Source organism: Bubalus kerabau, chromosome 1, assembly GCF_029407905.1.
Source record: "Bubalus kerabau isolate K-KA32 ecotype Philippines breed swamp buffalo chromosome 1, PCC_UOA_SB_1v2, whole genome shotgun sequence".
In the NCBI taxonomy this organism is placed as follows: Eukaryota; Metazoa; Chordata; class Mammalia; order Artiodactyla; family Bovidae; genus Bubalus; species Bubalus kerabau.
In genome coordinates this window covers 104407545-104695902 of record NC_073624.1, presented here as the reverse complement: position 1 = coordinate 104695902, position 288358 = coordinate 104407545, and the positions used below count along the sequence as shown (strand labels likewise).

At 36.9% G+C, this 288358-nt stretch overlaps 4 protein-coding genes across 20 annotated transcripts; 2 read left to right on the top strand and 2 right to left on the bottom strand.

Moving 5' to 3' along the window:
* Window positions 1-85698: 85698 nt before the first annotated feature.
* Window positions 85699-119391, bottom strand: C1H12orf50 (chromosome 1 C12orf50 homolog). The gene is made up of 13 exons (XM_055586254.1): window positions 118282-119391; window positions 115970-116199; window positions 113131-113250; window positions 112663-112783; window positions 100506-100664; window positions 99243-99320; window positions 99048-99161; window positions 96735-96845; window positions 95202-95309; window positions 92046-92150; window positions 91594-91797; window positions 89760-89852; window positions 85699-86190 (listed from the first exon to the last, which is right to left on the bottom strand). Exons 3-13 carry the CDS (start codon window positions 113140-113142, stop codon window positions 86165-86167), a joined length of 1131 nt encoding a protein of 376 aa, XP_055442229.1. The 5' UTR covers window positions 113143-113250; window positions 115970-116199; window positions 118282-119391; the 3' UTR covers window positions 85699-86164.
* A 35-nt stretch (window positions 119392-119426) lies between these two features.
* RLIG1 (RNA 5'-phosphate and 3'-OH ligase 1) lies at window positions 119427-129231 on the top strand. Its single transcript, XM_055586268.1, has 7 exons — window positions 119427-119668; window positions 120723-120840; window positions 123771-123866; window positions 124738-124854; window positions 126336-126533; window positions 127527-127696; window positions 129004-129231. Exons 1-7 carry the CDS (start codon window positions 119579-119581, stop codon window positions 129190-129192), a joined length of 978 nt encoding a protein of 325 aa, XP_055442243.1. The 5' UTR covers window positions 119427-119578; the 3' UTR covers window positions 129193-129231.
* Window positions 129232-129354: 123 nt separating this feature from the next.
* On the bottom strand, window positions 129355-226018 carry CEP290 (centrosomal protein 290). 12 transcript variants are annotated; one of them, XM_055586111.1, is made up of 55 exons: window positions 225879-226018; window positions 224966-225095; window positions 224746-224823; window positions 222547-222616; window positions 222209-222255; window positions 219195-219338; window positions 213321-213374; window positions 212429-212581; window positions 211883-212065; window positions 211274-211363; window positions 210417-210539; window positions 209056-209179; window positions 202919-203091; window positions 202047-202209; window positions 199863-199963; window positions 199703-199790; window positions 198497-198609; window positions 197562-198335; window positions 197258-197350; window positions 196892-196976; window positions 196193-196335; window positions 194263-194427; window positions 193513-193662; window positions 190831-190946; window positions 189514-189616; window positions 189193-189423; window positions 185300-185473; window positions 180616-180727; window positions 176659-176864; window positions 175578-175729; window positions 173386-173497; window positions 172178-172633; window positions 171250-171414; window positions 170157-170264; window positions 169305-169439; window positions 166867-167133; window positions 166189-166296; window positions 165367-165566; window positions 162602-162815; window positions 161000-161137; window positions 159260-159481; window positions 158318-158440; window positions 157545-157690; window positions 157057-157212; window positions 150812-150935; window positions 146511-146645; window positions 144938-145024; window positions 144097-144261; window positions 143443-143565; window positions 139868-140040; window positions 136204-136345; window positions 134898-134971; window positions 134260-134354; window positions 131056-131135; window positions 129355-130163 (listed from the first exon to the last, which is right to left on the bottom strand). In XM_055586111.1, exons 2-55 carry the CDS (start codon window positions 225065-225067, stop codon window positions 129933-129935), a joined length of 8289 nt encoding a protein of 2762 aa, XP_055442086.1. In that variant the 5' UTR covers window positions 225068-225095; window positions 225879-226018; the 3' UTR covers window positions 129355-129932. The 12 variants fall into 12 exon arrangements, with proteins under 12 accessions (XP_055442086.1, XP_055442067.1, XP_055442077.1 ...); XM_055586092.1 differs by lacking the exon at window positions 225879-226018 and adding an exon at window positions 225734-225875; XM_055586102.1 differs by lacking the exon at window positions 225879-226018 and adding an exon at window positions 225662-225803.
* Window positions 225752-276692, top strand: TMTC3 (transmembrane O-mannosyltransferase targeting cadherins 3). 6 transcript variants are annotated; one of them, XM_055586204.1, is made up of 14 exons: window positions 225753-226043; window positions 237838-238054; window positions 240932-241150; window positions 242442-242541; window positions 242744-242859; window positions 243310-243482; window positions 251385-251637; window positions 256713-256861; window positions 258796-258916; window positions 260438-260549; window positions 267319-267422; window positions 268654-268823; window positions 270483-270709; window positions 272497-276692. In XM_055586204.1, the coding sequence occupies exons 2-14, from the start codon at window positions 237857-237859 to the stop codon at window positions 273309-273311; spliced, it is 2757 nt and encodes a 918-aa protein (XP_055442179.1). In that variant the 5' UTR covers window positions 225753-226043; window positions 237838-237856; the 3' UTR covers window positions 273312-276692. The 6 variants fall into 6 exon arrangements, with proteins under 6 accessions (XP_055442209.1, XP_055442179.1, XP_055442201.1 ...); XM_055586226.1 differs by having other exon boundaries at window positions 225753-226251; window positions 258868-258916; XM_055586196.1 differs by having other exon boundaries at window positions 225753-226251.
* Window positions 276693-288358: the final 11666 nt, after the last annotated feature.

Sequence of the window (288358 nt, the reverse complement as noted above, 5' to 3'; positions counted from 1 at the left end):
AGCATTTAATATTCCTATGTTTTCCAACATAATGCACATTTGGCAGAGTTACTTAACTATAAAAATAACATTCATTGTGAACTTTCTGCTTCTGTGTTCACCAATTGTACTAAGAGTTGGACACACATTAGTTCAGTTCAGTTTCAATTATTCTGACTTCTCCTTAGAGAAAGGATTGATAACTACAGTTTTCTAACAACATGTAAAGCTACCTATGATCTAGATTTAATTTAGGCTACTTCCCAGCACAGTGTGAGCTACTGTATAGTCCATGGAATATGACAACTTAATTTTCTCACTTCATTCAACTAGCTACACAGAGGCTAAGCCATGAGTCACTTACCATTTGCCATATCTTTAATGTGTAAATCTTAATTCACTGTTATTTATCAGTTTTAAAAATCAAAATCTGCCTGTTTAGTCAAGTACTCAAATTAGAAGAAAAAATTAATACTTAGTTCAAATATTTTTACTAATAGAGTAAGTGTAATTTTTAATTTTATGCCTATTTTTCATCTATACCAAGTCTTTCTGTAAGTATAATCATTTAAATGTTTGAATATATTCCACTACATTGCATGTAAGGCAGTCTTTTCCAAAGGAAATTCCAAGGAACAAGTGTGCCTGCTAAGTCACTTCCATCATGTCCAACTCTGTGTGTCCCTATGGACTGTAGCCTGCCAGGCTCCTCTCCATGGGATTCTCCAGGCAAGAATCCTGGAGTGGATTGCTGTGCCCTCCTCCAGGGTATCTTCCCCACAACTCCTATGTATCCTGCATTGGCAGGCAGGTTCTTTACCACTAGCAACACCTGTGAAGCCCATTCCAAGGAGCACTTTTTCCATAACAGATTAGTGTATGAGGAAGTATTATATTTTACATATGAACTCTGATGGCCTTCAAATTGATTCAAAATGTGTATATTAAATAAGCTAGTAAGTGTTATATGTAAGAGCTATCCAAGGCAAAAGGAGGGAGGTTGAGGCACTATCTAGAAAGGGTAACATATCCCTTAGCTAATGTTCTAGGTGGGATTCTTTTTTTTTTTTTTTTTTTTTGATGAACACACTATAATCCAGTACTGCCTAACAGAGGGCAAGATTATGAGAGATATAAAATTTGGGTATGTATCCCTGGGACTGGGATGACAGCAAATGAACTGAAGAATAAGGGAAAGATGCAGATGTGGACCATTGTGTCAAGATGCTAAACCCAACACAGGTTCTCAGGGCAAGAACTCCTCTCGAGCATTGGTTGCGGGGTATAGCAAGAAACAGCCACCACAGAAGAAAATCTAGAACAATCTGCTAACTTCAGTTTTGTTTATGAGTAATCTTAAGAAATAGAAAACCAGAATTCTCTTTCTTTATAAGTGCTTTTGAAACACTACGGGCTTATTCAACATAGTCTTGGAGGTTCTAGTCATGGCAATCAGAGAAGAAAAAGAAACAAAAGGAATCCATATTGGAAAGGAAGTAGTAAAACAGTCACCATTTGAAGTTGAAATACATGCTATACTATAGATACTATAGATAGCATACTATCTATTCAATGTATAGATACTATACCTTGAAAATCCTAAAAATGCTACCAGAAAAACCACTAGAGCTCCTCAGTGAATTTGGTAGTTTCAGGACATAAAATTAACACAGAGAAATTGCTTGCATTCTACATACTAACAACAAAAGATCAGAAAGAGAAATTAAGAAAATAATTCCATTTACTATTACACCAAAAAGAATAAAATACTTAGGAATAAACCAACTTAAGGAGATAGAAGACTTGTAGTAAGAAAACTGTAAGATACTGACAAAAGAAATCAAAGATGACACAAATAGATCTAGGGATACGTTCTTGGTTTAGAAGAATCTATATTATCAAAAGGACTATACTACCCAAAGCAATCTACAAATTCAATGCAATTGCTGTCAAATTACCAATGACACTTTTCACAGAATTAGAACAAAAAAATTTACAATTTATATGGAAGCACAGGGCTTACCAGATGGCTCAGTGGTAAAGAATCTGCCTGCCAATGCAAGAGATGCTGGTTCAATCCCTGGGTCAGGAGGATCCCCTGGAGAAGGAAATGGCAACCAACTCCAGTATTCTTGCCTGGGAAATCTCATGGACAGAGGAGCTTGGTGGGCTACAGAAAATGGGGTCACGAAATAGTTGGACACAACTTAGTAACTAAACAACAATATGGAAACATAAAAGACTACAAATAGCAAAAGCAATCTTGAGAAAGAAAAACAGAGCTAAGAGGAACCAAGCTCCCTAACTTCAGACTATGCTACAAAGCTACAGCAATCAGAAGAGTGTGGTACTGGCACAAAAACAGAAATACAGATTAACGGAACAGGATAGAAAGCCAGAGATAAATTCATGCATCTATGGTCACCTAATCTGACAAAGGAACTCCCACCAGATTATCAGCTGATTTGTGAACAAACTCTACAAGCCAGAAGGGAATGGCACAATATATTTAAGGTAAGGAAATGGAAGAAACTACAACCAAGAACATTCTACCAAACAAGACTCTCATTCAGATTTGATGGAGAAATCAAAAGCTTCCCAGACAAGCAAAAGTAAAGACAATTCAGCTTTATAACCAAACCAGCTTTATAACAACTGCTAAAGGAATTTCTTTAGGCAGGAAACAAGGCGAGGAAAAAAAACTACAGAAAATAAGCCCAAGCCAATTAAGAAAAAGGTAATAGGATTCATTGGGAAAGTCCCTGATACTGGGAAAGATTGAGGACAGGAGGAGAAGAGGGAGTCAAAGGACGAGATGGCTGAATGGCATCACCGATGCAATGGACATGAACTTGAGCAAACTTCAGGAGATGGTGAGACCTGTGATCCCAATGGGGTCACAAAGAGTCAGACACAACTGGGCAACTGAACAACAACAATAGGATCATATATCGAGAATTACCTTGAATGATAATGGATTAAATGAGCCAACCAAAAGACATAGAGTAGTTCAGTTCAGTTCAGTTCAGTCACTCAGTCATGTCCGACTCTTTGCGACCCGATGAATCGCAGCACGCCAGGCCTCCCTGTCCATCACCAACTCCCGGAGTTCACTCAGACTCACGTCCATCGAGTCAGTGATGCCATCCAGCCATCTCATCCTCTGTCCTCCCCTTCTGCTCCTGCCCCCAATCCCTCCCAGCATCAGAGTCTTTTCCAATGAGTCAACTCTTCGCATGAGGTGGCCAAAGTACTGGAGTTTCAGCTTTAGCATCATTCCTTCCAAAGAAGTCCCAGGGCTGATCTCCTTCAGAATGGACTGGTTGGGTCTCCTTGCAGTCCAAGGGACTCTCAAGAGTCTTCTCCAATACCACAGTTCAAAAGCATCAATTCTTCAGCGCTCAGCCTTCTTCACAGTCCAACTCTCACATCCATACATAACCACAGGAAAAACCATAGCCTTGACCCTACATGTGCATGTTACCACATCACTCTGCTTGACCTCCCCCAAACTGTATATAATTATTTTATATTGTTAGGTTAACCTTGTTTACATTATGGCTTGCAATTGCAATTATTTTTTGTCTGACTATTAACTGTGAAAACTGATAAACATCTTTTAGTATTGTGATTAACTATTACTCACTCAATACCATTGTATCATGATTGGTCAATAGAAAAATAATAGCTTCTATATCACCAAAACTACCATTTAATTAAAAAAAAAAAAAACCTGCTATCACTTTTTAAAATCCAGATGCATATCAGAATTATCTTGGAACTTTTTGGAAAAATACAATTACTCAGTTATTGCTTTCTCCAAAGTACCAGATATGTTTCTAATAAACAGCCATGCTTAAAAAACAACTGGACTATATGAGGATCTTTTACTTTTATCTAGTTTGCTTTCATATTCAATGCTTCCATTTAATTTAGCTTATGTTTTCCAATTTCTCCATCTTTTATTTTTTTAATGTTCTTTCTCAACCCTTTATCAAATGTAATAGAAAATCCTTGGTGTATGTGTATGTGTATATGTATATATAATATATATATATATAAAATAGTATATATATCTTAGAAAATTTATGAACTTTTTTCCTAACTAAAAAATTTATGACATTTTGACCCCTAGTATGAACACCTGAAACATTATAAGTCAACTGTACTTCAATAAAATATATGTATTAAGAAATTTTTTAAAAATCCAAAAAATGGGCAGAAGATCTAAATAAACTGTTGTCCAAAAATACATACAGATGGCCAAAAAGCACATGAAAACATGTTCAACATCGCTAATTATTAAAGAAATGACATATCACCTCACACTAGTCAGAAAGACATCATCAAAAAAATCTACAAACAATAAGTGCTGAAGAGTATAAAGAGGAGATAACTTTCCTACACTGTTGGTGGGAATGCAAACTGGCACAGCCATTATGGAGAAAAGTATGGAGGTCCCCTTAGACATTAAAAATAGAAGTACCATAAGCCCCAGCAACCCCACTACTGTGCATATGCCTGGAGAAAACTATAATTCAAAAAGATACATGGATCCTATTGTTCGCTGCAGCACTATTTACAACAGCCATGATGTGAAAGCAACCTAAATGCCCATTGACAGAGGAATGAATAAAGAAGATGAGGTATATATATACAATGGAATATTACTCAGCCATAAAAAAGAATGAAATATTGCCATTTGCAGCAACATAGATGCACTTAGAGATTGTCATGCTGAGTAAAGGAAGTGAGAGAAGGACAAATATCATATGATATCAGTTATACATGCAATCTAAAAATGGCACAAATGAACTTATCTACAAAACAGAAATACAATCACAGATGCATTGGTTTGGCCAAAACGTTCATTCACGTTTTTCCATAACATCTTACAGAAAAACTCAAATGAACTTTTTTGCCAATTCAATGGAAAATAATCATGGTTACCAGGAGGAAAAGAAGGGGTAAAACTGGATAGCTACACGTAGTTTTCCCAGGAATAAATTGGGAGATAGGAAGTGACATATACACACTACCATATATAAAATAGATGACTAATAGGGACCTACTATATAGCACAGGGAACTCTACGCAATACTCTATAATGACCTATATGGGAAAAGAACCTAAAAAAGAGTTTATATATGTATAACTGATTCACTCTGCTATACACCAGAAACACATTATAAATAAACTATGCTCCAATAAAAATTAAATAAATAAAATAAAAAGTTAGGGGCACCCACTGTTGCTCACTCTACATCCTATTTCATCTCTCTGGATATATAATTTGGTTTATCATAGGTCTAGAAATCCAGAAGTAGGTTTGTAGAATATGATAGTAGAGTATGGCTAATGAAACTTAGATGACTGCATAGTAGCAAAGGTTACAGGTTACAGAAAACATCTAGGAATTGAATAATAAGCAAAACAAATAATATAATTTTATATTAGAACTAGCACATATAAAATTTACTACATAGCAGGAAATATTGTTCCAAAATATATATTAACTAATTTGACTCTTAAGACAACTGTGAGGTAAGTACCTTCATTACTCCCATTAAAGACAGAGAAACTGAGGCCCAGATAGGTCAAGTATATTTGCCAAAGTTGGAGACAGTATATGTATAAATAAAATTCAAGGCCAACTGTTTGAATCCAGATCCTCTGCTCTTAAATATTATCACCTTAAATTTTTCTGAAATTAAGTTTTAATTACCAGTGGTTGATATACCTAATAAAATTAATTTTCAAAATCTTAAATGAATTAGTAGACATCTTTTTCATATGTCAGCACATTATTTCTCCATTTTTGTAAACCTATTCTCAAATTAAAAGGCAATGCCCAAATGCTATATTTGCAGATCTCTTAGAGAGTGAAGAACATTTTTTTTTCTGTCAAGAAGAAGCTGAAATGCAAAGACAGGGAGAAAGAAGCCTGATTTGCTTTTTGTTTATCTCAGGAGCTCTCTGACAAACTGCTGAGCTGCTGTTTTATGCAGTGAGACTTTGCAGACCGTGTCAAGACAGCTTGAAGACAACTCATTTTTTATTTAGAAATGTGTGCTTAATGGCTTCAGTGTCTGAGGTTTCCTTTGAATCAAATTTTGTAGCATGCTTGCTTTAGTTTCATTTCATTTGGAATTTGGCAGAAGAGGAGTTGTGAATGAAAACTCCTCTTGTTTACGTACTTTTCTCTGTACACAGAAGAGATAGAATATGAATTAATTATGACTCCATGGGAAATAGAATATGAATTAATTATGACTCCATGGAAATCAATACCTTGGTGACTGAAATTTTGATGTGCTTTAATATACTGTATTATGATACTATATATTTTGATTGTATTTCACTGACTTTATTTATAGAGCTATGACATAATTTGTATTGGTGTAGTTTAATACTTGTACAGATGGTAATGTAAATAAGTTTATTATGCTGATAGTATTTTTTAATGTTAGCACTGAAAATACATATTTTACACACCCAGTGTGTTTCATATTCTTTTATTTTTACCACTATAAATTTTTGGTGTTTATTAAATTAAATTTAAATTAAATTAAATTTATAAAAATTAAAATATTTAATTTATTAAAATTAAAAATTATAATCATGAATTACAGACATCATCTATTCAGTTTCTGCTAATTAAATACATACTGATGTCCACAATAATGTAAATTCTATATGGATAATATTTAAGTGTAAATGCCCTGGAGATATTAGTAAGTCTATCTCTTGTTTCTTCACAAGATTCTCAAACCTGCTTTTGAAGTGAGTGAATTCTGAACTACAAATCGGTTTTCAGAAACGTAACAATGGGTAAGAAAGAGTCCCTGAGGAAATTTGGTATTATTGATCACAGCTTGTCATTATCATTCAATTATGTGGGTGAAATCTTACTTGTGAGAGGATATTTTCTTATCATAGTTGATGTGATTCTCTCACTGCAGGTTCTCAAGTTTTGAATGCCTCATATAAATGCTTTGATTTCTTTTCAAAGACAGGAAGACTCTTTTGCTCTATGCTATGCAGTTATAAGTAGAAAATGCAATGATTTTAGGAAATGGGCAATTAAGCTCTTTCATTACTTGACAATGTAGCTACAATAACTGACCACATAATGTTATCACTAAGGAATGTTTATTATTCTATTATCTTTAATACACAGAAAGTGACAATGTGATAGAATGTTTCACACTTTATTCACCTTTGATCTAGAATGATATTAAATCACATTATCCTCAATTCATATCACATTGTTAATAGCATCAATATAAATTTGCATATTTTAATAACAATTAAGAATGTTCACTAACTAGTCCTGACACAGCTGAATGAGCTGGAGCTTGGAGGGTTATTGGAAGCCTGAAGCATCTGGCTCCTGGGAAAGTTATTAAAAAGAGGAGCTAGTACAAGCTATCAAAAGAGCTTAACTTTCCATGGCCTCTTCTGTTAGTTCATAATTAAGCATATTGTGATGGGACTAGCTGCTGTGGGTTAGGAGGAAAGACAGTTAGGGAGATTCTAGAAATGGAGTGAGCAAGAGCAAGGACAAGATGAATCCTGCTCACATAACTGCAACTTCTCACAATCTCTAACCCACAGTGACCTTCAGAACAGGGCTGCAGCTCCTCTTTTGCCTCTCAAAAATAAAGCAACCTCACTTTCAGCCAATTCTTACTCAGTAGAACACAAGGAAGGAAATTTTAGGAAATATAGCTTCTAATGTAATCATGTTAACAACAGGACAATCCCACACAGCGAGTTAAGGAGCTTACTATGCAGGCACTGCGTTAAATCATTTATATGTATTATTCATTTCATCTTCCTAACAACCTGATGAAATTAGTGCTATCTTTATCTTTATTTTTACCTGAAAAATATCAAGAACACAAAAATGCTGATTAAAAACCCACCACTTATAATTATAAACATAGAAAAGGAAAAAAAAAAAACCCTCCTTCTCTCCAGTCACATCTTTCACCTGTGCACTTCCATTCTCAAAGTAACTGCTATTAACCTTTTGTTGTGTATCCCTCCTCTTTTCAACAGTTGTGGGAGGATAAAGATATCTGGAGCAATTTTGATAGGTTGGTAATCAGAGACCTTTCCCACATTTTCTGGGAACCACATAAGCTCCCCAAATTGTTTTGTAATGTTCAGGGACAGAATGGGAAAGACAGGAAATATTATTGTTATAAATCCCTAGGTGGTAGAAAAACTCAGAGCCTAACATAGTTTAAAGAAATAAAAGAAATGTGCCATTTCATTCACACCCGAGTTTATAAAATAACCTTTATCCTGGTTACACACGGGACTTGACTCAATGGTAAAGAATGCACTTGAATGCAAGGAGACACAGGAGACATGGCTTCGATCCCTCGGTCAGAAAAATTCCCTAGAGGAGGAAATGGCAACCCTCCCCAGTATTCTTGTGTAAAGAATTCCATATACAGAGGAGCCTGAAGAGCTATGGTCCACAGGACTGCAGAGTCAGACACAACTGAGCACGCACACACCAGCATCCCCTTACACAGATGGCAAGAATTACTCCAGTCTCTAAATCTGCTTGAAGTAGGTGCTTTACTGGATTCTGGGCCTAGTTAACACTTCAAGTTTAGCTCCCTTGGAGAAGGAAATAGCAACCCACTCCAGTATTCTTGCCTGGAGAATCCCATGAACAGGGGAGCCTGGTGGGCTACTGATCATGGGGTCACACGACTGACTAAGCACCTGCTCCTATTCATCTGCTATTTCTAAAAGATCTGGAAAGAAAAATCTAACATTTGTTCTGTTATAATGATTAGAGTTGACTTTGTTACTGTTTCACAATTCTTCCTCCTCTATCCTTCCCATAATTTCTGTATAAGCAAAGGAAAATACTTTTCCAACCCATTTGGACATGGTCATATGCTCTGCTTTAACCAGTGGAATGAGTAGAAGCCATACCACATAGTAATGAGCAGAGAGCTGATCTTGACCTAGAGCCCGAAGGAAGCTGCTCAGGCTGACTTCCTAAGTCCAGAATGGAAAATAAATCTCTGTATTGAAAATCATAAGAATTTTCAGTTGGTTAATACACAGTACTATCAGAGTAATAACTAGTCTTTCTAACTATTGATGTGGAATATAGAGGGTTTTCTCTCTAATGGGTGGGAACCTCAATACCAGGTGTATGTTAACATTCACAGAGAAAAATCCAATAATAAAGAGTCTATAGATTTCTCAAATAAAGTATTATTTGCCAAGTTCCATTCTTGCTTGAATAGTAACTGATATGCTATCAAAAGTGTATGGTTGATGAATGGATAAAGATGTGGTACATATATACAATGGAATATCACTGTCATTAGAAAAATAACAAATTTGAGTCACTTCCAGTGAGGTAGATGAACCTGGAGCCTGTTATACAGAGTAAAGTAAGTTAGAGAAAAAAAAAAGTATATTAACACATACATATGGAATCTAGAAAAATGATATTGATGCCCATTTGCAGGGAAGGAATGGAGACACAGATGTAGAGAAAGGACTTGTGGACACAGTGGGGGAGAGAGAGAGTGGGACAAATGGAGAAGTAGCACCAACATATATACACTATTATGTGTCAGCGGCTAGCTGGTGAGAAGTTGCTGTAGAGCACAGGGAGCCCAATCCGGTGTCTGTGAGGACCTGGAGGGGTGGGATGGGAGGAGGGGAAGAAGATTTAGGAGGGAGGGGATATACGTGTAATTATGGCTGATTCACGTTGCTGTATGGCAGAGACCAATGTAACACTGTAAAAACTGAAAAACAAAACAGCATATGCTTTATGGCCAAAGTTATACTAAAGGAAAATTTATAGAATACTTCCATTAGTAAATGAAAAGAGTGAAAGCATGTAGTAAAATGCTCTGCTCAAAAAGTTAGAAAAAGCATCACTGCATAAAGCCCAAGAAATAAAGATTAAAGCAAATATTAATTAAAAACAGACACAGAATAAAGAGTAAATCTAAGAGCCAGATTTTTTTTCTGTTAACTCATGAGTCAAATTTTGAATAAGTCTAATAAATGGAAAGCATAAACATAAAATTAAGAATAAAAATAAATATAAAACTGATGAGAAATGAAATATTGAATATCCATTTTGACGCATGATAGAGCTGAAGTACAGATCTTCCTCAACTTGATATGGAGTTACATCCTAATAAACTCAATCAAAAATGAAAATATCATGTTGAAAATATATTTAATACACTAACCTACCAAACACCATAGCTTAGCCTCACCTATCTTAAACACACTCAGAACACTTATAGCAGCCTACAGTTGGGCAAAATTATTAACATAAAGCCTACTTTATAATAGTGTTGAATATTGCATGGAATTTATTGAATACCATATTGAAAGGAATAAACAGAATGATCTCCAGGGTACAGAATGTATATTAGTTGTTTACACTTACGATCATATGGCTGGTCAAGAGCTTCAGCTCACTGCCACTGCTCCACATAATGAGAGTATTGAGAAAGTATCTACCATGTATCACTGGCCCAGGAAAAGATCAAAATTCAAATATGGGTTCTACCAAATCACTTTCCCTTTACAATTTTAAAGTCAAACAACTGTAAAGTTGAAACACAAGTCGGAATCTGTCAGTATTAAAAACAAAATTTCAAAAACAAGAAATTAGCAAAGTTCCACAAATTATTTTCTTAAAATGAAATCAACCTACAATATCATAATTAACAATAAACCACTAGAGAAATGCCTATTAAAATCAGAAATAGTGTTAAGTTTAGCCAGTATCATCATTATGAGATTATTCTGGAGCCCTTGTCCAATGAATAATATAAAGAATAAAATGAAAAGTCAATTATTTATTGATAAGTTATCTTCTCAGTAAATGCAAACAAATCTAGAAAAAATGATAAAATTAATAAATTAGTTAATAAAGAGGTATACACTAAATTAAGCAAACAAATACCATTATTACTATATAACTCATGAAAATACAAAATTTATTAGGAAAAATATATATCTAATTCACATCTGCTAACAAAGTGCATTGGAGAAGGCAATGGCACCCCACTCTAATACTCTTGCCTGGAAAAATCCACTGACGGAGGAGCCTGGAAGGCTGCAGTCCATGGGGTCGCACAGAGTCGGACTCTACTGAAGCGACTTAGCAGCAGCAACAAAGTACACAAACTTCATTTAAAAAATTACAAAAATATGCTAGACATATATGAAAAAAAAACTACTAAATTTTACTGAGAATCTTAAAACTAAAACCATTGGAAAACCACACTAAGCACCAAGCTGAAAAGACACTGAATGTCTTCTCTACTATGTAGATTTAATTCTCTTTATATTATACCCCATAAAAGATGATGTGTACATATAAATGATAAAATATTACTCAGTCATTGTAAATACTGAAATATGCCATTTGCAGAAACATGGAGGACTAGAAATTTTCATGTTAAATGAAGTCAGAGAAAGAGAAATATCATATGACATCACTCATATGCAGAACCTTAAAAAAATACAAATGAACTTATTTACAAAACAAACAGACTCACAGATTTAGCAAACAAATTTATGGTTACTAGTTGTGAAGGGTAGGGGGAAGGAAAGATTGAGCATTTGGGACTGACATGTACACACTTGCTATATTTAAAATAAAAATACATTTCCATTAAGAGAGATATAAACTGTTTATCATTTTGTGAAAATAAGGCTAAATAATCATATTTAAAAATTGTGGTTTCAATATATACTTTCATATATATCACTTATTATATGTTAAATTATATATTAACTAGTATTCTTGAATAAAAAATAATATCCCAGTGATTGTTATCAGAAGTTGACAGAATGAGTTACAAAATTTATCAAGAAGAGTGAATGGGTTAAAAGATCCAAGGAAACTTTTAAGTAAAATAAAGATTTGCTATGACCAATACTAAAGTTAATTAAAATCACAAAAGCTGTAATTAGATTATTATGTAAGACTTGACAAATGGATAATTTGTCCAGAAATAGACTAACATGATGATGTTACATGACAATGAAGGTAGCATCATAATTCTGTCTAGGGAGGGAGGACAAAGAAAGAGGAAAATTTCTTCAATAAATAGTGCTGGGATAACTGATTACCTCTTTGTGGGGGTGGGAATAGCATATGCTCACCTAACATCATACAAAACAATTCTAAATTAAATAATTAACTACAAATAAAATCATAAGAGAAAATACTTGGTAAATGTCAGATCTCAAAATAGAAAAATACCTTTTGGTACTGAATGTCCTCTTAATCTTTTTAATTTTGAAAATCTATAAACATACAAAAAGGAATGATAATAGCATGAATTCCTGTGTTTTCATTATCCAGCTTCAACAATTACCTTCTGCAACCTTCTATGACAATGATGAACCAAGTTACACATAACTACATCTGACTATGTAAATTCATGTAAAAAAGAAAGACAAAATTAAAATTCAAATGATATATTTTTCAGAAATTCTTTAAAAAAGCTGAAGAAGACCTCCTGTGATAATTAGATAGGTAAAAGTAATGATTCTACATGAAACCCAATAATAACAAAAACACAGCATCTTCCTTGTTTAAGAAAAAAAACCTACAAATTTAAAACACAAATTAAGAAAAAGATGTGCCAAATACTGGGCACTTTGAAGCAAATAGGGAGATGCAACCTTCCACACTTTGGAGAAGATTATTCAAGAAGGAAATGGCGCCAGGCTCCCCCGTCCCTGGCATTCTTCAGGCAAAAACACTGGAGTGGGTTGCCATTTCCTTCTCCAAGGAAATGACATACAGATAGGCTTATATTCGAAACATCTTAGCTGTATGCTTATAACTTCAAAGTGGAATCGTTAAGTAGTTTTCAATACTTTTCAGTGTAAGTGCAGTTGGATATCAAACAGAAGATAACTGCTGTTCAAAGAAAGAAGCAGTTTGGTAAGTTTAAGGTTAAACAAAAATAAAATTACTTTCATTTGTCTTCAAAAAAAAAAAAAAGGAAATGGTGCAGCTCTGTAACGCCTCAGCATCATTTCCTTAGACTGCTAAGAGTTATTGGCATGGGCCACTAACAAAAGAATCCCAGGGACAGAGGAGCCTGGTGGGCTGCCGTCTATGGGGTCACACAGAGTCGGACACGACTGAAGCAACTTAGCAACAGCAGCAGCAGCAATAAGAAGAAGAATAAACAAGATCCCCTAGTAGACCCAGTTCCACATTGCAGAACAGCAAACTGCCATTCTGAAAGTCAGTGCATTTGGAAAGAGAAACCAGAAATAAAAATTGTGAGAAGGAAAAGAAAAAATGGATTATTGTTTGCAGTAGATATGACTATATATTTCATACATAGTCATGTCTGACTCTTCGTGACCCAATGGACTGCAGCCTACCAGGCTCCTCTGTCCCCGGACCTTTGTTGGCAAAGTAATGTCTCTGCTTTTCAATATGTTATCTAGGTTGGTCATAACTTTTCTTCCAAGGGGTAAGTGTCTTTAATTTCATGGCTACAGTCACCATCTGCAGTGATTTTGGAGCCCAAAAAATAAAGTCTGACACTGTTTCCCCATCTATTTGCTATGAAGTGATGGGACCGGATGCCATGATCTTCATTTTCTGAATGTTGAGCTTTAAGCCAACTTTTTCACTCTACTCTTTCACTTTCATCAAGAGGCTTTTTAGTTCCTCTTCACTTTCTGCCATAAGGGTGGTGTCATCTGCATATCTGAGGTAACTGATATTTCTCCCAGCAATCTTGATTCCAGCTTGTGCTTCTTCTAGCCCAGCGTTTCTCATGATGTACTCTGCATATAAGTTAAATAAGCAGGGTAACAATATACAGCCTTGACGTACTGCTTTTCCTATTTGGAACCAGTCTGTTGGTCCATGTCCAGTTCTAACTGTTGCTCACTGACCTGCATATAGGTTTCTCAAGAGGCAGGTCAGGTGGTCTGCTATTCCCATTTCTTTCAGAATTTTCCACAGTTTATTGTGATCCACACAGTCAAAGGCTTTGGCATAGTCAATAAAGCAGAAATAGATGTTTTTCTGGAACTCTCTTGCTTTTTCAATGATCCAGTGGATGTTGGCAATTTGATCTCTGGTTCCTCTGCCTTTTCTAAAACCAGCTTGAACATCTGGAAGTCCATGGTTCACATATTGCTGAAGACTGGCTTGGAGAATTTTGAGCATTACTTTACTAGCGTGTGAGATGAGTGCAATTGTGTGGTAGTTTGAGCATTCTTTGGCATTACCCTTCTTTGGAATTGGAATGAAAACTGACCTTTTCCAGTCCTGTGGCCATTGCTGAGTTTTCCAAATTTGCTGGCATATTGAGTGCAGCACTTTCACAGCATCATCTTTCAGGATTTGAAATAGCTCAACTGGAATGCTATCACCTCCACTATATATATATTTAGAAAACACATAACTATATATTTAGAAAACACAAAAGAACAAACTGAGGAGTAAAGTTACTAGAAACAATTTAAAAAATGAATCAGGAGACATTACAAAATCAAAATATAAAAGCAAAAGATTTTCAATACATAAACCAAAGCGAGTTAGAAAAGTTAAAGGTAAATCAATCTTCTTTTAAATAGAAATAAAAAAAGATAAAACATTTAGGAAGAAACTTAACAATTGCATAGGACTTATACAGAGAAAACCTTAAAGCCCTAGTGAGGCATATTAAAAGCCTTGAATAAATGGAAACACGTAACTTGTTTGTGGAAAACAAAATGTCAGAATGTTAAGATGCTAATTCTCTCTAAATTAATCCATTGAATCAATATGACCTGCAATGAGGTAATTTTAAAGTAAAATTTTAACTTTGATCTGTTAAAATAAACGTACAGAACCAGCCAAGGAAATTAAGAAAACCAAGGGAGAAGCACTACAGAATATTAAAGTATAATAGAGTTACATAAATTAGAGTAGCTTGATACCAGTGAAGTTATAAAACCCTGGCTCTAAAATAATGCAGAAGAATCACCTAGGATGCATTTTAACTCTCAAACTTCCCTATGACTCAAACACTAAAAATTCTGATTTTGTAGGTCAAGGTTAGAGCATAAAAATATGCATTTCTTATAACAAGATGCCCAGATGATAACAACACAAGTGAAGTACAATTATCCTCCTCTTAACCAATCTACCAATTTAACTGATGAGCTCTATTTCCACTATGAAACATATCATCTGATGCCTTCTGCACACTGAAAACAGAGCCAATGGACCACATTCTGTTGCATTCACACTCTGTTCCCACAGGTGAGTCCATTGATTCCTTTCTTAGAAGCAAAACTAAAACTCAGAACTGTCTATACCTATATATACCAAATAATTACCTAATTTAATTAAATAATATATAAACCCACAAAATATAAGTTCTGAAAGAAGACTGTTTCTATGAAAACTAAGTTAAATGTTTTAGAAAAATACAACAGTAAATCGCTGAAAAAATATTTTGAACTAGAGTGGATGAGAAAACGCCAACAGACTAAGGTACAAATCAAAAAAAGCTAGAAGCATTCTTACTCGGATTACTCATGAAAGTCTTCCTCTAAGACTTGTCCCACTTTTTAAAAGGGTATAAGAACATCATTAAATTGAAAATTGATGATGCAAAAATTAACAGTAGAACCATAAATGCCTGAGATCTAATTCAAGAGACGGGCAAACATGCAGTCATACATTTTAAATTAAAATATTTATGGTATGATATATCTTTATGATTTTCTGCTCTAACCAGTTTTTATTATTATTATTAGATGTTGTTGTTGTTTATTCAGTAAGTCATGTCCAACTCTTTTTGAGATCCCATTGACCATGGCCTGCCAGACCCCTCTGTTCATGGGATTTCCCATGCAAGAACACTAGAGTGGGTTGCTGTTTCCTCCTCCAGGGAAACTTCCCCACCCAGCAATCAAACCCTTCTCTCCTGCATCATAGGTGAATTCTTTACCACTGAACCACCAGGGGAGCCACCAGGTTTTTTTTGTTGTTGTTGTTAAATGGGAAAATACTAATGCCAATCATATTGGCTAAAGGGACATCTTCTCTAATGAACAACTATTTGAGAAACATAATAGACAAATAGGTCAATTAAATAGTGTTCAGAGATGGATTAAATAGGACATTTGGAAAATATGTATTCCAAATAGATGGGAAGAAGATAGATAAATCAATTAAGGATGTTGAGAATATCAACTATTCATTTAGAAAAATATTACACAGCTGTATCCTTTGTGGAGAGCTTCCCTGGTGTCTCAGCAGTAAAGAATCTGCCTGCCAATGCAGTAGACACAGGTTTGTTCCCTGGGTCAGGAAGATCTATTGAAGAGGGGAATGGCTAACCATTCCAGTATTCTTGCCTGGGAAATCTCATGGACAGAGGAGCCTGGTGGGCTATAGTCCATTGGGTCGCAAAGAGTCAGACACAACTTAGGTACTAAGCAACAACAATCCTTTTTGTATTCTTACCAAAAAGTTTGAAAATAAAAACAAATACATAATACATGAAGGTAAAATATTCAAAAAAGCACTAAAAATTTAATTTAATTTACAATTATAATGAAGAAGACTTTTGAAGCATGACATTACATTTAATCATAAAGTATTAAAAGCAAGACAACAGGTCCAAGATAGAGTTGCTAATGCTAATCCCCACATTACCAACAGACAATCACCATTTTGGCTCTCCCAGAAAGGCAATTTTAAACTAGTCAGTCAGGAACCACCTGATCAGCATTAGCAGGGTCAGACGGCAATGGCACCCCACTCCAGTACCCTTGCCTGGAAAATCCCATGGACGGAGGAGCCTGGTGGGCTGAAGTCCACAGGGTCGCTAAGAGTCGAACACGACTGAGCGACTTCACTTTCACTCCTCACTTTCCTGCATTGGAGAAGGAAATGGCAACACACTCCAGTGTTCTTGCCTGGAGAATCCCAGGGACAGGGGAGCCTGGTGGGCTGCCATCTATGGGGTCGCACAGAGTCGGACACGACTGAAGCAACTTAGCAGCAGCTGCCTGATAGACCGGTGCCATTTCTGAAGGAAAGCAACTTTGCATTCACCAATGGAACAGACTGGTTCCAAATAGGAAAAGGAGTACGTCAAGGCTGTATATTGTCACCCTGCTTATTTAACTTCTATGCAGAGTACATCATGAGCAATGCTTGGCTGGAAGAAGCACAAGCTGGAATCAAGATTGCCAGGAGAAATATCAATAACCTCAGATATGCAGATGACATCACCCTTATGGCAGAAAGTGAAGAGGAACTAAAAAGCCTCTTGATGAAAGTGAAAAAGTTGGCTTAAAGCTCAACATTCAGAAAATGAAGATCATGGCATCTGGTCCCATCACTTCATGGGAAATAGATGGGGAAACAGTGGAAACAGTGTCAGACTTTATCTTGTTGGGCTCCAAAATCACTGCACATGGTGACTGCAGCCATGAAATCAAAAGCCGCTTACTTCTTGGAAGGAAAGTTATGACCAACCTAGATAGCATATTGAAAAGCAGAGACCTTACTTTGCCAACAAAGGTCCATTTAGTCAAGGCTATGATTTTTCCTGTGGTCATGTATGGATGCGAGAGTTGGACTGTGAAGAAAGCTGAGCACCAAAGAATTGATGCTTTTGAACTGTGGTGTTGGAGAAGACTCTTGAGAGTCCCTTGGACTGCAAGGATATCCAACCAGTCCATTCTGAAGGAGATCAGCCCTGGGTGTTCTTTGGAAGGAATGATGCTAAAGCTGAAACTCCAGTACTTTGGCCACCTCATGCCAAGAGTTGATTCATTGGAAAAGACTCTGATGCTGGGAGGGATTGGGGGCAGGAGGAGAAGGGGAGGACAGAGGATGAGATGGCTGGATGGCATCACTGACTCGATGGACAGTGAGTCTGAGTGAACTCCGGGAGTTGGTGATGGACAGGGAGGCCTGGCGTGCTGCGATTCATGGGATCGCAGAGAGTCAGACATGACTGAGCGACTGAATTGAACTGAACCTCTTCTTCACCTAGGTTGTTTGTTTTTTTGTTTTTCCCTTTTTCCTGCCCCCTTCTCCTTTAAAAAGTCTTTCATTTTGAACAGTTCTCCGGAGCTCCTCCTTTCCCTCTTCTAGACCAGATACTGCCCAATTCAAATTAATTTTTCCTCAAATAAACTCTTAAAATGTTTAGCACACTTCACTTTATCTTTTTAAACAGTTCTGCTAGTAACAGGAAGAAGCAGAAACTGAAGGAGACCCCGGCGGCCCCAGGAACAACAAGCAAGGTGACAAGATACCTGTTGAGCTCCGAGCTCACGGCGTCGCCTGCCTCAGGAGCTGCTGGGTCGGTCCGTCGGTCCCTCCCAGAGCCTTCGGGCTTCATTTGAAGGTGTCTTACTCCAGACACGGTCTGGAAACCAGTCGGGGTCGAACAGAGGGGCTGACTTAGAAACTCTGTTGGGAGTGGGATCACAGAACTGGATCCGGGTCTGACTGGGTCCACTTAAGCAGGATTGGGCCCAGTGTGAGGAGTCAGGTGAATAAAATTTTAAGTCCAAACAAGCAGGTATCCTTACCCAGGGTAATCTTGCTTTACAGTGGCTAAAGCTGAGAACATTTAACTTCGGTACGCTTAGCTTTTTAGGAGGTACCTTAGTGAAAAGGGGGTCTCAGGCCAGCACTCACTGTAAAGCTTAGAGGAAAAATTATTTCCCCTCCTCCTCAGGTTCTCCTGGCCAGGATGAGACCCCTGGGACACCCCACTGGCTCCAGAACCTGCAGGATGCTGGGGAAACTGGCTGAACCCGGCAGAGGGTGAGAATTCTCTAAGTCAGCTCTCCGAGATCGTGGTGCCTGGTGGAGGGAGGAAGGGAAAACTTCAAGTCATTCCTTTCTTTCCAGATTCGATTGGCAGGCAAATACATTTGTAAGATTTGGTCTGAATCGAATGGTGACTTGTGAATTTGCTGTCGGGTACCGACTGGTTGTTGACCTGTTTTCTCTCGGGGACAGCCATGCCCTTCTTGTCTCCTTTTGTGTCCTGAGAACTCGGCTTTCTGCCTAACTGGGGTATGTGGGTTCTTGGATTCTTGTGTGTGCAGACAGCTCCATTGTCAGGTTGGGAGCCCCCCAAAATAGGGCCAGACAGAATTGTGGGTTGCACTCCATTGGCACTGGAGTGGTACTGACTGTTGCCACCTCAGGGATCCCGGCATGATGCATGCAAGTAGAGGGTTCTCAAGTGCCAGTTCATGGGCCTAGAATCAAACCAAGACCCAGGTACCCAGAGCTCCCCACTCCCTCACCTCACCCCACCCTACTGACATCTTTCTCTTTTTTTGATCTCCCTGTGTCTAGTTGTCTCTCGGAATTAAGGGTTCTCCACTAGTGTCCTATTTATTAATCTTAGACAAGAATGTGTTTATATACCTATTAATGTTTACAAAATTACATTACTACTAACAGAATTGGCCTCAAAAAAGCTGAATTTTAGATTCACCTACAGGTAACTAAAGGATTATAACAAGAATAAAAATCAGTTGCCCTTTGGAAAAGGTGACTTGGTGAGAAGTCAGAAGGATATCTAACGATCTGGGATGGCCACTGCATAATTGAGCAGCTTAAGCGAAAATTATGCATCCTTATTAAGTATGAACTCAATAACCAAGACTTTATTGATTGAAAATTATTCTAAAGAGTGTCTTGAAAAAGTATTATTACATTTTGTTATATTTTCTACTTTAATTTTTAAATAATGAGAAATTAATTGAAATACATTTTATTTATATTTAACTCAGAAATGTTAATATTTGACAGTTTAGAAATAAATAGAACAGATTTAGCAAACGTTATTAAAGACAAACCATGTAATATAAACATGAATTGTATCTTTTACTTAGTATTCTGGCTAACAGTAAAATCTACATCTATGCTTACATGGTGGCTTTTAGTAAATTTCAGAATATGGTAGATAATAAGTTGACCAGTGTTTGCTATTTAAAGAAAAAATTACTTGTACTTTTTTTTAAACTGCTGAGTTTCCCATATTGAAAATCTCATTGGTGAGAATCTGAGAATGAAGACAGGCATATTTCATTTGTATCCCCCAAAAGGATGGTAGTTCTAGAATTTTGTGTTGGGTAGGGACTAGAAATAGTTTCTTAGTGGAAGTTGACAGGACTGTTTAATGAGTTGGGGCCCAGGGGGTATATACCAAAATCATGAAAAGAATTTCTAAGATCTCTGTGAAATATGATTTACTGAACAGAAAAGGATGCAAGTCAGTTGAAGAGAATCAGAAATTTCAGTGAAACTGGGAGTCTTCCTAATAGTTGTTTTTCTATCTTCTATGAAATTAGCCATCTTCTGTGTTTGCTGTAGATTTTTCTTTTCCTAAAGTCTCAAAAAAAGGATGAATGGGACAACATCACTGAAAGGCTCTTTGGGGATTTTTCTAATGATAATTCATTCTGAAAAGGATCTCTGCACTCCTGTGGCATAGCTTTGCACCTGCAATGCAGTATAGTTTTATGCTCTCAGATAACCAATGGTTTCTCTCTATGATATGAGTGCTTTTGTGTCTTAATATACATGAGAAATACCTGGGATTAAATTTAGTGCTATATTTAGCAAAAGTGAGTGCTTCTTCATACTAAAACTAAATATATATTTCCTTTTGCATTTTTTGCCAATATAGTCACTATTTATTCAGGAAAAAAATGGCTACCTCTCACACCACACACACACACACACACACACACATATATATATATATATATATATATATATATATATATATATATATATATAAATGCTATTCCTACCCTACATACTTTTTGACCCAGGCCAGAATACTGGCATGGGTAGCTGTTCCCCTCTCCAAAGGATCTTCCCAATCCAGGGATTGAACCCAAGTCTCCCACATTGAGGGCAGATTCTTTACCAGCTGAGCCACCAGGGAGGCCCAAGAATAATGGAGTGGGTAGCTTATCCCTTTTCCAGCAGATCTTCTGACCCAGGAATCAAAATGGGGTCTCCTGCAGTGCAGGCAGATGCTTTGAGCTTCTACAATCTCCAATACTTTGGCCACCTGATGCAAAGAACTGACTCACTGGAAAAAACCCTAACGCTGGGAAAGATTGAAGGTAAGAGGAGACGGGGATGACAGAGGATGAGAGAGTTGGAGGGCATCACCAACTCGATGAAAATGAGTTTGAGCAAGCTCTGGGAGTGGGGATGGACAGGGAAGTCTGGTGTGCTACAGTCCCTGGGGTTGTAAAGTCGGACACGACTGAATGACTGAACTGAACTGAACCCTATCCACACACACCCACACTGACACACAAATTTTCAGGGCTTATCATGTGTCAAACATGATATTTGTACCCTGGAGGCACAGAACTAACAAGTGATATTATACCACTGCACCAGAGAGTCATAAATGTGGACAAATCACAAGGTTTTAGTGGTGTGAGAGGAGAGGACAATTGTCACTTAGATGTGTCTCCTGCCCAACCCTCTCATTTCATGGAGGAATGAAATTGCAATCATAAGTAAACAATAAAACACCTTTTTAAAAAAAATATGCAAAAATTGGAGGCCAAACCTCACAGCTTTAATACACTGAGGGAAATGTAATTTTACAGGCATGGGGAAAGGTGTTCTCTTCCCTCTTGCCCAGAGTATAGAAGGATGTTCAGGCTTCAGGAGTTTCACAGAAATCAGCTCTGCTGGGGCCCCATGGAGGAAGAAGGGGGGTTTGTTGTAGGCATGTAGTGCAGTATGCAATAACAGTATCTAGGAGAAGTGATAATAATAGCAACATGAAAAGGCTGCTAGAAATAAGGAAAGGAAGCAAGCTGTGGATACCACGTTGTACACTACAGGACTTATGTCTGAGTAGAAAGGAGAATCTGCCTAGAGTGCAGTTGGGGAGGGGGGGGAATGGCAATATATGGCTTGGAATACACACAGTGTGATGCTGTGTTGAAAGTAAACACTGTGTGTCTATAACACATCATAAATAGAGAAGTACAGATAGAATCCCTGTGTAGACAAATATGGTAAGTGTTAAGAGCAGTTAACACTGGGTGGTTGGATAACTGCAACTTGAATAGTCTTTATATAATTTTATGTTTTCCATGTTTCCTGTGATTGGAAAGTATGCTTTATAAGACGCAGTACTTTATAATAAGAACAGTTAACAATGTTAAGATGATTTTCATCTTTACTCTTATTTGGTCAGTAAAAATCATGAAAACAAATTGGTGCATTAGGAAAATTCTCTAGATAGACATCTAGCTTTAGAAATTGCAAAGTTACTGAATTGTTCTATTTGAATTAGCACTTTAAATATAAGGTTCATTGTTATGTTTAGCTTTATGTCAAAGGTATAGAATAATAGTCTATAAAATCTTTTATTATTTTTGTTGGAGCACATATTTACCTACCAATTGAACTTAGTTTTTAAAAAAGGAAAAGCCACTTATTCTTTCAAGGATGAAATTATAAAAGTTTCCTTTTAAATCATATTATCGTATTAAATTGTACAAATAACTACTTCCTAGTTGAATTTTATCTTTTATTTACCATCCAGATGCAATGGAGAAAAAATTAAAAAATAAAATTCTAGGCTATATAAAAATACTGCTAACATAACATTTATTCTCCATTTAAATAGCAGTGCAGGCACACGGCAGAGGAGCTATTTCCATATGGCATGCATAAACACCCTGGTTAGTGGTCCCTGAAGAGTTTCTGTGCTGTAATATGTTTGAATGCTGGGGAAATATTTCTATAGAATTTTCCACATTTTTTTACTTTTTCTTATAAGTTTTTCATATTTATTTTAAATCATATGTCTTTATTACTACTTTTTTTATATAAAGTACTCTTTAACAACTGTCAAATCTGTTGAATATCTTTGCTTACTGTGTTCTGCTTTCCTTGAAGATAGAAAACTGATTTCTAAGGAAAACCAAAAAAATATATATATATGTATATAATGTATGCATGTATACCTTTGTATATTAGATCAGATCAGTCGCTCAGTCATGTCTGACTCTTTGTAACCCCATGAATCACAGTACACCAGGCCTCCCTGTCCATCACCAACTCCCGGAGTTCACTGAGACTCATGTCCATCGAGTCAGTGATGCCATCCAGCCATCTCATCCTCTGTCGTCCCCTTTTCTTCCCATTATCAGAGTCTTTTCCAATGAGTCAACTCTTCGCATGACGTGGCCAAAGTACTGGAGTTTCAGCTTTAGCATCATTCCTTCCAAAGAAATCCCAGGGCTGATCTCTTTAAGAATGGACTGGCTGGATCTCTTTGCAGTCCAAGGGACTCTCAAGAGTCGTCTCCAACACCACAGTTCAAAAGCATCAATTCTTCGGCGCTCAGCCTTCTTCACAGTCCAACTCTTACATCCATACATGACCACAGGAAAAACCATAGCCTTGACTAGACGAACCTTTGTTGGCAAAGTAATGTCTCTGCTTTTGAATATGCTATCTAGGTTGGTCATAACTTTCCTTCCAAGGAGTAAGCATCTTTTAATTTCATGGCTGCAGTCACCATCTGTAGTGATTTTGTAGCCCAGAAAAATAAAGTCTGACACTGTTTCCACTGTTTCCCCATCTATTTCCCATGAAGTGATGGGACCAGATGCCATGATCTTCATTTTCTGAATGTTGAGCTTTAAGCCAACTTTTTCACTCTCCACTTTCACTTTCATCAAGAGGCTTTTTAGTTCCTCTTCACTTTCTGCCATAAGGGTGGTGTCATCTCAATATCTGAGGTTATTGATATTTCTCCTGGCAATCTTGATTCCAGCTTGTGCTTCTTCCAGTCCAGCTTTTCTCATGATGCACTCTGCATATAAGTTAAATATACAGGGTGATAATATATAGGTGTGTACATATATGTACATGCAAACATACATATATATCATAGACAAAGGAGTCTGATGGGTTAAGTCCATGGGTTCACAAAAGAGTCAGACACCTCTTAGCAAGTAAACCACCACATAGATACATACAGGACATCATGGGATTTATGCTTGAAAAATAAATTATAGCAGACAAATACCTGGTAGGAAGAGATGTGGCAGAAAGGGGTTTTCCTTTCCTTGTCAATTCTCAAGGGAGAATTCACACCAAACTCAGGAAAAACAAATAAGGTTGCTTTAATCGCCTTCTCCCTTCCATTTTATGGATATATCTCTGTTAATACATTTCCTATTGTGTTTCTCAGAAGCTTAATCCCTGGAAATAGTACTGGAAAAAATATCATGGTCAAGAAATATGGTAGAAAGCTACACAGTAATAGTTCTTTCTGTAAGAACATTAGAATATTAAAGGCTCTAAGAAATCCTATGATAAATAAATCTGTCCAGTTTTTCCCAAATATCTACTGCAATGAAGATGTATTTAAAATAATACTAAATGGCACCCATACAACACATTATCCAATCCATGTATGTCATTATCACACTTACCTTTTAGACAATAAAGTCATAAATGTTCTAAATTTTAATATTTTTCTGAGTTTTCTTCCTTTTCGTTTTTAATTCTTGCCTCTTTCCACTATTGTTCCCCCACTTGCTCACAAACTTTGTTTACTTAGTCACTAATGTTTATTTAAAACACCTGCACTGTTTGCTACATTAGGTTCATGTAAGTGTTTCTCATTCCCCTTCCTTCCTCTCTTTGTTACTAATTACCCTTTTCAAAACCTGAGTATTTGCATGGACCATTCCTTCTGTTTCAACTATTTTCCTCCAACTTCAACTTGCAAATCTGTATTTATCCCCTTTTGCCACCCCTACACACAAATGCAGAGGGTTAGGTATGTTCACTACCTGCTACCTTAGTTCTGGGTGTTTTCATTATCACAGCACACTTATGTAATTGGCCTTGCATTTATCTCTCATGCTACACACTCTGAGAGGTAGAAACTTTTCTGTCCTTTCCGCTGTTACATTCTCCAAATCTACTATAATATGCAGAGTATATACACGTTTGTGAAATTAATGAATGGATAATACTGCTAACACACATGTATTTGTCAACGATTTCTGAATATGTTTACACAAAGAGTATGTTATTATAAGAATTTCATTGTTTGAGTGAAGTTGCTGTTGTAAAAGCTTACGTTGTTGAGTAAATTGGTAATTTCCATGATTGAATGATGATTTGTTTATGCAGCATTGATTCCATGGAGACAGGTAACAGCACCTTGTAGTCTAACAGTTCTTTACAAATACTAATCTGAACCAATCAATTTTTGAAAAGTGACTTTGTACTTATAGACATACCTAGTCAGAACAGCAAAAACATCCTCTGTTTGGTAAAAAATACATATATTTTGCTTGTTAATAAAGACTATCAGACTCCCCCAAATCCCAAACAAAGATACATTTAAAGTTATCTACATTTGAATGAAAAATATACTGTGATTAACTATATTGCATGCTTGGTTTGTTTAAAACATGGTATGATATGAGGACCAAAAAATTCTCTTTACTGAACGTGGATCATATCTAATTTCAGTACAGCACACTGGAAATTTAAACACAGAGAAGGATAATATAATGAAAAAAACTTCGTTAAATGCATCACGTCATGCCAAGAAAATATTAAATATGTATTATGTCTTGATAGGTTGATTCATTTGGCTTATCAATAATTAATCAGTCTGAAAGCTCCAGATAATTGATAAATATCAAAGACTTTTAGTAGCATAGAATCTACAGACTTCATATGTCAATGGAAATGAACAAAAGTTTAAAAAAAGGGTGCTTTAAAATGAATAAACTAAATCTAAAAGGTTCGCATTCTGAAATGGTTGCTTTTATAAAGAAATGAGTGTGATGACAGGAAGGTAAAAACAATACCATCTCTAGGAATAGTTAGATCATCTGCATGAGCAAAAATGCCAATAAAGCAAGCTTGCTGCCAGTTCCTCTTCTGAAAATATTAGATATGCATCCAACTCACAATCAGTCTGGGCAGAGGAGGAAGAAATAATTTACACAAATGAAATTGACAGATTATCACTTCAGCCATTTGCATTAATTCTATTCTCCAAATATATAAGAAAAGTTATAATTAACCATGTTGAATTCCTTTATGTTTCATAACTCACTCAAAAAATTAACTCCTTTATGTTTCTCTTTCAATTGTAATAACCATAATTTTGAGAATAATAATAATAATGATTGATATTTTAATTTCTCACAGTCCCTGTCACTAATGTGTGTACTTTAATGTCTGTGATCCCACAGAGTCAATTCTATGAGCAAGAATCTTATCTGTTTTCTTTATCACTATGTGCCCCCAGACTAAAACATCTCCTGGCATTTAGCAGGCATACAGCAGGTATCCCACACAATTCTTAGTGGAGTGGAATAATATATTCCACTAAGAATGAATGAATATTCAGTATGTGAGACAAGCAAAGAAGGAGAGCCCTTGGACAAACACAGAGATTCTTGTAAGACTTCTTAGAAGAGAAATTGCCTTCAGTCTTTTATTCTGTACACTAAAAATTTCAGGTGCTTCTAAAACTTCTTCTAATAATATAGTTTCTAGGTTTTACCAGTTTCACAATCCAAATAACTGTTGTAAATCTCTAAAAATTTTTGATTTTTGATTAAAAAAATATTGATTCAAAACTGAATACAATAATGCCAAAAGAGTCTGTCTGGCACAGAGAATAGAATAGTCAGATGTGTACTTCTTATGATTTATTCCTTGCATTTCTATTAGTCCAAACTAAGAATAGGTCCTTCCCTGTGTCCTGCATCATTTGAATGAAAAGTTGATTGACAGCTTTAGGTTATATAGCTTTTCTCCTAGTGTGCAGGTGCTTACCCATAAGTGCCCAAGCGAAATCTATGGTGGAAAGCAAAAACCACAATGCTAATTTATTATAATCATGGCATGATATACCCCCAGGACCCTATGAGTCATCTCTTACATCTTGGTGCACCTGTGCCAACCTGTGCTGGCAGTTTTATCTTGCTTTGTCACAATGATGTGGCTGGAAACCAAGTAGTGGTACTTGACCACAATAGGGAAGATTGCTAGGTGTGTTTTGATCACCATTGTCCAAGCAGGGGAGGGAAAGATGACTGCATCCAGAATGGGGTGCAGCCCACTCATGTTTGACTAACGTCACCTAGCAATCATACTGCTGCTAAACCTCTTTCTGCTGCTGCTGCTAAGTCGCTTCAGTTGTGTCCGACTCTGTGCCATCCCATAGATGGCAGCCCACCAGGCTCCCCCATCCCTGGGATTCTCCAGGCAAGAACACTGGAGTGGGTTGCCATTTCCTTCTCCAGTGAATGAAAGTGAAAAGTGAAAGTGAAGTCGCTCAGTCGTGTTCGACTCTTAGCAACCCCATGGACTGCAGCCCACCAGGCTCCTCCATCCATGGGATCTTCCAGGCAAGAGTACTGGAGTGGGGTACTATCGCCTTCTCCGAAACCTCTTTCTACAGAGTGACAATTCATAAATACCAAAATACTGACGTTTACTTTTATTCCATAAAATTGTCTCTTATTTATCTCAGCCTGTATTCTAAACTATTGAGATCAGTTGTTTTTTTTTATTGAGTTATAATTGATCTAAACTATACTAGTTTTAACAGTACAGCATTATGATTTTATATATGTATATACGGTAAAGTGATTACTACAGTAAATTTACTTAACATCCATCATCACACATGGTTAAAAATATTTTTTTCTTGTGATGAAAGCTTTTAATATCTACTCTCTTTGTTGCATGTGTGCTCAGTTATATCTGAGTCTTTGCAACCCCATGGGCTCTAGCCTGCCAGGAATTTTCCAGGCAGAAATACTGGAGGGGGTTGCCATTCTACTCCAGGGGATCTTCCCAACTCAGGGATCAAACCAGCATCTCTTGTGTCTCCTGCATTGGCAGGCAGATTAGTAACTTTCAAATTTATAATACAGTATTGCTAACTAGAGTTACCAGCTTTGCATTACATCCCTAGGATTTACAGAAAGTTTGTACCTTTTGACCACCTTCACCTATTTCAACTGAGATTATTTTGAACATTCTTTTTATCATCCATCATATTAGTTACCTCACTTAGCTTTTTTGTCAACAACAAACTTTAGTAACATGGTTTCTCTGTCACCCTCCAAATTATTGATTAAAACTTGGGTGATTAATCAATATTTTTCTACTACTAAACCAGTTCCAAATTGATCTTTGACTTGACTGCTGTATCTATTTTTCTACAGTGATAATGAAAGAGATTTTGTCATGTTCCTCACGTATCACCAACTTCAATTTTTTAATAAAGGTTTCTCCTCTTTTTTCAAGATGGAGGTTTTTTAATTGATAGAAAAAATAGAAAGCAAGAAAGTTGATGTATACATATTAACATAAATAGTAATAGATTTTAACACTTAAATTCATTTCTTATAACTAGAAAAAATAGCATTTAACTTTATTTTGATCCAAATAAATACTGATTTTTATATTTAGAAGTTAATGTCTCAAATTCAGTTGCTAATTTTGTCTTTCACATATTTTGCTGTGCAAATAAAAATAAAGATTTATTAAGAAATGTTTTTGGTGTGTAACTGATTTACAATGTTGTGTTAATTTCAGGTGTGCAACAAAATGAATCAGTTATACATATACATATATCCGCTCTTTTTTAGATTCTTTACCCATACAGTCATTACAGAGTATTGAGTAGAGTTGCCTGTGCTATACAGTAGGTCCTTATTAATTATCTATTTTATATATAGTAGTGTGTCTATGTCAATCCCAATCTCCCAATTTATCCCTCCCTGCCCCCAGCCTGGTAACCATAAATTTGTCTTCTATAGGACATATTTTGAAATTTGAGACAATATAGAGATTGCAAGTAACTAATTTGAACTAATTTTGTTAGTAAATATGAAAATCTGAAATAATAATTTTCTGGAAAATAAGCTTATCAAAACTGACAATAAAAAATAGTCTAAAAAGAACCTACCAAAAAAAGCAATTTTAAAACTATCAAAGAGATACTCTGCTCTCCAAAAATATTGTTAGTCCAAGTTGACTTCACAAGAAAAACTATCTGTAATTTAATCTACCCAGGAGAAAAAGGAGTAAAACTTTTTAGTATTTTTTTCTCTGTCATATAAGAAAACAATTTTGATTTTGCATACAAAGAACAACCATTATGAATTATTAATGGGATAAAATGTCAGCAAACATGATTAAATCCCTAGGAATAATTTTAACAAGAAGGTTATGTTTCAGTAATAAATGTTCCAAATGTCTTTGGTTTATTAGAAGAAATGTTTGTTCCTCATTTATATTCCACATCTATGGAGAGTTGCCTCCAAAAAATTTTCATGTTTTCTTTAGGGATGAAGGCTGAAAAAGCACCATCTATCAGGGACACGTTGACCTCATGGCAAAGGGAAAGGCTGATAGTCCTTAAACTTTCTGTCGATAATTATATCTGTCACAACTCATGTGCTCAGAGCAAGTAATGTGGCCAAATCGATGATAGTTGAATGAGGAGTTATAATCTTTCACAAGGATTAGAGGTAAAAAATTAGTACAAAACAACAACAACAAAATCTACTTCCTGAATTAATTGTAACCCCGATAACAAACCCGATTTAAAAAGAAATACATGGTTGTATCTCACTTATGAATGCCGATGCAAATGATCAGTAAGATGAATGAGAGTTTATTACTCCACAAACTGGGATTCATTCCATGTATTCAAACATAATAATTTAACAGTAGAAAAATATAATAACTATCTTGTTAATACATCTAGGAAAAAGTGTGATCAATTCCATAGACACTGAAAAAGCATTCAACAAAAATTTAAGACTCATTTTTGTTCTAAAAATCCTCATTAAAATAAGAACTGGTTGGTACTTTCTTATAACACTAGGCCAGCATTATATGCAATGGGACCACACTGGAGGCATTTAAACAAAATGATACTGCAAACAGGTTCTCTGACAGCATTGTAATAATAGTCTACTAAATGTATTAGGCAATGAATTGAGATAATAAAGAAAATTAAAGACATTAAAAATTAAAAATAGAAAAGATTAAACTATAACTACTTTCAGCTGTAATTGTGTATGTGGAAACAGTAAAGAATCTATATAATTTCTACAAAAACAAAAAAATTTAGATTAGTACCTTGGTATTCAGAAAACAATTTCCTCCATTTTATACAAAGAGTAACTATTAGGGGACAAAGCTGTAAAGTAAATATTGCAATTACCATTGCAGCCAAATGACAAAATACCTAGGAATAAACTCAAGAAATATACAAGACCTATATGAGAAAAATTGAAAGGCCATAAAAGGTTTAAAAAAATGGTAAGATTTTCCATATTTATAATTAGGAAAACAAGTTTATAATGATGTCAAATCTCTTTATGTATATAAATGTAATATTATCTCTATAAAATTACTAATACATTTTAATTAAACTGTACAACTGAAAGTTTTAAAAGAAAAAAGCCAAAAAGCAAGAGTAGCCTGTCTGAAAAAAGGAGAGCAACAAGGTAGGAACAGCCCTATTTGTTATTAAAATATAAAGCCTCAAAGTTTAAATAGAAGGTCTAGAAATATACCCAGATATATTAACGGACTTATGATATTAATGAATATTATTGGGCAATTGCAGAGAAGGCAATGGTACCCCACTCCAGTACTCTTGCCTGGAAAATCCCTTGGATGGAGGAGCCTGGTAGGCTGCAGTCCATGGGGTCGCTAAGAGTTGGACAAGACTGAGCGATTTCACTTTCACTTTTCACTTTCCTGCATTGGAGAAGGAAATGGCAACCCACTCCAGTGTTATTGCCTGGAGAATCCCAGGGACGGGGGAGCCTGATGGGCTGCCGTCTCTGGGGTTGCACAGAGTCGGACACAACTGAAGCAACTTAGCATTGGGCAATTGTGGAATCATCTTGAAAAAGGTAAAGTTGGATCTTTACTTCATATTATACTCCAGAATAAACTCTAAATCAAAAATTTGAGAATAAAAATAAAATCATGATCTATTTAGAGAATCTCAGATGGTAAAGAATCTGCCTGCAATGCAGAAGACATGAGTTCGATCCCTGGGTCAGGATGATCTCCTGGAGAAGGGAATGACTTGCCCACTCCATCTTGCCTTGAGAATTCCATGGATAGAGGAGCCTGGCAGGCTACAGTCCATGGGGTCGAAAAGAGTTGGACATGACTGAGTGACTAACACTTTCATTTTTAATCTAGAGAACAGAGGGACAAAAACAAACTAAAACTTGAAAAAGTCCTCTTGATTGAGCTATGGAGACATAGTTACTTTTCAGATTAGTGGCTTGGAGGTCGCAGTAGTCTGTAGTACCAGGGAAACAGAAGCTGGATAGCTAAGGACATGATAGATAGATAGATTTAATTCAAGGAATTGGTTTAGATTATTATGGAAGGTAAATGTAGGGGTGGGGCTGGCTAGGCAAGACCAACATCTGGAGTACAGACCATCAGGAAGGACAGGCTGAAAATATGCATGGAGGCACTGACGCTGCACTCAACAGGTGGAATTTCTTCTTCCTCTCAGAGACATCATTTCTGCTCTTAAGTTCTTTCCACTGGTTATTTCAGGCCTATCCAGATTACTGAGGATACTCTCCTTTACTGTTTCTATAAAATGCCTTCACAGCAACACCTTGTTTGCATTTGATTGAATAAACCAGGGGAGTAGCCTCTCCAAGCTGACACAAAAACCTGTCCATCCCATGGGAAAACAAATGCTCTCAAGGGAGGGCTGTGTTCTATCTCAGTGTCCAAGAGACATCATATTAAAGTTATTTTAAAAAATTAAGAAATGCTCTTTTCCTACCTTTCAATATGTTGTAAGTTTTTTCTTGAGAAATATGTAGGATAAAAGCAAAAGAAGTGTTAAGTATAGTGAAAGTGAAAGTCACTCAGGCCTGTCTGTCTCTTTGCGACCCCATGGACTATACAATTGCAAATTAAGGAATGAAAGTAGTAACTTCAAGAACCTGTTGCTGCTGCTCCTGCTGCTTCTGCTGCTAAGTCACTTCAGTCGTGTCCGACTCTGTGCGACCCCAGAGACGACAGCCCACCAGGCTCCCCCGTCCCTGGGATTCTCCAGGCAAGAACACTGGAGTGGGTTGCCATTTCCTTCTCCAATCAAGAACCTGTTAGGAAATTATAAAAAACACTAGGTATTTCAAGCACAAAGGGAATTAATACAGAAGAAAAAACTGGGAGTTTACAGAAAAATTGGAAAAGCTTGAAGAAAAATATAAGGAATAAACAGTTACTAGTTCTTTAGATCACAAAGCAGCAAACTGCAATCAAGGTCAGAAAACCACCACACAAGTTCAAAAAGCCCCATTTGCTCTCAACCCCCCACCCAATGACTGGCAGTGGAACATGGAGTCTAGCTGGATGCTGCAGAAACACACATCTACTCAAGCTTAATGCAACTGCCAGAGGAAGAATGGTTTTTGCTTCTCTTTTTCTTTCCAAATCTTCTGTGAGCACCTCTTATTAGAAGAGCATAAATTGCATCATAATTGTTAAACCAACATATCCTAGAAATGTAATTTCCAGATTTTCAGTCCCTTGTGATAGAGTAGAAAGCATAGAAAAGAGTGGAAATGAATGACACAGCCAACAAAGAGATTCAGAGACAAATCAGCATCAAGAAATTGCAACATACTTCATGAAGACATAAACCAGATGGAAGGGTTCTGATAAACAAAGTGGAAGAGGCAGAAGTCTAGAATATGCAAATGATCACACTGCAGTGAATGAGGTAGCCCATTCTTGCAGTGTAATTATAAACAGGCATAGCCTCAGGGTGAACAGGTATAGAAGATAAAGAAAAGGTGAATGTATGGATAAAGATTAATTAAAGATATTTTTATTAACCACTGTCCCAGTTGCTCCCATCTCTACAATCTTATCCACAATCAAAAAGAATTTAAAGTGACCAAAATCAATTTATTTTCTCTAAATACTTGTGGGAAGGTAAATAAGGGGAACTCACATAAGCACTAACACCCAATGCATACCCCTCATCATGTTATTTGTGAGGCCACTGACCTTTTGTACATTGAAAACAAGGCTATATTTTGCAGCTCCTCCTATTGAGAAGTAGAATCTCTTTTCCAATCTCTGGAATCTGGACTGCTCCTTGTGACTTATTTTGAACAACAGAATGTGGCAAAAATGACCCTATGTGAGTTCTGGAAACTCGTGTCCTCGTCCACTTGAAATCCCAGCATGGAAGACCACATAAAGAAGCCTGCCTCTCTGTCTGGCCCTGCCTTCCGAGCCTCAAAATTGAGATCATCAATCTCAGGCAAACTTCCAACCGAATGAACCCACGTGAAGTAAAGTGAAGTCGCTCACCTGAAGTCGCTCAGGTGTTTCCGACTCTTTGTGACCATGGACTGTAGCCTACCAGGCTCCTCCATCCATGGGATTCTCCAGGCAAGAATACTGGAGTGGTAGCCATTTCCTTCTCCAGGGGATCTTCCCAACCAGGGATCGGACCCTGGTCTCCTGCATTGCAGGCAGATGCTTTACCCTCTGAACCACAAGGGAAATCCCTGGTAGGGGAGTGAGTGAACCCAAATGAAACAAGCAGAAGAGGATGAGAAGTATGTTGTGGTGGTGGTGGTTAGCCACAGAGTCTGGGAGTGTTTTGTCTACAAAAAAAGGCTAAGTTTAATGTTACTCAAGCTTCAGCTCCCTGCACACTCAACACAATTAAAATTTGTCCTGTCCACAAACTCACCGTTCCTTCCCTTTCTTTGGTTTTAACTTGTTCAAATACTGCATACTCAAGGAGGTCTTTTCTAACTACCTTATATTAAATTATAACCACAATCAGCACCACCCTCTCCTAGGAGACAGAGATTTCTGTTTGTGTCATTCACTACAATTTACTGAGTAGTCTCCCAAGTCTCTTGCATTACAGGTAGATTTTTTACCCACTGGGGCTTTCCTGGTGGCTCAGATTGTAAAGAATCTGCCTGCAATGCAAGAGACATGGGTTCAGTTTGGATTTGGAAGATCCCTTGGTGAAAGGATGTCTACCTATTGCAGTATTCTTGCCTGGAGAATCCCATGGACAGAGGAGCCTGACAGGCTACAGTCCATGGGCTTGCAAAGAGTTGCATATGACTAAAAGTGAAATACTTTTACTTTCACTTTTTTCTTTGCTTACTGAGCCATTCGGCCATACCCTGAATTAATAGGGCATGAGCAGTAAAATATCAATTCTAACACTCACCTTTGAGTAAAAGAGGGATCATAACTTTGGGCCTATAAAGATGGAAATGTAATTTTCTAGCATCCCCTAAGGGATCAACAGGGAATAATATTTGTTTTATGACCATAATGTGAATGCTATTTACTGGTTTTTGTATTTTAAAATTTATAGATAAATTATTCAAGACAATTATGAAATAAATGTTATTAATCTCAACAACAAAAAAATGAAAGCCTCCATAATAGATACTAGAAAAATAAGTGGGGAAGAAATAGGGCTATAATAACTCTATTGTACATAATGGGAAGAGAAAAATAAAAGCTCTGTCTAAAGTCAGTGGAATAAGAATTAGGTGCTTAATCTAGTATTAAATCATAAAGATGACTTGTGGGAAAAGGGAAAATAATGACTATCAAAGCCTGGGAAGATAGCAAAAACCAGTTTGAAGTAGAAGAGGCAAGTGACTGAGTATAGATTAAATTTTCTTATTTTCCAGAGAGAAGTTGCTAGTAAGGTAGCGTAAACACACTGTTTAGATTTTCAAATGTAGCCACCAGAAAAACCAAAACTGAAATGGTTAAAAGAATTTACCTCTGACATATGAGCCTGGAATAATGGAAGGGTACCTGTTGTTTTTCTTATAAAGTCAATGGTAAAATTTTTTAACCATATGCACAATTTTTTCTATTTTTAGAAATAGTAATAATAAAATGAATGGATAAAATTTACTTAAATATAAAACAAAAATGAAGTGTTCATCTTGAGGAAAGTGAAAATGATTGAACTTTTCTAGACATTCTTTTTTAGACCAGAAACCAGTCTTCCTAGTCAAAGTAAAATGAAAGAGAAACTCGTGAGGTACTAAAACTGTGTAATGTACAAGGAACTTTGGGAAATTAAGGGTACCAGTGTCACTCGCTCAATGTCTTGTTCACTCTTACGGTGTTCACAGATGTCAGAAGACTAAAGCAATGCAAGGAATCCTGTATAAGTTTGCAGTGCTCTGGCTTACTTGTTCCACCAGGACCTCTCTGTAACTCTGACTGTAATTCTTTAAGTTATTTCAGTTTGATTTCCTACAAACAGGAGTTCAGTCTCTGTGAACACTATGTATTTGTAGGTCAAGCAGCAATACAATCAATCTTTCTTCTAACTTGGAAGTACAAAATGTTTTCTGAAATTTTGGCGGAAAAGTAAATTGGGTCTTATGATAGTCAAATGTCTTATGAACTTAAGAAGAGTTCATCATATTCTCTCCTCCTAATGTATTCTTTATTGACTCCGTGTTCAAAACTACATCCTGAAACTCAGCAGAGCTGTAAACTTATTGAGTGGTTCAATAGACATAAAAAATCTTTTTAAAAATCACAGTAATTTTTAAAAAATTAAATAGGAAGAGGAAAAAGCAAGAAAACTGTGTAATCTCTATAGTCAAAACATTTGGTTTAAAATTAAGAAAATCACAAAATTGATGCACCACTAAATGCAATGTAGTATCCTAAATTGACTTCTGGAATAGAGAAAGGACGTGAGTGGAAAAATTGGTGAAATCCTAATAAAGTCAGAAATTTAGTAAATAGTAATATACCAGTGCCACCCTTAGTTTTAGCAAATGAACCATGTTTATATGAAATGTTAACATCAGGAGAAACTGGGTAAAGCAGACACTGTCTACTATTATTGTCAGTAACTGGGATGGGAGAGTAGGGCAGGAACAAAGTATTATTGTGACCTTGTAAAGAAAATATTTGACACAAGAGCAAAATGATTAGCCTGTTCCTTCTGATAGAAGCAAGAAATACAGAATGTCTTGACTCAGCCAAACATTTACATCTGTCCTGCCTAGTGTCCATTCAGGTTGCTATAACAGATACCATAGACTGGATGGCTTATAAAAAAACAAATTTGTTTTTCATGACTCTGAAGGCTGCAGTGTCCAAGATCAAGACCCTTTTAAATTCAGTATCTGGTGAGAAGCCACCTCCTAGTTCACAGACGGCTGTCTTCTTGCAACGTCCTCCCATGGTAAAAGAGATGAGGGAGCTCTCTAGGGTCTCTTTTTCAAGGGCACTAATCCCACTCATGAGGGCTCCACCCTCATGTGCTAATCACCAATTAAAGGCCCTACCTCCGGGGCTTCCCTGGTGGCTCAGTGGTAAAGAATCCACCTGCCAATGCAGGAGATATGGGTTAGATCCCCAATCCTGGAAGATCCCACGTGCTCTTGGTTGAAGAGCAATTGAGCCCATGCACCATAACTATTGAACCTGTGCTCTAAAGCCCAGGAGCCATAACTACTGAGTGCATGTGCCGCAACTACTGAGGCCTGTGCTCTAAAACAAGAGAAGTCACTGCAGTGAGGAGCCCAGGCACCACGAGTAGACAATAGCCCCTCTTGCTGCCCGTGCAGCCACCACGGTCTAGCACAGTCAAAAATCAATAAATAAAACTAATTAATTAATTAAAATTTTAAAAGGCCCTACCTCCAAATACCATCACATTGGGAATTAAGTTTCAACACATGAATTTGACAGGTACACAAACATTTCATCTATGTGTGTGTTAGTTGTTCAGTCATGTCTGACTCTCTGTGACCCCATGGACCATAGTCCACCAGCTTCCTCTATCCACAGAATTCTCTAGGCAAGAATACTGGAGTGGGTTGCCATTTCTTTCTCCAGGGGTTCTTCCTGGAGAAGGAATCGAACCCAGGTCTCCTGCATTGCAGGTGGATGATTTACTGTCTCAGCTACTAGGAAAGCCTGCTCCCATTTATTATATACAATAAAACTTGTGAAAAGAATATATCTTATGTAGAAACATTCATTTATTTTCCCATAGATGATAAGTGTCATAAAGCTCTACGTCATGCTTATAGTTACATCCCTGGTATTTGAAACATAGTAAGAATTCACTTAATTTTTGATAAATGAAGAATAAATAATTTCTCACTAAATATTGCCTTTGTGTTCATGGCATAGTAAAGTTTGAACATATCACAATTACTCAGAATGGATTGGTTAAATGGAATTAGACTGGTTCTTATTCATACAGTCATATCACAGCAACCAAGTTAATTATTATGCCTTACAATTATTAGTAAATTTGTATCTAGATAGGGTGGATTGTTAGGGTTGTTAATGATAACAATAAGACTATATGCAGAAAAATATTTTGCTGTAGTCATACAGTTGCTGCTTCCTCCATGAAAAATCAGTAGGAAAAAGAGTCTATGTAACTTAGAAAAATTCTTCTTATTATAGTAAAGAAATATTAATAAATTTTAAATATGATAGGATTTAGCTTTGTACCATACTAATAATTCATTGCTTGTGACTGAATATTAACATATCTCTGAAAAGTAACTGAACATGTTACTACTAAAGATAATGTATCTATGATTTGATAACTTTTGTTAAGAAAGCTGACTCTGGATTCTGGAAAATTATTTCCCTGTTAGGGTTAGACATCCATATACTTAAAGCTACAGCATTTAATTTAGCCTATCTATTTAGAAAAATAACATAAAATATCTAACTCTGTAACCATTAGAACAGTTTAATTATTCAGAAGATTTTTAACAGCAAAATTTACTTCAGTGAGATGGAGATTATTAAATGTTTTAATGGAGTCATTCATTTGAAAGAAAGACTTTCATCTTACAATTAATTTTCCGATTACTGAAATGTTAAATTAACAAAATGTTCATATTTTTTTCATGTAATTAATAATGTAACTATCACAAAGCCCAATGCCTAATGCATTTTCTTTTGCATGTCTTATTTTCTGATTGGACTGAAAATATATAGTTCTGTCAGAGAAGTTCAAGAATTCAAATTCATTCAATATACTGCTCACTGGAGAGTGAGGATCACACTAGGATGATCACATATTTTCCTGACTTTGAGTAAGTCATCTGTCCCAATATTTATGTTCACTTTTTATTTATTGCTGTCTTTCTATACGATACTACAATCTATTTTAAAGTGTTACTACCACCTGGTATTCCCAAAGTCTGGAACCAAAATTTAAATAGCACATTTAAGTTTTTGATAAGCATTTTAAGAATATTTCTTTTCATTTCTTTCTTCTAAGTAGAATAGTATCTTTTTTCTAAAGTAAATTCTATGTTTGGTAAATTACCTCTAGGCAACACTGTAAGTGTTGATTTTTACCAGATAACTAATTTTGATGATCTGCATATTTATCCACTAAAATAATACTTAAATAATATTTTTCCTAGTTTTTTCTAAATGTACGAACAGAATGAAGCTCTGCTTTAATCACTGGATGTCATAATCATCATTATACACTTAGTGGTCCAAAAGTTAAGAAACGCATCAGAGTACCTCATTTTTTTTAGGAATCTTTCAGTATATTATGTAGAACCTAAAGACATGTATGCAGAAGGCAATGGCAACTGACTCCAGTACTTTTGCCTGGAAAATCCCATGGACGGAGGAGCCTGGTAGGCTGCAGTCCATGGGGTTGCTAGAGTCGAACACGACTGAGCGACTTCACTTCCACTTTTCACTTTTATGCATTGGAGAAGGAAATGGCAACCCACTCCAGTGTTCTTGCCTGGAGAATCCCAGGGACGTGGAAGTCTGGTGGGCTGCCGTCTATGGGGTCACACAGAGTCGGACACTACTGAAGAGACTTAGCAGCAGCAGAAAGACATGTATATATTTTATTGGAGAAAATAGGTGAATATAGATTGCCTAGGGAGTTTAAATTACTTCAGCACTGATAAAAGGCAATAAGCATATTTCAAATGCAGGATCCTTATTTAATCCTGAAAAATCAGAACTCTTTCAAATAAGATAAAGGTAAAGTATGAATATGAATGTTAAGAGTTTTCAAAGTATCTTAGGGAAAAAGTAGTGAAGAAAATTTTAGAAGTATGGCCCTTATTAGTTTCCTAGAGCTGCTGTCATGAATTACCACAAATTCAGTTCAGTTCAGTTCATTTCAGTCGCTCAGTCGTGCCTGACTCTTTGTGACCCCGTGAATTGCAGCACACCAGGCCTCCCTGTCCATCACCAACTCCCGGAGTTCACTCAGACTCACGTCCATCGAGTCAGTGATGCCATCCAGCCATCTTATCCTCTGTCGTCCCCTTCTCCTCCTGCCCCCAATCCCTCCCAGCATCAGAGTCTTTTCCAATGAGTCAACTCTTCACATGAAGTGGCCAAAGTACTGGAGTTTCAGCTTTAGCATCATTCCTTCCAAGGAAGTCCCAGGGCTGAATTGGGTGGCTTCAAAAAACAAGTTTACTTTCTCACAGTTCAGAGAACAGAAGGCCCAAATCAAGGTGTCATAAGGCCATCTCCCTCTTCTCATCTTTTCCTAGTTTCTGGTGGTGGCCAACAGTCCTTGGCTGCATCTCTCTAGTTTCCACCTCATGCGTGCCTGCTCAGTTGCATCTGACTCTTTGAAACCCCCTGGACTGTAGCCTGCCAGGCTTCTCTGCCCATGGAATTTTCCAGGCAAGATTACTGGAGTGGGTTGCCATTTCTTCGTCCATAGGATCTTCCCGAGCCAGGGATTGAACCTGCATTTTTTGTGTCTCCTGCATTGGCAGGTAGGTTCTTTACCGCAGCACCACCTGGAATCTCTGCCTCAGACATGGTCTACTCCCAGAGTGTATTTGTGCCAGTTTCTCTCTGTCTCTCCTCTTATAAAAACATGTATAATATCATATATGAAACGAGTCACCAGTCCAGGTTCGATGCACTATACTGGATGCTTGGGGCTGGTGCACTGGGACGACCCAGAGGGATGGTATGGGGAGGGAGGAGGGAGGAGGGTTCAGAATGGGGAACACATGTATACCTGTGGCAGATGCATGTTGATATATGGCAAAACCAATACAATATTGTAAAGTTAAAAAATAAAATAAAATATATATTAAAAAAAATCAGTGACTGGATTTAGGCCCACCCTAATCCCCTGTGGTTTTATTTTCACTTGTTTACTTTCAGTTATATCTGCAAAGACCAAATGAGATTTCCAAATGAGATCCCATTCACTGACCGTTAGGACTTGAATATGTCTTTCTGGAGGATACAATTTAACCCCCGAATGAAGGAGCATACAGGCCCTGAAAGAATATTACATTGAAGAAGTTTTTCTTAAGAAAAATGTAGCATAACAAATAGAAATAAATTTAAGTATGAAAACCAATCTGTTTGGCGTGCATTTTGGTTGTTTAACTCAATGTGGGCATCAAGAAAGGAACTGCAAATATTATATGTCAGACCAAGGATCTCCAGTGGACACCACTCCAGGTGCAACAGTCCCAAATGCTATAAAAGGGGCTTCCGGGAGTTGTACCATACATAGCCTATGCCTCAATTTCAGATCATTTACAGGAGCAGACTACTGGAATAAATCAAGCTGATTATAAGGCAAAATGGGGAGTGTGAGGAACTGGAAAACACTGGAATTTCCTGCGTAAAGGCTCAGTGTTACTCAACTCCATCCTACTCATGCCATGCAGGAATGCAGTCCCAGTGCAACTAGGAAACCCATTTTTCTAAGAAATGTGAAATTTATTTTCAATATAAAATATCCAATATTTAAATAATGATGCTAAATTTTAAAATGTTAAAACTATATTAGAGCTTTAAAAAAATATCCATCTACAGGACTATTCTGGGCGGAAAGTCACCAATTTGCAATTTCTCCAATTTGGGCCCACCTGATTCAAGAACATCTCCCTCACATTATATGTGGTTTCTTAAATATTAAGCATACTGATCCTGAAAGGAAAAAATTGTGAAGACTTTAATCCAAATGATCTCATAAACCATATACCTTCAACCTAAGCATAAGTATACACTAGTGATTTGCTTTTCATTTCACTCCAAATGGAAGGAATCACTAGAGGATTCTTCTACTGCTTACTACAAAACTGCCAACATCTGTTCCTATTTTCCTATTTCCTCTGTCTTATCTCCTGTTACAATGGATAAATGATTCATGCTCCTCTCTAAGGCCGATGCATACTTGCAATTGTGTCGTCAATTTTTTCATATTCCTTTTTACTACTAAAAGCCATTGCCTTCGCAATGCAATGATGTTTCTCTCTCTGTCTCTGTCTCTAGTGATCCTCACACAGCACAATTCCTTAGTATTTTTCACATTCAACAGCCTCCACTCCCATCATAGTGTTCTCACTTCAACACTCTCCATGAGGATTTTATCCCCCAAATTCCCTGAAAATATCAAAAGCCAAGATTAGAAACGACCTTGACTTCCCAAAGCTTTTTTAATTCTCAGGCTCCGTTTTACTCAGTCTATCAATACATGTAACATAGCTCACATTCCATTTTTAAACACATTTTCACTTGACTTCTGAAATAAATATTCAGCCACATCCTTGACTTGCCTGAAGCCTGCACATACTATGTGTAAAAAAACAAACACAGCCCATAAATGAGGTGTAGGTAGGTAAAGAACTCACTAATGGATGGAGGGCCCCAATGAAAGCTTATTGGGCAAGAAATTAAAAAGGGTGGAACTTCAAAAAGATAAAAATTACCTGAGTGAAGAAGTCTGGCAGAATAAGTAACAAAAGCAAGAAATGGAATGCAGAGGGAAGAGTGATTCCAGGTCCAATATGAAATGCTACTTAGCTGACCTAATCAGCCTCTCCTGAAACGCTCTCTCTACACTACAACCCCAGCAAGGAAGAAGGCAGTGCTTGTGTTCAGTTTATTCACTCAGTCTTGTCCAGCTCTTTGTGAACCTATGGACTGCAGCATGCCAGGCCTCCCTGTCCATCACCAACTCCCGGAGTTTACTCAAACTCATTGCCATTGAGTCAGTAATGCCATTCAACCATCTCATCCTCTGTCATCCCCTTCTCATCCCACCTTCAATCTTTCCAAGCATCAAGGTGTTTTCAAACGAGTCAGTTCTTCACATTGGGTGGCCAAAGTATTGGAGTTTCAGCATCAGCATCATTTCTTCCAAAGAATATTCAGGAATGATTTCCTTCAGGATGGACTGGTTGGATCTCCTTGCAGCCCAAAGGACATGCAAGTCTTCACAACACCACAGTTCAAAAGCAATAATTCTTCGGCGCTCAACTTTCTTTACAGTCTGATTCTCACATCCATACATGACTACTGGAAAAACCATAACTATGACTAAACAGACCTTTGTTGGCAAAGCAATGTCTGCTTTTTAATAAGCTTTCTAGGTTGGTTATAACTTTATTTCCAAGCAGCAAGTGTATTTTAATTTTGTGGCTGCAGTCACCATCTGCAGTGAATTTGGAGCACAAAAAAATAAAGTCTCTCACTGTTTCCATTGTTTCCCATCTATTTGCCATGAAGTGATGGGACCAGATGCCATGATCTTAGTTTTCTGAATGTTGAGCTTTAAGCCAGCTTTTTCACTCTCCTCTTTCACTTTCATCAAGAGGTTCTTTAGTTCTTCTTCACTTTCTGCCATAAGGGTGGTGTCATCTACATATCTGAGGTTATTGATATTCTTCCAGCATCTAGATTCCAGCTTCTGCTTCATCCAGTCCAGCATTTCTCATGATGTACTATGCATATATGTTAAATAAGCAGAGTGACAATATACAGCCTTGCCATACTTCTTTTCCTATTTGGAACCAGTCTGTTCCGTGAACAGTTCTAACTGTTGATTCCTGGCCTGCATACAGATTTCTCAATAGGCAGGTCAGGTGATCTGGTATTCCCATCTCTTTCAGAATTTTCCACAGTTTATTGTGATCCACACAGTCAAAGGCTTTGGCATAGTCAATAAAGCAGAAACAGATGTTTTTCTGGAATTGTCTTGGCTTTTTCTATGATCCAACGGATGTTGGTGATTTGATCTCCGGTCCTCTGCCTTTTCTAAATCCAGCTTGGATGTCTGGAAGTTCACAGTTCATGTACTGTTGAAACCTGATCTCTAAGATTTTGAGTATGACTTTGCTAGCATGTGAGATGAGTGCAATTGTGCAGAAGTTGAGCAATCTTTGGCATTGCCTTTCTTTGGGATTAGAATGAAAATTGACCTTTTCCAGTCCTGTGGCCACTGCTGAGTTTTCCAAATGTGCTGGTACATTGAGTGCAGCACTTTCACAGCATCATCTTTTAGGATTTGAAATAGCTCAACTGGAATTCCATCACCTCCACTAGCTTTGTTCATGGTGATGCTTCCTAAGACCCACTTGACTTCACATTCCAAGATGTCTGGCTCTAGGTGACTGATCACACCATTGTGGTTATCTGGATAATGCAGATCTTTTTGTATAGTTCTGTGTATTCTTGCCACCTCATCTTAATATCTTCTGCCTCTGGTAGGTCCATACCATTTCTGTCCTTTATTGAGCCCATCTTTGCATGAAATATTCCCTTGGCAGCTCTAATTTTCTTGAAGAGATCTCTAGTCTTTCCCATTCTGTTGTTTTCCTCTATTTCTTTGCATTGATCACTGAGGAAGGCTTTATTGTCTCTCCTTGCTATTCTTTGGAACTCTGCTTTCAAATGCATATATCTTTCCTTTTCTCCTTTGCCTTTAGCTTCTCTTCTTTTCACAGCTATTTGTAAGGCCTCCTCAGACAACCATTTTGCCTTTTTGCATTGCTTTTTCTTGGGGATGATCTTGATCACTGCCTCCTGTACAATGTCACGAACCTCTGTCCATAGTAGTTCAGGCACTCTGTCTATCAGATCTAACACCTTGAATTTATTTGTCACTTCCACTGCTTAATCTTAAGGGATTTGATTTAGGTCATACCTGAATGCTCTGGTGGTTTTCCCTACTTTCTTCAATTTAAGTCTGAATTTGGCAATAAGGAGTTCATGATCTGAGCCACAGTCAGCTCCCAGTCTTATTTTTGCTGACTGTATAGACCTTCTCCATCTTTGGCTGCAAAGAATATAATCAATTTGATTTCGGTATTGACCATCTGGTGATGTCCATGTGTAGAGTCTTCTCTTGTGTTATTGGAAAAGAGTGTTTGCTAGGACCAGTGCGTTCTCTTGGCAAAACTCTATTAGCCTTTGCCCTGCTTCATTCCGTACTCCAAGGCCAAATTTGCCTGTTACTCCAGGTGTTTCTTGACTTCCTACTTTTGCATTCCAGTCCCCTGTAATGAAAAGGACATCTTTTTTGGGTGTTAGTTCTAGAAGGTCTTGTAGGTCTTCATAGAACTGTTCAACTTTAGCTTCTTCAGCATTACTGGTAGGGGCATAGACTTGGATTACTGTGATATTGAATAGTTTGCCTTGGAAACAAACAGAGATCATTCTGTCATTTTTGAGATTGCATCCAAGTACTTCACTTCAGACTCTTTTGTTGACTATGATGGCTACTCCATTTCTTCTAAGGGATTCTTGTGCACAGTAGTAGATATAATGGTCATCTGAGTTAAATTCACCCATTCCAGTCCATTTCAGTTCGCTGATTCCTAGAATGTCGACATTCACTCTTGTCATCTCTTGTTTGACCACTTCCAATTTGTCTTGATTCATGGACCTGACACTCCAGGTTCCTATGCAACATTGCTCTTTACAGCATTGGACTTTATTTCCATCACCAGTCATATCCACAACTGTGTTTTGGTTTTGCTTTGGCTCCATCTCTCCATTCTTTCTGGATTTATTTCTCCACTCTTCTCCAGTAGCTTATTGGGCACCTACTGACCTGGGGAGTTCATATTTCAATGTCCTATCTTTTTGCCTTTTTATACCATTCATGGGGTTATCAAGGTAAGAATACTGAAGAGGGTTGACATTGACTTCTCCAGGAGACCACATTTTGTCAGAACTCTCCATCATGACCTGTCTGTCTTGGATGACCCCACTTGACATGGCTCATAGTTTCATTCAGTTAGTTAAGGCTGTGGTCCATGTGATCAGATTGGTTAGTTTTTTTGTGATTGTGGTTTTCAGTCTGTCTGCCCTCTGATGAAAAAGGATAAGAGGCTTATGGAAGCTTTCTGATGGGAGGGACTGACTGAGGGGGAAACTGAGTCTTGTTCTCATGGCCAGGACTATGCTCGGTAAATCTTTAATGCAATTTTCTGTTGAAAGGCAGGTCTGTGTTCCCTCCCTGTTACTTGGCCTGAGGCCAAACTATAGTGGAGGTAATGAAGATAATGTCACCTCCTTCAAAAAGTCACATGCATGCACTGCTGCACTCAGTGTCCCCAACCCTGCAGCAGGCCACCACGGACCCACGCCTCTGCCAGAGACTCCTGGACACTCATGGGCAAGTCTGGGTCAGCCTCTTGTGGGGTCACTGCTCCTTTCTCCTGCATCCTGGTGCACAGAAGATTCTGTTTGTGCCCTCCCAGAGTCTGTTTCCCCAGTCCTGTGTAAGTTCTGGTGGCTCTATTTTGGGGTTAATGGCGACCTCTTCCAAGGGGGCTTATGCCATACCCAGGTCTACTGCACCCCGCGCTCATGTTGAGAGAGTCAATTCCTAGGCAGGCTGATAAGAAGTCCGGGGTCCCTGAGGAGGAAAGATGGGTCTGGAATTCTCAAGGAGGAGGAAAGGACAAACTTTTTTTTTCTACATTCCTTAGTAAGGACTACATAACAATGTATCCTGCTTGAGAACAGGTTCTCCTTGAAAACCTTCTGACTAATCCTGTCATCTTAAAATGTAAATTGTGGGAGTGGGTCTAGTAAGATCTTTACAACCTTGAGACATTCTTTTGATTTATTGTAATAAGGTGGCTCAGATGGTAAAGTGTCTGTCTACAATGCGGGAGACCAGGGTTCAATCCCTGGTTTGGGAAGATCCCCTGGAGAAGGAAATGGCAATCCACTCCAGTACTATTGCCTGGAAAATTCCATGGACAGAGGAGCCTGGTAGGCTACAGTCCACGGGGTCGCAAAGACTTGGACACGACTGAGCGACTTCACTTTCACTTTTACTTTCAATAACCAATTTAAAAAGTGTATAGCTCCCTTGCTAAGACTAGTGAGGGGGCACTCTCCACCCCCTTCTTATGTCTGTGTCAGAAGCCTTCTCTGTCCCTTTGTGTACTTTAATACAACTCTGCTACATAAAAGCTCTTGAGTGATCAAGCCTGGTCCCTGGTCCCAAAGCTAAATCTCTTCTTTGGAGATCATGAATCCAAAATCACTGTAAGTTATCAATGTGTAAGAGGGGATAAAAGTGTACCTAGAGGCTCAACGGTTCTCCCAATGGAAAACCCTCTGAATAAGCTGAGCAAGTCTCAAGAACTGAAGGACCTTTATAGTCAAAAGTCATGGGAGTCAGGAGTTTAGAGGAAGTTGGTAACACGAGGGTATCAATTCAGGCAGGTACCACAGGAGAGAAGTCAATAACTGCCTTGGAGCATAAGAGCCAGAGAGGTAGACACTAGAGACGAGTGACAGAGCAAAAAGGACTAGCTGTGACTCTCATGTGCCAGGAGCCAGCATATTGCATATTGAGTGCATATTGCATATTGCATATTGAGTGCAGCACTTTCCACAGCATCATCTTTCAGGATCTGGAATAGCTCAACTGGAATTCTATCACTGCCGGGAGCAGGAGCTCCGCCCATGGCAAAGGTCATGAGCAAGGAGGCTCGGCACACGCAAAGGCGGGATCAAGCCTCAGGAGTCCCCCTGGAAATTCTCGAGCATCTACCCCCAAAACCGGAGTCCGCCTACTTTCGGCTTTGTGCTTTCACCTACACCTCTGACTTTATGGGGGGCTGTCCCCCACTACCTCTCTCTGAAAAAAGAGTTAGCTTGCAGCTCCAGTTAATAATTCCTGGGTGTGACAGTGTTTCAACCTACAAACTCCTTTGGAAATCCTCTAGCCTGCCTGAATAGGTTTTTCTGGCCACATGTGATTGTTCAGAGCCTCCCAACTGTGAGAGGCAGGAGATGTTCTAAACTGTCTAAACAGATTCTTTTGAGTAGTTAAAAGATTGATTAGAAATTGTGTTGGTGAAGGGTTTTTCACTTATTGAGCCAATGTTTGCTGCTAAGTCTCCATACTCCTTACCTACTGTGTCCTTGGCAGTGTATTGATTGATATAATGGGTGTATAAAATGTAAAATGCAGTTCTGTCCAATGCTTTTTTGGAGGCTGGTGCCTGACTTTGGAATAATCACCTTTAGAGAAAAATAAGTTTCTTAAAATGTTAACAGGCCACCTGGCCAGAAGATGATGTAATTCACCTGAACTTTTGCATATGATAAGTTTGAAAGCCTGGCTTCGATTAGGACCAGGAACTGCTGTCCTTGCATGACTCCACCCCTTCCCCCATTATCCTCTATGCACAACTTAAGGTATAAAAACTACTTTGGAAAATAAAGTGCGGGCCTTGTTCACCGAAACTTGGTCTCCCCATGTCACTCTCTCTCTCAAATTCTGGCTGAGTCTCCATCTGGAGCGTGGAACCCGCCATGCTTGCTAATTATGCCTGGGCTTCTAAGATCCGACCGGGGAGGCCTCAGTGTCTCCTCTCCTTCGGGAGAATGGAAGGACGCCTGCGGCCTATGTAAGTGGTGCAAACTTCTTGTCTTGAAGTTTTATTGGTCTCCCATGTAAACCAAGCTACTCAGCCTCTTTTCTCCACTGAATTTTCCTACTGAGCTATCCTCATTCTATTACCCTTTATATCTTTGATAAATATTTATAAATAAATAGGTCGCCGACGCCGTCCCCGCTTCGAATACCCTGGATCAGCCGGGGCTGGTCCCCGGCACTCATGCTCAATTTTTCCAAGGTGTGGGTAGAGTTGGGGAGGAGTTGGGGAGAACAATGTGAGATAAAGCCTGAGTTTCCTGTTAGCCTTTCTATGTCTCAAATTATGTCAAAATACTTTCAAAAACTCGAAGAAGATCCCCACATTACATTTGGTTTTTAACCTCATACATGTTTTTTGATTCCTTTTTTTTTAATTTTATGAAAACAGACTTTCATTTAGGGTGATTGTATTCATGTCTCCCTTAATCTGGGATGTTTAAACACAGCTTTCCAGCATCACCCCTGCCCTCTTCTTGCCCTCAATCTAAGAAAGTCAATGAAAGAGTCAAGTCAAGAGAAGGCGCTCCTTCTCTTGATGTCAGCCGGAAGTTCAAAGCTTACAAAGTTGGAGCCCTGCCAGGAACCCTCCCTGTGGCCCCACCCCTTAACCACAGTGAAAACCCAAGCCTTCATTTATCCCTTTGGTCAGGCCATCTCAGACTGGTTTGGGTGTCTGCCCTGTTAACCCAGGAAAGTCTCATTATATGAGTAATAAGCCTTTCCACACTGTCTTTGTGCATGTGTGATGTCCTCAGTCTCCATATCAAAACCAACTTTGGTTTTACAGGAACTCAGCCCATGCCCTCCACAGGCAGCAACAAAACAGCAGAGTTATGATAGAAGATAATAAAAAGCCTTGTAAGGCATAATATCCAGAAAGAGCATTGAAAGGGAAAAAATGGAAGGCAATGTTGAAATGTTTGGCAGAAAGTGGAATGTGAGGGTCAATCTCCTATCATTCTCAAGGATACCTTAAGTTGTACCTCACTTATTAGTACTAATCTGTACCTCAGTCATGTCTGACTCTTTGTGACCCCATGGACTGCAGCACACCAGGCTTCCTTGTCCTTCATAGTCTCCCAGAGTTTGCTCAAACTCATATTCATTGAATTGAGGATCCCAGCCAAACATCTCACCCTCTGTCACCCCCTTCTCCTCATGCCCTCAGTCTTTCCCAGTGAGTCTTTTCCAATGAGTCAGCTCTTCACATCAGGGTCTTTTCCAATGAGTCAGCTCTTCACATCAGGTGGCCAAAGTATTGGAGCTTCAGCTTTAACATCAGTGCTTCCAATGAATAGTCAGGATTTATTTCCTTTAATATTAAGTTATAAATAAACCCTTGGAAGTATTTCCAGTCAGCCATTACAAAGGCAGAAGACACCCCTCAGAATTCATTGAATATTTTCAGAGGCCTTCAAAGTTCATGATATACATATTTTAAAATATGTAAATAAATGAACACTTTGCAAAGACATTTTATTGCCTCAAGACGCATTTTCCTCTCATCTCCAACATCTAATTATGTTTCAGGTGCTATTCAACATAAAACTCCGATTTCTGCAAATGTTCACAGACGTTTCGTATATAATCACAATCTATTTGTGCTAGCTGACAATTGTTGCTGAAATCTCGCTCTCTCTATGGAGGGTAGAGAAACCATTGAAAAGAGCAAATCTGATTAAAGGCTCCTTGCCTAAGGAAAGAGAGAAATCCATCGACAAATCCTTAGGGATCATTGATTTTTAGGTGAAAAACAAAAAAGAAAATAAGAAGGCAAAAGAAAATTAAAGCCTGAAAATAGGTATTGAACATTGTTTGCAAGTAGAAAATACTTGTTTATATTCAGAAGATCCACCTCTTGGGGCTAAACTGTCACTGATTTTGGATGAATTCTTAGACCAAAAATTCAGCATTCTGCTTGTCATCATCTACATTCTGAATTGTATTGACGATTTTAAAGGTTTGACATGGTTTTCAACTTTAATTATTTAAATGGTAAAATAGAATTCTGAGTAAACAGGATAAAATTCACATTTTAACCATTGCAACTGAGTTCAAATTTGTTAAAATATCAATTCTAGGGCAAAGGAGCTTTAATAATAGTCCATTGGTTAAAAGCATCTTTAAGGCTGTGGCTTGATATTACACTGTGTCTTGCAGACAGAAAATAAGGGACATAATTCCCCCAAAATGTTCATTCTGCACAACTGGAGAATTCTGAGGACTAATGGGCTTGTCTGAGGTGGCATTTCACTCCTAAAGCACTAATAGTGTTTACAATGCCTTACTTTGGTCATGACTTAGGCACCCAAGTACCTTATATTTAATTAGGGTAATTTATACTAATATGCGAAGAAGGCAATGGCACCCCACTCCAGTACTCTTGCGTGGACAATCCCATGGATGGAGGAGCCTTGCAGGCTGCAGTCCATGCGATTGCGAAGAGTCGGACACGACTGAGCAACTTCACTTTCACTTTTCACTTTCCTGCATTGGAGAAGGAAATAGCAACCCACTCCAGTGTTCTTGCCTGGAGAATCCCAGGGATGGGGGAGCCTGGTGGGCTCCCATTTATGGGGTCGCACAAAGTCGGACACTACTGATATTTGACCTGCCTCTTGAGAAACCTGTATGCAGGTCAGGAAGCAACAGTTAGAACTGGACATGGAACAACAGACTGGTTCCAAATAGGAAAAGCAGTACGTCAAGGCTGTATATTGTCACCCTGCTTATTTAACTTATATGCAGAGTACATAATGAGAAATGCTGGGCTGGAAGAAGCACAAGCTGGAATCAAGATTGCCAGGAGAAATATCAATAACCTCAGATATGCAGATGACACAACCCTTATGGCAGAAAGTGAAGAAGAACTAAAGAGCCGCTTGATGAAAGTGAAAGAGGAGAGTGAAAAAGTTGGCTTAAAGCTCAACATTCAGAAAATGAAGATCATGGCATCCGGACCCATCACTTCATGGCAAATAGATGGGGAAACAGTGGAAACAGTGGCTGACTTTATTTTTTAGGGCTCCAAAATCATTGCAGATGGTGATTGCAGCCATGAAATTAAAAGACGCTTACTTCTTGGAAAGAAACTCATGACCAACCTAGACAGCATATTAAAAAGCAGAGACATTACTTTGCCCCAAAAGATCCATCTAGTCAAGGCTATGGTTTTTCCAGTGGTCATGTATGGATGTGAGAGTTGGACTACGAAGAAAGCTGAGCGCTGAAGAATTGATGCTTTTGAACTGTGGTGTTGGAGAAGACTCTTGAGAGTCCCTTGGACTGCAAGGAGATCCAACCAGTGCATCCTAAAGGAGATCAGTCCTGGGTGTTCTTTGGAAGGACTGATGCTCTAGCTGAAACTCCAATACTTTGGCCACCTGATGTGAAGAGCTGACTCACTTGAAAAGATCCTGATGCTGGGAAAGATTGAGGGCAGGAGGAGAAGAGGATGACAGAGGATGAGATGGTTGGATGGCATCACTGACTTGATGGACATGGGTTTGAGTGGACTCTGGGAGTTGGTGATGGACAGGGAGGCCTGGCATGCTGTGGTTCATGGGGTCACAAAGTATCGGACACAACTGAGCAACTGAACTGAACTGAACTGATACTAATATTGTTTCTCTCTCACTCGTGATGTCTTTATGATAAGATAACACTCAGCTTTGCCAGATGCTCAGAGAATAGCTAGGAACAAGTGTTTTACCAATGATGGACAAGTGCCTAGCTTAGTGTTTTGAAAGCAAATGATAATAGCACATAACAAGTTGCTAACAAGTGAAAAATAAGATGTTGAATTGGTTAAATACTTCACTCCATTACCACCCTTGAATGACCAGTGCACTTTATGGTATTTTGATAAGTGCAGCTGTTGGAACAGCCTCTATAAAACTTCCCTCTGGAACTTTTTTTATTTTTTCTTTGCTTGAAGAGGAATACATAAAGGTTTCTGAGGATTAGGCAAAAAGCTATTTCAGCTTCCTCTTTTCCCTGCCTTAGTAAATCACTCTCCATAATTGTGTCAGCAGAACCAAATTATAGTTGTGGGATTGAGGAAAGGGAATATAGGATTTGACAAAGGACTGAGACTAAGACTTTTCTGTTTCTGGATAACCTTTGATGGAAGTAACAGTGTACTTGCCATCTCCATCAGCCAGACCCAGCAAGGAAGAAAGAATGAAAAGCTAGAAGCTATTACAAGAAAGATCTGTTGTTTCCGAGTTTAATTCTCATTGACCACACAGAAGTCTTTGTGGGGTTGTTCATTTTTCACTTCAGCCACAGAAGCAAGATTAATATACTTTTCCAGGATTCAGAGAGACAAGAACAGCAGACTACAGAGAATGACAGTACAGTCTGTGGGATGAGGTCGTATCCAAGAAGTCAGCTTGTGGCCATTGCTGGCTATAAAACTTGACTGGTGATAACATTTGTTAGTAGTCTCACCAGAAATATTTTCTTCCTGCCACTTCCCAAATGAATAAAAAAAGTGGAAGGAGACTGAGGAAAATGGACTCCAACCCTGGTACCAGGCCGAAAAAGAAACTCATTTCCTGCTATTAGGCAAAGGATTTAGTCCAAGGGTAAACATATGACCAAACCAGTGTATCAAGGAGCTATTCTCTTCAACCCAGATCCAGGAGTTCTGGATCCAAATCTATCTCTTTTATGTTAGACATTAGAAAAAAAAAATTCATAGTTCTAGTATCTATTGGCAACCATTTCAAGATGGTGAGGGAACCATAACTGAGGAAATTGACCATATCCAAGGCTGGAATGAGAGAAATAAAATGATTTTTTGTGATACCTGAAACCTACTCTACCTGTTGTCTTTACAGTTATATGACTCAATAAATTTTCATTATTGGTTAAATATGTTTAAGGGAGGTTTTCTGCTGTTGCCACAGAAGTATAGTGAGAAAAAGGTAGCATAATGACTATAGTCAAATCTGTAAAAATATTTTAATTTATTCAACATTTATTTAAAATATGAGCCACACTCTGTTAGGTCCAGAAAATGCAAGCCATGATAAATAAGACAAGTATGGTCATTCAGTTCAGTTCAGTTCAGTCGCTCAGTCGTGTCCGACTCTTTGCAACCCCATGAATCGCGGCACTTCAGGCCTCCCTATCCATCACCAACTCCCGGAGTTCACTCAGACTCACGTCCATTGAGTCAGTGATGCCCTTGCAGAGTTTAGAACCCAAAGAAGTATTTGGAGAATAGGCAAGATAACATGAAATGTGTCATGAGGAAGGAAGCATAGAGTACTACAGGAATAGTCAGAAGCCACAACATAGTGGACATTTGTATTTCTGAAGACCCTTGCTTTATCCTCTTCCTAAGCTCCTGTGAGCTTCTCAGGTAGCTCAGTGGTAAAGAATCCACCTACCAGTTCAGGAGATGAAAGAGACACAGTTTCCATCCCTGGGTCGGGAAGATCCCCTGGAGGTAGAAATAGCAACCCACTTCAGTATTCTAGACTGGGAAATCCTACGGACAGAGGAGCCTGGCAGGCTATGGTCCAGGGGGTTGCAAAAAAGTCGCATAAGACTTAAGTGAATAAACAACATCAACAAAGCTCCTGTCTTTCCTTTTGGAGAATTACTTTTCTATGGAGTATTTTATAGAATGGTAAATTCACATGCCTAACATTCTACAGAAATAATATGTTCAAGTTCTTTGTTTTCACAGCCCAATTAATTCAGGGCATGAATGTATTAGCTTAAGGCAGTAATCATTTGCTTTTTTTTTTCCAGAGTTCACTCCTTGAGTATTAAAAATATAGAATAAACTATTGGAATTTGTCATTCATCCCTACTGAAGTAGCCAAAGCAAATGGTTCCGGTTATAAGATAGTTGCTGAGCTTCCTGCTCCTATAGTTTCAACACTTTCCCCCTACTTATCAGTTCTAAGAGCCTTAATAGTCATCCTAGAAATTCTGTTGTGCTTCTAGTAGCTGAACTTAGCTACTGTTGCTTGTAATCAAGCAACCCTAATCTGTACTTCAGGTGTCAAGGAAGACTCCTGTTGGAAGTGTCAAGGAGGTTGATATCTTTTTGTTGTGAGTCTGTAAATGCAGTTTATTAAAGGAGTAGTTTGTCTAAGGTTAGTCTGGGAGGAAGATAGGTAGCAAAATATAAAATTGTAACTTTGAGAGCTTAAGCAAAAAGAAGGGATTCAAAGAGAAACAAGGCTGTACACAGAGCAAAGTTGTGCAGTCTATACAGTAAGGAAAGACAGTAGGAAGAATAAAATTGTTATGGCATGGCCTTGAGATAAGAAACTCAGAAAATGCAAAGGAATTTAGAGAGTGCCAGAGTTCAACCAAAGAGAAGCAGCATATTCCAGAACAGGCAGAAGTAAATATGCAAAATAAAAGGGAAGGGTAAAGTCTGTAATTGGCTCTAGTCATCCGTGGTAGGAAGAGTTTTCTAATCCATTTGTAAAGGATTTGTGATTAATTAAGAGCACTCTTGTTAGTCAACTGACACAAGTAGTATATGTACATGGACACATCTTAGCTATGGTTAATTTATAATAAATGAACATTGATTAATATTTAAATAAATCTGCAAATAGTTAATTCATAGGTTTTTTGGCTGTCTTCTCAAGAAATGTATTCTCATGTTTCAGTGATAACACTGTGGTATTCGGGCTTAATATATCTTAAATTTGGATCCAAAAGGCCATGGTTTGGTTCAGTATCAATTCAGTTCAGTTGCTCAGTCATGTCTGACTCTTTGTGACACCATGGACTAATGCCAGGCTTCCCTGTCCATCACTAACTCCTGAGCGTGCTCAAACTCATGTTCATTGAGTCAGTGATGACATCCAACCATCTCATCCTCTGCCATCCCCTTCTCCTCCTGCCTTCAATCTTTCCTAGCATCAGGGTCTTTTCCAATGAGTCAGTTCTTTGCATCAGGGGGCCAAAGTATTGGAGCTTTAGCTTCAGCATCCGTGCTTCCAATGAATATTCAGGACTGATTTCCTTTAGGATTGTCTGGGTTGACCTCCTTGCAGTCCAAGGGACTCTCAAGAGTCTTCTCCAACACCAAATCAAAAGCATCAATTCGTTGGCGCTCAGCTTTCTTCATGGTCCAACTCTCACAAATAATTATGTTTGATTGATTCTTCCAAGTTATTTGTCACAGTGACATTTGCAATGCAACTAACAAAAATGATCTAACAATAGTTCCACTCCTTGTCTCTCCAGTAAATTCTATAAAGTCAAGTCAAAGCTACCTGGCATTTATATTATAATAAATAGGACCATAATTATTCATCTGAGGAATTAAAAATTCCCTGGCACTGAATTGTAGGAGCAATTTGTATTAAGAACTCTTATGTAAGAGCAATGGAGTATGTCTTCAAACATAATTTTGTTATTAAAAAACCCTAGGAACAGAACCTTTTTCTTGGGAATACTTTTATGTCATATTTGAATGAGGGGCTTTTTGGTGGTGTTTTGTAGTGTAAACTCCTTTTGTATGTTCTATTTTCTCTCATTCAAATCCCTAACCATTTACTGAGAATGTAATTTGTGTAAAGGCATTATGCCAGGTGTTAAATGACAGTAGTTCTTTAATGTGAATCATCAACTTGGTGAAAGCTAACTGCTTTCCAAGATAATCTTGGAAGCATTTAGAAATACAGATTTGCAGGTTCCTGTGCAGTCACTGTGATTCAGAAGGTCTAAGATAGGTGGGGAATATCTATATGTTTTTTCAATTTCCAAAGTTATTTTATTGAAAAGTCAATTTTAAGAATAGTGCTAGAAGTAAATCAAAAATGTGGATGATCACTTTTAAGCCACTCACAATCTAGCTGTGAAAATAAACCACACACTTCCATAATCAGATTATGAGAAAATTGTGGGAAATGATATAAGAGAACTACAACTGAATCCCCAAGCTTGCAATCATTCATATTATGTATTTTATTAATTTCCTGAAACATGTTCTATGACAAAGCTTCTTGATCTAGGGGTCCATGAAATTCTAAGAGATTCATGAATAGAAGGAACTTGATAGATTAAGGTGGAAGAAATAATTATATCTTTATTTTCATTAACTTCTAAGTGACATTTGTAATTTTCTGCATTACTAATGTACTAGTAAATCACTACTTTTAACATTTTTTTTAACATTTACACTAGTAAATATCTGAAAGAGATCTTAAGCTACTGTTTACTCTTAACACTACTTCAAAGTTACAGTAACTATTATTATATAATGTGCCACTAAAACCCACAATATTACGGTTCCTAATAGTTTGGTGTTGGTGGCTCAGAGGTTAAAGCGTCTACCTCCAATGCGGGTAAACCCGGGTTCGATCCCTGGGTCGGGAAGATCCCCTGGGGCAGGAAATGGAAACCCACTCTGGTATTCTTGCCTGGAGAATCCCATGGACTGAGAAGCCTGGTAGGCTACGTTCCACGGGATCGCAAAGAGTCGGACACGACTGAGCGACTTCACTTTCACTTTCTACCAACTACATGCCAATATAGATGTTTTGTGTTGCAGTTATTCCAATTTGTTGAAAAATGGTAAGAACTTCTAACCTCTGCTCTCTGATCAAAAACCGGTGATAGGAAGGATGTTACCAATTATTTAATCCATCTTCTTCATTTTATAATTGAAGAATAAAATGTAGTGAATTCTGTAGTTCACTAATACTCTCCTCACAAAGAGTCGGACACAACTCAGCCACTGAACTGAACTGAATGGGAAGTAAAAGTTCATTTTTTACAACTGACCTCAAATCAAGGGTAGAATATGGTTATAGGAAAACGATCCTTCCTATCAGTGATTCTTCTGGAGAGGGCTAGTATCCACTTCAGTGAAGAGGAGTGCTAGAATTTTCTGGGAAAAATCTACCTTATTCCTTAAATAAGAAAGCTTCCCTGGTCATGCCTTATCTACACTGGGTTCAGTGAACCCTGCGAGCAGCAAGACAGGTTCTCTGGCTGAAGGTTTTATATGTTTACCAAGTATCAGCCAGGGCTGTATTCTCATCTGGGGACTAGGGAAGGATCTGCTTCCCCACTTTCATGGTTTTTGACAATCTTATGATCCTTGTGGTTGTAAAACTAAGATCTTCAGTTTTTACTGACCTTTGCCAGGGACCATCCTCCATTCTCAGAAGCTACTTGCAGTTCTTTGCCATGTGGATTTCCCCAACATGACTTGGGTAGTGGAGGCATCTTAAGATCTGGTCACCACACGTGAATTTTTAAAACCTCATTGGGGTTGGAAAGAGGTAAATAAATTTGAGTTAGATTAGATTATTTTGAATAAGAAATTGCATTGTTTACATCAATTACAATTAAGCCACTCATGAACCTGCATTATATTCATTAAATATAAAAACACATATCTGAACCTTCTCTTTTGGAGGGATAATTTATTTGATCCAAATGCTGGGGTTATAGAATAATTATCTTCACCACCATGCAATAATTATAAATTAAGTGTTTGCTCTAAGTAGAGAAATAGACTGGGGACGGAAATGCCCCGCTAAGGACAGTGAGTTTGAAGACATTCTTTAATTACCAAGAAAGGATGCCCAAGAAGGACATCCTTTTCCAGGAACACTAACAGCAGGCATTAGTCACAATCTTGGCACAGGAGCAGATGCTAGAGTCCTGGAACTTCACTTGCAAATGGTTAAAACCAAGCACATCATTTCGATGTGTCAGAGTTATTTGACATTTCAGGAAAGAGATTACCAATTAGTTTAAGTAATCTAGCCAAAACCTTAGGAAATTTTTCCAAATTATTTCCACCTTGCAGCCTTGCCATATGTGTCTCCAAATTCTACTTCTATGTACATCCCAAGTGTGTTATTATTCAGAGAGATAAAAAGCCTGTTCAAATCATTCACTGAAATCCCACAAGCTCTAGCAGTATCCTAGGCAGTTAATAGGACTAAATTAGGAATCTTTCATTTATCTTCCATGCTGAAAGTTCAAATTCTTGTGTGTTGATCTAACAATAAATTACAAAGTGTTCCTCAATGTTATACAGATCAAATATTATTTTTAACTGATTTCTCATATCACTGTTAGCATATAGGAATAAAATAGTTATTTCCTTGGTATTGGCACTGATAGATGATACCAATTTGAATTTTAAATGCCTTCTTGATCACCAAGGTGTTATATCAGACATGCAAACTGAATCTGCCCACAGTGAGCACCCCTGCAGGTAAGTTCAAGCTGCAAACAGAATGTTGCCCACGGATGTGCTGGATTCTACAGAGCAACTGCCAAATAGCCTTGTACGCACTTCTCTTAATTGAGTTTTATATTCCCCAGTTTGCTGCTCCTTCAGGCAAGACACATGGGCAAGGAAAGCAAGCAATGCTTTTAGTCTACAAGTATAAATTAGACTTTAGAGAAATAAGAGATAACAAATAGGTAAATGACAAAATTACCATAACAATGCTTTGCAGTAATAATTATAATACCAATAGGGACAAATAATATTATAACTATATAATACATGCATGTGCATGCTCAGTTGTGTCCAACTCTTTGCAACCCCATGGAGTGTAGCCCACCACACTCCTCTGTCCATGGGATTTTTCAGACAAGAATACTGGAGTGGGTTGCAATTTCCTCCTTCAGGGAAATCTTCTTGGTCCAGGGATCAAACCCACATCTCCTGTGTCTCCTTCATTGGCAGGTAGATTGTTTACCGCATGAGATTATAATAATGCTAGCTAATAATAACTAATATTTTGGTGATATATATGGATAAGTCAAGGTGTTGAAGTACTTAACCACCCTCAGCCTATTCCTTGTCCCCATTTTAGAAAAGAAACTGAACTTTGGACCTATTCGTATGTTTTAATCCAAGATATCTCACTCGTAAGTGCCAGAAGCAAGACTCACATTCAGCTGTATATTCCTTGAAGTTTTTGAAGTCCTTAAAGATATACAGCATGGCCACTTTCACTCCAAAGATGTGAAAAATAAAACACACAACAATCTGAATAAACTGAAGGTTAAAATAAAAGAGAATTTTACAGCACACAGCGTTTCTTCTTTATTATTTGTAGCAAGGAACACTTACCAGTAAACCATTACCTCCTAACTCACTGAAGTTTAAGGCTGTAGTGCTCTACTTATGACTTTTTTCCCTTTTCTTCTTAACTTGAATTCTGGACACATAATTATGCCATTATATACAGCCTGTGGGAAATGAAGAAGTTGAGCCCTTTGTGTACCACACCAGCTGACATACCAGATGACAGCCCACCGCATAGCATTTAGTTAGTAAAACAAACAGAAACGACTTTGAGGCTTCCATACATGGAGGAGAATTGCACGCATATTCTCACCATGCCCTTCTTACTCAAAGGCACTCAGCTTATTCTAGATGTTTTCTGTATTGCGTTCTGCCCAGGGGGTTGCAGAGGGTGTGAGGAACAGGATAAACTGTTTAGAGAAACAGCATGATGTTTGGCAAGTGGGGACAACTTGCCTGTGAAATGATTGGCTCTCTTTCGACTTGCTTTTTCTCATTTTCTTCCATTCCCTACATACTGAGAACACGTCTAACTAACCAATAATAGTTTCCAATTGAGAGTGGAGTCCATTCCTGGGGCATTATCTCCAGGTCCCTCCTCAAAGTCTTTCTTCTTCTTTCCCTTTCCCTTCTTCACTCCCAGATAGTCTAGCTAATGCTTCACAGCACAGCTGAGAAATGTATTTCTTAGTACCCCTCAGTGTTTCCATACGATCAGTGAACACAGAACACAACTTTGTGGGGAAGGGAATTATGCCACATATTAAGTCGCCATGTCTCAGCTCCAAACCTCCCTTCTCTTATTCTCTTTGACGGGACTCTGCAAACCACTTTACTTGTTCACAGGCTGCTGCCTGTTAAGCTTTGACAGTAAGAGGAGCTAGACATCTCCTAGGTTGGAGGAGGAGAAGGATCTTCTTTTTCTTCTTCTTCTTCTCTTTCCTGTTCCTGTTGGTTTCTGGTGGGCTTGCTGATTGTCACAGTGACTTTAAGTATCATATCAGCAAGGCTGCTTCATCCTGGCTGTGGCAGTTCCTTCCCTTAGAATGATAGAGGAAGACTGGGAAGCCAGACACACAAGAAAAGGAAACATGCTATTTCCATGTGCTCCCTATATGCTTCTTCCAGGATTCCTCTCTGCATTAGTTTGCTGAGATCACCAAGACAGCAACACATTTTCACCCTGAGAGAGAGAGTTCCTTTCCACAGCAGCAGGTGAATCCAGTTTTCAGTCTCCCCAGCGATTGCAGAACCAACTCTATCTCACTGGCACCCCTTCCTCAAAAGTCTGGCTTGCACCCTGCAGGAGCTCTCCTGTGGGATCAGAGATGGCCACACCTCTCTTCAGAGAATGTGGCATGCTGAATCCTGGCTTGTCAAGGGCCAGGAGAAAGATGGCTGAATGACAAAGTATCAGACTCTGTCTAAAGAACTTCAAACTTTTGTGAGGCATGCTAACAGAATAAATAGAGATAGAGAAGATGACTTTAAAGCTGAAGAATTCATTTTGCAAATGCTCTTAGTGCAACAAGTATTACTTTATTTTTGGACCTTGTTTATATCACTGCCCTCACTAATTTTAACTGCTCTGTTTGCCCTAAGAGCTTTCCTATCTCTGAAGACCAATATTGTAAGCATGTAGAGGGTAGGCGCCTTCTGTTTTGTATACTCAGTACATTGATAGCGCTCAATGTATCTGAAATGACAGCAACAAAGGAATTGCTTGGCTTCTGCTGTAGTTCCCCATTTGTGAACAGCAGGTTGCTGGCAAGGTTCTACCTACAATGTATGGAGATAGGGTTGTCCCAAAGGAATGGAATGGTAACTTAATAACAACCTTAATCCAAAGTGTCAGTAGAGGAGAAACTGTAAGTAGCAACAAGAAATAGCAAATTGTGGGCTTCTCAAGAGCAAAGGGAAAAAAGAGCCAAAGAAAATTTTAAAAATCTAAAGAGACTCAGGAACTTATATTAAGATTACTCCAGTAAAGCTTTCTTAAAACAGCAATCTCTGGGGCCTGCCTATTGGCATCATTAATATCATCAGTTCAGAATAGATACTGTGAAACCCTGTGAAGCCTCCAAAGAGTGAAGAGAAACTGAATGGGTGAATAATACACTGAAAGCACCGTAGTGCTAGGCTTGCTTATAAGGCTGTTTATTCTGCAGCAATTTCATCCAGAGCAAGCTGATCGCTTTTCTAATGCCTTAAACAGCAGGTATCCACAGCCCCAAGGTAAAAAGCATTAAGCATTAACCAACTTGCACACTTGAAACATTGCAGAGGTGGAGCTGGAAGACTTCTCAGGATGCTTTTTCTCCCATTTTTTCTCTTTTTTCTTTTTTTGCCTTCATATCTTAGAAACTGATAGGAATAACATTCCAGTTCAATATCTTCTGTTGCAGAGTTCATCATCCTTCCTGTACAAAGATGAATACTTTTAATATGATTTATGGCCTAAGTGGTGTTGGAGAAGACTCTTGAAAGTCCCTTGGACTGCAAGGAGATCCAACCAGTCCATTCTGAAGGAGATCAGCCCTGGGATTTCTTTGGAAGGAATAATGCTAAAGTTGAAACTCCAGTACTTTGGCCACCTCATGTGAAGAGTTGACTCATTGGAAAAGACTCTGATGCTGGGAGGGATTGGGGGCAAGAGGAGAAGGGGACGACAGAGGATGAGATGGCTGGATGGCATCACTGACTCGATGGACATAAGTCTCAGTGAACTCCGGGAGTTGGTGATGGACAGGGAGGCCTGGCATGCTGCGATTCATGGGGTCGCACAGAGTCGGACACAACTGAAGCTACTTAGCAGCAGCAGCAGCAGCAGCATACTCAAAACACTTCTGTTCCTTTTTTTTTTTAATAGAAACATAAAAGGTGGAAATTAAAGATCAAGACAAAATGGGCTGTGGTCCTCTTACTTTCTCCTTATGAATAATAAATCTTAAGGGGCATTGGCATTAATTCTGTAGATTTTTCCAGAGGAAAATGTGCTGGACTCAAGAATCATAGAGTCAAAATCTTGGTATTAGAAGGGAACCAAAAGGTCATCTAGATCAAGAAACAGCAAACTTTTCCTGTGAAAGGCCAGATGCTGAATAGTTTAGGCTTCATGGGCCATAGAGTCTCTATAATAATGTTCAGGTCTGCGACTGTAGCATGAAAGCCGTGTTTACAGTATGTAAACAAATATACGTTACTATGTTCTAACAAATTGTTATCTACAAATACTGGAGGCCGTGGGCTGGATTTTGCCCATGGGTCAAAGTTTGTGATCCTTGATCTAGACTATTGAGCCATGAGATGGAAAAATAAAATAGAAACTCCTTTCAGTAGGAAAAAAACAAAGAAGTCCTAAATATTTGATCTCTATTGATTATTCATCCTTTTACTTTTTTAAGGTATAATATTCCAACAGTTAAGGACATTTAATCTTAGGTGTACAGCTTGACATATTTACTTAAAATATGCATATGTATATATGAGTATATATATATGTATGTACATATATACATTATATATATATATATATCCCTGTAGAATCATACAGATCATGATATAGAACATTTCAACAACCTCAGAAATTTCTCTTATCTCCCTTCTGAATTAATTACCCACAGAAGTGACCCGCATTCTTACTTTATCAGTGTAAATTAATGCTGCCTATTCTTGAATGTCATATAAAGGGAATCAGTTTATAATTTGTTGTATGAGGTTTCTGTTACTCAGTACTGTAAGGACTTATTATTTTATAAAATTCTTGCTCTAAAATGTGAAATTTCAAGCATGTTTATTACAGCATTATTTATATCAGTAAATACTCAAGGATAGAGCAATGGTTATATAAGTGTGGTAGATCTTTTTGTGCCCACTGTGTTTATTTATAACTTAAATTATATTGGAATTGATTTGAGCCTCCATCTAACATATTGGCAAAAGGTTTCTTATCACAGTCTTGGAACACCTTCTCTTCCCATCATCTCATATGCCTTCCCCACCATCCAGGAGACATAAGGGCTCATGCAGTACAAAAGAGGGGCAGGCCAGCCATCCTTTCCCTGGCTGGGGAGAGACCCACCGTCTATACATCTGCAGGTGCCATCACTTCAGTTAACCCTCCCAACCTAACAGGTGTGTCTGCAGAAGGTTTTACCCCAGCCCTGCTGGCCCAAGCCGCTGTGAGGTCTCTCCCCTGGTCTATCCAGGTCTTTCTTGCTAAGCTCCTTAACCCTGATCATTTGAAGAAAGCTGATATACCAGCAACTCCACTCTCTCCAGTTTGGCCAGAAGTGACCCTCATTTAAGGTCCCAAGGTTTGTAATGCTGTTTTTAAAGCATTCAGTATTTGCTTCCTCAGAATACTAACCTAGAGGAGAGTTAGGACTCTGAGAGGCAGTTGAGTGTAGTAGGGAAGAACATGAACTCTGGATCCAAACAGTTCAGATTCAATTTGCAGCCCTTTTATTTACTAGCTGTGTGAACTTTGGTAAAATACTTAACTAATCTGTGCCTATGTTTTCCTGTGCCAAATAGTAATGATAACATTATTTACCTTACAGTTTGATGTGCATACATGTGCTTAGTCGTTTAACCATGTCCGACTCTTTGCAACCCAGACTGTAGCCCGCCAGGCTCCTCTGTCCACAGGATTCGCTAGGGTTGATGTAGGATTAAATTAATTAATGCACATAAACTACTTGGAATAATAGAATAATGTCTAACACACAGTAAGCTACACTAGAGCAATAAATATTAACTCGGAAATGCACAGTCTTCTTCTTTTGTGGAAATAATCAAGGTATTATTGTTCTAGGCCCCATAGTAATAAAACTTAATTTCCCAGGTAGGTTTAGTCAAAGACTCCAAACTGAGCTGATACAGAAATAAAAAGACTAAATGCAAAACTGAGTATGTTATATGATCTTTAACTTAAAAGTTGTATACATATACATAGAAAACATACCAGAAGGAAGTATGTCTAGATGTTAGTAGTCATCTTGAAACTGTGAGATTACAGATAACTTTAATTCTCTTCCTTATATGTTTTTATAATTTCCAATACAAAAAAAAGTTTTGATTTTATTGATAGAACTGTATTCACATGTAGCTTATTTAAAATAATATCTAAAACATTGTATATGAATGCTAGAACTTCTATAGTAGAGCCTTAATCATGAGGCAACTCGCATATCCAAACCCTTGTTTGCTGGTGTCTGAAAGAAAAATAATATCCCTACTTCAGTTGTTTCTAGAAATTAAAGGACAAGTCACATTAGGAACCCTTTTATATGTAATGTGCTATTCAAATATAAGAAATTTCACATTTCCTCTAAAGTCAGGAACAAGACAAGGGTGCCCACTTTCACCATTACTATTCAACATAGTTTTGGAAGTTTTGGCCACAGCAATTAGAGCAGAAAAAGAAATAAAAGGAATCCAAATTGGAAAAGAAGAAGTAAAGCTCTCACTGTTTGCAGATGACATGATCCTCTACATAGAAAACCCTAAAGACTCCACCAGAAAATTACTAGAACTAATCAATGACTATAGTAAAGTTGCAGGATATAAAACCAACACACAGAAATCCCTTGCATTCCTATACACTAATAATGAGAAAACAGAAAGAGAAATTAAGGAAACAATTCCATTCACCATTGCAACGGAAAGAATAAAATACTTAGGAATATATCTACCTAAAGAAACTAAAGACCTATATATAGAAAACTATAAAACACTGGTGAAAGAAATCAAAGAGGACACTAACAGATGGAGAAATATACCATGTTCATGGATTGGAAGAATCAATGTAGTGAAAATGAGTATACTACCCAAAGCAATCTATAGATTCAATGCAATCCCTATCAAGCTACCAACAGCATTCTTCACAGAGCTAGAACAAATAATTTCACAATTTGTATGGAAAAACAAAAAACCTCGAATAGCCAAAGCGATCTTGAGAAAGAAGAATGGAACTGGAGGAATCAACCTACCTGACTTCAGGCTCTACTACAAAGCCACAGTCATCAAGACAGTATGGTACTGGCACAAAGACAGAAATATAGATCAATGGAACAAAATAGAAAGCCCAGAGATAAATCCACGCACATATGGACACCTTATCTTCGACAAAGGAGGCAAGAATATACAATGGATTAAAGACAATCTCTTTAACAAGTGGTGCTGGGAAATCTGGTCAACCACTTGTAAAAGAATGAAACTAGAACACTTTCTAACACCATACACAAAAATAAACTCAAAATGGATTAAAGATCTCAACGTAAGACCAGAAACTATAAAACTCCTAGAGGAGAACATAGGCAAAACACTCTCTGACATACATCACAGCAGGATCCTCTATGACCCACCTCCCAGAATATTGGAAATAAAAGCAAAAATAAACAAATGGGACCTAATTAACCTTAAAAGCTTCTGCACATCAAAGGAAACTATTAGCAAGGTGAAAAGACAGCCTTCAGAATGGGAGAAGATAATAGCAAATGAAGCAACTGACAAACAACTAATCTCGAGAATATACAAGCAACTCCTACAGCTCAACTCCAGAAAAATAAATGACCCAATCAAAAAATGGGCCAAAGAACTAAATAGACATTTCTCCAAAGAAGACATAAAGATGGCTAACAAACACATGAAAAGATGCTCAACATCACTCATTATCAGAGAAATGCAAATCAAAACCACTATGAGGTACCATTTCACACCAGTCAGAATGGCTGCAATCCAAAAGTCTACAAGTAATAAATGCTGGAGAGGGTGTGGAGAAAAGGGAACCCTCTTCCACTGTTGGTGGGAATGCAAACTAGTGCAGCCACTATGGAGAACAGTGTGGAGATTCCTTAAAAAACTGGAAATAGACATGCCTTATGATCCAGCAATCCCACTGCTGGGCATACACACTGAGAAAACCAGAAGGGAAAGAGACACGAGTACCCCAATGTTCATCGCAGCACTGTTTATAATAGCCAGGACATGGAAGCAACCTAGATGTCCATCAGCAGATGAATGGATAAGAAAGCTGTGGTACATATACACAATGGAGTATTATTCAGCCATTAAAAAGAATACATTTGAATCAGTTCTAATGAGGTGGATGAAACTGGAGCCTATTATACAGAGTGAAGTAAGCCAGAAAGAAAAACACCAATACAGTATACTAACGCATATATATGGAATTTAGAAAGATGGTAACAATAACCCTGTGTACGAGACAGCAAAAGAGACACTGATGTATAGAACAGTCTTATGGACTCTGTGGGAGAGGGAGAGGGTGGGAAGATTTGGGAGAATGGCATTGAAACATGTAAATATCATGTATGAAATGAGTTGCCAGTCCAGGTTCGATGCACGATACTGGATGCTTGGGGCTGGTGCACTGGGACGACCCAGAGGGATGGAATGGGGAGGGAGGAGGGAGGAGGGTTCAGGATGGGGAACACATGTATACCTGTGGCGGATTCATTTTGATATTTGGCAAATCTAATACAGTTATGTAAAGTTTAAAAATAAAATAAAATTAAAAAAAAAAAAAAAAAAAAAAAAGAAATTTCACTGATTGTACCATTAGATTTTAAAAGGCAGATAAGCTAGTATTTTCAGAAACTCAAAATGTTCATTTATATTCAGGCCATTAGGGGAAAAGTGAACAAAACTTCCAGCTAAGAAAGTGATTTAAAAGCTTATATTAAACCATTGTTGCTTCACCTTCTTTGTGAATGATCACAGGAGACTGTTGGCTGGCTTGCACCTGCTCATATGAGAGAAAACCCACATGAATACACCAAGAGTGCTAAGAAGATTCCAGTACTACAAAAACTGATTGAAAATCTGATGTGAGCCAGGCATTATGATAGTTATTAGGGTTATAAAAATGAATAAAACAGATCATTATCTTAAAAAACTTCACAGTGCAGAAAATTTTGGAGACAATCCTATGCATTTTTATTCTACTTTAATCTAACATTGTATCCACGTTTAATCTATGTAGAATGCATCTTGACTATTGTAGTTCCAATATTTGTTTAACTAGCTGAGAAGTGTAAGCTGTCCTCCGTCCCTTGCCATCTTAGACAAAGAGAGAAATACAGCAACAGAGCAGCAGTCATATTCTGCTGACACAACCCAGCAGCTGCAACAAAAGAGAGAATGTGTTCCCAGTCTCACCGATATCCAGCTCTGTCTTTTATAAACTGGGTGGTTAGTGGTGATAAGACCGAAGAACAACCTCTCTTCGTACTCAAGCCACTGTGAGACAGTGGCATTGTTTCTATTCTCTGGAACAATTAAAAACTAGCAAGTAGCAGACACAAATTCTGAACAGAGATATTATACTGTTTAAAAACATTGCTCGTTCCTATGTTCTCCCTTTGTTATAACATTTACTAATTATATATCTTCAGATGGAACAATCCGAACCTACAGTACCTCACTCTAGGAACACAGTGACCATTTTTCCATGTTGGTGAAAGAAGAGAGGGCACAAGACAAAAATCCAAAATGTTTCTTAGTGCACAGGCAGGGTGTTCCAAGGGCCCCTTGGGATCCAGAGGAGATCAAGTTGCTGTTATATGTTATAGCTCCATGTAGCTCTCTTCAGGACAATCACAAAAATCTGATTCACTTATGTGGTTATTGGTTTATGTCTTTTGCATCTCCTCAACATTAAGCTTCATAAGAAAAGGGGCCTGTGTTTGTTGGGTTTTTCAGCTTGCCATTTAATCTCCAGTGTCTAGCATAAAGCTTGGCATGTATTTATTTGGAGTCCAGTGATATCTGGTAAATAAATAGGGACAAAAAAATTATTGAAAACTTTCCATATACCAGACAGTGCTGAACAGTCATATACAGCTGTCCTTTGAGATAGGCACCCCGATATTCTCTGTACACAGGTGATGAAGGGGTGTTGAGACAGAGGCTTAGAAAGGTGGGATCATTTAGCCAAGGTCACATAACTGGAAATGTGCACAGCCAGGGAAGTCCAAAATTTAGCCTGGCTTACTCTGCACTCACATTTTACCCATTCTGTGCTTTGTTCTTGTTTCCCTTTTAATCTTACTGAATGAATACTCTGTTTTCCACTGTAATAATACATTAGAGAAAGAAATAATGGTCAAATTATATAAGCAGCTTTCACATTAAGAAGTGATTTCAAGCCGTAGGTTGCTCCTGGGCTAACTATTCTACCTGAACCTTTAATGGACTAAAGTGAATTTTTCAGCTATAAGAGGAGTCTATAATATGTGAAATTTCCTAAAATAATCTGACCACAAGTTAGTCAATATAATAACTTTCTGGACTTTTGTTCCACTTTGGAAACAAATTAAGACAGCAATATGTAAAATCACTTGAAATTAGAATTCACAAAGATTAAGCATTTTCAGATGATAACTAAATTATGTAAACATTTTAAAGCAGTTATCCTATAGCTGACTCACTCTGATGGGAAATCTGGTCCATTGTAACCACGAATTTTAATCTGGTGTAAAATACCTTCTTATTACCTGTCCCATTACCATTAACATGGTTTCCCTTCGCCATCACTGTTATAATCAATATAAACTGGTTCCAGGTTTCCAGTCTGGCACATAAGGGGATTAGAAGTTGCCACTCACTCCTGTCAAGAAGAACTGAACAGACGGAAATTATTAACAATTCTTCTTAGATCTGGCAGAAAAGTGAAGTCACAAGGCAAACCACTGCCCCCAAAATCGGAAAGAGAAACAGACATAGAGAATCATGACGTACCAGAATGAAACTCAGCAGCACAAACCTCCTTAGAAATCAGTGCTGGGGTGGGAAAAACTGAACTGCAAATGATGAATTGCTGGAGGCTTGGTGTGGACAATCAGAGAGGTAAAGCCTCCAGGGGGAGATTTACCTCCAGGAGTCCAACCAAGTCTTCACAGTGAATATCAGAGAAAATGTTACTGGCTGGGAAGAGGAAAATTAACCCAATACACCCGAGTATTCTGTTTGGTTTTTATTATTATTATTGGAGTATAATTGCTTCACAATATTGTGTTCCTTTCTGTCGTACAAAGAAGTGAAACAGAGAGAGATATATATATATATAATCCCTCTTGGGCCTCCTTCCCACATCCCTCCCCCACATCCCACCCCTCTAGGTCATCACAGAGCACCTGTTGTGTTTCCTGTGCTTCATAGCAGGCTCCCATTAGTTATATGTGCTGATCTTCCTATTCCTCCCACCCTCTCCTTCTCCCCTTGCCCACATGTCTGTTCTCTATGTCTGCATCTCTATTCCTGCCCTGGAAATAGGTTCATAAAGCCTTTACTACAATCTAACATGCTGGGGTTTTATCAGAGCCTAACCAATCTGGAAATAGTCAACTCAAGCTCCCTTTAGAAACTCCATCTCATCCAAGTGGGGGGAAAAAACTGAAACTCCTAGTCCAAGGACACAGGCTCACAAAAAGATTGAGACCTAATCAAGGGACCACAGAAGGCTTACCCTTTCCCCATACCTTACTCTACATTAGAAAGGCTTTTTTTCCTGCAGTTCCTCTTATTCTGTGTGTCCCATTTTTCAACAAAATTTACAAGGTACACTAAGAGGCAGAAAATGTGATTTGAAAAGGCTGAACAAGCTTTAAAACCAGAGTCAGCTATAACAAGAATTATCAGAGCAGGGATTTTTAAAACTATGATGAGTGTGCTAAAGGCTTTAATGGAAAAAGTAGACAACATTCAAGAAACAGATGGACAATGTAAGCAGAGATATGGAAATGGTAAGAAAGAATCAAAAAGAAATGTTGGAGATCAAAAACACTGTAACAGAAATAAAGCTGTTGACGGACTCATTAGTAGACTTGAAATGGCTAAAAAAAGAATCTCTCCATGACAGAAAAAGATAAATCTTGCATGATCTCATTTACCTGTGAGGTCTTTCTTTGAAAGTAGCTTGGATGTTGAAAGGAGAGTGGATCTTGAAAGTTCATCACCAGAAAAAAGCACTTGTAAATCTGTATGGTGATAGATGTTAAATGGACCTAACTGGATGTTAACTGGAGATCATTTTGTAATGCGAGTCATTATGTTGTACACCCAAAATTATGGGCTTCCTAGGTGGCTCAGTAGTAAAGAATCCTCCTGTCAATGCAGGTAACCCAGGAGACACAGGTTCGATCCCTGGGTCAGGAAGATCCCTTGGTGGAGTAAATGGCACTTTAGTATTCTTGCCTGAAAAATTCCATGGACAGAAGAGCCTGGCAGCTACAGTCCATGGGGTCACAAAGAATCAGACATGACTGAGCAACAGAGCGCACATACACACACACCTAAAATTAATATAGAATGCTATGTCAATTATGCCTCTGTAAAAGAATAAAGGAATCTCCACATTTAAGGATATGACAATAGAAACTTCCAAAACTGAAAAGAAAATGGAAAAAAAAGTAAAAAAAAAACAAAAACAAAACAGAACTGAATATCCTAGAAATGTAGGACAACTGAAAATGTGTAAAATATGTATATTAGAATACCAAAAAGGGAGAAAAGGAAAGATAGAAGGGAGGGAGGAAAAAAGGAAGGGAAGCAGTCTTCCAAGCAATAACTAAGAATTTTCCCCAGTTAATGTCAGATGCCAAACCATTGATCCAGGAAGCTCAGAAAACATCAATCAGGGTAAATGCAAAAAAAAAAAAAAAAAAAAAAAAAAAGAAAATTCTACTCCTACTCATGTCATATTCAAACTTTAGAAAATTAAAAATAAAGAAAAATCTTGAAAGAGATCAGAGGAGAAAAACACCTTACCTATAGAGGAGCAAAGATGAGAATTATAGCTGACTTCTCCTGTGAAACCATTCAAGGAAGAAGAGAATGGGTGGAATGTTTAAAGTGTTGAGGAAAAAAAAAAATCACCAACCTAGAATTCTGTATCCCCCCAAAATTATCCTTCACAAATGAAGGAGAAATACTTTCTCAGACAAAGAAAATGAGGGAATTTGTTACCAGTAGACCTGCCTTATGGGCTCCCCAGGTGATTCAGATGGTAAAGAATCTGCCTGCAATGCAGGAGATCTGGGTTCAATCTCTGGGTCAGGAAGATTCCCTGGAAAAGGGAATGGCTACCCACTCCAGTATTCTTGCCTGGAGAATTCCATAGACAGAAGAGCCTGACAGACTACAGTCCATGGGATCACAAAGAGTTGGACACGATGGAACGACCTTCACTCACACACACACACATAGGCCTGCCTTTTAAATGTTAAAAGAAATTCTTCAGAGAGAGGGAAAGTAATTTAGGTCAGAAACTTAGATCTACATAAAGAAAGGACAAGCAGAGGAGAATGATTAAATGAAAGTAAAATAAAAACGTTCATTTTACTCATTCTTAATTTAACATCAGTTTTTTCTTAATAATAGCAACAAATATATTGTTGTGTATGCTGATGTATATGTGTGTGTGTTTATGTAAGCTTATCCATAAGTAAAATGAATCACAGCAATGAAAAATGGGATAGAAAGAAGGAATTAGGATTATTTTGTTTTTATAAGGTACTTGTACTATCCATAAAGTAGTATAGTATTATTTGAAAGTAAATTTAGATTCATTGCAAATGTATATTGCAAACTCTAGGGCAACCACTAAAGATCTCATTTTATGTATTTATATAATATTAGTGTGCTAAGAAAGGCAAGAACTTAACAAAACTTTGAAGCAACCAAAATGTCCTTTAGTTGGTGAGCAGATAAATAAACTGTGGTGCATCCAGACAATGGAATATTATTCAACACAAAAAGGAAATGAACTCTATCCATCCATGAAAAGACACAGAGGAACTTTAAATGCATATTATTAAATAAAAGAAACCGATCTAAGAAGACTACATACTGTATGATTCCAACTATATGACACTCTGAAATGTCAGAAAACCGTAGGGACAATAAAAGGATCAAAGTTTTGAAGGAAGGGATGAACAGGCAGGGCACACAGCAGTGTTTTTAGAGCCGTGAAACGATTCTATATGACATTGCAGTGGTGGATACACGTCATTATACGTTTGTCAAAACTCAGGATGTACAATGCCAAGACTGAATCCTAATGTAAACTTTGGGTGATAGCAATGTTTCACTATAGGTCTGTCTATTACAACAAATGAACCATGCTAGAGTGGGATATGTGTGGATGGGTAGGAGTGGGCAGGGAATATACGGGAACTCTGTACCTTCTGTTAAATTTGTACTTAATCTAAAACTACCCTTAAAAATAAAATTTATTAATTAAAAAAGTATTATAAACCATACCTCATCCTTCAAAAGCTGGGATCTCCCTAGCTTTTAATAGGATGCAAACTAATAAACTAATCTGTATCACTGAATTAACACTGTTAACAGTAACACTATTCTCTATTGCATTGAACAGTTGGAATATAGGCAGGAGAAAGACAGTCATGAAGTTCCCTATTGCAAAAAGATTATTCAATATTAGCTACAGAGGTAGTTGAGAAAGAGAGCTATCAATGAAGGTGACACAAAGGAACTAGAAGTAAAATAAGAGTCACAAAAAAAGTAATGCAAGTATTCTATAGAAACATGAATAAATGGTATCATGAAAGATGAGACTGAGTGGCAGCATGGTGATGCTGGAAACAGCAACATAAATACTCCATGCATCCTACCCACTATTTGATGATGGTGAATTTTGATGTGTGCCATTTGAGTTCTCTAATCCCTTTATCATATGTATAAAACAAGAATAATGATAGATGTCTACTTTCCTGGATTTATGAGCTTTACAATAGAAAAAAGGCAAATTCCTTTGACATAGTATTTATCGAGCAGCGCTTAAGTTGTTTATGCTGATATCTGTCTAACTGAACCTGAGTTTCTTGGGAGCAGGGATTATGTGTCCTCTTCATCTCTCTAATCACGCCTGCCATACAGCATGGTGTTTGCTGTATAGTGAGCTTAACACATACTCACTGGATACAAGAAGACAGGAGGTAGTGTGGGAGAGAGCGAGGGCAGCAAGAAGCAAGGAAAGGCGCCAGGAAGGGAGAGAACAAGGGACATAGCAAGAGGGAAGGAAGGGAAGTAGGAATTAAGGAAGGATGGGACGGAGGAAGGAAGCCTGGCCTTAATGATCCAAGAAAGCAGGAGAAACAAAATGTATCAGTACCTAAAGCCCTAGTCAAAGTCCTAAGGGGAGTGTGATTGAAAGGCACAAAGGTATATAATTCATCTCACAGATGAAAGAAGTAAGGATAAAACAAGAACTTCACGTGAATGCAAATAATGAGTTATAGTTACATAACTTTATACTCATGTGTACCTGATTGGCATGAATAGTTTTTTAGTCCATTTGTCCCTTCAGGGCTTGAGGGCAGTGAATTATAATGCATTTGCCCTTTATCCTGTAAAAAAGGTATAAACCATTTATATATTTCCCTATTCCACAGAAAAAATGAGGCAGCAATTTTGACATGTAACAAAGCCTTTCTGTGAGCATCATATTGTTAAATATTGTTGTCAAGAAATATACCCTGATTGAATGTCCTTTTAGACTTTGATAGCAGTTTGTGCATGCTTGCTAGGCTACTTCAGTCGTGTCTGACTCTTTGCAGCCCCATGGACTGTAGCCCGCCAGGCTCCTCTGTCCATGGATTTCTCAGGCAAGAATACTGGAGTGGGTTGTCATACCCTTCTCCAGGGGATCTTCCTGACCCAAGGATCGAACCTGTGGCTCCTGCATTGCAGGCGGATTCTTTACCAGTGAGCCAACGGGAACAATGGCCAACAGCAGTTTCACAGAAGGTAAGGCAATACCAGGAGAAATAGATACTCTCTCTGTGTCTCTGTCTCTGTGTCTCTTACACAGACACATACACACACACTACACCTTTTCAATTTGTTTATCAAAATAACTGAATTTCTCCAATAATCACCCTCCCTCAAATTTAAATCTAGTATATTATCTTCTGACAGTTTGCGTACCCATATCAGCACCTACTCTGTTTTCTAACACAAATAGATACACCACCTATTTTATACAAGGCTGTGTGTTCCTTTCTAAAATAAATAAATATTTGTTTTTTCTCCTCCTTTTCAGCAACCACTAAAGTTTTATCAGTTTTCCTGTGACTCTGTGCTTTCTTTCTTTGTGCACTATTTCTTTTTGTGTTTTATTTCTTACATCCTCCTTTATTCCCCAGTGGAAGGAAGATTACCATCCCCGACTCAAGCACTCATGACCTGCTGGGCCCAACAGCTACAGCTGATTTAAGTGGGGCCTCGGGCAGCAGTCTCGCCTTTCTTAGGAGACATATATACTAAAGTCTGCAGCCTGGCCCTGGAGAGGAATACCAAATCTGAACTGGGACAAGCCGGGCTTCTGTCTTCCCCATCCTAATGCAATTCGTTGCTGCAAGCATGATTTCAGCAAGGGATCCAGAGAAATATACGCCCCAGAGTGTCCTCCACTCCATCTGTCTTTATGCTTTTATTTATTTTCAGATACTATAGAAGCCCTCCAGCTACATTATAGCTTCTCTGGATCCCTATAACCTGAAATAAACTATTTCTTCTTTATCCAAGACGTCTTCGATGAAAAGGTTATGCTTTGTTTGTTTTCATTTCTGAAGACTCCTGCTGCTAGTATCAGTGAGTTAGAAATAAATGTTCCCAAACTGTCTTATTGGGATTTCTTCCTCCATTCATTTTCTGTTAGTGTGATATTGTGGACCTCTAGTGTACAGAACCCCAATATTTTCTTTAACTTGATTTTTGTTTAGTATTTTTAAAACTCAGGTTTGGCTCTTCTATTAGTGGAAAGTGTGCATGTGTGTGTGTGTGTGTGTGTGTTAGTTGCTTCAGTCATGTCAGACTCTTCACAACCCCATGGACTGTATTCCTCCAAGGTCCTCAGATTGTAGGGTTCTCCAGGCAAGAATACTGGAATGGGTTGCCACGCCATCCTCCAAGGGATCTTCCTGACCCAGGGATTAAACCTGGTTCTTCTGAATTGCGAGTGGATTCTTTACCATCTGAGCTACCAAGGAAGTCTATTAGTGGAAACATAAAAATTCTAAGTTCACTAATAAGTAAATAATTGCCTTTTAATATAAGTACTGAATCTGAGAATTAAGGCTTGGGAAATTTTTTAAATAGGAATTATTAGAAGAGATGTGAACATTTTCAATTTCCATCACAGACATTCCCTCTGAAACATCTCAAACTGAACATAACTTAAAACCCAACTTCTTCAGTCTCTAGCCTTCCAATTTATTCACACCAAAAATCTTGGCGTTAACCTTACCTCCTTTCTTTGTCTCACCTTACAAGTCCATGATAAATCCAGTGGGGTCTGCTGTTGAACACATCACAATCCAACACTTTTCACCTTCTCCACCACCTCCCTGCCCCAAGCTGCATGCTCCCTCACTGGTATTACGGTGATGACCTTCTAACTGGTCTCTCTGAACCTGCGGCTCTCATACTACATGGAGTCTGTTAGCTTTAGCAGCCACCATGCTTCTTTAGGAATAGAAGGTAGGTTGTGGCATTCCGCCGCCCAAAACCTCCAGATGGCCTCCTGGGCTCTCAGAGAAAAGACTAAAGTCTGGAGATAACCACAAACCCCCATCTGACCTGTCTCCACAGCCCATCTCTCTAAGCCCATCATTCACAACACTCCCTCTTTCTCTTTCCAGTCCATCCAGTTGGTTTCTTGGCTATTTCACGAACAAAGGCACTAACCAAGAAGACCTGAAAATTCTCTTCAGCTTGCCTAAATTTTGACAGGGTTCTTCCTGCCTCTAAGCCACTGACATCCCTTTTCTTAAAGGTTTTTTGCACTTTTTAATGAAACCGTGAATTCTCCAGGACCAATTTGTAACAACCAAGAAGAAAGTTAGTGTTTACAAACCTGAATATAGAGGTTGAGAATATACATCCTAGAATCAGAAAGACTTAGGTACAAAATGGAGTGCTACACTTTTTGGCTGTTGACTTGAACAAGTTACTAAGAAACTGGGAATCACAGCATTCTCATTTTATAAGGTGGAAAGGTAAAATTAGTGCATATTTGAAAGAATATTATGAGAATTAAATTTGATAATGCATGTAATGCACTTAGCATATGCCTACTATGAAGTAATCAATCTATAAAATTTTGCTATTACTGTTGGTGTCATTGCTTTTTTATTTTCAGTCACAACCAACACATAAAGCTTCAGTAAAATATAGCTATGCTAGAGGCAAAATTTATTATTTATTATAATATTATGGATTTTATTATAATTTAATATTCAACTTTAGAAAAATACTGACTTATTAATTATTACAAGTTCTAATCTGTTTTTCTCCTTAAATAATTATTTTATTTCATTTTATGATAGACTGTGATCTTGTTTAAGACAGAGATTGAGTCTCCTTCGTTTGATTCAGCAAGTCCTTATTTATTGCCTACTATGTGTGAGCCATCATTTGAGGCTCAGAGAAAGCAATAATAAACTAAACAGTCCTTACCTTCATGATGCTTTTATTCTTAAGGATAAAATCTGGAAATAAACAAACATATGATATACAATATATGTAGTTAATGGGATATCACAAACCTCTTGAATTGGAACGGGTTCAGAACTGGATTAAATTTGAATAAAATTAAATTATTTTATTATAACAAAGAGAACATGCAGAGATGTGCTGAAGTGAGTTCTTTCCAGCTTAGGAAAGTCTGTTCAGTTCAGTCACTCCGTCATGTCTGACTCTTTGCAATCCCATGGACTGCAGCACGCCAGGCCTCCCTGTCTGCCGAGGTCCAGCCCCAGCTGATCCAGGGTATTCGAAGGGGAGATGGCGTCAGCGACTATTTACGTATTTATTCATCAAAGATATAAAGAATAATAGAATGAGGATAGCTCAGTAGGAAAATTCAGTGGAGAAAAGAGGCTGAGTAGCTTGGTTTACGTGGAAGATCAATATAACCTGTGACACCAGGTTAGCTCTGACCACGGAGGCCGCAAGCGCCCTCTCGAATAGCGGAAGGTGCCCCACCTTAGACACCTTCTCCAGTGGATCTTAGAAGCCCAGGCAAATAAATAGTCGCAGAGGATATCCGCGCTCCAGATGGAGACTCAGCTGGAAATTAAGGAGAAAAATGACATGGAGAGACCAAGCGTTGGTGAGCAAGGCCCATAGCTTTATTTTCAACAGGGGCTTTTATACCCTAAGTTACACATAGAGGATAATAGGGGATGCAAAGTCAGCAGTCTTTGATCCTTATCAAAAACCAGGGTTTCTTTCTTGCAAATTCATCATATACAAATGGTTTAGGTGATTTACATCATCTTCTGGCCAGAAGGCTTATTAACATTTTATGACTCTTGACAAGGACTTATCAACAAAGACTTATTTTCTCTAAGAGTAATTCTTTTAAGGTTTGGCGCCATCTTCCAAAGATAAAATTGCATTCCTATAGGGCGGATGTGTAATGGGTTTACAACAAAGGAAAGAATTTATTACCTTAAGGGTCTAAAGTTGCTGGCACCAAGGCCACTACTTATTTTTTCTACATACCAACTATATTAATTAATACACATTCAAGGATACAATTCAGGGGATGTGAAAACTTGGCAACAAGCATTGGCTCATCAATGAAATCTTTTACTAGTTTTATTCTGACAGTTTCTAACTCTCTGAGAGGCTCTAAGCTATTTGAATATCTTAAGCTTCCGGGAGACTGTAAACAATCATATGCATAGCTGTAGGAGTCTGGGTAAACTTGTCAGGTGAGTTAGAGAGCTATCTGAGGGGTTTGGATTTAACACTCCTAATTGCCCAGGAACTTTATTAATTGGAGCTGTAAGTTAACTCTTTGACAGAGAGAGAGAGATGGTGGTGGGGGACAGCCCCCAGTAAAGTCAGAGGTGAGAGCACAAAGCAATAAAGTAGGCAGACTCTGGTTTTTTGGGGGTAGATGCTCGAGAATATCCAGGGGGACTCCTGAGGCTTGATCCCGCCTTTGCGTATGCCGAGCCTCCTTCCTCATGACCTTTGTCATGAGTGGAATGCCTCTCGCCGGCTCCCAGCACCTGTCCATCACCAACTCCCGGAGTTTACTCAAACTCATGTCCATTGAGTCGGTGATGACATCCAACCATCTCATCCTCTGTTGTCCCCTTCTCCTCCCGCCTTCAATCTTTCCCAGCATCAGGGTCTTTTCCAATAAGTTAGTTCTTCCCATCAGATGGCCAAAGTATTGGAGTTTCAGCCTCAGCATCAGTCCTCAGGACAGTCAGTCGTGTGCATTTCTTCCTAATTCTGTATTCGATGACTTCAATTTGGTGGCTTGAAATCGACCATGGTGATAACTTTTACACCACAGAAATAGACAAACTGCGGCTGTTTTTGCTAAGGATCAACTGTCAAACATTTATCAGCACACCACTGGACAAAAGCTGATCAAGTGTGGGATCTGAATTTTATGCACTTCTGGAAATAAATAACCCTTAGTATACCACATCAATATATTAACATATATTACTATAATGCTGCTACTGCTGCTAAGTCACTTCAGTCGTGTCCGACTCTGTGCGACCCCACAGATAGCAGCCCACCAGGCTCCCTCATCCCTGGGATTCTCCAGGCAAGAACATTGGAGTGGGTTGCCATTTCCTTCCCCAATGAATGAATGTGAAAGTGAAAGTGAAGTCATTCAGTTGTGTCCGACTCTTAGCAACCCCATGGACTGTAGCCAACCAGGCTCCATCCATGGGATTTTCCAGGCAAGAGCACTGGAGTGGGGTGCCATTGCCTTCTCTAATATTACTATAATAGCATGTTAATATATTGTTTCAGAGAGTCATATTTACAAATTATACAGCACAATGCTAGTCTGAAGATGATTCAAAAGTATATATACTTACATCAATAGAACTATTTTTTCCGAATAATAAATAGACATTCTTGATTATTCAGGCCCATGCAAGAAACATAATGTAGATAAACCATAAAATCAACCAACTAACAAATGTTCTCTCTAAAATTTTAAATAACCTTTTTAATAAAACAATTTTATTTTGAATAAGAATTCATGTAGTATGGTGAAAGCAATTTCACATCCTTTAAATATAACCAATATGGAGGGAAAAAAGAAGCTTTTGTATGTCAGGAGGAGGCAAATGAAATCATTTTCCTGTGGAAAATCTCAAGAAAATCACTTAATTGACTCTAGTGGCCCTACTGGTTAAAAAAAAAAACTTGTCTGCAAATGCAGGAGACTTAAGGGACATGGATTTGATCCCTGGGTCAGGAAGATCCCTTGGAGGAGGTTGTGGCAACCCACTCCAGTATTCTTACCTGGACAATCCCATGGACAAGGAGCCTGGCAGGCTACAGTCCACAGGGTTGCACAAAGTCTGAAGCAACTTAGCACAGCATAGCACATGCAGTTACAGTGCCCTAGGCTAGAAATTTTCTAGCACTGCATGCCTACAGGGTATAAATTATTAAATCATAATTTTAAAAAGGAAAATAAAAAAGAATCTTTTAAAATTCTCCTACAACTTATGACTTATTTAATTTTTAATGGTATAATGTATCAAATTTATTTTCTTCTTATTTTGTTTTGTATATGTGTGTGTGTGTGTGTATATATATATATATATATATATATATAAATTGAACATTGTTTCTGAATCAAAAATATATAAAAGGGAAACATTTGTTCATCTTTTAGTCACCAGGAGACTTCAGGAAAGGAGCTAGTGAGTCTGAGAATTATCAATCTGTTCTCAAAAACAACTTCAAACTGTATTTCTGCCTATTCTCCAGTAGAAATATACAGATTTTTTTATATTGTTTGTTGTTTTATTATATTGGTTGTTGTTCAATATCAGGCAAAGAAGACATCAGGTTAAGTCCTGAGAGTATGGTCACATTATTTCTATTATATTGATCAACAAGTAGTGATAACCTGTCAGATAACTTCCAATAATAACAAATGAGTATCATTTGTTGAAAACCTCCTCTGCCTGCATGATAAGTTGCTTCAGTTGTGTTCAACTCTTCATGACTCTATGGACTGTAGCCCAACAGGCTCCTTTGTCTGTGGGATTCTCCAGGCAAGAATACTGGAGTGGATTGCCATGCCCTCCTCCAGGGGATCTTCCTGACTCAAGGATCGAACCTGCGTCTTATGTCTCCTGCTTTAGCAGGTAGGTTCTTCACCACTAGCACCACCTGGGAAGGCCTGAAAATCGCCTCTATCCCAGACACAACTCGTGGCATTTCACGTATTATCTCTAATGCCCAAAACAACCCTATCAGAAAGGTGTTATTACTACAAGTGAGGGAATTTATGCACAAAGAAACTAAATATTTTCTCCCAGATCAAACAACTAGCAAAAGGCAAAGCCAGAAGCCTAAAAATGTCCCCTGGTTCCAAAGCCCATGTGAATTTATTGAACTCATTGGCAATTACCTACTCTCCTTGATAATCACCCTTAATTTGTTCTACAGCAGTCTTCCCTGGGGGGAAGAACATAAATATCAAGTTGGCAATAGGGGCAATTATCTCCACAAACACTGTCTTCCCAAAGCAGATTGAATTGTAACGAAAATTCTCCCAGCCTTACTGTGGATGATCGGTTTTGATTAGCTTTCAAATGGTACAAATTGTCCTTCTGAGTTTTTTCAGGAGGAAAGTAGAAGTTGTGGTTTTTATTTTTTCAGGCAGTTTAGTCTCCAGTTTGTGACAAAATAATTGTAAGGAAAAAAATTGATTTCCAGGTCAAACGGCAGCCTCTGGTAAAAGGGTCTGGAAATTATTTTCGAAAGAAAGGCTGTCTATAGAAAACTGTCTTTAAAGATAGCATAGATATATCCTAAGATTAGAATGGAAAACAAGCTATTTGGATCCCTCAAGTAAATCTAAGAGAATTTAGGTTAACATGTATGCTAGTCATATTATAAGGTAAGAAGTTATCTACATCAAAGGAATAAAGAGTTTTAAATAAGAAGAGAAGTAAAACACAGCCTCTTGGGTGATAAATGCAAGAGTACTGATGCCTAGTTTTTATAAACGTGCCCTTGTTTATTTGGAAAGTATACCTAGCATGTTCTTGCAGCTTTAGGAGTTGAACATGCTTGCCTGTTCCTCTTCCTGCTTTCCTTCCTTTACCCAAATATTGGCAAGCATAGCAGTAAATAGAAGCTTAACAAACTTTTCATTCAGTGGTACATTCTAAATATTCTTAGATTCATGTATTCATTCAACAAGTAGTTTTTGCAGAGTTTAAATTTTGCCTGTGACATTGTATTTGAGTCATTTGAAATTTATTTTCTGTGTAAGATTAGGGATCCATGTCTTTTCTTTTTTCTTTAGGGATACTCAATTTCCCAAAACATTTATTTAATAACCTCTTCTTCTTCAACTGATCTACAGGACCATTTTTGCCATATATCAGATTGACATAGATATGTAGGTTGGTTTTCTAGGTTCTCTATTCTCTTTAATTTTGCCTCAAATATCATAATAATGTCAACATTATTCTGTTTCAGGTGTAAAATATAGTTTTATAATATTAGAAAGCTTTAGAGAAAATCTAAATATATGACAGGCAAAGCCCCAAACTTTATTTTTCTCAGATGGTAGTATCTTGGTTATTCTTAAGGCTTTGGAATTTCATAATAATTTCAGAATAAGCTTGTCAAGTTTCATGAAAAAACCTGTTAGAATTTTGGTTCACATGATATCATGACTAGATCACATTTGTAGACAATTGACATTTTTTAATATATTGTGTTTGTTTATCCATGATCCTGGTCTAGAATGTTATTTCTTAGGTGTTATTAATAAGTTTCATTAATGTTTTATAGATTTATGCACAAAATTTTTGCCCATTCATGAATCAATTATTTAAACTAATCTCTTTCTCTTTTCTATACACACAGACACAGCCTATTGATTATGTTTCTTTAGAAAATCCTAATCAAAATTTTGGTACTAAGAGTGGCTGTATGGGAACATAAGGATGAGTTTTCTGGATTGTTCCCGGGTTTTCTGCCCTTGGATCTCTAATCTGATTAGTTTTGAAGACACTGATTATTCTGTTTCTAGCAATAAAGCATTGCTAGCTCATGGTGTGATGTAGCAATAGAAATATGCACAAATATCACCATTGGATACTCATTATCAAATACCTAGATAGGGCAAGTATCCATGTGACTATGTATATGATACTTTCAAACATTTTTGTCACACTAACAAATATGAGATTGGCTGATTGCTCCTAATATCACTGAACAAAAGAAAAAAAATGCTCAGGAATTTGGATATTTAAAGACAAACAAAAATGAACACAGAGTAGTTATATTAAGGGTTAAATCACAACCCGCTGCAGTTGCTCACTGACACAGCATGCCCTGAGAGGAATTCAGGATGGAAAAAACAGGATGAGACATGCTGAGCTTTGGAATAAACAGGCCACTGGATAAACATCTCAGGAAGAACTTCAATAATCCCAGATTTGTGCATCTTCCCATATATAGGAAAGCTCTAAAATCATTGTGAGATACCTGTTCTTTGTGATTAGCAGTAATCTTTTACTAAGATTTGATATATATATGCTTGATTACATTTTTCCTAGCCAAAAAATTCATACATGTATGTATTGGCTTCTCTACTTCTTCAGAGCTGGTTACTCAGAGGTACTGAGAAACTATCTCCCCAGCAATAATCCACAAATAAGACCCTGAATAAAACTTAAATTCACAACTGTCATGTGCATTTTTCTTTACACTTACAAATGCAAATATGTCATGCATTTATGTAAATTTTTAATTTACATAAATGTAATTCCTAGCTCATACATCAATAAATGACCAGAAAAGTTCTGTCTGCCCTGAATGAATGTTCTCTATTGCTCATAGGCACACTGTTAAGAGTGCTGGAAAACAGACCCAAAATTTCATCCTAAACTGACTGAATTGTTATAATGATTGAATTAATACAGTGCAAATTGCATTCCCAGGCTCATAGGTTATTTACTGTTACAATGATGGCATTGATTGGGAAGGAACATAATCCTGAAAATTGAAATAGGAATATGTAGGAAGACTCTGATGAAGCTGGGAACATGGAGCCCCTAAATTTTGATATCTTCTTTGCCAGTAGAAGTAGTCTCTCTACCCCACAGTAGAAGCAGCCTTTCCACCCTCATCTGAAATTAACCTTGAGATAGCTGCCATGCCAGATACGCTGATTCCCTCAGGATCCACCCCCTGAACACCTCTTTGCTACTCCACCTATAACTAGACTCAAGTCCCAACAGGCTCCTAAAGTACAGTGTGTGGCACATGAGGATGTATGCTACACGTTACAGTAACTACTTGAGTTTTCTAATTTATACAGGCAAAAACTGAGGGAATTCATGTGGGAATGAATATTAAAGATACAGAATAATCATGGAAAGAACAAAAATTTAGATCAAGCCTAATTTGTTGAATCTCTCCCACTAAGCAGAGATTTTGCACTTGGTTGCGGCTCAGGGCATTAGAAAGGGTTCTAATAGTTTGGTTTGTTGGTTGGTTTAAATATGGACTAAAAAGTAGTCCAGAATGAGTAAGCTAGAAATGCCAGACCTGCCTTGATTTACTGTAGAGGAAGGGATTCAAAGGTTTAGGGAGATTGGAGTCTTTGAATGGATTTGTCACCTAAGAACTACTCATCCCCCCTGGAAGGGTCCCAGAGCCACCTTTATGTCATCCCAAATTCATATGTTTTGCAAGATCTAACACCCCACCACCTCAGAATGTGACCTACTTGGATATAAGGTCTACACAGTTGAAATGAGGTCATTTAGATAGGCCCTAATCCAACATGACTGTATCCTTATAAAAGAAGAGATATGAATGCATAAACACATATAAAGGGATTTTGATATAAAGAGACACAACGAGAAAGATAGTGATCTGTAAGCCAAGAAGAGACTCCTGGAATAGATCCTTCAGAAGGAACCAACCCACACCTTGTTTTCAGACTTCTGGCCTTCAGATTTGTGAGACAATAAATTTCTGTTGTTTGAGCCACTCAGTTTGTGGGTACTTTATTATAGTGGCCCCAGCAAACTAATATACTACATTTCCAATAAATGCTATTTTAATTATTATTATTATTGCATTTTGAAATGAATAGACTCATTGAACACCAGTAAAATTCATCAAACTTCTTTTATGTTCCAAAAAAGCAACTGCCCAACCAGGGGCATAATGGAATTTAAGCTTAAAAGCACTACTTGTACACTTAAGAGTCTATAAGCATTTCTTCCTCCATCGATTAACAGACAGCTTTTCAACTCAGCTCTTTTCTTATCTCCCTCTCAAGTCTGTCTTACCAGGATATTTTGCTGACCCAGTTTTTATTTATATCTATGGTAAAAAAACCATAATGACTACATCCTTAAGTTTTTGAAAGTGTGGAGACAGAGGCCCATTAAAAGCAAGAAACTACGGTTTATTACTCCACAAGTTGGAATCATAGCATCAGTTTAGTTCAGTCACTCAGTCATGTCCCACTCTTTGTGACCCCATGAACCACAGCACGCCAGGCCTACCTGTCCATCACCAACTCCCCGAGTCCAACCAAACCCATGTCCATTGAGTCGGTGATGCCATCCAACCATCTCATCCTCTGTCATCCCCTTCTCCTCCTGCCCACAATCTTTCCCAGCATCAGGGTCTTTTCAAGTGAGTCAGCTCTTCACATCAAGTGGCCAAAGTATCGGAGTTTCAGCCTCAGCATCAGTCCTTCCAATGAACACCCAGGACTGATCTCCTTTAGGATGGACTGGTTGGATCTCCTTGCAGTCCAAGGGACTCTCAAGAGTCTTCTCCAACACCACAGTTCAAAAGCATCAATTCTTTGGCGCTCAGCTTTCTTTATAGTCCAACTCTCACATCCATACATGACCACTGGAAAAAGCATAGCCTTGACTAGACAGACCTTTGTTGGCAAAGTAATGTTTCTGCTTTTAAATATGCTGTCTAGGTTGGTCATAACTTTCCTTCCAAGGAGTAAGCGTCTTTTAATTTCATGGCTGCAATCACCATCTGCAGTGATTTTAGAAAATGTTTTAAAAATAAAATATTTCTAAGAGTCCTGATTGCCTCTCTTCTCCAATAAATGTTGAACAAGAGGCTACCAGTAACTATAAGACACAAGCAAATACAAATACAGGGGGTTCCAAAGTCTTAGTGAAGTTCTGAACTTTTATAAACATGGGAGTACAAATGTTACAAATTTACAAACATATCATTTGAAAGGTTAATTATTTATATTGCTCTCGTATTAAGTTTGAAGAATAAATTTTTAATTTCAAGTTTTTGTTTCAGTCACTCTGCAGATGAAATTTTTTAAATAATAAAATTTTGTTATTCAAGATTCACAATTCTAAACGAGCACAAACAAAATGGAAATAAGTTTTCAAATGATGTCTTTCTCTTACATTCATAAGCATTTATACTTCCGGAGTTTCTGAAACCTTAAAAGTTCACTCAGACTTTTGGGATACCCTATTGTTAATTCACTTTTTTTCTTTTATGAGTCCTTTTCTCCAGTATGATCATATAATTTTTGTTTTCATGGTAGGAAATATTTGTTTTTCAGTTCTGAATGTAGCCCATTCCAACAGGTAGATTTTGTAGTTTCCCTTTAAAAGCCATTGTTCAGCAACAGCCCTGAAGGACAAACCAGACTTTGTCTCTTTCTATAACACATCAAAGTGTATATCTATTAGAATTCCTCTCATACTCATCACCATACTGTAACCCTGGGACTTCACTGGATTTGTTTACATTTTATCTGTAACTATCACAGAGGGCCCAGTTAAAATCTAGGTAAAGAAAGAAAATGTGAGGTTTCTTCCTTAAAGAATATTGCAAAACAGAGATCAAAGGCACAATTTTACTCCTCAATCTGTGCAATCTAACTTAGTTTACAATTAAAGAGTGATCTTAATTGTCAAACTTTTAAATTTTATTAAATGTTTGTGGCAATGCATCGAATGAATCCCAGACCTATACAAATACACAGGCAGCTGTTTGTAATTTGCATTTTTATCAGTTTTGAAAGAGCACAATGTACTTCCTGCATCTTATTTTCAGAATTTGCATTTTATCATCTTTGGCTATCCAGTATATAGTATGGAGTACTTGAATATCTCATTCTTTGAATTTTCATTTTTGATTGTAAATCAGATGATTTCTGGCACTTTTCTCTTTTCTCATTTTTCTCTTCTCTCAACCTCCAGGTTTACTTGCTCCCATTTCTTCTTGGCTCTAATAATGAAACACAAAACATATTTCAGTTATTTTCTTTTTCAGCATTATTCAGGGTACAAACATTTTGCATTTATTTTGTTAATTACGTACCATAAATCTTAAGACAAAACAAAAACTAAGCTTGTTTTAATTCATAAATTTTCAGAACGCCATTCAAATTAATTCCATTTCTTTCCAAAGCTTGCTATGATTTGAATTTAGATGAAGGGGAGGATAGAAAGGAATAGAAATACTACTATACAGAAGGCTGCACCATGGGGCACCCAGAATGAAGAGAATGAATGTTCCCTTCTGTGCAGACAGGCACCTCCAGTCAACCAGCTATATCCCTATCAGAAAGGACATGTGGCCTCAAGGGAAGGCTGACAATGACATCTCTAATTGCCTTCAGCTCCTTTCCTCGATTCTCACAGACACATTTTCCTCTCCTCTTGCATTATCCTCAGAGCGTCCAAAAACATTTTCCCAAAGGGCTCCTCTCACCCATTTACACTTCCTCTGGCCTTGGCGCTCAGGTATTCCTCAGAGGAACAGACTAGTGGCAGCTCGTGTTTTCTGCCTCCTCTCTCCACAGGCCATCTGTCCACTGGGAAATGCTGCAATCTCTCCACTGTGCCCTAGCAGGAAGTGCAGGCGAGAAAACACAAACTAACCTTTCTCTCCCTATTCTGGGGAAAACAACAACTGCAAAGGGGAAGTGTTTAGGGGTTACACATTACCCAGCCAAGCCTTAGGCAAATAAGAAAACTAACTTTATTTTGTTAGAAGCCTTTTTAATTTCTTGACTCTAAATTCCCATTCAGCCTGATGTCGAAAATTTATCTAGTCCTGTGCCTATAAACTTAGTCCAAATTCAGTGGTTCCACAGTTATTTCACATGTATCTTTCAATCACATTCAAATTTGAAATTCTTTCCCAGGTTGGTTTTGTTTTTGTTTTTGTTTTTTTTCCCTCCGTTACCTTCCTGCTGTTTATCCTAATTTCTAGGGTTGGGACTGGGCTTCCCAGATTGTGCTAATGGTAAAGAACCCACCCAGTCAGTGCAGGAAACATAAGAGATTTGGGTTCGATCCCTGGGTTGGGAAGACCCCCCAGAGGAGGGCATGGCAATCTACTCCAGTATCCTGGTAGGCTACAGTCCACAGGGTCGCAAAGAGTCAGACATGACTGAGGTGACTTAGCACACATGCATGCAGGGTTGGGACTGGGGAGAATGGCTGCTGCTGTGTGACCATTAGGAAAAGAATTTCATCTCAACAATCTTGGGTTTCAACAAGGTCTGGGTCCTATGCTGGGGAACAGTGCCCATATAACATAGTCTAAGGTTTCTCAAACTTTAATGTGTATCGTAATCACCTGGGGAATCTTGTTAAAATGCAGATACTGATTCAGTAAGTCTGAGATGGAGATTCCATATTTCTAACAAGCTCCCAAGTGATGTCATTGCTGGTGGCCCTCAGACCATCCTTCAAGTAACAAGGGTTTGATCAGTGAGTGATGGCCTGGTTTCTAATCAACTCCCTGGAAATCTGTTGTGATTCCAGCTGAGTCCTCCCCTGGAAGAGAACCCAATCACAAAGGCATCTTTCTGATGCTATCCCTTCAGTCCCAGCCAGGAGACTCTGTGTACACCCATGAGTCCTCTCTCCCAGAAACTTACTCTCACTTGAAACTCACAGGAATATGTAATGCCCTCCCAAGCAAACTTGGAGCTTGGCAATTTCCAGAGGCTCTGTCTCCAACCCTTTAGCATTAGACGGGCTTACCCTCCCTGCAACCACATCACCAGAGGGCATTGAGAAATTCTCTCCAAAGTTTTTCCCCTAGGTTGCATCTGAGAAGTACACTGCAAGTCCTTTCTATGCTCTGATTCTTAAAAATTCAAGGGAAATTCTGTCATTGACTTTTCTACCCCTGGGCCCTGGTGGAGCTGGAGGTGGTGGAAGATGAGGCTCCACAAAGTTTCTGTTCTCTTGCTGTCTGTTTCACATACCTTCCTCCATGCTCTCCAAAATTGAAAGAATAAAGCAGTTTTGTTAGCTTGCATTCCTGTCACATACAGGGATGGTACGTGTTTCATATTCCGAAGTGACCCCTCTTCCCTCCCAAACCTTTGGTGATTCATGTTTAACTATGTAGGTGAAGGCTGTTGGAATACAGGAGCTGTCCCTGGGACAGGGGTGGAAACATCCCACCCACAAGGAAATCATGGGAGAAAAAGACATGGCTTAACAATTGGTAGTTTTATTTAGGATTTTCACTGACTTTTCACCTCTTTCCTCACAAAATCAAGTGCAGCCCACATGAACTTAAGATGAAATATAAACAAATAGCACTGCAGTAGCATTCTCTTGTAGTAACATATGCAGAGACAGGAAAAAAAGAAAAGCGATTGACTCCAGTATAAATATATATGAAAGTGTTAGTTGCTCAGTCGTGTCCAACTCTTTGTGACCCCACTGACTGCAGCCTGCCAGCCTCCTCCATCCATGGAATTTTCCAGGCAAGAATACTGGAGTGGGTAGCCATTCGCTTCTTCAGGGGATCTTCCCAACCCAGGGATCGAACCTAGGTCTCCTGCATCACAGGCAGATTTTTTTTACTGTCTGAGCCACCAGGGAAGACCTATAAATATATATACAGGTCTACATACTGCATCACAGTTGTAGTGAAGAGTTTACAGGGAAATGCTGCTTTAGAAGATCCTGGCTCTTTATTTTGGGAAGTGTACAGTTTCTAGTCTAGATGTATTTTGATTTTTCTGGGAATCTCTTGTATAAGGTTTTATGAATTTCAGATGATTCTGAAAGTTCTAGGCTACTGATTTAGGTAGGAACTCTCTACCTAGGAGTTTTTCTGAAAGTTTCATGTTTCTAAGAAGTAACTGAAACCAGTTTATCCTGTGTGATCTTTCAAACCTACTGAGCAAGCCTCAGAATAAGCTGGGGTAAAACACCAAGCTTTTTAGTAAAAGAACCACACCTGGAACCCGAGGTTGGAGCTGCTATAAACCTTTACCCTCAGGAGGTCCCCAGAATCTCTACACCATCCCAGGGAAAAGAGCACAAAACAGAGACCATAGTCACTTTGAACCTCCCAGGCTGGAAACTACAACTTAGGTGCCCTGTCAGCCTGCACTAGCCATTATGTACTCACTAGCCAGGATATAGCAGGGCTTTAATATTTTGTGTCAAAATATGGTCTTATATATTGCTTTGTAGTTCAACAAAGAATGCATCTTAACAGATTATATAATTGCTAAAACTACTATGCTTCTGGCTAAGAAGAGAAATATATCAAAATATTTCTGATAAAAAAAATAAGCAAAGAAAAACCTAATTAAAAAAAAGGTAAAATTAAACCAATACAGCATTGTAAAGCAATTATCTTCCAATCAAATATATAAATAAAAGGCAAAAAAAAAATTGCTAGTAGATGAGATCTAAACTCCAAGTAATTATATTCATATATATCATGAAAATTTTCTAAAATATGTTCCTTGAGCTCAAAACTTGTCATTCATTTTAGAGTTACATGATACATTAAAACCACTAGTAAATATTTACCTGTATATATCTTTTCATTTTTTGAATACGTTTTTGAAAAAGGAATTCTTTTTCGCCACGCTGAACCATTATATGATGTTGACATATATTTATCTGAGAGAAAAAGGAAACAGGAATTAAATATTTTATAATGTTAAAATTATATTCCAGGTGTATTTCAAAGTTATTATTCTCAGAGGGGAAGCTAGTCTCTAAGTAATTCATTTTACCATTTCAAGGGTAAGGAATCAGGGATACAAGTAAGCTTATTAAGACCATTTAAGTTATCAATGACCGTGGTTACACATCTCTTAATTGGCTGTTCATTTCCTCAAAGAAGAATTGCTCCCACGAGGCTAAGCTAAAGTATGATATATGTACGTGATCAAAATATTTCATTGTCTGGCTTTCCTGTGATTTTACATATAATTCTGCTAATATTTGCAGAACTAAAGAAAGGAAGGAGAGAAGGAAAGAAGGAAAGGAAGGTCTGAGGCCCCCCAAATACAAATCTAGACAATTGTATCTAACTGTCCGGTAGTCACTGTATTCTTCACAAATGTCCACTCACAGTAAAATAATAATAAAATGATGATAGAAGTAAAGGGCTTTATTCTTGCCTGGGAAATCCCATGGACAGAGGAGCTTGGCAGGCTACAGTCCATGCTGCTGCTAAGTCGCTTCAGTCGTGTCTGACTCTGTGCGACCCCATAGACGGCAGCCCACCAGGCTCTGCCGTCCCTGGGATTCTCCAGGAAAGAACACTGGAGTGGGTTGCCATTTCCTTCTCCAATGCATGAGAGTGAAAAGTGAAAATGAAGTCGCTCAGTCGTGTCCGACTCCCAGCAACCCCATGGACTGCAGCCCACCAGGCTCCTCCGTCCATGGGATTTTCCAGGCAAGAGTACTGGAGTGGGGTGCCATTGCCTTCTCCAATGGGGTCGCAAAAAGAGTTGGACATGACTTTGCAACTAAACAACAACAACAGTAGTAAATATAAATAATCATGTATATAAATCCATACAGATTCTATTCGAAAACAAACAGAAGAAAAATAATTTAAAAGCTAGCTTCTATGTAAATTGTAAAAGAAGGACCAAAGATAGACACAGAGTTTTTTACTTATGCTTCAAGAAGTATAGAACAATCAGAACTCCACTGACTAAAGGCAAAAACAGGCAAATACAAACAAAATTACAGGGAGTTGAGTGACCTTTTGTTAAACTGATAAAATCAAAACCCAGCTTTAAAAGAACCAAATTCATCTGACACAAGGGATTAAAAAATAAATCTGGTTCCCTCCTCCCTCAGGGCCTTGTACTTCCTGACACATACACTATGACTTGGCCTATTACATGATGGAATGATTTAAAAGCAATCTGGACATGGATGGGAGAGATGAGCGGTTGTCAAAAATACTGCAGTTAACCCCCAAACTAACCTTTTCAGAAAGTAATCATGAAGGCCTAAAGAAAAACCAAGGCACTAGCCAAAAAGTGATAACAGAACAATGCAGCTGGTCGAACAAGAAAATGTCAACCATTCAAAAACAATCCTCAAGAGTGAAATAAAGCCATCCAGGGGGAACAAAGTGCAGTGCTCTGAGACAAAACTCTAGAGAGGGTCAGTGACAAGCCATCTGCACCTAACACATTCTCTCCAATATCCTTTAAACCATGTGTACTCCTACACATGGACAAAAGTCCTCTCACTAGTTTTCTAAGATGTTATGGTGGTGATGGCCTGGAAAGAGAAGGGGGTGGGGAGCAGCTAAGATTAGCTGGACCATCAGGACATCCCACAGGGATGCAAATCACAGACATGAATCAACAGTTATGTACGTGTAGAACCTTACCTGAACAGAGCTCGAATTTGGGTTCCTTGTTAACATCAGCTTTATTGTAGGACCCGTGTGGAGGCCTGCCGTGAGGAGGTGCATTCAATGAGACAGTTCTGACAGCATCTCTCTGAACATGGATATAGGATGCATTCTCAGAATTTTTGTTTTTATTATTCCGATGGTAACTCATTTTATTTTTGGGATTTGAAGCCTGTACTGCTATAATAAAGGAAAGGGGAAAGGGAACAAGGGATGAAGCAAGCTGGTTTCACACCTGTAATTAATGCACTGCACTTTAAATGTTTAATAGCACGATGGAAGATAATGTAAGCTAAAAGAACTAGGTTTATAGGAATTGACATCTCAAATACATGGTGCATGATAGTGCCTTGTTTGTTGGCTAGAAAATATTATTTAATCTATTTTCAAATTATAATTCAGGAATTCCAAATATAGAGACACTTTACCTCTCTGCATCCCTGGGCCAGGAAAGTTCTTTGGTTCATCATATATCCATTTTCTTTTTTTCACACCTTTAAAATGAGGCTTCATCACTGGATGGACATCATTCACTTAAAGAAGTTACAAATTTTTACAGTTTTTAAGGAAATGCTTTCATCTGAAAATTACTGTAGGTACTAATTACATATCTGTGCATTCACATGTCAAGCAAGGGGGAAAAAAATGTACCACCCTAATACTTCACTTTCTAGAACAAAGGGTGATTTATTTTTAAGTACCAAAAAAATTTTATCTTGATTTTTCTCATCAAATTGATTGATGAGAAAACTTTCAATAAATAACATTCCTTTGGAGGAAAGATGCTTTTCGTCCAAAGGAATATGTGGATCCTTTTAAAAGAACATAAAATTACAATCCAAATATAATTATATATCTCATTATAATGTTATTTTTAGTAGTTTTAGAATTGTCATTGTAAACATAAATCTTTCTTTACTTTTTAAGCCAAAACTACTACTTCTTAAGTTGGATTAGTGTAAAATACTTTTAGTGAATATTACCTTATTGTTCTAAGCTGGGGTCATGGATAGTTTGGTGAAACAAGACTCAATAATCAAAATTTGTAAATGCTAATATTACTAAATTATTCACTTCTTGCTTGCTTGTTTTAACATGGAAAATTTTATGGGCAGGCTCAATTTTCCAAGAATTTCTAAGGTACATTTCTCCAGAGTAAAAATGAATATCAAAATCACTATGTAGACTGCATTAGCTCTCTATAGTGGGCTGATAAATCTCTCTTTGCCCTAGTTCCCATCTTCAGCTTAAGCAGGAAGCCTTCAGTGAAGCCCTGATTCACTGTCTCCTCTCGAAACATCATGCTCCATCCTTACTCGCATGCTCCCCTTCCTAGAATTTGGAAACTGTATTTTTCACAAGTGTCACTGAACTAAGCTCCTCTGAGGTAAACCATCATGGTTCTCTTCGTTGCCCAGCTGGGGTTAAAGAATATTACAGGGTTTCAACAAATGAAATAGGAAGGAAGGAGGGAGGGAAAGAAGATTCATGAGTCTTGATTGTATCAAGAGAAGAGGCTTAGAGTACTAAATGGCAAGGAGAAGTGAAATCAAGAAAAATAAAAAATAAAAAAAAAAGAAAGATAATTTAAAAAATCTGTCAATGAATCCCACCACAGGTTAAATTTAAAATGTCATACTAATGAATCTTCTAAGAATGTAGTATTATATTATCAATTTTAATACCTAAATTAAACTAATGGGAAAGTATTTAATTTATTAGAACCCACATCACAATTCATTGTCAGCGTTAGTAGAAGACTATTGTGTCTTTAATTCTTAATCCTGATTAATTTTCAAACCATCATTTTTTCTTTCTTTTTAAAAATTCTATTTCAAATAAGCAAAACAAATCCATGATAAGACAAATATATCTAAGGCCAAAAAGTGATAGAGCTAATGTCTCACTTGAAGAAAGGTCCTCTCTGCACTTCATACTGATATTCTCAGTAGCATTTAATACATGCGTTGTAGGTACTAGTCGGGTAGTTAGGGAACGCTTTGGATGAGGGCTGTCCTTGTTATCTTTTAAAGCAAATTAAGAAAATAAAATGTCAGTATTAATTAAAAAAAAAGAAGTATCTCTGTTGGTATTTCACTTTGCAAGCATTATATGATGGGCATATATATGCCCGTCTATGCTCTTTAAAAAATATATATGCATATTAATTTTTAGAACCCACCATTGAAATTCCCTAGTTAGCACATTGAGTCCTCCAAATCTGTCAGTATCAAAACATTAAAAATTTGAAATACAGCCATTATCTTCAATAGGTAAATATGTATTTGTGACAATATTTTTAATACTTCCATACAAAAAAAATTTTTTTTTAAAAAGAGTTATCAATTTTATATCAAATGTGCCAATTTAAAAAAAATACTGATTTCATTTACTTATTTGGCTGGCCTGGTCTTAGTAGCAGCACATGGGATCTTTGATGCAGTATATGGGATCTAGTTCCCTGACCAGGGATTGAACCCAAGCCCCCTGCATTGGGAGCACAGAGTCTTAGCCACTGGACCGTCTGGGAAGTTCCAAGTATGCCGATTTAAACAAAGGATGAAGAAATATCTGTAAAATACTTCACCTGTTCTAAGCTTTGGAGCAGAACAATCCAACAAAGTTTTCTACAATGATGGAAACATTCTGTGCCATCTGGAATGATAGCCACTGGTCACATGTGAATACTGAGCATGTGCAATATGGCTAGTGCAACTGAAAAACTGAATTTTAAAATTGTATTTAATTTTGATTAACTTCAGTGTAAACAGCCACACGCGAATGATGGCTACTGTTATTTGTGAAATTAGAGGTGTGTTTTTTGATGGACTGAACAAAAGAGAGGAGAAGAGATTTACATATCATTTTCCATAGGAAGAGTTTGATCACATGTGTCTTTCCCTGTCTTTGAGAATATTTATTTAATGATGGAGAAGACAGTAGATAAAATTGGTTAACACTTATATGTAGAATAGGTGAAGTCCTCTAATTACAGGACAGCTATCCTGTCTGTGGCTTAGAGAGCTGCCCAGCCAAGGTCCCAGCTGGGGGATTCTTAGCAAGGTAGAGGCAGCATAAACCTATAGAGAATGTACAATATTAACATGTCTCTGGATTATTCTCAGACTACAGTTAGTAATAATCCTAAAGCGGGAAGTCAGCATGAGATTAGTACTCCTCTCAGTATATATATCTTCACAAAAGCTTTCTAAGAAAATTCAATCACACTGAATATTAGAAGCTGGGAGACAAAAAAAAACTAAAGAGGGCTGGATATTACCATTGGAGAGAACCAATGACTTTAGAGCCAGCAAGACTCTCAGCAATTGTGTAGCCCAACAGGCCTGTTTCTCCCATAAGGAAACTGAAGATAAGAAAGATAAAGCTCTACAAGAGAATAATCAGTGACAGAGCCAGGACTGGATACGGAGGGACCCTGACTCCTATCTAGCATATTTTGGTGTGTATTTTTATTACCTTGTCTCTTGTATTGGTTTCTACAACTGTATAACACAATCAAATTTTATGTTTTGAACTTATTTATACAAATCACAAATGGATCAAAATATAGACTGGCTCATTACCTTTAGCATTTGAACATTGTGATATGGTGCTTTCTTTCTCTTCAGTTAAAGCTTCATTTTCATCTACTCCAAGAAATATGATTCTCTGTGGAACGTAGCAGTCACCTCCTAGGACGATAACTTACTGTCAGTGGCAACAATGGCAGACAATTGTACAAACCTATCTTCCAATACAGCATACTCCTCCTCTGAAACACTATTTAAATACTTCTCAGTGATACTATTGCCATCTCTGTACATATCAAATATGTTTTGATTAATATATATGTATATGATATTCAGTATGTACACTTACAGGTAATTGTAAGAAAACTCAGTCAACACAATTTTCCATCTAATAATCTTTACCACACTTTGCTATGCTATGCTAAGTCACTTCAGTCGTGTCCGATTCTGTGCGACCCCATAGACAGCAGCCCACCAGGCTCTGCTCTCCCTGGGATTCTCCAGGCAAGAACACTGGAGTGGGTTGCCATTTCCTTCTCCAATGCATGAAAGTGAAAAGAGAAAGTGAAGTCGCTCAGTCGTGTCCGACTCTTAGTGACCCCACAGACTGCAGCCCACCAGGCTCCTCCGTCCATGGGATTTTCCAGGCAAGAGTACTGGAGTGAGGTGCCATTGCCTTCTCCGTTACCACACTTCAGAGATACTCAATAAATATAATTGCTTTCCATATAATATCCTCAAGTGTATGAAAGCAGTTTTCATGTTCCCTAAAGATCTATTTTCCAGGATAAATATCCACAAGTGCTTTAAAATGTACTTAAATACTTAATTTCAGATCTTCACCATACAAGTTTCTGTTTCTTAACATAGAATACTTGTTTTCAAGTAACCTTGTTTAAAAATAATTCTCAAATATGGACTACCCTGTATAGAAATCAGTGGAACTAATACAATAATAGATGACATTTATACAGCATCTTTCTATATGTCAGATAGTCTACTGAATATTTTAAATGACTTATTGCATTTAATTATTTTTCTTTAGTACTCCTAATAATGCAACGTAAGTTTATCTTAGCTATCTGGTAGCTGACACAAGTTACTTAATCATTTTGAAACTTTGTGGCCAACAAAAGCATTTATTTTTCCCTCACAATCTGTATCATATCAAGTCTTTCCCAACTTGAAGAAAACTTACCAGTCACATCTTGGACTTAACTGCAAGAGGCTATGTTTATCACAATTTGCCTTTACCTCGTTACATTCGACTCACTGCCCCAGCATGTTAGCTTCCGGTCACCTGTGCATTTTATAAACAACATCTCTATACATGTAATCGCAGTTCAACTGTTGAAACACAAAGCCATTTGTTCCACAAATATTTACAAAGTGTACTGCATGTGCCAGGAATTATACTGCAGAGAGCAACTGATTATATACAATTCCTGGCCTCAAGGAGCTTATCCAAAGTCAGTGATAAAATATCAAAGAGACGTTGATGAAACAAGTTGCTTATGAGAGAAAAAAGTCAGAACTATGTATTTTATGGTGATATACTCAGAATCAATCAGTAATAAATTAACTAACCTCCATTTTCAAAAGCAGCAATGTCAGTCCTTGGTTTCCTGTCCAATGATGCTTTTATTTCACCTTGCCTTTCAAATAGGCTGAATTTTGTTGGAACTGTCAGACCATCCCCTAGAAATTTAAAAAAAAAAAAAAAGAAAAGAAAAGAAATCACTCAAGAAACCATTAGGTGCTTATCTAAGTTTCTGATAGAATCTATGATGATAGTAAAGAATCTAAAAGTTAATAGAAGTAGTGTTCATCCAGTGATTTCATGAACAATAAAATTATAATTATATACATTTTAAGCCAATTTATAATAATCAGGAGAGCAGAAGGGAAGTTTATTTTCTTATGTGGATAACGAAACAAGTGGCAGTTAAAAAATGTGAGCAATCTAATGCTATAATGTATATATATTTAATTTAGTTGATGTGACATATAATGAATTTTATAATATTTCTTTTGTTTTTATCTTCTCACCATGAATAAACTGAGTAAAATGTATTAGGATCTACTCTCTGGTGGCTCAGATGGTAAAGCGTCTGTCTACAATGCGAGAGACCTGGGTTCAATCCCTGGGTTGGGAAGATTCCCTGGAGAAGGAAATGGCAACCCACTCCAGTACGCTTGCCTTGAAAATCCCACGGACGGAGGAGCTTGGTGCAGGCTACTGTCCAGGGGGTCGCAAAGAGTTGGGCACGACTAAACAACTTCACTTCACTCACTTCACTCATTGAAAAATGCTAATTATACTGATAATTAAAGTCTCTCCATTCTCTTTATACATTTTTAGATAATTTTCTCCTAAAGTAAAATATTAAAAGGAGAATAAAGGAGCTATGGTAATCTGATATAACTTGTGATTCTGCACTGGATTCTCAATCAGGTAGACTTCATTTTAGTATAAAGAACACTGATGACACAATTGGTGAAACTTTTTTTTAGGTTTGTAAATAATATCACTAGTAATCTTCTGATATTGGTATTTATACCACATAGGTGTGAGAGTTATGTAAGCCTGCAACTTACTCTCAAACAATTTGAAAAAAAATAACAACAATGTGTATATTGAGAGAGAGAGAGGGAGGGAATGAAAAAACCAAATGTGTAAAGTGCTAACATTTGGGGAAATCTGGGTAAAGAGGGTTCATGAATTAACTGGAATTATTTAAAAATAAAAAGCTTTTAAAAACCATAATATAAAGTGAAAACGCATATAACTGTCTTTCTCTCTGACATTTTTAATACTCATTGCTAACATGTTTGCCCTTGTTTTGTTTTTCTTGTCTGTGTCATTTCCTTCTCCAGGGGATCTCCACTACCGAGGGATCAAGCTCATGTCTCCGGTGCGCCCTGTGTTGGCATGCGGGTTCTTTACCACTGGAGCCACCTGGGAAGCCCTTGTCTGTGTAATTCGGACAATCTGTCCTTCCCTAGATGGCTCCCACCTATCAGCTTGGGTTTTTCGACTGTTCTACCGTTTGACAGTATGTTGCTGCCACCTACTGCCATATATGTTTAAATGGCTTGCCACACATACTTGCAAGACAGACATTCTACTCTTTATCTTATATTCATCTTGATCCTGGGAATCTTTTCCAACTATCTTTTTGGTATCTAAGAGGAGAAAAGAATTCTGATTTCGCTTACTGCTATAAAGGTTTTTTTTTTTTTTTAAGCTCATCCCAGAGGCAAGAAAACTACTTAAACCCATGACATCCATGGATTTTTCTCTGAGTTCCTTGTTTTATATCCAGAAAATAATGTTCTTTTTATCTTGCCTTCAAGAGCAAAACATTCACCAACAGAAAAGTCAGATTCACCAGAACATAAGATCCATAAAAGGCACAGCCTTGTAATTATTCACCTGTGTTGCCCTTGAAATTGGCTGGTACACAGGAAGCACTCATTCAATGAACAAATATACCCTTGTCCTGCCACTAACATTGTTCCGTGATCTCCCTTTTGTCCTTCTAGGGCTAAGTTGTCCATTCTACTTATGAAAAAAAAAATCTACATTTGTTTTATAGGGAGATTTATTTTCATAGACAAATGAAGTGGTAAAACCGAGTTATTTACAGAATTACTGCATGGGCTATGTAGTGTCACCATGGTTTATGTAGTCTATTCATTCTGTGGTTCCTCTGGGAAAATATGATTACATTAATAGCAGCTTTTCATATTAAATTTAGGTTATGCAATAAAATCACTTCCTTCTCACTCTCAATTCTGATGTATTATTTGTCATTTGACTCCAGTGCACACTTAATAATTCACAGCCTATCACACCAAGTATTCACCACCTTGAAAAGCTTCCTTTTCATTCCTTACCTTCTTGCAATTCACTGCCACTTTCCAAAGACTTTTCTATCTCTTTTTCCACTATAGAGGCTATGCTTTTAGATGATGAGATATCTGAAGGAGTATGAACTCTGTAGTATTCACCTAATTTCCCACAAGAAAATCAATGGTTAGTGTACTTCTCACATCAAATATTAGAAAATATACAAATGTTTGATTTCTTACCAGATTTATAACACATCTCCTTTATTGCTCTTTTTTCTTCAATTTCTTCAGGAGTCTTTGTCCATAAACTAGAAGCATCTATAGGATATATTTTTTTTTAAATTAAATTGTCCCAAAGCCAAATTAATCTGAAAATTTATAAACCAGAATGAAAAATCCCACACATTGTCCTCATAAATGGATTACTGTTTTAAAAATATTTAAAGTCAATAACTTGTGTACTAACATGTTTCTTATTGCTATATTTTATGTTTTAGAAAGAATCAGTCAAGAGAAAAATGACTGTACGTTGTATGTGTCTTGAGATGAGAGGCTGGACATACAGGTTCACATTTGAGATTATGTTTGTCTGGAGAAGGAGGATGTTGGGAGAGGACACAGAGCTAAACAGCAGAAAGTGACACATCCCCTTTTTCCTATTCTTCCTCAAAGTTAGTTTTAAAATTAAAGGATGATGAGTGGGTTGTAATATATCCTCCTGAGGTTTCAGGGGGTTCTGACTCTAGATCAGAGGTGGAATTCCCTATTAATTATCTTTCTGGAGTAAGATAGCTACAGAAAAAAAATGTAACATTTCAGTCTTTTCAACGTGCCCACATTCTGAGTCTCCATACAACGACAAATTCCAGGGCAGAGACAGACTTAGTTTATTTTTCTGGATGTTTAACTTGTTTGTGCATATTTATTGGCACTGCAGTGCTGTGGTGATATGGGAGGAATAAGATGGACTACAGTGTAAGACCTGGGTTCTAGTCTTCTTTATGCTGGCAAGGATTACTGGGATAGTGCAGATGATAATCCCTTACACGTTACAAACTACTCTATTGATCTCTATAGCTTCAAGGATTAAATGTGAGACAGATAGACTGACACTTGTGTATATCAGTGTTGTTACATATAAACAGACAATGTTGTTATATATAAATTTATATGATTATATAAATCATTATCAATGTTAATTTATACACAAATAAAACATGTTATTAGTATACTTACAAGCAACTGTGCATATTTAAACATGAGATCTGTCTTCTAGCCATCATACAACAAAAAACTTTCAATCCAAACGATCATAAATATATGTGTAGATGTCGAACAAATTAGAACATAATGAATTTAATATATTTAATAAAATTAAAGCTATTTTCTCACCAAAATATGCCTTATATATTAGTTATAAACTTCTAAAAGTTAAACAAGTATGCAGAAAACATCATGAAGTTTTTGAATGTGCACTATAAATGTGACAAAAGGTTTATTCACCATTTTGTTCACCTTCTTCCTCCTCCTCTTCCTCAAAGTTAGTTTTTAAAACTAAAGGATGGTGAATGGGTCGTGATATATTCTCCTGAGGTTTTAGAGGTTCCTGACTCTGGGTTGGGGGTGGAATTCCTTCCTGAGTTTCTTTCTGTAGAGTGATATCTATAGAGAAAAGGCAACATTTTAGTCTTCAAGATATACCTTTTGGCACATGTTCAATGATTAACTATTGTCCTCTTGATTAACTGCATATTTTAAAAGACATCTCATTTCTAGAAAGGTTATTAAACTAACTTATAAAAATCAGCATTTTGCTGGTAAGATGTGGAAAATGTGCTAATTCATAGACTTTAGATAGTAATTATAGCCACATTTGGGTATATATCATACTTTGGTACAAACACCAAGTGATCACAAGCATTACTGTATTCTTCCATTACATCTATGGGATAAGAATAACTTAGTTAATCACATTATGACTACTTAACAAAGGTAAACTCATATAAGACATAACTTATAATGTCAGAGTATACACGTTTAAAAGGGGGGAAAAATCCAGAGGTTCTAGTTTTCTGTGGTTGGGGGTTGATGACTTGGAAGTGAGAATAATACCTTCAGATTTCTCTACTGGCTCCACATTGGTCAGATTGAACAAAGCTCTAGGTCATATTTAAATGTTCTGTAACCTTCAAAACTAATCAGCAAATAATAGAAAAAGCTAGTGAACACATACATCTTCAATCGTTACTTATTCGAGTCCCTTTATTTTTCAAGCCAATAGTTATCAAATCTGGCTAAATATCAGAATCAACTGAAGAAATTATTCAAATCATCTTTTCTGTATCTGTTTTCCAAACTTCTGATTCTGAAGGGCGAGATTAAAGCCTGGAAATCTGATGCTATTTTTCAAATGTCTCAGATAATTGCAAAATCAGTCAAGACTGGAAACCACACCCCAAATCAAGGATCATCTATCTGGGGTCCAGGGTCATGGAAAGCCTTTTAGCGGTTTTGCCACCACAATAATTTGAAAGCCTGTCAGGCTCCTCTGTCCATGGAATTATTCCAGGTAAGGATATTGGAGTGGGTAGCCTTTCCCTTCTCCAGGGATTTTCGTGACCCAGGGATCGAACCCAGGTCTCCCACACTGCAGGCAGATTCTTACCATCTGAGCCACCAGGGAAGCCCTGAAAGCAATCAATTGTATTCCAAATTCTTAATTTCCACATCTATTTCACCTAAAATTGCCCGAGAACAGGCCTCAGTCCATAATAGCCTTTTCTCTACTTTACAAAATAAAGGTGGACAGGAAAGCCTGGCATGCTTCAGTGCATGGGGGTCACAAAAAGCTGGAACTGACCTAGCAACTGAACAACAACCCTTTACTCATGCCAAAATTTTCTATATAGCACATTGCCCAAAAGAGAAATCCTCTTTTGCTGAATAATCAAACCACCAAGAACCCATAAGGCTTTTTCCATTACCTTGATTTATACACACTCCTAGAAAATGTTGTAATAGGCAGAATAATGCCCTCCCAAAGATGTCCAAGTTTTTATTGCTGAAACCTGTGTACACACTAGGTTATACAGGAAGGAGGAATTAAGACAGCTAATCAGCCAACCTCAATATTAGCAAATTATCCTTGATTATTCAGGTGGTCCTTTGGAAGTAGACGAGTTGCAGAGGAACAGGTGTGACAGTGGACGCTAGGTCAGAGTAATGCAGTATCAGAAGGACCTGACTACTCATTGCTGATTCTGAACTTTGAGAAAGGGGGACATGAACCAAGAAATAATGAAGACCTCTAGAAACTGGAAAAGGTAAGTAAACAGGTTCTCCCTCAGAATCTCCATAAGGAATGCAGCCCTGGAGACACCTTAATTTTAATTCAGAGAGATTTCATCAAATTCCTAAACTATAAGCTAATAAAATTGAGTTGTTGAAGCCACTTGGTTAGGGGTAATTTGTTACAGCAGTAACAGGAAACAAATACACATGGTATTATAAAAAGTGCTACCGGGGTTTACATTGGGATGGTCTGAATTCACATGCATGATAGAGTATGTCGGTAGTTAAGAATTTTTATTGAAAATTTTTGCTTCCTCCACTTCTAGACACTTGTTAAAGAATATGTCATTCTTGAAAAAAAGTCTCGTGGCATCAGTGAAAAGAGAGCACTAGTAAGAAATTCTGAAGGAAAAATATGGCTTTAAACAGAACTTTTCAGCTATTCTAAATACCTATTCCCAAGACTTGTCATTAGCTGCAAAGAAAAGCTTCACTGAACACTCAAAACAGTAAATGTTAGTCCCATTTTTTAAAAGCTTTCTTGAGGTTCACAAACTATACAATTCACACATTTAAACATTTTTTTAGTATATTCATAGAGGTGTGCAATTATTGCCATGATCAATTTTAGGATATCTGATCCCCTCAAAAAAGAAACCCATACCTATTAGCCTGTTCATGTCTGCCCGACGTCGCCAGCCATACAAGCACTAGTATACTTTCTGTTTCTATGGATTTGCCTGTTTTGGATATTTCATATAAATGAAATCATACAGTATGTAGTCCTTTGTACATGACTTCTTCAACTTACCATAGTGTTGTGCTGTTAAATTGTTTATTTGGCCACACTGGGTCTTTGTTGCAGCATGAAGGATCTTTAGTTGCAGCATATGGGATCTAGTTCCCTGACCATGGATTAAACCTGGGTCCCCTGGATTGAGAGCGCTGGGTCTTAGCCACTGGACCACCAGGGAAGTCCTCTCACAGTGTTTTTTAATAGTCAAATAATATTTCACTGTGTGCATATACCACAATTTTTCCATTCATCAAATGATGGACACTTGGTTTATTTCCACTTTTTTAGTTGTTTTAAATAATGTTAGTATGAATATTTATTGTTGTACAAGTTTCGTGAGGATATATGTTTTCACATTTCTTGGATATATATACTTAGAAGTGAGTAAGTAGAACATATGGTGATTCTGGGGGCTTCCTAGGTGGCTCTAGTGGTAAAGAACCCACCTGCCAATTCAGGTGACATAAGAGACATGGGTTTGATCCCTGGGTCGGGAAGATCCCCTGGAGGAGGGCATGGAAACCCACTCCAGTATTCTTGCCTGGGGAATCTCATGGACAGAGGAACGTGGTGGGCTACAATACTTAGTGCCAGGAAGAGCTGTAATGACTGAAGCAACTTACATATGCACACTTAGTGATCTATGTTTACTCTTTTGAGGAAATGCCAAACTGTTTTCCAAAACTGCATCATCTACATTCCTATCTGAAATGTATGAAGATTCCAATTTCTCCATATTCTTGTCAAATCTTCTTCTTATCTATTTGATTAAACCATCTGAGTAGATAGGAGTGATACCTCATGGTTTTGACTTACATTGATCTAATGGTGAGTTACAATGAGCATCTTTGCATGAGCTTATTCAGTTCAGTTGCTTAGTTGTGTCTGACTCTTTGTGACCCAATGGACTGTAGCAGGCTTCCCCGTTCATCACCAACTCCGAGAGCTTACTCAAACTCATGTCCATCGAGTTGGTGATGCCATCCAACCATCTCATCCTCTGTTGTCCCCTTGACCTCCTGCCTTCAAACTTTCCCAGCATCAGGGTCTTTTCCAGTGAATCACTTCTTCACAGGGGGCCAAAGTATTGGAGTTTCAGCATCAGCATTGGTCCTTCCAATGAACATTCTGGACTGATTTATTTTAGGATTGTCTGGTTTGATCTCCTTGGTGTCCAAGGGACTCTCAAGAGTCTTTTCCAACACCATATTCAAAAGCATCAATTCTTCAGTGCTCAGCTTTCTTTATGGTCCAACTCTTATATCCATACATGACAACTGGAAAACCATAGCTTTGACTAGACTGATCTTTGTCGATAAAGTAATGTCTTTGCTTTTTAGTATGCTGTCTAGGTTGGTCATAGCATTTCTTCAAAGGAGTAAGTGTCTTAATTTCATGGCTGCAGTCACCATCTGCAGTGATTTTGCAGTCAAAGAAAATAAAACTGTCACTGTTTCCCCATCTATTTGCCATGAAGTGATGGGACTAGATGTCATGATCTTAAAGTTTTTTGAATGTTGAGTTTTAAGCCAGCTTTTTCACTCCCCTCTGTCATTTTCATCAAAAGGCTCTTTAGTTCTTCTTCCCTTTCTGACATAAGGGTGATGTCATTGGCATATCTTAAGTTATTGATATTTCTCCTGGCAATCTTGATCCCAGCTTGTGCTTCATCCAGCCTGGCATTTTGCATGATATACTCTGCATATAAGTTAAATAAGCAAGGTAACAATATACAGCTTTGAGGTACTCCTTTACCAATTTGGAACCAGTCTGTTGTCCCATGTCCAGTTCTCACTGTTGCTTCTTGGCCTGTATACAGATTTCTAAGAAGGCAGGTAAGGTGGTCTGGCATTCCGATCTCTTGAAGAATTTTCCAGTTTGTTGTGATCCACACAGTCATAGGCTTTAGTGTAGTCAATGAAGCAGAAGTAGGTATTTTTCTGGAATTTTCTTGCCTTTTCTATGATTCAACAGATGTTGGCAATTTGATCTCTGGTTCCTCTGCCTTTTCTAAATACTTGAATATCTGAAAGTTCTTGGTTCACATACTCTTGAAGCCTGAATTGGAAATTTTGATTATTACTTTGCTAGCATGTGAGATGAGTGCAATTGTGCAGTAGTATGAACATTCTTTGGCATTGCCTTTGTGATTGGAATGAAAACTGACCTTTTTCAGTCCTGTGGCCACTGCTGAGTTTTCCAAATTTGCCGACATATTGAGTGCAGCACTTTAACAGAATCATCTTTTAGGATTTGAAATAGCTCAACTGGAATTCAACCACCTCCATTAGCTTTGTTTGTAGTGATGCTTCCTAAGGCCCACTTGACTTCACATTCCAGGATGTCTGGCTCTTGGTGAGTGATCACACCATCTTGGATATATGGGTTTAAGATCTTTTTTGTATAGTTCTTCATGTATTTTTACCACCTCTTCTTAGTATCTTCTGCTTCTGTTAAGTCCATACCATTTCTGTCCTTTATTGTGCCCAACTTTGCATGAAATGTTCACTTGTTGTCTCTAATTTTCTTGAAGAGATCTCTAGTCTTTCCAAGTTTATTGTTTTTCTTTATTTCTTTGTACTGATCACTGAGGAAGGCTTTCTTTTCTCTCCTCGCTATTCTTTGGAACTCTGCATTCAGGTGTATATATCTTTTAGCCATTTTTATATCTTTGAGAAATGTATATTCAGATTCAGATATTTCAGATTCAGATTTCAGATGCTTATATAAAAGATGCAAATATTTTCTCTCATTCTTTGGGTTGCATTTTTACTTTTTTGATATTCTTTGAAACACCAAAGTTTCTAATTTGATGAAATCCAATTAATTATTTTACTGCTTGTTTGTTTTTTCTTTTGGTGTCATACTGCTACTGCTGCTGCTAAGTCACTTCAGTCGTGTCCGACTCTGTGCGACCCCATAGACGGCAGCCCACCAGGCTCCCCCGTCCTTGGGATTCTCTAGGCAAGAACACTGGAGTGGGTTGCCATTTCCTTCTCCAATGCATGAAAGTGAAAAGTGAAAGTGAAGTCGCTCAGTCGTATCCAACTCTTAGCGACCCCATGGACTGCAGCCTACCAGGCTCCTCCGTCCATGGGATTTTCCAACCAAGAGTACTGGAGTGGGGTGCCATTGCCTTCTCCGTTTGGTGTCATAACTAAGAATTGTTTGAGTAGTCTATAGTTTCTAATAAGAATTTTATAATTTTAGTTCATATTTAGGTCTTTGTGGTCTATTTTGATTTAATGTTCACAAGAGCAAGGTCTGTACTTACCAAAGGCTAAAAATAACCTAAATAGATGATAAATACTAAATTATTATTCAATAATAGTGGGATATGTAAATAAATTTTCTATATGTGATGCTTGTGTGTAGTGTGGTTAGGTATACATGTGCTTAGCTGCATCCAACTCTTGGTGGCCCCGTGGACTATCACCCATCAGACTCCTCTGTCCATGGGATTTTCCAGCAAAAATAATTGAGCAGCTTGCCATTTCCTACTCCAGGGGATCTTTCCAACCCAGGGATCGAACCTGATTCTCTGCATTGGTAGGTGGGACAAGCACCACTTCAGAAGCCCATGGTTATAGCTGAGAGTGTTGTTAAACATAGGAGATCTATGTCAATGCATTTAGAGATAAAGTGTCATGATATTTGCAACTAACATTCAAATGGTTCAAAAACAAGGACAGAAATATATGTTTGTACATTTTTTGTGTATATGTAAGTACAATAGAGGGAAAAGAGAAAATAAATTGATAAATTGGTGAATCCTGGTGAAAAGCACATGGCTGGGTGTTCATTGAAACTATTCTGCAACATTTTTGTAGGTTGAACATTTTTGAAATAAAAAACTGGAGCTAGAAAAGTACACTGAAGGCTCAGCTCTAACACTCATGAATTTAACTGTTGGCTTAAGTGGTAATAGGAAATAGGAAAAGGAGTATGTCAAGGCTGTATATTGTCACACTGCTTATTTAACTTATATGCAGAATGCATCATGAGAAACGCTGGGCTGGATGAAGCACAAGCTGGAATCAAGATTACTGGGAGAAATATCAATAACCTCAGATATGCAGAAGACACCACCCTTATGGCAGAAAGTGAAGAGGAACTAAAGAGCATCTTGATGAAAGTGAAAGAGGAGAGTGAACAAGTTGGCTTAAAGCTCAACATTCAGAAAACAAAGATCGTGGCATCAAGTCCCTTCACTTCATGGCAAACAGATGGGGAAACAGTGGAAACAGTGTCAGACTTTATTTTGGGGGGCTCAAAATCACTGTAGATGGTGATTTGCAGCCATGAAATTAAAAGACGTTTACTCCTTGGAGGGAAAGTTACGACTAACCTAGACAGCATATTCAAAAGCAGAGACATTGTCAACAAAGGTCCGTCTAGTCAAGGCTATGCTTTTTCCGGTAGTCACGTATGGATGTGAGAGTTGGACTATAAAGAAAGCTGAGCACGGAAGAATTGATGCTTTTGAACTGTGTTGTTGGAGAAGACTCTTGAGAGTTCCTTGGATAGCAAGGAGATCCAACCAGTCCATTCTAAAGGAGATCAGTCCTTAGGTGTTCATTGGAAGGACTGATGCTGAAGCTGAAACTCCAATATTTTGTCCACCTGATGCGAAGAGCTGACTCATTTGAAAAGACCCTGATGCTGGGAAAGATTGAGGGCGGGAGAAGGGGACGACAGGGGATGAGATGGTTGGATGGCATTACTGACTCAATGGACATGAGTTTGGGTGGACTCCGGGACTTGGTGATGGACAGGGAGGCCTGGCCTGCTGCAGTCCATGGGGTCACAAAGAGTTGGACAGGACTGAGCGACTGAACTGAACTAAGTTGTGATAGGAATGGTTTGGGGGTATGGGTTGGGTTGTTCTTTTCAGTTACTGCTGTTGTTTCAAGCTCCCCAGATAATTCTAAAGGGGAGCCAGGTTTGAGAAACATGATTCGGGGTACCTGGTCTTCCTGGATTCAGATGATTAAAGGGAACAAGCCCCACCTATGTGTGTCCAGAAGTAAACAGAAAAAGAGAAAGAAAGAAGAAAATTTATTTAATGGAAATACACATAAATCAGAAATGTTAGAAGTATTCTACTGTTTAATGTAAATTAAAGGGGAAAGGGCATCTTTTATTATATGTAAAGAATCTTAATAGCTTTGAAAGGAAGGTTGTGCGGTAGGGTGGAAGAGCATTAGCCCCTCAGAAGGAGGAAGCCAGATTAGATGGTCTCATGGGTGGATCCATTCAAATTACCAAAAGGACTGGTTATACTTGAAATGCCAAGTCTGGGGTTGTTAGGCAGTTTTAGAGTCAGAATTGTGTTTAAAGTCAGGTACCTCTAGTTATGAGATATATTACGTCACCTAAGATATTTAACCTGTCTGGGCTTCATCTTCCTCATCTGTACAATAAGAATACTATTTTTCAGATTTTTGTGAGGATTAAATAAAATTAGGCATGCAGAGTACTCAGCATAGGGGTGCCACACAGAAAACTCATATTATTTGAAAACTGTGGATATGAGATTTTCTCATTTCTCATAATCCTACTTCATTTTTTTTTTAATGGATTACATTTTTAGTTTATAAAGTCTTAAAGAGAAAGTCTGTGGACATCTCAGACATGACTAACAAATGTTAGGCCTGGGAACTAATACTTGAGTATGAAGCATGAGTGTGCTCAGTCGTGTCTGACTCTTTGTGACCCCATGGACCGTAGCCCGCCAGGCTCCTCTGTCCATGGAAATTCCCAGGCAAGAATACTGGAGTGGGTTGCCATTTCCTTTGCCAGGAGATCTTCCCGACCCAGGGATCAAATCCAGTCTCCTGCATCTCCTGCATTGGCAGATGGGTTCTTTACCAGCTGAGCCAGTAGGGAGTACCTACCCTTACTTCCAGAAGTACCGTGCTCATCGATGAGAGCAGACAGTGTCCAGTTAGGATGAGGAGTCTCCCATCCAACCCCAAATTGTTACAGGGGTCACCATCATTTGGTTTAAGACACTTGCTCAACCCCTCTCCCCTTTCCCCAAAGAAGAAAGAACTGATGTGAACAGTTTTTCCTCTTATAACTATTAATAGTTGTCTTACTCTGTGTCTTATCCACACACACACACACAACTAATCTGTGTTTTACTGACTCAAATATTCAAGTCAATGTGTTTGTTAAATTATTTAAAAAACACGAGACATTGGTTTTTTAAGACATAATGAAAAGGTCATGTATACATATTCATTTAGGCAAGACCTTGTAAAGTGAGCTACCCAAGCTTCATTTAATGTGGTCAAATAGTCAGTTGTCGAAGGCATCTCCAAGATAGTGACTCAGAGTAAACAAAAATCAAATTATCTTTCAGGTATTCATTTTAGAATAACATGGCAAATAATCAAGGATATGAGCATTTGCTTCAGTGTTTGAGCTACTCTGTTCTGAATAAATTGTCCCTTAGCAAAATTTAAGGAGTTTCTTAAGAGGAGCTCTTTGTTTCGGTACACTAACCTCTACTGCATACCATGGGAGAAAGAACAAGAACCCACCAAGCTCACAAAGAAAATGCAAAATGTACTCAGAAATGCCTAGCAAATTCTTATAATTAGAGCAAATATTAACTGAGCTATGTTTTTCTTAGCACTATCATCTGGTTTTAATAGCTATTTGCTTCTAAACTTAGAGATGATAACCAGAGGGATTAGGCCACCTTTGAAAATGTCTGGTTTAGCAACATTGAAATGAAATCTTTTGCAAAAGAGTCCAAGACCTTTTTTTTAAATTTGTTAGCAGATTAAAGTTTAAATTGCAAAAGACTAACTGGCAGTTTTACACGTCCAGACAAAAAATGTCAGACTCCTGATAATTGAACTTAGTCCTTAAAGATAACAGACAATGGCAAATTAACTAATGGGAAATTGCTTTCGGCAAACACCTCATTCTGGAAGAGCACAGCTGGTAACTTAGATAGCATTGCTGCGGCTGCAACTCACCCACTTAATATGGACCACATGATGGGTCTCAATTCCTTGATCAGAAGCCTTAGAAATTTTCACAGTGTATGCATTTAAATACCTAGATTTTATCTTATTTTAACTGGACACAAACTTACACATGAATTATATAATGCCATATATGGAACAATAGTTATATTTTGCTACCAAAAAAACCCTGTCATAATCCTACCCTGAATTTGTTAATCACATTTACCCACTACAACATAAAGGTCGATTTTAATAAAGTTATAACTTTGTAATTTAATTTTTGTCTTAGGTGAGACGATTTAATTTCCTGGTTCTGGTTAACATGAACCTTGGTAGGTAGATGCTCCTGGAAATATTTTAGGAAATATTAGGTCTACAAAAAATCACATTATAACTTCTGAGGTATTGAAATATTCTTAGAATGAATAAATGATGCAGTAGTTCAATACATAATTCAAATGAGCTTAGTAGTTTTCTGTGGTGGTGGGTGGTGTAGTCACTAAGTTGTATCTGACTCTTACAACCCCATGGACTGTAGCCTGCCAGGCTTCTGTCCATGGGATTCTCTGCAGGCAAGAATACTGCCATTTCCTTCTCCAGGGTAATAGTTTCCTACAGCCTGGAAATTGAATCCTCTTTCCTAAAGCACAGAAATGTGCCTGGGCAGAGAAAAAATAGTTACCTACTTAATGTGAATAAATATTTTTCAGGACTTCCTGGAATAGAATTAGCCACAATGTGAAAGGTAATACTCTGTTTCTATGTTTGGTGGTTGGGATTTATCAGTAAACAAAGATTCCTATTCTTACAGAAATTTCATTCCATAGGGAGGAGTCAGACAAACAATAGATGTAGTGAAGAAATATATCTGAGAAAATGATAGGGAAGTGGCAAAGAGAAAGCAGAACTTATCTCTTCTCATGATGGGAATAGAATGGCTAGGAGAAGGATCTGGTCCTTCCAAAACCAGTGCATGGATCTGGTTTGACCCTATCAAGAGAGGGGAAAGCTTATTCCAAGAGTCAGGAGCAGTTTTGACATGTGTTGAAGAAACTGAGACTTCCAGAAGAGGCAGAATCTATTTTTGACCCCCAGATTCTATGCCTAATCTATGATGATAATGGAATGTATCCCTAGAGAACTCAGCTGAGGACATGTCTTACAGTGGGGAGCCCACTGTTTGTTACAGAGACATTCTACCTTTCCTTTGCCCTCGGAGATGCAGTCTTTCCTCTAGTAATTAGAAATAATTAGTTTGAAAGACAGCAATTTCACCCATAGACCACTAGGAAGTAGGCTAGCACACTATATAGAGAGAATTTAATACAATGTTCTTAATGAAATAAAATCACGCTAGATGTTAACCAATGGGACCAAGTTAACCACTTAGTAGGTGTAATAACTTTCATTTCAGTAGGTTACCTTCACTAGTCATCTGTACATCTATCAGTTCAGTTCACTCAGTCATCTCCGACTCTTTGTGACTCTATAGGCTGCAGCATGCCAGGCCTCCCTGTCCATCACCAACTCCTGGAGCTTGCTCAAGCTCATGTCCATTGAGTCGTTGATACCATCCAACCATCTCATCCTCTGTCATCCCCTTTTCCTCTATCCATCTATCCAAGAATCCAATTTTACTGAGCATCTGGGCTCCGCACATTGTGCTAAGCTTTGGTAGGGAAACTAGCTATGAGCCCCATCCTTGCAATGTTTACAGTCTAGTGAAGAAAAACATGGATCCAGGTATTACATATATGATGAATGCTCTGAGAGCAGCATTTTCCAGAAGACTATAACAAAGAGACATGGTTTTTAATCATTCATTTGCCAAGGATTATCTGAAGCCAAATCTTCAAATACAAAGGACTGATATTCTATAAACTCATTTCTAGAATAATTCCATTATAAGAAATGCAGTGGCCATAGCAGGAGAGTGAAGTAGCTATAGCATCAGAGAAACCTGATTCTCCCAACTTTTCAAAGTTCTTGCCATTTACTGTTATAGGACATGGTGTCTTCTATACCCCTTTCCCATAACTTAGTTTAAGGTTCACCACACAGTAGAGTCTCAGTAGCATTTAGTTGGTTTGAAGGGTGCCTCTTATTTAGCAACAATGGGATTGCATCTTCCCCACAAATAAAGTCTTAGGAAGAACCACACATCTAGCTGCTCTTCTAGCAGCAGAAGCATGCAAACCAGAGCATGCCCTTGCTCTCCCCATGTATGAGAGGTTTCTGCACATTTACAGGGAGCAGTGGTGAGGCCAGAACCTCCTAGCTTTGCTCCAATCATGGGATGAGTTGCTGAGACAGCTCCCCTCTATCCAGTGAGGGCAGCAGTCATCTCACTTTTCACATGACTAAAATCTACTTTAGAAACACAGTCAGAGAAAATTTAACTAACTCTGGTCATTCCATTTTGTTAGCTACTTGATGGCTCAATCTCATAATTCTTGATATAACCATCCTAAATCATCCACTGGTGATATTACTCACCTTGCCATACTTTATTTAATGTGTCATTCTATGCTGCTATTCCAAAATCAGACTATAATATGTTATAACCATGTTATTCAAAGAATATACTCACTGCTACTTGGTGGCAAAAATAATCCATTGATATTTCGAGGTTTGCTGTGATAAAAGATACAACTGATCTTCACACAACCAAGAGGTTGAGTTTCCCAGAAGCATGAAATACTGCAGTTTTGCTAGATAAAGGAGGTGAGGCAAATGTAAGGATGAGATGCCATAATCACAGTTAAATACAACGTGCTGCAACACAGCATGACAAAAACTACTGTAATTGCTGATTTACGATTGTGTGTGTTTCTAGGCTCCGCTTCTAAGCTCTGTTATTTAAAAGATGCAACGGGTACTCCTCAAACACATTTGCCCATTTTTTTTAAGAATTTAAGTTGAGCAAAGTGGAAAATGCCTAAAATTAACTCACTGGAGGAAAGAATAATTTCTTTTCTATTGTGTTGTAAGAGTACAGAGTTCAATACTATCGGAGGGAGGTGCTTATAACAAACATGATAATGTTGAATAATTCTACCTGCATTTCCATGTGTCTAAATCTGCAAAGTGGATCTAAACATTTTCCCTCTCTCCATAATGAGCACACTGTGTCACTGCCAAGGGCCTCTTCACAGTGTCGGAATCGGCACTGGGAACCCTGAAAGAAAAAAGTAAACAGTGTAGAAAACTCAATATATGAACGTCAGTGTTTAACAATAGATTACTAATCAACTAAATAAAGTATGAGATCAAACTAAAATTAAAAAACACTACAAATCCAAGACCATCAAGTCTAAATTTTAGCAAAGTATCTAATTTTAGTGAGACTGATAAAATAATCTAATGATTAAACAGTACATTCCATAAGTCACTGATAAAATTCTTGTATTCTTGCCTGGAAAATCCCATGGATGGTGGAAGCTGGTAGGCTACAGTCCATGGGCTGCAAAGAGTCGGACATGACTGAGCAACTTCACAAGGATAAATATATAAAAGGTCAGTGACACTCTTGATCACAGTCTAATGACAAAGGGATCTAATTTTCCTTATGAAAGCCAGAATTATTTCTAAGAATTATCACCCATATTCTAATTGTGGAGATTATCTCTATTAATCATAACTTTTATTAGATAATTGTTCTCTTACTCAGATTAGGCACATACTGTTAAGTGTGCTTATAGAGGGAAAGTGAACAGAGTTTAAACTTTTTTATTGTGACATTTTAAATATTTAGCACACTGTACTAAGTTATATACACATATATATTTATACATTTACATCATTATATCTCAACAAAAGCAGATGTGGATTATTTGAATGGGCTGCTATTTTTTGCTTATCTTATATCTTACACATAGATCAACAGCTGGGAAAATTGCAGGTCATTGTCTTTTTTCAGCAGAGGGGTGGGTGACATAGAATAAAAGCAAACACATCCTATTAAGCTCATCCCTTTTTTGACAGGTTTCAGGGTTGTTCCTTATTTTTTTCCCCCACCTTCTTATTGTCTGTCTTCACTCTCTCTCCCTTTTAAGGCAGATCTGTAGATCTCATAGACCTGGATAGCAGGCAGAAACCAGATAAACCAGTATTTGAATGCCTGACTCTATTTTGCCCATAATCACAAAATCAATCCATTACTCACTCTCTGTGCCTCAGTTTTCTCATCTGTAAAAATGGAACAAAATGCCCTTCTCACATAGTGTTGTAAAAATTATGGGAGATAAGGTAATGTGATTGATATTATTATTTTTATTTTTTTCATTTAATTATTTATTGATAACTTAGAATTTGAGGATATAGCAGTGAAATTGACAAAACTCTCTGCCCACACGGAACATAAATTCTATTATTTATCATCATCCCAGGGTTTAATCTTAAGGTAACAGGTAATAGAAGTGGATCTAATTCTTACAGTCTAACAGGCTGACTCTAATCAATTGTCCTAGCAGAGATGAAATGCTTCAAACCAGACACAGCACGTCTTTCACTGGGTTCATTCTGACATGAACATGAAGCTCCAAACATTGGATTTCTACATTTATTTGGCTTCATTGAGATCCACTAATCCAAATCACTTAGACATTTTTTTTTTCCCATTTTAACTTTATAAACTTGAATCCTTGCTTGGCCCGTTTGTATTATTTTTTGCCTTTTCCATGATATTAATTATTTACTATTACTTTGACAGAGGAAAATTCAATAATTTCATTAAAAAATTCCAAAATAGGGACTCAATTAAATTTATTAAACTGAGTTTGATAGTGAACCTGAATTTAACTATTTGAATATATATGACTGGAATCACATTAACCAAAATATCATATGCTTTAACATTAGTAATTTGATGTTTCAAGGAGCCATAATATAGGCAAAAGTGCCACATGAGGATTAAAAAGCCATAGGCTTGTAACTGGCAGATAGAAGGAGAGTTTCAGATAATTTTAAATATTACCAGATCTCCTCAGAGAAACTCAACATATCAAAAATACATGATAAGGTTTTACTTCATATTTTAAGTATGTACAATATTTTGTGGGAAAATATTAAATTTTTACTCAGCAATACAAATAAACTGTTGCCATATTTTCCTTCATTCTACTAAAAAGCTTAAGTACGTGGAATATGTACCATAAGTTGTACAATATTTACCTTTATGCATGTGGAATTAAAAAAGAAATAGCAGTCATTCCCAACTTCTGCCATTTTCAACTCTCTTGCTGCTAATCCAATGTTTTTTAATATAAGAATTGCAGGAATGCAAATATAAGAACTATCAGTGTGTAAGGGGAAAAAGAATTTCTTTTCCACAGTCTTTCAGGCTATCAGTAGTATTCCTTTAAAACTGACTTCCTGTGGACAGTATATTACACAATAGATAATTCTTAAAGAAATTTAAATTAGAAGATACCTTCTCTAGCTTTGCAGAAATGTTGAAAGTGGTTGCTAGTAAGCACACAAACTCAAACTTCCAGAATTTTCCTCATTGTTACCTAATTCATTATTTGCTCATCATAAATGATGTCACATCTAACTGTAGACTAGTTTACCTTAGTGAATACTGTACAGTATTTCTGTTACTTGGTTTAGTTATTGACTGGAAAAAGCTAATACAAATAAAACAGTATATTTTATCCTTCAATGTTCTGATTAAATATGGAATATAAACTAGTTCATACTTTCATAATTAAGAAGTATTAAATATTTTACAAGTTAATTATTTTCTAGACTCATTTCTACGTATGATTTGAAAACAAAACAAATTTTTATATAAGTAAATATGCTATATTTATTTTAAGATGAAAACAAAATTATGTACTCACCACTATCCACTGATTTGGGGAAAAAACCATTCAGATTGGGATATTTAATAGTACCTGAAAATAAGTTGGACTACTTATTCATCTTGTAGCTCTAGTCCATTCACTCTTCATCCATCATTAAAAGGGAAATAGATTCTTCCTATAGCACTAAGTTTCCAGATGCTTGCAAATTTTGAGAATTTGTTGAAAGCAAAGTGAAATACTCCGATTCCCAGAATGAGACATTTCAATCAGCAGTTATTGAAATCTTTCTTCATCTTAGTATCTTTACTAAAAACTACAACCTAGAAGAAATTAATAAAAATATTCATAGTAGGTAATTTAGGAGATGCCATAGATATGAGAAATTACAATAGATCAACGTGTATTTTTAAATACCTTTGCACTTTTAATTGGAAATTTACAAGATCAAGACATATATTCACTTTGGTTAAGTGAAACAGACTTAAGTTGGTGTGAACTTGAGTACACTGCTTTAGAATAAAAATCTAGAAAGTATGCTACAATTTATAAAAGAATTATAATTGTAAATAAGGGAAAATAATAAAGTCAAAAATAAAAAACAAGAGCCATGCAGCATTGAAAGTAAATGAAGTAGAAAATAAAGACTTAACTTAAATCCTTGAAAATATTAGCAATGATATATAGAAAAATCTAATATCTCAACTTTTGTTTTGCCCTGCCTTCTAATTCTAGAATAACAATGCACCCATCTCAAGCACATAGCTTACTGGGAGAAACACCCCTAAGAAACAGCTTTAAGTAGTCTTTGCCTCCAGATAAACTTCCTCTCCACATATGAACTTACAGCTAGCTGCATTGCACTATTATCAAATACTTTGGTAATCACTATTACCAAACACCATTATTGCATGATTACATTAACATCACGATTAAAGCCATTGTGAGAATCCATGTTTTACATAGGAGAAAGGCTGAAAAAATGCTTTACCTCTTGAAATTAGTTTTGAACAACTATGTTCCATTAGAAACAGCAAAAACACAAAAACCCACAAGGGGATTTTTTTTTTTTTTGTCATTGTAAATAGATCTGTGAATTTTGGTAGTCTTTAGCATGCCTGGAGCCCTAATTTCCTCTTCTTTTTTTCCAATTCTCTTTTCCTTCCCTTTCTTTCTTTTTACCCTCTCCCCCACCTTTTCCTTATTCTCTTCATTTCTTTCCTGTTGTGAAACTCCTTATAGTTTTTCAGGGAAAGCTATGACCATACCCAGGATGTCTTTTCTCTCTGTAATGAGTAAAGCAGAGTTATGAGAAATTTGCCTGCACTACTCAGGGTAGGCCCGCAAATTTTGTTTTTTGAGTGTGTTGGCCAAGGTATACTCTGCACTGTATACTTCATTTTCGGTTCATGTCAGAACACTAACACATTAGAGAAAAAAAGTCTTTCTTCCAGATTGTGGAATCCTGTAACACCACTTTTAAGTACTGGGGCTGGTAGTCAGTCCTTGCTGGCTCTTCAGACTTATGAGAATCAAAGGGACGGGCTGCTCATTGTCAGAGTGGGAGTCCAGACTGTGAGTGTGAACTGGACCAGTGGCTCCCCTTAGTGTTGGACTACCTCGTTTCTGCTGGAGGCTTTACTCCAGGCACTGATGAAATCAAAGCATTAGAAATAGAGTGCTTCTTAAAACATGGTTTAGCTTTGCTGCTACTTTCAAACAGCAAGTGGAATATTTTGGAAGGTGATCTTCAGAAACGATAGAAGGTTGGACCTAAAAGATTCTCTGGCAGTTTGGGAAATGACAGTTACAAGTTTTAGGAGTTATTTCATTGTTGTCTCCTTGAGTCCCATGAAACAAGTTCTTAGTTTAGGACTCCTGTGGAGGAACAAAAAGTCCCTGGTTTTTGACTATGCAATGTTAAGGACTTTCTGGTCTCAGGATCTCACATTAGGTGTTTTCAGCCACCAACCACCACCCCTCCCCCGCCCCCCACCCCCACCCCGAGGCCCTTTTTTATTTTTCCTATGAGAAAGTCAAAGATAGTAAAAGAAAAAGTAAATACTTTTGTATGGCAGATCTCTACTTCTCTCCCTCCCCTCTGAATCCAGAAATCAAAAAACAGTGACTTTTTTTGAGGGATATTTTATTCTTTGGGAATTCCCTTATACATAGATACCTCCAAGTGAAATATAGTAGTTTAATTTTCTGAGAGCTAAATCAGGAAAATGCTGGGAACTTTGATGCCTACAGATAAAACAATTATAGAAATGAGACTCGGGCTTTGTCATAGTACCTAAAAGATGGCAGTAATCAAAAGTCCCTATTCCGGACTACTTGCTTCAGTGAGAAAGGGTACTATTACTAAAAGTTTATTTTTTCAGCCGTTGATTGTTATTACTTACCCTCCGAAATTCTTTTGAGGAGTAAGTCAGAGCTGTTTTTAGCTCTGCAGTTGATTGCTGACAAGTGCTCAAGCCATTCTGTTGGAGCTCATACTTAACTAAGGTAAGAGATTCCTATGAAAAAAGAGACTGAAATCTGGTTGTTGGTATTCCAGTGGTTTGGAACTGGTCTAATGCTAAACTTTGCACTCACTCTGGGGAAAACACACACACACACACACACACACACACACACACACACACACACACCCCCACCAGAACCAATTTCGACCATATTATGCCTTACAATGAGTTTGAGCAAACTATGGGAATCGGTGATGGACAGGGAGGCCTGGCATGCTGCAGTCCATGGGGTCGCGTGATCGGACACGACTGAGCGACTGAACTAAACTGAACTGATGCCTCACAACGAGGCGTAATCCAAACGGTAATTTTCTTTCTTTTTTTGGCCCCAGATATTTTAATTGTAGCGTTTTCTAACATTTTTTCCTGGGAAATTACTTTTCATTTCGTTTTGAGATGTCTCTGGATATTTCTAAGCTTCTACAGTGCTTTCCTGGAGAAGGCAATGGCACCCCACGCCAGTACTCTTGCCTGGAAAATCCCATGGACGGAGGAGCCTGGTGGGCTGCAGTCCGTGGGGTCGCCAAGAGTCGGACACGACTGAGCAACTTCACTTTCACTTTTCACTTTCATGCATTGGAGAAGGAAATGGCAACCCACTCCAGTACTTTTGCCTGGAGAATCCCAGGGACGGCGGAGCCTGGTGGCCTTCCGTCTATGGGGTCGCACAGAATCGGACACGACTGAAGCAACTTAGCAGTAGCAGCACAGTGCTTTCCCCAGGAAAATATTAAAGGGAACACGTAAATCTGTTTCATCAAAATGATGTTAAATAGCCACCTGAAATAATTCATTACTTATCGCTTGATAACATTTAATTTTCATAAATATCATCGGCTACTAATACACACACACCAGAAACGGATAAAACCAGAAACGGATCTTTGTATTTTCACGGTCACCAGAACCCCGAGGGACGCTCTCGAGGGCGCACACGAAGGTACCTCGGCTTCCGCACTACAACTCCCAGAAGGCTCCGCGGCCAGGAGGCCGTTTCCGGGCGTGCGTCCCCGTCCTACGCTCGGAACCGGGGAAATGGGGAGCGCGGCTACTTGGCCAGCTCGCGGCGTGTTAGCGACTTGAGTACGCGGTTGACCGCTCTGAACGCTCCCCTGGTCAGGACCCGGCGCTGCTCGGAACGGCCCTCTCCAATAGCACTGCTTGAGGACCCACCATGAGGCGCTTGGGGTCGGTGCAGCGGAAAATGCCGTGTGTGTTTGTGACGGAGGTGAAAGAGGAGCCTTCCACCAAAAGGGAGCATCAGGTACCAAGGGAGCACGGGGCCCGCGGGGCGGCCGCGGGTGGGTTCCTCCCCGCGACGCGGGCTGCATTTGAACCCGCGAGCGCTTCCAGGCGCGGTAGAGCCGCCCTCCAGCCCGGGGATCTCTCTGCAGGGTTCGCTCCGGCGGCCTAGGGTACAGGTCTTCCTTCAGATAGATAAAAGTGTCATAGATTGTAAAGACTTGTAAAACGGTGGCATAGTCTTTCTCAGAAGTGAAAATGAATCACGAAGTTAGTTGGAACTTTTTTTTCCTCCATTCTTGATGCTCTTTTGGCTTCCTGACAATAAGCAAATCATAAATTAAAAACGCAGTTTACTACTGATAAAGCTGAAAGGGTGCCCGTTTTTCTCCTTTGCACTTAACGTACTTAACATTATATTATGCATTTTATGACTGTTGTCTCCTTCCTTAAAATAAACGTTCCACCGAAGGCAGGTGCCATTTGACCTCTATCCTAGTGCTGAGGCCAGTGCTTAACCCTTAGGAGGCTTTTAGCAAATGATTATCAAGTAAATGAACACACGTAACACCTGAGCTAGGCATACAGCTCTGCATAGGATATGATTCCTGGTGTCAAGCTCATTATGGTGGATAAAGAAACGTGAATACAGTTGGTCTGTGAACAATGCCAGGATTCGGGGTCCGATCCCCTGAAATTCGAGTATAACTTGTGGTTGGCCCTCATATTCAAGTTTCCTCCGTAACAAGGCTTCTGCATCCAGGATTCAACCAACTGTGTGTAGTACTGCAGGATTTACTATTGAAAAAAAAAATTGCGTGTGAATGGTCCCATGCAGTTCAAACCCCTGTTGGTGGAGTCAACTGTACTTAACAAATCTCGGTGGACAAACATGTATTGCTGTGATAGCATAGACGAGGAGGAGATGATTTGTAAGAACTTTACAGGAGAAATATTTTGAAGGATAAACTGGTGATCATACCGTGGAACTAGGGAAATTAAAATCTTCCAGGTGAGAGCGTGTAGAAGGCATAGAGGCTGTTTATCTTAAACCAGTTTTCTTTTTCTCTTTTAAGCCATTTAAAGTTTTGGCAACTGAAACTTTAAGTCACAAGGCATTAGATGCAGATATATACAATGCAATTCCAACAGAAAAAGTGGATGGAACATGTTGTTATGTTACTAACTACAAAGGTAAAATAAAACTGTACTACAAATATTTATTTTTCTTAATCACTTAAACTGTATATATCTGAAGTGCTCTTCATAAACCCTTGGAAACCTAAGTATAATGGGAAGATAATAAAGTCACAATTGATACATTATATTTACTATACCATTGTATCTTTCTCTTGGGGGAAGAAAGGAAGATAACTTAATATTTACTTAATACTGATTAAGGGCCAGACAGTATGATAAATGCTTTATGTGTTATCCTTATCTATCTGCACAATAAGCCTCTCCTGTTTCACTGAAACAGAAACCAAAGCTCAGAGAACATAAATAATTTGTTCGAAACCATTTAATTAATGAAGGCTCAACTGGTAATAGGACCCAGGTTTATGTGACCCTAAAGCTTGTTCTTATTCTGCTGAGCCCAGTGCTAATTCAGTTGTTTTATTACTGTTGCCAGTGTCTCTAATTTGTTTCATTTTAATGTACTTTAAAAGAGAAACTCAAATCAAAATTGTCAACTATGTTATGGAAAAAAATGCATTGAAAAGACAGAAATAATCTTTGTGCTTTTTTTCTAGATATTGAAATTACTTCTCACTTCCAGCAAGAGAAATAAAAGTTAAATGCTTATTGGATACATTCTTCGTAATAGGAAGTCTCCTCTGAAGTGCACCTTTTTCCTTTGGTGTGATGACATTCACATAACACAGAAATCACTTAGTCCTTTTTCAGTGTGCAGTTCAGTGCGGTGCGCAGTTCCCACTGTTGTGCTGCTGTCAACACCGTCCGTCTCCAACACTCTTTTCATCTTGCCAAACTGAAACTTCACACCTTTTCAATACCTCAGCCTCCCACCTTGTTGCACACACTGCTTTGTTTCTAGGATTTTGACTAGGTAACTCATGTACATGGAGTCATTTGGTGACTGGCTTATTTCACTTAGCATATTGCCTTTAAGATTCCTTCGTGTTGTAGCGCATGTCAGAATTGTCTTCCTTTATAAAAGGGTGAATGCCACACGTTTGTGTTACCACATAATTGTGTGTGCATACCGTTCATCCATCAGTGTGTGCTAGGTGAACCATGCTATGAACACGGTACACAAATCTCTCTTAGAATCCCTCCTTTAAGTCTTCAGGGTATATATCCCAAAGTGGAATGGCTGGATCCTATAGTAATTCTTTTTATTTTTTTAAGGCACTGTCATACTCTTTTCTGTAGCAAGTGCACTGTTGTGTTCCTACCAGGAGTATAGAAAGAAGAGTTCCAGCTTTTCCATATCCTCACCAGCACTTGTTATTTTCTGTTTTTTTGATAGTAGCCATCTTAATGGGTGTGCAATGCATTTTTTATGTTTATTTTTAAAAAGAACAAAAGGTTTGTTCAACAGAAATGACAGTGTAGTTTTAATCTGGTTCTTTGTATTATTTATTGGTATAGCTAGTAAGTAATGTAGGATGCCTTACCCAAACTAATCAATAATTTTTCAAAAAGCTGATTTATATATTTGAAGAAACAAAGTTTTCTTTAGGGTTTTATATTTATATTGTGGGCTTCCCAGGCAGCACTAGTGTTAAAGAGCCCTCCTTCCAATGTAGGAGACATAAGCGAAGTGGGTTCCATCCCTGGGTCAGGAAGATTTCCCTGGAGGAGGGCGAGGCAACCCACTCCAGTATTCTTGCCTGAAGAATCCCATGGACGGAGGAGCCTGGGAGGCTACAGTCCATAGGGTTACAAAGAGTGAGACATGACCAAAGCGACTTAGCACACAGGCACATATTTATATTAAGAAACTTAAGTATGCACCACATTGTGTAATTTTACTATCAATATAATGGTGGCAGTTAAACAAAATTGGATTGCTAAAGAACACTTAGAGAACCCAGAGTGACAGTGCTTATAAATCCACAGTTAATTACAGGTACAGGATAGGCGATGCAGTAAGGGCATTAAAAGGATGCACATCACAACCAAAGACTCTCTCCGAGTGAAGGGTCTGCTGCTGCTGCTAAGTCACATCAGTCGTGTCCGACTCTGCAGCCCCATAGACGGCAGCCCACCAGGCTTCCCCGTCCCTGGGATTCTCCAGGCAAGAACACTGGAGTGGGTTGCCATTTCCTTCCTCCAGTGCATGAAAGGGAAAAGTGAAAGTGAAGTCGCTCAGTCGTGTCTGACTCTTCACGACCCCATGGACTGTAACCTACCAGGCTCCTGCGTCCATGGGATTTCCCAGGCAAAAGTACTGGAGTGGGGTGCCATTGCCTTCTCCGAAGGGTCTGATGAGACCTGGTGAAAGCGTCTATGGTCCTCCCCTAATGCCTCCCCTACCTTCCTGACAAATCTAGGAAAGACAAACTTTTTAAAATTAGGGACCACCACTGATGTAGGCAGAGAACACCTCAGAAATGGGGAATCTGAAATGCAGTCTCAGTTGGGGATTTTTATATTTTGCTGGTCATGAAGGCATCTTCCTGCTAAGTAACCAGCCTCAGCAGCAGCCCCGCAGGAGGCTCACTGAGACCAAGTGCAACTCCTTAGCCTCACTGTTGTCGAGCAAAAATGCTGGTACGTTTTTTCATACGTAAAAGTTTCAGGGGAAACTTCTGAGACCCCTGGCTGCATTTTGGGGTGTTAACCCTCATAGCATAATTTAACATAGTTACATTTTAGAGCAGGTGTGAATACAATTTCTGGTTATGTTTCCGTTAGCAAAGAGATAGCTTCAGTTTCTCACGACTGCTAGTTTCTCATATGTCTGTGGGATGATGTCCTTACTGAAATGGTCAGATCTGTTTTGTTTGTTATCCTGCATATTCTCTTTGTCTTTCGGGTTGTTTCTCTTAGAGGAAATGACCCTGCGTTTATTGAAAAAGGTTATCCTGAAATGTCTTTCAAGCTAAATTTTATTGTTTGCCTCTTAAACTTTTTTTTTCTTTATTATTTTTTAGGTCAGCCATACCTTTGGGCTCGGCTAGATAGGAAACCTAACAAATTAGCTGAGAAAAGATTTAAAAATTTTCTACATTCAAAACAAAACTCAAAAGGTTCGTGGGTTCTTTTTTTTTTTTTTAAAGCTATTCATGATTTAAGTTGAAATTTTTGTCTTATTTCTTGCTGTGGTGTTCTATACATTATATCCTTCTTTACAGTGTAAGCACTTTGGGAAAACAAAAAAATTACAACTGAGTATCTTTTTATGTAAAAGCATATTCTTGAAAAAGATTTCAAAATATTTTCCTAACATTTCTGTGACTCTTCATTGTAGTTTGTCAGTTTTATTAAAACATACAAGTTACTATGAGTGACACATTTGGTTATTAATAGTTTTACGTTAAATTCCTCTAAGTAGATATATACGTACTTTGGCCACCTCATGCGAAGAGTTGACTCACTGGAAAAGACTGATGCTGGGAGGGATTGGGGGCAGGAGGAAAAGGGGACGACGGGATGAGATGGCTGGATGGCATCACCGACTTGATGGACGTGAGTTTGAGTGAACTTTGGGAGTTGGTGATGGACAGGGAGGCCTGGCGTGCTGCAATTCATGCGGTCGCAAAGAGTTAGACACGACTAAGCGACTGAACTGAATACATGTATCATTATATATCTACTCATATATATAATCTATATATTTGTATTCATAGTGCATTAAAAATTGACCATAAATCTATACATACTGTAACATTGGCTGCTTTAATTAGACTGTTAACTTACTGTTACAGATGGTGGGTTCAAAATTGAAAATTTGAATTGTTAGTACCTTAACCCTGAGAAGTGTGGTGGTGGTAATGAATGGAGACTAATTAATATGGTACCTGATTTGATGGGGCTTGTTAGTTGTTCCCACTTAGAATTTGTTCAGTGTTTTATATTGTTTAAAGTATCACCACATATAAGATTATTTAATTCTTTTAGAATTTTTTTGGAATGTTGAGGAGGACTTCAAACCTGTTCCAGAGTGCTGGATACCAGCGAAGGAAATAGAACAGATAAATGGGAATCCGATGCCTGATGAAAATGGACACATTCCTGGTATTACTAGATCTCTTCTAAGATACAATTTTGTGTTTACTAGTAAAAAGAATAAGATACATGCAATTGGAAATTATAGAATATAATTTTAATATGGTGGTTCATGGTATTTATACCAAAGATGTTTCATATCAAGACTGTCCTTTCAGTTTTAGAATATTTTCTCAGATGGACAGTTTACTACCTCTAGTCTATAAAAATTAATAAAGCATTGAGTTTGGGAATAGCCTTGAAGTACTGTCAGGATAGATGGTATGATTGATTAAATCATATTAAGCCTTTACTTTTTAGACTGAAGTTAACAATATGCATATGTTTTAAGTGCCTATAATGTGCAAAGTATTCTTAGATTTTAATAATATAAAAATGAAGATCAGAACCCTTATCCTTGATGATCTTATAGACAGTAGGAAAAAAAAGTCTACCAATAATAGAATGATTTAAGAACTAGAAGGAAATAATGCACAAGGTACAGTTGGAGAAAAGAGGAAGAATTCCTAGTTCAACCTTGGTGGTTAGTAGAGTCATCTAAGGAGAATGGACATTTATCCTGAAGCTCAAGAGCCAGGAAGTTAGTTGGCAAGGGAAGAGAGGTTAGCTTAGGCAAACTCCCACAAAGGGGAGAGGTCATGGCATCTTTCAGAAATTTTAAATAACACCTTACTGTGGCTGGAATGTTTATAACTTGAGTTATAAAAGTAGAGGCTGGAGATGTGTAATGGGGTCACTACTTAAATGGCTTTGTATTCTATCTGAAGAACTTTGTGAAGTTTATCCTAAAGATGACTATTAAGCAACGATACAGCAGAACTAAATATAAATTCTTGAAATAGAACTGTGATAAAAGTAGGGTAGGGAGTTGGAGATAGTAGACTAGTGAAGAGGTTATTACAGTAGTCTGGATGAATAATGAATACCAAAGATGTGATGGTCATAATAGTGTTTATGCCATAGTTTGGAGGGTTTTTTTTGGTAAGGAATTCTCCACAACAAAGAAGCCTAATCTGGCAACAGGAGTTAGGAAGGGAATAGAATTCGATAAATGTAGAATCAATACATTGTTCAATAAATACCAGAACAATACAATAAATTGCGGAACAATTGCATCTGTCTGTTGTCCCTGAAACTGGAGAGGAGGTAGAGAGAAAACTGAAAAAAGGTTTTAGTGCTGTGTCTTAGAATGGTGCCTCAGTTCTTATTGAAAATATGAATTTTCTTTTAAAAGAATTCTGGGTACTCTGTAGTAAATAATAAAACAGGTTAATTCCTCTGCAGAATCAAGAGACCTTATGATTGGAAAGAGGATGATTTACAAAGTAGCAAAACTGTTAACATCCCCACTGATGTTGAATGATACCTTTGTGTGATAGAACATCCAGAAAATTGGCAACAAAAATTAAAATTACCTTAGTCTTAATCCAGAGAAAAACAATGCAAAACAAAACAAAACCAAACCCCTCACTTGTTTCTTTAAATGACAGGCTGGGTCCCAGTGGAGAAAAACAACAAGCAGTACTGCTGGCATTCGTCCGTGGTCGATTACGAGTTTGAGATCGCCCTGGTCCTGAGGCATCATCCTGACGATCCTGGGCTTTTGGAAATTAGTGCAGTGCCGCTCTCAGATCTTCTAGAACAAACACTGGAGCTTATAGGAACCAATATTAATGGAAATCCTTATGGTGAATAAAGCCTTTTTCTTGTTTAGTTAACAGTAGTCATTTATAAAGAAAACTTGCTAAGGTTCAACTGAAAGAAATACACACTATAGGAGTGACTAATAAACTTGGAATTATTTGTTCTTTTTAGATTCCCTTTTTAAGTGAAATCATGTAGTATTTGTCTGTTATTTCACTTAGTATAATATCCTTTAGGTTTATACATGTTGTTACAATTGACAGGATTTCATTCTTTTTTTATGCCTAATGTTCCATTTTCTGTATGTGTACCCTATATCTTTATCCATTCATGGTGAGGTAATTAGTTTAATTATAACAGGTAAGAGTAAACTAAATAAAAGAATTAGCAATGAATATCGTAAGAAGCATCAGAATATATACCATGATGATTTGAGTACAAGTCCTGAGGGCACTATGGAGTATTGTTGACAGGCAAATGAAGACAGACCCAAGGTCCTTAAAGCTGTAATAACAAAATCCAATATACGATCAGAAGCAGATTGATTGGCAAGTGAAAAGAAGCTAAGACAGTAACTGCAAGTTACCAGATACAGCGTGGCCATTTGGCAAACACTGAATGATTGTGGCCACTGGTGTAGAGCAGTGGTTGGTGGACTTTTCTCTAAAAGGCTATATAGTAAATATTTAGTTTTTTGGGGGCATATCTCTCAAAGACCATAGACAGTGCTTAAATGAATGGGTTGGCTGTGTTCCATTGAAACAATTTACAAAAATAGGCATTTGGCTGGATTTGGTCTGAAGGTTAAAGTTTGCCAACTCCTGGTATAGAGCACTTGAAGTAGAATTTAGACTTAGTGGGATAAAGTGCCAACTTGTGAGTGAAGGCAGTTGTAATATATTTCTCTTCAAGGAATTAGACTTTTTGGTAAATTTATCCCTCAGTGTTTTAAGAGGCTTTTTTTTACTTGGAGAGAGAAATTTTCTAATTCTTTTTGAAACTTCTGAATGGCTAATGGAAAATTTTTATGATTTTAGGGTTAGGAAGCAAAAAGCATCCATTACATCTTCTTATACCACATGGAGCATTTCAAATAAGAAATCTACCTACCTTGAAGCACAGTGATCTGTTGTCCTGGTTTGATGGTTGCAGAGAGGGTAAAATTGAAGGAATAGTATGGCATTGCAATGATGGTTGTTTAATCAAGGTAATGGCAGAAAATAATTTGTAAGGTTATGTCACTTTATGTTCCTGAAATAAAGTAGAAGCGGCACTGCAGTACTCTACAAATTGCAGCAGTTCTGATACGCAATAATGTCTTCATCAAATAGCAGTAATTCTGATATGCAGTAATGTCCTCATCTCATGTGCCACCGTCTTTATACGATAACATTGTTTCCCAATATGCATTCTGTGGGGCTTTGGTTCTTCCAGATGTGCTTCAGAATTAGTGATGAAAACATCTGGAAGACCCTACATACTACATATTCCTTCTTGGAAATTCATGTTGAACATATGTGTTCTCTGAATCATCTGTACTATAATGACCTCACGTGAAAGCATTTCTCAAACTTGCTTGATTATAGAATTTGTTAAGAGAGTGCCAAGGTGACAGTTAATATGTACAGAATGAATTATTTTACACTTTTTCTCTTTCTGTGTCCTGGACTTGTCTATTTAATTTCACATAGGTTCACATTGTAATGTTCAAAACTGGAACTAATCCAGTTTGGACCAACCCAGACTCCAAACAATTAACTGAAGCCAAAAACTTAGAAATCATTTTTAACACCTCTGTCCATCACTTCATACATCTAATTATCAGTTCTGAAAGAGTCTCATCTGTTGTATCTGTGTACTTCTCACCAACCAATGGGCTGTTAATTTTAATTTAAACCAAGACTCATGCTTGAATTATTTTATCACCATCCCAAGCATTATCTTTCAGTCTTATTCCTGTCCTGTCTTCACAAATGAATGAGAATACTGTTCCCCTGCCTAGTGACATTTAAGATTTTTCATGATCTAGCACCTGCTAAAATTTCTAGAACTCTCCACTTTCATCTTTCAAACATACACATTGTATATGTTCTTAACTAAATGCAACCAGAGCAAAAAGCACTATTCTATCACATGTTATTCCCTTTGGTTAGAATGACTTCTACCCACATTTTTCAACTGGCTACCTTCTGTATTTAGCAACAGACTCTCTTATTCATTACCATTTTTATGGAGCCCCTGATTATGTTCCTGGAATGTTTCCAGGTGCTGAAAGTACAGAGTTAACAAAACAGTGTCTCTGCCTTCATGAAGCTTACATTCTAATGGGGAAGACAGAGAATAAGCAAGTAAATATATACTATGTCAGGAGGAAAACATCTATTTAAAAAAAAGGGTAAGATGAAGTAGAACCTTAAATAACTCCCAGTGGCTGGGAAATAGTAGGCACTCAAAAGATTTGTAAGTGAGCAAAAATAATATAGGCTAAAGCTAACTTTTTTTTTTTCTTTTCAGGTCCATCGCCACCATCTTGGTTTATGTTGGCCAATCCCAGATACTTATATGAATTCAAAACCAGTTATTATCAACATGAATCTGAACAAATATGAGTATGCCTTTGATGCAAAGTGTTTATTTAATCATTTTTCAAAAATAGACAATCAGAAATTTGGTAGGCTCAAAGATATAATACTTACTGTATAAATTGGAAGTGCAATTAAAAACCAGCTTCATTGTTCTGTTTTAATGTTGAATACTCTGCCATGTTTATAAGGTAAAAATATCTCAGTTTCAGTTTATTATTCAGTGTCTTAATATAGCAGCATGTCTTTTAGCATTTGAAGCAATCAATTTTCCAGCTGCAAATATCTATTCAAAATTTTATTTAGAAACAGCAAATGAATTTTAACCTCTGGAAGTAAAAATATAATAATAAGCTCTCCACTTTGTACAAAGGTTGGATTCAGTCCATTGTACATGGGTAGTTTAAAAGACAAACCAACAATTTTGGACCATTACTTTAAAAATTAAATAATTTAAACTGAATTTAAAATTGCTAGACATTTAACAAAACATACGGCTCAACTTTATAACATTTATATAGACATAATTTGAGAATCTTAACACATATATAAATATGTAAGTATACATAAAACCCCAGTTTTAAATGCTTAAGAAACTTAGTACATTATAAATGTATAAAAATTTACCATAGCTCATTGCCTATTTGACAGACATAACTTATACTAACAGTCTTCAAAAATATACTTTCCTAATATGTTGAAATTTTCATATAATTTTATTTACTAAAAATTCCAATTTAAGTAAAGCTATGAGGTATTGGGAAGGAAATCATGTAGGTCAGACTTGCTTGATTTCCAGATGGAATTTTAACTTACAAAGTTAGTAAATAGTTAAATAAAACTATTGTTAGAGATGGCCTTTTAGTATATGGGGAAATTAACAGGATTTTCCTGCTCATCTTCAAACTGTTCAGAAGCAGCAACAGGACTAGTTAATTCAACTCCAAATTGTTCAGAAAGTTTTTTTAACTTCTCTTCTAAGAGAATATTTTTCTTCACTTCTTCTTTGTAGTTATACTTCAGATCTTCAATTTCTTCAAAAAATGATGGATCAAAATTTTCCAGTTCTTTTTTCAGCTTTTTTATTTCCTCCTAATAAGAATATATTATCTTTTAAAGGTATACACAGGAAAAAAATACATTCTTTAGGTATGAACTAAAGAGAATGAATTACAAACATGAAAGCCAAAGAAACTTGAACAGTCAAATATAAGGCAGAAGTCAAATTATTCTCTAAGTTATATCCTAGTCTGGCACTATAATTTATCAACTATTAAATCAGAGGGGATTTAATCTTTCCCCAAAAGAATATTAAGATGTTCTCAGTGTGAGGCAGTCAAAAAACTTGGTTATTCACAACACTGAAGTTATTCTGGTTACAATTCTTTGGTTTAGGCTTCATTTGTATTTTCTTTACAAGTATCTAATTTTTAATGAATAATGGTCACCTGTTATATTTATGATCATGGAAACTGTATGGCTTCTGCCTGGCTAAAAGTAAGCATCTGGTAAAGAAACAATTTGAGCTTTAATGACCAGGTAGAATAGCCAGTGAGCACTAGTTAATTTTCATATTTATGTTCTTTCATTGTGTTTAGAGTATTAAGAGAAAAGCATATCAAATATCTTTATGTGAACTATTTCTGAAAAGAATTTAAAAAAGAGAAAGACACTATTCCCGATGTGACCCAAAACTTAGGAAAATATTAAAATAATGAGCTATATTTGTGACAATAAAAATAATTAACTCTCTAAAGAATCCCATTCTGTCTCAATTTCTTGGTAGTTCTCTATAATATTTTTATATTTTAAGTAGGACGAATATAAAAACCTTAATGTCAAGGTTTAAATGTAAGTATAAAACATGATTCCAGGAATATTTAGGATACATAGTTAAAACTCAGAGATGGTGATCATAAAAATAGTTTTCAACAGCTGTTTTCACAAAACATAATATGATAATTAGATATAATTAAATACTTGCCTTCAAATGCTGCTTTTCCATGTCTGAGGTTCTGAGCTGTGTCTCTAGATCTTTGATCTTTTCCATTAGGTGATCAGGATCTGCCCCCACAAAGTGAAAATTAGACTAAGCTTTTTCCCACTCTGAGTTCAAGATAATGGACTTATTTTAGAAGAGAAAGAAGAAACTTATGGAACTAGAGCCTGGAAAATGTGGCCTTTTATAGCTGAAACAGTTCAGGCTGTGAATTCTGTATGCTAACCTCTATATCAAGTATTACAATTCCATAGCAAACAAAGAGAAGGGACATAAGCTAGGTGTTAGAAGTATAGAGTCAGGTTAATTTTTTACATGGAAGAAATCATTATTTGCAGAGGAAAATTCTAGAACCAAGAAAATTTTTTAAGTCTAAATGTACAATGTTAGAATAAGTACATGATTAGGGAAGGGGCTATAGCCATAAGGTGGCCAAGTGCTCCGGTTACCAGCAGCTCTGGCTGTTCCCTGTGCATAGGATGCATTTACTGTGTAGTTATTATGTGATGAAGGTGCTGGGCAGGATGGATACACAAAGATGAATACATCCTGACGTTTTGGTAGGAAAACATAGAAAGCATAAGGGCATTAGTTTAATTTATTGATTTCCTCCAGAGTTAAACATATCTCTAATTTTATAAAGAGAATCGATCTGCAGTAGGAGTTTTTCTTTAATTAACCATCTTTGCTAGAAACATTTTCTTTAAACTGCATATAATGTGTCATATAGCCATCAAAAGGTAAAATTTTTTAAAATGCTAAATTTTGACAAAATAATGGTCAGCAAACACATTTTCAATAATGGGACAGGAAGCATATTCTATTAAGGTGACCTTGGAATGCTCCTCTAATTTAAGTAGGAGACAAGTATTTTCCTCATACTTTTCAAAGCTTTCCTCACCTTTGCATAAAGTGCTCATGATTTTGTTTACAGATTGATTCTTGATCACTGAAATGCTGTGTGAGTTGTCTTAATCAGTGCGATGCTATATATTACACACATTGGTAATGAAATAGTGCAGTAAAACTGATTATGTATGTGTGTGTGCTCAGTCGTGTCTGACTTTTTGTCACCCATGGACACTAGCTCGCTAGGCTCCTGTGTCCATAAAATTTTGCAGGCAAGAAGACTAGAGTGGGTTGCCATTTCCTACTCCCAGGGACCTTCGCGACTCAGGGATCAAACCCACATCTGTGTCTCCTGCACTGGCAGGTGGATTCTTGACCACTGTGCCACCTGGGAAGCCCAGTTATAATGTATAAGCATTCTCCAAAAGTTAGCTTAATAAGCACTTAAGTTAAATAGTGCTTTAAAATTTCCAAAACAAATTGTTTTTTGAGCCTTAAAAATCTTTTACTGATATCCTTATTTTTAAATAGATAAAGAAAATAAGGGTTCAGAAATCCCCTCTTGGGAGGTTTAAGTTTAGAAAAAGGGAACTTGCCGAATGTCAACAGCATTAACAACTCTTTGGTATTGTGTCTGGTGTAGTATACCAAACTGGCTGCTGTAAGAGATGTTGTCAGAAGAGGTTTATGCATGTACTTCCAGTCACCGAAAAGTGATGCAGTATAGTGGTCAATAGCAGAGAATGGCAAGGAACTTTGGAGTTTTACAGCTTTAGGCTTCATCCTGCCTCGGCTACTTCCTAGCTGTTGTAGCCCTGTGGACAGGTTAACCTCTTTGGAGGTAAAATGGAGACAGAAGTACTCAAAATTCAGGGTCATAAGAATTATAAAATGCTTGTAAAGCATTTAGCATAGTGTTTAATACAACTCATACATGATAGTCTTGTTGCTATTTTGTATAAAAGCTACTTGATAGGATACTGAAAAGCTATGTGAAATAGTAAAAAACTGCTCAGATATAAGTTACTATAATCCTTTGGAACAGAATTTGGCATTTCCATCAAGGTGTCTGGTACAATATGCATACAAACAATATATTCTTATTATTTGCAGTAGTTAAGTTCTATAACATGAAAAAATCAATTAGTGAATTTTGAACCACTCTCCTTAGGGAAAATATACACATATATCTCACATAGATTTTATATCTGATATCCTGGAAACATTCATCCTAGAACTTGTTCTATTTTGTTTTACAAGAGAGAAAACAAGGTTCAGAAGTGTCAGAGTCTGCCCCAATAACAGGTATCAGAACTGAGATTTAAATCCACTCCAAGTGGTCCCAGGACCAGCGGTTCTTGCCCTGTGCTGCACTCCCCAGTACTGACTCCATCCTCTGGTCATCCCTGTACTACAGCTGAAACAAACGCAGAGCGTCACCTTGTTGAATCTCATCTGAAAAACTGCATCATAAAACTTGTATTTCTCACTGCTCTGTTTATGTCTGCAGAAGTACCACACAGGACTGATGTTAGATTACAAGTAAATTGTAGTAAGTGAATATGCAAATACAGAATGTGCAAATAATGAGGATCAACTGTTCACTATATGTGTACCCATGTATATATATTACATGTGTGTGTGTTCGTTGCTCAGTCATGTCCGACTCTTTGCAACCCTATGAATGGAAGTCCGCCAGGCTCTTCTGTCCTTGGAATTCTCCAGACAAGAATACTGGAGTGGGTTGCCATTCCCTTCTCCAGGGGATCTTCCCAACCTAGGGATTGAACCAAGGTCTTCTGAATTGCAGGCAGATTCTTTACCTCTGAGCTACCAATTGCTTATTAATACATTACCTATGCACACTGGAATAGCGAAATGATTAGTAACCACTTCTGAATGCAAATAGAAACTAGAAGGTTAGATTTTACTTTGTAAAAGGAAAAAAGAAAGGATATAGGCAATGTTTGCTTATACACACGTAGTTTTTAAATTAATAACAAGATGAAAGTAACATTTAGAATATGTTAAATGGGCTTCAAAGTGCCTATACTGAGAAACTGGAAGCAAGAGACTTAGTATTTATTACTTAGCATTATGTGATGATAAATCTGTAACATCCAAAAGGGAACAAGGAGAAAGGCTTGAATACTTGCTACTCAGTATTACAAATAAAGGGCTCAATGGGAACACTGCTCTGTGGAGGAAAGAGACAGCTCTAAAAACTTACATCAAGGATTTGATTTTTTAGGAAGACAGTTAAATCTGTAAACAAGGCAAATCCTAATTCAAAAACTTGGGTTAGCTAACATGCTATGAGTATGTTAAAAAATACATTACCAGATTTGCTACTGTCAGGTCCATTTTGGTCTTTGCTAATTTCTATCCGATGGATTAATTCTTCTTTTTCTTTTTCCAGCTGACTATTAGCTAATCTAGAACACAATGATAATGTGTTAAAAAAAAAAAAAAAAGACATTGCACCACAAAATAGGTCTGAGCATTTCTCTAACTGTGTGATACACAGTGCTTAGAACTTGCTAATATTTATAAAGGTAAACATTTGCCCATCTACTTCAACTACTGCAGTGCTACCATTCTCAAACAGAAATCACAGATTAAAAATCCATGTTTTTCTTAAAATTTTATGTCATTTTCAAGAGTAGTTTTGTAGGGAGGAGCCTTGGAAGTAAAGAATTTTTTTTCTCATTCCATTAATACTTGCCTTTGGAAGCTAAGGTTTAATATATTCTATGCTACTAAGAAAGTTTAAATTACAGATGACACCTGTATTAGGATCTGGTTTATCCTTTTTATACCATCTATTATATAAAAGAGTCACTGGCATTAGAAGGGTGAAAGAAGGCTGATAAACCAATTAGGCAGCAAGGGTGAAAAATCTTAACTCTAGATACAGCAAACCTGGTTGTATTAAAAAATAATTTTTAAGAAAGTAGTCATATGAACAAATAATATACCTAAGAACTCGAAGCTCCCGTTGAAGGCCTTGCTCTGTCTCATCACCTTCAGGAACATGTTTGAGAATCTCAATCTTTGTGCACAATGAAAAGTTAGAAGACAAAGTTTGACATGGAAACATGGGGTTTTATAAAGATCCATACTTTCAATAAAGCATAATTTTAGAATCTGAGCTTTCAAAAGTACGTATGATTACACATCTATGGTGACTCTATCCACTATTTATTCAACAATTATTTACTGACGAACTACTGCATGCCAGGCACTGTCCTAGACACACTGGATACAGCAGTGGAAAAAACAGGCAAAATCCCTTCCTGCATGTTCCTGTGGTTGGTTCTCTCAATGTCAGTGGGGGAAGACAGTGAACATGTGATGTGATGTGATTGGTTTACATTTCAAGATGGAGGAGCCTCTTAAGAAAAATAACAGAGTAGGAGGACAGAGAGTGACTGGAACACAGTGTGGGGACTGGGAGGGTCTGAAAGCCTGCGTTTAAGGAGAGACATGCCAGTGGGGAGTGAGGTATGGGAATATTTGGGCGAACAGTATTCTAAACAAGGGAAACAAAAGCAGGGCCCTGAATAAACCAAATGAGTTTGGTCTGTTCCAAGGACTGAAAGGAGTTACTGTGGCTAGGACACTGCCAGAGAAGGTAAAGACAAGGCCAGAGAGGAAACCAGATGCCAGACCATGTAGGTCTGTGCCGGCTATGAATGAACTTCAGGATTTTATGCTAGGGTATGGGGACCACTGGAAGATTCTAAGGATGGACTGCTATGATGTGCTTTATACTTTAAAAGGACTACTTGGTAAATATGTGGAAAATATGTCAGGAGTAGGGCTTCCCTGATATCTCAGTTGGTAAAGAATCCGCCTACAATGCAGGAAACCCTGGTTCGATTCCTGGGTTGGAAAGATCTGCTGGAAAAGCGATAGGCTACCCACTGCAGTATCCTGGCCTGGAGAATTCAATGGACTGTGTGGGGCCGCAGTGTTGGACACGACTGAGCGACTTTCACTTAGGGCTTCCCAGGTGGCGCTGGTGGTAAAGAATCTGCCTACAATGCAGGAGATGAGACGCAGGTTCGATCCCTGGGCTGGGAAGATCCCCTGGACTAGGAAATGGCCGCCCGCTCCAGTACTCTTGTCTGGGAAATCCCATGGACAGAGGAGCTGCAGTGCTACAGTCCATGGGCCATAAAGAGTCAGACACAAGTGAGCAACTAAACACACACACACGCACACACACACACACACACGCGCGCGCGCACACAGAGAAGGTGAAACAAGGACACCACTTGCCTGTTGCTCAAGGTCTGCCGTGTATTTCTTAACTCTCTGTTCCCTCTCTGTTGCTTGTCTTACAAGCTGTTTAAGATCAGTAAGGCTTCTAGTTTTTTTGGCAATATCCGTTTCTAATTCTTTCAACTTGGTTTCATACATTCTAAAAGTATAAAGGGAAAAAATGGTATAGACATGGAAAATAATTTCTCTTACTGATTTAAAAGCCACTGAAAATGTCTGCATTAAAAATAAAGAATATCTTATTGTACTGGTTCTGGTCAAATCATCTCACACATATTTATTTAGCATTACATGACAGCAACGGAGAAGTGCCCCTTAATTAACAGGCCAGTTAAATTGAGGATTTAGGTGTTTCCCAAGGTTAGAAACAAGGATGGAGCCTGATGAATCTGACCACTGTAAAAGATTAAAATTAATACCTTTTTCAGTCACAAAACTAAGAAATAGAAATTAAATTCATAAGAATATAAATTTATATATTGCTGGATATTCTTAGGAATATACTTAAAGATAACTAAAGCATTTATTTCTCTCTCTCTCACACACACACACACACATTTGAGTTAATCCAGTTAGAACAAAACCAGTACAACACTCCTGGGAAAGGGAACAGAATGTGTAAAAGCAGGGATAAGAAAAATGGCATATCTGTATAGATTTGTAACCTTTCAGGAAATGATCAATAGTTCAAAAAAAAAAAAAAAAAAAAAAGACCCCAAAAGAAATTTCTAAAACATTGAGCCAAAACGGTTTCCACAAGCATATTCCATCTTAAAAGAGACAACGTTCATAACATTCAAATTTCTCCAGAGAAAAGAAAAAGAAGAAACACTTTGGCAAAATCAGGTTAAGGACAGGACAAGGAAGAAAAATTATTATTTCAATATTACATCAAAGTAATTATCATCAAAGAGTATTTGATAAACCTTAGGAACTTATAAGGCAACACTGTTAACAAAAACTGTCAAAAAAGTACTGAAATACCTGAAATGAAGTACCTGAAGTGCACTCCTGCACTTCATTTAATTCCAAGCTCTAATGCCATCCAGAGAGGCCTTCTCTGACCACCTGTCTAAAACAGCTCCTGCATCACCCTGGACTGTCTCAGCAGTTGGTATTATAAAGCCAGACAGAATAGATGTCATTAGTCTATTGAGTAAATAATACAACAACTATAAGGATTTCAGTATAAGCATAATGTGTCATGGATACCAAAAGATAAATCACTTTACTGACCTGGGTGTCTAATCCCAGCTACAGATTTGAGCCATTTTTAAGGTGGATTTACGGATATATGAGGCTACAGACCAGAATTAGCCTTCTGTCAAGCTATGTTTTTTTGAAAGGTGTTTATTGAAGGCCTACTCTATGCTCAGTTACCTGTACAGTTTTCAGATTAAAAACACAGAAATGATCTAAAAAGTCTCTAATTTCCCTGCTCAAATTTATAAACCCTTTTCACATTCGTAATTTTTTTGTGTGTGCAGCTTCACAGAGCCCTTTTTAGAAAAGAAAGGATGGGATTTATCACTTTAACTCACAGGAGAACTGTAATTTACTTGAGGTCATAGTGAGAAATGTGTGTGTCAGTCATTCAGTCATGTCCAACTCTGCAATCCCATGGACTATAGCCCACCAGGCTCCTTAAGGGATTCTCCAGGCAAGAATACTGGAGTGGGCTGCCATTTCCTTCTCCAGGGGATCTTCCCGACTCAGGGATTGAACCCACGTTTCCTGCATTACAGGTGGATTCTTTACTGTCTGAGCCACCAGGGAAGTCCCCTCAGTGTTCAGATATTACAAAAAGTCAGTTGTTGTTGGGGAGGAAACTGAGGTACACTGACGCCCCACCCCCACGCCAGGCCTCTATTTGCCAGTCCAAGGTACTTCTAAGCATGGAAGGGCTCCCCTGGTGGCTAAATGGTAAAGAATCTGCCTGCCAATGCAGGAGACACAGGTTTGAACTCTGGATCAGAAAACCCCCTGGAGAAGGAAGTGGCTACCCACTCCACTATTCTACCTGGGAAATTCCTGCCTGGTGGGCTATAGTCTATGGAGTCGCAAAAGAGTCAGACAGAACTCAGTGACTAAACAACAAGAAGCCCCAGAAGCTACCTGGCTTTCTGAAGAAACCTAGTTTAAGTAGGCCTTTTAGAAATATATCTAACATAAAGCAGAGTCTAGCATGTAGCAGGTACTGAGAAAATACCTGCTGGATAAATACATCTCAAAGCAACTCAGAATTCTTTTGGTTCCTACATGATTGTAGCAAGAAATAAAGGACCAACCAAGAAACCAGTGGCCTGCTGGTTGAGAGCCTCTGCTGGAGTTCAAGCAGAGAAAAGAGAGTCTCCTTCTCCCCTTTATACCATCACATAAACTATTTCACTCAGCCCTTACATTAGCCCCCTGACAGAATCAAGAAACAGCTATGGGGTGGGAGGAAGAGTAGATTCTGAGTACTCTCATGATGCTGTTAGAAAGGGACCCTTCTTCAGGACTGCCTGGCCACCTGGGCCCTCTAATCTGCCTGTAAAACCTTCCTCCTTAGAGGTGTCTGGCAGGGGCAAGTGCAGTGCCGCAGGCCTTCTCTGAGACGTGCTGTAGCCTCAGTGTGCTAAGATTTCCATCCCAGCTGTAGTGACGGTGACCGCAAACCCACATCCAGTCCATTCTGAACAGCAGCTAGACATCCAAGGGGACATTTAGATGCCCAGACAGAAGGAACTCTGGGAATATGGTAAGATCAAGATGAGTCTGCCTTCTGAAAGGGGGTCAGCAGATGTAAACAACACAACATCATTCAGGATGATGTTGCAGGGAAGGACGTGGGCAGGATCTCATTGGTTTCCATTTCTATATATACTTCTTGAAGTAATTGCTTAAGGTTGAAATGAGAATGACATCAAAGCCTTTTAGTGACTCATCAGTCACAATGAACCACCCCTGGCGGTAGTGACAATGAACATACGAATATTTGCTAGTGAATTCCTGTTGCCCTCATTCCCAGAATTAAGAAGTAATTAAGCTAAAAATTGATCCCGGCTGTGTGGCTTCTACATTATGTGTGCATGTGTGCTCAGTCATATCCAACTCTTCTGCCAACCCCTGGATTACAGCCTGCCAGTGAATTATAGCCTGAACCTCTTTCATAGCCACAAAGTTTATTTGATAGGCAGGAATCACATATACTTGTAGAAGAGGCTCAAGGGGTGGGAGAAAATCAAGTGCCAGAAAGTAGCGGCTCAAAGACACTAAAACTGTCTGCTGAAGACCAAGCTGCCCACAGCCTACTCTGGTATGCCACAGCTTGAGACAAGACAGCTCCACTGTGCCTGGCTTATACTCGGGGTAGAAAATGAACGCGGCACAAAGAAAAGCAGGACTAGTTGGGCACCGTCAGTCTGGGCTCATGGTTGACAGTTGCTTCAGGAAACTTGCTGGGCTCCAACACCCTCAGTCCAGCCCCAGCTCTGCTCTGATCCATGCCCTGACACCCCAATTAGTTAAATCTCTTAAGGAAGAAAGAGTAAGGATCATGTTAAACCACCTTCTTCACGAAAGAACTAAGTGAATTAGAATAGTGTCATATTCTTTAAAAACAATAATGGGAGAATTAGAACTGATAAAACTGTGCAAATGTTAAGCTGCTTGTTCCTACCTTGTAACAACAATTGATTTCCAGCTCTTGCTGTCAGCACCTTCAAGCTGTGGACCTCTACTCTCTGCCAGCTGTAATCTCTTACCACTCTCTTCTAGTTGAACTGTCATCTTCTCATTTAATATCTCCAAATTATTCTTAGCTATCCGTAATTTCTCTGCAGCTTCAGTTTCCTATCATTAAAAGCTAATTAGTATGTTATGTCAAAAGGTAATACTGTTCTCATGAATGTAATATATTCAAAATTATCACTACAAACTAGAAAGAAAAATAATCTGAAGTTCTAAATGCTGATTAAAAGTCCAATAAAAATCCAGTATTTTTTAAACTCTACAACTGCAATATGGTCATCATAATTACAAACATGCATGTAAATGAGGTTATAAAAATACATTTACAATATTTTATGCCATCATTACTTTGTCATATGTGTTATAATAGTTACAGAAAATAGTACAGTTTATGTCTTATAGATTTTTAAAAAAAGATGTTTTGACTCTTTAATACCTGAGACATGACTGTAAGTATAAACTGTGTGTAAGTACCACAGATTATTTCCATTATTAAACATCTACATTCAAAGAACAGTATCACTCTGGCCTCAAAATGCATTCAGATTCCATTGTAACTAGTTTAAAAATAATAATTTCAATTAATTCACTGGATCATCCATATAAAAAATGACACATTTGTCTGGGGCAAGGAATATATTCTGTGTCTTAAATAGAAAGGAATCTTACTGTTTAACAAAATAGTTTCATATACTGTCTTGTACATCAAGTGTAATTCTAAGACATGTGCATAAATATTAATTCATTTAAACCCTGTAGCAGCTCTGTGAAATAGATAAACTTAATAGTCCCAGTTTTATAGATGAGGAAACTGAGAGAAGGAGAAGGAATAGTAGATTGCCCTCATTCCCAGAATTAAGAAGTAATGGAGCTAAAAAGACAGGGAGCTGACTGTGGCTCAGATCATGAGATCCTTATTGCCAAATTCAGACTTAAATTGAAGAAAGTAGGGAAAACCACTAGACCATTCAGGTATGACCTAAACCAAATCCCTTATGATTATACAGTGGAAGAGAAAAATAGATTTAAGTAACTAGATCTGATAGAGTGCCTGATGAACTATGGACAGAGGTTCGTGACATTGTACAGGAGACAGGGATCAAGACCATCCCCATGGAAAAGAAATGCCAAAAAAGCAAAATAGCTGTCTGGGGAGGACTTACAAATAGCTGTGAAAAGAAGAGAAGCAAAAAGCAAAGGAGGAAAGGAAAGATAAAAGCATCTGAATGCAGAGTACCAAAGAATAGCAAGGAGAGATAAGAAAGCCTTCCTCAGCGATCAATGCAAAGAAATAGAGGAAAACAACAGAATGGGAAAGACTAGAGATCTCTTCAAGAAAATTAGAGATACCAAGGGAACATTTCATGCAAAGATGGGCTCGATAAAGGACAGAAATGGTATGGACTTAACAGAAGCAGAAGATATTAAGAAGAGGTGGCAAGAATACACAGAAGAACTATACAAAAAAGATCTTCACGACCAAGATAATCACGATGGTGTGATCACTGACCTAGAACCAGACATCCTGGTATATGAAGTCAAGTGGGCCTTAGAAAGCATCACTACAAACAAAGCTAGTGGAGATGATGGAATTCCAGTTGAGCTATTCCAAATCCTGAAAGATGATGCGGCAAAAGTGCTACACTCAATATGCCAACAAATTTGCAAAACTCAGCAGTGGCCACAGGACTGGAAAAGGTCAGTTTTCATTCCAATCCCAAAGAAAGGCAATGCCAAAGAATGCTCAAACTAACTACCACACAGTTGCACTCATCTCACATGCTAGTAAAGTAATGCTCAAAATTCTCCAAGCCAGGCTTCAGCAGTACGTGAACCGTGAACTTCCAGATATTAAAGCTGGTTTTAGAAAAGGCAGAGGAACTTCCCAGAGATCAAATTGCCAACATCCGCTGGATCACAGAAAAAGCAAGAGAGTTCCAGAAAAACATCTATTTCTGCTTTATTGACTATGCCAAAGCCTTTGACTGTGTGGATCACAAGAAACTGTGGAACATTCTTCAAGAGATGGGAATACCAGACCACCTGACCTGCCTCTTGAGAAACCTATATGCAGGTCAGGAAGCAACAGTTAGAACTGGACATGGAACAACAGACTGGTTCCAAACAGGAAAAGGAGTACGTCAAGGTTGTATATTGTCACCCTGCTTATTTAACTTCTATGCAGAGTACATCATGAGAAACGCTGGGCTGGAAAAAGCACAAGCTGGAATCAAGACTGCCGGGAGAAATATCAATACCACCAGATATGCAGATGACACCACCCTTATGGCGGAAAGTGAAGAGGAACTAAAAAGCCTCTTGATGAAAGTGAAAGTGGAGAGTGAAAAAGTTGGCTTAAAGCTCAACATTCAGAAAACGAAGATCATGGCAACTGGTCCTATCACTTCATGGGAAATAGATGGGGAACACTGGAAACAGTGTCAGACTTGATTTTTTTGGGCTCCAAAATCACTGCAGATGGTGACTGCAGCCATGAAATTAAAAGATGTTTACTCCTTGGAAGAAAAGTTATGGCCAACCTAGACAGCATATTCAAAAGCAGAGACATTACTTTGCCAACAAAGGTCCGTTTAGTCAAGGCTATGGTTTTTCCAGTGGTCATGTATGGATGCGAGAGTTGGACTGTGAAGAAAGCTGAACACCAAAGAATTGATGGTTTTGAACTGTGGTGTTGGAGAAGACTCTTGAGAGTCCCTTGGACTGCAAGGACATCCAACCAGTCCATTCTGAAGGAGATCAGCCCTGGGATTTCTTTGCAAGGAATGACGCTAAAACTGAAACTCCAGTACTTTGGCCACCTCATGCTAAGAGTTGACTCAATGGAAAAGACTCTGATGCTGGGAGGGATTGGGGACAGGAGGAGAAGGGGACGACAGAGGATGAGATGGCTGGATGGCATCACCAACTTGATGGACGTGAGTTTGAGTGAACTCCGGGTGACGGTGATGGACAGGGAGGCCTGGCGTGCTGTGATTCATGGGGTCGCAAAGAGTCGGACACGACTGAGCGACTGAACTAAACTGAACTGAACTGAAGCTAAAAATTGATCCCAGCTGTGTGGCTTCTACATTATGTGTGCATGTGTGCTCAGTCATGTCCAACTCTTCTGCCAACCCCTGGATTATAGCCTGCCAGGCTCCTTTGGCCGTAGGATTTCCCAGGGAGGAATACTGGGGTGGGTTGCCACTTCCTTCTGCAGGGGATCTTCCCAACCCAGGGATCGAACCCTGTCTCCTGCATTGGCAGGTGAATTCTTTACCCCTGTACCACCTGAGAAGCACAGCTTCTATATTATACTGCCTGCTAATTTATTAATTTTTTATTTTCAATGTTCCTCACTATGAAAGGATGGTGGGCATAAAACACAATTCCTAAATCTCTTAATATCTATTCTGAATAGACATTCATCAACTTTTTCATTCAGTTTTCCCAAAATGTATTAATTAACATAAAAATAAGTATAGTCAATAATGAAAGTCCTACTTTTTTAAGTTCTTTACGAAGTCTCTCATTTTCAGCAACAATTTTCTCTGTGCCTTTGGCTTTGGATTCATAGTGCATGCTCAACTGACGTCCAAGATGAACTTTGAGTTTTTCTAATTCAGCCTAGTAATTTAAAAAACTCTACATTATCAAAACGAGGAAATAAATGATGATCCCATAAACTCATAAAACTTAGTCCAACATAGTTTTAGAGCTCATATTTGATACAATTAGAATTAAATTCTTCCCTTTAATACTGGTCATCTAGAGCAGATGGTTTCCAATCTTGGCTTAGAATGAGTTGATGACTTAAAAAAAAAAAAAAAAAAAACCACACAATACCAATGGTGGGACCAATCCCCAAATAACTGATCAATCTCAAAATTAGGGTCTTAGGCAACTGTATTTTTGAAAATAGACACAGTTAATTATTTTATATTGCCAGAGTGAGAACCAGTGGTTTGGAAATAGTAAGATGACCACATCATGCTACTGTAACACTTTAATCATTGTCTCCAATATTTTTTTCCACATGTGTAAAATATCTCTTCATCCATTAAAGCCACTTTATATATTATATTTAAAACTGTTCTTAAAAATTAATAAAAATTGTATCAGTATAACATTCTGTACAAATGGCATTAAGAATATTACCTTCAACTTTTCATTTTCCATCTCAATATTAGCCATTTTTTCACTGGTCAATATTCCTGATGCTTTTTTCAGTTGTTCATTTTCCCTTTGGACTTTTTCGACTACTTTTTTCATTAAACCAATGGTTTTTTCTAGTTCTGGGATTGTCTTTCCACTTCTACCAGACTAGGAAAAAATGTTAACTTTTTATTTAACCAAATATTTTAGAAAGTACAGTATAAAATACCAATAATACAAGAGGTTTATTATTAAATTCATTGTTGATTCCTAACATTTGAAGCCAAAGTTTGTATTACTTCAACTCATTATAATAACCTTATGAAAGAGGTATTACAATCTTCACTTTACATACAAGAAAATCAACACTCAGAGAATTTGATATTCCTAAAGTCATGCAACTAATAAGTAACAGCTTAAACCCAACATTAGTATATTAGCATTATAACTAAGAAGCTGCCATGAATAGCATAAAAAGTAGTTACAAAATGTTAGAATCAGACCAAGAAGCAATTAGTAGTTACCTCAATGAATAGAAGAAGGAAGATTCCTGGAAGTTAAATGTTTTCAAGGTGTGGAGGGAGATGCAAAGAAAAAAGAGATGGTATAGAGTCCAAGTGGAATAAAAAGCATGTAAGATGTGAGAGATGATGAAATTTATTAACTTGAAACAAAGAGAAAGCTTAGTGATGTTTTACACTGTGCATGCAGCAGAACATAACTAAAACTAAAGGCACTAGTAAAGGCATATCAATGCTGCTATGACATATCCAACCTTTTATTCTCACTTCCAGCTTATCCCTTCTGAAGCTAAAACAGACGTGGTATACTCTCACATACTCACCCCTCTAACGTGGCCAAGTTTCCGCTCTACTTCTGCTTTTTCTTTCTTCAGAAATTCACACATTTCCTTCAAGTCTCTTACCTGATTCTAGAATATTAAAGAAAACATGTAACAGTTTAACACAGCTGTAGTCACTGGTAAGGAAAGGCAAATCATCTTAACTACCAATCTCTTCAACTGTATAGCTTAAGTAAACAAGTGGATCCTCCTACCAATGAGAGGATTTTGAACTGTGACATATGTTGAAGTAAAGTGTACTAATACAAGAGATTTTATATATGGATTTAAATATATATTTCCTACATTATTACTTCAGTTCAGTTCAGTCGCTCAGTCATAACCAACTCTTTGTGACCCCATGGACTACAGCACACCAGGCCTCCCTGTCCATCATTACTGCCTTAGTATACAATAATAAATTTGAGTTCAGAACTCCTGATTTTAAGTGTCCCATAAATTACATATGTAGAACCATATCCACATGGTACAAAGAAATAAACAATTGCTCTTCTGACACTGGTTCTAACAGTGTAAAAACCAGAATAAGAAATAGGACATAGTTTAATTATACTATTACCAGTGGATTAACAGGTTGCTAATATTCTAAGTTAAAAAAAACAAAAATGAAACAGTTGCGAAAAAGACTCCAATAAATAGGATAAGATTTCAAAAACCAAAAATAAATTTATTATAAATATAAAAATAAAGTAAAATTTCTAACAGAGACAATCATCCTAAACATTTTTTAAAGACTTTATATTTTAACAGCTACCCTAATATTTTATTACTTTTTTATCCGAATATTTTGAAATGTGCTAACTGTTAATTAAACACACCAACTATCGTCTTGCCACACACACAGCATTTGAACTTGCCACTTCTGTTGTCTGGAATTCTTTTTCTAGTTATCTGTATGACCCACTTCCTTACCTGTCCCCTAGTTCTCTGCTAAAATATCATTTTATTAATAAGGCCTCCCTTACTACTCTATTTTAAAGAGCAATCCCATATACTGTTGACTGCTGAACAGTGTGGAGATATAACTTATAGTCGGTCCTCTATATCTGCAGTATCTCTGCATTCGTGGATTCAACCAACCATGGATCAGGTAAAACAGCAGTGTTTACTATTGAAAAATATCCCCATATAAATGGACCCTCGTAGTTCAAGGGTCAACTATACCCCTATCCAACGCACACGTGTGCGCACACACACGCACACACACACACACACAAACGGTGCTTTTTTTTTTTAGCATTTAACATCAGCTGACATGCAATATACTGACTTGTTTACCTATTATGAGCCTTCCTGCTGGAATATAAGCTCTACAAGTGCAAGAATTTTTCTGATGGCTGTTTCCCAGCACATAGAAGAGTACCTGATACAAAGAAGGCCCTCAACAAATAACTGTTACATGAGTGAATGTAGAAAGTGTAAACGCTACCATATTTTATGAATATGAGTTTCTGGCTTCTTCATAAGCTAACATAGTAAACATAACAATTAAGTAGGGAGAAAAAGGTTTTCAGGCATTAGATTTTCTAACTATAATAAAGAATATTAAATTTACCTTTAATCTTGGCAAATCTTTATTTGCTTGTTCAAGCTGAAATTTGAGTTCAATATTTTCGGATGACAACTTCAAGTTTTCCCTCTGGAGCTCCTGTTCTCTTTGATAATGATCATCTGAATCTATTCCTGAAGTCTTCAGGAAAATGAAGTTAGGAGTATTTTTAAGGTATAGCAAATAAAAGCTGCATAAGACACGCTGGGTAAGAAAACACTATGCTAAAAGGGAACGCTATTCCTCAAAAGAATGAGAAAATTGGAGAGCTCTAGAGAAAACAACCATAAACTCACAAAAGGTAATCAGTCTCTTGAAATTAATACAGAAAACAAAGTCAATATGATTTAATGATGTCCACACATATAATTTGTGGTTCTTTCAGTCCAAAATAAAATATTATTGTTATCTGACTGTTACAGATTGCATTGTGCCCCAACCCCCATCAAACCCCCAAATTCGTATGTTTAAGTTCTAATTCCCAGTACCTCAAATGACCTTATTTGGAGATAGGGCCTTTTCAGGCTATAAGATAATTAAGATAAAACAGGGTCACTAGGGTGGGCTTTAATCCAATGTCTGATGTACTTACACAAAAACAAAATTCTACACATAGACAGAAGGGAGTAACTATAGAGACAAGGAGAAGCTAGCCATCTATGAGCCAGAAGAAAGGCCTGAAGGGACCCTTTCCCTAAAGCCTCAAGAAGAAATCAACTCTGCCAGTACCTTGATTTTGGACTTCTGGTTTTCAGAACTGTGAGAATAAATTTCTGTTGCTTAAGCCATCAACTCCGTGGTGTTCTGTTATGGTTGCCATAGCAGATGAATACACAAGCCTACAAAAAGTGCCTCAATTCCTTCCTCCTTTAGAAAGCTATTCCTCATTCCTGGAGCTAAAATAATCACCCCCTCCTCTGAAATCCAGTAACACTTTATTTGCATTTGTTTTGGCATGAATCCACCTTGGGGGGTTATTATCCATATTCATATTTATTTCTCATCCTAAACTGTACATTATTTGAAAGAGAAATCTGTGTTTGGTTACTTTTTACTACTTTTTACCACTTATAAGACTGTTAAAGAGCATTATATGAGATAATGTTGTGAAAGCACTCAGGACAGTTTTAGTTTTTTCTCTCCCATTCTATTCTCTTGGCTTGGTTAACTATCAAGTCAGTAATTCCAGAGACATTATTATGATCATCATATTATATGCTTATATACATCATTATTAAGGTATAATATTCTGTAAATACATTTATTATAACTGGCTCTGTAACATCATTTGAATTAGCAGTAGGTTAAATACATTCTGACACTTTCACTTTCACTCTTTGGTTAAAAAAAAAGTAAAAAAAAGAGTAAGTTTTCTTAGGTAAAACAGAGTTAAAGTAAAGAAATTAGAGAATAGGATATAGTAAAGTAAAGAGATTCTGAGCTGAGAGCATATAACACAACACAACACTGGCAGAAACACTGCATGTATCCACCTGATTTCTAACTGAGAGAATGTGTGTGCATACGAACATACATAGTGGCAAGCAAAAGCAGACAGACATGTTTCATGGTGTCAGTAAACTATAGCAATATGTTCCTACTTTGTCAGATAATCCAAGTCTACATTCTGGTTCTACTATTATTAAGGTTAAAGTGAAGAAAGTGAAGTCGCTCAGTCGTGTCTGACTCTGTGCGACCCCATGGACCGCAGCCTACCAGGCTCTTCCGTCCATGGGATTTTCTAGGCACGAGTACTGGAGTGGGATGCCCTTGCCTTCTCCAACTGTAACTATTAAGGTTAACACTAAGCAAAACCAACCCTTGTAAGGTCCTCTGTTTCTACATCTCACAAGTGAAGGCACTGATACTGTTTAAGGTCTCTTCAGACATGGCAAGCTGTAGTTTCCTATCCCTGAGCTCTTCTGTCTCCCTTACTTCATCTCTTCAGTCTACAATAGCAATTTAATAAATGATAATCAGTACCCTTGACTGATAGATATAAAACATAATACATTTCACTCACAGGAAAGACTAATTCTATCTGATCTTACATGAAGATATTTTTTCAACAGTTCTCCTCACTAAAATACATACAGATGCAATTATTCAAGTAAGTGAATGTGGATCATTTTTTTCTTCCTATTCTCAGAAAACAAAAGTGCTAGCTGAAATTGTTTAAATTTGGGGGGAAAAAATTCTAGTAAACTCATCTATAAATGCAAAATAAATAAAATTCTTGTATAATCAATTTCAGGGAGACTTACAAATTGTTCTGTAGAAGGAGAATCTTATTAAAAGGTATACACTGCTAAAAGTCAAGTTCTTAGGGGATGGGAGTTAGAGATAATACACAGGGGAAGTCTCAAATTCTCAATTACTTATTATCAAGTGAAAAATGCCTGAAAAAGGAAATGAAGTAAGAATTAAATCATTTTTGCCCATTTTCTCTTAATTTAAATGTCTAATTTAATGAGGACTTAGGTAACTAGAATATCCAAGGTGGAAAGGAAAGAACAAATGAATGAATGCTATTTGATTTCAACTCAGAACAAACTTCTTACTCTGGACTGCCATATAAATTGACCAAAAGTAGAGCATATGTAGAAAGTTCATTAACTGTAGAATTAGACCTCCATATAAATCCTAGTTCTGCATCTTCTTGATCACTAGAGATGTTTCTCCAAGCTTCCCAAGTAAAACAGAAATAATTCTCTGCAGAGTATTGTGAGAACTATACCTAAGCAATACAAACAAACTCCCTTTTCTCATTATATATAAAAAAGCATCTGTTATAATACAAGGCAAAAAGATCATCAAAGGAACTTGCTATGTATATTAGAATGTTACAGAGCATCATAACAGATTTTTATCAATATTTTCCCCGTAGTGAAATTTGACTTGCAGTGAGATTTTACAACATGCTGAATTAGGAATTTCTAAGGCAAAATACTTCTAAAGGGCCTTATTTTTGTTATTCGGTTATCTAATCTAATACTTTTTAAGTGAATACCAGTAGTAAAACAGAGAATACAAAAATGAATTAGAGAAATGCACAACCACTAAGTTTTAGTAGGAACTAGGCAAATATTGGGTTTAAGAAGTTTATTAACAGTTAATATTTTTTACAAATCTGACACAATTTGTTTCCATTTGTACCATATGCATATGCTACTTGCTCTAAGAAAACTGAGCCAACAGAGAAATAAAGGACTACCATGTACTCAGAGCTGGGCCGCCTCATTTCTTGGCTGGCCTGGCGCATTGGTTTCAGGGTGGGCCTGTGCACCCTCCTCAGCACACTGATTCAGGGCAGCCACCCCTGTGGCCCAGCCACAGTCCTCCCCAGAAGCTTCTGCTGGATCCGTGTGCTTGCTGTGACTCACTTCTTCAGTCAGGTGTCCCTTTTCTTTCTCATCTTGCTTAGCTTTCTCTTCCCTGTTTTTATCTTCCTGCTCATCATTTTCACAACAGTCTTGATTAATTTTCTGAACTTTAGGATTTGGATCATTTTCAAAATTGGGGTTAAAATTGGTCAAGGTACCTTCAGTTGACCTAAATGGACTTGATGTATTGTTTGTTCTTGACTCAGATTTATTTAACTCCGTAGGATCTACAATATCTTCTGCTTCGTGTTTTTCTTCATTACTGTAATACTGTAGATTATGTCTAGGTACCTGATGATGTAAGTTGGCACTAACATCTATTTCTTTCTTATTTTTAATTCTGAGTACTGTTATGCGATTGTTTTGTTTCCTGTGTAAAGTGTTCTTTTTGTGAAAAATATTATGCCTGTATTTATTAACACTGGCAGCAAGAGGAGAAAGCGTAGTTGTGTCAGATAACAGATTCTGCTTGAAGCAGACAGAAGAAAAGAAACAGGAAAAGAAAAGGAAAAAAATAATAAAAATATAACACACAAGTGTTTTAAAATAAGATACAACAAATAATTCTACATTGATCAGACTTTATAAAGACACACTAGAAATGTATCACACACATAAATGGATACAATGTTATAATGTATCTTCCTAATTTATCTATGTGTTCTTGTCACAACAGAACTCATAACTACATTTAAAATCTACAGAAATCATTTGTAATGAAGCTTTATGCAAAGCATAAGAAGCACAAATTTATATTATGTAAAAAGAATTAAAGAAAACATATATCTGTACCAAGTAAAAACAAAAGCTGGATTTATTATATTAATATTAATGAGAAGGATCTACTATTTCTAGTCAGATAAAGGCAGAATTTATTTCACTTTTAAACTTTAGAATTAAAACAATGAAAAGATATGCACTTACTGAAGGCCGAGAATATGCATCCTTTGAAAACTGCTTTTCTAAAGCATGAAGTTTTTCTTGGAGGAATTTATTTTGCAAATGTAAGTCTTCTATAACAGAATCTCGAGGAAGAGCTTGATGAGACCTATGAACAATAATCACAGACTTTACATTAAAATATAGAAAAATATATTTTTAACACTGTATTTTAAATTCTACAAAATTTCAAAACTATACAAAAATCAAATTGGGATATGACTATCCTATAAAATGATCCTCTACAGAGGATTTCATGGCTGGCCTCCTTTATTTTTTTTTTTAATTTAATTTAATTTTATTTTTAAACCTGAAACACTGTATTAGTTTTGCCAAACATCAAAACGAATCCGCCACAGGTATACATGTGCTCCCCATCCTGAACCCTCCTCCCTCCTCCCTCCCCACACCATCCCTCTGGGTCGTCCCAGTGCACCAGCCCCAAGCAATCCAGTAAAGTAAGAGTTAAAAAGCGTATTTTGATTTAAAGAAATGCATTAACATTTGTAAAGAACATACATCTATTTTGGGATTGTGTAAGATAACTGAATAAAAATACCTACTATTTTTAAAACATTACATAATAATTTCATAACATTCATGTGCTTCTCAAAAAGTTCAAGGATTTTAATAGGTTCTAAGTGGTGCCAGATAATCTATTTTTTCAGTTTATACTCATCTGCATGATGTACAAGGCCCTCCACTATCTGGCACAATCACATCTGTTCAACACAGTTGTCCACGAGTTTTCCCTTACTGAGGAAAATGCATCCACTCTTATCCACACAAGAAAGATCACTTCTGCCCCTATGTCTCTGCCAGGGTTCTGTTTTCTTGGAATGTCCTTTCTCCCTTTAATAGCTACATGTGATTCATAAAATTCAGAAATTCACATTTGAACTGAGAGAGAAGACAAGTTGAAGTTCTCTTTTATAAAGTCTTCTCAATTATTTCAGCCTACATAGAGTCATACTGCTCATACTAGAAAAGAAGCTATTAAATATCTAAAAGTATTAGAAGGTTTCAAAAGTAAAATATTTTGATCCTTCTGAAAACTGCAAAGAAGAATAAAAGGATTTGGTTTTATTCTGAATATATGCTTAGACTAAGAAAAACAAGGACGCTAGATCCAGACAGTGGCTATAAACAGGTGTCAAAATGAAGAAAAAATTTTCAATCACTTTGTTCTTCACCATCAAGGAAAATTCTGAAGAATTTAAGAAACAATTATTTAGAAGGGAAGGAAACGGAATATAGGTAGCTCATAAGGACTTAAAAAAGTAAATATTTTACAGACTGGGATAAAGTTCTGGAATTTGAAATATCAGCACAGAGCTGATGAATTTACCTCTTCCTTTCCTCTAGTATTTCCTAGCCTCAATACAACACAGCTTGAAACATGAAGATGAGCATCAGCAAAGCTTCGAGTTCTAGCTTCAGCAGGAGCAAGGGCCCTTAAGAACACTTAATACTCTTAGGCACTGCAAAAATCCCTCCTTATTTTTCTCTCCTATGCACTCTCCTATCTCAACCCTCAGGCAATCCTAAGGCAGTGGTGGCAAAGGCTGCAAAGGAAATTCAAAGGAGCCGAAATTTTTAGGGAGAGGAATCTCCTCCAATTGGTAGAGCTGTGATTAGTAAAGGGGAAGGCAAAGTAGGGACCCCACCACCACATGTCCCCTTTTTTGCTCTCCTGCTGCTGGCTTAGATGCAGACAAGAGCACAATGGCTGAAGTGCACAGTATAACGGGCAACTAAAGCCTCAGATGTGCCTTAAAGACCAAAAAGGGGGGCTTCCCTGGTGGCTCAGCATTAAAGAATCTGCCTGTGATGCAAGAGACACAAGTTCAATCCCTGGGTCAGGAAGATCCCCTGGAGGAGGAAATGGCAACCCATACCAGTATTCTTGCCTGGGAAATCCCATGGAAAGAGGATCCTGGTGGGCTACAGTTCACGGTGTTGCAAAGAACTGGACACGACTTAGTGACGAAACAGTAACAACCAAAAAGGGGAGCCCGAGGAAACCAAATGCATCAGTGAGATGACAGAAGGAAAGAGCTCTAGAAAGGAATCTTATAAAGTAGTTAATGAAGTACTGAGCTCACTCCTGAGCATGCATGTATGCATCTGATCCTAATTCGAACATTAAAGAATCTGAGAACTGACCTAACAGAAGACAGCCAACATACCAGACTGTCAATAGGGAAGTGCTCAGGCAGAACAAAGCAAAAGAGCACTGTAAAAGTTTTGAAAATGGTACTGGAAGCACAGCCCACAGAAAGCAGGTTAAAAAATGAGGCTGAGCCTATCTGCTAAGTTGCTTCAGTCTTGTCCAACTCTGTGCGACCCCATAGACGGCAGCCCACCAGGCTCCCCTGTCCCTGGGATTCTCCAGGCAAGAACACTGGAGTGTGTTGCCATTTCCTTCTCCAATGCATGAAAGTGAAAAGTGAAAGTGAAGTCGCTCAGTCATGTCCAACTCTTCGCGTTCCCATGGACTGTAGCCTACCAGGCTCCTCCATCCATGGGATTTTCCAGGCAAGAGTACTGGAGTGGGTTGCCATTTCCTTCTCCAGAGACTATCTAGACCTGGTAAAACAAAAATACTGCATTTTCCACAGAATTCAATCAAGATCCAGAGTCACAGAATATAATGTTCAGAAGCTCAATAATATAATCTGTATTATGTGATGTAAAAAGAACCAGAAACATCTCTACTCACATGGGAAAAGAAAAACCAGAACTCAAGCTTAAGATAAAACATTTTCAGTTCAGTTCAGTCACTCAGCCGTGTCTGACTCTTTAAGATCCCATTGACTGCAGCATATAAGGCTTCCCTGTCCATCACCAACTCCTAAAGCATCCTCAAACTCATAGCCATCGAGTTGGTGACGTCATCCAACAATCTCTTCCTCTGTCATCCCCTTCTCCTCCCGCCTTCAATCTTTCTCAGCATCAGGGTCTTTTCTAATGAGTCAGTTCTTCGCATCAGGTGGCCAAACTACTGGAGTTTCAGCTTCAACATCAGTCCTTCCAATGAATATTCAGGACTTATTTCCTTTAGGATGGACTGGTTGGATCTCCTTGCAGTCCAAGGGACTCTCAAGAGTCTTCTCCAACACCACAGTTCAAAAGCACCAATTCTTCGGCGCTCGGTTTTCTTATTGGTCCAACTCTCACATCCATATATGACTACTGGGAAAACTAAAGCTTTGACTAGATGGACCTTTGTTGGCAAAGTAATGTCTCAGCTTTTTAATATGCTATCTAGGTTGGCCATAGCTTTTCTTCCAAGGAGCAAGTGTCTTTTAATTTCATGGCTGCAGTGACCATGTGCAGTGATTTTGGAGCACCCAAAAATAAAGCCTCTTCCTGTTTCCATTGTTTCCCCACCTATTTGCCATGAAGTTATGGGACCGAATGCCATGATCTTAGTTTGCTGAATGTTGAGTTTTAAGTCAACTTTTTCACTTTCACTTTCATCAAGAGGCTCTTTAGTTCTTCTTCGCTTTCTGCCATAAGGGTGGTGTCATATGCATATCTGAGGTTATTGATATTTCTCCTGGCAATCTTGATTCCAGCTTGTGCTTCATTCAGCCTGGCATTTCACATGATATACTCTGCAAATAAGTTAAATAAGCAGGGTGACAATATCAACCTTGATGTAGCCCTTTCCCTATCTGGAACCAGTCTGTTGTTCCATGTCCAGATCTAACTGTGGCTTCTTGACCTACACACACATTTCTCAGGAGGTAGGTAAGAAGGTTTGGTATTCCCATCATTTTAAGAATTTTCCACAGTTTGTTGTGATCCATGCAGTCAAAGACTTTGGCATAGTTAATAAATCAGAAGTAGATGTTTTTCTGGAAATCTCTGGCTTTATGTGTGATCCAACAGATGTTAGCAATTTGATCTATGGTTCCTCTGCCTTTTCTGAATCCAGCTTGAACATCTGGAAGTTCCTGGTTCATGTGCTGTTGAAGCCTCACTTGCAGAATTTTGAGCATTACTTTGCTAGCATGTGAGATGAGTGCAATTGTGTGGGAGTCTGAACATTCTTTGGCATTGCCTTTCTTTGGGATTGGAATGAAAACTGACCTTTTCCAGTCCTGGGACCACTGCTAGCTTCCTAAATTTGCTGGCATATTGAGTGCAGCACTTTTAATAGCATCATATTTTAGGATATGAAATAACTCAACTGGAATTCCATCACCTCCATTAGCTTTGTTCATAGTGATGCTTCCTAATCCCACTTGACTTTGCATTCCAGGATGTCTGGCTCTAGGTGAGTGATCACACCATTGTGGTTATCTGGGTCATGAAGATCTTTTTTTTATAGTTCTTCTGTGTATTCTTGCCACCTCTTCCTAATATCTTCTGCTTCTGTTAGGTTCATACTATATCTGTGCTTTATTGTGCCCATCTTTACATGATATGTTCCCTTGGTATCTCTAATTTTCCTGAAGAGATCTCTAGTCTTTCCCATTCTATGTTTTCCTCTATTTCTTTGCATTGATCACTGAAGAAGGCTTTCTTATATCTCTCCATGCTATTGTTTGGAGCTCTGCATTCAAATGGGTATATCTTTACTTTTCTTCTTTGCCTTTCATTTCTCTTCTTTTCACAGCTATTTGTAAGGACTTCTCAGACAACCATTTTGCCTTTTTGCATTTTTCTTGGGAATGGTCTTGATCACTGCCTCCTGTACAACGTCATGAACCTCCGTCCATAGTTCTTCAGGCACTCTATCAGATCTAATCCCTTGAATCTATTTATCACTTCCACTGTATAATCATGAGGGATTTGATTTAGGTCATACCTGAATGGTCTAGTGGTTTTCCCTACTTTCTTCAATTTCAGTCTGAATTTGGCAATAAGGAGGTCATGATCTGAGCCACAGTCAGCTCCTGGTCTTGTTTTTGCTGACTGTATAGAGCTTCTCCATCTTTGGCTGCAAAGAATATAATCAATCTGATTTCGGTACTGACCATCTAGTGATGTCCATGTGTAAAGTCTTCTCTAGTGTTGTTGGAAGAGGGTGTTTGCTATGACCAGTGTGTTCCCTTGGTAAAACTCTGTTAGCCTTTGTCCTGCTTCATTCTGTACTCCAAAGCCAAACTTCCCTGTCACTCCAGGTATCTCTTGACTTCCTACTTTTGCATTCCAGTCCCCTATAATGAAAAGGACATCTTTTTTGGGTGTTAGTTCTAGAAGGTCTTGTAGGTATTCATAGAAACAGTCAACTTCAACTTTTTCAACATTATTTGTTAGGGCACACACTTGGATTACTGTGATATTGAATGGTTTGCCTTGGAAATGAACAGAGATCATTCTGTCGTTTTTGAGATTGCAGCCAAGTACTGCATTTTCGACTCTTTTGTTGACTATGATGGCTACTCTATTTCTTCTAAGGGATTCTTGCTCACAGTAGTAGATATAATGGTTATCTGAGTTAAATTCACCCATTCCAGTCCATTTTAGTTCACTGATTCCTAGAATGTCAATGTACACCCTTTGTATTTCCTGTTTGACCACTTCTAATTTAGCTTGATTCGTGGACCTAACATTCCAGGTTCCTATCCAATACTGTTTCTTACTGCATCAGATGTTACTTCCATCACCAGTCGCATCCACAACTGGGCGTTGTTTTCGCTTTGACTCTGTCTCTTCATTCTTTCTGGTGTTATGTCTTTGTTCTTTTCCAGTAGCATATGGGCACCTACCAACCTGGGCAGTTCATCTTTCAGTGTCCTATGGTTTTGCCTTGTCATTCTATTCATAGGGTTCTCAAGGCAAGAATACGGAAGTGGTTTGCCACTGCCTTCTCCAGTGGAGCATGTTTTGTCAGAGCTCTCCACCTTGACCGTTCTGTCTTGAGTGGCGCTACATGGCATGGCTCATAGTTTCATTGAGTTAGACAAGTTTGCGGTCCATGTAATCAGTTTGATTAGTTTTCTGTGATTGTGGTTTTCATTCTGTCTGCCCTCTGAGGGATAAGGATAAGGGGCTTCTGGAAGCTTCCTGATGCAAGAGACTGACTGTGGCGGAAACCTGGTCTAGTTCTGATGTGCGGGGCCATGCTTAGTAATTTCTGACTAAGAGTTACTGCTGTCTCTTCAAGTAGACTAGTAAATTCCTAAAGGAATTGTCTTGAACTTCTCTATGTTACCTTCTCTATGTTATGGTATATGTATGGTTATATGCTTGTGCATTTTAATGTATTAGCTTACCTCATATATGATATGTCATTTTCTAAGTCAAGATTTCTCTTTTTTAATTCTTCTAACTCTTTTTCTGACTCCAACACTCGCACTGCCATAACCTGATCAACAGTCAGGCCAGTTGTTTTTAATTTCCTTTGCAGGGTAAGTTTCTCTTTATCAGCTCTGTGGGATTTAATATAGAATCATGAAAATGTACCATCCACTGTTCGGCTTGTTCAATTTATTAAATTGTAGCTTCCTTATTATAAGACGTATGTATGTACAAAAACCAGATCATTCTCTATTTGCTATGAGCTAAATTAAAGAAATTTCACTTAGAAATTGTTAAAATATATTTAACACATATTTAAAAATATTTAAAAAATAAAAAGTGAAATATAGATAATAAATGATAAAGCTAGAGAATTTCTCATTTTAGCAAGTACACAAAAACTATATAACTTCCAGGTAAATGAAAAAGTATACATAATTAATTAGTTTTACATTAAACTCACTTGGCAAAAAGATCCTTCAAAGTAGTCAATTGCTTTGTTAGAATATAGACTTCCCCCTCTTTCTCTTTTAACTTGTTTCGAACTCCCTCTATTTTGGTTTGCCATTTTTTACCTTCTTCCCACCGAATTACTTCTTCTCTGGCACTCTGTAAGTAATAACAAATTACTTACAAGTTTAATTACATGGATTTTAACCAATTTGAGTTCTTCTTTGGACTATTTCTATCAGTAACTCTTTTACTACAAAATACTAGTTAACTTGTAAGAAAATTTCAAGCTATTTTTCACACTACAGAATCAATTTATGAGTGGGTTGGTTATTGATTGTTACTGTAAACACTGAATATATCCAAGTCCCTCTATTTACTCTGAAATAATAATCCAGTCCACTGAAGGATTAAATAGGACACATCTGGGTCAAGAAGTAAGGATAAAAATGCCCAAATTTCTTTCCCAAAGGTCTGTACAAACCAATCTATATAAACAATTACACTGGGAAAAGTGATAAATACAGCTGAATACATATGGTATAAAGGGATTTTGGATGTACTGTAATGTCAGAAAGAAGAGTAATTTCTGATGAAGACTTACTGGTATCTCTTCAAGTAGACTAGTAAATTCCTAAAGGACAGACACTTGTCTTGAATGCCTCTATGTTACCCAGTACCACTTATGGTATATGTATCAGGTCCACAGATCAACAAATTATCTAGTCTTCAACTACACATTTAACTATCACTGCCTTAAACATATCAGTACATCTCTTCACATACCTTTTCTTTCATAGGTTTCATTTCTGCTTCATCCACCTTTCTTTCCAGTTGGCTTTCTAGCTTTTTAATTTTCTTTTGGAGTTCTTCAATTAAACTTTGTTTGTTATCTATCAAAGGTTTGCCCTAAAAAACAAGATGTAGGCAATGGCACCCCATTCCAGTACTCTTGCCTGGAAATCCCCATGGACAGAGGAGCCCGATAGGCTGCAGTCCATGGGGTCACGACGAGTCGGACACGACTGAGTGACTTCACTTTCCCTTTTCACTTTCATGCATTGGAGAAGAAAATGGCAAAATGCATTGGAGAATCCCAGGGACGGGGGAGCTTGGTGGGCTGCTGTCTATGGGGTCGCACAGAGTCGGACACGACTGAAGCAACTTAGGAGCAGCAATAGCTGCAGCAGTTTTACATTAAACAAGCATAAAAGTATCAAACAAAATACACAATAAATATTCCAACTGTAGAAACTTTGAGACTACAGCTAACCATACTTTCTAAATGACACTGTTGATATTTAAGCATAACATGGTTAACTACTTCTATATTTTAATAAGATATGCTACTTTAAAACTACTAATACAATAGAGGTCACTGAAGGAATTAGCGGCTACATTAATCAAAGTGATTTGAAAGCTAGTTTCAGCAAATATTATCAGTTCAGTTCAGTCGCTCTTCTCGACCCTATGAATCGCAGCACGCCAGGCCTCCCTGTCCATCACCAACTCCCGGAGTTCACTCAGACTCACGTCCATCGAGTCAGTGATGCCATCCAGCCATCTCATCCTCTGTCGTCCCCTTCTCCTCCTGCCCCCAAGCCCTCCCAGCATCAGAGTCTTTTCCAGTGAGTCAACTCTTCGCAAATATTATAGATAAAATGAAAAAGTGGAAACAAACTACTACCTGTTTATTGTAAATCAAAACATTATCACAAATAAGATTACCTGTAATCCACTGGTTAATCTTTTAATTTGCCTCTTCAGTTCACTATTCTCTTGATCAACTGCATCTTTCTCTCTAAGCACTTTACCATAGGCTTTTTGTTTATTTTGCAGTTCATTGGTTAAATCATTCAAATTATCAGTTAGTGAGTTTTCTCTGTTTTTACTTGTTTTAAGAGCTTCTTTAAGTTTTAAAATATTTTCATTTAAATCTTCAATTTGCGACTAATACAAGACAAAGAAAGGTGTAAATCATGAAACTTCAGCAAATATCAATGATAAAATCAATAATAATAAAGTACACCACTAATACTTACTAATAAAGTTTCAATCTAAATTTTTAAGGACACACATACAAAAAAAACCCACCACAAACTACATAAATTCTTTTATCCTCATTTCAAATGAATTAAGTCTACTTTAAGGGAAAAAACAAAACATGAAAAAACAGTCTAAAGCAATTCATCTTCAGCAAACACCTAGAACCAAAATTTCATCAACTAAGCAAATGTTTCACTTTGGCTGAATTAATTTATTAGAAAAACAAGTAAATATCACTGTATATAAGGCGGGTTTTTTTTTTTTCAAACACTGTGAAGCCTAAGAACAGCATAAAACAAAAATCTTTTAGTAGTCTGTAATCTATTTTGTAAAGACAAGACATAAAACGGCAGCTCACAATACTAGACAGTATACATAAGCCACTAGAAAGGAGTTCCAAGCTGTCCTAGATAGCAACATTGATGGGATTATTGGTCCTTAATATATGTTTTGTTGAATAAATTATTACAGGCCCAAAGGGATTACCAATAGCCCTAATAGGAAATTAGTAGTATTATAGCAATTACACAAAATACAAACTCCCTTGGAAAAGTCAAAAATGGTTTCAAGAAAAATGACTGGAAGTATTTCAGGAATTCAGAGCAGAAATTTCAGACAAAGAGAAAGGGACTGATCATCACAGGGCTATACCTATTTACATAGTTATGACTTACTGGATTTTTACTGTCAATTATGCTAATAATCTCAATAGGTCCAATAGGAGATTTTAAAAATCTGAGTAAAATCCAGTCCTTACATGGTTTAATGGTGATAAAGGGCATATATAAATAAACCAAAAGTAAATAAAAATTACAAACAAAATAAAACATATAAAAACTAGATTTTTCATTTTATTCAAACTGTATGAAACTCTATGTAGAGAAATTTAAAAATCACAATTAAATGTACACATTTTAGAAAAAAAAATTTTCATATAGTAACAAACCTAATAACCGGGTAAGAAAATAATACACTGTTAAAATATTAAGAAATAATTTAAAAAAGAAAAGGCTTTAATGTTGGGCAGCCCTATAGATTAAATGTGGACTACATAATTTCCATAAACTATTTCAGGGGCTAAAAAAGGAAAGCCAATTAAGTCATATTATGAACTTAGCAAAAACTAATCTCACTTATCAATACAGAATTTAAAAAGCCTAAGAAAAATGTTTCTTAAATTTAATTCTATTAAGAGGACTGTCTTATAATGGACTACTCTTTACTAACCTTCAAGACGATATTCAGTGAATATGGTAAAGATATTTAGTGTTCAAAACTGTGAGTATGTGTACATCTATGCACTAATTATTTATTAGAATAAATTCCTTATTCATTACCAAAATTATTATATATCTAAGTGAATTTTCTTCCAACAGGAATTAGTGGGAACTCTGTTATATGAATGCACACGTTCATGATCACCTTTAGCTCTTTAGTATGTCGATCCACAATTTGTTGAACATTGAGATTTGCCTCTTTCTGAGAAGTCATGGAAATAATACGTTCTTCAGCTGCTGCTGTCATTTCTGCCCGAAGTTCCAAAAGTGCCCGACTAAGTGCCTAAAAATTTCAAACCATACATAATTTTTTTAAAATGACACTTTATATGAGAAACATGTAATATAAAATATACATAAGATTCATTACTTTAAACTATTCTCTTATAATACCATATGTTTAATCAGTGTTCACAAACAATCCAGCTGTTTCAAATGGATTTCCATTAGTAAGTGAACTCAATTCTTCCCAAATTGAGTGTGAGAATTCAAAATCTTGATAATGGTAATTGTGAAAATCTAGCATTAAATCAAGGTGAAGGCAATGGCAGCCCACTCCAGTACACTTGCCTGGAAAATCCCATGGACAGAGGAGCCTGGTAGGCTGCAGTCCATGAGGTCGCTAAGAGTAGGACACAACTGAGCAACTTCACTTTCACTTTTCACTTTCATGCATTGGAGAAGGAAATGGCAACCGACTCCAGTATTCTTGCCTGGAGAATCCCAGGGACAGAGGAGCCTAGTGGGCTGCTGTCTATGGGGTCACACAGAGTTGGACACAACTGAAGCAACTTAGTGGCAGCAGCAGCAGCATTAAATCAAACAATCTGCATCACACAACCCAGACATGTTTTGTTCTCAAAATTCTAAGCTGAAATGTTTATTTAAATTACTCATTTAATATATGCTTCCATGTGAAATTAATTGAATTTAAGAAGACAAAGTTACAAGATTAGAAAAGACTTAAAATCTGCCAATAAATTTCATGAGCTAGCACAGAAAAACAGCACCTTCTAAAACAGTTAATTATATACAAAATCTGAGATAAATGGAAAACAAACTAATCAACCTGTTAATCCACTGAGCAACTCCTTTTCACAGCACTGTCTCTGAGATCTCCTTTAATCTTTCCTCCTCTTATCCTATCTCCTTCTTAATCCCCAGAATTGTTTAAAATTTTTCAATTATTTAAATTGTTCAAAATGGCCTCAGTAACAGAGCATCCTAACAGAAAAGGAGAGAAAATATTTTCAAGAAGATTTCTCTTTATTTCCTATAGCTAACCCACAAATCAGACTGATAACATAGAAAGATAAGTTAGACGATGCATAGATATAAGTGTTAGTAGCTCAGTCGTGTCCGACTCTTTGTGACCCTATGGACTGCAGCCCACCAGGCTCCTCTGTCCATGGAATTCTTCATGGAGTGAGTAGCCATTTCCTTCCTCAGGGATCTTCCCAAACCAGTGATCAAACCCAGGTCTCCTGCATTGGAGACAGATTCTTTACTGTCTAAGCCACCAGGAAAGCCCAAGTTGGACTATATTTGAACTTAAAAACACCACCAATTTATAGGGTTTTCTAAAAGAGTTATGTTGAAAAACCCAAACTTGCTTAACAGCTTAAGATAATGCTTATACTTTTTATTACAAGAGAGAGATGCATGCTATCATCTTTTACAAATCTTCACTAAAAGCATTCTACCACATGTTTTTTTGAAATCTTGTTAACTTTCTATTGTTACTTACTTTTTGTTGTTTCTCTTTCAAGGCTAATTGGCTCTTTAGCCTTTCTACTAGATTTCTCATTGTAGTTGTTGGAGCTCTTGAATTTGCTTCTTTTTGAGTCTGAAGTTCAGATTTTAAACTTTGTGACTCGTTTTGTGATTGCACCAGAAGACACCTCAAATCCTCTACTTGTGCTTTTATTTTTTTCACTTCATCTGCATGATTTTCTTGGAGCCTAATATACAGCAAACATATGTATTCAGTAGCGTGGTTGCTGCAATTAACAGTTTGATTGATACAAATTTTACAAAGAACAAATGTTTGGTCCTCAGTATCCTTAAAAATCTAAGTCTCAATCTAAATCCTGAAAGATGAACAATTCTTTACTTAATTACTATTTAACTTAACATAAAATAGACTTTCTTCCAGTTTCTGCCTACTATGTTTTTGCAACAACTGCATCAGTAATTTGTGGCTCTAGATGAAATAATATAGAGAATGAACAAAATAACACTTTAAATATTATGGTCCTGCAAGATGCAACTGCTTGCTTTATATAAGGGTTTCTCAACCATAGCACTATTAACATTTTTGCTGGATAATTCTTCATTGGGGGTGGGGGCTACTGTCTATGCATTTTAAAACATTTAGCGGTATTCCTTGCTTCTACCCACAAGATGCCAGTACTACTCATAGTCATTCATCAAAAATGTCTACATCAAATGTCCCTGAGGGGAGAGGAGAGCAAAATCACTTCTGCTTGAAAATCACTGCCCTATAGTGACATTTACAAAGACAAAATATAAACTTTCACAGAAACCATCCATGTGTACTCCTAATTTGTATATGGTTGTAAAGTCACCAGTACTGCATCTATAATTCTGTAGCTCTATACTATATGGAAGTAGATACTATGGTAGTAACTAAAGACTTTTTACAGCTGAAGTGACTATGCACGCATTCATGCACAAAGACTTAGTAAATTCAATTAGTCCTACTGCTCATTCAATATTAGTCTCATAAATGGAATTACATCATTACATCCAGTTCACTGTACTTACATTGATACTACATTAATAAGGCGATCAATATTGATATTCAAATTATTAAACTTTGTTCAATGAAAGGTATGTTAAACTATCAGGTACAGTATTAAACAATCTGAGACTTGTTTCATACAGCAAAAACTTAAGTCACTTTAAATAATCATCATACTGTAAAAATATAAGGCTTCACTAAAGAAATCACACAGAACTATAATTTCCTAAGACACATTAAAATATGCATACCATTGTGTACACAGAGAATAAAAGTATTAACTTTAGGCTAAAATGACAGAGGTACAAAACAATAACTTCAAGTGTTTCAGGTGGTGAAACAGTAAATATACAAGGTGATATCAAAAGTTGATTATTTTCAACATCCAAGAATCAGATTCAGAAATGAGAGAAATGTTATGCTCTAAAATATGACAGAAACTTATATACCACATGCTACTTTAATTCTCTTTTCTCTTAGAGAATAATTCATTTAAAGTGGCAGCTTCTTAATAAAGCAAAAATAGTGTTAGCTTTGTCAGAAGCATCTTGGATAAATGAATAAATCAAAGGTTCTAATAAGGACCTCAGAGATGGAATAGAATTATAAGTCAAGTAGTTTACTTTCTCATTTTTTTTCAGATAAGAAACTGAGCACCAGAGATAGTTCTGTGATTACAAAATACCTAAATATAAACCTATCTTATTTTATTATTTATTTATGGCTGTTCTGGGTCCTTGCTGCTGCATGCAGGCTTTCGGTGAGTGGTGGGGGCTACTCTCTAGTTGCTGTGTGTGGGCATCTCATTGAGGTGGTTTCTCTTGTGGTGGAACATAGGCTCAAGAGCATGCAGGGCTCAGCAGTTGCAGCACTTGGGCTCAACAGTTGAGGCTACAGGCTCCGGTGCACAGGCTCAGCAGTTGTGGAGCGTGGGCGTTGCTGCCTTGCTCCATGTGCAATATTCCCGGACCAGGGATTGAATCCTGGTCCCTAACCACGGGATCACCAGGGAACTCCTATACCTATTTTAGTTTTAAAATGTATACTCTGATAAATGAATGAACAATGTTTAGAATTTCTAATATAGAGAATGCTTTGAGCCCTCCACTATTGATGTGGTTAATAAAAAAGATTAATATTTCATTCAACAAATATTTGAGCCTTAAATGTATGCCATAAACTGTTGCTGCTGCTAAGTCGCTTCAGTCGTGTCCGACTCTGTGCAACTCTATGGACAGCAGCCCACCAGGCTCCTCTGTCCAAGGGATTCTCTAGGCAAGAATACTGGAGTGGGGCCACAAACTGTTACAGGTATATAAATAAAAGTTTTGTATTTATGTTACTTTAAAATTTTCAAACTACTTCCATACATAGCATCATTTGGCCTTCATATAACCACCTTGAAAGAGCCAGAGTAAGTATTGTCATTTTCCTTTACAGATAATAAAAAGGAAATTTTCAAAGGTTAAAGATGAGATTCTACACAAGAATCTTTTGAGTCAGACTGACTAGATTCAAATCATGGCTTTCCCATCTTCTCCTAGGCATGTTACTGAGGCCTTCTGTAGCTTAGCTTCCTATCTGCAAAATGGAGTGACTATCCCATATCATCAGTAGTACTGAGGATAAAATGAGATAATATAGTAAATATTTTTAGACCAGTGCATGATATAACAAATGCTTACATTTATATTTATTATATCATTATTCCCATTTTCCTATATTTACAATATATTTCTAAGACTTACCGTAATTTTATATTTTCAAACTCTTTGATTTTTAATTCAGTGATTTCTTTTTGTCTCTCTAAATCTTGAGATACTTGTTTTAGTTTGATCACAAGTGAGGAGAGAGAGTCATCTTGTTCTGCTACTGTCTGTTCCATCTCAGCCAAACGAATAAAATGCTTGTTGGTAGGAACTGGAGTGGGAGACTGTTTTATTAAATCCTATGAAATATCATTATATTAGCCATGAGCAGGTACAATGCAATGCCATACTTATAATTTTAACTTGGTTCCTTAAATGATCAAAACAATATCAAATCTAAAATGTAATGAAGGCAATGAAGGCTTAGAGAAGACAGGAAATAGAGATCTTATTCTTCGTATTCCCAGCATCTGGCAAAGTACCTACATGTAGGGAAGGATCAATAAATAAATGTTGATTGAATTAATGAGTTAAAGTTTGAGGAAGGTAAGGTTTGCATGTTAGGAAAAGAAAGACAGGTCATTTTGCACATACAGAATACAATGATCAAGAGGCAAGAATAAACTGAATTCAGAAAGCAGTTAGATACAGGTACAGATTTAAAAAGACAGACAGAGATCAGAGGAAGAAATAGAAACATGATTTTCTAGGCAGCAGTAAGCTATAACAAATGCAGGTCTAGGGAAAAAAATGATCAGAGCTATGTTTTCAGATTATTCTGGCAAAAAAAAAAAAAAAAATGTAGGATGGCTTCCAATCCCCTCTCCTCCAAAACAGAGCTAAATTTTCATCTGTATGGTCTGAAAAATCAATAAAGAATAGAACAAAGTTCCTAGACTCTTACCCAAACTGTAATCTTACCCAAGCTGTTTCTTTGAATTTACTGAGTGAATTATCAGCCTGCAGTTCTAATTTACGATGAAGAATATGAAGTTCTTCTTCATGTTTCTTAACAATTTCTCTTTGTTCCTGTTTTATAACAAATTAAAACTATAGCTTACATTGTGATTCAAATAAATTTACATTCTAAAAGTCTTAAATATTTTATCTTTAATATACTAAAATCCTTATGAGAGGGAAGGAACAACATGTGCATACATTTCTCTAGCACATGTTCAAATTGACAAGCCTAGCCTTAGAGTATAATTTATTCTTAATATTAGAATAATATGGATTCATTATCTTTTAACTTGTTTCTAGCAATTTTTAAATTTCAGATTTTTTTTACCCCTTAAAGTTCTAACAAATTTGATTTTTACTGATACCAGTGTGATGGATTTCATTCTAACTTACTGCCTCAATCTTTACCTATTAACTTGAAATCACAGTTTCACCATGAACACCATTACTGGTTTACTCAGTCAATAACACAAACTGCCAGTTTTACTGACAGATCTGTAATCCAATCACGTGAAAGTAACAATACCTGAACAGAATCATTTGAAAACAAGAAATGAAACACCACTTAAGGGCAGAATAGTATTTGGCATTTGTCTAAAAACACCATAATAAATAAGACAGCATAACATAATCAAATACCTCTCTGGCTTTTTCTAGCAGATGTTGATACTTCTTCAACACTTCTTCCTTTTGATTTAACCTTGCTTGCATATTTGAAATGGTTTGATGAGCAAGTTTCAATGTGTGATGAGATTTTGGTTCCACCTCTTTTCTGCCGAACTCAGCTATAAGCTTTTCTTGTTCTGCAGTGGCAGGCAATCGAAGCCTCAGTTCATTGATTACTTTGTCTCTTGACAGAATATTCTCCTCTGCTAACCGCAAAGCAGATTCTTTTTCTCTTAGTTTCTGTAATGATAAATCATTAAAAAAAATACTTTTTTTCCTTTTAAAGCTTCATCTGAATTTCAGTCAGACTGGTGGTGGTGGTTTAGTTACTAAGTCATGTCCAATTCTTGCCACCCCATGGACTATAGCCTACCGGGCTCCTCTGTCCATGAGATTCTCTCGGCAAGAATACTGGAGTGGGTTGAGATCTCCCGCTCCAGGGGATCTTCCCAATGCAGGAATCGAACCCGGGTCTCCTGCATTGCAGGCAGATTCTTTACCAACTGAGCTACAAGGGAAGCACACTAATAGCCAAATGCTACTTTCAGTTCAGTTCAGTCTCTCAGTCATGTCTGACTCTGCAACCCAATGGACTGCAGCATACCAGGCCTCCCTGTCCAACTGTCAGAATTTACTCAAACTCATGTCCATTGAGTTGGTGATGCTATCCAACCATCCTATCCTCTGTCATCCCCTTCTCCTCCTGCCTTCAATCTTTCCCAGCATCAGGGTCTTTTCAAATGAGTCAGCTCTTAGCATCAGGTGGCCAAAGTGTTGGAGTTTCAGCTTCAACATCAGTCCTTCCAAAGAACACCCAGGACTGATCTCCTTTAGGATGGACTGGTTGGATCTCCTTGCAGTACAAGGGACTCTCAAGAGTCTTAATAAGGTTAAACTGTATTTCTATGTGACCGCAGTTATCTACATGCATATTTATAAGATTATTATATATGTTAGAAGCTTCATTGTTATGATGAAAATGAAATTTAGTTACAATACTGTATTTAGATCTTATAGTTTTAGAAATAGAAATGTGGGTGGTGATAGATCTATAAAGAAAATGTAATAAATCATTTCTTTTATTTTGATTTATTGACTCATTAGAGCACCAGAAGAGTAACCCATGCTATGCTATGCTATGCTATGCTAAGTCACTTCAGTCGTGTCCGACTCTGTGTGACCCCATAGACGGCAGCCCACCAGGCTCCCCCATCCCTGGGATTCTCCAGGCAAGAACACTGGAGTGGGTTGCCATTTCCTTCTCCAATGCATGAAAGAGAAAAGAGAAAGTGAAGTCACTCAGTCATGTCCGACTCTTAGCAACCCCATGGACTGCGGCCTACCAGGCTCCTCCGTCCATGGGATTTTCCAGGCAAGAGTACTGGAGTGGGGTGCCATTGTCTTCTCCTAGAGTAACCCACAGAAGTCAACAAAGTATAAAAGTTGGAATTTTAGTGGTCTGAGTCAATGGATCTCTATTATAAAATGTGCAGCTTCTCAAAACAAAACAGAAAATAGTATTTATTCCTCAACAGAATTAAGCAAATACTCAAAAATAAAATAACTCAGTGGCAATTCACATAAATGACAAATTTACAATATAGAAGACAATTTAAGTTTCTTTGGTTGATTTAAAAATGCACAATTTAAAAAATTATTTTAAATGTATTTACAGTAATATGATTTTCATTTTAGTTGACATCTAAATATATTCATTTTATACTATTTTCTGTATAATTTAATAAAGAAGATAGATCTGACCATATATTAACCAAATTTAAGACCTAGATTAAACTAAGAAACAATTCCTAGTTTACCTTCAAGCCCTTTAACCACCCACCAAAAGAAATAAACTGAAAACTGATCCATAATTTAGAATATATGCTTCAAAATAAGATACAAAAATAAACAAGGATGAAAATAATTCTTGATCATTGAGGGGAAGGAAACACATTGCTCATAAAGCTACAGTCAAATGCTCTTTTGGTTTCCTTTCATGCTAGCAACTGACGAGTGTGCCCAAAAGTGCTAAGTAATGACTAAAAGAAGAGTGATTTCAAATTAGCCATATCTACTGTTCTTTATCGGCAAAAGAAAGACTAAAGAAAAGTAGAGTAGAATAAGCAACAGATTCATCATTTTATGCTTCATCCTCATTTAAAAATATTACTTATAAAATTCTAGAAGTATATCCAATAATACACTTATCAAAATGCAAGGAGAAGAGGGCAATAAAGGATGAGATGGTTGGATAACATCACCAATGAAATGGACATGAACTTGAGCAAACTCTAGGAGATGGTGAGGGGCCAGGAAGCCTGGCATGCTACAGTCCATGGGGTCACAAAGAGTCAGACTTGGGGTCAGACTTGCCGACTGAACAACAACAATATGCAAATCCTTCTAATTACCTCTTCCAGTGATCTGCAAGTTGCTTGGGTTTCTAGAATTATTCTGATATTTTCCTTAATTTTTCTTAGAGCAATCTCAAGTTGATTCGGAATGGGCAAACTAGGGTCTGGCATTGATCCTGTAGCCTCTTCAAACTATTGAGAAATAGAATTTTTTTTAAAAAAAGCAGTTGCAACATTGGAAATAACAATATTAATTTTTACAACTATATGACAAGACATGGTTAAACTCCACTTATAGTTGACACATAAAAAGATATCATCAATTAAAATTCCAACTCAGCCATAAAAAGGAAGAAAATTGGGTCATTTGTAGTGATGTGGATGACCCCTACAGTCTGTCATACAGTGAAGTAAGCCAGAAAGAGAAAAACAAATATCATATATTAACACATATACAGGGAAGCTAGAAAAATGGTACTGATGAACCTATTTGCAGGTCAGGAATAGAGACACAGATGTAGAGAATGAACCTGTGGACACAGCAGGGGAAGCAGAGGGTGGGACGAATTGAAAGAGTATATACACTACCGCATGTAAAATAGATAGATACTGGTATACTGCTCTATGACACAGGGGGCTGACCGCAGTACTCTGTGACAGCCTAGAGGGGCAGGATGTGGCGACTGGGAGGGAGGCTTAGAAGGGAGGGGATGTACGTATACATATAGCTGATTCACACTGTTGTATACCAGAAACTAATGCAACACTGTAAAGCAAATATCCTCCAATTAAAAAAAAATAAATAAACAGAAAAATAAAAATAAAATTCCATCCAAACTTAGAAAATATTTCTATTGGTTAACATTATAGGTCCTGCTATAGAGTAGAAACAGGATTAATCATTTATACCTTTTGTGCTTCACTTAGTATTTCACTTTGCTGACGGTCAAAAACATCTAGTTGACGTTCCAGCTCAACTTCTCTCTGATCCCAGGCCATTTGTCTTTCTTCATGAAACTAAAGAAAGATAGTTGGGTCATACACACATAGAGACACTCACCAGGCCTATGAGAAGAATTTTTACATACGTTTTTCTTCTTTAATCCTCACAAAAACCATTTGAGGTCACTGTTATTATTTTCATTTTAAGGAAAAAGGAAGAAAATTCAGAGATTAAGTAATTTTTGCCTAAGATGACAAGGACAGGCAGGTGTGGAGTCAGGATTTCAACCCATCCATGTACCCATCCATTTATCCATCCATCCATTCATCCAAAACATGTTTAATGACACATTCTATGTGGCAAGTACTATTCGAGACAATGAGAACACAGCAATAAATAAAACCAAGTCCCCTTCACCACAGGATTTATATACTACTGAGGGGGAGATAGTAAACAAATAAGTATGTCATATGTCAGAGGGCAATGAGTGCTATGGAGTTAAATGAAACTAGGTAATCCGTATTTAAGGAATCTTGATGATAAAATTTACTGTTGTATGTTGGGTAACTAGTGAAGGCCTCATTGATAAGGTAAGACATTAGAGGTAAGATCAGAAGGCAGTGAAAGCATAAATAATACTGGTATCTTAGGTAAGAAGAACTTAAGCAGAAGGAACAACAAAATGTCTAAGGCAAGTAAGCATCTGCTTAGTGAACTGCATCTGCCTCCAAAGCTTCTGTGCTTTATTCTATACCAAGCTGCCTTATTCCATCAGTGACGGCCAGTAGAAACTGGTAAAGGTGAATTCAAATAACCAACAGTGAAACAAAAATTAACTTACCAAATAAACTTGTTTATGAATTCTTCCTTTCAAGACTACTAATGCAACTAAATAAATGAATAATGTATTTTTATAATAGCTTAAAAAATAACAAACAATATTTTATAAGAATAATAATAGAAGCTATACTTGATTAGGAAAATAAGGTAGTCATCAATGCAATGTTGTTATATTAAAAATCTTAGCAACAAAACACCAAAATAAATATAAAATGAAACCTTATTCTGCTGCACAATTTCTTCCTCCAGACTACTGATTGTGTTCTCATATTCAGAAATTATATTATTCAAATATTTTATTTCTTCTTTATCCTTGACTAATTCTCGATTGAGTTTAAGCTCTTGAAGACGGAGTTCTTCTATTTTTGTGTGCCAACTGATTACCTAAATATTTATAAATTACATATACAAATGTTAATATTATATTAATAAATAATGTATTTCTCTACTGATCTTAATGATTTTAATTCAAATTAGTGGACATTCTAAAATAAAATAAGATATAAAATTATCCTTGGTTGTGCCAAAAAGAAAAGTTTATTTAGAATTTCTATAGACTTTTTTAATATGTAGAATCTTAACATAAAACATTTTTCAAAAGATGCTGAAACAGATATCACTAACAATCACATTTATTTATTCATTTACTTTCATGTATTTGTTGGGTCCTTAGTGTTTGTGTGTAATTGCAACATTGGTTTTACTTTCATAAATAAAAATCCCAAATGTTTCCAGCCTAGAGAATAAAATTTAATTTCAAAATAATTATTTTTCATTAATTCCTTCCAAATAAGAGTAAAAACAAAATTACATTAAAAAATAAATGTAGGCCTACTACTTGTTTAATCACTATAATGTTTAAGAACAATTACAATTAGTATTTAATTAATATATACTTTTCTCGAGTGTTTAAAATTCTTTGATATTACACTCTAAGCATTTCTACTGAAACTATGGCTTAGAGGAGTCTCATTTTATTTATAAACAGATATTCTGATAGCCCAAACTCCTAATTTATATAATCTAAATTAATAAATTATATCTGGAATTTTGCTCATATATTAAGCATTTTCCACATAGGCACATATTAACTCAAAATTATTATGTAACTCTTTTGAAAATACTGAACTTAAAATCAGTGTTTTACCTTTTGGGCTCCCCTGGCATCCTTTAAAGTGCTTATTAAATCTTCCAGTCCCTTTAACTTTAATTCCATCTCCAGTGTTTTGTTCTTCAGACTTCTGTGTTCTTGTTGAGAATTTTTCATTTCTTCCATTATCTTAAGTTTGTCATTTTGTAACTGAATCATTGTTTTAGAGAACTTTTCCTGTTGTGCCAAAGGTAAAGCTCCACTAAACTGTCGTCGTAGAGACTGAATTGTTTGGCGCAGATGTTTTGCTCTGTTTCTACCCTCCAAACGGGCATAAAAGAGAGCTTGTTCTTTTTCATCAAGTTTCTGCTCTAAGCGCAAATTATGGGCCTCCACCTTCTGCAGTTTAGATGTAACTGACTCCAACTTACCAAGAGCAGTAGCCTCACTAGCCTGAAGGGAGACTATGTGTTGGTGCAGCTTGGCAATCAGTGCCTTTTCATCAGACTGTGCCTAACATAAAAAATAAATATTTGTAGTAAGTTTCAAGTTTTCCCAGTGAAACTTATCATGGCCTTAAAAATCAGAATTTACTAATTTAAAACAATTACTAAAATCTAACCTTGCTTTAACATAAATTGCAAAAGACTGCAGAAGAAAAAGAACTAGAATGAAACTTATTTAAAATCTAAATCTGGCACCTAACTACATACCAGCTGGAATATTACAGAATTTACTAATTTAAAACAATTACTAAAATCTAACCTTGCTTTAAACATAAATTGCAAAAGACTGCAGAAGAAAAAGAACTAGAATGAAACTTATTTAAAATCTAAATCTGGCACCTAACTACATACCAGCTGGAATATTACTAAGTTTTTTTTAAACTTCCATATGTAAATAACAATACTGATAATAATACTAATGTAGACAACGGGTAGTTTTTTAATCCTAAAAAAACTATAATGTGAGAATATGTGGAAACCTATACATAAATACAAGGAACAACGCTGTTATGAAAGACATGTTTCTCCCCATTGTCTGAACTGTGACCAGCAGTTGGTACAATGCATCTGTAAACATTTAAATGCTTTCCTGTGTTATCAATGGCATTTCAAATTAAAATTTTTTAATCAAGTTACAATTACCAAAAACAGGAGCCTCTATTTGATATATCCTGATTAAAACTACAAAATGATCCCTATATCTAACATAAATTTTGGAAAAGAAAAGCCTCTATGTAGAAGAGTTAATACTGCACATACCTGATAGTCTAACAGCTGTGTTCTGATGGACTCTACTTCCTTCTCCCTGGACTGTTGTTGTGCATTCAAAATTTCAACTTGCCTTTTGGCAATATCAGAAATCTCTTTCAGTCTAGGAAGTAATAAGATACTTCAGATATATTAGGTACATACTCTAAGTAAATAAATACTAGATTTTCCAATTTCTAGACCCTTGTGGAAAGCTGTTAGCTTGCAGCATCTCTTCTTTTTACGAAATACTAAAGTTTCCTGAAGTATTTCATGGAACATAATTCCATGAGAGGTTAACAGGTTTTAACCACTCCATTCTCAACATTCCTCTCCCTTGAAAATTCATATACGCAGTATCATATCAAATGCTCTGAGAAGTTCTAAAGTAAAAAAGGATCTCAATCTGTACATATACATTTCCCAAACATAAATGGCCAACAAACTCCTCTCACAAATTTTTTCATGAGACACTTGTTACCATGGTTTGGTATAGCTGGAATAAGGTATTAGGTAGGCTTACTTGACAAATTGTACAGTTAAGACTATAGAAATTTAAATTTTCAAGGTCACTGATGCTTTGATTGGCTTTATTTTAATTTATAAGTTAGCAGAAATGTGAAAAAGATTATATATGTATTACAATTACCAAAAAAGAAGGGGAGCTTGATGATAATTATTAAATGCCCTATATGACTACTGTGATAAGATTAAATAGGTGAAGTAAAATGCATTTTACTTTGGACTGGAATAATTTTAGTTCAGTGTAACTGATAAGTCTGGTTTCCTCATATTGATTAGAAACTCTCATTGCCAGTTATATGAGTCTTAATCAATTAATATATGACAAAATGATTAATTATAACTTAGTTTACTAAAAAAGGTGAGGTCCATGACATAAGAAGAATAAAGGAGTCCTTCATAGTGAAAGGGCAGGAAATTAGTGATATTACCAAAACAAGGTTCCAAAACAATGGCTATACCTTTATGGGTTAGCCATAACTTTTTTTACTAATTACCTGAGCTTGATGAATCAACTCAAGGATCCTCATACTACTCTAAAGCAGCTAACACATGATTACAAGCAAATGAATACAAGCATCTACCTAGTGTATAGTACTTCCTCCTACATATATTTTGAATTCTAAGAGAATAAACTGTTTCTTTATATAAAATGAAAACAACAAATGTTATTTGGATTATTAAGTGGATTGGGATGATTCAATAAATATTTAATACACAGCACAGTACACAGTGTGTAGCTTCCCAGGTGCTCGTCCACCTGCCAATGTAGGAGAAGCAGGTTAGAGCCCTGGGTTGGGAAGATTCCCTGGAGAAGGAAATGGCAACCTACTCCAGTATTCTTGACTGGAGAATTCCATGGACAGAGGAGCCTGGTGGGCTACAGCTCATGGGGTCACAAGAGTTGGACATGACTTAGCAAATGAGCCCACACACAGTACACAGTAGATACCCAAGATATGCAAACTGAATCAAATCTGAATTGTTCTTTATATTTTTACAGCAACCCTATTATAACTAGATATACTATAACTCTCTTAGTAAGTTAAGTTTAAATAAATGCCACAACCCTTCCTTCCAAAAAAATACTAGTATGTGAAAAAAAATAGATTTCATAGGGTCCTGATGCCAAGTTCTGTGCTTTCTGTAATACTGGACTCTGATAAATATAAATCTTGAGAAGTTATTTCCTCTCCAATATTATTATTTATTCCAGTTAAATATCAATCTTGTAAATATTACTTAGTGAAAGTGAAGTTGTTCAGTCGTGTCTGACTCTTTGCAACCCCATGGACTATAGCCTATCAGGTTCCACCATCCATGGGATTTTCCAGGCAAGAATACTGGAGTGGGTTGCCATTTCCTTCTCCAGGAGATATTCCTGACCCAGGGATTGAACCTGGGTCTCCCATATTATAGGCAGACGCTTTACCATCTGAGCCACCAGGGAAGTCAATATTACTTAACAGAGTTCTATATAAAAAGAAACCAGCATCAACTGCCACTAAGGATATTACCCTTAATCACTGTAATGAGGTTTCATAACACAAAGCACAGTGGACACAGCTAACCAAATGACGAACATGGACACAGCTAACCAAATGACGAACATGGACATGGCTAACCAAATGACGAACATGGACACGGCTAACCAAATGACTAAAACTTGCACATGCACTTACTTTGATACTTCAACTTTTAGTTCCATTTCACTCTTCTCTAATTCTAGAATGTGTTGCCTGTCAGCATCACTTACTGTCTTGCTCACACTATCAGCTAATTCATCTCTTAACATCTGTTCCACTTTCTGTGCCTCCAAATTGATTCTGGTAAGCTGGGAAAATAACAAAAGATGTTCAGAAACATTAGCTTTGGTGAAGTTTTCCTAATATACCTTTAAGAATCCTGCAGTCCTCTTTATTTTAGTCCAGATACTAACTTGGGTGTCAAGTATGAAGAATAGATTGAAGATGATAAGGAGAGAAAAAGCCAGGAACAAATTAGGAAAACTCTAGTTATATGTCAACCCACCAAGTCATTTACATTGGTCAACTCACAATCTAGTAAGATATGAAATCTATGATACTCTTAATTTGCTTAAAATGCTTGTTACATTTTACTTCAATTATATCGTCTATAAATAAATAGTTAATATTAATGAAATCTTAATATATTATTTAATGACTTGGTTAAAACAAACAAAATAACATGAATGACCTGAGAAATTTACTAATTCTCAAGGAAGAGTGCTTGAGAATATATATGATTATATATTCATTATAAATTGTTGAATATTTGCAAACTATATTATTGCCAGCCAATTTAATAATTTTAACCATATCAAAAAAGTCTAAAACTTTCTATTAGAATGAAGTCCCTGAGAGAGATTACTGTCTTTCTTATTTTGTGCTATAACTCCAGTTCCCACACAGCATCTGGCATGTTATAGGCACTCAGAAATAATAACTGTTAAATGAATGGATGACAATGGAAGGAAATTCCATTAAGCAAATAACATCATTTTGCACATTACATCTAACTTTTTGTAATGCTGGTAAGAAATAAGGACTCAGTCACAGAAATACATGATTTCTTTTTAAACATTTCAGATATAAAGCTACATTATTTATCTATTACATGAAACACAAGCACTGTATTAATATGCTGCTTCAGAGTTACAAACAAACCTCTTTCAATAATACAATGGCTACCGTGAATAATTATTTACTCTCTAACTGCAGGATAAAAATTATAATATCAAACCTCAGCAAATTTGGTTTCCAATTCAAAATTGCGTTCCTCCATTTGCTGTAGTGAAGTCTTCACATGTTCGTACATTTTTTGAGAATGTTCAGCCCTCTGCCTTTCATTTAATTCCTTCATCTCCAGCATAGTGATTTTTTTTGAAATAGAAACAATCTCACTGTTGGTTACAGATTTCTTTGCCTTATCCATGTTAGATTCATTTCCTAAATGCAACAATATGTTGGTAAATCTCATGCTCTTCTTATCAAAATGTTATCCCCAATATTTTAGACATCATGTAAGGAGGCAATATGGTTCTGTGGAAAACACATGAGCCTTTTGAATTATGACAGACCTGGGCACTAGTCGTAGCTCTGTTACATCTTGTCTGTATGCTGCCTACCCCATTTAATCTCTCGGGAACTTCCACGTTTCATCAATCAAATGATCATAAAAATTATTCTTCATAGGATGAGAGGCATTTCGTGCTTTACTTTATTGAGCTTGGCAGACAACTGCATTTTTTTTCTTTTTGTTTTTAAATTGAAGGTATGTGGCGACAGGCCTGAGCCAAGTCTACTGGTGCCATTTCTCCAATACTGTTTGCTCTCTTTGTGTTTCTGTGTCACAATGGTAATTCTCACAATATCTCACCCTTTTCCATTACTAGTATATTGGTTATGTGATCCATGATCAGTGATCTTTGATGCTACTACTATGACAAACTGAAGGTTCAGATGATGGCTAGCATTTTTTAGCACTCAAGTATTTTAGCATTAAGGTATGCACATTATTTGTTTATATATAATACGATTGCACACCTAATACACTATAGTATAATGTAAACATAACTTTTATAGGCACTGGGAAACTAAAAAAATTCTGTGACTCATTTACTGCAATATTTGTTTTGTTGTGCTGGTCTAGAACTGAACTTGCAGTATGTCCAAGGTATGCCTGTGCAGAAGTAACCATGTAAAAGATGTACTGTGGGAGGTGTCACAAATAGGAAGTCAAAAAAGGGCAAATAAATACATTTTGTTAACTGAGAAATATATTGTATAAGAAGAAATACAGTGAAGTAACACTACTCTGTGAATGCAAGTTCAATGACTTTACTTTTAAAGTCATTAAAGAGTAAAAAAGTAAAACCTGAAGCCATGTGATTTAGCGATTTCACCAAATATCTTCTTTAACCCTGAATATTATTTGGCTTTTGTATATATCTAATGCTTTTGAACTGTGGTGTTGGAGAAGACTCTTGAGAGTCCCTTGGACTGCAAGGAGATCCAGCCAGTCCATTCTGAAGGAGATCAGTCCTGGGTGTTCATTGGAAGGACTGATGCTGAGGCTGAAACTCCAATCCTTTGGCCACCTCATGCGAAGAGCTGACTCACTGGAAAAGACCCTGGTGCTGGGAGGGACTGGGGGCAGGAGGAGAAGGGGACAACAGAGGATGAGATGGCTGGATGCCATCACTGACTCGACGGACATGAGTTTGACTAAACTCCGGGAGTTGCTGATGGACAGGGAGGCCTGGCATGCTGCGATTCATAGGGTCACAAAGAGTCAGACACGACTGAGCAACTGAACTGAACTGAATGGGTTTCCCAGGTGGTGCTAGTGGCAAAGACACTGTCTGCCAATGCAGAAGATGAAAGAGATGCAGCTTTGATCCCTGGGTTGGGAAGATCCCTGGGTGGAGGAAATGACAACCCATTCCAGTATTCTTGCCTGGGGAATCCCATTATTTTATTATCTTTAAATATTTATTTATTTGTTTGGCTGTAGCAGGTCTCAGTTGCCACACACAGGTCTTCAATCTGTGTTGCAGAATGTGTGGTCTTTTAGTTGTGGCACAAGAACTCTTAGTTGTAGAGTATGAGATCTAGTTCCCTGACCAGGGATCAAACCCGGACTCCCTGTGGTAGAATTGCAGAATCTTGATCACTGGGCCATCCTCAAATAAGTTATTTTATTTAATTTTATTAGTTATTACATCCTCATCTCATATATGCAGTTGTATAGCTTATCTTTGTACACAAAAGTTTGTGGTTAAATGAAAAGAAAACCAAAAAAACACCCCAATTTACAATGAAAAGGTATCATGTAGGAATGTTAGTCATTTTTTAAGAAGAGAAAATGAGTATTTCTGTTATGCATAACAGACGTGCTCCAGGAAAAAGACAACATTTGGTAGAGAGTTTTATTTTTTAGAGTGTCAATTAATCATTATGTTCAGGGAAGTCAATTATTTTAAGGAACTGTGCAGTGATTTATTTTGTCTTTTACAATAATACCCTTCTATCTTTCTAGCTTTACAAGCTTGAGTTCTATAACTGAGTTTGCTCAAAAGTACATAAATTTTTTTGAAACCAGGCAAATTGTTTTGGTGTCTACATCAGTTTTAAGAAGTACTTTATTTTGTCCTGTATATATCTTATAATAGTATATGATTTTAGAATAGTTGCTGCAGGCAGTGATCAAATAATTAATAGTAACATTACTGGAAAGCTAAATGTGTTAGGAAAACATTATGGAATCATTTAGGCAACTAACCATCATGATGGACAGAAAAAAAGTTGCAGTAAATATAAATATACAAAGAACATAAAACCCCTTTCCATTTTCTTTTGTGCTAAACTCTGATAGTGAAAAGAGACACTCTGTATTTGGAGTGTCCTAGGGAGAATAACAGCCAACACCAATCAATTCCTGCATGAAAAAAAGTAATAAAGTGATACTAATAAACAAAGAGGTAAGGAAGGGCAACAGGAAATAAGTTTTCAAAACTTCAGTGATATAAAGCCATGTATCAGAGAGATTAAAGTATTTGAAATTAAGGAATTTCTATAAGGAACTCAGCACTTATTAAAGAGACACAGGATAGGATGAACAAAGAGCTTACTGAAACTGTATATAATATTCTTTTCTCTATCTTAGTTAAAATTGCATATTCTTTCATTTAAGAGTTAGACGAAAGTCAATTCACTTTTAGTCTCTTAATGAATTAAAAATCACATTTCTAAAAGTAGCTTATTTTAGACTTCCCAATGTCAAGCCTCTCTAAACTACGTCTGTTAACAATTTAACAGTAACAGAAACCTTGAAAAACATTAGAGCTCCAAGGTATAGAAAACAAATTAAAAGAAACACCTTACCCAAAGGAGCAAATTTATCTGGAAAGCATAATGCTAGTAAGATAAAATAACTTAAATCTCATGAACTAGGAAAACCATTTGAAAAATGAATATGGAAAATCTTAGCAGAAGCCACATAGAATTTAATACCCTTTAAGACAATAATATCTCTGTTAGATACACATGAAAATGCTGACAGCAGCAATAAATAAGCAATAGCAAAACCTAGAAAAGCGGGTGATTTAATCCCTCAAACACAGTACTTTATGGTATGAATATTTGTAAGTATAATGAATAAAAAATGAAATATTTTGTATCTACTAAATAAATAGAGCATACGTTTATTATAGTTTTAAGTATATAAAATATATAAACATGTATAAGGTAATACAAAATTGATATAGTAGTGAAACTGTAGCAATATGCTTAAGGTCATCTTTTAATTTAAAAATATCAAATGATATATTGCTAATATAACTTTACACACAGTGAAAGAGCTCATTATACTATCATTAAAATACAGATATTTCAAAATTATCATCTGCATTAATTCTTAAATGGTTCAATATAATACCTAATGCTAACTCATAAATTTTAGCACATATGATTTCCTTAGAAACAAATCCAATTTAATAACTAAAAATCAAATCTTGGTAGAGATTAGTGCAACATAGTATTCATCAACTGCCTGCTAAATTAAACAGTTAGGCAGAGAGTTCATTTTTTATCAAACAACTTCCTTTTTATCTATCTGGTATAGAAAGAGAACTTTAAATGAAAAAATATTCACTATTAGATCTTAATTATTTTATATTATCAGAGTCATAATACTTACCTAATTTAGTTTCTTGTTCCCAGGCTTGTTCAATAGTGTGAAGCTTTTCTTTGGTAATCTCCAGTTCTTTACTGATAGACTCCATTTGTTCTTTTAGGGATACATTTTCACACTAAATTAAAATAGCAACATCACTGAGAAAGGACCCTGTAATTTTGACTAATACCACAGAAGTAACATTGTCTTAACTTCACACAATAATCTCCTAAAGCTCACCAACTTTTTTAACAAAAGTAGAAGTTTCCCTATATGTAATACAAATATAGACATACACATGTATATATGTTGTAGGAACACACATATAAAATATTATTTTAAAATAATCATCAAAATTTGTATATCCAGTATATAAAATTGTATACTTGTACATCTTGTATATCCTAACCTTCTGAGCACTAGCTTATGCCATGTTCACTTTTGGCCAACATGGATACTCAACAGTTTCATAACCTTCCCTTAAGGAAGGGAAGGGCATCATCAGATTCCTGTTTAGAATGACCATTCTGGTGGCAGCAAGTAGAATGTAACATGAAAGCATGGACATGGACCAGCAGACAGGTTCCATATCTGGAAAGGAGTACGTCAAGGCTGTATATTGTCACCCTGCTTATTTAACTTATATGCAGAGTACATCATGAGAAATGCTGGACTGGATGAAGCACAAGCTGGAATCAAGATTGCTGGGAGAAATATCAATAACCTCAGATATGCAGATGACACCACACTTATGGCAGAAAGCAAAGAGGAACTAAAGAGCCTCTTGATGAAAGTGAAAGAAGAGAGTGAAAAAGTTGGCTTAAAGCTCAACATTCAGAAAACGAAGATCATGGCATCTGGTTCCATCGCTTCATGGCAAATAGACGGGGAAACAATGGAAATGTGAGAGACTTTATTTTTGGGGGCTCCAAAATCACTGTAGACAGTGACTGCAGCCATGAAATTAAAAGATGCTTGCTCCTTGGAAGAAAGGTTATGACCAATCTAGACAGCATATTAAAAAGCAGAGACATTACTTTGCCAACAAAAGTCTGTCTAGTCAAAGCTTTGGTTTTTCCAGTGGTCATGTATGGATGTGAGAGTTGGACTATAAAGAAAGCTAAGCACTGAAGAATTGATACTTTTGAACTGTGGGGTTGGACGATATTCTTGAAAGAACTAAATAGACATTTCTCCAAAGAAGACATACAGATGGCTAACAAACACATGAAAAGATGCTCAACATTACTCATTATCAGAGAAATGCAAATCAAAACCACTATGAGGTACCATTTCACGCCAGTCAGAATGGCTGCGATCCAAAAGTCTACAAGCAATAAAGGCTGGAGAGGGTGTGGAGAAAAGGGAACCCTCTTACACTGTTGGTGGGAATGCAAACTAGTACAGCCACTATGGAGAGCAGTGTGGAGATTCCTTAAAAAACTGGAAATAGAACTGCCTTATGATCCAGCAATCCCACTGCTGGGCATACACACTGAGGAAAGCAGAAGGGAAAGAGACACATGTACCCCAATGTTCATCGCAGCACTGTTTATAATAGCCAAGACATGGAAGCAACCTAGATGCTCATCAGCAGATGAATGGATAAGAAAGCTGTGGTACATATACACAATGGAGTATTACTCAGCCATTAAAAAGAATACATTGGAATCAGCTCTAATGAGGTGGATGAAACTGGAGCCTATTATACAGAGTGAAGTAAGCCAGAAAGAAAAACACCAATACAGAATACTAACGCATATATATGGAATTTAGAAAGATGGTAACAATAGCCCTGTGTACGAGACAGCAAAAGAGACACTGATGTATAGAACAGTCTTATGGACTCTGTGGGAGAGGGAGAGGGTGGGGAAATTTGGGAGAATGGCATTGAAACATGTATAATATCATGTATGAAACGAGTCACCAGTCCAGGTTCGATGCACGATACTGGATGCTTGGGGCTGGTGCACTGGGATGACCCAGAGGGAGGGTATGGGGAGGGAGGAGGGAGGAGGGTTCAGGATGGGGAGCACGGGTATACCTGTGGCAGATTCATTTCTATGTTTGGCAAAACTAATACAATATTGTAAAGTTTAAAAATAAAATAAAATTTAAAAAAAAAAAAAAAAAAAGAAAGTCCCTTGGACTGCAAGGAGATCCAACCAGTCCATCCTAAAGGAAATTAGTCCTGAATATTCATTGGAAGGACTGATGCTGAAGCTGATACTCCAATACTTTGGCCACCTGATGCGAAGAACTGACTCATTGGAAAATACCTTGATGCTGGGAATGACTGAAGGTGGGAGGAGAAGGGGATGACACAGGATGAGATGGTTGGATGCCATCACCAACTCGATAGACCTGAGTCTGAGTAAGGTCCGGGAGTTCGTGATACAGGGAAGCCTGACATACTGTAATCCATTGGGTTGCAAAGAGTTGGACACGACTGAGTGACCGAACTGAACTGAACTGAATCATTACCATAATAATAATGGTAGAGAATAAAACTAAGACTTCCCAGTAGAGAGGCACATATGTTCAGAATTATAACTGAGATATAGGAAGTAAAGAAGAGAAAAGGATATACTACAAATAGAAACAATTTTAAGGTTTGAGTAGAAATGAAAAATGTTATCTGGGAAAATAAATTTTAAAAGTTAAAAGTTATTCATTTCATATCTATAATTTTTAATGTTAGAGAAGTGAGGACAGCAGATATAAAAGATGGGGAAAAGGTGAGATTATTATCACACCTAAATATGCAGAATTTTATACAAAATTAATATAATCATCTCTTCAACAAAAATAATAAAAAGTAAACTGATCCTGATTATTTCTAGTTAATACTAATAAATAATGACTCAGATAATTGTGTCATTATAAAAGACTGAAAGCAGGAGAAAAAATAAAAGATTGAAGGCAGGAGGAGCAGAGGACAACAAAGGTCAAGATGGTTGGGTGGCATCACTGACTCAATGGACATGAGTTTGAGCAAGCTCTGGGAGATGGTGAAGGGCAGGAAAGGCTGGCATGCTGCAGTCCATGGGGTCGCAGAGTTGGACATGACTGAACAACTGAACAACAAAAACATATAACTGTGTAGGAGCCACTGAAAGCTATTCAGAATATTTTCTTGAATATGCCTCCCTAAGCAAGTGAAGAGGAACTAAAAAGCCTCTTGATGAAAGTGAAAGAGGAGAGTGAAAAAGTTGGCTTAAAGCACAACATTCAGAAAACTAAGATTATGGCATCTGGTCCCATCACTTCATGGGAAATAGATGGGGAAACAGTGGAAACAGTGTCAGACTTTATTTTTTGGAGCTCCAAAATCACTGCAGATGGTGACTGCAGCCATGAAATTAAAAGACGCTTACTCCTTGGAAGAAAAGTTATGACCAACCTAGACAGCAGAGACATTACTTTGCCAACAAAAGTCCGTCTAGTCAAGACTATGGTTTTTCCAGTGGTCATGTATGGATGCGAGAGTTGGACTGTGAAGAAAGCTGAGCGCCGAAGAATTGATGGTTTTGAACTGTGGTGTTGGAGAAGACTCTTGAGAGTCCCTTGGACTGCAAGGAGATCCAACCAGTCCATTCTGAAGGAGATCAGCCCTGGGATTTCTTTGGAAGGAATGATGCTAAAGCTGAAACTCTGCGCTGAGTTGACTCATTGAAAAAGACTCTGATGCTGGGAGGGATTGGGGGCAGGAGGAGAAGGGGACGACAGAGGATGAGATGGCTGGATGGCATCACCGACTCGATGGACGTGAGATTGAGTGAACTCCGGGAGATGGCGATGGACAGGGAGGCCTGGCATGCTGCGATTCATCGGGTCACAAAGAGTTGGACATGACTGAGCGACTGAACTGAACTGAGAAGCGAGTGAGAACTTTCAAACCAAAAGATTTAGATCTCATTCTATTTCAGTGAGAGTATCATAAAAGAAAATGAACCAAAAGACATAATTTCTTATTTTTGATGAAGAAGAGAAACAAAAACAGGAGCTTGTTTTGCTTAATGTAAAACATATGAAGATCAAGTGGCTAGAAGAGAATTATAAAGGGTCTTGGGTCCTATTCATGAAAGTGTTAGTCACCCAGTCCTGTCCAACTCTATGTGACCCCATGGACTGTAGTCCACCAGGCTCCTCTATCCATGGAATTCTCCAAGAATCCTGGGAGTGGGTAGCCATTCCCTTCTCTAGGAGATCTTCTCAACACAGGAATCAAACCCGGATCTCTTGCAACGCAGGCAGATTCCTTATCATCTGAGCCACCAGGGTTATTTCATAGAGTCCTTGAATTAAACCAAGATACTCCAGGCCACTTTTCTCTTTCCAGACAGTAAGAAAGGCTACAGATTTGCAGAGGTCATCCATGGTCCAGGAAGAGAGATTTATGTCTCATCTACTCTCTGCTACATCCATCCCCCAAAACTATGGGCCATGAGGCAATCAGAGGTCAGGGTAAGAGAATATGGTGGATGCTTAATAATGCTTTCTCTTTTGATTACATTATCCTATATGTTCCATGTTCTTTTTTCAAGTGCCCAGTTTAAGAGGTCTGATTCAGCTAAATTCCGCAAATAGGCTAAGGAAGATGACCTGGAAGAAGCTGTCCAGAAATTACTCTGTACCTACAGATACCACCCCCCTCACACACAAAAAGAGGCTCATATCACAAGGTTTAAGGATCACATCAACTTACTTCTAGGTGTTCCAAGTTATTTGTTCTTTGAACAAGCATATTATCTTTTTGCAAGATATCTCTGTACTTAGCAGTCAGTTCATTGTATTGTCTATTGGCCAATTCTAGTTCCGACAGAGAGACACTATTATCTACAACTTTTTGTAGTGCTGCAATCTTGAAAATGGCCATTTCCTATGTAAATAAAGATACATTGAATTGAAGTGTTTTTTTTTTTTTTTCTGGTAAAGCACTAGCCACTTTTGAGATAATACAGCTGAAAGCAAAACAGATTTCAGAATCATTAAAAGAATCAGATGTATCCTGTATGAAAACATATTGCAATAATTATTAATTACTTTCATATAAAAATGATATTTGGACATTGAAAATCTTAACAAAAATAAAATGAATTCTTTTATAACTCCTGTCATAGTTAAATGAAATTCAGTTAATCTGAGAAGTGTATATACAGCAGCAAGAAAGCGTATCACTTAGAATATATCTTTGGATGGCTTTTTAAAATTTTATAAGGTTTAAAAAAACTTGTCTTTTGAAAACTGAAAGGCAAAATTTGCATCCCTGCAGGTAACATTTACAGTTCAGCTACTTCTGCTTTTCTTTTTAATTCTGGCTATGCTGGGTCTCTGTTGCTGCGCAGCTTTTCTTTAGTTGCGTCCAGCAGGCGCTGCTCTCTAGGTGTGCGTAGGCTTCTCACTATGGCGGCTTCTCTCGCTGCAGAGCACGGGCGCCAGGACGTGCGGGCTTCAGGAGTTGTGGCTCCCAGGCTCCAGATCACAGGCTCAATAGCTGTGGCACGCAGGTTCAGCTGCTCCACAGTATATGGGATCTTCCCAGATCAGGGATCGAAACCATGTCTCCTGCACTGTCAGGCAGATTGTCTACCACTGAGTTACCAGGGAAGTCCCTATTTCTGATTATTTATTATTAAACAAACTCACTATAAAATTACAGAAAATATTTTGTTCACAGAAAAGAAACATTATATAGGGGAAAAAAAAACTTCTTTGAATCATAGCTATCTAGAATAAATAATGTCAAAGTCTAAATTACTTGGTTTATCTTCAACTCTTTAGTTACAGAGCTATAAAAGTCACTACTTAAAGACATCGTATTAACACCAAAAAGAAATGTCTAAACAGAAAACCAAATTTATGACATGAGAAAGATAAAGAATTTATGAGTTCCCTGGTGGTCCAGTGTTAGGACTTAGCACTTTCACTGAGGTGGTCTGGGTTCAATCCCTGGTCAGGGAATTAAGATCTGGGAAGTCAAGTGGCAGAGCCAAAAATTAAAAAAAAAAAAAAAAAAGTAAAAAAAAAACCACAAAATTATTTATGGTTATAATTCATTCTGAAATAGAATAATTAGGGGAAAATATTTGTAATAGTACTTCAGATCTCATTTTGAAAACTTCTCTATAGAAATAAGTATCCCCTATTCTACCTTACCCTTGGGATTCTGTTTCACTTTTGCTGTGTGGTGAGGAAGATCATGTTTCCCATCTTTAAAAATAAACCCCACCCCCCGCTTTTCTTTTTGGCTTTCAAAGTGTTGCAAAAACAAACAAAAATTTAGGCTGAAGAGGAAGAAAATTCCAGTTCTTTCTTCCTTCTATCTCAAATACTAGCCATATTTGTAATACTCCAAGAAAAACATTCTACAAAATATAACACAAAAATAAGAACATTTCATATTGTAGATAGGTTTATTAGCATGACAATTTCACTCACTATTATGTTTAAAAGGAGATGGCAAGGAACTCAAGTAGCATTTTAATTTTACTTTGAATTCTTTGGTTTACATTGTTGTTGTTGTTTAGTCACTAACTCATGTCCAAGTCTTTTGCTACTCCATGGACTGGAGCCCACCAGGCTCCTCTGTCCATGAGATTTCCCATAAGAATACTGGGGTGGGATGCCATTTCTTTCTCCAGGGGCTCTTCGTGACCCAGGAATGGAACCCATGTTTCTTGCACTACAGGTGGATTCTTTACCAGTGAGCAACCAGGGAAGATTTACATGCTCCTATATAAATTCAGACATGTCAAATGAATATATGCATACTTAAATAAGCTATAAGATCAGATTTAAAGCAAGATGTAGAATACTACATATGGCATGCCACTTTTTGTGTCTTTGCTAACACTTGCAAAAGGAAACAGAAGGATTTTCAGTTACCTAAACAGAGAAGGCAATGGCACCCCACTCCAGTACTCTTGCCTGGAAAAATCCCATGGATGGAGGAGCCTGGTAGGCTGCAGTCCATGGAGTCACTAGCAGTCGGACATGACTGAGCGACTTCACTTTCACTTTTCACTTTCATGCATTGGAGAAGGAAATGGCAACCCAATCCAGTGTTCTTGCCTGGAGAATCCCAGGGACGGGGGAGCCTGGCGGGCTGCCGTCTATGGGGTCCCACAGAGTCGGACACGACTGAGGCGACTTAGCAGCAGCAGCAGCAAAGGGAGTGAAGGGCTTCCCAGATGGCTCAGTGGTAAAGAACCCACCTGCCAATGCAGGAAATGCAGGTTCAATCCCTGGGTTGGGAAGATTTCCCTGGAGTAGAAAATGGCAACTCATTCCAGTATTCTTGCCTGGGAAATCCCACGCAAGATTTCAGACGAGCCTGGCAGGCTACAGTCCATGGGGTCACACAAGAGTTGGAGACGACTTAGCCACTAAACAACAACAAAAGAGGTGAACGGGTGGAATATAATGAAGCAAAAGGTACAAGGACAGAAGTAAGATTTCTCTGATGACATCTTTTGTGTAAATACTTGATGTATTCAAATTTAATTTTTAAAAAGTTATCCCTGAAGTTGAAAACAAATGTAAAATAAATGAGCCTAACCAGAGTAAATGTATATCATAACCACACAAAGGAGAATTACTTCACATCACTATAGAATAGGTTATTTTGATGACACATCCTTAGTGAGAGATATTATAAAGAAAATAAGAACTGTAAAGAAACTTTAAACTATGTCTGACAGCAGGAACCATACCTCAAGATAACCAAAGAGCTTCAGCTTAAGAGGACAAGCTGTTTATTTTATAAAAGAATATCTGCTAATAAATGAAAAGTACATAATAAACTAGAAAAATCATGATTTTTGCAACTCTTGATGAAATAATTGGGTCAGGCAACAATTACCAATGGATGTTAAAACTATTAGGGAACTGACAAAGAACTGATTATTTGCATGGTATCAAAACATTACCAAAGAGTTAATTAACTAAATCACTTAAAAATAGAGATATGGCTGTCTCCCCCTTAACACAGTTATCATCAATCATGAAAATGGGACTACCAGACATTCCATCTCTTGAATGACACAATATAAAGTGTTACTTACAAAGCACAAAGTAGTCTTGCCAAAAATGTTTCCTTGAATATAACCACGGCTTCAAAGATAACTTATAGTAAATATAATGGTTAGTGGAGCAAATAAAATTATGACAGAATATAATTCAACATTCAATATTTTTCATAGAGGGGGAGAAGAAAAGGGGGAGAGTCTAGAGTCTATATTAAAAAGACTTAGGATGTGAAACATCTAAGGACAATGCAGAGTCCTTGACTGGATCCAGGGACAATAAGGAAATGTGGATGTGGTCTGGACATTTGACAATATATAAAGTACTGTTGTCAATTTTGTTAAGTATGATAAAGTTACCGTGGTCATGTAAACAGAAAAAGACTTTTTTTAAGATATGCATACTAAAATACTAAGGGGAGAAATGTCTACAATTAAAATACTCTTACAAAAAACAGATGGAGCGACTATGGTCAAATGTTAATAACTGTTTCCTATTAATCCAGGTAATAGTTATTCATCATACTATCCTTCTTGTCTGAAAACTTTCAGAGTTGAAAAAAATCAGACATACCTTAAAACGTTGCAAACGTCCAATTTTTTCACCAACTTCAGCCTCCATTGACATCAATTCATTCTTCTGTTTCCCATTTTCTTTTCTAAGCTGTCTCTCCATTTCTACCAAAGTTGTATATTGCCTGATGAGTGACTTTTCATTCACCTGTAAGACTGTGATCTTTCTACTATTTTCTGCAAGTGTTTTTTTCATTTCATCTGAATCCATCTGAAGAGCACTGAGCAAATTCTGCACAAAGTCACATTTATATTACTTGTTGAATCTAGCTATCTTAGTTTGAATAATATTGCATATTGATTTTAAAAGTGCTTTACTTACATTATATTCTTTTACTTTTATAGCATCTTGTTGGATTTGATCCTCAAGTCTTTTCTTTTCCTCTTTCATTGTTTCAGATTCTGTTTTCCAGTTCTCCTTTTCACTTAAAAGAATTTTTAAAAAAAGCAATACAGTAAATCTATAGGAGGCGATAACTTTAGATAATGGAAATCTAGTTACCATAAAACAAGAGAAATTATAAATAACATATGATAACATAAGTTAAAAATCCCACTTGAAAGGGTTAATCCTAGAAATTATTATTATTATTTAACAAATTGAAGGTAAAGAAATTATTTTATCAAATTATTTAAACTATAAATTACTACTCTATAACTATTACGATATAATGATTATGGATCTTGTAACCATTTTATTAAAAACAGAAGATAATTAAGAAAATAATCAATATTCCAAACTTACTCTGGAAATCAAGTCTCAGTATTCTGACATTATTCTTAAATTTGAGTGTTAAATAATCGTGAAATATTTAGAATCCATACAAAGTGAAAAATCATTAGACTTAAAAAAGGTGTATAAGATATTGTTGCCTACCCAGACCTCCAATCTGGTTGGCATAAACCACTTAAGGTGTCAGTACTGAATGGTTCAAACCTGCACATATGACTTGGACAGCTCATTCACTATTCTGCCTAATGAGATCTAAGTCTGCTGGAGTCCTCTAGAAAAAATTTTACAAATAAAAATGAAGAATTGTGTGAAAAGAAAACACCCCTCTTCTTCAATGGACATGGTTCCATCTTCCTTGAACTCCTAATTCCTGCACCATCATAGGAGATAACATGACATACACTAGAAGATTCCCAAACATGACCCACCCTATAATTAGCTTTGGCTTTCTTGTTGGATTAAATGATAATTACTCTTAGTGTTTAAACAGCCCTTGATCAGATATTCTAATTATTACTAAAGATATTAGTCCATTAGGACAGATGAGATGGCAGAGATAAGAAGAAAACAGGCTAGTTCTCTATGAAAACACATGAATAATGATGCTGGTGATGAAAAAGAACTACTGACTGCTGACACGAACTGTTCATATGTGCCATAATATTCACAAAATACTCAGATCTGGGCATTTTCACATTTAGTTATTTCACATAATTAAGTTATTAAGTTAATAATTATGAAAAAGTATCACTATCACAGAATTTTATGGACAAGGAACTAAAACACAAAGCAAAGGAGAAGAGGAAGGAGGAAAAAGGAAAAGAAAATATCTAAATATTTTTTGTTACGTAACTTTAATAAGAATATGATACATTTATATTTATAAAATTTTGCTAACACCTATACCTTAGGTATTCTTTATATAATAAGCTTTGTTGATGACGAATTACTGCAAATTTTCTGTTATAGTCTTCAAGAGAATCTTCTAAATTCTTTAACTTATTTTCTTTATATTCTAGTTCCTAAAAATTGGTTTAGAAATGAGAATGAAAAAAGCATTAGGATATATTTCAAATCTGAAAGTATAAATTCATATTCTGACAAGATTATAGAAAACTATATAAAAGATAATCCACAACAAATCCATAAGCAGCCCAGATCACGTCTATGATTATTTTGAACATCTTATGGCATATGGAATGAGATGATATGTGTAAAAGAGAAGTGCTATGAAACAGGTAAGACTATTTTCATCATATATTTATAATAGTTACAGTAACCATACAAATGATCAGATTCAGTGGCTACAAACTTGCCTCTAGCCACTCAGCCCCACATAACCTTTAGTGAACATGCATCCATACCTTCACTCAAATTGTCCTCTCCAATTATTTAATTTTGAAGATGAAGAAACTTGAGACTCAGAAAGATCAAGTAACTTATTTAACATTAAAAAACTCATTAATACTAGGCTTGGTAACCATTTTCTGAGATGTATGCCAAGCTTGGTGCCAGGTGCCTACATATTTGCAGATCTAACACTTGCAGTCACATATGGCTGCCTCCAGAGACCTTGCTACTTCCAGCACTCTATGCTGCCTCAGGATTGGGAGTTCAAGTATTGTTTTGGCACTTTGAACAGGTCTTCGGATTTTTAATCGGTGTTTGCTAATCTACCACATCTGGTCCCATCACTTCATGGGAAACAGATGGGGAAACACTGGAAACAGTGTCAGACTTTATTTTTGGGGCTCCAAAATCACTGCAGATGGTGACTGCAGCCATGAAATTAAAAGACGCTTACTCCTGGGAAGAAAAGTTATGACCAACCTAGATAGCATATTCAAAAGCAGAGACATTACTTTGCCAACAAAGGTCCGTCTAGTCAAGGTTATGGTTTTTTCTGTGGTCATGTATGGATGTGAGAGTTGGACTGTGAAGAAAGCTGAGCACTGAAGAATTAATGCTTTTCAACTGTGGTGTTGGAGAAGACTCTTGAGAGTCCCTTGGACTGCAAGGAGATCCAACCAGTCCATTCTGAAGATCAGCCCTGGGATTTCTTTGGAAGGAAGATGCTAAAGCTGAAACTCCAGTACTTTGGCCACCTCATGCGAAAAACTGACTCATTGGAAAAGACTCTGATGCTGGGAGGGATTGGGGGCAGGAGGAGAAGGGGAAGACAGAGGATGAGATGGCTGGATGGCATCACTGACTCGATTGACGTGAGTCTGAGTGAACTCCGGGAGTTGGTGATGGACAGGGAGGCCTGGCATGCTGCAATTCATTTGGTCACAAAGAGTTGGACACGACTGAGTGACTGAACTGAACTGAACTGAACTGAATCTACCACAATGTTTTCTATGTGTTTTGTGTGTGTGTGTGCGTGTGTTTACACAAAGATGAAAAAATAATGAATCATCACAAGTAATGTGACAAGGCTATACTATTATTGACAATACTACTTATTGACAGTGTTTCTGAAGTAAAAAAGAATAAATTCAGGAAGAGTGTTAAAATCAGAAATTTAAGAATAATGACACAATATGAATTATAAAGTAATGATCCAAGAAACAGTTCAATTCTAATACTCAAGGATTGCTGCTGCTGCTGCTAAGTCACTTCAGTCGTGTCCGACTCTGTGCGACCCCATAGACGGCAGCCCACCAGGCTCCCCCGTCCCTGGGATTCTCCAGGCAAGAACACTGAAGTGGGTTGCCATTTCCTTCTCCAATGCATGAAAGTGAAAAGTGAAAGTGAAGTCGCTCAGTCGTGTCCGACTCTTAGCGACCCCATGGACTGTGGCCCACCAGGCTCCTCCGTCCATGGGATTTTCCAGACAAGAGTACTGGAGTGGGGTGCCATTGCCTTCTCTAACCCAAGGATTAAGTAATGTAATTTACAAATACAAGCAGTTGATAAGCATAACTCAAGTATTTTCACAAGTGGATTACTTAGGAAAGGGAAACAGCAGAACTTATTTTCATTGATTCTGAACACATTTTTGTAATTATATTTGCAAAGTAAGTGATTTTATGGTTATTCACACACACTTCAAATGGAAAAATGAAAAGCGACTCTCATTAGGCCATTCTATGACTGTAATAGAGACAGCAAAGCTGACAAACCAATACAGGGCAAGCAGTATCCTCTCTGATTTGCTAACGGAGTAACTAACCTTATAGGGCAAAGGGGAGAAAGAAATAAAAGACAATTTTAAGACAATTTCTCTTAAAAGTTTTTCTTGTGGTTAACACACAAAAAAGGAACAATTCTAATCATTATTACACAAAAAGCTGTGTCAGACTTTATCCATCTGAATTGCTTTTCCAATCAGCAATAGATAAAAGAGCTCACTTTACTTATACATTACTACCTTATAGTAGCTGCATGTTATTCTGTCAATCATATATTTCATATGAATGGCATGCCTGCTTTTCATTCAGATGAATAGAACGAACTGCTTTTATTCATAACATTCCATCTAACATCAAAATCCAGTAAAAATACATCTCACTGTTAATAGTCTAAGAACTCAAAGAAACAGCTGATGATTGTTATTTTGCTATTCACATATAAAGTTTTCAGTACCTGTAAGATATGTATTAAATATTCATTCTGAGCATTAATAATATTGGCACTAGACGGTGCTATCCCATCAGGTAAGTCTATTCCTTTAAACACAACATTTGATCCTTCGGTTTGTCGTAAAAGACTGGTTTCTTTTTCAAGATGATCTATCTGGAAACAAACAATTCAGAAATGAGAATCTCATCTCTTACACAAAAAGAAAGACAAATTAAAAAGCAGTAACTTAAATTTTCTAAAGAGTAACTTTAACAAGTAGATATATGAATGCTCTGCCAGGTATTAATTAAATTAATGTAATATCTGCTTAGAGATGCCTAAGAATACATTTAAAATCTCTGTATCCTTTTATATTTCCCTAGTGGCTCAAACAGTAAAGATTCTTCCTGCAATGCAGGAGACTGGGGTTCAATCCCTGGGTCAGGTAAGATCCCCTGGAGAAGGAAATGGAAACCCATTCCAGTCTTCTTGCCTGGAAAATCCTATGGACAGTAGAGCCTGGCAGGCTACAGTCCATGGGGTCACAAAGAGTCAGACATGACTGAGCAACTAACACACAAACATTTTTACATTATAAAGTACTCATTTTTCCACTAATTCTATTTTAAAAATCCAAACAGAAGCTTTTGTAATATATAAAGAATTCATTCAAGGGGCATTTTCTCATAAAATAGTCATTAAAAAAATAAATGTTTCATATTAAACCTTTGTTAATAAGCTTAGCATTTTCTTTTATTTAAAAAAAATTCTCACCTTTAAATGTGCTTTTGTCAACTGCTGAGAATAATTTATAGCCTCTTTCCGAGATTCTCTGAGCTCCTGTCTTAATTCTTCATTTCTTCCAGTAAGTTGATCAACTTGGGCTTTTAAATGCAGATTAGCATCAAATATTCCTTCTGCATTCTTTGATTCTATAGCCTAATTTATTTAAATTATATTGAAGAAATGTAAAATCACAGTATAATAATCTATGTTTAAATAACACTTACATTTAAGCATTATACTAGTCCCATGTGTAATAATGTATACCAACTCTATCTCTTACAAATTTATAAAATACCAGTTAACCTACATCAGTATTACCAAGCATACCGATCACCTCATTCTAACAATTAACAAATATTGAGCTAACTCAAGTAGACTGGTAGACCAGAAAAACAACTTAAACAGGAACAAGATGACTAGGGTTCAAATATAAACCAATCTCTTGCTAGCTGGACAACAGACTTAAAATTCCTTAAATCTTAGCTTCTTTATCTCTAAAGAAGGGGAAGTAATGTTAGCTCTGTCTGCTTCACAAAGCTTTTATACAGTCAAAATGAGATAATTTATATGTAAATACTTTGAAACCATGAAGCATCTTAAAGTAAAATATAAGCAATGGAATGAAATAGCTACTACATTCAATCAGATAAAATTTTCACTGCTTCCTATCCATACAGTTGAAGCATACAAGATAACAAAAGGAAAGTATGATAAAAGTCTTATCCAAGAGTTCTGGATAAAAAAAATAATATGTCACATATTGACGTCACCAACCCACTTCGAATACTATGTCTCAGATCAAACTCTGCTCTACAAGGGGAACTCTATTTAGTGACCAAATAAACAGTCCAGTAAAATTCGAACTTTTTCTATTTTAATTGACGGCCTCTAGCATTCCTGATACCACTGCTTCCATAGACTTCATCTGCTTCTCTTCTGGGTAATTATTTTTCTTTTTTTCTGATTGATATGCCCCATTCAATGACATAACAGTATCTCATCTAAGAGATCATCAGAATAGCACTTTAGATCAGATAATTGTTATGCACTTAAGTTTACTTTCTATCACTATAGGATATTTTTCTGGGTCCCTAATCACTGTCTAATTCAATCTCATTTTCCAAAAGGTCTTATAGACAACATGATGTTATTTATCAACAAGACAACTAACCAGACTACTTTGTCATCTGTCAGAGTACCTCCTTCTGCCTATTTCTTTCTGCTATCCCTTTTGAATCAGTATAAATTATTACTTCATGTAGCCTGTTCTGATCTCCTTAGGGTAAAGGCTTACTCTTAGAAATCTACTGCCTTGAGTTAAATCCCAGATCACACTCTTGATGAGATTACATATGATTTTACTCATCTTGCTGCCTTTGTCTCAGCATGACCCTTAAAACAAAAAGTGGAGATGACAAAGAAAGTACCCGTGAACTTGAAGATAAATCAATAGCAATTATCCAACTTGGAGAAAAAAGATAAAATTTTATGGAAAAAATATGAACAGAGCCTCAGGGATTTGTGGGACCATGTCAAAAAGTCTAACATGTATCACTGGAGTCCTAGAGACAATAGGGCAGAAAAAATAAATGAAGAAATCAATGGCAGAAAATTTCTCAATAGTGGTGAATAACGTAAGTGAACAAGCTCAGGAAACCCCAAACAAGGCGCGCACGCACACGCACACACACACACACACACACACACACACACCCTTTGGCACATTACAGTCATGCTGGTGAATACAAAATAAAAAGAGAAAGTTTTGAACTAGTTTGAGAACTATACATTTCATACAGTGGAATGACTCAAATGACAGTAATGTTTCATTAGAAGCTGTGGAGACCCATGAGAGGGGAACAACATTTTTAAAGTGATGAAACAACAAAATAAAACTATTAATATAAAAATAACTTACATTAACTAGTCTTTCAAGACTGGGAATAATTAGAGATGTTTCCCCTCCTTTAATATCAGGATCTTTCTGCATTTCCTTAATAGCTTGCAATATTTCTTTCATACCTTCTTCAAGTTGCTTATTTTCTTCAACTAATTCTTTTACTAAAAACGACATATTTATTGAATGAATGCGATTTATAATTTACACTAGGTATAAATTTACAATTATACTATGCTATAGAGATGACCGGTATTTCACATATAGCAAAAATAACCCATTTATAAAATGTGAATACAAATAAATGTGCAAAAAATTCAAGTATAAATCCAATGGGTAAATAGTTAAATAAAACTGGACACCTATTTAAATAATACACATATACATATATAGCTCATGGATGAAATAAATAAATCATAAGCACACTTTGCTTTCACTTTATATTAAAACTTTTACATTTATTTTCTAACTTCACTTTCATTAGAGGACAAAAGAGAAAAAACAGACTCATTTATCATTACAATAAATTCAGATTAATAACATTCTCTGAAAAAGAAATAAAGCAAGGCAAACCAAATACACGAGAGATTGACATTGATACATTATAGACATTGTTAAGGCTAAAACAGACTAGAGAACAGAATGTATTAGTCCTTTAGACCCATAATTTTCAGTACAGGTTAAGTAAGTAAAGAAAAATAAGAGATAACAGTGACTTACATTTATTTTGAAATTTCACTATTACTGTTCTACTTCTTTCTAAATCTCTTTCCTTTTCAATTAGTTCTCTTGAAAGAAATTCATTCTAAACAAAACAAAGAGAAAATTATTTTTTTTAAAAAATATTACAATAGTTTATAGTTTTGAAGTTTAAAGAAAAGTTTGATCAACTGAGGTTTAAAATACCTAAAACAAGCTACAGAAACATAGCAACAGTCATAAAAATAAAATTTAAAAGGTGAAACATGTAATGATGACCCCTCGCACCTTCTCCCTCCCTGCAACACCATGGCCAAAGGGAAACATAATGAAGGTTTTGTCTTTAGCACCACAATCATCTCTTTTAACGATCTGCCTTTACACTACCTGTTCTGCCTGGCTTCTATGACGTGCAAGCTCTATTTCTGCATTTCTATTCTGTGCTTCTTTGATCAATAAATCCTGTGCTATGACTTCATTCTAAAGAAACATGTTATAAATTAGGCAAGTTAATGAGTTCATCTCAAACGTACTGCAATTTTAGATTTTTAAAAGACAGAATGTGTATAAATTAGTGTTAATGTGCAAACAGAAAAATGATGACAACTGCTACTTACAGAATTTCGTTAGAAAGTCATAAAAATGAATTAAAAAAAATAATCCTAGGAATGTTATTTGGAGGATAGCTCACCTGAGATCTAAGAAATACTAGTTCTGTCCGTAGCTGTTCTATAAGATTTTCAAGTGGATCTATCTGAGGTAATTTTGATTGTGCAGTAACTGGAACAGGGTCTGGAACATTAACTTCAAGTTTACCTTTCCGGATCTCTGTCTGTATGGGAACTTCACTTTTTCCTATATCTTCTTTCAAATTGGTATCAGCAAAGTTGATTGGGGTATGAACCTGTTCATCTTCTGATGTTGCTACTTGTGATTTATCCATGCCAGCACTATTATCATGAATTTGTTGACAAAATACTGCTGATTTTTGCCTAAGTGATAACTTCTGCATTAAATCTGAAGCTGTTGATAAGGCTCGTAAAGATGAATCACTTTTTTGTGTGAAATTAGTCTTTTCAAGTGCCTGATGGCTTCTTGTCACTTTCTTCATAGACTCATCAGAAATAGAGCATAAATATTCGTTTATTTCTTCATGACTCTCTCTACTAAAGGTACTGATTAATGATTCTAGATTTCTTAAAGATTGTAGACAGGGTGCTTTAAAAATCTCCCTTATTGTAATAGTTTCTGGAGGTGAAATATCATCTTTCACTTGTACAGATGAAGAATGTGTAGTTAAAGAGGTAAAAGGATTCACTTCACTTTCTACACGCTGGTGAATTTCAGATAACATTCTCGATAATGATCCCATGGTCATATTCTCTTCTGGCTCATTCTGACATGACTGTGGAATATTGAATGATGGTCTCCTATGCAGCAGCTCTACTTTATCTGAACTCCTAATCTGTATTCAGAGTAAACAACGTTTCATTAATCTTGGGATCTATCTGAGACTTTTTAACAAGTATAAAAAGAAGCAATGTCCAAAATGAGATAATAGGAGAAGAAATGAAAGCCTGATAATAATATTCGTTCACTTTGCCATAGTAAAACTTTACTATTTACCTTTGACTGTTCTTCACTCATATTTTTGAGGCTCATGAAATCAGATTTTCTTTCTCCCATTCTATTCTCTTGAGAAAAGTGTTCAGTTAGGTTCAGGTCCTCAGCAATTAATCCTACAAATAAGAGAATTAACAAATGAGAAACATAACTATTTTATTATTCCAATATTTTAATGTTTTTATTCTTTTTTTGGCTATGCCTCACAGTACGTGGGATCTTAGTTTCCAGACCAGGGATCAAACCTGCACCGCTTGCAGTGGACGCATGGACTCTTACCCACTGGTAAGCCCCCAAGACTTTAATTCTTAAAAACTAAATTGAGTTTTAAATCAAACAAAAGGTAAAATAATTATTTCCAAGACCCTGGATCCACATGTAGCCTCCTCTACAACTGCCTGCTTTAGGCTACTTTTAATAAGATACTAATGAGGAACAGTACAAATTCTATCTTCTCTATCATTCTTTTTCACATATTAGTAAGTGCCAATATAGTTAACAGATATACCCATACAGAATCATGAATGATTACTAAATTGCTTAATATATTAATAAATTACAAAGTTTTGCCATTCGAGAAATGTTTGATGTACTATAGAGAGCATAAAGCTAAAAAAAAAAAAAATCTTTATTATTCACAGATACTTGTGAGCTTGGGCCAAGTTAGAAAAAAAATTCTGTCTCTATGGTCTTCTTACAAAAAAGCAATAGCTATTAAAGAACTAATCCAACTGTTCTCTTTATATCATGTAAGATAAATCAAAACAAAAAAAGATGTTAATTTTTATTCAATAAAATATTACTTTCACTTAGCAAAGAATAATGTACAAAGAAAGCTTTCAGTGCATAGCTTTTAAGGAAAGAGAAAATATTAACATAATATATATTAACAAATTACTAAGTTTTATCATTACTAATCACAACATACTGTGATTGACTAGAAATTAGTAAGATTATACTATAAAGTTTTCTGAAGTCCATGATTCTGAAGTTTGTTTTTTGTTCACTTATTATTCTTTTTAACTGTTTCAGATTTAGGACTGAACTCAATGACCCTCATACACTCTCATCAGGCCATTATTTTCATTTATTAAACCTGCAGCAAAACCACAGGAATATAGCAATAATATTTCCAACTTACAGAAAATTCTATATCCACACAATTCATTTTCCAATGATTCTTTAAAGGTTTGGAATAACAGAGTATACCTGAAGTGACAGTTCTTTTTCCTTTTTCTTGAGCCATTTGACGAATTTTTTTCTTCAGATCAAGTCGTTCTTCCTCTAGACTTTCAATCTACAAGGTATAAACTATTAGTATTTCTCTTTGCTTCAACCAGGAACATAACCAGTTGACTACTGCACTTGCCTCTTTCAAAAGAATCTGGTTTTCAGCTCTGTATTGCTGCTGTTTTAAACTTTTGCTATTTCTAAATTCAGTTAAATCAATCATTGTTGTTGGTTCAAGGCCTAAAATAAAAAGCAATATGATTAAAACCCTATTAATATTCAAATGAGCTACAAAAAACTTCATATAACAACTGGTTATCATGAAGCAACTGGTTATAATCTATTTAGCCAGCATCACTGAAGAATGGGGTACTTTTTGTGCAAGAGTTCTTCAGGTATTTGAACTGTATAAGCTAAAACTTTATCACAATTTTTAATGGAAATCCTGACAAAAACATATTATGATCTGTCTTCTCCATGTTGGACTATCATAGTGGTACTATCATGTATTAAGAACAGAAGCTTTGGAATAAAACAGTTGGGTTCAATTCCTACTTTTAATTATTAACTAGTTGTAGGGATAATCAGTTTGGAGAAGGCAATGGCACCCCACTCCAGCACTCTTGCCTGGAAAATCCCATGGATGGAGGAGCTTGGTGGGCCACAGTCCATTGGGTCGCTAAGAGTCGGACAGGACTCAGCAACTTCACTTTCACTTTTCACTTTCATGCATTGGAGAAGGAAATGGCAACCCACTCCAGTGTTCTTGCCTGGAGAATCCCAGGGACAGGGGGACCTCGGGGGCTGCCGTCTCTGGGGTCACACAGAGTCGGACACGACTGAAATGACTTAGCAGCAGCAGGGATAATCGGAGAAGGCGATGGCACTCCACTCCAGTACTGCTGCCTGGAAAATCCCATGGACGGAGGAGCCTGGTAGGCTGCAGTCCATGGGGTCTCGAAGAGTCGGACACGACTGAGCGACTTCACTTTCACTTTTCACTTTCATGCACTGGAGAAGGAAATGGCAACCCACTCCAGTGTTCTTGCCTGGAGAATCCCAGGGACGGTGGAGCCTGGTGGGCTGCCGTCTATGGGGTCACACAGAGTCAGACACAACTGAAGTGACTTAGCAGCAGCAGCAGCAGCAGGGATAATAGTGTATGTATGTAAGCGACTTAGCATGTATGTATATATGTATTTCTTCTTGGCTTGTTGTCAGGGGTATAATAAAATTAACCCAAATAAAGTATTTATAACAGTGCTTAGCACAGAGCAGTCATTATTAATATCAATATCAATTATATTATCATGACTAGACTGACGTGCTCAGTGTGCCTCTTTCCTATTTTCCTATTACTAAGATACCACCATGCTGTGAAAACCAGATATCAAGATTGTCTCAATAATTATGAAGCAAGACTTGGGGCCTTTAAAATACAGAAAGTTTGATGTTTGTGACTACTGTCTATATAGTTCAGTCATCTTTACGAACATCCAGATTCAAGTTGGCCATAATCTGATAGATCAAATTGATTAGACTAACTTGAGGTCCTGGCATGACTCTGGGTTCCAGTTAGAAACTTTTACAAATCAACAGTATGTATAAAATATTTACTCTTTTTCCTTTGGAGAATAGTTTTTACAGGTGATCACTTTAACCCTAGAAGAGCATTAATTGGTATCTACCAAGTATAATTAAATCATTATTTACAACATTATTTTCATTTTCAAGTAGCAATTTATACTGGACTGTCATAACATTCAAACTAGTAAAATACTCACTAGTGAACTATTTACTGATATCAATATATAAACTTTCAAGCTATATTTACTAACTACTTCTTATAATCAGTAGTAACCTTATAATACTCAACCTAAGTAAAACTTAATCTAAACTATAAAATTCAAGTATTTATCAAAGTCTTAAAAAGGATTAAACAGTATTTCTAAATGTTTCCAACATTCATCTGAAGTTAGAGCATTTTGCAAACTAACAAATTACTTTTGTTGAAAATAAAGGTAACTTGTAATATATGGTATTAAGAAAGTAGACTTTCATTTTTTAAACAAGCAATTATTATTGAGGAGATCTTGGACTGAATATAGTAATGCTCCAGATCTGGCCAACTATCATCCCAATTCCATCAAATCCATAATCCCACTTCAATTGGAACAGTTCCACTTTCACTAATTTTAAATATTTTTATAGGAGAAATTATTTGGAAAAAAAGGGTATCCAATTATTAAAAATAAAAATAAACAACAAAAAATGACTTGACAATTAGGGTTGAGCAAACTCCATATCTTAAAAGATGCCTTACCCATGCGCTCTCTAAGTGCCTCATTTTCATCAAGAAAATCATTGATCTTCAACTCAAGCTTATTGATTTCCTTTGTCAATACTTCAATCTCTCGATCTCTTATTTTAATTTGGTTTTTACAATTCTTTATTTCAATAACAGCATCTTCTAAACCATAAACTCCCTGAAAAATACCCAATGTGATTTAAATATAACATTGTTTATTTGAATAAATTCTCAAGTTCAAAAATTGTTTTCTTATTAAGTCAAGGGGAAGTGCACAAATAACTAAGATTTACATCTTTAAACTGTGTTTTTTTTATGCTACTTTTAAAAAACAAATCCAGGAGTAATAATAACAGGAAATGGAACAATTGACATTTCCCAGTACAGCATCCTAATGGCAAAGCAACTCAGAATATTACATATTAAACACTTAACAACATATGGAAAAAGAACAGTAAGGGAGAATCAGCAATACCATTAGAAGAAGTAGGTTATCAGTTGTGTGATAAAGCTGTAATCAGATTTAAAAATATAAAGAGCACAAAGTAAAGCTGTGTTCGCACAGTACTTACAAACCTGCCCCAATTACCACTTTTATACCATCAGTGGTGTCACATGGTGGTACAGTGGCATAGACTACAAAGAATGGAATCCAGGTGCCTCAGCAAAGCTGATTATCTGGGCAAAAGCCTTTAGCCAAATGGTTTGCAAACAATTTTCCTGCCAAAAAGTTAATGTTACACAGAAGTCTGAACACTTCAGTGTAACTCAGTTAGGATAACCTTTATCATGAGATACTTCTGGAATGTTTTTAAATGCACACAGTAAATGGCACAGAACAGTCTTACTTGAAGTGGTTCCGTAATTGACAAGATAAAAATACATACGGATTCATAATCTTTTAATCGCTTCAAAGTCTCAACCAGTTCTTTATCCTTTTCCCTAGCATCAGCCTCAGCCAGTTCAGCTGTTCTCTCAGCCTCTTTAGTTCTCTCTTCTAAAATTTGAACCTTAGACTGAATTTTCATATAATGAGTCCGCTGCGTAAGTGTTGAAGCTCCTACAGGGTAAAAATTAAAATCATCAATGAACTGAAGTGATTACTTACTCCTATAAATGACTGATTCCAATATGGGAAGCAGGAAGAGTGATATGTCATTTAAAAAAGACCATTTAATATTACAAATTTATATTTATAAAATAACTCAAACTACCACACAGTTGCACTCATCTCACACGCTAGTAAAGTAATGCTCAAAATTCTCCAAGCCAGGCTTCAGCAGTATGTGAACTATGAACTTCCAGATGTTCAACCTGGTTTTAGAAAAGGCAGAGGAACCAGAGATCAAATTACCAACATCCGCTGGATCATCAAAAAAGCAAGAAAGTTGCAGAAAACATCTATTTCTGCTTTATTGACTATGCCAAAGCCTTTGACTGTGTGGATCACAATAAACTGTGGAAAATTCTTCAAGAGATGGGAATACCAGACCACCTGACCTGCCTCTTGAGAAACCTGTATGCAGGTCAGGAAGCAACAGTTAGAACTGGACATGGAACAACAGATTGGTTCCAAATAGGAAAAGGAGTACTTCAAGGCTGTATGTTGTCACCCTGCTTATTTAACTTATATGCAGAGTACATCATGAGAAACGCTGGGCTTGAGGAAGCACAGCTGGAATCAAGATTGCCAAGAGAAATATCAATAACCTCAGATATGCAGATGACACCACCCTTATGGCAGAAAGTGAAGAACTAAAGAGCCTGTTGATGAACGTGAAAGAGGAGAGTGAAAAAGTTGGCTTAAAGCTCAACATCCAGAAATCTAAGATCATGGCATCTGGTCCCATCACTTCATGGGAAATAGATGGGGAAACAGTAGCTGACTTTATTTTTCTGGCCTCCAAAATCACTGCAGATGGTGACTGCAGCCATGAAATTAAAAGACGCTTACTCCTTGGAAGGAAAGTTATGACCAACCTAGATAGCATATTGAAAAGCAGAGACATTACTTTGCCAACAAAGGTCCGTCTAGTCAAGGCTATGCTTTTTCCAGTGGTCATGTATGGATGTTAGAGCTGGACTATAAGGAAAGCTGAGCACCAAAGAACTGATGCTTTTGAACTGTGGTGTTGGAGAAGACTCTTGAGAGTCCCTTGGACTGCAAGGAGATCCAACCAGTCCATTCTAAAGGAGATTAGTCCTGGGTATTCATTGGAAGGACTAATGTTGAAGTTGAAACTCCAATACTTTGGCCACCTCATGCGAAGAGCTGACTCATTTGAAAAGACCGTGATGCTGGGAAAGATTGAGGGCAGGAGGAGAAGGGGACGACAGAGGGTGAGATGGTTGGATGGCATCACCAACTCAATGGACATGGGTTTGGGTGGACTCCGGCAGTTGGTGATGGACAGGGAGGCCTGGCATGGTGCAGTTCATTGGGTCGTAAAGAGCTGGACACGACTGAGTGACTAAACTGAACTGAATTCAGTTTTATTAATAAAACTAGAAAGGATTCTAAGAAAATCTTCTTAGCTGAAAGGGTATGGATTATAAAAGACTGGAAAGCACTGCTTTACAAGGAATGATCATTGTGGCCCATTGTGTCCACTGTAATAGCATTATGGTCTTTTAGTTGGACACATGGCCACTTCAAATAAAAACTAAATTTCCACTTACATTTCAGTAGCCAAGGGTGGCCATATGACTAAAGGATATAAACAGAAAGACCATGTGCACATTTTCAGGAAATGTTTTTTAAAGGAGAGGAGTGAAACTTTCTTTTCTCCTTCCTTCTGCCTGCCAGCTGGAATATGTACATTAGGGCTCTGGCCAGACTCAAACAGTCTTCTTACAACATGAGATGGAAACCACATGTTGAGATAGGCAGAGCAACAAGATAACAGGGACTTGGTATCTGGTATTTGTAGAACTAGCACACCAACCCTATACAAGTTGCCTCAGCTTCGATTATATTATGGAAAAGTGCATTTCCATCCTGTTTAAACCACTGTTACATTTGATTTTTTTTTTCTATCACTTGCAATTAAACTTAACTGTAACTAGTTGTAAAAATTCCTACTTGTACATCTTACCAAATTGTTGCTAAGACCAAAATAAGCATTTCCATCATTTTAAAATTTACTGCCAATAATCACTCTTATATAGTAAACATCTACTGAATTATAGGGTTTATACTTATATAAGGCATTGGTCTAATGTGGGAGATCACACATGTTTCTAAGAAGTGAGCCCTGCTGTCTGGAGAATGTGAAAGAGGCTGCTGTCCCCACAATCTATTCCCCCTTTCTTCTGCATTGTTGTTCGGTTGCCAAGTAGTGTCTGACTCTTTGTGACCCCATGGACTGCAGCACACCAGGCTCCTCTGTCCTTTACTACCTCTCAGAGTTTGCTCAAATTCATGTCCATTGAGTTGGTGATGCTATCTAATCATCTCATCCTCTGCCACCCCTTTCTCCTTTTGCCTTCAATCCTTCCCAGCATCAAGGTCTTTCCCAATGACTTGGCTCTTCGCATTAGGTGACCAAAATACTGGAGCTTCAGCCTCAGCCATCAGTCCTTCCAATGAATATTCAGGGTTGATTTCCTTTAATACTGACTGGTTTGATCTCCTTGCAGTCTGTAAGGACTTCTGCTGCATGACCCTTCCACAGTAAATTACTGCCTATCCTTCAGTATATGCTCTTTGCTTCTTGCCTCCTCTTGCTCTATCTCGCTGTTTGGGACTGGAAGTGAGGGTAAAGTTCTATTTTACATGAGGCAAATGAAGGCAATACCCTAGACCACCTAATTCTAGATCAGTACACAAATGAGAAATAAACTTCCATCGTGATTTTTGCCACCATTTTTCAAATACTCCTGAGAGCTAAAACTAATCCAAATCAATGAAGGGGGAACACCATAGACTGACATATACATGTTAAAGCCAAGACAAAGAGACTATGTAGTATACACCACTTCTGTAGGCTTTAGGGGTCATATGACTACAGACCAACATGCTGCTGCTAAGTCGCTTCAGTCGTGTCCGACTCTGTGCGACCCCATAGACGGCAGCCCACCAGGCTCCCCCATCCCTGGGATTCTCCAGGCAAGAACACTGGAGTGGGTTGCCATTGCCTTCTCCAATGCATGAAGGTAAAAAGTGAAAGTGAAGTCACTCAGTCGTGTCTGACTCGTAGCGACCCCATAGACTGCAGCCCACCAGGCTCCTCCATCCATGGGATTTTCCAGGCAAGAGTACTGGAATGGGGTGCCGTTGCCTTCTCCAACATGGTGTCATTAAATAAGACCTCTTCCTTATTTGATAGCAGAGATCAACTGTCAGTTTTCCTCCTCTTGACCGGAATATGCAAACTCCACAATATCTATCATCCTTTTAAAGTAATTTAAGCTACTGGCAAAATGTAACTCTCATACATACATAATAGAGACACACATATAAATAAGCATATCCAGTGGACCTTGATGGTGCTCAATGATCACAGTACATTTCCCGAGTCTGTTCATTCTTCCAGATGACCAGTTCATACTTTCTCTTTACTTCCTTCACCTCAAACTTCTAATATATCTGTTTCTATCCACATTTTCATCTGAGAACTCTGCTTGTTTACTGAGAAAATAGAAGTTTTTACTGTCAGGACATCTACCCAACCACGTTCAACTCCATGTATACACTCTAGCTTTCTTCCTGCTACTATGGGTAACTCTCTATGCTCCTAAGCTTTCTACTCCAGTGAACACTAGATCCCATTCCATTGCCTCCTCAAGGCTATTAGTTCAGAAGTTCTTCTCTCATTCCCCTGCTTCATCAATTCATGACTTGCTTCTTCTTTAATGGATCTTTCCTATTAACTTAGAAACATGATTATTTCATCCATTTTAAAAAACACTTTTTAACCTTCTTCCTCCAAGATACCACTCTATTTCTCTCTTTTCCTTTGCAGAAACAGCCCTCAGAAGTCTTTGTATTTGCCCTATTTCATCTCTGTATTTTCTCTTGAACTAAAACAACCACTGATAAATCCAGTGGTCAATTTTCAGTGCTCCTCTTGACTTACCAACAGCAATGAACATAGCACTGAACACAGCTGCTTATGCTCTTCCTTAATGACATTCCTCATGTGAGTTTCGGGGCTCCTTACACTTCTGGTTTTCCTCCCATCTCCCTGGTCTTTCCTTTTCAGTCTCTCTGGTTGTTCCTTTTCATCTCCCCAACTCTAAGGTAGAAGCATCCCAGAGGTCGGTCTTAAGATTTTTCTTCTTAACCAACACTCTCTATCTTCTCCCTTGATCATCTCAGCCAGCCTCATGACTTCCACTACCATTTTTATGCATATAGTTCCCAAATTGGTATGTTTAGCCTAGACTATCCTCCTGAACCTGAGACTTTTATATACAAGTACCTACTTAATGTGCTTCCCTGGTGGCTCAGTCAGTAAAGAAACTGCCTGCAATGTAAGAGACTGCCTGCAGGAGAATTGGGTTCCATCTCTGGGTCAGGAAGATCCCCTGGAGGAGGAAATGGCAACCCACTCTAGTATTCTTGCCTGGGAAAAGGCAACAGTCCATGGAGTCACTAAAGTCAGACATGACTTAGCGACTAAATCACCACCACCACCTACTTAACACTTTCACTCAGATGTCTACTAAGCATCTCTCACTAACAAGTCTTATTTAACTAAGTATCTGATCATCTCTAAACCTTCTCTTTCCACAGTCCTCCCCAGCATTCAGACCAAAAACCTTGATAACTATCTTACCTCTTCCATCTTATCTGTCAGCAAATTTCATTTCCATCACCTTCAAAATACATCCAGAACTAACTACTTATAACTTCACTGCTACCTCCATGCTTTTGGCTACCATCACCTTTCCCCAGGTTGCTACAATAAATTTATTGTAAGCAGGTTTCCCTGCTTCTGTCCTTACCAGTTCTCAAGTCTATGGCAAACACAGTCCAAGTCAAACTACATCACTCCTTTCTTCAGAAACTTTTCTTGATATCCATTTCACTTAAAAGAAAAGCCAAAGTCCTTGCAATGAATTGTAAGGCCCCATATGATACAGCCTCACCTCTCTGACTGCATACCAATGACTGCCCACCTGCTCACTCTACTCCAGGCAAAATGGCTTCTTTGCTGTCCCTCAAACATGCGCCATGCACTCCCACTTCAGTGCCCTGAGCTTATTTGCCCCCTCCTCAGGAACATATGCATGGCTCCCTCCCTCAGTTCCTTTAAGTCTTTGTTTAAATATCTCCTCAGTGAGGCTTTTGCTTCACTATCTAAATTACAACCACACCTTCACCAACACCAACACTGTTACTTCACTTACACAAAAACACACACACAGACTCACTCATTATTTCCCACGTCTTATTTTTTTTATCTTGGCAATCATAATAAATGGACTTACTATGTCATGAAATTATGAACAGTTTGCATTAATGTGCTCTAGTATAACTATAGCATGTAGTGGTATGGAAATACAGGACCAATGATGTTGTAAGGACTTACATTCAAAAGATTTGATGAGTTAGGTAAGCTTGCATGACCCAGGGTAGGGAAAAAATGACATTATCAAGTCGGGTAAGATTAATTCACATGTTGACAAGTCAATTACTTTTGAAAAATCTCTGCAACACTGTTACACTTATCAAAAGTTTATTTTCTTTCATTCTCTGTTGATTACAAAAAGGAGGATAAATACTATCACCATTTTTCATTTCTTTTATACAGCCAATCTGGCAATAGAGGTTAATGTAATTTTCATCAGAGAAAATCTATAGAAAATACTGCCACCATTTACAAGTTTAAACACTAGTATCACATGTAAAGTAGTTAATAATATCAGGTAAAATTTTTTTAAATATGGTAAAATCCAAATAGAGAAAAATCAACAATATATCTATTGCTGTAACATAATTCCATTTTAATAAAAATAAAACATTTTTAAAATTTAATGGTATCTAAAATAACTACATACTTATTAAACACTGAATTACCTTTATTTCTTTGGAGCTCATTTTTCAGATCTTCAATTATAAACGTATTTTTTTCCATTTCTTTTGTATATTGTTCAACTTGCTCAGTGAGCATTTTAATTTGACTATCTCGCTCTTGTATACCCTATAAAATATTTTGAATATCACATATTTTCACTTTCTGAATATTAATATACAATTTAGAAGTAAGAGGGCTTCCCTTGTGGCTCAGTACTTAGTGAGCGGCTCAGCTGGTAAAAAATCCGCCTGCAATGCGGAAGACATGGGTTCGATTCCTGGGCTGGGAAGATCCCCTGGAGAAGGGAAAGGCTACCCACTCCTGTATTCTGGCCTGGAGACTTCCACGGACAGTACAGTCCATGGGGTTGCAAAGAGTCAAACACGATTGAGCAACTTTCACTAGAAGTAAGAAAAAGGTAGGTCTTGTTTTATAACAGAATTATAAAATATATTTTTTATAAGTCAAAACTCTGTCTTTTACTATTTTGTATACCTCAACTACACTATTCACTGTAGGTATACTGCTGTCTCTCCAGTACTTAAAGATAATACAAGGGCTAGCACTCTGGCAAACAGAAATTCCAGAACTCTCTAATGTTTGTGACTTATGACTTCTTATGTGTTATTTTTCCTCATCATCCAACTATCTTTTTATCATTTTATGTTTCCATTTTGCCTTGTGCTTTTTTTCCCTTACCCAACTTCACTTCCATCCTTGTAGTACACTTCATATGAAAATCTTGTCCTTTGCAACTGTCCTTATTCTACAAATACTTCCTAAATTTCCTTGTTTCTTTTAGACTATGACTAGAAAAAACAGTTTATGCAAGTGTAACTTCTTTCCTTTTTTCCTTTCCTTCTTTTATCTTTGGTCATGCCACACAGCTTGCAAGATCTTAGTTCCCAGACCAGGGATCAAACTCATGTCCCCTGAAGCGGACGCATGGAGTCCTAATCACTGGACTACCAGGCATATATGAATACATTGGCACTAAATATAAAAATTCTATGCAGTAAAAATTATAGCCATATTTTAGTTTATTTCACATTGTACAGCATATTTCAGCACTAAAACACAGTATAATAAAGTTTAGTAAGAGTATTAGGATATTTAAATTTCTAAAAGTTTCTTATCTGCATCAACAGAGAAAAATACACAAAATAATTCTATTCCTAACTCTAAACCTAATTATAATTTTTGCCTAGGAATGGATGGTATAAAAAACTTCTAAAGACTTTATTATCTACCCAAAGGTGCCAGTGACTAGATTAGACACAGGAGATAAATGAAAGACAGTTCAGAGTTTCACTGCCAACTTTAATAAAACTCATTGAAAAATCAAATTTTGGGAAAGTTTTACCTGTTGTAGAGCCATAACATTACTTTTATCAGCATCAAGCTGGGCATTTTTCAGTTTGTCCCGCAGACTATGTAACATTTGCTGATACTCAATAATTTCATCATCTTTAGAAGACAAAATTAACTAGAAATAAACAAAATAGGGTCTGTTACATAACATCAAAATTAATAAACCATTTCTCATTTATGATCAACACTTTAATACATACCATTAGCAGATCAAGAAAATGCAGGCAAAAAAATCTTGGAAGTGAGAACATAGCAACAATTGGAATAACCATTGTCCCTTTTGTGCATACAGCCTGAAGTTCAAATAAGAAGTGATTCAAAGATATACACTGTGCTTTTTTCTTTTTAAGGAATTCAATCTTTTCATTTAAACAACCTCAAGTTTTCAAAACCCATTCCTAAAACAAGAAGTTATAACTACCTCCCTGCAATTACAAAGTGTATACAACTAATCTTTAAAAAGAAAACATTAAAATGACATGAAGAAGCATAAATATCCTGAATGAATGAAAGAGGCATATCTACAAAGAAAAATTACAGTCATACATTCATTAAAAAGAACAAAGCAATACTATATGTACTGATGTAGACTAAAACGTAAAAGATACTAAGTAAAAACAAAGTGAAGAATACATTTACTAACGTCTCTCCTCCAAAATTAAATGACTAAAAACAATTCTAGAGGTCTATACATGGCAGTTCTTAAAACTTTTCGAGCTAAGATATTTTATACACCTTTGGAAATGCCTAATAAAAATGTCACTAACCAGTACAAAGCCTTTAAAGAAAATTAAGACTAAAAATTGAAATCTAAAATTAAAAGCTATTACAGCAATTGAAAAAAAGCACCTTCCACTCTTCTACTTTTGCATTGACAGCTGCCGTGATTGGATCATCTTCTTCATTTTTTGCTTTCAGAAGATCCGTAAGCTCCTGCACCTAAAAGGCAACAATTATTTCAAAAATGTTGTAAAACAGTGTAACACAAACATATTTATTATAACTGACTATTTATACATGCAATATACACAGTGATAAGCATACACATGCACATATATACATATATATTTAAAGGCATATTCATTATTGGAGCAGTTCTGTAGCTAGGGTGACATTAAATGGTTTGTGCATCTTTATAGTTGTTCACAGGACCTCTAAGAGTCTTTAATAGAAAGTTCCCCAAATTAATAGCTTTGTAGGACTGCTGTCTATATACTCATTCAGATATCACCCATACATCCTACATGGCAAGAAGTATAAGGTATGGGTAAGGAAACTAGAAAAGCACATAGAGACAAATATATCAGCATGGTAACATTTTACAGTGTAAGATGGTATATTAGAGCATAAGACAAAATCTCATATCCTAGAAAGTTAAAGTACTTTCCAATTTCAAATAAACAGTAATGAGGCAATATGAAGTCTGTCCAAATAAGTTAATCTAACGAGAATCCTTACTTGAAGCCGGTAATGATCATTTTCTTTTTTTAACTGGTCCATCATACTATCTGTCTGATGCACAACAGCTTTCATCCTATTATATTCATCAGTCATCTTCTCCATTTCCTGGACAGACTCCTCTAAATTTTTTCTCATTTCTTGATTCTGAAGTTCAATTTTCTCATTAGCTTCTGTTAAAGTCTAGGAAAGATAAAGGCATTATAGTTAAAAACAATTTACTAAAACAAATTAAAATTAAATGGAATCATAAGTGTTTGCTGGAGAAAATGGAACTTTATAGATATTTTGTATCAACTCAATCAAATTTACCAACTAAATCAAATATCAAGAAAACTATAACTAAGAATCTTAGTTCTTAAGAAATGTACAAGATAGGCATAAAACAAGAATGAATTTGCAAGATTTGGAACTCCAAAGATGCAATTTATTTAATGTTTTACAAATACACATTTGCAGATTTACACTAAATATATTACTAGATTTACATTATAGTGAAAGTTTTATAAAAAATTATGGCTTTGAACTGACTTCCATTCATTTTACCTGAATTTCATCCAGATATTGGACAAGTTCATAGTTTTTTTTAGACAATTGTGATCGGTAGTCACTGTCTTCTCCTCTTCTTGATAAAAGTGTTTCTTTTTGCGAATCTATTTGTTTTTGATAGTCAATAATATCCTGACGAAGCTGTTCATTCTGAAGGTAGATCAAGCACAATATTCTATTTTAAAAAAACTATCCAAAGAAACAAAATTTCACCCTCTAAATAATGATCTCAAAACAGACCTTTAAAATCCCAAGGTTTCACAACACTTAAAGCCTCACCTTTTTCTTTAGATGTTTGTTCTCCAGAAAAGGACAAGAAGAAGGTAATTAGAAATGAGAAAGATAATATATAATTAAGTATAATAATAAAAAATTAAAGGAAAAAAAGAAATTTTAGGAGAATAAGATATTATTTTGGATAATCAAAGAAAGCAAGAATATTAATTATCAACCAAAACAAAAAACATTTTGATTATATTAAAAAATAAAAATTCATGATAAACAATGTACATTATTTGGCTCAGAAGAACCAAATAATTAACAGAATTTATAAGATTTCACAAGAAACAAAAGTTTTAAAAGAATGCCAGATACAATAAGAGGAAGTAAGGCAGAAATCCACTCACATATTGAGTTAGCAAACTAGCAATGAACAGCTTAAAAAAGAAAGTAAGATTTACCCACAGAGATCTAACAAATGAATGCAGTACTTAACGAGTTCACCTTTCTATTTATTTTCTATTTCTCTAAGATAAAGTCATATCATAAAAATCACAGTTCAAAACACCAATAACTTAGACAATTCCAGTTCTGGTTACACAATTTATGAAAACTTTTTTAATACGTATCTTTGTTGAACCACCACAACTACTGAATTTGTTTTACCAACCTCTCTCCTTAATTTGCTGTTTTCATTTTCTGCCTCCTCATTTCGAAGAGCCAACTAAAATAGGAAAAAAAAATAAAAAAGATAAAATTCAGCAGTAATTCAATGTAATGTCAGGTTTTCAGTTTCTCATCAATAAAGCAGAGAATGTTTAATTACTGAGGACTTCATGTTGACCCAAGCAAGACATGAACAGTAAGCCAAAATTTTGAAAACTAAGGATAGGAAGGATTAAGCAGGTTGAGTTTAAAAAACAAAAAACTCTAACCAAAGGATACAGAAAACAAAACCATTACTCTTATTCCACAGCCTAAAACCTATTAATGAGCAGTCTTCTGTCCAAGATCTCTACTGTTTTGCAGTTTTATTATCAGAGCTAAAAGACTTCACTCTCAGGGAGCATTAAATTACTTAGAAATACAAAGCAGTACAACATAATGCTTAAAAAGAACCATGGATGCTTGGATTTTGGCTGGGGAAACTAAAAAGACATCACTGGGTCAACAGAGGAAATCTGATTATGGACTATCTATTAGAAAACAGCATTGAATTGATACTACATTTCTTGAGTATGCTAATTATATAAGTAGTTATATTGAAAAATACCTCCCCTTTCAGTGGAAATATACTGAAATATTTAAGAATAAAATATCATAATATTTGTAATATTTAAAAGAGAAGTACCATGCTATCTCACATTAACTCTAATGGCTCACCAAAAAAGAAAGGAGAGGAGAAGGAAGCAAGAGGAGGAGGGAAGGGGAGGGAAGTAAGTCTGTGTGTGCAAAGACACTGACAGATAAAACATATGTAGCACGGTGTTAACTGGCGAGCCTACATAAAGAGTATGTGAGTGTTTATTGCTTTTCCTAAAATCTTCATGAAGATAAAGTTTTCAAAATAAAAAGTTTAAAGAAAATTCATAATAAAATGCAATGTGCTATACAAATTTGGGGGCTTCCCTGGTGGCTCAGCAGTGAAAAACCTGCCTGCAGTACAGGAGCCATAGGAGACAGGGGTTCAATCCCTGGGTTGGGAAGATCCTTTGGAGGAGAGCATGACAACCCACTCCAGTATTCCTGCCTGGAGAATCCCATGGACAGAGGAGCCCGAAGGGCTACAGTCCCTAGGGTCGCAAAGAGTTGGACATGACTGAAGTGATGCACGCTTACAAATTTTACAAGTTTACCATTATCATTATTATCATCTGGGAATTAAGAGTCCTATCCTGTTTTGAACTGGAAAATTTAACAACAAAACACATGTCAAGAACTTAAAGGCAAAACCGTTTATGCTACTAATGCTCATTTTCCTTGGTTTTTGAAACATCATACTCCTGATACTTTTCTTGGGCTGTTCCTTGAAGCATTCTTTCTATTTCATTAGACATTTCTATGCCTCAGAGATCAGCCTTCCAATCACTTCTATTGCTTCAATATCTGTGACCCACAAACTCTTATCATCTATCCAGTGTCTCTCATGATTTCCAATCCACAGATATCCTTTTGGAATATGCATGTTCTACAAGAAAAGCCACTGCAATGAGAAGTCCACATAATGCTACTAAAGAGTAGACCATACTCGCTGCAACTAGAGAAAGCCCACACAGCAATGAATATCCAGTGTAGCCAAAAATAAATTTGAAAAACTGTTTTAAAAAAATTAAAACTCAAAAAAAAAAACAAAAAACAAGACTGACTTATGTATACCTTTCCATGGTATCCCACAGCATTCTTATATCCAAATGTATCCCCAGAGTATCCTATTATCTTATATTATCTTTGAAATTGACAGTGAATATGGCTAAGAAACAGAATAGTATGCCCACTGTATCCTTAGTATTTCGCATGCTATAAGTACTCAGTAAAACTCAATGACTGGTGAAGGGCAAAAACAAATTGCCAAAGCAACTCATATCCATATTCTATTTCAAGGAACCTAGGAGAAGGCAATGGCACCCCACTCCAGTACTCTTGCCTGGAAAATCCCATGGACGGAGGAGCCTGGTAGGCTGCAGTCCATGGGGTCGCTAGGAGTCGGACATGACTGAGAGACTTCACTTTCACTTTTCACTTTCATGCACTGGAGAAGGAAATGGCAGCCCACTCCAGTGTTCTTGCCTGGAGAATCCCAGGGACGGGGGAGCCTGGTGAGCTGCCATCTATGAGGTCGCAGAGTCGGACACGACTGAAGCGACTTAGCAGCAGCAGCCAGCAGTGGCTGGAAAGGTATATTAACTATGTATTCAAGTTATCCCTGAATATTCATTGGAAAAACTGATGCTGAAGCTCCGGTACTTTGGCCACCTCATACAAAGAGCTGACTCACTGGAAAAGACCCTGATGCTGTGAAAGATTGAGGGCAAAGATGGGGATGACAGAGGCTGAGAAAATTGGATGGCATCACTGACTCAATGGACATGAGCTTGAGCAAACTCTGGAAGATAGTGAAGGACAGGGAAGCCTGATATGATGCATTCCTTGGTGTTGCAAAGAGTCAGACAAGACTTAGCGACTGAACAAGTTGTCTGTGTGTGTGCCTAAGAATAAAGATAGTAGTCTAGGATATGAATGGACAAGATAGTTCTGATTAGCTAACAGTGAGTGGTATCAGTGATGAGAAGTTGATGAATACACAGGCTAGACAAAGAACAATAGCCTAGAAAAAGACACACACCAAAATCTCCCTAAGCAATTCTATTACTGTACAGCATAGGTAGGATCCTTCATGATAAGAAATCTATAGGTCTGTTATGTTTCACTGAGTCAACTAAACAATAATTTGCCAAGAGCTTATTCTTCACTTTTGTTGTTGTTATTTAGTCACTAAGTCATGTCCAACTCTTCAGTGACCCCCTGGACTGCAGCGCATCACGCTCCACTGTCCATGGGATTCTCTAGGCAAGAATACTGGAATAGGTTGCCATTTCCTTCTCAAGTTCAGTTCAGTTCAGTCGCTCAGTCTTATCCAACTCTTTGGGACTCCATGGACTGCAGCACTCCAGGCCCCCTGTCCATCACGAACTCCTGGAGTTTACTCAAACTCATGTCCGTTGAGTTGGTGATGCCATCCAACCATCTCATCCTCTGTCGTCCCCTTCTCCTCCTGTCCCCAATTCTTTCCAGCATCAGGGTCTTTTCCAATGAGTCAGCTCTTCTCATCAGGTGGCCAAAGTATTAGAGTTTCAGCTTCAGCATCAGTTCTTCCAATGAATTTTCAGGGCTGATCCCCTTTAGAATGGACTGGTTGGATCTCCTTGCCTGTCCAAGGGACTCTCAAGAGTCTTCTCCAACACCACAGTTCAAAAGCATCAATTCTTCAGCGCTCAGCTTTCCTTATAGTCCAACTCTCACATCCATACATGACCACTAGAAAAACCATAGCCTTGACTAGATGGACTTTGTTGACAAAGTAATGTCTCTGCTGTTTAATACCCTGTCTAGGTTGGTCATAACTTTCCTTCCAAGGAATAAGTGTCTTTTAATTTCATGGCTGCAGTCACCATCTGCAGTGATTTTGGAGCCCAAAAAAATAAAGTCAGCCACTGTTTCCACTGTTTCCCCATCTATTGACATGAAGTGATGGGACCGGATGCCATGATCTTAGTTTTCTGAATGTTGAGCTTTAAGCCAACTTTTTCACTCTCCTCTTTCACGTTCATCAACAGGCTCTTTAGTTCTTCTTCACTTTCTGCCATAGGGTGGTGTTATCTGCATATCTGAGGTTACTGATATTTCTCCCGGCAATCTTGATTCCAGCTTGTGCTTCTTCCAGCCCAGCATTTCTCATGATGTACTCTGCATATAAGTTAAATAAGCAGGGTGACAATATACAGCCTTGAAATACTCCTTTTCCTCTTTGGAACCAGTCTGTTGTTCCATATCCAGTTCTAACTGTTGCTTCTTGACCTGCATACAGGTTTCTCAAGAGACAGGTCAGGTGCTCTGGTATTGCCATCTCTTGAAGAATTTTCCACAATTTATTGTGATCCACACAGTCAAAGGCTTTGGCATAGTCAATAAAGCAGAAATAGATGTTTTCTGGAACTTTCTTGCTTTTTCGATGATCCAGCAGATGCTGGCAATTTGATCCCTGGTTCCTCTGCCTTTTCTAAAACCAGCTTGAACATCAGGAAGTTCACGGTTCACGTACTGCTGAAGCCTGGCTTGGAGAATTTTGAACATTACTTTACTAGTGTGTGAGATGAGTGCAACTGTGAGGTAGTTTGAGCATTCTTTAGCATTGCCTTTCTTTGGGACTGGAATGAAAACTGACCTTTTCCAGTTCTATGGCCACTGCTGACTTTTCCAAATTTGCTGACATATTGAGGATCCTCCAAACTCACATGTCCTACATTGGCAGGTGGATTCTTTACCATTAAGCCACCATTCGTCACCTTTAGGTGGCATCAATCTATACTTTTTTCACTGCAAAAACTATACAGATATTAATAGCTCACTTTTACATTACTTCCAAACTATCTAATAAAATAGATACATCAAGAATGGGAATTTGGGACTTCACTGGAGATCCAGAGGTTAAGACTGCATGATTCCAATGCAGGGGTCATGTGTTTGATCCCTGGTAGGGGAACCAATTGTAGGGGAACAGAGAAGGCAGTGAAATCCCACTTCAGTACTCTTGCCTGGAAAATCCCATGGACGGAGGAGCCTGGTAGGCTGCAGTCCATGGGGTCGCTAAGAGTCAGACACGACTGAGCGACTTCACTTTCACTTCTCACTTTCATGCATTGGAGAAGGAAATGGCAACCTACTCCAGTGTTCTTGCCTGGAGAATCCCAGGGACGGGGGAGCCTGGTGGGCTGCCGTCTATGGGGTCGCACAGAGTCAGGCACGACTGAAGCGACTTAGCAGCAGCAGCAGGGGAACCAAAATCCCACATGTCCCATGGCACAGCCAAAAAAAAAAAAGAATAGGAATGTTTTTCCTTACATATCAGTCTATGATGAATTCTTTTTAAATATCAACATTACCTCATAATCAATGTCATTTACTTATATTTATAATAATCTATTTCCAAGAGAACAAGGACAAAATAAGATTATCAGGACATGATACAACACTGACCTTATAAAGGACACAAAAAGCTTCTGGGCATCAGGGATGGGACAACTAATACACATATACACCAAATTTTTTACTAAGTCAGTTACAGTGGAAGCAAAAAAAGAAAACATATTATTTTCTAAAAGCAAATATAAATTTATCTACAAAAATATAATTTTTTCTGAAACTAAACTTAAGTGAACATTGAATTATTCTATAAGTAACAAGTATAACATAAGAGGGAATAATATACTATGCTTGTATAAAAGATGACACATTATGATTTAATATATGATTTGATTTACAAAATGGTGACATTAACACTCTTTAAGAACCTCTATATTACATAAAGTGAGGTATGCCTGAAAATAAAAAATTTGATTATTATTGAATATATCAGTAAAGATTAATTTCCAAGTCTACCACTAATATAAATAAAAATTTCTTTTTTCCCAAATTATGACAAATAAGAAAATCAGTTGATTTTGAATGCCTAATTTTTTCATATCAATATTCCAGGCCAAATCATCAACTTTATGTAAAGAATTTTTAACATCTGCAGAAAAAGATACCTCCATATATAAAGAATTAATGTCTAAGTCATATTCATTCACTAGAAGTAGTTGATCCATTGTATTTTAAAGATGTGATGACAACATCAGCTATGATATAAAACCTTAGAAATACATATAGATCAATTTCCACAAATACATAAAACTTGGTATCGTTACTAAAAATGATAAAAAGTATAAACAGGTAGTGTTTTTTGGTAACTTAAACAGTTAAGAGTCAATGGAAAAATGTGCCTCACTTGTTCATTAACTTTCTTTTCTTTCTCCAACTCTTTTTCCATGTCCTCCAATTCTCTATCTTTTTGTTCCAATTGCTTTTCAAGTTGGCGAATTTCATCACGTAAAAACCGAGTGTCACGTCCACCTGCAGAGTGCTGTGCCATCTGAAAGTAATAAACCAAAAGTGTAAATTAATTCTATTACATTTGGAGATTCAAATGAATCAACAGCAAACAAATAATTATTTTAACTTTTAAATTTTATTATAATCAGCACCAACTGTTTAAAATCAAGTTGCTGAAGAATCATTTTTATTAAGCTTATTTAGGCTTTAGTTCACAGACAACCCTTTAAGCTCTTCCTAAGCCACCCAGAGCTACAAAGAATTGAGTGTCAATCACTCAGATTCTGTTATAGCTGAGCCACAGGCATCAGGGTAAACTACAAAGGCATATAATGGTCTATGCAATGAACTATTTAGGCTTTCCCTGAGTACCAGAGCTCTGAAACAACACCAGAATCCACCTGAGCCTCCACCCTAGTCACTGACCCACGGAGCTTAAATTAAGCAGCCCTTCCCCTCATATCACTGACTCATATTTACACCAGTGCTATCTAAAAGAACTTTTAGGATAATGGAAATGTTCTCTGCACTGCCCCTATATACATGTGTCTACTGAGCACTTGAAATGCAACTAGTGCAACGAAACGAATTCTTAATTTAAGTTGTAATTAATTCACACAGTAATTAATTTAAACGCTAACAGCCACACATGGCTAGTACTATCATATTAGACATCCAGACAGATTACCTTTAAAATATTGCAGCAGACTAAATACATTTTGCTTCATATTCCAGTTACTTTTGGAGAAGGCAATGGCACCCCACTCCAGTACTCTTGCCTGGAAAATCCCATGGACGGAGGAGCCTGGTGGTCTGCAGTCCATGGGGTCGCCAAGAGTCAGACACAACTGAGCGACTTCACTTTCACTTTTCACTTTCATGCATTGGAGAAGGAAATGGCACCCCACTCCAGTACCCTTGCCTGGAGAATCCCAGGGACGGCGGAGCCTGGTGGGCTGCTGTCTATGGGGTTGCACAGAGTCAGACACGACTGAAGTGACTTAGCAGCCAGTTACTTTGGGTCATGGTCAAAAACACCAAAAATCCTCTGGTCCTCTAATCTGTCTCTAAGTCATCTCCCTGCCATTCAGTTCTGTTATTCTTCTATGTTAACCAAATTTTTCATACTCTTTACCTCCCTCAAAAAGCTTTCCATTATGCTCTCAAAGCAAACCTTCTTCCAAGATAAACTAGTATTTTACTTCCCCAGCCTTTCCACTGACTTATCCTTTCTACCTCCTTGCTTTAGCTATAGTTTGGCTCTTTTAGTACACTACTTCATTTGGAACTTTTTCAGATTGGAAATGCTTATTCTTTCACATCTCATATATCTAGGGGTTAAGAAAAGGTGTTGATTTACCCCAAACTATAATTTCTAGGCTATCATTCCTCTGCCATCCTGTAAAAACTCCTCCTGTTGCTTTGAATCTCACATGATAGCCAGCTTTCTTATCACTACCTATTCATGGTAGTAGCAAACTACCAACTTATCAGTCATTCCTTCACAAAATTCACTGAGAAATTTTGGCACGTGGCTCACAGTCTTCCATCAAAAGTCCCCAAGCAATTTCTACACATATGTAACTCTCATTCTGGACTTTCTTTTTTAAAACTCTCTTCTTGTCTGCATTATAGCCTCACACTCCCATCCCCACACCAGGACCTTGTCCAAGCAGAAACATTCTTCAATTATTCACAAAACATCTGCCCTTTTACCTCACAAGACCCTTTAATCCCTTGACTCCTCTTCTCCTTAATCTCTCCCTAACATCCCAACCTTGATTTCCTTGCCTATTTAGCTTTTTATAATCACCGCTTCAACCAATATCTCCAACTGCCCTATTCTTCTGTTCTGTAGCAGTTGCCCTGCTAAACACTAGCACAGATTTGATCTGACTCCGTTAGCTCACTTGGGCTTATGCTTAGTTGCGTCTGACTCTTAGTGACCCTTTGGACTATAGCCCACCAGGCTCCTCAGTTCATGGGATTTTCCCAGCAAGAACACCAGAGTGGGCTGTAGCCCACTTTTTCTGGCCGGGAAAATACCACAAACTGAGGACCAAACCCACATCTCCTGCATTGCAGGCAGATTCCTTACCCACTGAGCCACTGGGGAAGCTCTCATAATTCAGTTAACAAGTACTTATTGAGAATGACTGGTATTTCCCTAGAAGCTGGATATACAATAAGGAATAAAAAATAAAACCATCTGAATCCATAGAGCTAATATGTGAAAGAACCAAGATCTGAACATTCCAGATCCTGAAATCTCCAGTTCATTCTCCATATATTTTAGGTTTTATCCGACTTCCTTAAAGTTTGACTACACTGTCTCCCACTCTTAGCAGATGACCTCTTCATCCTCTCAAATTCCAGGCACTAAACCTACCAACATGAAAAGCTTCTGTAAACATCCATTCTTCCTTCCTTCCAAGTACAAAGGAAAGAAGGTCCTTCCTCCTTATAAAGACTAATCCATTTATCACATTCTTTCCAATAATCTCCATAATTTCAATGTATTCAGTTCCTTCACTGCAAATTTATGTTCACATTTTGGCTCTTGGCTTTCTCAAAAAGCTCCTCTTCTTCTATACCTTTCTGTCACTGTTCCTCAAATTCCAACTTGCCTCACTACACCTCAGTAATAGTAATCTCTCTGTATATTTCTCTAGACTGTAAGCTCCATGAGGTTACTCAACATTTTTATTTTGTTCACAATTGGACGTGCAATCCTTAATAGAATTTAAGGTACATAAATATGCATGTAAAATATATACTGAACAAGTAATTATAAACACAGTATCATTCCAGTGATTTTCCAGCCAAATATAATGAAAAAAATCTGAAAATAATAATTGAAAATGATAATATTTACAACAATTATACCCTAAGAAATACAAAAGAACATACCTCTAGTTCATTTTCCAGTTTCATTACTTTAGTTTTTAATTGATTTTCTATTAAAAAAGATAAATGTTTGAATTCGTTAGATCTCAAAACAAACTTTCAAATAAATTTCAACAAAATAATAAAATTATTTTTTAAAGTCTATCATATTTATAATAAGGTAACAGAAGAGAAAGTAACTATTTTGTACATTTTCCATGAAACAGGAGTTCCAGAAAAATCTTTTGAAATAAACTATACACATTTGATAGACTCTATATTAAAGTTGATTTTCTATTGCTTAGTGAATAAATGGAATCCACTCTTTAACACCACAGTAATCCTTTCTCCAAGGCACTTACCAAATTTTGCTTGTTCTTCTCCAGCTTTTTCAACTTCTTCCAAAGCTAGCTCTACTTCTTGAGCTTTCATCTAAAAATTAAAAAAAGTTATTTCAGTATGCCTTTACATCAGAATATAAGCACTAAAAATAAGAATTTAGTTTTATTTACTATCCTACTACTTAGAGCCTGCAATGCCTGGCACAAGGGGACATTCTGCAAATATGGGCTGAATGAATAGGTGAATTTCTTACTTAAGGCTATAATTTCTAGATTCCTAAAAGTTTGAAACATCTTTGATTCCTCTTTTTCCCTCAAGTCTTATATCAAGCATTGCAACTTTCCCTTTGTAATGTTTTCAGCTATCTCTTTTTTCTCTTTTAATTTTCATTACTCTAGCCCATAATTTATGTCTAACTTCTTACATAATGTTATGTCTAAACCACTTCAATTCTCTTCAATGTGTCGTTTAACATAACTAATTTAACCTTCTGAAGGCAACTGTATAGCTCAAAAACCTTTAATGGCTTCTAACTGTTGAGCATAAGATATGCCTTTAAGGCCCTGGACAGCCTATTCCAACATCTGTTTCTTCTACAACCTGCTATAAACTTTCTGCACTTGTCTCCTCAAATGTAAAGAATATGCATATTTTCTATCCCCAGTTTTTATTTACGGTAACTTTCAACTCTAGAGGGCTTTCCTTGTGGCTCAGCTGGTAAAGAATCCACCTGCAATGCGGGAGACCTGGGTTCAATCCCTGGGTTGGGAAGATCCCCTGGAGAAGGGAACGGCTACCCACTCCAGTATTCTGGCCTGGAGAATCCCGTGGACTGTACAGTCCATAGGGTTGCAAAGAGTCCGACAGGACGGAGCGACTTTCACTTTCACTTTCAGCTCTAGAGGGCTTCCCAGATGGCACTAACGATAAAGAACCTGCCTGCCAATGCAGGAGGCATAAAAGATGTGGGTCGGGAAGATCCCCTGGAGGAGGTCAGGACAACCCACTCCAGTGTTCTTGCCTGGAGAATCCAATGCACAGAGGAGCCTGGCAGGCTACAGTCCGTAAGATTACAAAAGGAGCCTGGCAGGCTACAGTCCATAGTGTTACAAAGAGTCAGACATGACTAAAGTGACTTAGCACATATGCACGCCAGCACTAGAAGCTCATAAACACTTTACCATTGCCTCCACTTACCAAAAACTACTCAACAAGTCTTTGACCTTTATAAGGTATGAGAGTGAGCATTGTTCAGTTGTGTCTGACTCTTTGAGACCCCATGGACCGTACAGCCCACGGGATTCTCCAGGCCAGAATACTGGAGTGGGTAGCCGTTCCCTTTTCCAGGGGATCTTCCCAACCCAGGGATCAAACCCAGGTCTTCTGCATTACAGGAGGATTCTTTACCTGCTGAGCCACAGCATAGCTCTTAAAAGGTATCAGTTCAGTTCAGTTGCTCAGTTGTGTCCAACTCTTTGTGACCCCATGAATCACAGCTTGCCAGGCCTCCCTGTCCATCACCAACTCCCGGAGTTTACCCAAACTCATGTCCATCGAGTCAGTGATGCCATCCAGCCATCTCATCTTCTGTCGTCCCCTTCTCCTCCTGCCCCCAATTCTTCCCAGCATCTAAAAGGTATTCTCACATCTAAATCTCTTCCTCTCCTAACAAATCCCTACAGTGGTTGGCTACTCTAACAAATTATAACATAATTAACATAAAACAGGCTTCCCTGATAGCTCAGTTGATAAAGAATCTGCCTGCAATGCAGGAGACCCCGGTTCGATTCCTGGGTTGGGAAGATCCTCTGGAAAAGGGATAGGCTATCCACTCCAGTATTCTCGGGCTTCCCTTGTGGCTCAGCTGGTAAAAAAAACTGCCTACCATGTGGGAGACCTGGATTCAATCCCTGGGTTGGGAAGATACCCTGGAGAAGGGAAAGGCTACACATTCTAGTATTCTGGCCTGGAGAATTCCATAGACTATATAGTCCATGGGGTCACAAAGAGTCGGACTGGACTGAGCAACTTTCACTCACTAACGTAAGACTTCCATATGCCTTTTAAAACACAACTATTCTGTTTCCCCTACACATTCTTTTAGGAACTTTAGCTGTCATTTAGATTTTACAAAGTGCTTTAGAGATTAACTTATCTAAGAAGAGATTCTTAAGCTTTCTCTAAAAGTTAAAGCTATTATTAAAGTACTACATACAAACCTTCATTAGTGATTGAGTAATTCTAAAAAGGTGTATCATATTTTCTTGACTTTCACTTTTTAGCTCATTTACTTCCACCTAAGAGAAAAGCAACAATTTCATATTTTATAATTCTTAAACAAAATACAAGAATTCTTTCAGTTGTACCATTCAGTGATTTCAGGGACAATTTAATCATAGTTGTATGTATGTAGCTATGCTTTATTTATCAATTAAGTACCTTGGATAAGGAAATTAATAAATTATCTGCCAATTCTTCTTGACGAGGCAACTCATCTGGGTCAACCTTTCTTATTTCTTTCCAGTTTATATTAGGCGGCATCTTGAATTCTTTCACTTTGCTTTACCTTCTGTAACAAAACAAGTGGGTATAGCATTTACAAGGTAAGTAGCATTACTGTTTTTACAGTAATTTAAAGTTGTTACAGATCAGATTATTACAACTCTACGGAGTTTGCAAAAAGTTATTGCTTCTTAATTGTGTAACAGATATGTCGATTAAATAGCCTGTATGAAAAGTACAACAGTTGCAAAAAATCATCAGATATTTTATCGGTCAAATAACTTAAGAAGGCTTCCACGCTTAAACTAATGTAAGCCAGAACTAAGATTCTGAGTGCCGCTCCTCCGCGCCCCCTTACCATCTCGAACACCTAATGGTGAAAGGCTGAAATTGAGCCCTGATTCTGAGAAACAAGAGCTAGGATTAAAAAAAAAAAAAAAAGTGAGGAAATTTACGATTGAAACGAGTGCAATTGGGCCTGGGAAATCAGGGCTGCAGAAAAAAGAAAGCAAACCGATTGCGGACAGGCGGCTAAGAAACGGGGAAACTAAGCTGTTGTCTATCTGGGCCCCGAAGGTTAAAGAACCTGCGTGGGAAGAGACTCGCGGTTTGCGCTCACCAGGATCCACCTACCTACACCAAACCTGGCAACCAGCGGCGGCCGCTCAGCTACCATACCCACTTGGCCCGGCCCAGCTGCCAAACCTGATCGCTCTCCAGCGCCGTTCCTATCGGACACTGGATCCCGCCAACTGGTCCGGAGCGAGTAAAAGCGACGGCGGCTGCTAGGCGACACCATTCCCCACCCCGCCGAGGCCGCAACAGGAGCCCGGATGCTAGCGATGCCTACATTTCACGACCGTGGGTGATGCTTTACGTTCAGATTCCCCTGCGAGTTCCCTGCACTGTGTGTTATGGACGAAGTGAAGGCGTGAGGTGAGGACTCCAAATCCCAAAATGCAGTTCTGCTTGGAGGCCGGGACTTTTGGGACGATGAAGTCTCTGAGAAGTGGAGGTAGGCCGTTCCCGGCGTGCAGTGCGGGAGGCTGCGGCGGTACCGGGGTGCGGGGGAACCGCCCGGAGGCGGGAGGCGCTGCGGCCGAGGCGTGTCTGCGCTGGTGACCTGAAAGAGGCCGAACATGCCTGTGCCTTCGGTGGCGTCGCTCGACGGACCGGTCTTCCCGAGGTTTCTCTAAGTCAACCCGGGGTGGAACTGCTCCCAGGTGAGGTCGGGCTATTGGTTAGTGGCTGGGGAGGAGTTGACGGGAGCGGTCCCGGGTGAGAGAAGCTCTTGCCTTTGGGGCTGAGGGGCCCAGCCAGAGTCTGAAGAGGTGGGAAGACGCCGCCCTCTCCTTGGGCGTTCGCTGGCGACGCCCTGGGTGGTGCCCTCTGTAAGAAGGCAGAAGTTTTAGCTTCTTTGATTTCATAGTCTGTCTCTGTACGGTGGAGAGGGGGCCTCGAGCTTGGCAGGGGGCGAGTGAGAATTTGGGAAGAGGACACCGCATCCTCCGACCTCGGCCGCCTTACCTGTAGCCCCATTATCTTCGCGGGTTGACGAACTTGAAGGTTGAGCGAAGGTTCCAGAGAGGAGAGGTTAGAACTTGCCCAGGCCACTGCTAGGGGTAGAGGGAAAAGGCACTTCTGTACTCACCAGCCCTGTTGCTGTCACTTGCTTGGTGACCAAGGGTGGCTTTCCCTGACAACTGCCTTCTTAAACGCTTGCAGCTTTTCTTTGTGCAAGTTTTGCCCGTCGGGCTGCTCTCAACCATTCTGGAATGTGATACACCGCTAGGAAAAGTTTGTTAAGCTGTAGACTTGAAATCTAAATACATCTTCAACTGTTTGGACCAGTGCATCCATTTTTTTAAAATTTTAAGCACTTTCTTTTCATTTGCTAACTATAATTGATACCGAAGTTTACTTTTGAAAATAATTTCTTTCCAAACCATTCAGTAGAAAATAAAAAACATAATTTTGTGATCCATTTAGAGACATTCATCGGATTTGTAGTAGTGATCATTTTGTCTAGTCCTTTCCTTGAAGATGGTATGTCAAACACTGTTCATTGTAACCCTTTTTTGACTATGCCGTATGTCCCCATAAATTATCTTATAAATGAAGGTTTGTACCTGTTGACAGATCTGTTCTTTCTTTCTGTCAGTTTGCTTTTTTTAGATCCCACATATAAAGGAGATCACAGTTGTTTTTCTTTCTCTCTCTGACATTTCACTTAGCATAATGCCATCATGTTCCATCCATGTTGTTATGATGTCATAAATGGTAAGATTTCTTTTTGTGTGTGTCTGAGTAATATTGCATTGTGTGTCCATACTATTCATACATGTCCTTTATCCTTTCATCCATGCATTTATACTTAGGTTGTTTCCATGGGTTGGCTATTGTAAGTAGCGCTGAATGAATATCTCTTCAAAAGAGTGATTTAGTTTTCTTCAAATATATACCCAGAAGTGGAACTGCTGGATAGTATGGTAGTTCTGTTTTTAAGTTTTTGAGAAACCTGTATCATTGTTTTCTATGATGGTTTCATCAGTTTGCATTCCCACCAGCCATACACAAGTGTTTCCTTTTCTCTACATTTTTGCCACCAATACTTATCTCCTGTCTTTTTGATGATAGTCATTCTTACCAGGTGTGAAGTAATTGATACTCTGATTGTAGTTTTGATTTGCATTTCCCTGACTTTGCGTGATTATGAGCACCTTTTCATATACCTGTTGGCCATTATATGTCTTTGGAAGAAGTTCCTGTGCCATTTTTGAATCAGGTTTTGTTTTTTTGTGATTGAGTTGTATGAGTTTTTGTTTTGAATATTAACCTGTTTTCATATCTGTTTTTGCAAAAATATTCTCCCATTCCATGGATTTCCTTTGTTATGTGAAAATGTTTTAATTTGACATAGGACCATTTATTTATTTTTGTTTTGTTTTTGTTGTGCTTTGGTTCCAAATCCAAAAAGTCATTTCCAGGACCAATGTCGGGGAGCTTACCCCGTATTTCTACTGGAAGGATTATGGTTGTCGGTTGTATGTTCAATTCTTTAATCCATTTTGAGTTGATTTTTGTGAGTGAAGTAAAACAGGGGTTAGTTTCATTCTTTTGCTTGTGGTTCTGTTTTCTCAAAACCATTTATTAAAGAGACTATTCTTTCCCCATTGTATATTCTTGATTCTTTTGTTTATTTCTGGCCTCCTGAGTCTGTTCTATTAATCTGTGTGTGTTTTTTTTTTTCATGCTAGTTGCAAACTGTTTTGATTACCGTAGCTTATTCATTATTTCATTTAATCTTCATAATAACTCAGTGAAATAGCTGCCTATATTGTTCTCATTTTCCAACTAAGTTAAGAAACCACGGCTTGGAGAGTTTAAGAACTCTGCTCAGACTTGAATAGTATGATTGCACACGAATCTTTCTGGTTAAAGGATATGTTTATAACTGATACATGGCTTTCTCTTGCATGCTGGATACCAATACTTGTAATGTGCTTATTCCTCTGTCTTGCTATGTATATTAAAATATGTATTCTGATTACATAACTTTGTTTACTCAAGAATTTGAATTAAATATTCTTCATGTTCAATGTTTTCAATTCATAATTTAGCAGGGGGAGGAGGCAGAGAGGAAAGCTAGTGTTTCTGGAGCACATATGTCATTTACTGTGCTTAAAACTACATACTTGCTTTTGTGATAGTAATCTGTTATTTTTGCTGCATCACCTTATTTTTGTTCTTGTTTTTTCATTCATTACGACTGTAATTTTCTATTTATTATTTTTGTTCTTGTCTGTTTTAGTCTTTTCTACCTTTACCTCTCCTCACTTTCTTATTCACATTTAAGGTACCTGGCCTAATAGTAAGTTTTATTCTCATTTTTCAAAACTGAATGAGTACAGGTTCAGCGAACCTAAGTAATTTTGTAATAATTAATGAAACTAAAGTTATGACCCACATCTCAATTGCAGTACTGATTAAATGCAAAATCTCACTTAAATTTTATAACTTTGTTATTGTTGTTCTCTCTTAAGTCATGTCTGACTCTTTGTGACCCCATGAACTACATCATGCCTGGCTTCTCTGTCCTTCACTATCTCCCAGAGTTTGCTCAAACTCATGTCCATTGAGTTGATGATGCCATCCAACCATCTCATCCTCTGTCACTTCCTTCTCCTCCCGCCCTCAATCTTTCCCATCATCAAGGGTCTTTTCCAGCAAGTCAGCTCTTCACATCAGGTGGCCAAAGTATTAGAGCTTCACCTTTAGCCTCAATCTTCCCATGAATAATCAGCATTGGTTTCCTTTAGGATTGACTGATTTGAGCTCCTTGCTGTCGAAGGGACTCTCAAAGAGTCTTCTTCAGCACCACAATTAGAAAGCATCAAATCTTCGATCTTCATCCTTCTTTCTGGTCCAGCTCTCACATCTATACATGACTACTGGAAAGATCATAGCTTTGACTCTTCGGACCTTTCTAGGCAAAGTGATGTCTCTACTTTTTAATACACTTTACTCATTCTAACAGTATTTTAGGGCTTATTCACTCTGCTAGACACTGGGGATGCAGTAGGAAATGACTTAACTAAGGTCTAGGCTCTAATGCACTGTAGTATGTTTGTACTTAACTGTGGACAAAGAAATTTAACTCAGGTTCTAGTTCAGTCACTTCCTGTGTATAATTTTGAGGAAAATCTCTAAAACCCACTATTATTCTTCGTGTAGTTTTCTAAATCACTCAATTTTCACCAAGAGAAGGGATTTATCTGACAATTTTATAAATGTCTTTACTATAGGAGCACTTGCCTAAATCTGCCTTCTTTCATCTCTTTGGTTTTATGAGCAGTTTTATCTTCCCAGAATCATTTCACAAGAAAGGCTTGCCTTTTATAATTGATACTTCTGTTCTCTGTACCAACCAACCTGCATTCTAGATGTAATTTCCATCCCTTTTATGCTGCCTTATCAAGAAAAGGAATAGTGACTTACTGTTCCAGTTTCTAACATAAAGCATGGTGTTGAAAAATTTAGTCTCTACTGTGTACAGAAAATGTTTTGTTTTGCCTTGCACTCATGGAGAGGAATCAGTGTGCAGCAAGCAAACACTTGTCTTCTTTCAACATGAGGAGACTGGAAAGATTAGTAGCAGTCAGTGTGAATACAGACCATGCAAGCCAAAGTTTTACTTTTGAAGAAGATATAATCATGAAATTACTGAGCTGAGACGACGTTCCTCTCCAGGCTAAATACTCCCAGATTTTATATAATATAAATATTTCATAAAATAGTCCTATAGATTTCTTTTTTCCATGATTGTATTGTCGGGGTATGGAAGAGTAAGCACTCAGTACAATTTTGAAGGAATTACATTGTTTTCTATGTTCATAATGTGCTTATGAGTGGTCAGTTGCATTTGGATTCTTTGCATATAGTGACACCGCATTTGGTAAGCCAGTCAGTCTTTCCATCCACTCACACTGTGCATCTGTGTGAATATGCTTTTGTGCCTAGGAAAAGAACTGGAAGTTCCCTTTGGTCTGTTTGTGCTGCCAACAGAATACTGTAGATTCGGTGGTTTATAAGCAATAGGAATTGCTCACAATTCTGAAGACTTGAGAAATCCAAAATCAAGGCATAGCAGATTCAGTATCTAGTGAGGATCTGGTTCATAGCAGGCATCTTTTCACAGTGTCCTCACATGGCAGAAGGGGCACTGGATCTCTCAAATCCATTAATAGGATTAATGCCCTTATAATAATATGAAGCTCCACCCTCATAACCTGATCACCTCCCCAAGGCCCCCTCCTCCAAATAACATGGGGCATTAGGATTTAACATGAATTTATGGGTGGGGGAGACACACAAACATCCAGTCTATAGCACTCCTACAACTAACATTCAACAGGGATGTGTTACATTGTTACAGTAAAGTGAATCTCGCTGCCCTCTCTCTATGTCCTTATGTAACCCTCTCCCTTTGCCCTAACCTCTTCCCTTGCAGGTGACTCTTTTGGACAAAACCCAAGATGACTCCAAAACTGAACTCAGGACATATATGAGAAGTAGCTCTCCTCCCTTTCTCTCATAATATGCTTCCTTAGAGAATCTTCAAAAATTCTATTGTCTTGACCCTTTATAACCTCTCCCACATTGTTTCTGGGTTTACCTTGCTTGATTGATAGTAAAAAAATAAATAAATAAATATTTGCAGTATGCAAGAACTTGAAAAGAGCATGTGCATTGGGACTTACCATCTGGCTTTCCTGACAGTACTATTTAAAGTTCAGGTTAACCTATTGAAGAATATGACTACAAGAAGTAGAAAGGACTAAATGCTCTTAGCTACATTTAAAGCTTGATTTGCCTAATTTAAAGCTGCATTTGTAATTTTCATATTTTCATTTTTATTCAGGGACTTCAGATGCCTGACTTAACAAGCAAAACTTTCTCAAAATTTAAACTTCTATAAAGCTAGAAAACTATACTTAAAACTATGGCAACTCCCTTGGTCTTACAAAAATTTCAATATTTGTAAACTTGGCTATAAATTCTTATACTTTTCAACTAAAAGTCTTAAATCCAGAAATTGCATGGTCAATAATTTAATATTATGGACAGGGAGGCCTGGCGTGCTGCAATTCATGGGGCGCAAAGAGTCGGACACGACTAAGCGACTGAACTGAATTGACTGACTGATGTTATATATTTTACATAATATTGTATTTTAACTTACAGTTTTGAAGCTAGTATATCAGAATTTCTAGTATATATATTAAATGCTCTTCAACATTATAAGTACTCTAAAAATCAAATGCATATTATTCCCGCATATAATTTCAAAGTATTAAAACCATCGGTTTAATTTGCTTATTTTTTCTGTTAGTTTTAAACTTTCTTTATGTGAAAACATACAGCCAGGCAGCAGTTTGTCACCCCAAGTGTTACCTGGTCAGCGACCTGAGAGGTTTCTGACCCCATACACAAGGCTTGATTTGCACTACCTGATGGTGAATGTCTTGAGTTGTTTTGTTTTTCTGAATTAGAGACACACATGATTTTAAAGTAAAATCATTCTTCACTCTATGTTTAAACGCATCGAGTATTCTGTGAATTATATCTTCTTGAGACTGTCATTCAGTAGCCTGCTGACCTATTCTATTGTTGCCTGGGTATTACTGCTTGAACGGCTGTAGTTTGGGTATTTCCTTTGTTACTCTCTTGTGCTTGATTCCCTGTCTCCTGATTTCCCTGTCTTTGTGTTTCTTACTCCCTCGTGTTATTGGAGTAAGTCTTCTATTAGTTTCCTGAGAGGAGAATTGTTGGAGGTACGTTTTTGAGATCTTGATGAATGTTTTACAGTATTTTTATTCTGCTTTCCTACTTGGGAAATTAGACTTTATTAAAATAAAATTTTAATTTGGAAATGATTATCCAGCAGAAATTTGAAGCATTATTTCCTTTTTGTTTTCTGGATTTTTTTCTCTGGCTGCTAGTATTGTTGGTGAAGAAAAGGGGTTTAATTGGATTCTGACCTTTGGTATAGGAACCTGCCTTATTTCTTTCTGAAGGTTTTAGTACCCTCTCTTTTTGTACAGGGATTCTGGGTTCAAATGGTAGAAGATAGCTTGAGGGTTTAAAAGTATGTACTTTTAACTTAACTCTCATTTTCGGTACGCTGTGTCCTTTCTATTATCTCCAGTAGCAGACACTCTGTTTCACCTGCTCCAGAGAGAAATTCTCCAGTCTTCTGCCTTGATGTAGGCGGGTAAGTTACTTGACTCTATGCAGTGAGAGAGGGGTCTAAACTTTAACAAATCCATCTGTTCCTCACCCTACTTCTTGAGTTCCTTTGCACCAGTTTTTGAGATTGGTGCTGTAAGGGGTGCAGAAAATTTTCCAGCTTTCCCCCCTTCAGTTAAGGATTCACTTTCCTGAGCTTTGTTGAGTCATTTAGGAATCCTTTTGGCCTTTTTAGCTTCCAAAATGTTCTGAGATCTCCTCTCCAGTTGTCTTTATCCTTGTGAATTTATAGCCTTCCTTTTCTAAGAAGTAACAACTGTTATTTTAGTGTGATTGAGAAGGAACTAAGCAGATCTCTCTACTCTTTAAATAAGCAGTATCAACTCTGTCATGATAATAGGTGTATACAAGTCCATACCATTTAGATATGCTAAATTGCTTCTGGATTCAAGATAAACCCTTCAATAATTTTTCTATACATCTTCAAAAGGTACAGCTAATTACCTTTCTGATGTGCTGGTTTCAATTTAGCATGTCTTTAAAAAGTGTCAGTCAGTCAGTTCAGTTCCTCAGTTGTGTCCAACTCTTTGCAACCCCATGGACTGCAGCACTCCAGGCCTCGCTATCAATCACCGACTCCTGGAGTTTACTCAAACTCATGTCCATTGAGTCGGTGATGCCATCCAACCATCTCATCCTCAGTCGTCCCCTTCTCCTCTCGCCTTCAATCTTTCTCAGCATCAGGGTCTTTTCCAATGAGTCAATTCTTTGCATCAGGTGGCCAAACTATTGGAGTTTCAGCTTCAACATCAGTCCTTCCAATCAATATTCAGGACTGATTTCCTTTAGGATGGACTGGTTGGATCTCCTTGAAATCCAAGGGACTCTCAAGAGTCTTCTCCAACACCACAGTTCAAAAGCACTAATTCTTTGGCACTCAAATTTCTTTATAGTCCAACTCTCACATCCATATATGACTACTGGAAAAACCATAGCTTTGATTAGACAGGCCTTTGTTGGCAAGGTCATGTCTCTACTTTTTAATAAACTGTCTAGGTTGGTCATAATTTCCTTCCAAGGAGTAAGCGTCTTTTAATTTCATGGCTGCAGTCACCATCTGCAGTGATTTTCAGTTCAGTTCAGTTGCTCAGTTGTATCCGATTCTTTGCGACCCCATGAATCGCAGCACGCCAGGCCTCCCTGTCCATCACCATCTCCCGGGGTTCACTCAAACTCACATCCATCGAGTCAGTGATGCCATCCAGCCATCTCAGTGATTTTGGAGCCCCCCAAAATAAAAGTCTGTCACTGTTTCCATTGTTTCCCCATCTATTTCCCATGAAGTGATGGGACCAAATGCCATGATCTTCGTTTTCTGAGCTTTGAGTTTTAAGCCAACTTTTTTAGTCTCCTCTTTCACTTTCATCAAGAGGCTCTTTAGTTCTTCTTTGGTTTCTGCCCTAAGTGTGATATCATCTGCATATCTGAAGTTGTTGATATTTCTCTTGGCAATCTTGATTCCAGCTTGTGCTTCATCCAGCCCAGCATTTCTCATGATGTACTCTGCATATAAGTTAAATAAGCAGGATGACAATATACAGCCTTAATGTACTCCTCTCCTGATTTGGAACCAGTCTGTTGTTCCATGTGCAGTTCTAACTGTTGCTTCGTGACCTGCATACAGATTTCTCAAGAGGCAGGTCAGGTGATCTGGTATTCCCATCTCTTGATGAAGTTTTCACAGTCTGTTGTGGTCCATACAGTCAAAAGGCTTTGGCATAGTCAATAAAGCAGAAGATGTTTTTCTGAAACTCTCTTGCTTTTTTGATGATCCAGAGGATGTTGGCAATTTGATCTCCGGTTCTTCTGCCTTTTCTAAATACAGCTTGAACATCTGGAAGTTCACAATTCACATAGTTTTGAAGCCTGGCTTGGAGAATTTTGAGCATTACTTTACTAGCGTGTGAGATGAGTGCAATTGTGCAGTAGTTTGAGCATTCTTTGGCATTGCCTTTCTTTGTGATTGGAATGAAAACTGACCTTTCCCAGTCCTGTGGCCACTGTTGAGTTTTCCAAATTTGCTGGCATATTGCATGCAGCACTTAAAAAGTTTAATGTTTTCTAAATTTTTCTTAACTCTAAAATAATTTAATACCTTCTCTTAGGCTCTGTGTATGCATTTTTATACAAATCTTACATATGATTTGAAGTCTCTTGTTCTTCTCTGATCTTTCTAGAACTCCTACAGATTTATCTTAGGTTCCAGATCTTCTGGCTCTGTGAATGATACATTAATTTCCTGTTCCTACTCTAGCACATGCCACAATGTGGTAGCTTAAAATAACAGATTCATTATTTTACAGGTCTGGAAGTCAGAAGTCCTCAACAGGGCTGTAGTCCTTTGAGGAACTCTAATGAATAATGTGTTTCTTTGCCTGTTCCAGCTTCTGCCATTGTACTTGTGGCCCCCAGCTAACCATCATATCACTCTGACCTCTGCTTTTTTTTTTTTTGACTCCTGTGTCCCTCATTCACTTGTGAGGTTTCTTTTCATTGAATTGGCCCACCTAGATGGTCCAGGACAATATCCTCATCTCAAAATCCTAAATATAGTCACACCTGTGAAGTCTATTTTGCTATAAGGTAACCAGTCCATTCTGAAGGACATCAGCCCTGGGTGTTCTTTCAGCTAAAGCTGAAACTCCAGTACTTTGGCCACCTCATGCGAAGAGTTGACTCATTGGAAAAGACTCTGATGCTGGGAGGGATTGGGGGCAGGAGGAGAAGGGGACGACAGAGGATGAGATGGCTGGATGGCATCACTGACTCGATGGACGTGAGTCTCAGTGAACTCCGGGAGTTGGTGATGGACAGGGAGGCCTGGTGTGCTGCGATTCATGGGGTCGCAGAGTCAGACACGACTGAGTGACTGAACTGAACTGAACATATTCACAGGTTAAGATGGTTTACATATTTGGGGAGGGTTCCCTCCACAAGTGATAAACTAAAGTTATGCTAATGACACTACTCAAGCTAGAAAAGTAAATCATCAGCATCCTTATTTTTATAATAGGGTTGTTTCTTCGGTAACCTCCAGTTCATATAGTTCTTTCTCCTCTATAAACATTGTTTCACTGGATTCTTTTTAAAGCAATAACTTAAATTATGCATTGTCATGTTTGAATGAAGGCCAGTCTGTAGATTAAAGGCTTTTGTTACATTGGGAAAAAAGAAAACAGTGGTTTATATCTGGATCATAAACTGCTTCTATACCCCAGGGGCCAACCAGATAACATAAATCCATCAAATAACTCAACCTCAGTGAGAAATAATGGAGCTGTAGTAAACCGGCTAGTACACAGTGAGCTTAAAGGCATTCAGACAGACGTTTTAAAAAGACTTGATCAATCTGAGCAAGGCTTCAGGCTACAATTTTGGACTCTTGACTTAAGTAATAGTTGATCTTCAGATTCATAAGGTACTAAAACGTGAGATTTATCTACATTTTAGAAAACCCATGATCAGTGTCTTTTTAAGTATGTATTTGTTTTCCCACAAGGATTCATTTAGATCCTGCTGGGACATATACCAGGTTTTCTTTAGTTATCTTTGTTTCCCAGGTAACCTGACCTATGACAGCTGAAGAAGTTAACTATCTAGTTAGCTAAAGAACATGAACGTGAAGTCACTCAGTCATGTCTGACTCTTTGTGACCCCATGGAGTGTAGCCTACCAGGCTCCTCCCTCCGTGGGATTCTCCAGGCAAGAGTACTGGAGTGGGGTGCCATTTCCTTATCCAGGGGATCTTCCCGACTCAGGGATAAAACCCAGGTCTCCTGCATTCCAGGCAGAGTCTTTAACTTCTGAGCCACCAGGGAAGGTTAAAGTTAGCTAAAGAGATAGGCTTAAAGATTGATTAATGTGATAAAGAACTGTAATAGAGGTATGAAAACACACATGAAAGAGAATGAGTGAGTGAAGTTCTCAGTCCTGTCTGACTCTTTGCAGCTCCATGGACTGTAGCCTACCAGGCTCCTCCATCCAAGGAATTTTCCAGGCAAGAGTACTAGAGTGGGTTGCCATTTCCTTCTACCTTCGGAATATGGAGAGGTGGTCTACTAATGCTTCTTAGGTGGATGGTTTTTGAACAGTTTTAAAGAATTAATTCTCTGTGAGAATTAACATGCTGTCTTTATTTTACTTATTGTCCTTCTATTAAAACTGTTCGGTTCAGTTGCTCAGTCGTGTCTGACTCTTTGCTACCCCATGAATCGCAGCATGCCAGGCCTCCCTGTCCATCACCAACTCCCAGAGTTCACTCAGACTCACGTCCATCGAGTCAATGATGCCATCTCATCCAGCCATCTCATCCTCTGTCGTCCCCTTCTCCTCCTGCCCCCAATCCCTCCCAGCATCAGAGTCTTTTCCAATGAGTCAACTCTTCGCATGAGATGGCCAAAGTACTGGAGTTTCAGCTTTAGCATCATTCCTTGCAAAGAAATCCCAGGGCTGATCTCCTTCAGAATGGACTGGTTGGATCTCCTTGCAGTCCAAGGGACTCTCGAGTCTTCCCCAATACCACAGTTCAAAAACATCAATTCTTTGGTGCTCAGCTTTCTTCACAGTCCAACTCTCACATCCATACATGACCACTGGAAAAACCATAGCCTTGACTAGACGGACCTTTGTTGGCAAAGTAATGTCTCTGCTTTTCAATATGCTATCTAGGTTGGTCATAACTTTTCTTCCAAGGGGTAAGCGTCTTTTAATTTCATGGCTGCACTTATTAAAAAAAAAAAAAAAATGTTGTTTATTTCATTTTGGGCTTCCCTTGTGCCTCAGAGGATAAAGCATTTGCCTGCAATGCAGGAGACCTGAGTTTGATCCCTGGGTCAGGAAGATCCTCCTGGAGAAGAAAGTGGCAACCCACTCTAGTACTCTTGCCTGGAAAATTCCATGTATGGAGGAGCCTGGTAGGCTACAGTCCATCGGATAGCAAACAGTCGCACAGGACTGAGCAACTTCACTCTTTCATTGTATCTTCATGTTCTTTTCCCCAGATCCGGTTCACAAGTGCTTATGGAAAAGATGGCTGATATTAACCTCAAAGAAGTAACCTTAATAGTTGGTGTGGTTGCTGTTTGCTATTGGAACAGCCTGTTTTGTGGTTTTGTTTTTGACGATGTTTCAGCAATACTGGATAATAAAGACCTGCATCCATCTACACCTTTAAAAACTTTATTTCAGAATGATTTCTGGGGGACCCCTATGTCTGAAGTAAGTATGAATTACTTATATGTATCTCAGATTTTAAAATGTTTTAGTAGTTTAGTTTTTCCTCAAATATTTCATATAAGACATGAATATTTGTAATAAATTAGATAGGAAGTGGAAAATGTGATTATTTTTTTTAAAGTAGTACCTGATACTTTCCTTGATTGTGTATCTTGGCTTAAATGTTTTAAAACTAATATATGTGTGTAAAAACCAAATGTATTAGGAGAACAATAAGGGCTGCTGCTGCTGCTCAGTCGCTTCAGTCGTGTCCGACTCTGTGCAACCCCATAGACGGCAGCCCACCAGTCTTCTCCATCCCTGGGATTCTCCAGGCAAGAACACTGGAGTGGGTTGCCATTTCCTCCTCCAATGCATGAAAGTGAAAAGTGAAAGTGAAGTTGCTCAGTCGTGTCCGATTCTTCACAACCCCATGGACTGCAGCCTACCAGGCTCCTCCACCCATGGGATTTTCCAGGCAAGAGTACTGGAGTGGGGTGCCATTGCCTTCTCTGACAATAAGGGCAATACATAACTATTTCTTGCTGACTTCATTTCTTTTTTCTTTCTTATGAGTCAAGCAAAGGAGATAACTGTTTGTGGTATATTTAACCATTTAAAAGGACTTCCCTAGTGGCTCAGTTGGTAAAGAATCCGCCTGTAATGTGGGATACCTGGGATTGATCCTTAAGTTGGGAGGATCCTCTGGAGGAGGGCATGGCAACCCACTCCAATATTCTTGCCTGGAGAATCCCCATGGACAGAGGAGCACAGTGGGCTACAGTCCATGGGGTTGCAAAGAGTCGGACACAACTGAGCAACTAAGCATTAACCATTTAAAAATTATATAGCTTCATTACAGATTGAGTAAAAATGCAAAGTACACATATTATTTTTCTGCAGAGAAAAATGATTTATTAAAATTTTTAATTTGTGCCATATCTCATATCTAATAATTATTTTGATTTTATACTGAGAACCCAAAAGTTTAGGTTGTTTTTATGAAGGTATTTTTCCTGTGCTAGTAACTTTATTTTGAAGGTCAGTGTTAAACTATTAAGGACCAAACACCTGTCAGCTTAGGATCATATAGACTAGATTCTAATTTTAGTTTTCTGATATAAAAGCTGTGTGAAGTAGGTGGGGACACAGCTTTTAGGTAATGAGGTATTTTCCTGATCTATAAAAGAATAAACTCTGAGGATTCATTAATTGTCTGTAATATGTAGCACATAGTTGTTGAAACATAGCATGTAACACTCTTTTTGTCATTTGTCATTCATGGCCCCTTTCCAAGTTCTCCAAACTTGGAAACTTCTCAAGAAGGGGTATGGCATCTTTCATTCTTTTAGTCACAAACAAGTATTTTTTTTCTTACTAAAGAAGCAGGTCATTTATTTTCCTGCAGCCTTTCTGTTCTCACCCAGTTCTAACCTTTAGAAGAAACGTCTTTTGATAACAAGGGAAAAATATGGTTCTGTCATGATATTATTTTCTTGATAAATACCACATTATTTTCTAGATAATTCATTCCCCTGTACCCATACCCTCTGTCCCCAAATTATGCTAATATGTACTGTGGTTTAATCATGATATTAGAGTTTGACCTTAAAGGTGCTTTCTGGTATAAGTGATCTCAGTTCAGTACATTGCCTTAAAAACATTTCTGTATGTTTGAGGTGAAACCTGAAGGATGTACAGGAATTAGGCAAGAAAGAGAAAAACATTCGAGGTAGGTAGCACTCATGTTGTATGTAGTCAGTACAGACGGAGATATTAAAGTGCTACTAATTTCAAAATAAGAAATGTTTGGTTCTTGTGCTTCCCACTGTTCCCTGTTAGGGATGAGCAGGCTTAAGTCTATAGATATAAAACAGAGTTACAGTGAAATACAGTAGATGTAGGAGAGCAAGGAATGTGAGTGTGGATTCCTTATATAAAATTACAAAAAAATGACTAGGATAATATTTTGTATCTTTTTAACTTGTGTGTTTTATTCTTAATCTGCTTTGATTTTGTCTTAGAGTAAAAATATTTCTTGTTAAATGTAACTTTTAGTTTATAAAGAAATTCAGTACCTAACATAAAATTTTATCTGCTACAAGTAGAGACCACAATAGCAAAGGTGTCTATTCTTTAAGAAAGTTTTTCTCTTATATCACTCCCTGTGTGGTACTTAGGAATTTTTGGTTTAATATATTCAGGTTTATACATTATTGGAGGTGTTTTTTCATGAGACAACTAGGCAACCTTTTTGAGTCATTGTTATTTAAATGGCACTGGGTGATCATTCTATTCTTATGTTTCCTTTTGAAAATCTAGCCAGCAGTTACATGAATGCTTTTTGGTAATAGTTTGGGAAACAGGCTTTGGAGGGAAATCCTGTACTACAATTTGATTAATGCCACTATTAACCTATTTTCTTAATCTGTGTATTGAATTAGTAGTCAAATGTTTTTCTTCTGTTCTTTGATTACTATATATCAGTGTGTGTATATATATATGTGTGTGTGTGTGTGTGTGTGGCATCACCAACTCAATAGACATAAGTTTGAACAAGCTCCAGGAGTAGGTAATGGGCAGGGAAGCCTGGCATGCTGCAGTCCAGAGTCAGACACAACTGAGCAACTGAACTGAACTCAACTGTATATCAAAGAGGAAATTGCCTTGTTTTTGGACAAAGAAAGTAGGAAAACACACACAAACACACAAAAAAACCCACGTAAAGCTATGTTTTATATTTATGTTATTCTTGAGACTTTTATTATTTGTTATTTCTCAGCCAAATGTAGATTCTTTAGTAGTAAAAGCAGTGATTAGTTTATGTATCCAGAAGAACCAGGATACTTTAATAATCAATGATTGTTTTTTTCCTTATAGGAGAGAAGCCACAAGTCTTACCGTCCCTTAACAGTATTGACATTTCGCTTAAATTATCTGTTCAGTGAACTAACACCAATGTCATATCATCTCCTAAATATGATTTTTCATGCTGTGGTTAGTGTGATATTTCTTAAAGTCTGCAGACTTTTTCTGAATAACCAGAGTAGTATGATTGCCTCTTTACTTTTTGCAGTGCACCCAATACACACAGAAGCAGTAAGTAAAATTTATTTTTTGCATTATTTCTACACATGACTATGATGGTATATGTTTTTAAGGAAAAAAAAATTAACCGTGACTTCAAGTATTTAAAGACTCCTTAATTTGGTACAGTGTCTTACCTTCCTAGTGCACAGAATGTAGCTTTCCTATTGTGTAAAATTTTTCAATGTAAAACAATTTTTGAAACATAAACATTTAATGTGTAATTATTCAACTTTAGCAATGTAAAATATAAATGAATACAGCTCTTTTCTTTGCTAAATTTTTTTTTGTGAATAAAGATTTTAAGTATTTGTCAACTTGGCTTTTTTTGTGTTTCAAAGGACAGAAAATAATAAGAAAAACTTATGTAAGGCATGAAAATGTATCAAAATACATGCAAATATAAGCAGACATCCTAACAAATGATGTTCAGTAATTTCATATTATTTGTTACCATGAGTTTAAAAATTGTGCACTGTCTCTACTATTGCCAGTATGCTTATGACCAACACATATTCAAATTATAACCTTACTTAATTCCATAATCTTGAGACTCCAAAATTGCCTCTCAGCAGAGCAAGGAGGACTCTATTCAGTTGTTTTATTACAAGCTCTTAGTTTGAAACAATAGTCTGTGTGTTTAAACTTTGCAGAGTTGTGTTTGTGTGTTGCAGGGGCGTTGTGTGTCTCTCCCAATATCCTGAACCTTTTGGTATCTAACTGAACATTTTTCTATACATCTGCAAAGATGCTAGGTTGTTTTAAGTTTTACAGTGAGTTCAGAACACTTTAAAGGGAGTTTGGGGGGGATCTTATATTTAATTTTTTTTTGAGTTTAAAAGGGTATTTTAAAGTGTATTATCTTTTTAAACTTTTCAGGTTTTATTTGTGAGATATGATGCAATGTATTGAGTTTATTATATACTTATATTTTAAGAACACTTGTATTTAAAAAAAATTTAGAACTAAGTCTGGATGGTATACTATATAATTTTGTAAGATGTTACTATTGAAGGAAGCTGGGTAAAGGGTAAACAGGGCCTCTCTGTACTATTTCTGCAACTTCCTCGGAGTCTATAATTATTGATAGTTAAAATAATAAAAGTTACTGATGAATATATCTTTATGTAAGATACACAAATTCACCACATGAGGGCACTCAAGGAATGCCTATAAAACAGAAATGTGCACTTGATAAGTTACAGCAGCTTAATTTCTAATTAAACTACTGTTGCAATTATATATAGTTAAAATTTCAAAATGCTTTTCATTAATATGGACCTCCCTGCCTTTCCTTTTCTAGGTAACAGGTGTTGTAGGAAGAGCAGAACTTCTGTCATCTATCTTTTTTCTAGCTGCATTTTTGTCATATACTAAATCAAAAGGACCAGATAATTCCATAGGTAAATGTCTAATATTCAATACTTTTCCTTTAGCTGTAAAACTCAATCAAATTATATATATTAATGTATTGTTTTGAATATATAAAGCAGAAATTGCTTACAACATTTGAAGTTTTTCAGTAATATCTAATTGTCTTATTCTTTTATGATATTATAAAATTGTTTTTGTGTGTTTTTATATTTTTCTGTTCCTAAATTGTAGTGTGGACTCCAATTGCATTGACAGTTTTTTTAGTGGCTGTTGCAACACTGTGTAAAGAACAAGGAATAACAGTTGTGGGAATTTGCTGTGTATATGAAGTATTTATTGCCCAAGGGGTAAGGAGAAATATAAATTTTCTTGTTGCTGTCTTTTATACTATTTGAATCAAATTCTAATGAATTTATTTTCTAAATGTATCATCATATAAATTGCTTTACCAATAATATTTAGCAAAAATTTGCAAAAAACAAGCATGTTTTGCCTTCATACCCACTGAATATTACTTAACATTTTATATTACACCTTCAGTTTTTTAAGGACAGATTTTTAAGTTTCAGTAAAGGAACTCTTGGGCAGTTTGGGAAAGCACCCAGTAATACTGTATAGTGTAATTCATTATTGGAGAAGACTGTGGGGCTCAGTTTTATTCATTATCAGTTCCACCAGTTCCATGCTGATATTATAATTATAGTCAATTTTTATTTAATCTTGCAATTAGAAAGTACAGTTGTTGAAAACATTACAGTAAATTGCTATTTTTTACTTAAATTTTTTTCTTTTTCTAGTATACTTTGCCATTGTTATGTACTACTGCTGGACAGTTTCTTCGTGGAAAGGGTAGTATTCCATTTTCTATGCTGCAGACACTAATAAAACTCATTGTCTTGATGTTCAGTACCCTGTTGCTTGTTGTGATTAGAGTCCAGGTTATTCAGTCGCAACTTCCAGTGTTCACGAGGTATGACATTCTGGTTCTTTTTGTTTTTTTCCTTTTTTTTAACTATGAGTTTTAAGTGATTTAAGTGATTGCAAATGTTCCAGAAAGTCTTTGATTTGCATTAAGGTTTTTTAACAGCTTTATTGAGTTATAATTTATACTTTTTAAGAATCCTCATGTATTTAAAATGTTCAGATTAATATGTTTTGACATACATGTACACTCTTGGAAGCATCAGTCAAGATAATGATCCCCCAGTTGGTTAAGTGTTAAGTCTTCCATATCCTTAGTCATTTTTGTCTACTTGCTCTATTAATTATTGAGAAAAGGATGTTGAAATCTCTGACTGTAACTGATCAGAGTTACAAACTGACTGATTTGTCTATCTCTCCTCAGTTCTGACAATTTTTGCTTCCTGTATTTATTGTAAAACTACATAATATCAATATTTAGGATTTTAATGTCCTCTTGATGCATTGATCCTTTTATCATTATTAAATGAGCTTCTTTATCCCTGCTAATAGTCTTTACTAAGAAATTCACTTTTCCTTATATTAACTACTCCAGCTGTCTTTTGTTAGTGATAAACGGTTTATCTTTTTTCATCTCTTTACCTCTTAATTCTATCTATATCTTTATATTTAAAGTAGATTTTTTTATAGGCTACATATAGTTGGGTCTTCCTTTTTTGTTTGGTCAGATAATCTGTGTTTTAAATGGTAGGTTCAGCTGTCTGATACAGTTTGTTGTAAATCTACCATCTTGCTAATTGTTTTCTCTTTGTCTCATCTGTTCTTTGTTCCATTTTTTCTGTGTTTTGAATTGAATATTTTGTATTACTCCATTCTTATCTCCTTGTTGGCCTATTAGCTATAAATCTTCCCTGTGTATTTTTAGTGATTGCTTTAGGGGTTTTTTTGGTTTACATCATTTGTTTATCACAATTTATCTTTAAGGAATATTATAATTGTATGTATATAAATTATAAATGTCAGTATATATAGTACAAATACATATACAATAAATAAGTTTATATATAAACATTTTAAATAATAACATAGCCTTTGTGCTATGTGTATATGTTTTTATTGAGTATACATTATAAATCCCACGATACATTGTTAATTTTTACTTTAAACAGTTATCTTTGGAAGAGATTAAATTTAAAAAAAATTTTGTTTTACCCTGTAGCGTTACCATTTCTAGTGTTCTTCCTTTGTTAGATCAAGATTTTCATCTGGTACCATTTTTCCTTGTGACTGAAGGACTTTCTTTGACATTTCTTGACTGTGTAGGACTGCGCTGGTGATGAATTCTTTAAGCTTTTGAAAGGTCAGTTTTCATTCCAATCCCAAAGAAAGGCAATGCCAAAGAATGCTCAAACTGCCGCACAGTTGCACTCATCTTACACACTAGTAAAGTAATGCTCAAAATTCTCCAAGCCAGGCTTCAGCAATATGTGAACTGTGAACTTCCAGATGTTCAAGCTGGTTTTAGAAAAGGCAGAGGAACCAGAGATCAAATTGCCAACATCCACTGGATCATGGAAAAAGCAAGAAAGTTCCAGAAAAGCATCTCTTTCTCCTTTATTGACTATGCCAAAGCCTTTGACTGTGTGGATCACAATAAACTGTGGAAAATTCTTCAAGAGATGGGAATACCAGACCACCTGATCTGCCTCTTGAGAAATTTGTATGCAGGTCAGGAAGCAACAGTTAGAACTGGGCATGGAACAACAGACTGGTTCCAAATAGGAAAAGGAGTATGTCAAAGCTGTATATTGTCACCCTGCTTATTTAACTTATATGCAGAGTACAACATGATAAACGCTGGACTGGAAGAAGCACAAGCTGGAATCAAGCTTGCTGGGAGAAATATCAATAACCTCAGATATGCAGATGACACAACCCTTATGGCAGAAAGTGAAGAGGAACTAAAAAGCCTCTTGATGAAAGTGGAGAGTGAAAAAGTTGGCTTAAAGCTCAACATTCAGACAACGAAGATCATGGCATCCGGTCCCATCACTTCATGGCAAATAGGTGAGGAAACAGTGGAAACAGTGTCAGACTTTATTTTGGGGGTTCCAAAATCACTACAGATGGTGACTGCAGCCATGAAATTAAAAGACACTTACTCCTTGGAAGGAAAGTTATGACCAACCTAGATAACATATTCAAAAGCAGAGACATTACTTTGCCGACACAGGTTCGTCTAGTCAAGGCTATGGTTTTTCCTGTGATCATGTATGGATTTGAGAGTTGGACTGTGAAGAAAGCTGAGTGCCGAAGAATTGATGCTTTTGAACTGTGGTGTTGGAGAAGACTCTTGAGAGTCCCTTGAACTGCAAGGAGATCTAACCAGTCCATTCTGAAGGAGATCAGCCCTGGGATTTCTTTGCAAGGAATGATGCTAAAGCTGAAACTCCAGTACTTTGGCCACCTCATGCGAAGAGTTGACTCATTGGAAAAGACTCTGATGCTGGGAGGGATTTGGGGCAGGAGGAGAAGGGGACGACAGAAGATGAGATGGCTGGATGGCATCACTGACTCTATGGACGTGAGTCTCAGTGAACTCCAGGAGTTGGTGATGGACAGGGAGGCCTGGCATGCTGCGATTCATGGGGTCACAGAGTCGGACACGACTGAGCGACTGATCTGATCTGATCTGATACATAATACCTTTATTTTACCTTTGTCTTTGAAAGATATTTTCCTTGAGTGTAGAATTCTACAATGCTGGTTTTCATTCACTAATCTAAAAATATTACTCTATATTCTGTGGCTTGTGTTATGTTAAACGAAAAATCTTTTCATCCTTATCTTTATGTTTCTGCATGTAGTATGTCTTTTTTTTTCAATTCTTGCTTTTAATACTTTCCCTTTATCGTTTCTCTTCTCTGTATTTTTTAATTGAGACATAATTGACATGTAGCATTGTATTAGTGTACAACATAATGAATCTTATACATACACACACAAATGATTACCATAATAAATTTAGTCAACGTTTGTCACCACACATAATTACCAAAAAGTTTTTTTTTTCTTTTGATGAGAACTTTTAAGATCTACACTCTTAGCAACTTTCAAATATATGATACAGTATTGTTAACTACAGTCATGATGCCGTACATTGCAACTTCAGGACTTATCGTACAACACAGTTTGGGTGAAAAGGGCCAAAAGTTGCAAGCTTTCAGTTACTGTTTGTTTTATCTTCATGTTTCTTGTGCTTAGGTTAATTTAGCTTTTTAGAATATGTAACTCTTACTTCATTACATTTTAGAATTGTTTCAGTTATAAACTTCTTGAAATATTTTTTTCTTTCCTCTCCCTTCTTCCTCTGGGACACCAATTACATGTATTTTAGGCTTCTTGAAGGAATACTGTTACTCTGTATTTATTCCTCTTCCCTCCAAAGCCATTTTTCCCATTTTCATTTTGGATAATTTCTTCCATTGTAGCTTCAAGCTTACTAATTTTTTTTCTGCATGTCTAATCTGTCCTTAATTTCTTTTATTTTTCATCTCAGACATTTTCATCTCTATTTGACTTCTGTTTGAGGTGTGTGTGTTTGTGTGTGTGTGTGTGTATTCCATGTTTCTGACTGTTTTAGCACTTTAATGTCCTTTTCCACTGATTTTATCATCTGTGTAATTTCCTGGTCAGTTTAGATTGAATAATTTTTCTCCTCATGGATTGTATTTTTCTACCTCTTCACATGCTTGGTAGTTTTTCTAATAGGTACTGTATCTGATTTTACCTAATGTATTCCTCAAAATATTGTAGACCATTGTTCTCAGATGCATGTAAGTTATTTGAAAGATGTTTCGTCTTTAAGTCTTGCTTTTAAGCTTTGTTTTAGGAGACCATAGCAGTGTTTGTTGTTGTTTAATAGCTAAGTCGTGTCTGGCTCTTTTTGCAACCCCATGGACTATAGCCTGCCAGGCTCCTCTGTCCATAGGATTTTCAGGCCAGAATCCTGGAGTGAGTTACCACTTCCTTCTACAGGGTATCTTCCCTACCCAAGGATTGAACCCACTTCTGCATTGTCAGGAAGATTCTTGCCACTGAGCCACCTGGGAAGCATAGCAACATTTAGGATAGGGCTAATTTTGCTCCTTTGCTGACATAAGACCCTTCTGACTTCTCTACTTGATAGACTTTGCATTATGAGGATTTCCACTCTGGCTGCTGAAGAACTGTTCCTAGTTGTGAGTTTTATCTAATCCTTTCAGAAGCTACTTTCCAAACTGTATTTTCCTAGACCTGCTGTAACAATTTACCAGAAACTGAGTGGCTTAAAGAGCAGGAATTTATTCTCTCACAGTGCTGGAGGCCAGAGTCCAAAAATCAAGGTGCCAGGCACAGTTGGTTCCTTCTGAAGGCTCTGGGAAAGAATCTGTTCTATGCCTCTTTCCTAGCTTCTGGCGGTTGCTGGCAATCTTTGACATTCCTTGGCATGTTGCTGTATCATTGTAATCTGCTCCGTCTTTGCCTAGCCTTTTCCCCTGTGTGTTTCTCTGTATTTTCTCTTCTTTGTATAAGAACATCAGTCATTAGATGGTGCTGTGCTATGTTTAGTCGCACAGTCATGTCCCACTCTTTGCAGCCCCGTAGACTGCAGCTTGCCAGGCTCCTCTGTCCATGGGGATTCTTCAGGGAAGAGTGCTAGAGTGTGTCACCATGCCCTCATTAGACAGTGGGCCCACCCTTTATGACCTCATCTTAACTATAACTGAATTGACAAAGACCTACTTGCTAATAAAGTCACATTCTGGTGTTTTGGGTAGACATAAACTTTGGAGAAACAGAAATCAACCCACTATACTGTCCTTACGTATTTCTTTGTATATATATGCTAATCAGTTCTCAATAGTACTGAAAACTGGAGAGAAATCCTTTACAGATATGAGTTCTCTTTCTCAACAGTTTTCTTCTCCCTGGTATTCTGCCTGCTAATTCTAACCCCCCTGGACTTCTAGGGCTCCCAGCTTCATCTCAATTTAGGGATACAAATGGTCTCCACTCAGATTCTCTCTTGCTGCTACACAGACTAAAAATTCTGTCCAAGTTCTAAACTCTTTAGATAGGGCTCCCCTCATCTGTTTTTTTATTTTTGTTTGTTTGTTTTTTTCCTATCAATCAAGTGTCATTGTCTGTCTTTGCTCGATGCTTAGAATGTTAAAGGAAGTTTTAATTTTCTATTTTTTTATTTAAGGCTAGAAGCAAAAGTTATACTGAATTTTAACATTCTTCTTATCTTTTTTTCCTGTTCTCATCGCATTTTTCCATTTCACCTCACTCATCCAAAGTTTAAAAGAAAATTTATAAAGTTACCTATTCATAGTTTTATTCAAGTGACTGACATTACATGCAAGAACTTTTTTTTTAAACAAAATCCCAGTATTTTTCCATTATAGGTTATTACAAGATACTGAATATAGTTGCCTTTGCTATGCAATAGGACCTTGTTTATCTCTTTTATATATAGTAAGGTATATCTGTTATATCCAAGCTCCTAATTTATCCCTCCCTCACCTTTTCCCCTTTGGTAGTCATATATGTGTTTTCTATGTCTGTGAGTCTGTTTCTGTTTAGTAAATAAGTTCATTTGTATCATCTTTTAGATTCTACATGTAAGTGATATCATTTGATATTTGTTTTTCTGTACCTAATTTACTTCACCAAGTATGATAATCTCTAGATCTATCCATGTTGGAGAAGGCAATGGCACCCCACTCCAGTACTCTTGCCTGGAAAATCCCATGGACGGAGGAGCCTGGTGGGCTCCATTCCATGGGGTCGCTAAGACTCGGGCACGACTGAGCAACTTCACTTTCACTTTTTACTTTCATGCATTGGAGAAGGAAATGGCAACCCACTCCAGTATTCTTGCCTGGAGAATCCCAGGGACAGAGGAGCCTAGTGGGCTGCCATCTATGGGGTCGCACAGAGTTGTGTAAATGGCATTATTGCATTGTTCTTTTATGTCTTGAGTATTATTCAATTGTATAATAATTATCCTTAATAGCATTTTTTTCTATAAAGAATATTTAAACGTTTTGCTTCCAGAATTTTTACTTCTGAGTCTAGCCATGCTAAATTAAAAGTTCATTTAAGCATAATAGTGTGGAAAATAGATTGAATTGTAGATAGATATTTTGTATTTCCTTCTTCACTCCTTAATGTTTCCTGTTTATCATTTGTTTTAGGGAATTTGAATCAACTCTTTTGCCTCTCTAGTTCTATAATATGACAATGTGCCTTATAGGTGTGAATGTATTTATTTTTTGTATATATATGTAGATGGGTATATGGAGTATGTTATGTTTAACACTGTATTTTCCAAATATAAGCATTTTAAAATGTGTGTGTATGTACTTGTGTTATATAAATTTTATTCTGTTATCCTATGAGGTTGATTATAATATGATTAGACTTGGTTTGACATGTATTCTTTGAGTAAAGTTCGATTATCAAATAATTTATCCTAAATAGTTAATTTTTCTAAATGAACTCTGAAAAGTGGATAACAGGAAAAAGTTTTGTGTTCAGTTTTGTTGGTCATGTTGAGAATTCAAATCCTGACTTTCAAGATTTAGTATTTTTCATACATATATATATTGAAATATGAAAGTTTTGGAGAAGGGATTGGCTACCCACTCCAGTATTCTTGCCTGGAGAATCCCAAGGACAGAGGAGTCTGGAGGGCTTCAGTCCATAGGGTTGCAGAGAGTAGGACATGACTGAAGTGACTTAGCACAGCATGAAAGTTTAGAAAATATTATTTGTTCAAATAATAATTCATTTTTCTCAACCAGTTGATATTTTTAAGAAGACCAAGTCAAATAAGCGATAGAGGTTGATTTTTCCTTGACTTACTCATTTTAAAACGAGAATTGGGTTTTTAAGCAACTATATTAGAGGAAGGAGATATTCAGTCGTGTCCAACTCTTTGCGACCCCATGGGCTGTAGCTCACAGGCCCCTTCTGTCCGTGGAATTCAGGCAAGAATTCGGGAGTGGGTGGCCATTCCCTTCTCCAGGGGATCTTCCTGACCCAGGGATTGGACCTACCTTGCAGGCGGATTCTTTACCATCTGAGCCACCAGGGAAGATTTAAACAACTATATGTTAACACAATTTAGATATGTTAATACAATTTAAAACATAGTGTAAAGAATTAAAAATCTGAAATGATTAATTTAAATAATACTTTTAAAAAATGATTTGACTTAATTTGCAGTAAACATACTAATAATATATCATGGCCTATATAAACTAGGATATAAGTTTGTATTAAGTAGAGCACAAATAAAATGTTCCATAGGGCTGTGCAGTTACTACTCTGTACTAGAATTTGGTTTTTAGCTTTGTAGAAATCAAAAAGAAAAAGCTCATAGGTGATTTAGTTTTCTCTGTTTGTGACAAAAGAAAACATAGTAATTCTTTCTAGAAAACATAATTTTCATTAGCATTTGGTGATGAAAGAAACATCTCTTAAAGGAAAACATTAATTAGTGTTCTCAGAAGCATTCATACAACACATGCAATAATGAATCGTACAAAACTTTTCTCATGATGTTGAAACAGAAAGCCATAGTTTAATAAAAGCATTTCTGCAGAATGTCATAATATTATAGAATACCTGTCTGAATCATTTTCATAATAAACTAGAAATAGGTAACCTGCTTGCCCCTCAAACAGTTCTTCATAAATATCATACCTCTTAACTAGACATTTCATAAAGAAATTTGAACTCAGGCAAGAATCTAAGGTATCCATAAAAAGTTTATGTCTTTAACAAGATTACATGTAAAATGCCGTTCTTATTGTTGTTCAGTATTTGTATCTTTTATATATTAACTTTGTGTTTAAAGTTGTTTTAATTTCAGTAACTTTTTTTCCCATTCTTTATACAGGTTTGATAACCCAGCTGCTGTAAGCCCAACTCCTACAAGGCAGCTAACTTTTAACTACCTACTTCCTGTGAATGCTTGGCTTCTATTAAATCCTTCAGAGCTCTGCTGTGATTGGACCATGGGAACAATACCACTGATAGAGTCATTTCTAGATGTTCGAAATCTTGCCACATTTATTTTTTTTTGCTTTTTGGGAGCTTTGGGAGTATTTAGTCTCAGATATCCTAGTAACTCCTCCAAGACCGTTTTAATGGTAAGAAAGTTTCTTAAAATTTCAGATAATACTATATTCAGTTTGTTAATTGAGTGCCTTTACTTTTTCAAAAGCATCTTTGAAAAATTGCTGTGTTCGTGTCATCCTAATTTATGAACTTATTTTAGGCTATCCTATAATTTTATGTCAGAATTTGATTAATGCTGCACATTCAGCATGTGACACAAAGAGTGATTATGAATTTCCCTAATTTAGTGGGATCTCTGAAATCATGGAGCATCCTTTTTAGCATTAATTTTTTTAATATTTTTTTTAATATTTCTTACCTTTACCCTACTAGATTATACACCCTTTTAAAGAAATGAATTATTCAGTATACTGTATACTTCTTTGTTTTCTTGGCACAGAGAAGAGGATCATGTAAGATAAGCCCCTAGAAATGCATAGCTCTTTATTTTTCATTAGCAAAACTTTCATTACTCCCTGAAGTATTTCTTACTGTGTTCAGAGAATTCTGATTATTTGAAAGTCTTTTTTTTGTTTTTATGATATCTGTTTCCAGTTTTCTTAGCTCTGCCCTCACTTCTTACTCATAATAATTGTGTTGCCTCTTACTTCAAATTATGGAAGGAAATAATCATCTTTAACATTTTCTTAAGATTTTACTGTATGCCAGAAAGTGCTTTTAATACTTTGCAAGTGTATTCTGGCTGCAGCACTAGATTGATTTATTCATTCAATAAAAATTTTGATTTGTAGCCTATGTATCAGGTAGCATTTTAGGCACTGCGTATATGATAGTAAAAGAAATACAGGGCCCCCATTGCCAGAGAACTCACATTCTAGAGAAATTTGAAAGAATATAGGGTTTGAAGAAAGATCATATTTACTAGTATCTGGACCTGTTGAGTTTGAGGTTTCTTTGAAATTTTCTAACGGAGATTTTGAATGGCGCTCTGTGCCTGGAGTTCTGTGGCAAAGCCTGAGATATGCATAAACATATGATAAATTGCCACAGAGAAATTTGACAGTTGCCATAGAGATAGTAATTGAAAGCAAGATGTAAAGAAGAAGACCTTTGGAGAGGTTATAGAGCAGCCTTTCTCAACTGGGATTTTGTCACATCTCTTAAAGATGGTAACTAGCTATCACCATTCTAGATACATAGAAGTTAATTCATACATATAATGCCTTAGACTATTTGTTCTTAAATTTCCCTCAATAAAGAGTTGAAGGGGCTGAATGGAGAAGAAGGCTGTATCTCAGTCAGTCTTGAAAAGCTTCCATATTTAGGTGTTGTGTAAAGGAAAATAAACCAAATAGCTGCTGCTGCTGCTACGTAGCTTCAGTCGTGCTCGACTCTGTGCGACCCCATAGACGGCAGCCCACCAGGCTCCCCTGTCCCTGGGATTCTCCAGGCAAGAACACTGGAGTGGGTTGCCATTTCCTTCTCCAATGCATGAAAGTGAAAAGTGAAAGTGAAGTTGCTCAGTCGTGCCCGACTCTCAGCGACCCTATGGACTGCAGCCTACCAGGCTCCTCCATCCATGGGATTTTCCAGGCAAGAGTACCAAATAGGAAATAGACCAAATGGACAGAAAGGTAGGAAAACGTTTCTGGAAAGAATGGTTAACACCAACAGTTGCTGTCAAGTAGTGAGTGAGATCAGTTGGATTTGACTTCTTTTATGTAGTTACTTAAATGAAATTTGTATCTGTGGAATGATTTGATTAGGAGATGAGGAAAGGAAGATTGCTAGTGTAGGTAACCTTTAGGAGTGATTTAACTGAATATTTCAAAGGAGATAAGGTCTAATTTAGAGAAGATAGCCAGTCAGGCAATGGCTTCAAGTATAACAAAGCAACTGATCTTTTGTTGGGGGATCAGGGCTTGGGGGAAGCATAGAGACCTGGAATTGATGGACCTTCTGAGGCTGAAGTGGGTTGATACTGGGGGAAAGACTTGCTTGGTTGGCATTGAGAATCACGTTCCTTGGAGTACTCAGTTGGCTGACCTTTATACACAGAGATAGCACTAATGGGTTTGCTTACAAAAACATGCTCTTTGAGTTGAAACGTTAAGTCAGGTTGCAACGAACTGCTTGTGATCCATGTCCACAAAAATCTTTCCCTAAGAGTATGGGAACTTGTTTTATACCTAAGGGTCATAATGAATGGTTAAGATAACTTAAAGATAATATTGTCAAAGGAGAAGATTTTTAAGGTTGGAAAGGCAAGAGCATTTTTAGCATAGAAAGTTGATATAAGAAAGTGATTAGGTAAATGAAAGAAAAGCTAATTGATAGTAAGATTAGAGGTGTGGAGCTCAGGTTTGGCCTCAGATAGATGGAGACACTGCTTATGTTATAGGAAGGATGGAAATGGTCGTGAATGTAGATGTTAATAGGTTTAGTAGCAGAGAATTAAAGAAATTCTTGTTTTATCGCTTTTGTTTTTTCTGCAAGTTTGGTAGTGTAGTCACCTCCTAAAAGTGACATGGGTCAGAAATTTGAGAAAAATAATCAAGATTGAAAATAATAAAAGAGAGTGAGAGTGAGCCTACCAAAGAAACCTAGAATCTTGAGCAGTCTTAAGGATTTAATTTGAAGTTGATAATGAATTTATGATGATACAGATTTATTTTTGCTTTGGGACTTAGTCTAATAGTGCTTTGCAGCTCACATAAATAAAAATGAAGTAGATACATGGTAGAATACATCCAAAAGTGAGTTTCTACTAAAAAGCAAAGTAAAGAAGAGTAGTTAAATATAAAGTTTTGGCAAATAAAATAATTTGTATAGTGCAAACTGAATAAAAAATAGAACGGATATTGCCAATGAAATTAACAGATTTACATTAATTAATTATGTTATAGTTTGTATGTATAAAAAAGGAACCCTTGTGACTTTAGGTATAACTGCTTTAAATATAGTCCTAAACATACTCTTAAATTTTTTGAAATTGAAATAGAGTCGATTTATAATACTGTGTTAGTTTTGTAGAAAACAAACTTAGCTACCGAAGGAGAAGGGTCTTCCCTGGTGTCTCAGTGGTAAAGAATCTATCTGCCAATGCAAGACCCAGGAGATGCAGGTTTGATCCCCTGGAGTAGGAGATGGCAACCCACTCCAGTATTTTTGCTTGGGAAATCCATGGACAGAGCCTGGCGGGCTACAGTCCATGCAGTCGTGAAAGAGTTGGACAGGACTCTTACCAATTTAGCAATCTAAAAAAGGGAAAGGGAAGGAGGAAGTGGGATAAATTAGGAGTATAGGGTTAACAGATACAAACTATTGATACTATACATAAAAAATAGAAAACTATATTCAATAGCTTGTAATAATCTATAATAGAAAATAGTCAGAAAATTAATATGTATGTATAAAACTAAACATACTGTTTTTAATGGTAATATTATTTGAAGATATCTGAAAGAGGTAGGTAGACCAAAGGAATATCTACCAAGCACCAGGTATGTTAAGCACTTAATAAATAAGATGTCATGTTTATCTCAATAGTATAAGTAGTTAATAATCCCGTTTATTTATTTAAAAAAATGGAGTCACAAGGTGATTGGAGTAGTTTACCTTATTATAAAAAGTGAAACAGATTTGCCTCCAGAACTCTTGGCTCTTTCCACTCTCTGAAAAGATATTGCATTATAGTTAACTTGGTTGGCATACATTAACAGTGTATTAGAACATCTGAGTAAGTTAATCATTGAGATTTCTAATTGAAGAATCAATAGTTTTTTTTTTTTTTGAGAGAGGGCTTTTTTTGTGTGTAGCTTATTCATCAATCCATGATGCCTCTTTGGATGAATTTAACACTTTTTATTCTTTCAAATGAAATTGCCTTAGGGCATCCATGAATTAACAGGGAATTTTTTTTTAAAGGATCATGTATTTAGGAACAGGTACCTCTGTTTCACAGCTACCTGGTTGTTTTTGTCAAACATTTCTGGAAAGTGGAAAGTGAATTATGCACTCTTAATGTTTTACCTTTTTGACTAAAAAGAAAGCACTAAAATTTCAGACTTATAAATTGATAATAAGTGAGCAGTTTGATGGTAATGATAATTGATATAATTGATAATGGTGAGCAGTTTTCTTCACATTCAGTGTTGGATCATTACAAATTATTAATTTGTGATTCATGGAGAAAGTATTCTTTTCACTATTTACATTTCTACATCGATTTTCAGTAGTAATGTATAATAAAAAGCATTGCTTCCTAAAAATATTAGAAGACTCTCAGACTTCTGAAATTGAAAAAACAACATGTTTATTCCACAAGGTACTATAAAACAAATCAGAGTAACAGAATATGGAAGCAGATATCCATGGAAACAGATATCCTACTGACAACCAGCCTATTTCTTTCCATAAGTTAATTGTGTGCTAGTTATTTTGTCTTATCTTTTGTAATGACTGTAATCTGGAAACCATATGCCATCCCATTCTCAAAATGGCAAAAACGTCTAAGCATTTTGTGATGTTTATTTCTAACACAGTGCACAGTGTTGGAAATTTAGAAATTCTTATGGAATAAATGACTGTTGATTTAAAGGGGCCAGTTTTATTTTTAAGTCGTTTAAATGTATGTGACCCATCAGAATGCTATGCAGAGCAGCCCTGAAGTAACTTGTAGAAGTAGTCTACTGTCTTGCTGAGACGCAGCTTATCAATTTCCAGTGTTCCTTACACATAGTAGCAGTACTAATATCTTTTCCTGTCAGTTTATTTTTACCACGTGCACATAAGTTATGTAAATCGTTAATCACTCAGTCGTGTCTGACTCTTTGTGCACATTAGTTAGATATATAAAAACTACTAATTAGATATATTTTCAAAAAATATTTTTTATCTGATGAGGCTGAGGTGTAAGGTCTAATACTATTTGGGAAGACTTCGTCTCACCTTGCTGACATACATCCTCATGTTTATTGTTACCATCCTTAAGTTTCCTTCTTTATGTTTAAATCAGTATTCTTTATAGTGTTATTAAAATTGATCCACCAGTACATTATCCAGATTAAATGATAAAATATTTGGATTTGACTGTTGATGTGTATATATTTTTTAATTTAATAAATTATCTTTTTTCTCTTTGTAGGCGCTTTGTTTAATGGCATTACCATTTATTCCTGCATCAAATCTTTTTTTCCCAGTTGGATTTGTTGTTGCTGAGCGAGTATTATATGTTCCTAGCATGGGGTTCTGTATTTTGGTAGCCCATGGATGGCAGAAAATATCAAACAAAAGGTGAATTAAAATGTTAGTGCATTTAATGCTTACTAACTGTAGAACTTAGTATGATGCATTTAAGTGTTTAAAATGTTTATTCTATTTTTATGTCATCTTTTTAACCTTTTTGTTTTTCACGTTGATAGTCTCCTTAGCTCCTTAACTCCTACCTTATCTATGTTTTTCCTCATATTTATATAATTTTATTTTACAGTCTAACACATAAGAGACTTTCATTCAGACACAGATGCTACAAAGAACATTATTGAGACTAAAGCTTCAAATGATCATTGCTGCTTTCATATGTAATGAACTAAGATACAGTCTTCTTAAATGAGTCATATTGGATTAATACATGTAAAATGCATATAGAAAGCAATATGTAATTTCTTGCTTCATAGAAACCACCATGTTTGAACTCACTGCTAAGGAACAGAATAATCACTGACTGTATATGGAAAAAATAGTCACTGTTTCTTTTATCCTACTTTGCTGTCCCCTTTCAACCCACAGAATTGACTTCTGTCTTCATCACTTTACTGTCGTGTAACACATTGAGTCTTGTGGCTAAATCCAATCAGTGCTTGGTTTAAAGTGTATCTCCCTGGCAGCTGTAAAAGTCTCTGTCCTGACTCTCCACCACCTGTGCTCATTTCTGCTCAACCTCTTTTCAGATTCTTCCTGTTGTACCAGCTCTTTAAATGTTTTTTTATTTCTCAGTTTTACAAATAGCTGTTTTTCTCACATTGCATGTTCTCCCTGACGATCTCATCCATGACTACAATTTTCATTCTAAACTTTCTCATAGATGTATCCAGTTATAATCACTGCCTATCTTGTAGTGCCTCCCGTGTGCCAGCTCTGTAATACACTATGTAGATTTGTTTTCTCGTTTAATCTAGACATCCCTTAACTTCATTTTGCACACTTGAAAATTGAAGCTCATATAAGTTACCTGAATTATGCAAGAACACACAGCTAGTAAACAGCAGAGTCTTGATTTAAATTTATATCTGACTATCTCTCATGTCCATGGTTCTTCTGATCCATGCACTCTTATCCTGGCTAAGTGGATCTATCAAAATGAAAGAAACAGAACTCTGTAACTGAGGCAAAAAGCAAAAGCTCAAAGAACATTAATACTACTAATACCAAATAAGATCATAGTGATTATCGAAGTATAACAATCATTTTGTAAGTGACAAATTGTGTCCCAAGTGATTAACCTAAAGCTATGTAAGTAATTTGCATCTATTTTATAAAGGGTTAATTTTAATATGACTTTTAATGAATAATTCTAGCTTTTTAAAATGTAAAATTCTGGGACTTCCCTGGTGGTATACTGGTTAAGAATCCCTCAGCCAATGCAGGGGACACGTTCAATCCCTGGTTCAGGAACTAAGATCCCACGTGCACAGGGCAGCTAAGCCCGTGCACTGCAACTTTTGAGCCCATGTGCCCTGGAGTCCATGTTCTGCAGCAAGAATAGCCACCACATTGAGAAGCCTGCACACCACAACTAAAGAAAGCTGTGTGCAGCAACGAAGACCCAGCACAGCCACACACACAAAAAAGTAAGATTCTTTGGAGAATATCATGATAACCTGTGGTGTGTATTGTAAGTGGTAATGTTTTTAAATATAGCCAGGGATGAGATTGACCCTTTATAAACACCACTAAGAATATTCAGGTTATAGGTAATGATACAGAAGAACTCTAAGAAGTCACAATTAAAAATTTGGTTTATCAGTTTTTTGTCATTGAACTTTATACAGTAGTGTTTATAATAATTAATTTTTTTGGTGTTATTCTCTCTCAAGCTGGATGATTATTAGAACAGTCCCTAGTTTTTAGAATTCAAACACAACATTTAGAGATATTTAACATATTTCTTACCTCTTTTTGGTGATGAAGACAATGTTTTTTTGTTCTGCTTTTTCTTCCTTAAACAGTGTATTTAAAAAGTTATCCTGGGTTTGTCTATCTTTGGTGATATTCACTCATGCCTTAAAAACACTCCACAGGAACTGGGATTGGGAGTCTGAATATACGCTGTTTATGTCAGCCTTGAAGGTAAAATGTTATTCAAAATATATCACCAATTATTTCTTATTGCCATTTCTGCTACAGTGTTAACTTTACTTTTAACTTGACAATTAATTCTCAATGTTAAATACTTCACCAAAAAATTAATAAAAATAATTTGTTCTTTGTATAATCTATACCATAACCAGTGCTCTGAATAGTACTTAGTTGTATGTCTGGAGCATATATGAATAATTCCCCAAATGCTATACAATTGTTAGATGCCTAAATGATAAAATGTTTAAATGTGAATACTTTGTTTCATTTGTTCTTAAGGTGTACTTTTTTTTTTTTTTAACCTTTTAACATGTCTGAAATCAGAATAAATCTTACAGTGAAAGGCATCTTACAATTAATGACCTTTTTTGTTTCTTAATGATATATAAGATAACCATGAGCCTTATAACTGGTGGCATCTTAGATTCAGTGAAATAAAATACATGGCAAAAAATGGCGCCCTATCATACTGAGGATAACCAATGGTTATAAAACTATAGGAAAGATAGGAACTGGCAGAAAGGAGGGATGTTGCATCTCTATGGAGTGGACAATATAAATGAGAAAAGTTCTTTTTAAAAATCATATGATTTGTTTTCTGTAAAAGTTATAAGCAAAGATGTTTTTTTCAGTTGCTCCTTTTCTTCAAATCTTTAAACTCTTAACTTCCTTTTTGGCTGTTTCTGTACTCTACACAGTTCCCATTACTCTAATAGACTACATAAATAGCTTTATGTCAAGCCTCAAAATAAGTCATCAGTGCAGTGTTTAAACATATTCTCTCATGCAAATTCCTTCTTTCCCAAAAGACTATAAATAATAGAGCAGGAATTTTCAAACAACTCTATGCTTTGATGAAGTAAAATTTTAATATATAAAATAGATGACCTGAAGTTTTAGCATGTTGATGTTGAAAGGGAGGAGAGGTTAAATTCATGAAGCAATTTTCATTTTGACCTCTTCTTCATCTCCATGGAAAACTCTATTCCTAATAATATATCAGACAGTTATCTGTGTTAATTGGAGTTATATATATGGAGTTATATATATACATATACACACACACATGTACATACACTTTTTTTTTCCCTGAAATAAATCTGAATGACATCCAGTTTTGGGGGGATATAATTGACATATAACTTCATCTTAACTTTAAAGTGTATAATATAATTATTTTTAGATATATATATAAAACAATTACCAGAATAAATTAATATCCATAACTTCATTTAGTTACTTTTTTTCTTGTGATGAGAACTTTTAAAATCTACTTTCTTATCAACTTTCAAACATGCAATATAGTACTGTTAACTGTATTCCCTGTTCTATATATTTGCATCCTTAGACCTTACTTATAACTCAGAAGTTTGTACCTTTGAACTACCTTCATCCATTTATAGACATTTCTGTGGAGTACTCCTTTCCTAATAGTATACCAAATAAAACCTGTGTTAAATAGACTCATTTTTAAAAATTTAACTAATTTCTATCTGTACTTCTGTATTTAAGGTAAATAAAAATAATGCCAAATTATGGAATAATGTGGGTCATGCTCTGGAAAATGAAAAAAACTTTGAGAGAGCTTTGAAATACTTCTTACAGGCTACGCATGTTCAGCCAGGTAGGCATTATTGATTAATAAAGCTATTGTTAATAGTTTGTTTTCTTTTTGAAAATTTGATTATATTTAGTAGAAAGTAGGTGGAGTTTATTTTCAAGCTTTATTCCAGCTGACTTGAATACTATAATGTTTGGTGCTAGCTTATTTTTTGAATTGGGTTATATGTTAGAGCTATTTATATCAGACATTTAGGGATGTTTTTAAATACAGATTTGTTGGATGGCAGTGATGAGCAGTTTTGGTGGAGTGATAGATACAAAGGCCTATTAGAGTAGAAGAAGAACTGGAGACAGTTGATATTAAAAACTGGTAAGAAATGTTGGTGTTGAGTGTGGGGTCAAGAGAGGGTAGTAGGATGCTGGGGGGTTTTGGGTTTTTTTTTTTTTTTTTTTTTTAAAGGTGAAAGAAACAAAGCATGTATGTGACTAGTGCATTGAAGCTGGGCAAAGTAGTAATTCAGGGTTGGGGAATGGAGTAAAGGATCAGTGTTCTTGAATAGATGAGAATAGATAATTAAGATCTGATACTCAGGATGAGGATTTCAGTCAGCTGAACCAGTAGTTACCATATAGTAACAGGGAAAGCAGAGTGTAGAAACATGGATATAGATAGGCAGGTGAATAATAGACAAATAACTTCTGAAAGTTATTGTTTGCTTGTTTTCTCAGTGACATAGAAAGCAGAATCAACAGTAGATTGTGGGGAAGGGAGAGGACGTTCTGGAGATCTAAGACCAGGAGAGAGTCTGAAGTAGTCATCTAGGACATGGCTTCAGAAACTTTAATGTGTGTATGAGTCACCTGGAGATCTAATGGTGCATGTTCTGGTGTATAGCGATTTAGAGTAGGGCCTGAAGTTCTGCATTCTCATAAGTTCCTAAGTGATACCTAGCCCATGAATCACATGTTGAGAAACGAAGATCTAGGAAAATGTATAGACTAGGAAAATGCGGTGTGATTGCCAAGCAGCTGTAACACCCTTCTTGAGGTTCCTATGCTAAGTCACTTCAGTCGTGTCCGACTCTGTGCGACCCCATAGACGGCAGCCCACCAGGCTCCCCCATCCCTGGGATTCTCCAGGCAAGAATACTGGAGTGGGTTGCCATTTCCTTCTCCAATGCATGAAAGTGAAAAGTGAAAGTGAAGTCGCTTAGTCGTGTCCGACTCTTAGCGACCCCATGGATTGCAGCCTAACAGGCTCCTCCGTCCATGGTATTTTCCAAGCAAGAGTACTGGAGTGGGGTGCCATTGCCTTCTCCACTTCTTGAGGTCAGCAGTGCTTAATTCAAATTAAACCGGTTGATGTGATTATGTTTTTCTCCCACTACTTTATATATAGTATAGGCAGGCACAGAGAATTTGGTTAACAGGATTAGGATTTTGTCAGATGTGTATTACTAAACAAGGTTAAGGGAATTTTGAGACATAGCCTAAGCTGGTTATGAAGAGATGTGAGAGAGGGTGAAACATGAGGAAAAGATGATCAGATCAGTGGTTTATAGATCTGAAATTGTTGGCTTCTGAGGAGGGTCTAGCTGGAGCATTGCCTGTTTTCAGTAGAAATGCTGTTGGCATTTCAAGTATGCAGAACTGTCTGTATTCCAGGGTATGTACCAAATACGGCCCCCACCTACCAGTTACTTCCCATTCAGCATGATAACCAGAAAGTACTTCCACACACACACATTTCTGAATATACTGGCGGGGTGGGGAGTGCTGTGCATGGCCCGCTGTGTTTCTGCTGGACAAGACTGTGACCATTGAACTGACAAATTACAGGAGAATGGTGGTGAAAATCATTGAAAGAAAGGATATCAAAGCAAGTATTAGAAGATACACCTTACATAGATTTGAAACCACTAAAGAACTTTGACAACTGTGTGATGTTGGAGAGAAGGCGAGAATAACAAGGAACCAGAAGCTTGCAATTGGTCACTACAATAAGGAGAGATAGTGGATAACAGATTTTAATGACCTGAAATTCAGAAAGGAGTGGTTTTAAGGAGTGGCAGTGGTCTGCAAGTGGTATGGATCTAGGAGGACACTTAACTCCAGGCCCAGTGTTGCAAAAGATAAAAAGATCACAGTCATCACTTTGGAAAAACTACCAGTTTCCCCAAGGCAAAGCTGAATTCTAGTTAGAGAATGTTGTAGAAATATAGAACTGATGGTCTGGCCGTCTTTCCAGTTTTATCTCCCCTGGCTCTTCATGCAGTTTAGTTTTTTCTTGAAATATAGGGCATGTGTGGTGTGCTTCCTCACCTCTTTGCATTTGTTCATGTTGAACCTAGAACATGTTTGAACCTAGAATTCTCTCTTCTCCTTTCCTTCCAATCTACCTTCCACCATATCCTACGCATCTCTTGGCAACCCATCTCACATGGCTTCTCTTATTAGAGGGAAAAAAAACCCTTCTGTCTTTCAAATTAGAAGCAAATGTTTCTCATCTTCAAGACTCCTTACAACTTTAATATCTTTCCTGTGATATCTGTTATTTAAATGTTTTTTTAAAACATTTATTTATTTAAAATATGTATGTTATATTTAAACTGTGGGGCTCCCTAGGGGTAGCATGAACATCTGGCTCATCTTAGTACCTACTGCATCATCTAGCACAGTTTTATACACAGTCAGCAGTCACTAACTCTGGCAGTTTTAATTCATTGCTTTCTAAAGCATTTTTGGTTCATTCTAGGAGTTTTAGAGAAGCAAAGTCATCTTTATGTCAGGCACGCAGGGACTTTGAGACTTAGGATGGTATTTAGGCCCCTTCAGACTTATCTTAAATTGGCATAGTAATTTCTATCTCATTGTATTGCTGAAACGGAATGAAATTGTGTTTAGGGCTGCATGCGTCTGCTAAGTTGGAGAAGACAATGGCAACCCACTCCAGTACTCTTGCCTGAAAAATCCCATGGATGGAGAAGCCTGGTAGGCTGCAGTCCATGTTCCATGTGGTCACTAAGAGTCGGACATGACTGAGCAACTTCACTTTCACTTTTCACTTTCATGCACTGGAGAAGGAAATGGCAACCCACTCCAGTGTTCTTGCCTGGAGAATCCCAGGGATGGGGGAGCCTGGTGGGCTGCCATCTATGGAGTCGTACAGAGTCAGACACAACTGAAGCAACTTAGCAGCAGCAGCAGCTAGTGCTAAGTAGCTTCATTCATATCCAACTCTTTGCGACCCCATGGACTGTAGCCCGCCAGGCTCCTCTGTCCATGGAATTCTCCGGGCAAGAATACTGGAGTGTGTTGCCATGCCCTCCTCCAGGGAATCTTCCCAACCCAGGGATTGAACCCATGTCTTTGGTATCTCCTGCATTGACAGGCGGGTTCTTCACCAGTGGATGTAATTATGGATGTTTAGTTTAAAATCATTTTTCCTTTAATTGTCAGTTGTCACTTTTGGCTGTTTTTGAGATACTTACTAAACCTATCTCCTTTAGTATGACTTAACCTACCATCCTCTCAAAGTTGCTATTTCTATTAATAATAAGCAATGAGCTAGAAAAATAGGCAAATGATTTATTACAATGATTTATTGTATTTCACTTATAATGTATTTTCATTGTATTTCATTTATTACAATGAAAAAGTGCATAATCTTAGAAACATTGAATTTGGCATTCAGAGACTTCTGGCTCATTCTGTGTTTTTCAGCTATATTCTTCATAGATAGATTTGACAGGTGAAACAACATGGAGAGGAGGAAATCAAGTCTTTTTGTCCCTATTAGATGTGCAGATGGAGACAGATCTGTAAGTTTGGAGATAAGGGGAATGAATGGTCAGGACTAAAGATAAGATTTGAAGTAACAAGCATGTAGGTAGTATTTAAAACCCTAGAGAAGTGTGGGATCACAGAGAGTAGAGACTCTTAACATTTAAGTAGCTTTAAAAAAACAAGAAGACATTCAATCTGAAGGCTTTTTCTTGCTTAGCCAGAAAAAGAAGATAAACTGCAGAGTGGTCTTTGACCAGGCGACATGCATGTTAGACAAACAATTGATGATGGGTTTTTGTTTGTTTGTTTCGATGGTTACGGGTGTTTTTAAAAAATCAATTCACAAGCTAAAATTTTTGCAAATAGAATTAAAGTTTCCATAAATACATTATGAGAGTGGATTTTTCTCAGGAAACACCAGATTTCCCCTATGGTTTATTTTTGCCTTAAAATCAGTAAAATTTCATTTTTATCTAACTCCAACAAATCTTTGACACAGTTTATATCATAAAACAATCATGGGCCTGTAGTTCAGATTTGATGCCATCAAGAAGGGAATGATTTTTTAAGTTTTCAGAAGTTTCCAGATGTTTATAATTTATCTTTTTAAATAAATTGACAAATTTGTGCATGGGAAATAATGGGAAAGCAACACAGATGCCTAGGCTATCAGTGCGAGAATACGTAGCTCTACTGTTTATGGCTGAAGAGTTATTCGGCACAGAGTTGCCTGGTATTTGCCAGTCCTCCTTTACGTTGAATTAAAGACAGACTGCCAGATTCATGCTGCTTTTGGTTTGGATAGTGCACTCACAATAGCAGGGTTGTTTTTTGAGACTCTAGCTTCTTAGTCATTCAAACGTAACTGATTTTTATATTTTGCCTGCTTGCTCACCTTTTTTTTTTTCCAAATTTAAATTTACTTTAACAGTAATGCTGTTTCCTCCTGGAATCTTAAAACTGTAACTTATAAAGAAATTTGCTTTAAAAATTGTGTTTTTTCGTTTTTTTCCTTTTAGATGTGTCATGTAGTTCTTTTGATGCTAAAAGCTATCTAATTGCTATCTTTGTTCCTTGAGAAAGTAAGGATGTCTTACTGAGTGTCTGAAGTCTTCATCTATATCTCCTTGTCATAATTCTAAGAACCTGACCAGTGTGTAGTAATTTGCCTTGTCTTTCATCCTAATGGATAACCTCTTTCTTTTCTAAGATTAACTGGAGCTCCTTTCAGTGATATATTAAATACTTAGCTGACCTAATTGCACTATTTACTTAAACTTTCAGTTTATTCTTTTCTTAGATTAAATTTTCACTGTATAATTAATTTTTTCAGGTTCTGTACACTCTTTCGTTTTTTCTGGGTAACTTTCTGATCTCTAGAGTAATTGGTATAGATTTATCTGATGTTTAAAAAAATAAAGAGCTTGGATAAACAAGATCCTACTGTATAGCATAGGAAACTATATTCAATATCCTGTTATAAACCATAATGGAAAAGAATATGAAAAAGAAAGCTTATATATGTGTAACTGAGTCACTTTGCTGTACAGCAGTAATTAAGACAACATTGTAATACAATTATACTTCAATAAAAAGTAAATTTTTAAAAAAGAGCTTTTTAAGAGCAAAACTCGATATACTCTTGGTAATGCGGTATATTTCAACCTTCGCTCTACATCAGAATTGCCTCTGAAACTTTAAAAAACATTTTCACAGCCCTGTTTTTGAAGATGCTGTTTTGATAGAACTGAGTGGGATAAGATATCTGAATTTTTCAAAGCTGCACAAGTGTTCTGAATGCAGCCAGTATTGGGAAGCATTTTTTTCTTTTTTTGACTTGACCCCCTACTGAAACCCCAAGAGATTCAGTAATGTATCTAAAAACAAAAAAATCAACCTTTTTTCCCCAATCTTGTCCCTTAGTTCTCTAACTGAAGCTGTATGGCATCTAACAGCTTTTGTGCAGTACACACAATTGCCAACCTGAAACATAATATAGCAAGATCTTAGGACTGTTACTCTCCTCCTAGGGGAATGCCTAAGATATATATGCTTGGCCCCTATGTGTCCTGGGAGTTGCAGGCAGAGAACTATTCCACAATTGCAAAATCATCATCGGTGTCACAGGCAAGTAGTAATCATAATTTGAAACCTTGTCATGTCTGTTAGAGATTCATGTTGAGTAAAATTTGTCTAAATTAAGATCCTTCTTTCTATCTTTATTCCAAACCTTTGAAATATTTACTGGAAAGTATATCTTAAAACTAGTGTACCGTGAACCCTCATATCTTTGTAATTTGAATTGCATATTTTTCTGTCTCTGAACAAATTTACTGAAGGCTCAATTTTCTGTATCACAAAATGAGACAAAAGTTCCTGACATTCTGATACTAACACAACCTTTTTAAAAGTTTTAATTAAATTATATGGTAATATATCATCATTTAAGGGAGCTGGGCTGCTGCATCTTAAATAATACTATAGAACCTGATAACTTACACTCCAACCATATTCACAAAAATTTTTAAAAAGTTTCAAAGTTTTTCAGTCTCTTTGCCCCCTTCCCACCATGGATGCATATTTGCAATTTATAATACTTGAGATTATTCTGGGAATTATGGTGATCCTTTTCACTTTTAGAGTTGAGCCATACTTTCTGAGTGAATTCCACAGCCATGTGATTAAGGAAATAGAAACCTTAGTATAGGACAGTAAAATATAGTGAAGAAAAAAAAAAAAACGTAAATTCCTTCATTATATTTATTTCTCCTGTCTCGTCTCTTAACCCTTCCAGGAACCATTCAGATAGTTTTTTCATGTCATATGTGTATTTTCTGTTCTTCCAGTACTTTATTTAATAGTCTTCTATGTAGCCTTGCTCATAAGTTATAGTAAGTTGTGTTAGAAGAGCTTTAAGGAGAAAGCAGGACCTATTGCCTGCTTTCACATTTTTTGCCTAGTTGTTTGTGGCTCGAAACGTGTCTTCTTAGTTTACACTGGACACTAGTTAGTGTATCTGCCAACAAATGATTTTTTTATTTTAGATGATATTGGTGCCCACATGAATGTAGGAAGAACTTATAAAAATTTAAATAGAACCAAAGAAGCTGAAGAATCTTATATGACAGCTAAGTCGCTGATGCCTCAGGTAAGTTGTCAAAAATTATTCCTATTGTGTCATGTCTGCTGGATATTTATATTGAATAGAATTATCCAGATGGAAAATCTTCATCTTTTCTTTAATTTGGATTAAAATTAAGGTGTCCAATGAACCATCTATTACTGTGTTATAAAAGATTGCATTTACCTATCTAGCTCACTTAATTTAAAAAGTTCATAGTCATGAAAACTAAATCTATGAAATTATGAGTTTTAGATATTTTTTATTATAAGTTATCTATGACTTTAAGTGACTTTAAATGAAAAGAATTTTATTTATGTACATTAAGCAGTAAACATTAACTCCTATCAAAAAATAAATGAACAAAGTGATAAAATGAGTAGATACATATTTGTGCCTGTCAGTTGCTATAATGTCACAAGTACCAGATTTCTTGGATATCACAAGACAAAGTTACAAAATCTTACACTGCCCTTATCAGCTGTGTGTAATCAGAAAAGATAGTTTACACTGGGCTCTAATTTTCTCAGTAGTAGTTTGTATTAATACTGTAGCAATATTGAAATGAGTTGATAGTTTGATTTTGATAGTTTGATAAATGTTTTTAAAACACTTAGACCACATGATACATTAAGAATTCTTTGAGTCCTAAGATTCTAAAGTTAAATTGTGTTCAGCGGATTTTTATCAGATATAATTTATTATATTCATTGAGAATTGGGGTTCACATATATTATACCTAATAACTTTTAGAGTTAATTAGATATTTTTATGTCTTAACTCCAGCAAACAAGTGAGGAATTAGTAAAGCTCTGAAGTAAAGTTAACTACCCCACTGTCACAACCAGGAAACATTTTGCTGACAACTTGAAAGTTGACATGGTGTAACAAATATACTATACTGAGGAAAAAGACCTGAGTTCTGTTCCTGGTCTGACTCAAGCATACTAAGGGACTTTAGCCTGTGAAAGTTCTGATTTATATGACTTCATAAAATAACACATATATGAAAATCTAATGATAATCTACTGAGATAACATGAATGAAAAAATACATCCGTCATTGTGTCAAAGCATTATTTTACTTATATTTTGTGAATACTGCAGGTTATTTCATATTTTTATGTTTTATTTTAATATAGCAGTTTAGCTTTTTATGCTCTGTGTAAGTTTTAAATAAGACTCTAGGACTTCTTACTTCAGATTTTATTTGGTACTGAAATATCAACTTGTAGAAATGTTTGTTTTTTTATTAACAGATTATTCCTGGTAAAAAATATGCAGCCAGAATTGCACCTAACCATTTAAATGTTTATATTAATCTGGCCAACCTGATCCGAGCAAATGAGTCCCGACTGGAAGAAGCAGATCAGCTGTACCGACAAGCAATAAGCATGAGGCCAGACTTCAAGCAGGCTTACATTAGCAGGTATTGTAGTTTGCTTTAGGTTTTCACTATAAAAGATGGAAGCTTCATCTGCATATACATTTAGGCTATCTTCACTAATTTGGCTTTTTTTTCTTCTAGTAAATCTTAGTTGACAACCAAGAGCGTAGAAACATAGCTTGTTTTAGACTAACAAATTTAATTTATTTTAAATTGACAAGAGAATCCATAACTTAAAGCAGCAAACTTAGATTTATTTATACAAAGGGAAGGGTAGGAAAAGCTCATTGGTTTCTTTTGCTTCTCAACACCAAATTCATTTTTACCTAAAACAACCAAAATTTACCTTTTATAATTGCTTCTTAATTGTAACAAAATAATTCTTATTTTTGCAAGAAGTTATTACTTCTTAATTATTATAGATTAAGAAATCATTGTATAATTATGGAATCATTATATATAAAATAAATAAGAAATAATTATATAATATCCAACTATCAAGAGAATTGACTGGTTATTTATGATTTTATTACAAAGACACTTCAGTTGCTAGTAAAAAAAATTTGGCAATAAGTGTCAGAATCTTAGATATTTTCTCATGTAAATGTTATCATTTGTGTTATACTTGAGAAAAAATTGTTTTAAACTTTGTTTTGAAGCCTGCTCCAGAAACCTAATTATAATTTATCACATTGTTTATATGGAAAATGCATTCAGAATTTAAGTTTTTGAAATAAAATCTGTTCATAAGCTGAAAGCTGTCTTTCTTCAACATTATCTAGTACTTGCTGAAATTCACTAAGTTTACTGGGGTTGTATCAATAAATAAAACCTGTCTTAAGTTAACTTATAAAGAATTGCTTAATAATCTGCATTTATTTTAAAAATAATATTTTGGACACATTCTAGGAAGTGTGAATATTAATAGTTCATTTGACTTCATGCCTATGCTAATATTTTAGGAAAGAGTAGTATTAAAATAAAATTGACTCTATATCAGTACTTAAAGTGATTTGCACATATGTAAAAATGACTTTTTAAGTTCTGTAACAGAAAATATAAACTTATTAAATGATTTTCAGACTGATCATCATTTCCAGATGTGTTCCTCAAAAGTATCTACAGGTGGCAGTATTGCCCTTCCATGCTACCAGATCAGCTTTTTAATTCCTTTCTTTTAAGAATTCATTGAAGAAAACTAAATAATTATAAGGGGTAAACAATTTCAAATGTTCAGCTTTTTTTTATAGTTAGACATTGCTAACAAAGATTTGAATACTGGAATTTCCCCATCACTACTATGTTTATTTTCCTTCTCCAGATGCTACTCATCTTCTGACAAATTGATCTCCCACTCTAGTTGCTACCATTTTTCTTATGCAGACTAGTCTGCTGTTTTTCAAGACATATTCAAAGGATATATTTTCTGTTCCCCTTTTTTGGATACCTCCTGATATCTTAGCCTCTAGAATCAGGCATGTTTTTTCCTTCTTTAATAATACTTGAAAACATATCAAACCAAATGTTCAAAATTAATGTGTTTAGGTTTAAGGACAGTTTCAGATAGTTATTTTTGGAAAAAAAAATTTAAGAACCTAAGTTAAAAGGAAAGCTGTGAATATGTGGAAAAGCTTAAAACTTGTGAAAATAGTATCTACAGACTGACATGATAGTATAAGTAAAACTTGTGTTTTTCCACAGAGGAGAATTGCTTCTAAAAATGAATAAACCTGCCAAAGCAAAAGAAGCATATCTTAAAGCCCTAGAGCTGGACAGAAATAATGCAGATCTTTGGTACAACTTGGCGATTGTTCATATTGAACTTAAGGAACCAAATGATGCGCTGAAAAACTTTAATCATGCTTTAGAACTAAATCCAAAGCATAAACTAGCATTATTCAATTCTGCTATATTAATGCAAGAATCAGGTATGTTTTCTCAAAATTTCTCTATATTTAAACATACTCTAGTTTGAAATATAATAAAGTCGTATATTATGTTACCCCAGCAAACATTTTATGAATGGATGGTTTTTATCAAAACTTCATAAATAGTTATAAGAAGAATATTTTAAATACTTGACGTAAACCTTTCAGGTAATGTACCCTAGCATATGTGTCATTCTAAATGTTAATTTCTCTGGTATATGCTAAAAATGACTTCTCAGACAGTCTATTAACAATACTTTATTCATCTATTTTGTCATTTTATGCCTGGAAGTATATTTCTTATGCATAAATATCATACTATTCAAATAATCTGAATTTGTAAAAAAAAAAAAAAAAAAAGTTTTAAGTTATTATTTCTAGGATATCAAGAGCATTATATGTTTTAAACAAAATAGTATTCTATTTTCCCTTGATCTATAAGTCCAAATATTTTCAATATCATGTTATATCCAGTGTTACTGTTTTCTGAGATATTATTATAATTTCCTGTATTTTATATAAATTAGCAAAACCAAATTATTCATCACAATAAACTAGGATATTTGATATATCAGAATTTTAGTTCTGCTCCAGAAGGCAGTATATATAATTTATGGTTTTCTTAATTTTTATGTTTGGAAAAATCTTTATATTAATTATTAAATACTTTCATAAAACTTCTGCAAAAAATGTAAGAATCATATTTTATAATTAAAGAGAGTCTTTGAGTTTATTTCTACCAGTCATCTATTTTATAGATTAGAGAGTGAGGACCAAATAAATGTATTAACTACCCTAACTTCATATGGCTAGGTTAGTAAGTAGTCCAAGACAAGAACTTAAGCCTACTGATTTATTTCAGACTTCTTTAATCATCATGTTATCAAATAAAAGGATAAAGATCTTTATGCTTGGCATTCAAAAAAGCTTAATTTAGAAAACTAATGTTTTTGTAAAGTTAGCTAACCTTAGTAATCATGAAAAGTGCCTATAATTTAACACAAGATTAAACCCTGGGGTGTATAGTTGTAGAAGTTGAAATTTTTTTGGTACTTAGTTGCAGTAGAAATCATCTCAATAAATGTTTGCTTCCTGAATCTTAATTGATATTTATAGGCTTTAGATATAATGGTATTCTTTTTATATTTGAAATTTCCTAAAAAATTTTAAGTAACATACAAAATATATCTAATTTAGTAAGACTGAAACATTTTGTTTATCCAAAATAGTTACTATTTGTTGAGCATTTTGTATATATCTCATGTAATTCTTAGAAGATTCAATAGGTTAACCCAGACAAGTAATCATTTTAGTGAGTAAAAGTCATAATATTAACAGAATCATGACTGAATATATGTCTCTATTTTCAAATTCCATGCACCTTCCTCTTAATTCTCTATTCTTTTTCAACTCCCAGTTAGAATCTAAACTTATCAGGAAATATTTCACCCTTTTTTAGTTTTTGAGGAACTCTTACTACTTGTAATGCACTATCAATCCAGTGCATCGAACACACTGTTTTTCATATGAAAACTTTGAGGGTTTTGCTTTCTGCTTTTTAATTTAGATACACCAATTAGTTGTTTTGATGCTCAGTTCAGTCACTCAGTCGTGTCTGACCCTTTGCGACCCCATGGACTGCTGCACGCCAGGCTTCCCTGTCCATTACCTGTTTTGATGCTATGTTTTTATAATCTAGATAAATATCTGCACCTCCATTTTTTACCTCAGACTTACTCATTTGCTAATGATATATATTTTTTTTTTCTTTTTAAAAAAATTCTTAGGAGAAGTTAGACTCAGACCTGAAGCTAGAAAACGACTTTTAAGCTATATAAATGAAGAGCCACAAGATGCTAATGGTTATTTCAATTTGGGAATGCTTGCTATGGATGACAAAAAGGACTCTGAAGCAGAGATGTGGATGAAGAAAGCCATAAAATTACAAGCCGACTTCAGAAGTGCTTTGTTTAATCTGGCTCTCCTGTATTCTCAGACTGCAAAGGAATTAATGGCTTTGCCAGTCTTGGAAGAATTACTCAAATACTATCCTGATCATATCAAGGGTCTCATTTTAAAGGGAGACATCCTGATGAATCAAAAGAAAGATATACGTGGAGCAAAAAAATGTTTTGAAAAGATTTTGGAGATGGATCCAAGCAATGTGCAAGGAAAACACAATCTCTGTGTTGTTTATTTTGAAGAAAAGGACTTATTAAAAGCTGAAAGATGCCTGGTTGAAACATTGGCATTAGCACCACATGAAGAATATATTCAACGCCACTTGAATATAGTCAGGGATAAAATTTCTTCATCTAGTTTTGTAGAACAACCTATATTCCCAGCTGGTAAGACTTCAGGTGTCGAAGGAGATAAAATTCCAACTGAAAATGTAAAAGAAATAAAAAGCGAGCCCAGACCTACACAGATAATAAAAACAAATGATAATAAGAGTCAATCTAAAGCCAGCAAACAATTAGGAAAAAATACAGACAAAGAAATTCCCCACAAAACAACAAAAGAAATCAAAGAAATTGAGAAGAAAAGAGTTGCTGCTTTAAAAAGACTAGAAGAGATTGAACGTATTTTAAATGGTGAATAGCATCACTCTTTATCATGTGATAGGGTTTCAAAGAACTTCAGTCTATATCATGTGATTACTTATACTGAGAGCTTTGAAAAATAGTGAGCTTACTAAGAGTCTCTCATGAGCTGCCTCTACGTAGTATCAAAATAAGATTTTCATTAAAGACGCTTTCATTACCCCAGGATATGTTTTATATTTGACAGTAGTTTTTTGAGTTTTGGGAACTGTAGCATAAATAGTAAACACAGGTGGCAAATCTGTATCTTTTCTTATAGAAGGTAGATTCTTTCAGCAGAATAATATTGACTACTCTCAATTAAAAATAATCTGAGGTCTGAATGATAATCCCATGGTGGCAAATCCAGCATGTGCTGGTTTATTCTGTGAATTCACATTGATTAGCTAACCACATTTTCCTTTAACTATTGGAGTCTGACTGTGAGTTGAAAACACTATTGAACACATACTTTTTCCTTTGTAACCTTCTATTTAACCAAGGGACTTGGCACTACAAAAGAATACTGGCTGGCTTTCTTTACTTTGTATTCTTTTTTGATTTTTAGAAGGAAAGCCAGATGAAACATTTTAAAATAAGTCATATGACATGTTAGCTTTAGAATGTGTTAATACTTTCATAACTTGTCCTTAACTTCCCTATCTAATATGGCAATTTTTAATTACGGAAAGTTTTAAATAAGTATATACACACACATTTCTTATGGTGCTCATTTATACTGAACTTTGATTTCTTTTGTGTACTGAGTTTCACAGCATGAACCACATAATCACCACATAATCATTGACTCTGACTTTTATTTCCCAAACTGTCCTGTTTCTTAGGGTCATAGTCATATTGAGAAATCCCAGTAAGTATAACTTCATTAAACTTTTGAGTTAAAAATGTAGTAAGATTCTCTTTCACGTTAGTGTTATCTTTCTAGAGTTACTTGAATTTTAATTTTGTTTCCAAAACACACCTTAATTAGATACCTAAATTGAGTTCTGTTTAACTGAAGGCAAAACAGTGTGACAAAGTTTATTTTTAAACACTAAGTTCTTGATAGCTTGTTATGGTGTATATTTTTATTAAATATTTATTTTGACTACTGAGCTTTCATAAAATTTTTAACACTTTTAATTCCATCAAGTATGGAAAATAAATTGCTATTGCATTTTTTCTCTGCATACATATTTGTTATCATTCAGTTGCTCAGTCATGTCCAGCTCTTTGAGACTCCATGGACTGCAACATGCCAGGCTTCCAGGGCATTTAGTATAGTTTAACCAAAATTTCATCATTTTTGGCCTGCTGTCCAGCTAGAAAAAATGGTAATTAGCCTAATATAGGATTAGCAAATTAGTCTGCTGGTCTTAGCACATTTAAAGCTGAAAATTGTTTGAAGATAGATACAAATCCAATTTATTAATTTAAATCCAAATGCATTTTATAATACTAATATAGTTGGTTTTAGTTTAAAATGTTAAAGGTCAAGCTATCATCCTGGAAACTATAGTAACTAACTTCTAATGTAGCATTTCAAAAACTATTTCTGTTCCTTTGAGATAATTTCTAATGTTTCAAAAACCATATTCTCATAACTTTTATCTTAAGTGTTTTATAAATAGATCATAAGAAACATGGTCTGCGTTAGAGACGCACTCTTACTAGGCCCTCTGAGGCTCTGTCATAGATTATGTCTTAGGCAATGTAAACCGAGCACTGACGACAGTGGTAGTGCATTTTTGATTCACTAAAGCATTAAAGCAATACCTACTTTCAGTTTTTAAATCACAGCTTTGTTACTCGGGATATATGATGGAGAATACCTCATATACTATGACTTGAAAAATGAAATTGTTATTACATTCTCTGCACATATCTTGAGAAGTTTCAGTTTAATGTCTTCTTATAATATCAAGTGAGGATAGTTGTGAAAAGTAGAAGGCAGTCTTTTATGACAGCAGACCAGAATAAAAACTTTGAATAATATTTTAATAAAATTATGTAACTATTTCAAAATATATATTAATATTATCTAATGATTTTTACAGAAAAAAAATTGTTCTCCATATTAGAACTTAATGCCTATCATGTTGAATAATTTATTTAAATCAAATTCACTGTAATTAATTTTTCCAAATCATGTTTCTAAACCTTCATTTCATATTAGAATCATCTAGACCCCAGCCTACAACAGTGCAGTCTGAATTTCTTATTGTCAAGCTGTGCTTCAGTTTCTCCAAAGGCTCTCAGAGTGATTCTAATTCATAGTGAGGGTTAAGGATCACTAGTCTAAATTAGTTCAAGAAAATCCTCTTCTCTCTCCCATGTTAACTTTTAAACTAGTGATATAATCCAATTAAGTTCTGATGCTTTAACTTCACTAAGGAATATGTTCTGATACCTAGTATTTATTTCATCTTAAGTTCGATCAAGCTTGCTTATGTATAAGATTATTTCTTCACTTTAAATTCATAATACAAATTTTATTCAAGCTGTTCAAGTGAAAAAGGGAATTAATATTTTTTTCCTTTGGAGCTGCCATTTTGAGGAAATGGGGTGTAGGGATATTTTAGCCCAGTTCACTAACTTGTTTCAGAGTTGTAAGCATCTGTAAGTTTGCTTATCATAGAAAAGAAAGTTTAGCATAGGTTTATGTATTAGTAAGAGGATGTAGTTTTAGTTCTTGCTGTTTTACAAAAGAACCTACTCTGTGGAGTTCTAGGAAAGCTTTGACAATCCCCAAGGGTTAATTATGCTACACTTTCCTTCACTGCTTCTCAGAAGGAAGAATTAACTCATTATTGTTCCTGTGTGCTTCTATATAGGCTTCTCAGAAGGAAGAATTAACTCTAATATTGTTCCTATATGTGTTTCCTTACTAACATTCAGAATTGGGAATTTTGTCTTATAATAATTATTCCAGTAAGTAATTTTTATGAAGTTGATAATTTGGAGGATAAAACAATTTTGTCTTTACTTTTATGTAGATATCTGGTATGTGAATTACTCAATTCTATAAAACCTCATGCCTTTCATCTAATTTGAGCTCTCAACTTCATGTTCCAGAATGCTTCTTTAAAGATGCTTTAATGAAAAATATTATGAAAATATATAGATTTGTATGTCAATTTATACTTCAGAAATCCATATATTTGTCATATTTATTTTTTTAAAAACCTCCTAATTGTCTGCATGACTAAATGGTATTTAAAATGAAACCTCAAATATATCTGGTACTTTTGTCTGTAGTTTTATTTGTTGGAAAATGTCACCCTCCATGTTAAAGTTTCATAAAATAGTTGCTAGTTGTATGCATTTTATATTTCTATGGCATCTGTGTGTACCGTATTTCTAAGTATTCAGTATTAAATTGATACTTTTTAAAACATTAACCTGAATTGCCTTTTAGTGTTAAAGTGAAAAGATATAATAGTAATTCAAAACATTTCAGCCTCCACAAAGAAAGAAGAGCTGGTGGGTAGTTTTATTAGCAATGATATGAGAAATGAAAGAAAGTGAATTTGCTCAGTCATGTCTGACTCTTTGCGACGCTATGAATTGTCACCTGCCAAGCTCCTCCATCCATGGGATTTTCCAGGCGAGAATACTGGCGTGGGTTGCCATTTCCTTCTCCAGGGGATCTTCCCGACCCAGGGATCAAACCTGGGTCTTCTGCACTGCAGGCAGGCTCTTTACCATATGAGCCACCAGGGAAGCCCAATGTGTTAATAACTTAGTTCCTAAGAGTGAAACATTTACAACCCAAAGTGACAGAAACTCAGTTAAGAAAATGAGACAATTAAATTCATATGTGAAATTTTATATATATGCACAGTTGGAAGTCAGTGTAATGAAATAATTAGTTTGAATTATGAATCTACCTGGATTCAAATACCAGTACCACCCTTGCTAAAAAAGTACAACTTAGGAGAAGTTGTTTAACCCGTATGTCGTCAGTTTCCCTATCTGCAGGTTGGGAAAAATACTTTTCCTCATAAAGTTATTAAAAGGAGGTATATATGTGTAATGTATGTTGTATATTTGTTTATGTATGTATTACAATAGATATATGTCTCCTATGGTAATAAATTGGCAAGTATCTATAAATAGTGCATGCTCAGCCATGAACACTGTAAATAACTTACCAAAAGTTTTGACCACAACCATGATTAACGTCACTCAGTGAATTTTGTGATTTTATTTTTCAGCCATGAAAATTATTGGATGTGATTGGCTAAATTGTTTTTATGTGTCTCAAAGAATGAAACAGTTTTAACAGCCATGTTACCAGTGATACAGATGGATCCATTCACTGTTGTCTTTATTATATTTGATTATAGTTTGATGGTCTTCCCTGATAGCTCAACAGGTAAAGAATCCGCCTGCCAAGGCAGGAGACGTAGGTTTGATCTCTGGATCAGAAAGATCCCCTGGAGAAGGGAAAAGCTAACCCACTCCAGTTTTCTTGCCTGGAAGAATTCCATGAACAGAGGAGCCTGGTGGGCTACAGTCCATGGGGTCACAAAGAGTCGGATATGACTGAGTGACTAGCACTTTTCACTTTCATGGTTTGATCATGTTGCATTGTTGAAAGGTTGTTGTTGAATCACACGAATACACCGGGGTTCTTGGCCCCCGGAGGAGAAGAATTCAATCCGGGGCCAGAGACGAGGCTTGATCGCTCAGAGCTTTTGTGTAATAAAGTTGTATTAAAGCATAAAGGAGATAGAGAAAGCTTCTGACATAGGCATCAGAAGGGGGCAGAAAGAGTACCCCCCTGCTAGTCTTCAGCTGGATGTTATATAGTCACTAGCAGTCTGTTAATGAAAGAAAGGAATGTCATAATTCAGAATAGCACCAGGCCCCTCGCCCATAAGATGCATTTTGGGATAATTTTGGCACCAAATGGTTTATCTTGGGCCATAAAATAATTAACTTGAATCTTAAAGAAGGACAGACCACCATACAAATAGTTTCATTTACATAGATTAGGGGAACAATATCTGAGTATAACATACTGGTTTGTCAAGTAGGTTTTGGGCCAAGAGGCGGAACCGACTTGGAGACAGAGTTTGGGGTAAAGGAGTAGTACATTAGCATAGCTTAAGACAAACATTTCCATAAGAAAAAGGCATTGGTTATCTCTAGGCTCAAGAATAGCTAACTTCAGGTGAAACCAGGTGTCATTATGGCAACACAGTATTTTAAGAGAAACCTCTCTTTAAATTTGTATAGAGAAGGAAAAAATTATTGCTAGTTTGTTTCCTCCTGCCGCTTAAGAGAGATAAAAATGTCTGACACTTGCAGGCTATTTCCTCCATTTGGAGACCCCTGGCCTTCCTGCCTGTTACCCTCTCATTGTCAGACTAGAAAAGCTGAAGAATCAGTATATTTTTAGTTTTGATGAAGATGAAACTTATTTATGGACAGCTTTCCAACAAGCAATTTTTAATTTTTATCAGATATCTACATCTGTTTCAGGAACGTGACACAGTGTCTACATGTCAGAAGTTTTGTTTAATTCTATGACATTTCTAAATTGGTTTGTTTAATAAGTTCAGCAAATGTAAATAGACAATGTATATTTATATTAAATATGTTATATTTAAATTACTTGGGACAATAGTAAATAATAGGTAACTAGTTATTGTAATTGCAAGATTCAGACTTCCAGCTGTATTTGATTTATATATGTATTAGCATACATATCAATGATTGCAAACAAATTACTAGAAATTTAATATTTATTAGATGTTCCATAGGCATCTAAGCCAGCAGATATATAAATAATCTAAAATAAAATATATTCATTAAATATGAGGTATATAAATTTATTTAATTATTAAAATGCACAAATAACTCAAACTAAGACACCTTAAAAGCATACTGCCTCACTCTTGCTCTTCACTGTTATTAGGAAGCAGTATAAGATGAAATATACCTAAAAGTCTCTGAAGACAATTGCAGGCAAATTCGTGTGCTTTAGAATCTACGTTCTTGGTGAATTCTGTGACTGTAGCAATGGATAGCATATTTCCCATCAAGTAGCATTTATATTCTGTAAGAACCTGTTACCTTCATGTTTCTGCCTTGAACAGAATACCCCTTACCAAACCATTTTAATGTGCCCTTTCTTAAAGACTTCCATGATTAATACTCAGTCTTCTTTATTCCTTCCTCTCCTGTGGCTTCAGTTTCTGATATTAGGAGCATAGTCTGATTAATGGGTGGCCATCTTGACAGGTAAGTCGAGTGAGCCTCTTATTTTGTAGAGTTGCAGGCAGTGTAGTAGGAGCTATTTGAGAGCTATGGAATTTTCTCAGTGCCTAAAAATTGAGGTAGAATTCTGCATAGATTTGAAAGAGGCCAAAAAAAGATTTGTAACCACAAAGCCATTCTTGACCAGAGCCCTGTATTTGGTGGGCCCTGGCAAGCCAAGTGACTGCCCTTTGGAAGTGGAATCAGCAGTACTGGGTTGTCAGCAAAAATATACCTTACCCTAATAGCAGTATCTGTAAAATGAATTCCTGGAAGTAGATGTAGTGTGTACATTTTAAATGGTCTCTTTGTATGACACCATTTCCTTTGGTGACTCTACAGTATTATTTGCAGGCTTTTTCTCTGCCTATACCTTAAATTTTAGTGTTCACTCTTCTACCCGTCCTTCCCCCCTTCTTGGAGCAATGGTTTTGTCTATGTGCTTAGCTGCTCAGTTGTGCCTGACTCTGCAACCCCATGGACAGTAGCCCGCCAGGCACCTCTGTCCATGGAGATTCTCCAGGCAAGAATTCTGGAGTGGGTTGCCATGCCCTCCTCCAGGGGATCTTACCAACCCAGATATCGAACCCAGGTCTCCCACCTTGCAGGCAGATTCTTTATCGTCTTAAGTCACCAGGGAAGTCCAAGAATACCAGAGTGGGTAGCCTATCCATTCTCCAAGGGATCTTCCTGACACAGGAGTTGAACTGAGGTCTCCTGCATTGCAGGTGGATTCACTACCAGCTGAGCTACAAGGGAAGCCCGGGTTTTGGCTATATGTGATTTCAAATCTCTAGCCCAGATTTTCTTTAAGCACCTGACCTATGAGTCCAGTGGTCTACTGAACAGCAGATCCACAGACATTCATTCCCCATCCTCTCTTCCAAATTTCATGCCTACTAAATGTTAGTCATGTCCAACTCTTTGCAACCCTGTGGACTATAGCCCACCAGGCTCCTCTATCCATGAAACTGTCCAGGCAAGAATACTGGAGTGGGTTGCCATTCCCTTCTCCAGAGGATCTTCCTGAGCCAGGGATCAAACCCAGGTCTCTTGCGTTGCAGGCAGACTTTTTACCATCTGAACCACCAGGGATGCTTTCCCTACTGAATAAGTTTAATAAAACATATTTCCAACTTAAAGCAAAAAAGGGAGGTAGGATCCAAAGGGACATGAAGTCTTGCTAATGGTCTAGTATCTACTCAAATACTCAAAACATCAGTTTAAGACATCAGCAGGGTAAATAAGGCTTCTCTCATAGATCAGTTGGTAAAGAATCCACCTGCAATGCAGAAGACCCCAGTTCAATTCCTGGGTTGGGAAGATCCCCTGGAGAAGGGATAACCTACCCACTCCAATATTCTCGGGCTTTCCTTGTGGCTCAGCTGGTAAAGAATCCTCCTGCAATGTGGGAGACCTGGGTTCGATCCCTGAGTTGGGAAGATCCCCTGGAGAAGGGAAAAAAAAGGCTGCCCACTCCATTATTCTGGCCTCGAGAGTTCCATGGACTGTATAGTCCATGGGATTGCAAAGAGTCGGACACAACTGAGTGACTTTCACTTTTAGGGTAAATAAACATAATTATGGGACTTATGTTAAAAATAAATGCACACAAAAAATTTGACTTGTAATCAGAAGAAAGCTCATGCTAATGAAATGTAATGGAGACAGGGCAAATAAACTGTGTGGTACAAAAGAAGTAGACTATCAGGCCTCAAAGGGCCTTAGTAAATTCTAAAAGATGATGTTCTTTGACCATAATGCAAATGTTCATAGTTTTATTCATAGTAGCACAAAACTGGAAGTAAACTAAATGTTCATCAGCAGAATGGATAAATAGGTTGTAATATTCAAACAATGAAATAAGTTTCAGCAATTAAAAAAAAAATCACATATTTAACTACATAGATGAATCTGAACAGATGAAGCCATACACAAGAGTACATTATGTGCAGTTTTATTTATGCGAAATCTCAGATAATTTATAGTGGATGCCTAGAACTACAGGGTTAAGGCAGGAGCAAAGGAGCCCAAGGGAACTTTCTGTGCTTGTGTTCAGTTGGTCAGTCATGTCCAACTCTGCTCCCCCATGGACTGTAGCCCACCAGTTTTGTCTGTCCATGAAAATTTCCAGGCAAGATATTGAAATGGGTTGCCATTTCCTCCTCCAAGGGATCTTCCTGACCCAGGGATTGAAGCCACGTCTCGTGTTTCTTGCATTGGCAGGTGCATTCTTTACCCCTGTGCCACCTGAGAAGCCTTAGGGAACTTTTCAGGGTTAGGTAAATATCCATACCTAGTAATCCCACTCCAAGTTGTATAGACAAAAGAAATACATATAATGCACACTAAAAGACAGCTACCAGAAGGTTCTTAGGAAGATTATTGGGGCCCCAACAAATAACCAAAATATTCATGAAAAGTAGAATATTTGAATTGGATAATTTAAGTTCTGACAATATAACATGCCTGTGAAAGAATCACCACAGTTACAATAGTGAACCTATTTGCCACCGCCTCAAAATTTCCTCATGTCCTTTGTCCCCTTTCCAGTTTCATCCCTCCCTTCTAGCCCTGTCCCTAAACTACTAATCTGCTCTCTGTCTCTATAGATTAGTTTACCTTTTAAAAAATTTATATATATTGGTCTGACTTCTTTCACTCTGCAGTGAACTGAATATGTTTACACCAAAATCATATGTTGTAGCCCTAACTCCAATGCCAATGTGATGGTATTTAGAGGTGGAAACGTTGGGAGTTAATTAGGTTTAGATGAACAGTATGATAAGGCAAAAAGATATGACACTGATAGATGAACTCGCCAGGTCAGTAGGTGCCCAGTATGCTGCTGGAGAAGAGTAATAGCTCCAGAAAGAATGAAGAAGCTGAGCCAAAGCAAAAACAATGCCCAGTTGTGAATATGACTGGTGATGGAAGTAAAGTCTGATGCTGTAAAGAACAAGGTTGCATAGGAACCTGGAATGTTAGGTCCATGAATCAAGACAAATTGGAAGTGGTCAAACAAGAGATGGCAAGAGTGAACATAAACATTTTAGGACTCAGTGAACTTAAATGGACCAGATGGGCAAATTTAATTCAGATGACCATTATATCTACTACTGGGAGCAAGAATCCCTTAGAAGAAATGGAGTGGCCCTCATAGTTAACAAAAGAGTCCAAAATGCAATGCTTGTGTGCAATCTCAACAGGGCAAGATGATCTCTGTTCATTTCCAAGGCAAACTATTCAATATCACAGTAACCCAAGGCTGTACACCAACTACTACTGCCGAAGAGGCTGAAGTTGAATGGTTCTATGATGACCTACAGGACCTTCTAGAACTAACACCAAAAACATATGTCCTTTTGATCATAGGGGACTGGAATACAGAAGTAGGAAATGAAGCAATACCAGGAGTAACAGGCAAATTTGGCCTTGGAGTACAAAATGAAGCAGGGCAAAGGTAAATAACAGTTTTGCCAAGAGAACATACTAGTCATAGCAAACACCCACTTCCAACAACGCAATAGACAGCTTGAGATGTGGACATCACCAGATGATCAAACCAAAATCAGATAGATTATATTATTTGCAGCTGAAGATGGAGAAGCCTTATACAGTTGGCAAAAACAAGACTTGGAGCTGACTATGGCTCAGAACAAACTCATTGCCAAATTCAGACTTAAATGGAAGAATATAGGGAAAACCACTAGGCCATTCAGGTATGACCTAAATCAAATCCCTTATGATTATACAGTGGAAGTGACAAATAGATTCAAAGAATTATATCTGACAGTGTGTCTGAAGAACTATGGATGAAGTTTTATAAGATTGTACAGGAGGCAGTGATCAAAACCCCCAAGAAAAAGAAATGCAAAAAGGCAAAATGGTTGTCTGATAAGGCCTTAGGAATAGCTGAGAAAAGAAGAGAAGCAAAAGGGAAAGGAGAAAATGAAAGATATCCATCTGAATGCAAAATTCCAAAGAACGGCAAGGAGAGATAAGAAAGCCTTCCTAAGTGATCAATGCAAAGCAATAGAGGAAAACAATAGAATGGGAAAGACTAGAGATCTCTTCAAGAAAATTAGAGATACCAAGGGAACATTTCATGCAAAGATGGGCTTGATAAAGGACAGAAATGGTATGGAACTAATAGAAGCAGAAGATATTAAGAAGAGGTGACAAGAATACACAGAAGAACTATACAAAAAAGATTTTATGACCCAGATAACCACAATGATGTGATCACTAACCTAGAGGCAGACATCCTGAAGTGTGAAACTAGTGGACATGATGAAATTCCAGATGAACTATTTCAGATCCTAAAAGATGATGCTGTGAAAGTGCTGCACTCAATATGCCAGCAAATTTGGAAAACTAACAGTGGCCATAGGACTGGAAAATGTCGGTTTTCATTCCAGTCCCAAAGAAAGGCAATGCTAAAGAATGTTCAAACGACAGAACAATTGCACTCATCACATGCTAGCAAAGTAATGCTCAAAATTTTCCAAGTGAGGCTTTTATTGACTTAAAATGAGAGAGAATGTAAGTTTATATTTGTAGCAGCCACCTTCCCACCATAACAAGAGGTCCTATTAAGAATGGAGTCAGGACAGAGTAGGCAGATCACGGAGATAGGAAACTGGGTTAGAGATATTGTTGGAGACTTGGTCAGAATGCATCTGAAAAGACAATAAAGTGGAAGCAACTTAAGCTATCTCTGAGTCATTGTGCCAACTTTGGAACAGGGACTAGACCTTCTGGGTAGTCTGGCCAAGCTCATGAAGTCACCTGAATGGCAGCATGGGTCTTTCCATCCAAATCTTGGATGTTAGCAGTTTTAAGTGTAAGACAACTGGCTAAACTGAGTGTCTTGTGCTGAACAAGGCAACAGGTAAGAGAATTTTTGTTTTGAAAAGTCAACATGATAAGAGTCTTTGTCTTGAAAAATCAACTTGTTAGAACCTTTAGGAAGGTCAACAAGAACAAAAAAGTCTTAAGGTGGATCCATTCTCTCTGCAACCAGATCAGAGAATTATTTTAGTATAAGGACCCTGTCTGCCTGCAGTCTGAAGCCTGACATAGCTGCTACTACTACAGTAGCAGGATTGGCAAGGGTTAGCACTCCAGGTTCTCTGCCCCAAACTAAAGTTGACTCAAGCAAAATCAGAGCTGGGAGACTTACCAAGAATGGTAGATGAAATTGTAATCTAGTAGGTCCCTTTCACATTCTTCCATTTAACCAAACATTGCCTGAGGTAGGAACAAATTACTCCTATTGAGAAGATGTAATCCAGAGGCACAAATACTAAGAAAAAGGACATTCAGCTCAAGGCCAAAGGGATTGGCAGTGCATCGTGGCTGTATTAGGTTCCTGGGGCTGCTGTAACAAGATGCACAAACTTGGATGGCAGAGAACGACAGAATGCATTGTCTCCCAGTTTGAGAGACTAGAAATTTGAAATCACAGTGTTGACAGAGTTGATTCTTATGGAAGCACTGAAGGAAAATCTGTTTCATAACTTCCTCCTAGCTTCTGGCAGTTGTTAGCAGTCTTTTTTTATGTGCTTTGGCTTGTGGATGTATCATTTTAATCTCTGCCAACATTCATATGGCAAGGCATTCTCTCTCCCCCCTCTCTCTTCTCTTCTGTCTGTGTGACTGTGTGTCTGTGTGTCTTTGTCTCCTTTCCTCTTAATCTGTAGTATTGGATTAAGGACCCACTTTAGTGTGACCTCATCTTAACTAATTATGTTTGCAACAAACATATTTAAAAATAAGGTCACATTCTTAGGTACAGAGATTTCTAATTTCAGTGTATTTTTAGAGGGACAAAATTCAAGCCACATAAGTGGCCATGGTCAATTTCTAGAAGACAGGAAATCCAAGGGTGATTTCCTGTTTGAAAGAATGATTCTTCTTGATATCTCTTTGTTTACTAACCTATCATATAGAGTTAATGGAAATAGTTAAAAGTATACCAAGAGTTTAAATAAATTTTATTATTAGAGAAATCTCAAGTCCTACAAACAAGAGGCTGCTGCTGCTGCTGCTAAGTCACTTCAGTCGTGTCCAACTCTGTGCGACCCCATAGACGGCAGCCCACCAGGCTCCCCCGTCCCTGGGATTCTCCAGGCAAGAACACTGGAGTGGGTTGCCATTTCCTTCTCCAATGTATGAAAGTGAAAAGTGAAAGGGAAGTTGCTCAGTCGTGTCAGACTCTGAGCGACCCCATGGACTGCAGCCTACCAGGCTCCTCCATCCATGGGATTTTCCAGGCAAAAGTACTGGAGTGTGGTGCCATTGCCTTCTCCAAACAAGAGGCTGAGGTTGCTCAAACCTTAAAATAATCCTCAGACTCCAGAACCTGAAGTTAAAATACACTGATAAAGAATTACAAGAGGCATCTCAAATGTGGTCATGGAAGACAGTTGTGTTTGCTCAATAGATTGAATTGTCAAAGCAGACACATACAAATCATAAATGCTACTTTATTCTCAACAATTTTATATCAAAAGATATAAGCAAATACCAGATAGAGGTTAAAGTCCACAAGTTTCAGATTTGTGTACAATAAGAAAAACAGATGAATCAGAAATATCCTACTAAAACATCATATAAGTAGGGAATTCCTGTGTGTAAGGAGATCTGGTGAAAATCATTTTTTCCTGATATCTCCACTAGGAGAGAAGTGATTTATTGACCTGTAATTAACCATTTTCTCCTCAACAATGGAACAAAGATACTTCCAGAGAACAGGTCTAGAACAGCCAGACTTGTTGACCAAGAAACTGCATTTTATTTCTAGACTGAAGGGTCCTTACCTTATCCTTCACATAAGATGCAATGTAAGTTATGTACCAGAAACTGTTTTTTGCCATTCCCTTTCTCCAATGACAGCCTATGGGAAAAGGTGTGTTTTAGATGTTTAGGGATTCATTAAAATGTACTATTTAGCATTAGTTCTCTGGGAACAAAGGAATCAGAGAGTGGTCTGATTGAGAAGACTGTGCACTAAACATATTTTTGACTTCTAGCTGTAGCTGTAAATGAATGAGACTTTAAGTGTTATTATTAATACTTTGGGAAGGTAGAGGAGAATGTGTTTTTGATGGGACATAGCATAGATTTATTATGTAGGCAGGGCTTTTTTTGAATATGATCGAATGGGAATATGGACTAGACAAAAGAATGGGCATTTCCTTGGTTGTGTCTGCTGTTCAACATCAATTCACTCTATTTCTAGTACTGCCATTTGGAGATTCATTCAAGGATGCTCTGCTGGAGGGGAGAAATTAAGCCACCCTGAAAGAAATAAGTACATTTCATCCCCTGTACCATTGCCATTTGTAGCCATAAGTTCAGGAATTATATGTGTCAAAATTAGTAAAATGCTGGAACTTCCCAAAATCTCTTGCTCTTTTCCATTGTTTTTATTGAAAGACCATCTAAATCAGGAGTTAGAGCATGAAGGGCATGAAATCTGACAGTAAAGAAGCACAATGAATGAACAGAAGCAAACAGAATCTGGGTTCAGGTGGCATCATTTGGTCCCCAGTCAAGATGCAGTAGAAGCCAGAAATTGAATTTTTTAGACACATGAAGTAATTATTTTCCTTTTGTTCTTAAACCCATTGCATTGGATTTCCTGTTACAAGAAATTACATAAAATCCACTGATAGTTTTTTAAATATTTAAATACATTTTCAGTGCTTTGTAATCCAAGAAAAACCTTTTTCAAAGCAACATGTTGTTTTCCCAAAGTCAGTCTGACATTAATCAAAGACAAATTGGAACTGGTAAGCCTGCTCAACAGGTGGGAATATAGGAGTTGTTCTTCACATTTTCTGAGTTTTGTATCCTCTCTCAAAAATCTGCAAAAAAAAAAAAAAAAAAAAAGTCTGATTAATGTGCTTTTAAAAGTCCTACATGACCCTCCTCCTGGCTTAATCTCCTGTCTCTCTCCACTTCACCCATTTCATTCCATCTCAGCCAGCCTTCTTGCTGAACTCTCACCCCAGGGCCTTTACACTTCCCATTCTCTCTGCCTAAAAACTCTTCTTTCATGAATCTACATGGGTTCCAAAAATTCCTTGCATTTCTTTTCAAACAAAACTGAACACCAGACACAGTGAAATTTTGAAGAGTGCATAAATATAAAGATCTGTAAAAAAAGGAAATACTTGATTATAGGCCAGAGAATTATTAAAAATGAAAAAGGTAAAGTAATTGCCATGCAGGCTAAGTCTTCAGAGCCTGCAGCTTAGGACACTGCCTTCCTAGAATATATGTCATTAGGGTCAGAATATCCAAGGGTAACTATGGGAGGTTGTGAAGATTTCAGGGACACCGGTAACCATATTATGATCCTGTAAAGTATGTTCTTTTAATAATTCTCTCCTCTGAACAGTGCTCACTTCTTTTTGGTGTGTTTCTTTTGATTATTATTCCTTTGTCCTTAGTTATCCTCCTTCCAGGTTGGTTTATATGTGGGATCCCATGTAGGAACACTCCTGAGAAGAAAATCTTTGAAAGTCTTGAGGAGCCAGAGCTGACTGAGGTGTAGGTCAAAGGATAGGGCCTGTGAGGAAGACATTTTACTTGCTACTCTAAGGCATAGCTGGAATGATGAGACCTAGAAACGTAGGCCCAAGATTCCATGCAGCAGCAAGTGGGAAAGGAACAAGCAGCCCCTACTGATGCCTTGAGGCTTACAGACAGTTTAGGGATTGGACATTGGCATTATTTCATTCTAGTTTATGGCTGAGTGGTATTCCATTGTATATATGTACCACATCTT

Coding starts and splice junctions, on each gene's coding strand:
- C1H12orf50 (XM_055586254.1), bottom strand. Junction 99,321..100,505: donor GGAAGAAGGTGAACAAAATG/GTGAATAAACCT, acceptor TATATCCTATAG/ATGCTTCTAGTTTATGGACA. Junction 86,191..89,759: donor AAATGAAAAGATATATACAG/GTAAATATTTAC, acceptor TTTCATTATTAG/AGCCAAGAAGAAATGGGAGC.
- RLIG1 (XM_055586268.1), top strand. CDS start 119,579: ATGAGGCGCTTGGGGTCGGTGCAGCGGAAAATGCCGTGTGTGTTTGTG. Junction 119,669..120,722: donor CCACCAAAAGGGAGCATCAG/GTACCAAGGGAG, acceptor TTCTCTTTTAAG/CCATTTAAAGTTTTGGCAAC. Junction 126,534..127,526: donor TATTAATGGAAATCCTTATG/GTGAATAAAGCC, acceptor TTATGATTTTAG/GGTTAGGAAGCAAAAAGCAT.
- CEP290 (XM_055586111.1), bottom strand. CDS start 225,067: ATGCCGCCTAATATAAACTGGAAAGAAATAAGAAAGGTTGACCCAGAT. Junction 136,346..139,867: donor AAATCAATTGTTGTTACAAG/GTAGGAACAAGC, acceptor TTATACTTTTAG/AATGTATGAAACCAAGTTGA. Junction 131,136..134,259: donor ACCTGACAGTAGCAAATCTG/GTAATGTATTTT, acceptor TTGTGGGGGCAG/ATCCTGATCACCTAATGGAA.
- TMTC3 (XM_055586204.1), top strand. CDS start 237,857: ATGGAAAAGATGGCTGATATTAACCTCAAAGAAGTAACCTTAATAGTT. Junction 242,860..243,309: donor AAGTATTTATTGCCCAAGGG/GTAAGGAGAAAT, acceptor TTCTTTTTCTAG/TATACTTTGCCATTGTTATG. Junction 270,710..272,496: donor TATATTAATGCAAGAATCAG/GTATGTTTTCTC, acceptor AAAAATTCTTAG/GAGAAGTTAGACTCAGACCT.